Genomic DNA, 288,358 nt, shown 5'->3' on the forward strand with positions numbered 1-288,358 from the left:
CACTGCGATGGAATATGAACGTGGGGTGCATGTCTAGAGTTTGCTTATTGCTCTCCTTTCTCCTCCGGCTCTGAAATCTCGCTGAAATTCCTTGTTGACTGCTGCAAGGTAATGAGTATGGGAGGAAATAATTGGAAGTGTCATGTTGTAGATGACCTGTTTCCACATGGGGAAAAAGATTTAGGTGGGTCCATTTGCAGAACGGGTGCCAAAGAACGCAAGCAGGGCAAAAGCAAGTTCATTTCTAAATGGGAGGGAGAGTCATAAATAATTTTGGCTGGCACTGGCTCAGTTTTAGTGAGCTCTCAAGTACCAGTAGGGTTGTGCCTCACCCTTTGTCATAGCATATCAGGGTTGGAAGGGACCTCAGGAGGTCATCTAGTCCCCTGCTCAAAGCAAGACCAATTGCCAACTAAATCATCCCAACCAGGGCTTTGTCAAGCCTGACCTTAAAAACCTCCAAGGAAGGAGATTCCACCACCTCCCTAGGGAACCCATTCCAGTGCTTTACCCCCTCCTACCGAAATTTTTTTTCCTAATATCCAGCCTAAACCTCCCCCACTGCAACTTGAGACCATTACTCCTTGTCCTGTCTATTGAGGGCAGAACTGTCACTTAGTGTATGTTGACCCTGCAGTCAGAGCTGTGATGTGATTTCTGCTCGGGCAGGCAAACCAACTAACTTTAATCTGGCTAGCTAAAAGCAGGACCACAGAGCTACACAAGCCATCTGGAAACCTGGGTCTGTATTCATGCTGCTAGCTTGCACCACCGTCTGTGCCAGGCCACCATGCCTTCACTGCTGTGGGTGGCCATGTGAGCTAAATTAACGCTAGTACGAGTATGCCATAGACACTCAGTGTCTGTATGGTGCTTAGTACATGGGGCCTCAATCTTGGCTGGCATTTATAGACAACCTTTAATTCAAGTCAAACAACAACAACTAAAAACATTGTAGGGAATTCCACTCCAAGCTCAGAGGTGATGCTCTTTGACGAGAAATGCCTGCCTGAATTTGCAGCTTTCTTCATAGCTTTTAAGGCCAGTAGGATCCATCCGATCATCTTGTATGACTTCCTGCATAACCCAGGCTGTAGAATTTCATCCAGATACTCATGTATTGAACCCGATAACCAAAACACGCCTTCCGACAGCCAGCCAGATTTCAAGGGCTGGAGAATGCACCACTTCCCATGGTAGTTGGAAGAGAATGCCCATTGTCTCACACAGATTGGGCTCGATTTGAACCTGCGTCGGGGCCACTGCTGTACTGAGACCCAGCGTAGTGCATTGGAGTGGCCTCACTCCAGTGCAGAGGGGCTTAACTCCCCCTGGTGGGTGCAGCTAAGCCCACCCAACCCCCTGGCTGGAATGCAAGGGTGGACAGGAAGGAAAAGAGTAGGGCCCTACAGCTCCATTGTGGCCAGACCAGGGAAGGAGGCAGACGTCCCTCCCAGAGAGCTGAGCCCTGAGCAGGTCCAGGACTGGCCTCGGAGAAGACCAGCAACCCACTGCCCCAGGAGATGGACGACGGTGGGAGGGATCAGAGGAAGGGCCACTCTGTTGGTGTATATAATCCATATATCCCTGTAAGAGGTTATAGGCCATTTGAGGCCTAGTGTGGATAAAGTGTGCTTGACGTGAGTTGTGTTTTAACAAAGAAAGCGAAAAATTTTAAGCAATAAAGAGTATTTTATACCAACACTGTCTGGTATTTGCCTGCTCCCCTATCCCATACGGAGACTCCTGTTGCACGTCTAATACTTGGTGGAGCATTGCGGGGGGGGGGGGAAGGGGGGAGTGGAGAGATATTAAGGAGTACCAGATTCCAAGACGGGATCTTGCAGTGTTGGGGGAGTCCTTATTTAAATTAAATAAGGGTGACTCCTTATTTGTGGAATTTGTGAGGAAAAAAACCACAAGTGTGTGTGGGGAGATACCAAGTGGAGAACTAGTGTTACAGTGAGTAAGTGAGTGAGAGTGTGCACACGGTGTTATTGTAACAATGTTTAAAACACTGCGTAAGGAGAAAAGTAAAGGGGTAAGGGAGGCATCCCAATGGACTAAAGTTAAAGCCCCTTCTCTGTTAGAGAAGGAGATTATTGCATTTGGGACGTGCCCATGGGTGGAGGGTGCAGTGGAGCCCAGTGTAACAACTGATACCTTAGAAAACATGTTTGAGAAATATGTACAGCTGTAGAAACCTAATGCCAGGAAAAAACAAATGGCCGCACTATAGCTGTTGTGGCAGGCACTAAAAAGGGTAATTTTATAAAAGGGGGAAATATGCTGGCTTACAGATGTTACAAGAGAACTCTAAAATTTGCCAGGAAAATCTGGAGCAGGAAGTGAGGCAGGCACAGATAACAAACCCAGCTAGAACAAATGGGGAACTGGAAAAGAAAATGATAGATTGGGAAAAGATTAGGGCAGATAAGGATAAATTAGAAAATCAAGTGGTAGCAATGAAGGAGTTAATTTGAGAACTGACTGTGTGCCAAGGAGACAACGGAGACTGGGATTTCAGTGAAAAGTGGAATGGAGACATTTGGTATGGAGAGGATCCAGACAATCTTGACCCATGGGTGGGCGAGGGGGGGGGGGTGTCAAAAGGAAAAGCCTCTAGAGGGGTTTTTTACTAGGTTGAGGGAAGAAATAAGAAACTGGCCAGGAGAGAATAAGCCAGAAAAGTCTGTAGCAGTGATAGAAAGGAGGAGATCAACTGTTAGGGATGCAGCGGGGGAGATACAGTCAGAATAGACACAAATAATTCCTGCGAGTTCAGACTTACAGATGATGGCAAAGTCATTAGGCCCAGTGAATATGAAAAATCGAGTTACATGGCTAGTACAGTGGGCAGAGTTAGGAGGAACAGAGAATTTAAATATGAGTGAATCAGAGCACTGGAGAGTTTAGACAGGCAGTAGATGGAGTGAAAAATGCTTTGGGCAGGCAGCCAGAAGTACACTGGCTGATACTGCGGTTTATTATATTGTTAGGGAAAGAGAGGCCAAAGACCCATAAAGGTGCTATCCAGTGCAGATTACATAAAGCCTGGGATTACCTGTTACGAAGAATAATGTTGGGGTTATTGGCTGGAGAAATACAACCGGTGACTAACCTCAGGGTGGAGGTCACCAGACATATTACAGCTGATCCTTTAATGGCAGGTGATTTGAATCAGAGGGGATTTTGGAATGATGTTTTTAAAGGATGGTCTCCCAGTGTTACAGCTCTTCTAAAGCTAATGCTACATCCTATCGTTATATTATTCATATTAATGATTTTGCCTGGAACGGTTTGTAAACATCCTGGGCTATGGCAATTTGCCCAGAACTGTCTCTTTGAAATTGTGGGTGAAGGGCCCAAACAGCGGATGACGTGACAGAGTGGATTATAAAAAGATGTTCGATACACTTGCAGTTTGGAGTCATTCTTGATTCCAGAGCCGTTTGAATCAAGATGTGGTAATGCTGGCTCCCTGAACCTTGACTGGCCATCGGGACTTCATTCCGACCTTCAGACTCTGGTGTCATATGCTTGGAGTATGAATGTGGAGTGAGTGAGGTTTATAAATACTCTCTATTGTAAGCAATAAAGAGTATTTAGAGTATTATATACCAACACTGTGCCCGGTATCTGCCTGCTCCCCTATCCCATAGGGAGACTCCTGCTGCAGGTCTAACAGCCTGACCATGAGCCTGCGAGCCAGGGCCTGGTGATGATGGAGCAGCAACAAGCACATGTAGGAAGTAGTCCAGGGAAACCCAACATTGGTCCAGTTGTGCTGTTGGGACAGGAGGCAGTGACCTTACATTTCCCTGCTGACTGTGGCGGGATCACTCACCACTGCTAGGGCCTTGGGCTAGGACCCATTGGAGCAGGGTGGGCCCGGGTGCTCTGCCACCGGCCCCCTACACATGGGGCTGGCTGCATGTTCACCTTAGGCTAGAAGGCCTGAACCATAGACTATTGTTGTGTGCCCCAGTCAGAAGGCTGAGGGTGAAAGACTGTCTAATTGGTCCACCCACCCAGAGGACTGGAATCTGAAACTGTTGTTGCTTGTCCCAGCCAAGAGGCTGAAGGCTATTGATTGCCTAGCTGCTCCGACCTACCGAGAGGGCCGGAAGCAAAAGGCTTTTGCTGTTCCCCCAGCCAGAAGGCCGGGTTACCATCTCGCTGAGCACTCCCCCTGGAAACTTGAACTGTTATTTGGGCAAATGTGCGGCCGCAAGTCATACTGGCAATGAGCTTCCGGTGAGCATATCAACTTCCTGACACTGCCAGAAGGGGGCGACCTGGCCCCAAGCATGAGGAGCACTACACCAGGCTGTATAGCAAAGAGTCACAATTCAGGACAAATGACCGTGCTGAAATCTTGTGCAAAATGAATCTCCTTTAACCACAACTCCCACAGTATCATGTTTGCCTTTCCAAATGCATTTCTCAAGGCCCTGCAGTAGCTACCCATTCATTAATGTATCATATAACTTTTGTACACTTGCTAGTTCAACCAAGGAGACTGTAGGTTAGAACACTACCTAATGAAATATTAGCTTTTTATTGAGTACCTTTGAGGCTCAGAGAGCTCTTCACACGATCAAACAGAATTATTTCCAAATGCTGTTACTTTTTCCTCGAGCCCCTGTTTGTCTCCTTCACCAGAAAACAAAGGACTGAAAGTATTCAAGCTGTTTTTGAATTGGGGGAGGGAGAATAACTCAGACCTTCCTGACACCAGCACTTCAGAGCCTATAATGGAATGCCCTGCTGAGATTGGCAGCTACATAAACACGCTAATGAGTGAGAGCATTTGAGTGACTGAGTTTTACTGGCATGAATGTTCATGGGAAGCACATTTCAAAGTCACAAGTACAAATACGAATTTTACAATCAGGGTTGAGAAATGCTTGAGAACGTGATTTTTCTAATTATCATTTCTCAGCACGAGTTCTACTTGTGGTCAATCCAGAGAAAGAGAAAAATAATGGAATAATGTGGAACAATGAACACAATCAGGGAAATTGTGACATCCTTGTACATGATACATGAAATGTAGAGAAATGTTGTCTAGATGCAATTACTTATAAGGCGGGTGAGTGACTGGAAGACCATATTCAGAGAACAGTTATCAGTGGTTCACTATCATACTCGAAGGGCTATTCAACGTTTTCATTAATGATTTGGATAACAATGGCGAGTATGCTTATAAAAATCTGCAGAGGATACCAAGCTGGGAGGGGTTGCAAGCACTTTGCAGGGTAGGATTAGAATTAAAAATGACCTTGACAAATTGGAGAATTGGCCTGAAATCAACAAGATGAAATTCAATGAAGACAAGTGCAAAGTACTACATTTAGGAAGAAAAAAAAAATCAAATGCACAGTTACAAAATGGGGAATAACTGGCGAGACGGTAATGCTGCTGAAAATAGTCTGAGGGTTATAGCAGATCACAAACTGAATGAGATAATATGATGCAGTTGAAATCAGGCTACAATCATTCTGGGATTGATTAACAAGACTAGGGTATGTAAGACCCAGGAGCTAATTGTCTCACTCTACTTGGCAGTGGTGAGGCCTCAGCTTAAGAGCTGTGTCCAGTTCTAAGAAAGATGTGGACAAACTGGAGAGTCGAGAGGAGAACAACAACAATGATCAAAAGTTTAGAAAGCCTGACCTGTGAGGAAAGGTGAAAAAAACTGGGCATGTTCAATCTTGAGAAAAGACGACTGAGGGGGAACCGGATAGTCTTCAAATACACCTCTACCTCGATATAATGCTGTCCTTGGGAGCCAAAAAATTGTACCACGTTATAGGTGAAACCGTGTCATATTGAACTCGCTTTGATCCACCGGAGTGCGCAGCCCTGCCCCCCCCCACCCCCGGAGCACTGCTTTATCGCGTTATATCCAAATTTGTGTTCTATCGGGTGGCGTTATATCGAGGTAGCGGTGTATGTTATAATGAGCATGGTGAACAATTGTTCTCTATGTCCATTGAAGGTAGGGCAAGAAGTAATCATCTTAGTCTGCAGCAAGAGAGGTGTAGGTTAGATATTAGGAAAAACTCTCGTTATAAGAGTAGTTAAGCACCGGCACAGGTTTCCAAGGGAGGCTGTGGAATCCCTGTCACTGGATGTTTTTTAAAAACAGGTTGGACCAAAAAACCTTTCAAGGATGACAGATTTCCTTGGGACTCCCTTAACAAGGGGGGCTGGCCTAGAGGAGCTCTTGAGCTCCTTCCAGCCCTACTTTTCTGTGATTCTAGCAGCAGAAATGGGGGCAAAATTCATTGACTAAATTATGTGTCTTTAACAATTTACTCAGCTCGGCTATATCTGGCCCAAATCAGCAGGCTGTCTCTATGTATCAGAGTATTTAAACCGCTCTCAATTTGCTAAATTGGGGCCTATGGAAAGCAAATTCCCATACATTGCTTAAGGGAGGGGGAAATGTGTATTTTTGCATTCTCTGTGAGGTAACAGCCCTTTGGCCATCAAAACAGCGTTTCAGATTAGCTCAGTCAGGGTCATCATAGTCCAGATTCCAACGTAATGTGTGGGACTGTCATGATGTAGGAAGAAGATAAAAACGAAAGAGGGTGGGTCCAGAATGATATACCCAGAATAGAGTAAAATATTCAGTATGGACAGATTTTTTTGGCTAACCAACGAACTAATCTTTACCTTTCCACCAAACCTTTCCAGCCAAAGCTGAACCTTCCTGCAGGACTCAAACAAGTTTAGACACCTTTGTTTAAAGCCTATTTTCCTTCTCCTTTGCTCCTCCTGATTTGTTGGGAATTGGAACTGAAATGCCAAACTACAGCGATTGATCTTGGACCATTATTATGATGGAATATTTATATTCTGGTACTGACACAAGGCCCCAGTCAGGAATGAGGCCCTATTGTGCCGGGTACTGTACAAACACAGAAGTGATCCCTGCTTTGAAGAGCTTACAATCTACAGCTCCTCAGTCGGTGCGCCATTGATTTACCCCAACTGGGATCTAGCCCAGAATTGTTCTTGTGTTAATTCAGACAAAACACGGCCTGTTTTCATGTGATTCCTAGAGCAATATTACTTCCTCAAAGGGTTCAGACCAACACCCATGTCTCATTTCTTCTCCAACCTAAACCTGGCGAAGTTCAGCCATTGCTAATACTGGTGACAAATGGACGCCTGGAACTTTAAAAACAATAGCACTTGTTGGGGCTGATAGGCCTATGGGCCACTCAGTTTCCACAGATTCATTTTGCTTTTTAGGGAAAGATGAAATAGGAGATGAAAAGTTTCCTTTCCAGAGATTCATAGAGTTGGAGGCCAGAAGGGAACAATACATCTAGTCTGACCTCCAGTATGTCATAGACCATTACATTTCACCCAGCTGCTCCAGACTGAGGGGAATGTTTCCTGCAATACCCAGACACAGGAGAACTTGTGAAGGATGGGGTCAAGAGCTGGGCTGAGGGAATCTGTGACCCTAGCCACAGCATGACATGACCCCCCCTGCAGCTCTACTTCTGGGTCACCTGGAGCGATGGTGGCAAGGGGCCCCTTCCCTCAAAAGAGCAGCATGAGAGCCTCTTTTTCCCACCCAGAAGAGGCAGGAGGGACACTGACAGGGTGTCTACTCCACACATGGCCTGAAGCGGTGAGTTAGGCCAATTAACCTATAGGCTGTACCTGGAGGAAAGTCAAGGGGTGCTAAGGCCTAATTTGCCTATGAAGTCCAGCTTGGGAGGAGCTGGGCTGGGCTTATAAAGCCAGGAAGCTGGCTACAAGGTTCAGTAGTCTGCAGTTACTCCCTGCGAGGAGGGAGTTGGAGCTGGTACACCTGGGGGCGGGGGGGGAGGAACCAGAAGCCATAGGAAGGAGTCCAGAGCAACCTTGGACTGAACCGGACCTCAGACTAGTGGGCAGGCCTGGGTTCCCCTACTGGCCACTGGGGAAGTGACACCATCAGGACCGGGCCAGAGAAGACTGCCCGAGACCAGTCATGAGGAAGGACTTTGGCCCTCCAGAAGGGGGGTATGTGCTGAGTGACCTGGGCGGAGGGCTGGGTCACCAAGAGGAGGCAGCAGCTCCTGGAGCAAGACGGGCCACAGACAGTGAAAGAGACAGAGCGTGGCAGAGCGCAACCACGGAAAGGGGCTTCGGTCGCACAGCGCTAATCCCCATAATGGCCAGGAGGGGGCGCCACCTGCCATGAGTCGAGTGCCCCATCACAGACCCTCTCTCACTGGAGACAGCCCAGGTACCCTCTTGCCCCAGAAAGGCAGGGAATGGCAGCGGGGTACGTAGCCAGTTTGTAGCCCAGGAGTGTGTGTATCTGCTTGTGTGGGCCGAGCCCACTGATTTTTCCTCTCCCGCCACGCACAGAGCAGTGAGTTTCACTTGCAGCCATTTCCCTCCTCCCCCAGACCTGTGTCCAGGCTCTGTGCAGACTGAGTCTTCACTGGGTCTTCACTGCAGAGTAAGTTTGAGTTATCGACACGCACATTAATGCCTCTCAAATCAGCCTCGCTCAGGTGAGAGCAGCCACCCTGCAGAACACCCCAGCAGCACAGAGACTGGATTAGCAACAGAGAGTAGCTGTGTCCCCACTATATCACTAGCTCCAGCACCAGGACCTGTGGGGCTTCCACATCTCTCCGACCCACTGGGCCAGCTGACTTGAGTTCAAAGCACCACCTGACTCAAGCTAGAGATTTTTGGGTGTGGACAGGAGTTGGGTTAGGGTCACCGTTCAGGTTCTACCACGAGCTAACACTGCAGTGAAGATGGGTTCTCAGGGACAGAGACTGTCTTTTTGCCTTGACTTTGTACAGCGCCTAACACAATGGGGTCTCGGTCTGTGACTAAGTCTCCCAGGTGCTCGGTGTAGGAATATGGGAGAACTAGTATTTTAAACTGAATTTGAAGGTGAGTGAGAGGCCCGAAGCATGTGACCAAAAAGAATGAGATCATGAGAAAAGAATTGTCTGTGTTAAACTTAGAGTGAGCCTGGAAATACCAGTGTTATCTTATTTAAGGTTCAGGCTAAGCAACACCAATAAAGAAAACATGGTTAATTGGGCACCAGGTGCAGTAAATAAATGCTTAGTCCGATAGTTGGGAGATGAAGAAAACCTTGGAGAGCAGAGTGCAGCCCTACACTGCTTCAGCTGGCTTTAGCCAAGCTCCAATAACCAAGAACATCACTTGGTTATTAGTGTCTAAAAAGTGAAGCTGTCTAGGGATCATGGTGAAATTATTTCCAACATGAGGGTAACACAATAATTAATATCACTGCATTAATGTGACCTACTTGGGTCACATTTCCAAGCTCTACTTCACAACTTCCAGGGCTAGAGTCTTCCTTAATTTTAACTTTAAATAAAACCTGGAGTTCCAAATGTGATCACATGACTCAGAGAGCTGAGGCCCTAGGCATGGGCCCATAGTGCCTGCCTTCATCTGGCCCTACATGGGGTTTCACTTTAAACAGCTCTTAGGTATAAATTAGGCCATTTGTATTATCTTAACTGTGTTCCCTGTGCATGAATGCAGAATGAGTATACGTTGCAGGGAATGCAGTTCTTTGAATTTGAGGATCCCTAAACTCATTTGTTTTCAAAATCCCCTGTAGGACAAATCTGATTTCTCTTCTATCTTATTCTGCAAGGCAGCACGTGAAATAACGTACATCTAAAAGGTACATTTCCTTCATTGAGCGTCACAGTAACTTTCTCTCACAAAAGGAAAGTAGGACACTCGGCCCCATCAAGTGGTAGTTGAGTAAATTGCAAGGGAAGAGACAATCGGATTAGCAGTGATCTTACATTGAAAGAGACAAGAGGGATATTTAAATCATGTATTTAATTTCCTTATATTACACACAGCACTTTATCACTGGAGGATTGCCTTTGGCTTTCAAAAAAATGCCTTTGAATGTTACACTGGGCATTTGACCAATTTAAGTTTTACACATAATATCTCTAAAACAAAAAGGTCTGACTTGGGAAGTGGTCACTTTTCACATAGTGAAACGGAGTCAGCGGGAATCAAAGAGGAGTAAGTATAAGTTTGCTGCTCTGTGTACCATTGTTTATAGGTGGTGGGCTCTTTAACATTAGAAGATTAAATATTTTTCTTGCCCAGGGCTTCGTTTCACACATATAAATAATGTATGATGATGATGCCTAGAACCAACCAAGGTCAGGACACCGCCGTGCTGGCACTGCACAAACACACAGCCTGAGATTGCCCCTGCCCTGAACAGTGAACGAGCGGAAAGAGACAAGACAAAGGGGATGTGACTAGCCCATAGTTAGACAGCTGGACAGTTGCACAGCTGCACTGGTGCCCAGGTCTGTTACCTCCCAGTCCAGGGCTCTGGCCTCTCAACCACACCAGCCCCTTACACACGGTTTGGAACGGTACCTAGCAGGGAGGATTCCATTCACAATCAAAGCAAGCAGAAGGCATGTTAAGACAGGAGCACGCCAGGTGAAACACACCCCCATGCAGAGGTGAACATGCCAGCACAAGGCCTATGAACCTCCTCACTCTTCCTTAGCCCCATTGTGAGAGCTTACGTGGTGCCTGGGTGACCCTGTATAAAACTCCTGGGGAAGAGACTGACCCTGGTTTATAAGTTCAGTCCACTCTACTAAACGGCCCAAGATCTGCTGGTTCTCTCCTAGGGGCTCAGCCTCTCCCCCCAATGCAAGGTTTCAACCCCTCTCTGTGGAAGGAAGGATGCAGGGGAAATGATGAGAGAGGATTTGAAGTGGAGTTTCCCTTTTCTGTGGATTTTTCTGAGGGAAGGAAATATGGCTCTGACACAACTTAACTTAACACATCATGGCTCAAGCAATCCTGGGGGCTGTATTTAGACTGAACCAATGTGAATCTATTTATGATTAACAATATGATCAGAACCTTACTCTCAGTTAGGGATTTTCCCTGGCAAGGAGCTTTCAAAAGGTTGCTTCAGAGGCAACTCTGTCTAGCTGATTGAATCAGGTAATTATTTTCTCTCCTCTGCACCTTCTGTTACATTCAATTTCAGTCTAAAAATTACCTCTCCCATGCAAATGAATGCAGCAGCCCAAAGAAAAGAATATCAGCTGACACACAGCTGATTTGCTTCTGCCTTGGCATGAGACAGCCCAGAGGGAAAATCAGTTCTGCCGCAGAAAGTCAAGTCTTCCGTTTCTCAAATCCAGACTATGGGGGCCTCTTTATTCTCTCCAGCTCTACATGGAGACTTGTCCCGAGCCCCACTCTGGGGAACACACTGAACAAGGCAATCACAGAAATTGCCCACCTGTAAATGTGGCCCCATTTCACACAATGTCTGCAATGCTCACCACCTGGAATGCCAACCAGAGGTCACAAATCAAAAGGCAGCTCTACAATTGATGGAGGACCACTAGCCCTTATGGGAAAGTCAGTTCACCTCCCATGATGTGCTAGAGGCTCACTAAATGAGGAGTGTAACGGCATCTCAACTCACCACCGCTGGCACCTCCTGCTGGTTGCTCCAGGAATTAGCTCGTCAGCTGAGGATCGCCCTCTGCGCATGGTGTCTCACCTGTTGTCTGCTCTGCTGATTTAGGAGCCACGTTGCTCCCTGCTTAGTGGTGTCCACTTCAGGACATGGCCCTCCAGCAGCACCTACTACTCCATTCTCACCCCCTTCCAAGGGTGGGGGGGTCATGACAGTCCTTCGGCTTGCACCTGCCTCAGTGGCCAACCACAACCCCAAAGTCTAGCCCCTCACCTCAGGGGCAAGTTGCAGTCAGTCTCAGGCACACTCCTATGTGGGCCAGGTGCAGGGGGGGGGGGGGAGACCCAGGCCCACCCACTACTCTGGGTCCCAACCCAGGGACCCTCCAGAGGCAGCCTCTCTTTGCCCTCCTTCTCTCCCCTCTTGTCCACCTATCGTCCCTGGGCCACCTCCTCAACCCTTTTTAGCAGGGGCCGCAGCCTGCAGGTAACTGGGCTGGAGTGCTCCTCTGCTCCCCAGAGCCTGCCCAGCACTGCTCTGTCCAAGGTGCTACCTCCTTCCCTCAGGAGCCAGTCCTCCTCCTTACTAGTCAGGGAGAGACTGCCCTCTCCTTTGCTAGGCAGCCTTTATATAGGGCCCAGCCCAGCCCTGATTGGCTGCCTCTTTCTTTGCTCTCCACTGGCCTTTGATGATTGGCTGCTGGGCTGCGCCGCCTCTCTGGCCTGTTCCAGCCCTTTTTTCTCATGGAGTGGGGCAGCTGCCCCACTGCAAGGAGTGAAGTCAGTGTACAGAGGAGAGCAAGCCGAGGATACCTTTACTGGCGACGCGTTTGCATGCTCCAACAATTAACTTACCAAGTGAGGCCCTTTTCCCTGAAAGACAAACCTCAGGCTAGGAGCTCAGGCACTATCACTATGGTTAGTTCATTTTTGATATATAGAAGTTTTTGTTCCCCTGGGGCCGCCCAGCTGGGTGTTGGAAAGTGGAAATGAATGGCCACATCAGTCTAACATCAGAAGGATCATTCCAAGACATTGCCGATCTGTGTGTTCATGTTCACTGGCTTTGGGGCCAATCACTCCTTTTTTAAAAATGTAAAGAATTACAGATGTTTTTCTTTTTTTGCCCCATCATCCCGTGCAGGGCTCCAGCCCAAAGCCGATAGCACCACTTACATCCTATTTTGAGGCCCATAGTGGGACTTAAGTCAGAGTTAAACAGTGCATAGGCCTTGGGTGGACCCCCCTCTACAAGGATGAATTTCAGCCTGTGGGATCTGTCCAGCAGAAAATTGCATCTTCAGGTATATAGCCCAGGAAGGCTCTGCATCCATAGACCTCTCCCTCCTGCAAACAGTTCTCTCACTTAGGAAGCAGCTGCCCAACGCTGCTATGTGATGACCTTCTACTGCTCCTTCTCCAGAGATGGAAGCACATGCTCTGCCCCACCCAATTGCAAACATTGAAAGGTGCCGGGGAAGCAGTGTTTTTTAGGGGTCTGTCTACACTCCCGTTGGCAGGGGGTGACGGCAGCCGATGTAGACATACCTGAGCTAGCTTGGATCTAAATCAGCGCTCGCTGGGGTATGTCAACACCTGCTTCAGTCACACCTCCAGAGTGGAGTGTGGACACCCCCAAAGTTGTACTACTTTAAGTATGTAGCAGCAGTTTTCCATCGCTGGCGATGACGATATTGTCGCAATTCTCATCTCTGGCTGCGCATAGGACTCCGAAGTCCCATCCCTGATGCACAGAGTTGGCCGCACTGAGGCCATGGGAAGTCCGTATCCATGATGTTTGACGATGCCGCTCTGTGGCACCTTTCACGGGCAGCCTGGAGACGATTTTGTCAGTCCTGCTCAAACCTGTCCCATGCTGATCTTGTCAGAGAGCAACACTAAGTCCTGTTCTGAGCCATTTGCCTGAGATTGATGCCAGCCCACTGGAGACTGATCTTCAGATTATTTTTGAGGTGCTTATGTGGACGACCCTTCTTCCTTTTGCCCTGCCTCAGCTTCCCATACAGGATCTGTTTTGGGAGGCGGTGGTCTTCCATTCTGATGACATGTCCGGTCACCTAAGTTACGCTCTCAGTAGCATTTCCTCGATGCTGGTTGTGTTTGCTCTCTCAAGGACCTGTATATCGGTCACTCTGTCCTGCCAGCGAAAGCTGATTGGTGAGCAGAGGGAGCGCATGTGAAATTACTCAAGCTGTTGAATGTGCCAGCTATAAAGAGTCCATGTCTCAGAACCACTCCTTAGGGAGTAGTTCACCCACTTTGGTCCCCTACACCCAGCTTTTTAAGTATATGCTCAATGAGGAAAGCAATGCAACACCCCCTAGTGTGGATGCTGTGATGCTGGCATAAATCTGCTTACATTAGTATAACTCATTTCTATATGGAAAGGGGAATAAGTTCGACCAGTATATGGCACCTTTAAACTGGTGTCACTCAACCACACTAGGGTTTGTACTGGTGTGGTATATTGGTGAAAATCATCCCCCTAACTATAGTAGTTACAGCAGTACAAAAAGCATGCGTGTAGGTCTGCATGCTTCCCCTGATATTCTCCCATGTGGGGGAAATCAGCCAAATATCCAGCGGGCAGTAATTAAGCAGGGAAGAGTCACAAAGAGCCCCCACACAAGGAAGACACGGGGTCTCCTTCTCCATTGCCTTGGGGGGTTGTGGAATCTCCATCATTGGAGATTTTTAAGAGCAGGTTGGACAAACACCTGTCAGGGATGGTCTAGATAATACTTAGTCCTGCCATGAGTGCAGGGAACTGTACTAGATGACCTCTCGAGGTCCCTTCCAGTCCTATGATTCTATGATTGTCCTTCACCATGTGCAGCCTCTGACACCAGTGCCACGTGATGCAAAACCAAACCAGAGGCAGTTGACTGGTGCCGTTTTGGTAGTTGGGGAGTGGAGGGAGCTGTATATTTCTATGCAGGCCGATGGAGCTATGTTGCTTGACACCAGCTGAGGATCTAGCCCATAATGTTTTAGGCATGCTCTGGTAATGGGCGACACCAGCTGACACTGCTGGAGAACCAGCCCTCCATTTCATTTGCTGTGTAGCAGGTGACCTCTGCTCCTAAAACGCTAGTCACCACACAGGCAAAACATACACGTTTTTCATGATCAGATGCTGAACCAATAAACCAATTTCAGTCTAAAAGGAGCACACTATGTGTGCTTAACATTTAGACAAGGGAAAACATGCAACTGCTTCTCTGCTTTAATATGTTCCCTGCTATTCTTCATATTCCTAAGGATCTCAGGCAAGACTTCTGATCCACCACAATAAGCAGAGCATGAAAATTAGGTTTGGGCTTGAATTTTATCCATGACATTAACTCTGCCTCCTTCCTTCTCTTCTCCTGCAGGGTAAAATCCTAGTGCTAAAGGAAAAGTCACTGCTAATACTTTGGATGTGGGTTTTTTCTCCTTCCACTCAACTCTGTGCAAGGTGCATTTCAGAAATAGAAGAGATTTATAGTCCAGAGCTCCAATGCAATACTGCTTAACCCCATCAGTTCCCTTGCAACATTTAGGGCTAGATGGTCACTTTGCATTCTATCCTGAGTCACAATTCTCTTCTCTGGTTCCTGCCTCACTCGAGGGGAAAGTTATCTGCTACCAGCACTGTTCGTGGTTGTAGATAAAGCTAAAATATAGGATATGGCGCTTTCCCTAGTCAGTCTCTGTTTGACTGATTGTCCTACATTTGCCAGAATACCACATGGTATAAACAGATGCCTAGCAGCCAGCAAAACAAGGGCTGGGTAAGGAAAAAAAAGAGTTGAACCTTTTTGTATACAGAGACTGGATTCTGAGAACCATGACTTGAGTTTTTTTACTAGAATATTTTACTGCTGACCCCATTTGATAATAAGATGAAGAGTGGGATTTAATATCATTGCCCTAAATTCAGTCTGTTTTTCTTTTTAACTAGATGAGGTCTAGTGGGGTTCAGTTTCTTATGATTTAATAATTAAAAATTATTTATTTTTAAAAAGTCGAAGTCTGGAGACAGGGGCCCCAGAATTCCCTCCAAAGTCTTCTGTTGGAGGTGGCCTCTCCTCTCTCTCTCTCTCTCTCTCTCTCTCTCTCACACACACACACACACACACACACACACACACACACACACACACACAGTGTTCAGCCCACAAATCTCATAGGGTCACATGGAAATCATGTGCTTCCACACCAAGTCCAAGACTTCCTGAGGCTATCCCCCACTCCCTGGCAGCCAGTCTCCACTGGACTTAACTCAGAGGGCTGGGTCTTCTCTGCCAGCTGTCCACAAAACAATTTTAAAGGGTCAACATGTGTGAAATTGAAGTCTCTCAGCAAACAGCTCGGTTACTGAGAGTTTGCCCTCCCAATTCCCCCAAACCAAGAGCTGCAAGGGAGAATGGAACCTCTTCCCCAGTGAGAGGAACTGCACTTTCTACAGCAATGAAGGCATCTCTGGATCATCACTGTCAGGAACCACTCCCTAGCACCCCTCTCCAGAGACAGCCTCCTTTGCTTCCGCACCACCACACGTGGTTTAAAAAAAACAGAGAAAATGGAGTGTCTGGGACCTGCCTACCTCCCCTATGCACAAGGATAACCTCAGCCCTCAGGCAGGATCAGCTCCCACCCCAGGACAGGGAGATGACTGAGGTCAGAGGGTTGCAAAGCACAGGAGTCCGGGAGCCTGATCACCTTTAAGAAATTCTGCAAAACCTTTCACTGTGATGAATCTCTTCCACCATAACCAGAATGACATTCACACCATCAGCCGTTTCTCCCCCACCCCTCACACCACAAAGGAGACCCTAGTCCAAGCAGTGCTAACCAATGAGGGAGAAGAAACAAAGACTCCCTGAAGCTCAGAAGGGAATTTGCTGTTGCCAATCTATTTTCTGTGGAAAATGCCCAGGCACTAGGTACAAAGCCCTTTGCTAGACTGGTTATTTACACAGCCTCTCAAGCAGCTCCACCATTCCCTACCATGCAGGCTGATTGCTTTTGTTGTTCTTTTCATTTGGGGAGGAGGGTGTTACAGAGTGGGTTGACTTGCTTTCTACACAGGCTGGATGGCTGTGTGGCTAACACCCATTGCCCGTATGTCCCAGAATGACACAGGACAGAACGTAGGCGTTGGTGTCCACCTGGAGATCTTTTACTTTCTGAGCTTTCTGAAAGTGTCATCACAACACCCACAACCATCATGCATTCTTGTTTTGCATTTTATCCCCAAGTCAGGGGAGGTGATTTTCCATATAATTGTTCAAAGCCCTAAGGACAGTTTCCTCCACTTTCCACCCCTCAGTCCTGGACGGTTATTCACACACTTACCACTGAGTTGGCTGAGGCCAGTACGCCTTGCAGAGACTCCTGATGCTTCTCCTTCATTCCTGCTGAGACACACAAAATCTTGCAATCTGAGCACGCCCATCGCCAATGACCTTCGCCCACTCCATGTGCAAGAGTCCAGCAATCTGACCTGATCTTTAGTAAGATTCAGGATGCGGCCTCTGAGACAGCAGGCTTGCCCTGTATTGCCTCTAGAGTCATTAAAAATGCCTTTAATAACATTTTTCATTACATAAAGAGATAATCCCTAAACAATTCCGCTTGAGCAGACACCTCCTTTGAAAGATAAGCTCTCGTAACCGCAAGAGCCCCACGACTGACTATATCAAATGGATGCCAAATGCTGCCAAGCCTTCCACACCCCAGGCAGCTAATTAATTTCCCACATCAGCCCAGCAGGAGGCCATGCATGGCGCACCGGGCATGGCACATTTTGGATTTGGACACATGTGCGTGCAGCTCACACTGCCAATGATGGGAACTGAACCATGGCTACAAAGGAGAAACTTGGCACTCTACCATGAGCCATCTGACCTATTCAACAGCTCAGATAATAGCTTCTTGTTCTTCCGTCATTTAACACCTCCTCCGAACAATATTTCGGAGTCTGCTTATATTGCTTTGTGGTTTTTACAATGTATCAAATGTAAGAAGTGCATGAGCTACAATAGTTACAATATGCAGACGAGTCTACATTTAATCTTTGCAGCAGCTAATTGCAAAATGTAGGGTCAGAAGAGCTCAGCTCCCATTGGCTTCCCCACTGATTTCAATTGCACTTGTGGCTGCTAAAGCTACCCACCTTGGATAGCTTTTCTGCAGAAATAGAACCCAGGACCTCCAGAGCTCACAGCATGAGCTAAAGGAATAGCTCGGGGGAGGAACAGAGTCATAAATCTCTTTCGTGATTTGATCACTAGAGGGGGACAAAACCCCAGCATGGTAGCATGAGATACATCAGTTGTTAGTGGAAGCTACTGAGTGTTGAGGACATTAGACAATCAGGCCATTAACACGGTGGGCTCAAGGTTTCAGAACGGCTGGGCACCCACAACTAAGTGAAATCAGCAGGGCCTTCAGGTGTTCAGCACCTCTGAAAACTCAGGCCTTTGGTGCCTTCTGAAATTAACAGTGACTCGGGATTGTGGGGATGGATGTGGCTTTTGGGGGAAGCAGATTATTCAGAGACCATATCAAACCAAAGCATATCAGGCATTCATGGGTGAAGCTTAAATCATACAGTGGTCACTTCTGAAACATCAACCGTGGCAAGCAGCTCCCACGTAATGGCTGTGTCTCAGATTTCCCATGGGTGGAAAACAGCGAATGATTAGGGACCCAATTGCCCCTTCCTGTGGGAAAATCCATAGGAGGGGGCCAAGAGGGAGGAAATCTCTGAAACATCCCCCCACACATTGTATTAGTGTGTGCGTGGTTTGCCCCTCCCTGCCCCAGAGGACTGTGGGACATGCCCACACCCCACCCCAGGTCTGACAACCATAGAGATCAGCAGGGGGACATGGCTGGATTATCCACACAGAAGCTCTGTGCCTCCACAGCAGTTGTGACCGTACTCCTTGGCAGCATGGACTCTCCTGATTTGTACCTGCCCCTGGAGTCCCACTATTGTAAGGGGAGGGTACAGAAAAGTGATTCAGCCTATTGCCTGGCCACTCCTCCCTGGACCCACCCGTCCCCTCATCCTGATTACTTGATTGGCAGAACAGCTTCCACAGGAGAACTGATCCCCTTCCACAAGGGAACAGGAGACCAATGCAGTGTGCTCAGTATATGGATCTGAGGGGCGTGATTGGGCCTTGTAGTTTCCACCACTGACTGGGGGCTGGTAAATGTGGCTTGTTAATGACATTCACCACGCAAACCAAATGGGAAACAGCTCGCGTGGTTATGAGAGGAGTTGCTGAGACAAAGAGAAACAATTTCTTTAAGCACTTCTACCATGAGCCAATGTTCAAAACCAGAGATGGTCGCAGCCCGATGGCATTTCAAAATCTATTGCTGTGTATACCAGGCTAGCCATCTATTGTCTCCTAATCCAGGAGGTGCGAATTAAAAATGCTAGTTAACATCAACTTTAAACAGCAGCAAAATATTGTCATCCATTAAATAGTGGTCAATTAACTGTGCATGAATAATAAAATACGTCCTGGCTTACGAGAAACATAAATGACTCCGATTTTTGGAAAACTTCTTTTCAGAACTGCACATGTAGCTGCTCCTTTTGCAATCAAAATAATTAAATTTCTTAGGCTTATAATGACATTTTCCTAACAATTAGTTTATAGCCGACTTGGTTCTCCTGATGAGTACATTACAACAGCGCCATAGACATCTATAAAAAGTCCCTAAATATGAATGTCTGCACTAGCCAGACCAGACCATATTGTCCCAGGAAAACATTTTGATTTTCTGTTTCCGTTTGCACATAGATTTACACACTCATCTGAGCCATTAATATTATTTACTTCAATAATAGAGGGCCTGATTCTGGTCGCACCTTCGTTGATGTAAATCAGGAGTACCTACACTGATGTCAATGGAGTTAATCTGGTATGAAACGGAGGCAGGCGAATTGGGTGTTTTTAAGACTCTCTTGTTGTGTTGGATAGCCCAGATGCTTGACTGGAGCTCAGCAAGGGATTCCCAAAGATGGCTTTCAAGCACTTTTGAGTTCCTTTGGATCTTGGGCAGGGTGTGTGCCAGTCAAGTCCCATGACATAACTTAGAGAAACTTTAAGGCTGCTCTAACTTGCAACAGCAAACCACAACCTCAAGGAGCCAATATAGCAGCCAACAACCCAAGATATAGGGCAGCTCTGACCACACCCTCTTTTCCCCCAGCTGAGCTTTACAAACACCTGCTTCTGAGGGGCTCCATTCTTTTTCTGTAACATTTGTGCTTCCTTGTCCCTGCCGTTTCCTAGTGTATGTGATATCCTCATGTGCCTGCCAAGTGCAGCGTGATGGTGGGCAGAGAAGTCAAATTCCCCTAAATCCCTGGGAAATTCTTCCAGAAGACACCAGATGCTAGAGCCAGTTCCAAATTGCTTTGCCATGTGGAGGGGCCAGGCAGAATGCTGAGGTCTAGGTCATGGTCCTTACCCAGAAAGAAAGGCTTACATCAGAGCTTGATGCAGAGCGAAGAAGTCACTGCAAGATGTCTGAGTGAGTGGTGGAGATGTAGACAGTGACCACCCCGTGAGCCAGAGAAATCTTGGCACAACAATTAAAGTATTCTGAGCTTGCCTTTTATTTAGAGCACGAGGGTCTGGCAAGATCATCAGTGCAGTACGGCCTACCCCATGTTTTCAAAAATTGTGAGTCACACCTCCAAAAATCATGACATTTAAAAAAAACCTCACGATTTTTAAGCCAAAGAATAAATGTTGGGGTCCTTTTGATTTGCATTCTGATGTTTGAGCCCTTAGTGGGCCAGGCTATCAAGGTGGCACCACACCATCTTTTCTCAAATGACAAGTGCTTTTCCAGTCTATCTTCTTTTAGCTCTGAATGTCTTTAATGATGTGAATCATTTTGCCTTTCTTTTATTTTTCATCCTTTCACATTAATCAAACTGCGTATGTGGCAAAACACTGCATCATGCACATGACCACTCACCACAACAGCATACAACGAGACAGTGATCATTAAGCACCTATTCCTAGCGAAGAGCGGTTACCCAGCCGAGAAAGAGTAACGTCACTGCAGCAGGGCTTTGGAGCTGACTGGGAAAGGTGGTGGACATTGAAGCAGAGGTTGGTGTGAAAGCATCCTCACTGAACACAAAGGCGTTAGCAAGGTGTAACATGCAAGCAGCGGTGATAAAGACACAACGATCTTCCTTGGGAATGAACGAGCGGCTCATGGAAATTGATGATCCAAGCCACAGTCAGCTGTTGATGAGGTCCAAGGGAATGTCATTTATCAAATTGGTGATGCGGTGGGTGTGGGGGGGGAATCTTTAAAGAAACCCACCCCTCCTGAGAGTTTCTAATTGTTTGCTTTTGTGCATGTGATTTCTAGAGAATCATGCCCAGTGCATTGGCAAGGGATGTCACACCTTCTTCTAGCAGGCTTCCAGTCAGGTCGCACTCAAATGCTGACCTGGCCAGGGGCTGGCACAGCTCTGCACTGTATCATTGGGGAGCTCAGAAGGGGCTGTGCCATCGGTGGCAGGATCCGCTCTGAGCTCCCTGGCACGCAGGGCTGGGAGCTGCTTTCTACTGCCTGTACGTCTGGCCCCACCTCCTTTTGGTGACTCACAACATTCGGCCATCACAGTGCAGCTGCTGCACGGAGAGCTGAGGGGTAGGAGCTTCTTGTGACCTTCCCCTCAACTTTTATTTCCACTCCTGGAATAGCCAGGCACAATCGGGTCCCCTTTCTTGAATGACGTAATCCTGCAAAATCCACGCTGCATTAGCCACCTGGAGAGCCACTCAGCTACCTTATGGGAATGATGGCTAAGGAGCCAGTTCAATCCCATGCCTCCACCACTAGAATAATGGCAAACCTAGGCTCCAATCCAGCCACCACTCCAGTAGCTCGTCTCCCATGACTCAGTCAGACTTCTCAGGGGAGTCTGTGTTTGCAGGCTCAAGGCCTTAATCTGATTCAGTGGCACACCTGGTGCTGTGTGCAAGCCTGGTGCAGTGACTATATTGGTGTGAATTGATGTTGGCAACCGTGACTGGGGCTCCGAGACGTTACATAATACAAAGAATTAATAATAAGTTTGCCTTTTGCTAGCTGCAAACTGGGTTGTGCACATTGCTGGTGGTGAATAAGTCATACACAATAATACTTGGCTGTTAAATGACTGTGTTGCTTAAGTGATTGTCTAGAATGTTTTCCGCTTGTGTACTATGTTTATTTCCAGAGAAATTCAGGAAGTAAAGGCATCTTTTTATTAAACGAATTAGTGAGGATATAGTTAACGGGCGAGCTAGTGACGTTACAAGATCTAATGTAAAGGAAAGGAAGATACCCATAAAGTTACTGTTCTAGCTCATCTGCCAACGTCAGAGGGCTGTATTCTGATTCTCCGGAGGCCCCTTCCTTCCCAAGAGAGTCTATGAGTGGATTGTGAGTGTTGTAGAGTACACTGATTTGCTGCAGCAAGAGAGGACTTCCCACAGGTTCTCCCAACGAGGCAGAGAGAGATCTTTTAATGCCAAAGGCAGAAACACTCCCCTCTGTTGTTAAATGTTGGGAGGTTTTTTTCTGTTTAGCTTCTCAGTCAAGATTGACCTGAACAGTAAACGTACAGCTTGAGTGTGAACCGCATCAGCATCCATCTTTCATGCAACACATCCTTTCATTGTGATTAAAGAGCTGTTCTGTAAAACATGCACTTAACTTCTGGCTACCCCGTGTATTTGGGTTCGAGAATACAGATGCAGTCCTGTTCCAACTGCTATGCCTGGGAGCCAGCAACAGAATATAAAAATAGCTTTTGCTGTCAGCGTGGCTTTTTCTTATTTGTATTCCAAGTATCATCACTTTGGCAGGCACAGGAAGCTCTTCTTGTTTGCATTTTATTTTGCCTGCAGAAAATTTATAGTTCAAATGACTTCCCTGTATGCTTCATCAGGCTAATTGGATGACAAATTGCTTGAACTACATAGCAGAGACCTCAGACAAACAGAAAATTATAACAGAAGAAAAAAAATTGACATGTATGATTTTGGTCGGAGTGAAAGATTTTTGTTCGGTAGCTTCCTTTAATTAATTATTTTGCCGGGCTTTGATGCAAAGAGTTGTGAAATGGAAATCAAGTTATTTATTCTGGTTACTGGGATCTATAGACTCAGAGGATGTGTCCTTCAGTGAGACAAAGCCATCCTTAACCACGGGAAAACAACTCCATGTTCTATTTTGATCTGCAACGTCCTACTTCCACTGTAGCCTCAGAAAGCACCAAAGAAGAGCTTTATATCATGTTATCTTGTTGATAGTGTTCGATGATTTGATGCTGCTCAGCACTGGGAGTTTAATAAACACTGCAAGAGTTGTCTGTATTTTTGGATGGAAGATAGCAGCAGTATTTTTCGTCTTTCTTGTCATGCTGGCTGACCTTGCCTGGAGTGATATAGAGCAAAAATGATACATTGCCCCAGTTTGGAATGAGCCTTCACACTGACTAAATGTTAGCATTTGGGCTTTCAGCTGCCCTTGGAAACACGTTTACTCTTAATTTCTATTTAATATTAATTTTCTGATATTTTCTACAACAAAGATTCCTTTTTTGGTGTGCTATTTATGTTACAGACAGAATTGTGGCACCATCTTCTGGATGAGTCTTTAGACAATTAAAAAGAAAATCCTAACAAAAGATCTTTCTGTCTCATTCCTAACAATGAGAAGGGCTTGAATAGTCATTAAATGCATTCTCCTGATTACAGTAGACTTCAGATAATTTAATTATGTAGTCCATTCTGGAAACAGTGCTAAGAGCTATAGTCAAAACACTTGATTACTGAATGTTATCCCAAGGGAACAAAAGTGTTTTGCTTGTGAAAAGCTACTTCCAAACCTTTCACAACGCGGCTCATAGGAAGAACTTCTTAAATATTAAACAGTGAGCCATTTTCTTCCTGGGATAATGTGATAGTGACTCAGTAAAACATGTACTATCTTATCATTATACCAAAATGAATATTTGTATTGCTTTTTGGCTGACTATAGTTAACTCAAATGTTTTTTTTTATTGTGGTGGACAAAACTTTAGCCACTAATAAAGACAGTACACCGAAGGCATCTGCCTACATTGAAGTCAACAGAGTTACATCCAGTTACAACAGGGATAATAAAGTATAACATAGATTCTTCTGTATGTATTGAAGTCAGTGGAGCTACGTTATCTTACACTAGTTGAAGCAACTTCCCTGTATTTGTCTGATTAATAAGACAAGACTGTATATGGACTGTCAACTTTTGACTGAGGAGCGTGGTAGTAAGCAGGGTAAATAGCTAAGTGATTGAATTAATAAACCGTGTGGATTGTTTGATATTTTGTACATCAGCAGGACTGGTAAAAAAAAGTTTTAAAAATTTCAATATTTTTTCCCTACAATATTTTGCTTGTTTTTTTAGTTTGGAAAAATTTCCTTTTTTTTTTTTTTTTTTTTTTTTGGTAAATCCAAAAAATTGCCACCAGAGCTATAGCTGCTTGAAAAAAAATTAAACATTTCACCCCCAAATGTGACATTTTTAATTTCTTTGGAATTTTAAAATTTCAAAACATTTTGATGATTTTTTTTTTTTTGAAAAATCAAAAAAATCACAAGCAATTTGGTTCCCAGAGGCCAAGGTGGTGGTGTTTATATATCCCATCAGAGATGCAAAAAATACAGAAATATAAATCAACTCATTCATATGTTTTAAAATGGCAATGGTTTCTGCCCTCTAAGATGCACACAGGCATCCTTCCTAAAGTAGGGGTTTGAATAGGCAGAATGTTGTGGTTTTATTAATCTTTATGGTTTATATTAAAGCTCACAACATTACATAATGTAGCTACAAATAAACCTTCTTCAGAAATACAGAATCACATCTGTCCAAGGTACTTATCTGGCCCCTCATTAGCATAGTACCTGAGCACCTCAGAATCTTTAATGTATTTAAATTCACGACACCCCTGTGAGGTGGGGCAGTGCTATTACCCCATCATACACATGGGGAATTGAGGGACTAAGTGACTTGTCCAAGGTTGTACAGGAAGACTGTGGCAGAGCAAGAGGATTAAACCCAGGTCTCCTAAGGCCCCAGGCTAGTGCCCTAACCACTAGACCAGCGGTTCTCAGTCAGGGGTCCATGGCCGTGAGCCGGTTTCAGAGGGCTGTGGGGCCTCGGAGCTAAAGCCCAGCACCACCACAGGGCTGAAACCAGGAGGCAGAGCTGCGGAGAGCCCCGAGTCTCAGTGCTCCCCACAGGGCTAATGTCTGGCACTCCAAGCCCTGGTTCCCACTGCGGGACTGAAGCCCTGAGCCCTGGTGCCCCCGCGGGTCTAAAGCCTGGAGCCCCAGTGCCCCCACGGGGCAGAAGTCCTGAGGCCCTGCCCTTCACCCAGTGGCTGAAGTCTGGAGCTCCGAGCCTCTCCCACCTCCACAGCTGAAGCCCAGAGTCCCACAGAGCTAAAGCCCTGAGTGAGCCCCCCCACCCGGTGACTGAAGCCAGGAGCCCTGAGGCCCCTCCGCTGGCTCTGGAGTTTTTATAGTATGTTGGGGGGGGCGGCTCAGAAAGAAAAAGACCCCCTGCACTAGACCATCATCCCTTGCTCCCTCGTAAGGGCATTCCAAGCAGGTACTTTTCCTGTGTAAAATCAGCGTCCCATCCTTCTTGGCACTTAGCTTTGCTAACAAAGTCACTAACAAAAACATGGACGGCTTTCTCCCCAGGCTTGGTTCCTCCTACAGCTCCTCACTCGTGACTGCTCAGCCCACCCCTTGGAGAGCTACTTACACCTCCTTTCAGGGCCGGCTCTAGGTTTTTTGCTGACCCAAGCAAAAAAAATTTTGCCTGCCCCCCCGTCCCAGCCCTGGGCTCCTCGCTGCACCCCCCTGCCGCCCCACCCTGGGCTCTCCCCCCTGACCCGCACCCCCCACCGTGGGCTCTCCCCCCCACGACCTGCACCCCCATGCCGCCCCAGCCCTGGGCTCCCCCTACCCCCCCACCATTGCCCCACACACACAAACACCTCCTGCCGCCCCAGCCCTGGGCTCTCCCCCCCCCCCTTCCGCCCTGCACCCTCCTGCCGCCCCAGCCCTGGGTCACTGGTAACTCGCTCCCAGGGCGGGTCATTCAGCAGGAATTTTGGGTGTGCACAGAACACAGACAGGATTGATTCCCATATGGTTACAGAACTGCAGTAAAGTGGAACAATTTTCAGCTTGTGTGATCGGAGGATATCTGGATGCATATTATAAGACTGTCCTACATAACTGAGGAAAAGTTGAGGTGCCTTTATTATCCTTTTGTTCCACTCTTTCTTTCTATGGGGAATTTGCCAATGCAATATCACTGTCTTCCTTTTAAACAAAACAAACAAAAGGCAATGGCTGTTGAAAATAGCAATTCCAGTCCTAATAACCACTGGGAAGCATTTCTTGCTCAATTTTATCCTACTTTTTCTACAGCAAGTTACAGTGGATCAGTAGATTTGATTTGGGGGAAATGAAGTAACAGCTGCCCAAACTGAGCTTGAGCACTCCTGAATTTTGAGGTGTTCAAATCTGGAAGGCAGGTGCTGGGGGGTGGGGGGGGACCTGTGGCTCCGCAGGGGAGCACGGCAGCATGTATGCAGCAGTGTGTCTGGCGCTGCACGAAGCCAGACACACTGGTCTGAGTGGCACGGTAAGGGGGCTGGGGGCTGGGGGGTTGGAGAAGGGGTAGGGGGCTCCGGGGGGCAGTCAGGGGCAGGGAGCAGGGGAGTTGGATGGGGTGGAGGTTCAGGGGGGCAGTCAGGGGCAGGGAGAAGGGGGGGTTAGATGGGTCAGGGGGTTGGGGGGGCAGTCAGGGGACAGGCAGCAGTTGGATAGGCATGGGAGTCCCAGGGATTTGTCAGGGGACAGGTAGGGGGTGGGGTCCTAGGGGGGAAGTTGGGAGAGGTCTCAGGAGGGGGCAGTTGGGGACAAGGACCAGTGGGGCTTAGATAGGGGGTGGGATCCTGGGGGGCAATTGGGGCAGGGGTCCCGGGACGGGGTGCTCAGGGGACAGGGAGCAGGGGGGTTGGATGGGTTGGGGTTTCTGTGGGGGGCAGTTGGAGGGAGTGGATGGGGGCAGGGTGGCGCTACCCTCCCTCCCCGTGGAGTGTCCTATTTTTTGATTGTTAAAATATGGTCTCCCTGCCCTTCCCAGGGCAGCTCTCCATTCACAGCAGGCTGCAGCATGAGGTCTCAGCTTCCTCACTCCCTTCCCCTCTTTCCTGTTGGTAGCGGCCAAGGGAATGCTGGGAAATGTAGTTCTTTCCCTGCTCCAGGGCTGGCTCTATAGGCAGGGAGCTAACCAAGGAACTACAGCTCCCAGGGCCCCCTGTTGGTTCTCAGCTCCCAGGCTGGATCCCTGCCGCCCCTGCAAATGGGCTGCCCCAAGCACGTGCTTGCTTTGCTGGTGCCTAGAGCCGCCCCTGCCTCCTTTATATTCAGGTTGGATAAAGATGGCGCCATCTGCCTGAGCCAGCAGAGGCCACTTAACATTCCCCAGTAATACCAGCTCCTGCTGCCAGTGCAGAGTGGTGCACGCAGGCAGTGCCAGCTCGTTACAAACTGAAACCCAGTTCAAGGTGCAGAAGTGCAGGTGTCATCTGCGAATGCAATTACTCCGTCTGCACAAGCAAAACTCAGGTATCTGAGCTCCCAAATGGCCAGTGACACACATGATGATAACGTTCCACCAGCACCATACTGTGCAAATCTCAGCAGAGACGAGAATATCCCAAAATAGGGCTCACGTAATTCTGAAAAGACAATTCAGTGAAAGCAGACCTGCTCCAAAGCCCATTGCTGTTAATGGGGGTCTTCTCTAAGTGACAATCATAGTAACAGTTTGTCTAGGAAATCCACAGGCAAATGACAATTTCTGCAGACGGGGAAAACTCCCAGAGAAGATACTGACCGGTAGGCCTGGGAATTCATGTGCATGGATGCAATCTAAAACAGATCCTACCCTACTCCAAAGGAAAAATTGTCAGCCTGGGGACAAGTATCATATCGCCTCTATATAAATCCGTGGTACGCCCACATCTCGAACACCGCATGCAGATGTGGTCGCCCCATCTCAAACAAAAGCTATATTAGAATTGGAAAAGCTTCAGAAAAAGGCAACAAAAATGATTAGGGGTAGAGAACGGCTTCCATATGAGGCGAGATCAATAAGACTGGGACTTTTCAGCTTGGAAACGAGACGACTAAGGGGGGATATGATAGAGGTCTACAAAATCATGACTGGTGTGGAGAAAATAAATAAGGAAGGGTGATTTACTCCTTCTCATAACACAAGAACTAGGGGTCACCAAATGAAATTAATAGGCAGCAGATTTAAAACAAACAAAAGGAAGTATTTCTTCATACAGTGCACAGTCAACCTGTGGAACTCCTTGCCAGAGGGTGTTGTGAAAGCCAATACTATAACAGAGTTCAAAAAAGAGCTAGATAAATTCATGGAGGATAAGTCCCTTAATGGCTATTAGCCAGGATTGGCAGGGTCCATGTATTGTTAAGTAGCTCTTTGTTAAATAGCTGTTTCTATGATCATTCATGGCCTGGACATACAGGTGAGACCAGACTGACCAGTCAGCCAGGTGAAAAATCAGGACTCAAAGCCCTGTGCTGGGAGGTGGATCCACCTCCAGCTGCTGCCTGTGGGCTAGGACAGTAGCTGCCGCCCCTCATGCCAGCTGTACAGGGCAATGTTGGCCACTGGAGGCACGTAAACTGAAATCCATCGTCTCTCCCCTGGCCTGTCTCCCGGTCAACCCTCCCACACCAACATGACCGCTCTGTGTGACCATTCAGTCATTTGACCCTCACAACCTCGTGCAGACCCTAAACTTTGTGCTGACCCACAAATGGGCAGATTTCTCTCTCCAAACGCCTGGATCTCCTTTGGCGAGGCTCAGAGATGGGATGGGCTATAGAACAGAGTAGGACTCTCCAGTGCCTTTTAGGTTACGGAGAGCAGGATATAGCAAAGGGAATTTAACCCTAGACCTGGCAAACATAAGGCTCCCTCTCAGCTCTACCTCTCAGCCAGCGCTGCAGGCCTGTAATCTGGGCCCACCTTTCAATCTCCATCCCAAATCGGTAGCAGCCCTGGTGCCTTTGAGACTAAGAGCTGGAGATGAATGGAAGCAGGATTGGACCCCAAGACTCCTCAGCCTAGTAGGTATCAAGTCTCTAAAAATACACCGTGGGATAAAGGATTGAACTTTTCTTATAGCCAGCAAGAGAACAAATGCAAACGTGCTCTGGCAAGGTTCAACTGCACTGAGCTTCCTTGATGTTGATGAAAAAAAGTTTTTTTCTCTTACTTAATTGGCCTCTCAGAGTTGGTAAGACAACTCCCACCTGTTCATGCTCTCTGTATGTGTGTATATATATCTCCTCAATATATGTTTCACTCTATATGCATCCGAAGAAGTGGGCTGTAGTCCACGAAAGCTTATGCTCTAATAAATTTGTTAGTCTCTAAGGTGCCACAAGTACTCCTTATCTTCTGATGGGTGCTGTTACAGACATAAGTTCTATGGTGAATTAAATCTAGGTTAGGAAACTGAAGCAGTTCCTCACCCGTCTTTCGGGCTGGATTGTTGGAGTTTGAAATAGGAAAATCCTCCTTTGAAGAGCTTGGCTTATCCTCAGACATAATTGAGCTCCTGAGCTCCAAGCGTTGTCAAAATGCCCAGTAATGAGAGCAAGTGCCATGAGACCATGTTGATAAGCAAAAAAGTTGGGAGGGGGAAAAAATCACTTCCAGATTAAATAAAACCAATGACAAGTACAGGAATCTTTCATGATCTCTCTCACACTCCTGCCATAACAAATACTTCTACAGCCGTGCCTAGAAGACATCCCATTATGCTAGGCACTATACAGACACATCGGATGAGATAGAGCATCGTCCCCTTCACCCCATGTCCCGAAGAGGTTGTTTCAATAGACACAACAGACCAAGGGTGGGAGAAAGGGAGTATTTTCCCTGTTGGGGAGCTGAGGAACAGAAAGATTAAGTGACTTGCTCAAGATCACACAGGAAGTCTATGGCAGAGCTAGGAACTAAAATGATATCTCCTGAATCCCAGTCCAGTGCCTTCACCACAAGATCTTCCTTTCTCATGTTGTGGACTGAAGCACCTGGTACTGTCCTATTTCTTTCACTTTAAAATGCTATTGTACTATTCACAACAGCCTGCCTTGGTATAACAGAAGTAAAATCTTTGGCATAGAGCACTGATTCTCTGGCGTTGTCTCCTGCTTTAAAAATAAACCTCTCCAGTTTTGCCTTGACATTTTACCAAGCAAAAGGCATTATACTGCAACAAAGTCAATCCTACTAAATGTCGTGTTTTAATTCACGCATATTTCCAGTAATTGAAAACATCAGGAATTAACAGTTGTGCAACAGATTGTGGAGAAATATTATGGTTAGACAATGTAAAGTCATGATTTTGGATTATGGTTTACGGCTGAGGTATGTATCAGATATTTGCAGTCATCTTCTTTGTATTAATGGACACAGGCGAAGTGAGTGGTCTTTACTAACACAATTCCAAAAAGATGTTTTCAGATCTTAACTATACAATGTGTAATTAGATATTAGAAAAGCATGACTCTATGTATGGCATGATTGTGAGCATTGTCTGAAGAAAATCATTTGTGCTTCGTATAAAGAAAAATCATGAGTTCTTCATCCAGCCAGCATTTGTTATACTTTTTCCTCTCTCATCAGATATAAATTTAGTTGATATATGACTTATTTTGCTCTTCAGAGTCTTCAGAGGATAAAAATCCAAAGGCTAGGTTGCTGACTTGTAGCTAGAACTGGGTGAATTGGGAGGAAATTAAGTGCACATACAAATTTGTGAAACCCGAAAATCGTGATCCGATCGAGCCACGTTCAAACCTGCTTTTCCACAAAAATGTGTGCGACCGTTTTTTGTTGGTGCAAATCTTTAGAGAGGAGTTTTCACTTGTGCAGATGCAGGAATTCACTCACACGTGAGCATATTCCTGCAGAAACAAGTGTACTTGTGCCAGAGGTTCACATACTGCTGTTTTATCGGTCTGTCTTAGCACCATTACATAAAGGGAATGTGACAAGGAAAAAATTAAAGGTAAAATCAGCGAGACATCCAATAAATACTTAGATTGCAACTCTATGAGGTAGTGTGATGGATGCACGGCCCTTGGAGACCCCCTGCTAGAGGCATTGTGGTCCTACCACACCCCGCTCCAGAAAAGGAGCAGCGAAGGTGGATCCTCCAGGCCTGCCTAGAAAGGCTGCAGGGAAGCAGCCAATCAGAACGCAACAGGTTCAGTTAAAAGGAGCTGCAGGGTCTGAGCAGTTCAGTTGCTGGCTGGGACTGGAAGGGTGAAGAAGGAACAAGGGGCTGTGAAACTCTACAGGTAAAGAGATTGGGAGAAACCCTGCTCAAGCAGGAACAGGACTGTTACAAGCTCTGCAGGCAAAAAGGCCTGAGAGAAGACCCTGAGAAATCAGGACAGAGACTAAGAAACTTTCCAGGCAAGGAGACCTGGAAGAGACCCTGATCAAACAGGGAACAGACAGAGAACCCAAGAAGAGGAAGGGGCTATGTGGGAAGTGGCCCAGGAAGTAGCCGCAGCACCTATTCCAGGAAGCAGCACGTGATGGTTTTTTATAGGATCCCTGGTTCAGAACCCAGAGTAGTGGGCAGGCCCAGGTCCCCCCACTGGCAGGGTGGCCAAAGCCCCAAGAAGGGGATAAGGCTTGTTTAGAGGCCCAAGTGAAGGCCAAGTCTTAAAGGGACACCAGAGAATGGCTAAAGGACTTAGAGTCTCCAGGGAAAAAGCCCTGGGGGCACTGCTCTATACCAGTGCAGCTAGCCCAGAAGGGGCTGAGAACTGAGCCCAGAGACAGGGCTGCAGATGTTACCAAGGGCACAGGGACAGGCCCTGTTGGAACTTTTACCCAGGAAAGGGTTTGTTCGTTCATGCGTTTGACTGTGTGACTTAGGCAGGTCTTCAGCGGCTCAGCCCTCTGGCTAACGAGGCTGACAGCTGACACCACAAGAAGAGAGAAGGAGAGTGCAGGTTCACACCCAACCAACAGGAGGTGCTCTTGAGGGCTGTCCGTGACCACAGGCAGGAACATTCTATGAACTCTGTTTTCACCCTTTTATCATGAGTCTCATGATATTTGATGTTTTTCTGAAAGCCCCAGATGCTGGAGTCAAGTGATTTCAATGAGAATTTCCACTTTCAGTTTCTAGCCCACAGGGATCCAAAGAAAACCCTGAAAACCTGACCTCCAGTGCATCCTAAATGCTCCCAAACCAGAAAGCAAATTAAAAGAACCCCCGGTTTATTTTTATTTCTGCAACTCATTGTTCTTGAATACTTGGGGTTGGCAATACTGAAACTGGAAAACAAAATTACAAGGCTACTAGTCACAGCAGATGGCCCTGCAATGATCAGAATGGGAACTCATTCCAAAGCCCAGGCTTTTGCAGCAGGCCGGTAAGGAAAGAGAAGTCTGCTTTGCCCACAGGCAGCCGCATCCTCTAATAACGGAGCCACTGCCTGTTAGAGAAAAAGACAGCAGGCCTGGAACAATCTGCTTTCACTTGCACTGCTGTTATGCTAGTGAAATTCCATTAATCTCAGTGGAAATGCTCCTGATTTATACCCTTGTGGGATCAGAATCAGGCCTTGCTGCATTTGCCTCTTCTGCTTGGGGTTATGGTTCTGCACCCGTCAGCACAGCGGCAATGAGAGAATAAGGAGAGCAAGAGAACGGGCTAGAGAGAATGCTGACACGAGCAGACTCTCCCCAAGAGAAAGCAGGATTCAGTGTGCTATTGACTGGAGTCTCCCTAAGACTATGAGTCCTCAAGGGAGAGCCAAAGTCTCTGACATCCTGCTCACGCATCACAGCCCCATAGCAGAAGGGCATAAACTCTTGGTTTTGATGAGGATAACAAGGGGGCGTGGAGCTTGGGATGGAGGCGATTTTCTTACACGTCACAAATTACTAACAGCCCCAATCAGGGGCCATGAGGGAAACAGCTGTTTATTTTCAAAATGTGTGTATGTGTGTGTGTGTGTGGGGAGGGGGGGGGTTGGTCTATTATTTGTAATCCAGATGTGCTTAGAAGCCCCAAACCAAGGTCAGGACCCCATTGTGTTCAATGTTGTCTAAATGTGCTGGAAGAGGCAGTCCCTGACCCTAATTGCTTGAAGTCTAAATACCTTACCCTGATGAATTTTGCGATTTGAACAATCTGAATTAAAGGTCTGGGGCGGGGGTCAAATACTGCCTGATCCAAAGCCCGCTGAAGTCAATGGGAGTCACTTCATTGGTTTCAATGCCTCTGGAGCAGGCCCCTGGTGCATTTGAATAGGTGAAGGCAATAGAGGGGGGTTTTACTGTGAAAGTGACATGATAGTGACAGAAGTGTATCTGGAAAGGCCTGAGATGTGTTTGCATCCAGATCTCCATGTGCCTTCATCTACCCCTGGCAGTGATTAGAGCCAAAAGTGCCCTCCGGGAAATGTGATAGCAAATTGCGATCCTAATAATCAGCCTAAAAACAGTGTTTGCAAAGCAATATCGTATCTGCTCAGAGGACACTGCTGCAAAGCGGTCCCTGCGTGACAGCCTCTCGGCCCCAGATTTCATTATCTCCAGCGTTAGGAAATACCAGCTCTTAATTTCCTCTTTGATACAGGTGTCCCCCACCCCCCCAACACACAGACCATTAGAAACCAAAGGTGAAAGGTGCATCTCTCCAACCCTGCAGTATTTTACTGAGCAACAGAGAAACAAGACCGATAATGATTATTTGTTGCCAGGCTTGTCAAGTCAATGTGATGTCAATTTAGAGGCAGTTCAACTAAAAATAGCCGCCATGACAAATTATACCAGTTCCAAACAGCAAATGAATATTTATAAATGCTTAGGCGTCCCTGATTTTCACTGTGCACACTGGATAGTTTTGCCAGCCCAGATTAACATGTAAATATGCATATAATCAGGCAATTATATGCAAAAAATGACTCTCATCACCGGGGAACGAGTAGTGTGTTTTCTTACTGCTACGCTTTGCTATAAGGGCTGATATACTAAGTTCCCTTTACACTGTTCTAGTAAAGGCCCCCTGCCAGAGTGGTGTAAAGGCACCTTAGCATAAACAAGACTCAGCCACAATAGCTGATTGCTAAAATGGAATTAGCATTTCATCTTCATATTGGATTGTTGTTAAAAGCCACAGCCAGTAACAAGCAACTCCGAATGCCCTGGGTATTGATTTGTTGTAAGTGCAAGATATTAAAACCTTATGTTTTGATTATGGAAATGGACCAAATTTGTGTTGCAAAAAAACCCTCTGAAGACACATGGATTAATATCTGAAATATGAATATCTTAAATACAGCTCTTACAGTCTCCAGTCACACTATTTTTTTTCTAAAAAGAGCACATCTCTTGGATAAAGTGGTTTGTTTGTTTGTTTTGCATTCCACAATGTTTTTCTTTCTTAATCAGTTAATAAAATCATGGTCCTCTTCGACATTGGTTTAGCTGATCTGGGAGAATGAGATCCACAAGGTATTCAAACAAGAAAAAAATCCATAATATGTTCCTATTGATACCACGAACAGGATTTTCATCTTAGTCTGAGTAGAATTTTCTGAAAATGCTCCTTTAATGTCTTGATTTCTCTCTCACTGCATGCATGTAATTCCCATTATTGTTAACGAGTGTAACCAAAGAAACAATATACCCTTTAGAAACATTGAAGAAAAATAAAATCTCCTCCTCACTTAATAGCTTAGATTTATTAAAGTACATGATAATTCTTAAAGACCGAGAGTTTATTAAAACAAAGCAAGCTGTCCTCTGTTATTTCAGATAAAGGAAAATTAACATGTTTTGAAATAATTTTTAAAAGTGCTTTTAATTGCCTTAGTAATATCTTTCTAAATGAATCCAATTATTTAAATCAATAGAACATTTAATACAGCTACTATACATGACTCTCCTCTGTTCTCGGATAAGCAGCGCATAGTGCTGTGCGTTTAAACCAATAAATCATACCAAAAATGCACTTCCTGTCAACTTTTTCATGTCAGTTACCATGATCTCTAAGCTCTGGAGCTGAAATAAGTCCTGTGATCCAAGAGTCTGTATGTGGGGGAGTGTAAAAGCCCTGGGAATGAAGAGTAACATGGACTGGGAGCTGAAAGCTCATTTGTACAAGTCCTTTCTTTGCTCTGTGGCTATGGCAAAGATCAGTATTTATTTATCTTTCCTTATGGACTTAAAGTAACATTTTACTTGTCAGTGTTCCATCTTTTATGGACACATATGCATCCATTTCCTTAATTTTGTTGCTGTTAATACCTTAGCCTGTTAAAACAAAGAATTTTAAAAATCTAATTTACGCTCGTTTAACTTTTTCCATTTTGTTCAGTTACACAATGCAAATAGATTAGTCTGTTTGCAGTGGTCCTTTCTGGCTCTAAAATCTCTGACCATATGAATCTTTTGCACAGCAGGAGTGCTACAAAGGGGATGGAATGAGAATCCTAGACCTGGCCCTATATATTTTCCTATACATAATTTTGGATTCAGAAGTACAAAGTGCTTTGTGCTAAACTCAGGGCCATATTAAGGGAATATAGAGCCATCAGGTCAGGAAATGTAGGACCCTCTAACATGATAATATAGTGTCCAATGTTTGTGACACTGTTATATTAATAATACTCAGAATTGCCAGCGGTAGCCAGAATTTGACACACACACTCTTGTAGATTGTACATACAGAGTTTCTGTCCATGAAAAGGTCAAATGCTTTGGGTGTAAACACTAACAACTCAGTAAAACACAGTCAAAACCTCCTTGTGGTGAAATCATGAAACATTCCACGTTTCATCTATAATTTCAACTTGACGAAACTATAAATTATCCTGAGGTCACTCATCTCACTTCAATTTCCTTTAACCTGGACTGAGCTTCAAGTTTGTAAGAAAACCCCAAACCAGGCAAGTTTTCCTTCAAGGGTGACTATTTTGCATGACTAGCCCACAATACCTATAGCAGGCTGCTGGACAGAGAGGAGGAGATTCATGTAAAAATCCATGTTGGAAAAAAGAAAAAAAACTCTACATATTGAAAGAGTCCCAAATCTAGATTCTTCCTAGAAGACTTTGCCATGATACTAACACACTGTTCTAAAGAGAGAATATACTGGGGAAGTGGAGAAGCTCCATTTATCTACAAGTAGAAAGAATGCAGAACAAGGTAAAACTATTTCCCCATGCTTAATTTCCCCCCCTACAGTTCCTCACATCTCCTTGTCAATTGCTGGAAATGGGCCATTTTCATTACCACTACAAACAGTTCTTTTTCTCTCCTGCTGATAATAGCTCACCTTAACTGATCACTCTCCTTATAGTGTGTATGGTAATATGTTTCATGTTCTCTGTGTGTGTATATATATAACTTCCTACTGTATTTTCCACTGCATGCATTGGATGAAGCTTATGCTCAAATAAATTTGTTAGTCTCTAAGGTGACATAAGTATTCCTATTAATTTTTAGCTGAATTAATCTCATATGGACAAATTGTTTCTTTCAATGGCTTGTCACTACCAGCAGGTACTTGGTAGCACTGCATCTTTTTGCTCTAGTCTCTCCTCTCAGGAGATATTGGTTCAGGACTTAGGCTATTCATACAGGTGAACGTGGTGGTCTTATTTTAATCCTCCATGAGCAGTTGCACACTGTGCAGCTGGAGGCCTCAACTAAAGAGAAGAGCAGGAGTGTGGAAATCCCGGGAGCAGAATGTAGCCAGAAGTTCTGTGTCAAAATGTGGCATTCCGTTTGTAACTCTTGACATCAGCATCAACTACAAGGCTGTCCTACAGTTCTCTATACCTGCTGTGAGGCTCCTGCATATAGACTAGCAGAAATGATCTCTTATCCATAAAGAGCAGGCTGCCCTAGAAGGTTCTACCTCCTGCAAGGATTTGGAGTGTTGTGTTGCATCTTGCTGACAAGGGTCAGAGGAAGGGAATCCTTCTCTCCCTCACCTTCCTTTCTCTTGCCCCTCAGGCCCACCAAATGCTGGTGTCTAAGCTAGATCCTCCCCACCTCCCGACTGAGATACTGTGATAACAGCATTAGCTACCAGCCTGAAAATCCTGAGGTGTTTTTGCAAGATGTCATGGGCTTTTAGAATCAGACTTCCCTTCCGCCAGACTCCAGCCAGAAGGTGAGGTGTTTTTCATTCCTCCCAAAAAGCCGAGGCCCAGACAAGGGAGGCAATGGGTGACAAAGACCCAGAATGAGACCAAAAAAATTCATGCAAAAATGCTGTGGGGTTCCCTCTAATAGTGTAAGTTAACTCTTTCTAGAGCCTCAGTTTTGTGATTCTTTATTTCTGAGGTAAATGATTTCTAGTGATACCAAATTTGTGGGAAATGGGTGTCACTGGGACTAAAATGAGAGACACTTGAGAGGTTCAGATGTATTTTGATTTGGTCCATTGTGTCTTCGCCTCTTTGACCTGCAGCCTATAGGTATAAGTATTTGCTAGGTGAGGGCTGGGGGTAAGTTAAGGCAGGAATATAATGAGCCTACAAGGCCTGTAAGACAATAGTTTAGCTAAACCAGGCATAAGGCCCAAAACTATTAGCATAAGCAGCTAACCAGAGGTAACCCTAAATCATAAGATATCACAAGATATAATGCTGTAATAACTAAACAGCTGACAGGTAACTACAGGATGCTAGTTTATATCAGCTTGAGATATTTTAAGTTAGGAACATCAGCAGATACCTGGCCACAAGAGTACCATGGTAATTAATTGATGTAGAGGCTAATAAGGTAAGGTAAAAGGCCTAATAACCTTATATCCAAACCAGTGTGCCTTGGGAAGATACCTGGATGGTGACCACTAGTGATAATGGTGAGGATGACTAACCCTTCCTGTTCTTTTGGAAGGGATGATGTGAGTATATGGATCCTCAGACACACATTCCATATTGTCCCTTAACGTTGCTGGGTTGGAATGTTTGTAACTTTATTAATTGTGTCAATAAAACTATTGCAAAGGCAGAAGGCTTTTCCTGAGTGTTTCAATCATGCATATTGGGGGTTCCCAACTGAACAGAAATTCTAATAAAATTGGGCATGATCTTGGAAAAAGAACCTATTAAACCTGAGAGTGTTGAATGGGAAGTCCTAAGTAATCAATATACAATCAACAGACCATGAAACAACTCCCTTCAAAATGACAGCTATGTGGATTCAGGGTACCTGTTCTGAAAACTAGCTTCTCCAAGCCCACCCAGTAATTCCCCATTCTCCACCATGCCATATCAAACCAAAGGCAACCCTCCCCAGAAATCTATATATAGAGTCCCTAACTCTGCCCCTAATTGACCCTGCCTGTGGGTGGAGCTTCCTTTATAAAACTCCATCCTCCATTTTGAAGTTCTTCTGTATCTTTTAATGGTGGCTCCACCTACAATCCCTAGGCTGGGCCCTTCTCCTGATTCCAGTCTCCCTTCCCTCTACTAGTACCTTCCTCGTCTCTGATCCTATTGCCTCCTTGTTTTCACTTCACTAGTCTCTTCTCTCACCTTTAGGCCTTGTACTATTATCTCTTGCTTCATTTAACCATCCTTCTCATTGTGGCTTTCACTTCAGCTTCTCCTCTACTCAGGGGCGTGCACAAGGGGGCCACATGGCCCCCCCCACTAATCATCGGGGCACAGAACTTCTCCAGCCCCAGCCCTGCAGGGGCGGGGGGGAAACAATCTCCTGCTGCAGCCGGGGATCGGGAGGGAAGAGTGAACTCTTGCTGGGACTGGGAGGCACAGAACACTCCCACCCACACACACACAAAAGGCATCAAAGTTAAATTTCTGCACACGCCCCTGCCTCTACTCTAAACAACCACCCTGGCTCCTCCCAGCAGCTAGATGGGATCCCAGGTAAGATCCTTTTTTCTTCAAAGTCAGGGAATGAGGCCATTCAAAATAAATCATAGAAGCCATTTTCAGTCTGGTTAAACAAATGCTTGTCCACTGATGAGCTCCACCAATAGGAAATGGCTTTTGGAAACTGTTTTGAATCATGTAGCTGAATTTTCCATCTAGCTGAATTCTAGCTAGGGTGTTTTGTATGACAATCTTGTGGTGTATGCTTGATTCATTAATGAATCACTCTCTCAATGAACCTGCTACAAATATCTGGCTATAATTTGACAAGTAAAAGTGATAAATTGGTTTGTTCTCCTTATGTTTTTTTTAAAACGTCTATGAGCATCCATTAGATCCCAGCTTCAGAGCCTTACTGACTTAGCTTAATGGAATCAAGAAACTAATTCTGAGTAAGGCCTTCCTCATACCAGGCTCCTGTTTCAGAGAGGAAGCACAGCTTTGTGGGGGCCAGGCGTTCACTTGGGATGTGAGAGAGCTGGGTTAATCTCCTGCCTGTGACCTTGGGTTCCCCTGTGTGAAATAGGAGTGATAATGATTCCATTTCCCCACTTTTTGTATTGTCTAGTTCACTTATGAACTCTGAAGGGGAGGGATTGTCTTGCTGTGCATGTACAACACCTAGCACCTCTAGTTGCCACCATAACAGAAATAATAATGCTGACGGGCAGGTTTGGTGGAAGATGATGGGCTCTCAGCTGCCTCCCCTCCCCCCACGCTGGAGCCCCACTGCTGGCACAAAGAGCAAGTTGAAAGAAGTGATGGTGGCTCAAATTTCCTCCCTTTGATAAAGCTTGGGTGAAAGATAGAGGTTTTCCTCTTCTTTTGGCCCCTTTGTAAGTAGATAAATTGGAGGGGACTATTTCGTCCTTTATCTTTCAAGGCTTACTGAGCCGGTGTGCCACGAATCCCCGTCGTAGAGTAATTCAGGCCTTGCCTCTCACTCTTTCACACCTAAACGTTTTCCCAACTTCTCTTCCATTCTCGTTTCCTTGGTTACGACCGTGGCACCATGTGGAACAAGGACTGGGCATGCTGCGTTTGGGAAGGCTTTGTGAACCCATGCACCAGCTGCAAGGCTTTAATGTTGCTGTGGCAAAGCACAAATACTGGTTCAGGGCCGTGTCGGATCACACTATCGCAAACACATCCTACTGCAGACAGTCCTCAAGCATCTAGCTTAGGCTGAATTTAGATCATTAAGTAGGCGTGAGGCAAAGTTTGACCCCTCCCCTCCCTCCATCCATAAGCTCCCTGAAGTTTGTGCTAAGAGCACTAACTAGATCTATATTAGATCAATCTTTCTTTGTTTACATCTTTTTTTATCTTCGTAAGAGCCTCACCTTCATTTAAAACCACTAACATGGCAAATCATGCTAGTTTTCTACCCCTTTTTCTACAGTTTGCAAAAATGTTTTGTCGGGCAATTGAGGATTCCTTGTTCACCCTTATGCACTTAAAATGACGTGCAAAGATAATGCAAGCTGTCTCTCTTCCCTGCTACCATGGCCTAGTTTTCATGTGTGCTCCTCTTGCCATATCTTGCTCCTGCTGTTCTACGGGAATTCTCAGAGCTGATGGTTCTTTTCTTCAGAAACATATTGCTCCCCATGATACAAATGACAAACCCATGTGCATGCCTTTCAAAGGTATTATTTATCAGAATTCCAGTAGCACCTACAGTAGCTGAGGTGAGGCCCCAGTGTGCTAAGCTCTGTGCCAATATTATAAGGGACAGTCTCTGCCCCAGAGAGTCTACAAGATAAAGCAAGACAGATTACGTGATGAAACAAAGTAGTGTTATCCCTATTTTTACCAATGGGGAAAGGCAGGGACAGGCAAAGTGATTTATCAAAGGTCACACAGTCAGTAGCAAATCCAGGACCCCGAACCCAGAGTGCCATTCCAGTGCCTTATCCACAAGACTCTCCTTCCTCTGTTGTTGGTTGTTTTTTTTTTTTTTTTTTTTTGCCAAACTCCAGTTTAAAAAAAGCACAATGTAAATATGTGACATGTGTTCCTGTCTCCTGTAGCTGAGTGGATTATAGCGTTAGCCACAGTGAAGGGGTGAGCAGTTCAGAGAGAATGAAATGTCACGTTAATTCATATGAAAAGGAATGTCTCTTGTTATTTTTTTAGCAGCCATCCATTGGTTAAGTAATTTCCCCCATGATAGATAATAAGTCTTCAATTCTGAGGCACTGCTGATCATCTGACCTCTAGATGAATTGGCAAATAATTCAGCTTGTGAGCAGAATCTGAAGTTAAATCAAGCAGAGCTACTTACCAAGACCTGAAGACATACAGCAGCTAGTTGCGCCATGAAACCAAAGGCTTAGTTGTGAATGCAGCGGGGAAACTGTAGCTGATGCATGAGAAATAGAAGCATTGTCTCATAACAAATTAATTGCGTACAGTTAAGGCAGCAGTGGTGGAGTGCCTACCAGGCCTGTCTAGTTTTTTGAAACCTTAGCTCTCAAAATCCATGATTTTTCCCTTTTGCAGTCCATTTTCTGTGCTGCCCTATGCCACTTGAAAAGAAGCTAGTTGCTGTATTTGAGAATTACTCGGTACTGGGGACAACATAACTCAGCAACAACAGCCAAATTCTTTCTACCTGCCTATCTTAAATACTGCTCTGGCCTTCATTACTGTAGTATCCAAGCACCACACAAGCTATCTTCACAACAGGTAGGGAAATATTGTTACCCACATTTTGCAGATGTGGAACTGAGGCATGAAGGCCCAAATCCTGAAAGCACTTAGGCTCCTAACTTCCAGTGAAATAATCGGTCAGGAGCCTAAACACCTTTGATGATCTGAGCCTAAGTAACTTGCTCAAGGTAATGCAGGAAATCTGTTGAGGAGCAGGGAATTAAATCGGGTCTCCCAAGTGCCAGGCTAAGCACTGGGCCATCAATTTTGCTGTTACACTAGTGGAATCACACTGGACTCAGGGTCGCATGAGTGTAACAGAGAGCTGAATGTTGACCACAGGTGTCTGCCTGTGTGAAGAGTGAAGATCAGTTTCCTATACAATAACTCCTTGCTAGGTGCCTTGTGCTCTCCATGCTGCACTCCAGAGAATAAGCAATGGTTTGGAAAATAGTTTAACAAAAAGGCCTCCCAGCGATTTGTGACTCTTCTCACTCCGTTGCTACAACTGGAAGGTTTAAAAGTACCCTAGCCCGGATCTTGGGGCTAGATCTTGGCTTTAAACCACAGATGGGAGGAGTGGCAGAGGCAGATTACCCTGGTCACAGCTTGGGACATCAGACATATTAGGGTTACCATATTTTAAGCCTCCAAAAGGAGGACACTCCACGGGGCCCCGGCCCCGCCCCCAGCCCCGCCCCTTCCCCAAAAGTCCCCGCCCCAACTCCGCCCCCTCCCCTGATTCCCGCGAATATTTGATTCGCGGGAAGCCTGAAGCAGGTAAGGGGGTGTGGAGGGAGGAGACGCGGCCCAGTCTGGCCCCCCCTGCGTCTCCAGCCTGGGTCAGCCCGCCCATCACTGCCAGTCCCCAGCCGAGCACCCCCGGCCCGCCCAGCACCGCCGGCCCCCGGGCCCCCGGCCGAGCACCCCCGGCCAAGCCCCGCTGACCGCTGGCCCGGCTCCCGAACCCCCGGCCCGGCTCCGCCGGCCCTGAGCCCCCGGCCCGCCCCACCGGCTCCCGAGCCCCCGGCCAGGCCCCGCCGACCGACGGCTCCCGAGCCCCCGGCCCGGCCCGGCCAGCCCCGAGCCCCCGGCCCGGCCGACCGCCGGCCCCTGAGCCCCCAGCCCGGCCCCGCCGGCCCCTGAGCCCCCGGCCCTGCCGGCCCCGCCAGACCCCCGAGTCCCCCGGCCCCGCCGACCGCCGACCCCCGAGCCCCCGGCGCGGCACCGCCGGCCCCCATGTCCCGATTTTCCAGGACATGTCCGGCTTTTTGGGATTTCCCCCCGGACGGGGATTTGGAGCCCAAAAAGCCGGACATGTCCGGGAAAATCCGGACGTATGGTAACCCTAAGACATATCCTCTTGAGGTGCTGCGGGGAGAGTGTGCAGCTTTATCTGCGTCTGATTCTTTTAACTAGTCCACAGCAGTGGCTGTTGTTGTGCCCTTTGATAGAGCTGGGAGCAAAGGGTGAGGCTATGGCCCTGCTCCAGTGTTAGTCAGGCCTACTCCCAACGTTAAATTCAGCCCTGTGCAAAGGACCACCACCACCTAAACCCAAATCCCGTGTTGATGACATAGGAGTGCAGCTCGCACCATGCAGAACTCTGCAGGATCACAGCCTCAAGGCTAAAGAAATGCAAAGGCCTTACGCTGGCTTCCTGCACAAGGTTGTGTTTCGTTTTCAGTGAGCAAGGACTGAGGGGAAATGCTTGGCCTCTGCATGACTGCAAGGGAAGCCAAGTTCTTTGCACTCTCCATCCTCTTGTTCATTTGCACAGTTTTGGACAAAGATTGAGGCCAGTTTTATTTTTTTAATTCAAAGGGCTAGGCACACTTCTTTGCTCCCTTGCATGCACCAGCAGATCTGCTGCTAGTCTGCTGAAACTCATTTTCTTTCTTTAAAGAAAACATAGCATTTAAACTTTTGCTTTCGCTAAGAGATTAAACAAAAAAAGTAGGTCACATTTGAGGCTACCAACCTTGACAGAGTCCCTTTGAGAAGTCAGAGAAACATTTTGGAATGAAAGAGAATATGACTGTCTGTGTTACTGGAGTTGACGTTCATGGGTTGCTTGCCCAAACACGCTGCTCTTGTTTTTTGTATTCTGATATGAAAGACCTAACACAACTTAAATATGGCTGGTGGTCAATTATATTCCAGTGCCTTTAATGAAGGCATTTGATTAACAGTAATACATTGTGTTTGCGGCATCTGGCTTTACTAAGTGATAATTATACAGTGGTATTGTGATTGCGTATTTTGAAATTTAGCCTGATTTTACTAAAAAGAAATAGTAGCATTAATTTTTGCTTTGAAGTAGCTAAATTAGCTGAAATTTACTAATTACAGAATGCTCTTGTTTAAAGTACTGGAATAATATAATCTGGAAGCTAATGTCTAAAAAGATGTGATTGATCTAGACAAGGGATTGGATTTTTAATAGGTAAGAGGAAATAGATTGAATTAAAAAAATAAAACTGGCCTCAATCTTTGTCCAAAACTGAACTTCAAGCAAGCCTTCTTTGGATTTTGAAAAATGATTTATTGGGTCACTTTCCACTTAATTTCACCTGAACGGTATATTGAGTTACCAAAGAAAAACCGATATGGCGAGTCTAGGTTTTCCTACGCAGCTGGAAGAAGAAAAAATCTTGAGACTATTTGTCACACTGGCAGGCCAAAGACCAGCTCTTGCCCAGGCTGCAGGCATTAGCTAAGAACAGACACACTTCTAGTTGGAGACCAGACCAGTTCACCTATATGTTAGTTTTGCTCAAAATAGGTATGAGTCTTATAAGAATATATTTAGTGTTTACACTCTATGAAATGCTGGTAAATTGCTGCATGCATTAATCTCACTTGCAATGTCTGTTTTCCATGCTATAAGGAAATAGGTAAGTTTTGATGTATAACTTTTTTGAAAACGTTTGCTCTGAACTTGTGCACTCGGGTATGGTTCAAATGCTGATTTTCTATTTATAATATTGTAGTGCCTAGAGTCCCAGTTATGGACCGCTGCTAGGTGCTGTACAAACACAGAACAAAAAGACAGTCTCTGCCCCAAAGAGCTTACAATCAACTCCTTGGTATCCTTAAGGCTAATAGCAAGCAACAGCATCTGCCCCCAATTTTACAAATGCTTTGGGTATCCTCTGAGACTCTTGTAACAATGATGTTTGCCTGTAAATACATCATGAAACGAAGAGACATCACGTGAAATCTGACTGCCTTTCTAATGTTACTTAAAAGAAGCTATACTGATTATAGTGATGAAAATTAAATGCTTTAGTTTCTGCCAGAGGTGCCAGAATGGCAAATGCCACACACTAAAGATGACGTTTCCTCCTCTGCTCCAAAACAATTGTCATTTAATCCATTTGAATTCTAACCACTGATTCATTAAATAACTGTTTGTCCTTTTTTCCAAGCTGTTTTACTCCAAAGCCAACATTTGTCCCTGTGTTCTGTTTCTAGTTCTAAGTTGTAGCTGTTATGTTGCAATACTTTGGGGTTTCTTACTTCACTGGACACCTTTCCACTTGAAGGCAGTAAATGTCTCCACTTGACCCCATTTTATATGCATAAAGCATTTTATTGGAAAACAACACTTTACTTAGAATTATTTAAATTCAGAGATACGTGACTATGTCTGAGGAACAAACAATGGTTTGCTACCAGATCTGTATTGCTGGTGGTCTTTTGGTTGTTTTTGTTTTTTGTAGAGGTATGTTGGCAAATCTGCATCTTCCTATTTCAGTATTTGCAAGATGTCTGTTGGTATTAGTAAATTTTGTATTGCAGATTGTCTCCATGATAGTTAGACACCTTCTATTTTACATGGGTATTTGCTGCGTTACACATATTGAATAAAAATTTGTAACTATTGACAGCTCCTCACATAATTTTCCAAAAAGTTACTTAGAATGACCAAGCGTTGTTGCCAAAAGCACATCCAATTTTATAAGGAGGGGCTTGTATTTGGCCTTAGCAATCATGGCCTCAAGAGAAAACTCTCTGAAGCTGTTCTGGAGTCATTGTATTTCTACTGAAAGACACTTGAAACAAATACTGGAGCAGCTATTCCTACTTCGTATGGTCATAGGTGTTAAGCCCAGGAGAGACATTATGGTCATTAAATCTGACCTGCTTAACACAGGTTAAAAACTCAGCCAGCAAGCCCCATAACTTCTGGTTGAGCGAGAGCGTATATTCATACTATGGGCAACTGCACCATTACCTTTCCTCGCACAGCATTAAGAGAGTCATTCACGAAGAAAGGCTGCAGAATAGAACCTCCACCAGCTATGAGTGCCACTTCCATGATATAACCAGCTCCCACCAGGTCAAAGTCTCTTCACATGAGTTTTTCTTGGATTGCAGTGAGAGGACTAGAATCACCCAGGGTGGTGTGGGGGTGGCAGGAGACCACCAGAGCAGAGGCTACTGAAGTCTCTACCCAACCTCTTGTGCAACACGCCAAATGCCCTGTTTGGTTACTGGAGATGGAATTCCTTTTGCCCCAAAAGTGAATGTTTGTGTGGGACTGCAGGTAGCTTTGGAACTGGACTTGTCATTCAGACAAAACACAGCCATAGAAACAATCCACAAAGACAGTCAGAGGGGTGAGTGAGCTAACAGGCCATTTTCCTGGGAATTAGTTGGGGAAAGTTTTATGCCCTGTATCATACAGGGGGTCAAACTAGAGCAGGGGTTCTCCAACTGGGGGTCAGGACCCCTCAGGGGGTTGCAAGGTTGTTATATGGAGGGTTGCGAGCTGCCAGCCTCCACCCCAAACCCCGCTTTGCCTCCAGTATTTATAATGGTGTTAAATATATAAAAAAAGTGTTTTTAATTTATAAGGGGGGGGTCACACTCAGACGCTTGCTATGTAAAAGGGGTCACCAGTACGAAAGTTTGAGACCCACTGGACTAGACAATTACAATGTTCCCTGCTGGTTTTGCAATCTATGAATCAATCTCTAACTTCCATGGCTCAAACGGGGTCCAAATGTATCTGTTCGTTGCTGGGACATGAGGTGAAAGATCGGACACACTCGTTGCTAAAGTAGAACATGCCACAGAGAAATATTTTCATCTAATCCTTTTTGATAACTACTAGATGTCTAGCTTTAAAAAAACAAAAACCCTCCTTTCCCTCTTGGGCATCTGCCAAGAGGTAATATATGGTGAACAAATTTGATGACTGAGGTCCACAAAGGGCAAAATGATCCTCATCAGTATGGATCCTGAAAAGAGTGACAAGGGAGAGTGTGAGACTTAATCCTAGTCTACACTAGAACCATCTGGTGTGCTAAGCTCCATACAGTTCTCCTAATGTGTGTGTAAGACCTCAGACCCACACACAACTGCCCCCAACACAACACCGATGTTACATCCACCAGTCAGCTTAAACTTGCTACAAACCATCTGGTCTTCCGGTGGCGATCGTTGAAGTATTTGCCCTGTCACATTGCAGTCAAGTCATAGATTCAATATTGGAAATACAAAAATACAAGAATACTGGAAAGGAAAAAAAAAAGAAGGGGGGCAGAAAAGACCTGAGGATTATGTAAAGCGTAGAGGAAAAATATACATAGTAAATAGTGTTTTAATGTTACCAAAATTCCCTTTGGAACTTCAAAACAATATAGATTCCCAGGTAAAGTAAGTTAGAATAAGTCTTTGTCCAGATTAAAGGAAATCTTTCCCGGCTGATGCAGCTCTCTGCCCTGTGTCCAGGCTGAATATAGCCTTTTAAGCTTGGAAGAGCCCTCTGCCTAGGCCAGGGTCTGAAGCGAACTTCAGTTCCAGGCTAAGTCTTTTAAAGCTGGAGCAGGCCTCTGCCAAAGTTTGGGTCCCAACCCAGACCCAGCTCTGAAAGATGTTAGCAGGCTTCTAATCAAGCTCCCACTAAATGCCGGCCAATTGGATAATCCTCTCAGTGAAGGACCATTCTGTCTCAAGCCCCAAATAATCCTCCCAATATCATCACACGCTGATAACTGCTTAGGTGGCCTGTCTGATCTGCTTTCTGCACTTCACTGCACTGGGGTCAAGAATAGGGTGACCAGATCACAAGAGTAAAATATTGGGACACATGGGGGGAGAGGGGGCAGCCACAGGCTCACAGCCCCCTCTGGAGCCATGGGTTGGGGGCGCAAGGCCCTGGCTCCGGCTCCTGCTGCAAGGGGGGTGTCTCAGGGCTGCAGCAGGGGTTGGGGTGCAGGAGGGGGGTTGGGGTGCTGACTCTGGGAGGGAGTTTGGGTGTGGGAGGGGGCTCAGGGCTGGGGCGTTGGGAATGTGGGAGGGGGTGTGGGTTCTGGCAGCTCCCCAGAAGTGGCAACACCTCCCTCTGGGTCCTAGGCAGAGGCGTGGCCAGGCAGCTCTGTGTGCTGCCTTGCTCACAGGCACTGCCCCGCAGCTCCCATTGGCCATGGTTCCCGGCCAATGGGAGCTGCAGAGCTGGCACTCATGGCAGGGGCAGCATGCAGAGCTCTCCTGGCCCTCCCTGCACCTAGGACCCAGAGGGAGATGTTGCCACTTCCGGGGAGTTGTGTGGAGCCGCATAGGGAGCCTGCCAGCTCCACGCCAACCGGATGCCTGGCAACCCTACAATATCGAGACAAATGGCGTCCTGTGGTTCTTAAGTTGGTATGTTTAACTCTTAAACCTCTAATATTAGCAATTCTGCTATTTTAATTGAGCCTTGATTTCTTACACAAGACAGAAGAAAACAATAATGACCTGATTGTGATTTTTCACACCCAGGATAACTGTGAGCTGGCATTGACAGTTTTCTTACTACCCTTTCCTGTGAAGGAGTGAACAAGCGTATTGGCTGGATGAGAAAGGTGGAGCAGGAGAATTTTTGTCCCTGTATTGTGAATGTAATCTTTGAGAAGTGCGCTCTGTGGTTTTGATGACCCGGTGAAAGAGGTTTCATCCCTCTTAAACATTATTTTTACCTCTTTAGTCTCTCTATCATTCATCACAAAGATTTATAATTGCCTCTTCTGCATTTCTTTTGGGCAATGCTTACCAAGCACAGTCATACAGGTGTGAAGACACAGTGGAATATAATTTAGCACAAACCTAATTTTAGTCTCTAGATTCTTACTCTCCCCTTCAGAGTTTCCAATTGCAGACCTAGCACATTTGCTTGTTTGAACACAGGTTTGAGAATTTTTTTTATGTAGTATCAAAAGACCTGGGTCTTTGTTTCTTGAATTTGAGATGTCATTAGTAGAGTAAGATTTAGATTGGGAGCTTCAAAGCTAGTGAGACATTTCTACTGCTAAGATGTCTAAGGTTTTGTGTGCAAAGAGAGCAGCTGTGAAAGCCAAAAAAAAAGCATTTGTGTTTCAATGTGACAGAATGTGCCAACAGCCATCTGGAAGACTCAATAAAGGGTAGAGCAGATATTGATCCAAAACCAGACTGGTCCATTGGTGCCATGTTCATCTGAGGATTTCCATTCAAAGAGAGATCTGACCATGAACAGGCTCCGTGCTGAAATAGCATCAAATGATCATGAACCACAAATGCCATTAGGTCATAAGGGAAGAAAATTAAAAAAAAGAAAAAGACAAAGGCACTTGCATATGTAAATCAAAATGCAAGCATAAAAAATTAAAAAGCATGAAGCAAAATAATCCTTTGTTTCTTCAAGATGGCCCAGCTTTTTTCCAATGTGCCTTGTACAATCTGAAAACTGTAGCCAAGTGTATTGCTAATAATTTACAGGAGTGTCTGTTAAGGATGGGATTTGCAAGAGCCTAGGGAAGGTAGGTGTCTGAATCGCACTGATAGTTGATGGGAGTTGGCCACTTAACTCCCTCCTTTGAAAATCCCAGCCTAAATTACCCAGGTCAAATTGTGATTGTGAGAAATGATCTTTCCGTATCCATCACAGGGTTATCCTGATTTCCAACTGTCTCTCTGTTAAACATTCAGTATTATTTTTATCCTCCATTTTGGGAATTACATGAACCTAAATCGATTCAACAAATCTCCAATTTAAAAACTACTCTCTATGAAAACTACTCTATTAAAGGAAAGGTACCATGAAAGCTACTCTAAAGAGTAAGTAATTAGAATGGAAATCTAAGAACTAGCAGTCTGGCAGTCATTTATATTAGTGCAAACTAAGTACAAATCTTCAGATGACATCTGAGGTATTATCTAGATGATCCCAGGATGGAATTGGAAACCTCTGCAGGAAGAAGGACAACATGCTAACTCGTTACATACAAGTGGCCCTATTGCTTTGTCAGGTCTGTGGCAAGGCGCCTCACGTTAATCTGCCAAAGCACCTCCACAATGGCCTGGAGAGACAATGGCTAGGAGTCAGAGGATAACTTGCATCTCTTTCCGCATTCATTCCTTCGCAGCTATACTGAGACTACCAACAAAGAATGTCGAGTGGTGATGGTGCGTTTTGGCTTAAAACCACTAATTCATTTCACTTATGCCACCAAATAGCCATCATATGATGTCTGATCACTAGAGCCAGTCAAAAATGCTATATATTTTTCATTAAAATTTTTGAGTGAAAAAAAATTATGTGGATTTTTCAGTTTTGTTATTAAAAGAAAACTAAAATCTTTTTCAGTTTTTAACCTCTCACACTCATGCACTCTCTCCCCCTTTTTTTCCCTAGGAAAGAAGAGATGTGTGTGTATATATATATATTTCTTTAAAAATTTTATTTGGGTAAAAGTTATTTTGCATTTGAAAAAAAACTGTTTTGATGAATTATTTTTTTCACCTCTGTTGCATGCTACAGGTCTGGATCAGATATAAATTGATGACCTTTGGATGAAAGCCTCTGTGTAAAATTATCATTAAGCTCTGAGCAATTCAGTTCCCCCTAAACTGTTCTTGATTCCTAGACTTTCCAAAACCATATTTTTAATGCAGTTTCTGTATTTTTTTTTTTACAGCTCTAGACTGAAAAACGCTAACCAAATTACTGATTTAAACTTTTGTATATGATTCGTTCCTTATGTGGAGTAACAGCGTCAGGGATTTAAAAAAATGAATGTGCTTAACTCTACTATCATTTGTACTGGGACAGTTTGTGGTAGCAAAATAAAGCATGTGCATAAATGTTTGCTGGATTGGGGCCTAAACCTGGAAATTCTAGCTGCGGAGAAGTGCAGTTGTTATGTAACAGGAAGCTTCGCCCCCCCACCCCATCTTCTCTTTATCCTTCACTTCAGCAGGACATAATTCTATCACAAAGTTCCCATTGTGATGTTCTCATGTCGAAAGAAAATGAAACTCTGTCAGTGTGAGAGGATGATGTAAACGAGGAAAGACAAACGGGAAATGCTCTCAATGCGAGGCTATGGCAATGATATATTATTAAGAATATGTCAGGAAATGATGCCAAACCCATTGTTCTGCTGCCAAGGATATGTTACAAAAATGCCAATGTGGGTCTCTGAAACTGGTAGGATGGCATAACAATTCTGTTGCCACATAAAATTATGTTTCACAGGGTCTAATGTAGAATGTGTTATGGGGTGGGGAATTATCTTACTTTTTAAATGTCAGATTGTGTGTTATGGGAGCAGGTTGGTTGCCGATTTTTAACACCGATGGATAGAAATACGGGAACGATGCTAAGATCTGGAAACATTTTTTCTTGAAATTTTTCCACGCAAAGAAATAATTTTCAGACTTTCTGACAAAACTCACAGAGTGTGGTTGTTTTCACTTTGCTTTTTCTCTCCTTTTCCCCATCCTCCCGCTCCTCCTTTTACCTTCCTCTTCCTTCCCCTTTTCTCCTTTTGCAAGTAAAAATGCATGTCCAGTGATGGGGAGGACTGAAGGAGGAGAAAAACAATTGAAGAAACAAATTTTAAAAATGGGAGGGTTGTTCTGACTAACCAAAAAACCAAAACATCGGACAGTTAAATTAATCCCTGGAGTATAGCGGGTTGAAAAAGAGCCTCACAAAGGTCTCAAAGCTCCAGACCCCTGACAGCATCAAGGCAGCTTCCCCCTGGGTCCCCTTGAATGTGGCTGCACCTCACCATCTGGTTGGAACTCCCCGGTTCAGAGCCACCAGCACTTTCGCCTGCTTCCCAACTCCAGTGTCAGCAGGGCAGCGAGTTGTATGGGCTCATGGTGCCCGTGCTCCAGGAATATTCAGGGCCCGAGGGCCCGGCTCCACCAATGCTCGGGGCCGGGTCTCTCCCCTGGCCCTGCCTGCCGTCCCTGCGCACCTCCCCAGAGCATCTCAGAGCATCTCCCTGCCCTCGCTCTGTGTGGCGCGCCACTCACGGAAGCGGCCGGCACGTCCCTGATCCCAGAGCCTGCACCCCAAACCCCCTCCCACACCCAAACTCCCTCCCAGAGCCCACACCCCAACAACCGGCCCCAGCCCAAAGCCCGCGCCCCGCACCCAAACTCTCTCCCAGAGCCTGCAGCCCAAACCCACTCCCGCACCCAAACTCCTTCCCAGAGCCCACACCCCAATAACCGGCCCCAGCCCAAAGCCCGCACCCACTCCTGCACACCTGCCCCAGCCCAGAGCCTGCACCCAGCACCCAAACTCCCTCCCAGAGCCTGCACTCCTCCTGCACCCAAACTTCCTCCCAGAGCCTTAGGCAGGTGTGTGTGTGTATGGGGGGGCATAGACTACCAAAAATTATACAAACCTGTCACCCCTGAATGGCAGCTGGTCCCCTGCACCCCATCCCCTCATGCCCGCATCGCTCATGCTCCCCTTAGCCACACACAGCCCTGTGGGGGCCTTTCCCTCCACCCTGCAGCAGGCTATATAACCCAACACCTTCCCACCCCAAACTCACATCCCCACCCCGGCTTCCTTGCTCCTCAGCTCATCTCCTTCACCCTCTGAGCCCCATGTCCACTGACACCCCCCATCTCAGGTCCTGGCTGCCCCTGCTTCTCCCAAGCTCAGTTCCTCACCCCTTCACCTCCTCATCTCAGCTCCCGGGTCCCCCTGCTTCCCCAATCTCTGCTCCTCACACTCTGAACCCCCCCATTTCACCTCCTGGGTCGCCCAGCTTCTTACTTCCATCTCAGCTCCTGGGTCCCCCTGCTTCCCCAATCTCTGCTCCTCACTTCCTGACCCCCCATTTCACCTCCTGGGTCCCCCTGCTTCTCTCTGCTCCTCACCCCCCATCTCAGCTCCTAGGTCCCCTCCTCAGACTCTCCCTTTCAGCGCCCCCCCTTAGCTGCTCACATCCCCAGCAGCTCCCCGCGCTGGCCCGGGGCGCGCCCTGGCCCCTCCAGCGCTGTGCGCCCAGGGGCGCGGGCAGCGCGCACATGCCCGGGAAGGCGGGGCAGAGGCGCCCGGCCAGCCCCTCCCTTGCCTCCGCCCAGCGCTCTCGGCTCGCGTGTGCCACAGCCCGGCGTGTCTGTGTGGAGGGAGCGCAGCGCCCAGCTCCAGCCCCGGCTCCTGGGTGGCTTCTCCGGGCGCGCAGCGGCGCAGGCACCGCGTCTCCAAGCGGCCTCTGCGCGCAGCGGCGCCTGGGCGCTTTGACGCGCTAGCCGGGGAGGGCAGTAAACTTTGGGGGTCGGGGGCAGAGGCGTCGGAGCAGCGATGGAGGCGGTGAACCAGGTACGGGGAGAGGGGGCTTGGGGCAGGGGCCCGGGCCGGGGTTGGCTCTCGGTCTGCTCCATGATCCCGTCTTGTGTTTGCTTTCTCCCTAGCTCACCTCCACGGGCACTTTCCAGGCGGTGAAGGAGCCGCTGGCTTTCCTGCGGGTGCTGGAATGGGTAAGTTGGAGGAGCGGGCTGGGGCTCGCTGCTCAGGGCAGAGGATGCGCCCTGGCTGGGCGAGGGGCTGGCAATGGGGCTGGGGGCTGCAGCTGGCTCCCAAGTGCATCGAGAGGTCTGGAGGGGGCGAGGCGTTTGCTGGCACTGGTGCCTGTGGGTGTGCTGGGGTCCTCCGGGGGACGGTCCCCTGCGGGAGAAGCCGCCGCCGCGGGCGCAGCCCCCCCGTTTCCCCAGGGCGTGGGGAGGGAGAGACGTGTCCTGGTAGTGGGCTTGGTGATCGTGGCGCGCCGAGTGCTGTTGTGTTCTTCCAATTCCTGGTGGACTCCTGGCCATGTTGAAGGCGCAGTGGTCTGGGTGTATGCGTCGAAGCCCTTCTGTCTCTGGGGGGCACAGCCTGGATCGCCTCCCCCAGCCATGCTGGAGTGGGAGGGTGGAGGCAGAGACTTCCCAAAAGTGTAAACACAGAACAGGCGGCTGCGGGCACGTTCCTGCTCGCAGGGAGCTAAAGAAACGGGTAACAATGCAGAAGGGAGGATGGAAAGGAGACCTGGAAATGGGGGAGAGACAGCAAGGGGGAAAGGAAATAGGGCCTGGGCTGGGGTAGCTAACACCATCCTAGCTAGCTCCCCCCTGCCACGCTAGCTGCAAAGTTCTTTGGATTTCTAGCACTTTCCCGTTTGGTTGGCGCCCCTCTTTGGCTGCTTCCCCCCCCCCCCCTCAGATCCTTGTTCACAAATAGGAGGGGAGGGAGAATTGTGTTGTTTTTTCCCATTCTCCATTTAAAAAAAATCCTTATGCATTTAGCAAATTTGTCTCTGGGCTGAGCTGCAAAGGAGGCAAATAACGGGTTAGCGGCCACTGTTTCTCTGATCGTTATTCAGAGTGAAATCTGCAGGTCAAATGACACCCATTGCCAGTAGGTCTGAAGGAGGAGGCGAGACTGTCTGAAGGGAAAGTTCAGAGCATGTCATATAGGATTAATCACAGTCTCCTAACGCTGAGTGGCTGGTAAATGATGTCAGATACATATATGTTTGTGTGTTTATACATGTGTGTGGAGATTAACAGGTAGTGGGACATATTGAGCTCGTTTGAAGAGGTATATTTTGCTGTTTCATGCATTTTTATATTCAAATTGAAAATTCGATGGAGTGTTTCTGAGCCCAGCATTTTAATGTGTTGTGAGAATATGTATTCCGATTGCTCTGTGCTGCTTGGAGGCATTCTCTGCGATGATTCTCCAGAGGCGCTCTACTCTGGTATGTTTGTGTCTGTAACCGCCATGCTGGGCATTAGTGTCCCTGGAATTCTGGGGCACTTTGAACATCAGATTTTGTATGGCAGGGTCAGAGAGTCCCGCCTTCATCCATTTGTTAGCAGGGACTGGGTACTGGTGAAATTTTTAAGGCAAAGGTGTTTTCTCGTGCCGAATGGCTATTAAATGTAATGGGCGGTTGTGTGTCCCTGTTATAATGTCACTCCTGCCCCCGTTTTTTATATGGATAATTTAGGCCAGCCAGGGGATAAACAATGGGAAGCTTTTGGTGCTTTCAGCTATTACGACCTATTTTAAAGGCTTATTGTAGTTGTGAACTGGCAACTTTGGTAGCTACGCTATTTGTAAAACTTATAACTTCCCTGGTGGTATTGACCAAAGTGACCCTCCTCTAATGGCTCTAGGGTGACCAGATAACAATTGTGAAAAAATGGGACGGGGCTGGGGGTAATAGGTGCCTATATAAGACAAGGTCCCCCCAAAATGGGTCTGTCCCTTTAAAAATGGGACATCTGGTCACCCTAGATGGCTGTCTCGGGCCTGTGGGCAATGACTTGGAGCTCTTAGTCCAGTTCCTTTTGGAGAAGTTCCACATCATAAAACCTGCCCCCCTTTCTTGGCTGTCTCGGTAAAGATCTCAAGCAAGGACCAACTCGGTCTAGAAACTGGGCCTCCGAGCTTCACGAGGTGGTTCCTCTCAGTCCATTAGGTTCTTCAGGCAGTGAGTGGAAGCGTGCACTGCTGCTTTCAGTGCTGTATTTTGTGCTATGACTAAAGAGTGGACTTCATTCTGTAGGGCAAACCAGCCAGCACTAACATATGACAGCTCTTGTGGTCACGGGTGACATGCAAAACAAGGGTGTGGAACTCTTTGCCTAGTAGTACCCTGTATACTTGCCAGCATATGAGTGATCTAGAGAGACATCTCTTAACTCCATTGAAGTACATTGGATTAAGGGAGCTTTATGCATTGAGAGAGTGGGCAAACTGTAACTATTTTGCTACCATGTTAGAGGGATTGGGAAATAACCGTTCATTCTAAATAGATGTTTGTGAAACTAACAGTGCTGTTCAGTATCTGATGTCTAAAAGAGTGTGGAAGATTTTAAAAACCTTTCAGATGACCCATTTTTCTGCTTTTCCCAGTTTGCCTTTTTTCTCCCCTCATCTTTTTCCTCCTCTCTTCATCTCTCCTTGCAGTCCTTCCTCCCTGCACTCCTAGTGCATCTGCGTTCTCTTTTTTTCTCCCCCTCTTCTGAATGTTCATTTGTTCAGCACTTCAATTTTTTTAAAAACCAAGCACTCCTGCAGATTCTGTGGCAGCTCTCAAATTCCACGGCGGCTACGCAGCCTTTGGTGCACTTGATCAGAACAGTCAAATTACAGTGCTAATTGCTGGATTTACAGCTGTTTCATTTTGGGTGTTAAATGGCGTGTGAGTGATTTTTGTTTTATGCAAAAAGTGCTGACCACAGAGGAATTCATCAAAGCGGCTCACGTTGGTAGTGTTGAGTTTTTCCGGTCTTTATAGTCGGAACCTATAAGGAGGCCTATCCAGTGTTGCGTGTTGGAGATTTGATAGCGGAATTGTAAGGCAATAAATTGAACTTTAAATTTTTTTTTAAGATTTCAAATGAAAATTTAAAGAATTTTCTGGTGCCTTCTTTTTGCTCCTTTATGACGTATAAAGTAGGCCTAAACTTTTTCTCAGCAACCACAAAACTCAGCTTTTTCCTGATAGTGGTTTTTTTTTTTTTTTTTTTTTTAACCTTAGCAATGTTAGGAAATGTTAAGTCTGTTCTTTCCTGGTTTTACCAAATCAGATGTCTCAAAAGCGTGAGCTGCGCTTCCTCACCATTGAACTGAACAGGCCCTTGGAATCTTAGCCACTAACCTCCTTTTCTCCCAAAATGTTGCTCAGACTAGCCAAGTAGGTATGTTTTTATTTAAAGAAATATTCTGAAAATAGAATTTTAAGCAGCCTGACTAGCAAATCACTCCCCTTGTCATTTGTTCCTCTTCTGTGATGTCATCATCCCACTAGTTTTCTAGTCACAAGGAGTGTTCCAGCAGAGACAACGTGAAAAAGTAATAGGAAAAATATCGAGGTGGGGAAAAGTTCTTTATACATCATAAAGAAGCAAAAAAAGGTACCAAACTCCCTTCCCCCCCCCAAATATGTCCCACTCGAGTCAGAAATTGCATTGGTGCATATGATTTTTCTTAGCAGAAATGGTGTTCTTCACTTCCTGCTCTGAGTGGTTGTGTGGTGTTACTGTGGGATATTAAGCAGCTGTCATGTTTCATCTCAGAAGCGTCTTCATTCTGGGGAAGGGATTGGATTATTACAGCGAAGATGATAAAGAAATGAATAACGTACTGAAATAGGAAGTCAATCCAGTCTATCTGTTCATAAAAAGCTTTGACAATCCTTCAGCATCGACAGTGCTGTAGAAACACCAGGTGTTATGTTTATTTACTGGGATGACTTTGTCATGAGCTTACAGCAGACAGAGGGAATTAAACACACTTGATGTTTAGAAACAGGCCTCTCTGTTTTACCGTGTTAGGTATGGCAGTCAAAAGTTCAGATGAGCAAATTTTGAACATAGTCCAGTCTCACAGTCACACATTTTCATACCTGTCAGTTAAGCCCCTAAAGCCGGGATCTCAAACTCAAATCACCAGGAGGGCCACATGAGGACCAGTACATTGGCCCAAGGGTTGCATTCTCTGAGGCCCCGCCCCTGTCCCGCCTCTTCCCACTCCTTCCCTGCCCCCATTCCAACCCCTTCCCCAAAGTCCCCACCCCAACTCCACCCCCTCCCTGCCCCTATTCCAACCCCTTCCCCAAATCCTTGCCCCGCCTCTTCCCCTGAGTGCACGGCTCCCCACTCCTCCCCCCACTCCCTCCTGGAAAGCGCTAAGTGCTGCCAAACAGCTGTTTGGCAGCGGGAAGCGCCTGGAGGTAAGCAGAGGAGTGGGGATGTGGCGTGCTGGGGGGGAGGGGAGCTTGGCGGCTGCAGGAAATAACTCCAGCCGTTTGTTTGAGACACCTGCCCTAGCGAGAATGGCTCATAGACTAACTCATGATAATCAGTAACTATATTTATTATAAATACTGATTGCAACAGAGCTTTTGGAAAGGCTAGCAAACCTACAGACCCATCACCACTGGAGAAGTAAGCACAAATATTTGTAAATCTAGGTCATCGGTGGAATGGGTTTAGAGTCACAACCGTGAAACCATGTTCACATCATAAAACACCACACAGCTGGGCAAAATTCAGCTTACATGCCAGTCTTTTCTAAGGAGAGGACACAGATCTTGAAAAGCAGGGCATTAGCAGACTGCTGCAGGAGAAACTTACCCAAAGTGTACTGATGCATGGTTTCTCTCTGTTTTCCAGTATCATCTTTTGATCACCACCAAACAGCTAAAGAGATAGTGCTGTAAAAAGAAGCATTTTAAAAAGGGCTGATTTCTCTGGATAACCATGCAAGTCTGTGTGTAATATATTTTTATTTATGTTTCTCATGTGCATCATCAGTGCTGCTTTGTAATCTCATTTCAAGCAAAATTATGGATTCAAGGGATTTAGAGACTAAATCAATTTAGGTCCAATAAAACAAAGATGAGAAAAGAGGTTTGCAAGGGTCTTTAACTATTAAGCAATGGAGGTGGATATTACTGCAAATACAGAACACTAACATTATAACAGGTAACATTTACAGATCTATAATTCTTTGTGTAGTAAGACAATTAGAGTTGCACTGTCTGGATTTTCTATATTTCATTTTTTTGAGTCAGTGTCAAAATGTTGGAAAGACTTATCTAAAAGCAGTTCTGTCTGCTATTCTTTTTTCCCTTTGTTGTTATTAGAAACATTTGCATGAAAAGAGGATATTTGTTTCGTAAGGATTCATCCGTTTCTGCTGCTTATTTCTCTCATTGCAAGCCTCGGCAGCCAGTTGTGATGTCTCAAACAGAGCCCTGCAACTTCAGCTGAGAAATGGCTATCATACCTGTGTTTCTGCCAATAAACAAACAAGTTAGGAGGCAAGGGAAAGCAGAATTCTCTCTAGATATAGATATAGACACACATATGCTCACACCCCTATATATGGGGCATGTGTATATACACAAAAATATATGGCATTATTGTAGACAGAATTATTTGTAAATACAAAGTTTTTTTTAAAGTGCTTCTTAATGTTGGCCAAGTCTTGATGGATTTCTGCTTTTTCTCTGCCATTTGCTACAGCACATGCAAAAGCTCACCCTCAAATGTGAAGTAACTTCTTGACATTTTCATACTTCGATTCATACTTTTTTTATAGATAGAACTATCATTTTTAATATCTACACCCAAACCATGAAATTGCTGCAGGTTTAGGAGCCCAGGGTGCTATGGTTGCCTTGGTCATCACATTTATATTGTTTTTGTTGTTTTTAAAGCCTATGTAGTAAACTCAAGTCTGGAGAATCAAGTGTCATGTTGGCCTTGTCTACACTAGGCTTATTTCTGAATTTTCCCCCCAGTTCAGCTTCCCCAGTAAGGCCTGGTCTATACTGTGGGGGAGGATCAATCTAAGATACGCAACTTCAGCTACGAGAATAGCGTAGCTGAAGTCGACATATCTTAGATCGAATTAAAATTACTTACTTCGCGTTCTCGTGGCGCTGGATCGACGGCCGCGGCTCCCCCATCGACTTTGCTTCCGCCTCTCGCCGAGCTGGAGTTCAGCAGTTGATGGGAGAGCAATCGGGGATCGATTTATCGTGTCTACAGCACACGCAATAAATCGATCCCCGATCGATCGCTACCTGCCGATCCGGCGGGTAGTGTATATGTACCCTAAGAGCCCTAGTGTAGAGAAGGTGCTAAGTACCTGCCTGATCTGAATAGGATATAGACAGCACCAGGCTACCTGGAGCCCTTTCTACACTCATGTGGTGGCAACAGTGGCGCCATTTTGGGCAAAAAAAAAGCAGCCTAGTGTAGATACTCCCCAATGTAAGCAGGTGCTGTTTTTACCAGGGAGTGATTACGTCATTTACATAAATCATAAGGCCAGATTTTCAAAAGTGCTCAGCATGTAAGCCCACCTCCCAACATTGTCACTGATGGGGTTCCATCGGTGGTGAATGAATCGGTATTTTTACAGCCTGTTAATTAGTGACAGAAAACCCTGCAGTGTAAATCAGAATGGGTATGTATCTGTGACTTTAATCTGCCCGCACTGTAATGTTCTGAAAAATGATCACTAGGTGTTTTGGACGAGGCAATAGGCATTTGGACATTAAAATGCTTAGTGAACCTGAGATCTTTAAAATAAAGTACAGGATTTATGAGTTCAGATAATCATTATATATGAGCATCTTTATTATATGTGGCTGAGATTTCCAAAGCTGCAAAGGGCAATTGGGCATCCAATCTGCCCAATTTCTCGTGGGAATTGTGCATTCCAATTCCCAAGTCATCATCAGCACTCCATAGGTCAGCTGACTGGTCAGCATGCAGAGCCGGGGCAAAGCTGCTTCTAGCAGTCTGTCACGAGTCACATTTGCCTTGACTTTGTAGTCTTTTGACTATGCCTTGCAAACATAGATCTATGATACAAAGTCAAAGCTCTTGACGGACTGGTAGCAACAGCCTTGTTTTTGCCTCAGTGACAGGGCGTAAATTCAGCTGGAGCTGTCCAGAGCGGAGTGCCGGTAAATATTTTCAACCCCTGTGGAGTTTTTATAGCATGCTGGGGGCAGGGGGGTTGCGGGGGTCCCCGGGAAATACTCTGAGAATTTAAGCCCTGCTCAATGCTGTTAGTCAGCTGATCCATAGAGTGCCTTAGTCAAATTGTTTTGCTTGATCTATGAAAGGACGTTGGAGCTGAATGCTACCAAGTGTGTCCTGAAAAACCATCAGGAGAGATGGGCCTAGAAAAACATGTCACCCTGGATACTTTGGGTCTTGACGGTGAAGGTTAGCATCTGCTTTAATTAAGACATTTCTGGATAGCAAGTTATTCTACAGACTGTATTACAGACCCATCATTTTTAAAGCAGCCTCAAGCCATCCTTTACATTTCCCTGTGCGAGTTTGATTTCTGCCCTCCAATAAGGCAGATATCCAACCACCTGATCTGGGCAAAAGGGGAACTTACAAATGGAGGGCCTGTAATGGGAACTGTGTCAGATGGACCGCAGCACAGCATTGTTGAGGTCAGCAGGGCTACACATGGATGCAGGGATTTGCCAGGGTTGATCCAAGTGCATGGTTGGGGCCAGGGCCGGCCCTAGATCTAATGGCGTCCCAAGCAAGGAGCATCATCAGCACCCCCTGCTCCATATGTTAAACTTCTCAATACCTTATTTTTTTATTGCATTTGTAGCCCATTTCACGACTTTGCATGATTTAAATGCGTGATTTATCCCTGTCATATAAGACCATACATTTGCATGCTAGGGTCTGTTAATCTGTATTTATTCATGCCAAGAAGTAATGGTATTTCTTTTATAGTGTTGCATAGATAGGGGTTTGGTAGAGATCTCTGGTGTCTCATTAAATATGTCCTTTATTAGCAGCTACTCACACTCTTCAAGTCTTAAAACACAAGTACACTTTCACAATTATACAATAAAACAAGGTTCATAATATCTCAGCTGGGCTTTCACATCACTTCGTTCTTATATCTCACTGACTGACTGGTGATGCCCTTTGCCTTATATACCCGGGAGGGCTTGGCTGACAACATTCTAGGAGGCTCAAGGAAAATGTAGTTCTCAAAGTCTGGAAGGTTTCACAAGATTTCTACAAAGGTCCAGAACATTCTAGGAGGTTGGTGACAAACGAATCTGCATATGGAATACCGGAAACCTGTTACTTCCAACATTCTATTTTTCCTTTTGTCACTAACAACAAAAATTGCAGTCGGAGCCCAGCACCCCCCAAGTCTAGCACCCAGGCAGTCGTCTGCCCCTAAATCTGTCCCTAGTGAGGGCCAGAAGAGGGATATTTGACCCTCATGCATTTAGAGCAGAGGTTTTAACGTAGCCTTGTTGTCTGCCTGGTGATACTTACGCTACGGATACTCCATTATGAATTAGGCTCTGACTAAAGGGTTGTGAAGCTGTGGCCCCTGCCCCACGGATCTGACACAGGCAGGGTCAGGAAGAGGGATGGAATAAAACATGTGTCAAGCTGTCCATTAGTGGCTCAAAAGCGTGAGTACCAACCTCAGGGTAGACCGTTAAGAACCACTAAGTGGTGAGTTCTACACTTAGATTTCACCAACCAATTATCAAGTGTAAATCCCTCATACACTATAACAGCCTTAATGTGGAGTCACAGACAGTCCCCTGGGGTACTCTGGTCTATTTGCTACCCAGGTAAGCTTGTCTCTCTGAGAGCTGGTCCCTTTCACCAAAAGTCACAATACTATTCAGGGTGCTCCGAGTCCCAAAGGACCAGTCACTTACCCCGGTCAATTGCATCTTAGACCTCACACCGAAGATGATGCTTGTAGCCAATCCTATCATCATTTATCTAAAGATCTATTAACTAGGAAAAGGAAGTAAGAGTTTTTTAAAGGTTAAAGCAGGTAAACATGCACACAGAAATGAGTTACAGTCTTAAGTTTCAAAAGGTAATAGAAGCTTGTATAATAAGCAAACTCTATGTCCTAGGGCTACCCCAGGATTAACACTGAGGATCTCTTGCTTATGCCTAGAAAATCTTGCCCTTGAGAGTCCATGCAGTATAGAGATACAGTTCCTCCTTGTTAGGGCTTTTTATTCCTTTCCCCCTTCAGTCTCACGTTGCAAACTTAGCTGATGGGAAGAATTCACTTGCACCTCTTCTCTTCATGGGGCTGGGGGCATCCAGGGTGGAAGAGCAATCAACAATGGCTTTTGCCCTCTGATGTTCAGCAATAGTTCATCTGGTGTCAATGGGTCTTCTGTGTTGGGCAGGACCTAATGCCTGCTGTTGGAAGCCAGCATTTCAAACTAATTCACGCCCCTTTCTGGTCTGGTGATTTACACAGTTACGGAGGCTTACAATGCAAATGCTCAGCTATTACCTTGGAACATGGGATACAGATGTCATAAGTGAGATTAATGCGGGGGGCAATTTACAAAGCATTCAATCAAGTCTAAACAATGAGCACATTTTTATAATTCTAATACCTGTTTTAACAATACTTATACCCGGGTGAGCCAGACTCATTGCAGCTATGTGTTTGTCAGTATCCAGGTGAGGCACGGGGACCTTGGCATAAGCTGGCACCTGGTTTGCCAGTGTTACAATGTGCAGTTTTAAAAGTGAATATGAAACCATGTACAGTATTTTAATAGAATTATGTAAGTGTCACATGAGTCGCTCTGACCTCTAAGCATCATTAACTGGTTGATTTCTTATAGGCAGCATGGCATAATGTCATGTTGACTGTAAAGCATTAAAAAATGTATTTAGGGTTCTCTCATAGCGTGCTTAAATGACTTGACAAAGGTCACACGGTGAGTCACTGGCAGAGCTGTGAACTGAGCCCGATTGTTCTAATAGCCACCTGCTGTTGCTATTTAGATAGCACTGTAACTATGGAAGCACCCTAAAATCATTAGTTATTTTACAGAAGCTTTATATATTAATTGATGGAGATATCCTATCTCCTAGAACTGGAAGGGACCCTGAAAGGTCATTGAGTCCAGCCTCCTCTAGCAGGACCAAGTACTGATTTTTGCCCCAGATCCCCAAGTGGCCCCCTCAAGAATTGAACTCACAACCCTGGGTTTAGTGGGCCAATGCTCAAACCACTGAGCTATCCCTCCCCCTCAATTTAAAGGTGAGAGAAACCTCAAATCCCATTAACTTCAATAGGTTTTAAGCACACTGAGTGTCTTGAACCACGCACTCAGCCTCTTGCGGCACGAGGCTCTAAGGACAGACTTAGTCCTGATAATTGGCACTGTGACTCTTGTGAACAGCTCCACCCGAAGCTCAAACCAGGATCCCAGGGGCCTGCGGGTAGAAACTCTACCACATGTATTATTTTTATTATTTGAGAGGGGCTAGTAACTGGATTCTCCATTTAGAATCAGGTCCCTGTTATGCTAGGTGGTGTCAAAGTACATAAAAAGACAATCTGTACCACGAAGAGCTCATAATCTCATTTAAGACATGGTGGAACAAGTTGCTGTTACAGTCCATAGATAGGATTGGGGTAAAGGAGGTAAAAGCAATAAGAACACATGCAGGGTTGCCAACTCTCTGGATATTTAGTGCTTTTCTTAAAACCTCAGCTCCAGGAGTCATGTGATTACATGAGACTCTCAGCTTTCACTTTAAAAAATACACCTCTACCTCGATATAACGCTGTCCTTGGGAGCCAAAAAATCTTACCGCATTATAGGTGAAACCGTGTTATATCGAACTTGCTTTGATCCACCGGAGTGCGCAGCCCCGCCCCCCCCCCCCCCCGGAGGACTGCGTTTACCGTGTTTTATCCAAATTTGTGTTCTATCGGGTGGCGTTATATCGAGGTGGCGGTGTAGTAAATTTCTTGCCTTCATGGTGGCAGAGAAAAACTTGAAGACGTGAACTCTCAAGGCTCAAACACCAGAAGACAAATAAATGAACTTCAAATCCATTAGTGATGTAATCTCTTTTCTATGATAATCTTATGATGTTTGAATGCATGGGGCTGGCTGTACTGCACATGTTGACATAGTCTAACTCTGTGTATCAACTTGAAGGGAAGAAGCTGGACTTTACTCAGACCTTGCCAGTAAGAGCTGTGCTATTTTTTTCTCATCTGAAAGTTAGTGTTACAAAGTGAGCCTGGACAGACTAGGTTTTATGGATTTCAAAGGGTTTTTTTGTTTTTGTTTTTTGATGATGACTTGAACATAAATTGGAGGCATGTGATTTCTGGTCTGAATGGTTGTCTTGTGTTTAGTGTTTAATTAATTAAAAAAGTATGGTTGACAAGAGACAGTGGGATCAGTATTGATTTAATTCCTTCAGTAACTTTAAAATTAAAGATGTCTGGGTACAAATGCCTTTTCCCTTCAGTATTTGCTATATTATTTCATATGTCTTGAGATGGGAACTTAAAGTGCTTTCACCAATGGAGAACATAATTGTTTACTGTACTTCTCTCTGTCTTGAGATACAAAGTATTTGGAACTATTTTTGATAGTGTTCATCAGAGAGTCAACAGAAAAACGTATAATGGGAGGACCGAGACAAACAGTCTGCTAGAGTTAGCTACATTCCTCTTTGCTTTTGTGGCTATAACCTGTAGGCAGCAACCATACCTAAGGAAATATTCAATCGAATAAAGACTAGGGAAGATCATCCTTTACTGGTGATATGCTCTGCATCTAAAAAGATATGCATCGCAGCTGATAATAAGCATTTCTTTGAATAGCTAACTCCCTGCCTTGAATGACAGAACTAGCCAGACCATCTATAATAATGCCCCTTGTGACTCCTAATAACTTTATATATAGAGCTGGTTGTGAATTTTTTGAGGGGGCATATCAAAGTCCATTCTATATGCATCCGAAGAAGTGGGCTGTAGTCCACGAAAGCTTATGCTCTAATAAATTTGTTAGTCTCTAAGGTGCCACAAGTACTCCTGTTCTTCTTTTTCCATTAGGAAGGTTTCTCAGGTCCAGGATGAAGTCTATTTGGGGGAGAGGGGAAGAGGGTTAGAACACTCATGTGAGTCTCCCACATCTTAGTAAGTGCCATAACCACAGAGCCAAGAAACACGGCTGCACAAAATAGGAAACTCTTTGGAGTTATGTGATCCCTGTTTGCTTCAGTAGGAGTTTGTCATTGAAACTGGTGAGATCTATTTTTGGTGAGGCTCCTTTTTGATGGAAGAAAAGCTGGTATTATCACCGTGTGTGTGAACGTTCTAAGCATTCAAAATAGGGGCTGGGGAGAGAGGCTGATTAATGCTAAATGTTTATTATATATGCAAGTCAAGAGTCTGTGAAGGGAAGAGCAAAAATGATTTGACTTTCAATGAAGAGGCATGGGGACAGAGAACTGTGTCATTAGACACATTACAGTAATATGTATCAGAAGTATTCTTGCCAATTTGTATCAGGGAGATGCTTCAGCCATTTCTTTCCTATAAATTGACATCTGCATAATTTCAGCCACTAGGTAAAAAGCCTTGCAAATTGACATCTGTGGGTGCAGATCCTGCACAAAGGGCTGGGGACGGCTGGGAAGAAAGAGCAAGCTGCTACTGTTACGATTTGAAACCCGAGTTCTGGATCCCTGACTTGAAGGCCCTAGTAACTCTGGTTACGTTAACATGTTTTGCGCAGCGAGTCGCCTCGCAATCCAAAGAGAGGGCATCAATCCCCCCTGCCTCTGTATGTACATCTGTCAGAGAGAAAGGAACCCTCTAGTCACTTTTTGCTGAAGCAATCACGTGGTAGTACAGAAAGCATGTGATACTGTCCCAGGTACAGTACTGTGGGAATCCTAATATTCAGTTCCACACACATGCAAATTCAGTCTTTCCCCTTTTGCATCAGAGGCAGTTAAATGTCGTAACAGGACTGTAAAACAATACAGAAGATAGTGCGCAGTCACCTTTCTATTTGGTCAGTCACATAACTTCTAAATAAGGGTGCCTATAACTCGTTTATTTTAATCTTCCGATAGCGTCTACAATTACTGTAAAAAGTACAAAAGGTCCCACAACATGCTGTGTGGATGTGCTGCTTGTAAGGTGTCTTGTTAAGAATGGCATATGTACCGCCAATGTGACATAGTTGCTAAGGTGACGGCATGTTTTTATTTGGCAGAAACAAGAGTACTGAACATAGGCAAACTGTAAGTTGTTGCTTCATTTAATCTGCATTATTTACTCTTATGGCCATTGTAGGCACCATTTCATCAGCAGAAGCTTTTTCACATTCAAAAGATTTTATTTTCTTAATCAGAATGACCGGCACCTTCCCCCCTCACCCTCTTTAAGCAGGTGCTTATAATGCACATAATTATGGATTTTTCAGTGGCTCTAATTGTGATGCAAAATATTGTATTGTAGTAAGTTTGGCAATAGGATACTTTCAACTAAGGACGTTTTTCCAGAGAAGTACCACACAGTATAAATAAAGAACTATAAGCTGTTCTTCATTAGCAGACCATGGGTATCTGTGCATATACAACTGAGTGTCTGATTTGTGTGCATGTATAACTTTCCTAATCCTAGCTGGGTGTGTAATCTTTGGGTGAGCTAGAGTTCGCTTCATTGCCCCCAAACCCCAACTCCCATAGAAAAGTAGCTGGAGACTCAGAGTTCAGTCTCTAAGGATTTTCAGCAAGGATTGCACAGGGTCAACCTCCCCACATTCAAGTCCCAAAAGGAACTAAAGAAATGAATTCAATTAAATAACTTTATAAAATCTTATGATAAAGAAACAGATAATCTCATTTTCATAGCATGACATGGCTATTTTATAATCCACGCACATTATCTTCACAAGCAGCAAAGGGTGGTGGCACCTTATAGACTAACAGACGTATAGGAGCATGAGCTTTCGTGGGTGCATCCGAAGAAGTGGGTATTCACCCACGAAAGCTCATAAGGTCTATAAGGTGCTTTTTACAGATCCAGACTAACACAGCTACCCCTTTGATATTATCGTCACAGTTATACATAAACATGAAGAAAACAAATTAAAATCTGAACAGTTCAGTCCCCACAGAAACACAGTGAGAACAAACTGAGAGTTCCCCAAAGCTTTGGTTTAGTTCATCTGAGTCTCAGTTAGCGTCTTTGATCACCAAATCTGTACAGTCTGAGTCTAAACAACATCTTCCCTCCACTTGCTTGTAGGAATCTTCAGCTGGAATCCAGGCAGACTTTTCCTCTGCTGAACTCACTGCTAGCCAGTCAGCGAACTGATTAACCCACCACTCCGTGAAGTGTATAGATTTAAAGAAAACCCTGCTGCAAAATGCTTCAGAGTTAGGGACATCCGCCAGTTTCCTGCTCCTGGACTCAGCTTCTCCCAATTCACACAGGGCACATGACCCCCTGCAAAGCAGCTGTCCTGACCGCTTGCCCTCATGGAGTCTGACCCCAGCAACAGGGAACCTATTGGAGCAGACCCAAAACTACCACACCCAAATCCAGACGCTTCTGGATGTGGAGTGCTGAATCTGCCTCGCAACAGTAAAAAAACAAACAAAAAAACCCAATGACCTAGACACAACTCACTCCTCACAATGGGTCTCTTAAGAGATATCTCCCTATTAGGCACCTGGGTTACAGGTGCCTGTGCAAAGCCCAGTTTGAGCATGCGCTTGGAGGTTCATGCACACTAATGCACATAGATTTCCAACACAGAGTTAAATAGTTGCATGCTGACATTGCTCAGAGTCCGTGCTGTGCATATTAAACAAATGGAAGTATAGCAAGGTGCTCATGGTATACAGGTGTAAGTCAGTGGTGTAATGTCCGGTGTATGTGAAAGGGGAATCAGGCCCCATATCTCTAGAAAGACATGGTGTTTAACCTGGAGCATTAGACCAAGATGTGGGAGCAGAAATCTGTGGAACACAAAGCTCTCACTAGGTTCACGCACAGTTTCAGAAGACAGGACGTGTACACATCCAGAACCAATGTTCGAAATAAATCGGATATGATTGCCTGGCGAAACTGCTGGCCTGTCAACTTGATCTTTATTCCATGAGAAATACCAGAAAGTGCTGCAGACATTCAAGTAGAATATTCATTTAGAAATACATGAAAGCAAAGTATTGAGGGAGAAAATTTCCCCAAAATTCCACAAAGAGAGGAATCCTGTCTAAAATCCTTGAGATCTTTTATACCCGGGAGGAAGATCTACAGTGGCACTTCAGTGGAGTTTTTTTTTTTTTTTTTTAAATATTGGTTATATTGTACTGGTGTTTTAGCAGGGCCGGCTCCAGGGTTTTGGCCCCAAGCAGCCAAACAAACAAACAAAAAAAGCCGCGATCGCGATCTGCGGCGGCAATTTGGCAGGAGGTCCTTCGCTCCGAGCGGGAGTGAGGGACCGTCCGCCGAATTGCCGCCGAACAGCTGGATGTGCCGCCCCAAGCACCTGCTTGCCAGGCTGGTGCCTGGAGCCGGCCCTGCGTTTTAGCCTCCTTTTCTGCTAATGTTAATGCTTTGCCTTAATGTGAAATTCCTTGGCTGATGCAAATCCACCATTTCTGTGGTTTGAAATGATAAAATGCAGCTCAGATCTTATATGGCTGTGCAGCAATTGGATATCTGAATGGGACCCAGTATTTGGCTGTATGTATTGGTTACATATTGATTGTTTCCATCATCTCTTTTTATTGCCATAAGGAGTTAATCAAACATGTAGTTCCTGAGTCACAGCCCGGACATAGGAGAGTTCATGGGAGCAGCATCTCTGAGCTGGGATGCAGCAGGAATTTCCTTGTACTTTGGAAAGCTAGTTGGGAAACGTGCTGTATCAGAAGATTTGCCAGACGCCTTCACCTTGTCTTTTCCTTTCCGGGCTCAAAGCTGACTGTGCCAGGTATTAACAACTATATGTAAAAAGCTGCTCACTAGGTGTTCTTGAGTGCCTTCTGCTGGCACCTTATCTATTGCCTAACTATTGACATCTATACAGGTATCTCTTTTTGTTGTGCACTCTCGTAATGCCTGGGAGGATAGTAGGGGTGAGTAACCTGTGCCACTGCATTCCTTGCTTGAGGTGGGCTTTGTGGAGTCTGCATCTTGACAGAATCAAGGCCCATAGAAAGTAGCTCGCTGCAACTCAGAATAAATAGCATAGACGTGTATTAAGCTTCCTTGCCAATCCACTAGTTAATTAGCTTGTGTTATGCCTCCTGAAAAACCAATAAGGCAATCTTCATCGGAGGTATTTTCTTGTGATTGTAGGTGGCTCATGGCTGACAGATGGCACCTATTATTGCCCCGCTAATGATGCTACTGTGCTCAGAGTCCAAGTTGTAATACTCCAGGAAACGTCTTGTGCTTGATGTTCCTATACGGCCAACAAACTTAGTGTTTTCAGGAACGCTGGACTCCAAGCACAGCCCCTCCTGGTCTGACATTTGTCAGTGGTAGCGGAACTCCATGTGGAACATGGAATAGAAGTCGGATGGGAAGAAGTAGCAGTTGTTCTGGTGGCAGACACTAAATATTGTGCTTTTTTTACCCCCCTGCATGAGACAGGTTTACAACTCCTTGGCAGAAAGGTGAACAGCAAATGAACATTTTTAGTATGCCCTTTTCTGCTCCTTTACAGTGCATAAAGTTGGACTTTTTCCCAAAGTTTATTCCCCCTTTTTTTTAACCTTAGAACTATCTGCAATATTAAGTCCCGACTTCCTTGTTTTCACTAGAGAAGAAAAGAAATGGAGTGGGATGGTTTGATATATCTGGATTGAAACTGGAGGAACCACTGCTCTCTCTGCCCCAAAATGAGCCTGAGGGATTCTGAATCTTTCAGAGAGTTTTCCTCCCAACTGTTTGGGAATTGGAGGTGATGAGGTTTCTAATTAAAATACACATTCAAAACAATGGGCTCCAAACAGTCTGACTAAACAACTTCTCCGTTCTCAGAGGTGGACTGGGAAAGTTGGGGCTCAGGCTTCAGTCTGTGGTGTCATATTGTGGTGTTGCACTAAAAGAATGTGGGTTTCTTTCTGTCCCCTCTATTGGCTAGTTCACATCAGAGGTCTATGAATCTGCTAGTGCTTCTACTGCAGGGAGTTTGTTCTTTAGCTCAAGTGGTAGGGGCTCATACTTCTGGGTCTGAAGGTGCTGGGTTCAACCTCCCCTGTCAGTTTGGATTCAGAGTAGTAGCCGTGTCAGTCTGTATCCGCAAAAAGAACAGGAGTACTTGTGGCACTTTAGAGACTAACACATTTGTTTGAGCATGAGCTTTCGTGGGCTACACAAAAGCTTATGCTCAAATAAATTTGTTAGTCTCTAAGGTGCCACAAGTACTCCTGTTCTTTTTGTCAGTTTGGAGAAGTTACTTTATGTTGTCCTAGTCCCTGCTACCCGCCAAAGCATCCTCTTGCAAAAATAAAACACGGCAATCAAGGTTTGATGTTTTGAATATTAAAAAAAGGGAGAAAGTAAAATTACAAAATAAAAAAGTTGAGGTTTGTGTGTGACAGACGCCTTGTTATCCGTGCCCAGGGATTGACCCAGGGCCCTCTGCAGCAACACGCATCAGCCTCTACAGCTAGTGTTTAAGAAGCAGGCTCTGTACGTGGGGGTTATAACACGCACATCTGTGCGTTGGGCACTGAAGGGGTATGTGACTCACTTTGACTTGTTGGTTACAAGTGCTTTTATACAGTGCTTTATTCATCCGTAGGTTTTTAAAATGCTTCACAAAGGGCAGAAGGTATCATTATCCCCATTATTGTCTGCAGTGCTGCGGTAGCCGTATTGGTCCCAGGATAATTGAGAGACAAAGGTGGGTGAGGTTATATCTTTTACTAGATCAACTTCTGTTGGTGAGAGACACAAGCTTTCGAGCTTGTCTGAAGAAGAGCTGTTTGTAAGCTCGAAAACTTGTCTCATCAACAGAAGTTGGTCCAGTAAAAGATATTACCTCCCCCACCTTATCTCTCTATTGTCCCCATTATTATACAGCTGGGGAAACTGAGTGATAGAGACACAATTGACTAGCCCAAGATCAGACAGTAGGTCAGTGGCAGAGTAGGGAAGTGTCTAGTGGACGCTACATCATAAATAAACACAAAAAGAGCACAAGCACACTTTTTTTTTTTTTTGCTTTGTAGTTCATCTTCAGCTAGTTGTAGCCATTAGATGTAGTTTGCGTCTGCCATAAATCCATGACTCTCCACCAGTGTTTATTCTCCTCTTCACCAGCAGCACAGTGGCTATACTTGATTTGTGCTGTTTGTTCTTTTGCCTTTGTCTTAGTGTTCACTTTAATGAAACTCTGCACTGGACTTAGGGTGGTCTCTCGAACACTGACAAAATTCTGGATAAGGCTCTGATGTGACAGTAATGGCTGTGCTGGGCCAGGGCTGTAATGTGTGAAAGTGATTTTATCACGGTTATTCAAACTTCTAAGTGAAGAAATGCTTCCGCAGGGCATTGCTTCCTTCACCAACAGCTGGCATAACAGGCCCAGGGTGCAAGCAAGAGCAACTTGTGTAGGGAACCTTGACACTCCGGTTCCCCCCCCCCCGCCACACACACACACACACACACTGTAAGCAAGAGCAACTTGTGAAGGGAATCTTGATCGCACACACGCCTTCAGTCTGTACTGGGGGCTTGTTTGTGGATGGCTCTGAGCACTTCTTTGAGTGCTGAGTGGGTGCCCACAATGGGGCTCACCCCAAAACCAGTGAGTCCTTTGATTCTTGTAGGATGGGGCCCTAGGTGATGAGAAATTATTCAGCTGAGGACACATCTTCTGAGTTGGGCAAAAGGGGAGAAATAATCCAGGCTCAGTCCTGCCTTGAGGGATAACATTTCCTGCCTTTAGCTGGGTGTTTAGATAGAGATTAAAAGAAAAAAAAATCACTTGTTTACTCTGGCAGTGAACTAGTGTTGAATCTGAACAGATATTCAACCACCACTCTCCACCCCAGAGCAAGAGTGGTATGTGGTTGGAAGTTTGGACTGTACCGAACCACCAGGGGAGGATGTTCATATCAAGGACAGATGGGGGCGGGGGCAATCCTGAAGGAACTACATCTGAGATTGTGGGGGGAGTTAGATTCAGTGGGGTCACAGCCCCATGTTTGAGACTGCAAACGCTCTGCAGCAGGGACTGCCTCTGTGTTTGTACAGCACCTTGCACAATGGGGCCTTGATCTTCCTTGGAGGCTTTGGCTGCTGCTACCATATAAATGTTTATTAATGAATGAAAAGTGTTTGAAAATTGAGCAGTTTCTACACTCATTATATGGGGCCTGTAATTTGAATATATCCCTCCAAAATCAAAGGCAAATGTGTGTTTTTTAAATCCAGTTTCTGATAAATCCAGCAAAACCCGCATGATTATCATCTACAAGGAGGGCAAGAGCATATGAGTCGAATTTCGATCCCCGTTTCAAATAAGATGCCTGCCAACAGATTAAACAATAGGCGCCTTCCTGCTTAATTTAAACATTTTTAATTAAATTCTTTGCTGCTGTGTCTCTTTGATCTCAGCGAGCTGATAAATGCAGTGTCACTTAGTGTGTTAGAACAGTATTTTATGCTAATCTTGCATAAAGAAGCAGGGATGCATTTGAGTGTGAATGGTTCTTACGGTGCAGAAGATACACTTTGCCAAGCATTGAATGTAGCACAAAATGACCTTTCAAACTGATGACTAGAGATGGGTGCATACGGAGAAACTATTCATGAACGTTTTGGAGACTTCTAAAGCTACGTCTACACTATGGTCTTAACTCGACCTATGTTAGGTCGACTTACAGCCGCCACATTAATTATTGCAGTGGCTGATGTCCACACTACTCTCCTGTCGGTGGTGTGCGTCCTCATCAGGAGCGCTTCCATCGAGTGAAGGGCAGTGTGGGGGACTGAGAGTCCCCTCAATTCAATGCAGTTCCCCACCAGGAGCCCAGCTGCCCCCCACCTCGGCTTCTCGCCTTCCAGCTCCCAGCTGGAGGTTGGAGGGGGAGGGAGGGAAGCCGCCCAGGGCTTCTTGTTTCCCGCAGAGAGATCCGCGCCCAGAGTCTGGTCAGCTGCTGTGCTTCCAGCCAGGAGTGGATAGCCAGGACCCCAGGGGGCAGTATGGCTCCCAGTGGGGAGCAGGGAGTGTGGGCACCAGCCCAAGCCGGGAACCTGGGTGGCAGCCCAGATTGGAGCGGAGACCCGGCAACAGCCCGGCTGGGGAGCCGGGAGACGGCTTTCTTGTCAAGTTCATGGCTCCACGTTTCAATGTGTACACCTCCACTGTTTTGTCGATGAAAGCTGACTTGTCGACAAACCTGTAGACAAGGCCCTAGTAGAAATTTGCTTTGACCACTTTTGCTCCTCTTTTTGTGAGCGTTGCTGAAAGAAAACGTTCTGTTTATACTATTATTTGTGAAAAGATTTCAGGCCCAGAGCCGAGATTGGTTTGTTTGTGAAACAAAATTCATTTCCTATAAATTTAGGTCATCCAACTGGGGAACAGAAACAACATCATGTCTTTGATGACCAGCTTGTCTATTGAATACTCGCAGTGGACAGTTGGAGGGTATTCCACAGGCTGGAATTTGTTTGCACAGAAAAATTAATCTGGCTACTTCAAATTGTGAGCCAATTAGTAAAAACCTCAGTCTCTTTGGAGATGATGTGTACATGGGCAAAAAAGGGCTAAATTCACCAAGTGACAAGTTGGTACCCTGCATCCTCAGCTCCATTGATGAGCAGGCTTTGCAAATAAAGGAAGAGAAATAAGCCATCCAGTAATGTGTTAAACTTTAATAGCAAAGAACTGTATTATAATGGGCTTCCCAGTTTCCATGCAGGTGGCTGGGGTTTGAGAGAGGCAGGGGAGTGGAGAATGTGGAAACTGAAAGAAAGTTCTTGGGAGTGGGGTAGGGTAAGGTGGGATGATTTAGCCTGTAACTAGCTCTTAGGAGAACAGACACCTTTGCATGAAGGCTCCAGCTGGATTAAAAAGGGATGTTGGTAAATGTTTTCTCTCTCCCATCCCCCACCGGGAAAATGTTAAACAAACTGAAAAATAATTAATTTTTTGTCTAGATTGTCCATGGAAAACTTCAGTTTTTTTGGCGTACCAAAATATTTCCACTGGAACAGAATATTTCAGCCAAAACTGAAATATTTTACTTTGGGAATGCGGCTGCGGTGGGACTCATAGTTTGAGTGTGTCATGCTCCCATTCTCTGTGGGCTGCCTGGTTGGACTACATCTCCCATGATGCAGCGTGGTTTCCTTTCTTGGAGAGGGGAGGTGGTATATCATGGGAATCCCTGGCCATGGTGCATAATGGGAGATGTAGTCTGGGTAGGGACACCTGCCTATAGGGGAGAATGAGACTCCTGAATTGCATTCAGATGTTTTAGATCTTTGACTGTAATATGTGCCCAACCTTTACATGGTCAGAGCAGGTGTTTTTCAGAGCATTATGGATCCAGCATAATTCAAAGTCAATAGAAGGGAATCGCTTGTGTTATGCACTACTTGGCCTGCTACCTCAGTTCCCTGGGTTTTCTACGTTCCCACTGCTCCAGTGTTAGGCTCTCATTCACGGCAGTTCGCTCTACAATACGAGCACCTGATGCAGCACAGAATCTGTGTGTCCATATTGGTCTCGCCCTGAAAGACAATAGATGCTGGCTTCAGGGCGGGCCAACATATGCAGGGAAAGGCTCAGCTTGCCACATAACAAGAATCCTGCTGCTTCAGAGAGAGTCACAGAGCTTCCTATGGAGAGGAGATATTATGTAAATGAGCCCCCTGTCTGCAGTCTGCTAGTGCCTGTTCTAGGACAAGCATACTCCGCACTGGGGGAACTGCATGGGCTATTTGTTGATTTTTTTTTTTTTTAAACCATGCTACACTCAGTGGAGCTACTAAAAACAAGACAGTGGAATCGGGAGAATCCTCATATCCTGCAGCTGCCCACGCAATATTCATAGATTACAGGCCAGAAGACACCATTGTGATCAGGTAGAACATAGATCATAGAACTTCCCCAACATAATTCCTAGGGCAGATATTTTAGAAAAACATCCAATCTTGATTTAAAAATGGTCAGTGATGGAGAATCCACCAGGGCCCTTGGTAAATTGTTCCGCTGGTTAATTTCTCATGTGGTCTTTCTTGTGTGTGCTGTCTCCTGTCTCCCACAGCCCAATTGTCACCAGCTTTACACAAGGGCACAAAGATGGAGGGGAAATCCAGTGTGACCAACCCCAATTGTTAAAAACCATGAGATTGGCTTTAAAATCTTGAGATTAAAAACAAAAAATCCATTTTACATTCTCTTTATTTGCCTTCGGGTTTGACTCTTCAGAATGTGTTTGGGTTCTGTTTCCAAGCATTCCTTCTCAGCCAGGAGGGCTGGAAGAGCATGCATGTAAAAGAGAGCTGGAATTCTCACCTAATAATATGCCTCCCGGAGCTGGGGCGTTAAGAAACACGCCAGCCATTGTGTGACTCATGATAGAATTGTGAGAGATGGCAGCCTTGGAAGTCTGAAGCTTTTGTTACAAAGCTGCACACCATAGTCAGAGCTGCTGTATGTTAGAATTAAGATAAAAGTCAAATGCGTTTAGGGTGAAATTCACTCCTCGTACAGATACCCAGCTATTCCAGCTCTTTGCGGATGGAGAAGGGAGGGGCAGGGACACTGAGGTTTTCTGCCCCTACAACCCACAGCTGTTGAACAGGATTTACACATTCCTCAGTTGCTACCATTTCTGACAAACCACCGCCCAGCTGAATTGGTGGGATCTGGTGTTGGAGCTATTGGATCTGTGTAAATGTGAATGTTGTGGCCTGTCCCTTGACTTCCTTCCATCTCAGCCTTCTGCCAGGATCTGTGAGGGGCTGATAACTTTCTACAGTAAATTTTCCTTTTATTTATTTATTTTGGTCTCTGCTGCTTCTTGATTGGGTCTTCTGGTTCCAAATGACATGTGTGGTGGACAAGTCAGTTTGTAACTCTGGTGTTCATAACTCTGAGGCTCTGCTGTATGAGGGATGAAACTAAAGAGACAGCAACATGTCCTAGTCCAGCAGGTGTATAACTTCAATTGTCGTATTCTCCAGTGCTATAGCCCTTGCTAGTCTGGGGTAGGGCAGGAGGACTATATATCTTCACTGCCAATAGGTAGAGCAAAATACACGATATAACTCTGAATTGCATTTAATATACTTTATGGCCACAGGTCAGTGACTTTATGTATGCTCCCTAGTGTGTTACATGGTTTTAAATGATATTTTCTGTTAGCAGCAATAAAATATTGTATAGTAACCAATAACACCTTCATCTCATTTGGAAGCAGAACTACAAGCTGCAGGAGTCCATTGGTATGTTGCTTGACATAAAAGAATATTCTAATAGTCTCAAGGTAGCAACAAATCACAATAAGGTGTATTAGTACCTGGGAAGGAGTTAGATAAAGGTAGGTAAGTTATAGCTAGTTACACAACAGACGATGGCCTGTGACGGAACCTTCTTATCACTCCTACATCTGGCCATCAGAACCAGGGCCGGCACCAGCGCAGCAAGCAGGTGCTTGGGGCGGACAATGGTAAGGGGCTGCATATCTGGCTCTTCGGCTGCAATTCAGCGGCGGGTCCCTCAGTCCTTCTTGGAGGGAAGGACCTACCGCCGAATTGCTGCCGAAGAATGAAGCGGCAGCCAGGGCCGGTGCTTCCACTAGGCGACCCTAGGCGGTCGCCTAGGGTGGCAGGATTTGGGGGGGTGGCATTTTGCTGCCCTCGGCGGAAATTCGGCGGCGGGGGGTCCTTCCGCTCCGGGTCTTCGGCGGAAATTCGGCAGCGGGTCCTTCACTCGCTCCGGGACCCGTCGCCGAAGTGCCCCGAAGACGCGAAGTGGAAGGAGCCCCGCTGCCGAAGACCCCAGGCCCCCTGAATGCTCAGAGAAGGAGCACTGCTGCCTAGGACAGCAAAAACCCTGGTGCTGCTCCTGGTGGCGGCGGTAGAGTTGCCGCCGATTGTGGCTTTTTGGTTTTTTTTTCCTCCCCACCGCTTGGGGTGGCAAAAACGCTGGAGCCAGCTGTGATCAGAACTGACATGAAAATGGTCCTTGATGTGCCAGACCAGCTCTGGTTAGCAACATAGGGGTCGCCTGAGGGCTGCTCTAAGTTGCGCAGGCTGCAGTAGCCTGCAAAGGGCCGTTCCAGTAGCTAGGGATTGCTGGAGTGCAGAGCTCCTTCGGCCACGCCTTCTAGAGCTAAGCAGGGATTGAGAAGGAGGAGGCACAGAGCTGCTACACCAGTGATTCTCAAACTTTTGTACTGGTGACCCCTTTCACATAGCTAACCTCTGAGTGTGACCCCCCCTTATAAATTAAAAACACTTTTTAATATATTTAACACCATTATAAATGCTAGAGGCAAAGCGGGGTTTGGGGTGGAGGCTGACAGCTCGCGACCCCCCTTGTAATAACCTCATGACCCCCTGAGGGGTCCTGACCCCCAGTTTGAGAACCCACGTGCTACACTGACTATACGGCACCTAACAGAGGGGCTCTGGTCTGTTTCCTAAGATCGTTCATACGCACAACAGCTGATTCCATGGCAAGGCTGGAGTTGGATTCTCTTTAGGCACATAAACGTAGCTATGATCATATTGTATATTTAGGCTGTGTTAATCAACACTTGGAGTTAAGCATCTAAGTTCAGGTGGTCAGGGAGTTTATGATCTTAAACAAGTTAAGGCTTAAAACATGCAAAAAAACCTCTTGGTGGTTCCCACAGTTGCTCTATCAATTGGCACTGATGCCAACATTAGATCAGTCACAGAGAGAATTCTTCCATTCACACTTGCTTTACTTTTCTGGAAATTGCTGCCTTATAAGCTTACGAGGGCTCTGTTCCAGAGAGCATTAAAGTCACCGAAAGCCTCCACAGGCTTTACCAGCAAAAAGTCTGATGAAATTAAAGCCAAGCAAAAGAAATGTGGTTGTACCTACACATCCCTTTGCTCTATTGCCCAGCACTCTCTAAGTAAACCACTGGAGAAAACCCCAAACCACGTACTCTAAAGCATTGGTTCTGCTTTGGGCATAAGAGCATTCGGCTTAGTTTGAAAGAGATTCTAGCGATTTTCACATCCCACCAAGCACTTTGGGATGTTTTCAACCTTCTCTGCTGAATAGTGCTCCAGATGAAGGAAATAAATTATCATAAATTAGAATACATTACACTCTTCAGCATCATTACATCTGTCATTGTTTCTCTAACAGTGCCATTTATTTAACATTTATACACACTTTGACAGCAGTTACTCGTGTGTATGTTATAAATATTGGCTAAGTAGCAGATAGCAATCCAGTTCTAGGTAAATGTTAGATTCCATTTACTGTTACAAATTTGTATGATGATGTGCGGAGGAGAAGTATTAAAGGCATCACTTACAATATTGCTCTAGTACTATATTTGCTAGACACTGGCATGCCGAGAAGTTACTTGGGAATGGTGTTTGTGAAAAGTACATATGGCCTCAAAGATAAAATGCCTGTTATCTCTTCAGTTCTTTAGTTTCCTTCCATTTTGAGACTGTTCCTGACTCTTTGTTACATTTAGATCAACAGCTAGCAAATAACTTTTTCTAGAATTTTAGCACATCATATTCAATTGGCGGCATTTCTCCCCCTCATCCCCCCAGAAAACAAGGTAGTGAAAGTTTGACCACAGAAGCAATGCTTGTGCAGGGTACATAACACCAGGAGAGAGTCAAGCAAGGAAGGTATCTCCTGCAGCTTCTCCCTTAGAGACTAGAGCAGGGGGAGGCAACCTATGGCACACGTGCCAAAGACCGCATGTGAGCTGATTTTCAGTGACACTCACCCTGCCCAGGTCCTGGCCACCGGTCCGGGGGGCTCTGCATTTTAATTTCATTTTAAATGAAGCTTCTTAAACATTTTAAAAACATTATTTACTTTACATACAACAATAGTTTAGTTACATATTATAGACTTATAGAAAGAGACCTTCTAAAAACATTAAAATGTATGACTGGCATGTGAAACCTTAAATTGGAGTGAATAAATGAAGACTCGGCACCCCACTGCTGAAGGGTTGCCGACCCCTGCCCTAGAGTGTTGTCAGAAAGAGACAAGGGAGACTAGCTGTCTAAATTCACCCTACACTGACAACTATTGCTAACTCTGAAACCAATGGCTATTGAGACACACTGACAGCCTTTGATGGCTCTGTTTTTAGAGTGTGAGGGTGGATTCAAACCAGTTGCCAGATGTATCTGTGGTTAACATTACTTGGGAGCTTTGCACAGCAAACTGGCTTAAGCCACAGTGAAATCTCTGTGAAGTGACCACTTATAGGAATAACATTAATGGATAACAGAGAGTGGAAATATGCTGTGTACACGTTGAGATATGTTGGGGTGGTGTGAGGGGGCACACTCTCACAACAGTAGAGAGCAGGCCAATGAGTTTTCATGGGTGCAGCCAGCACTAACAAGACCCACCTGCAAGGATCACTCTGTCTGGAGAGAGGAAGCTTAAAAAGGGAACGCCTGCTGCAGGAAGATGTGGTGAGTGGGGGGAAGATTACTGGCTCCAGGGACAGCTCAGCGAAGAGAGAGACATTTGCAGACCCTGCTGCCCATGAGATTGTATGGACCGGGTATAAAGGAGGGGCTGGAGGCAGACCCTAACTCTGATCAGGGACACTAGAGCCTGCAGATAAGCCAAACCCTGAAAGGGTGACAGAAAGACTGCCTAGAAGGCTGACCATCTTTTTCTTTTTCTCTGATTCCCCCCTCTCCCAGGTAAGGTGGGGACGGTGGGACGTGTTTGGTTTTGTTTGGAGAATCCCTTGTTGGAAGGACTGGGGAAGGATTCTGTAAGCTGCCCAAATTGGGGTGGGGTGGGGTGAGGCTCCCTCCCTCCTACCCACCCACTACAGGTGGTCTCAAGACAGAAGCTTGCCTAATAAGGGTAGCGCTTTGTACGGATTTCACTGCACTTGTGTTTGTCAACTGCAGCCTCTTGGCTACTTGAGTCTGTCCAAGGCAGGACTCTCTCAGGTGCTGGTATTTCTCGGGCTTCCCAGCTATGGGCTGGTGGTGCAGCACCACCTGCATTTGTCCCAGAGACTGGCCATTTGGGGGCAGCTGTCGAAGCAAAGTGCTTAGCCCATCTGAAGCACCTAATTCTGAACGTTGGTGCCTTCCCTGAAGCAGCTCTTCCTACGGCGACAGTAGAATGCTTTCGATTCTATGGAGGCTTAATTTGCCACTGTAGAATGCATCTTAAAGTAACCTTAATGTCTGAGCTGACTCAAAGCCTGGCAGGTGAAGGGGACGTGCTCTTCAAACTGTAAATTGCTAATGGTCTCTATGATGCCTGTATATTGAAAGCTGGGAAGAAATATCCTACAGTCGTGTAATTTCAAGACAACTCCAAAGCTGCTGAGGGAAAACAGATCGGAATATCCAAGTGGAAACTGATTTACATTTTATATCTTGCATCGCTCTTGGTTATTGCCAGGAAAACCGCGTGCAGCGTGTGTCTCCTTTTTCTTCAGAGCTGGAGAGGTTTTGTTTAGGGCAAATTTGTTCTCATGCTATTTGCTGATGGGCCTCGTTGTGTTGAAGTGCTGTGCTGAAGGAAATAAATACTGGACTGTGGAAAGAGGCTTTCAAAGGACCTTTTGATTATGTAACTTGGCTGAATGGGAAAAGGAACTAAAATAATCCAGTTCAGTGCCGGCTAAGGGTGCTGCTGCAGTTCTCTCTGCCAGTTTAGGTCAGCTCAGTCTGGAGGCTTCTGGGGCTACGGGTCTGTCCTCTGTGCCTTCAAACCCAAGTCACTTTCATGGGGAACTCTAGGCACTCCATGGATCCATCCAGGCCCCACTGACTTAAAAGGAGCTGGATCAGGGCCTTATAATCTAGGGAGCTGTCAGAATTTACCCTCTCATAACTGATCGATCACCCTTAATCTGCCTTTTGAAATTAAAGGCAGAAAATAATCAAAACTCTCCCTTTGGTGTTTACAAGGCTAAAATGGGCAGATCCAGAAGGACAATAAGCCCATCCGTGCTCCTTCCCAGCACCCATGCCAGCAATGGCAAGACTGCTTCTCTTGCCAGGATGGCACCAGCCCAGTCCCCATCCTTGCCCAGCACTTATGCCCTGTCCAGTGGTGTGGAAGCTGCAGAGGGAGAGTACACTACTGCCTAGTTTTTGCAGTATGTTAAGAAAAGGGAAGGGAGCATACTGCTTAGTGACTGCTATTTCCTCCTCCCCTCCCGCCCCAGTGCTCAAGGCATCCCGGCCACCCTTGGTGTTACAGAGTGGCCGTGTTGAGTTAGAGGTATGGAGGGACCGGAAGCAGGTAAGCTCTGAGGAGGTGTTTACGTGCAGTTGTACAGAGGGGGGGAAGCTACTGTCCCAATGCAATTTTGTTCCTTATCTACAACCATGGGAGAGTGCTAAGGCCCATCAACAATAAATTGCCAGTATGTGTTTGGTAGTTGATGAGAGAAGAGTGAATGTGGGTGGGTGCCTGACTAACCCACTGGTCAGCAATCCACAGAGAATTACTCTGCCCAATCCACAGAGGATGTTGGAGACCAGCTACAGTGCCTGGCACTCTAGCTCAAGCTGTAGCGACCTGTGTTTTTGGCACTGGGGGTCCTTCATTCAGTCCCTACTTTGTTGGCCATAACACATGTGCAGGCTTTTGTTTGTTAAGCTGACACACAGGCTTGCTAATGAACTTTGGAATGGATTGGTTGCAAGAAGAAACACAAGGTTACAGTCCAGACAGCGGCTGCTGTCAAGAGGGATTAAGTCTATGGCCCAACAAACTTTTCAAATTGCTTGTTCTTGTTAAAATGCATAATCCTGTTAGGAGGTTTAAGTTGGTCCTGAGTAGAGCTGTGCCAATAACTGACTTTGTGGCAGCTAGGTCAACTGAAAAATTAAAGGAATTTGGGGTTGACCGAGAAGCTTTGTTCAATCCAATATGTTTAGTTTTTGGTTTAACCTTTTTAAAAATTAAAATGGATCTAGAATTTGACACAAACTTATGAAACGAAATCTCAGTGTTTTTTCTGACCCCCCCCCCACTCCCCGTAACAATTTGGCATATTTGCCACAATTTAGTAAATATTTACATCAACCTGAATTGGTATTTTTCAATGAAAAAAATCTGTCTGACAAATTTTGCCCAGTTCTAGTCCTAAATTTCTGAGAAGATAGGGTTTTAATTTTGATTACCGTTTGTTTTTATAGGACAGATTCTCTAGTGTGGTGTTGCTTGAAACATATAATTTATTTTCCTGGAGAAGGTGCCTATATATTCTATTTGTGTAAACCTGCTAAATTTTCACTTTCCCACACTCCTGCAGGTATGTAATAAGGGGATATGGTAGGTGTTTATAAATCTTAGTTCCTTTTATAAGTACCTAGAATTCCCCCTCCACCTCTCTGAGTAAACTTTGAGGAATGGCATTACCCACCTATTACTCCTTTAAATTACAGGGTGTGATTTCTCTTTTCATATCAAAAGACCTTAGTATACTGTAGTCTCTTGGTAGGATGGGAGGCCCACATGCTTTCTGGACTTAGATCAATGCTAAATCTCAGGATTTTAAAATATTGCAAGTGAAAAGTGTGCGTGTGACTCATACAAACCAGCTCCATATCCCTCTCATTCTAAGGAGAATATGAAGATCACAGACATTCATTCCTCAGATGTCTGTTCCTCCCAAGAGGTAGACACATCTAAGGTTTCAGTTCAAAGTATTTAATCATAAATGTCAGTCCCTATTGTCAGATACACCATGAGATCTAACATAAGGACTACTAAATGTCACTAGTTAATAGACTATGTAGAAATAAATGAATGGTAATGGGCCAATTTTTCTCTGTAAAAGGAAAAAGAAATTCACTGAAGGCTAAAATTTAGTTGTGTGTGTCCCGGTGTTCCACTGATTGTAATCTGTAGCAAATGGTCCTCTTTTTAGAAAGAATATGCCTCGTTTTAGACCTAAACACCCATATATTTCATGAATCTGGTGCTGTAAATTGTTTCTCACAAATGCAGAATCATGGAACAATCTGCTAAAGAAATGGATTATATGTAGTGTTCATAATTTTTGCAATGTTTTCTTGCTCTTTGCTTTGGGTTCTTATCTCCTTTGCCCCTCAGCAGGTAGAAAATTATGCTTTTGGGTCAGCGAGGCTGAATGATGGAAACTTACCTTCATCTTCTAATTCTTAAAGCAAGTGCACATTAAAATGTATAAGCATCACAGTTTCCCTGTGTTTATACAAGATTAATATTTTAAAAGGGACTTTTACTACATAAGTGCTAAAAATTATTTAAATCTGGCCCATGCGGCAGAGATCAGAGCATTGTGATAAACTGGAGAATTAATAAAATCCCATTAGGGGATGCTCTTCAATTTTAAATGACTAAAAGGTTTTTCTGAGAGATAATTTTGCCCACATTTTTCATGTCTTCATTCACCCCTTTAAAACAATTAAATATTATGCTTTGGCTGCTGAGAGATCTCCATATTGCTCATAATGCAGGGTAACCTATCAAGTCTATGCATATATAACCCACTGGTGCGTATGTGTGTTACAAGCCCCTCTCTGTGCCTGATCTCCAGAGGATATGGCGCTTTTGCTCAAGCTGTAGGAGCTCACGCTTTTAACACTGGAGATTTCAGCCAAGATGGCTACATTCAGGCCCTGATTCTGGAATCTGATCCATTTGGGCACCTGTGAGGAGTCTCAGTGGAACTCAGTGGAACATCAGTGGAACTCTGCTTGGGAGTACAGTCCTGCCTGAGCAGAGCCTGGGCCCTTCGTGTACAATTTTACACTTCTGTCGAAACCTTTGGTCGTCTTCCTATATAAAAGGACACAAATCACGGTTGCCCTTTCACAATGCTCTAGAATAGAGTTTAGTACTGTGTTGCTGCAATATCATCCATGAATTCTAAATGGGAGGCTCTTAATCAGAAATAACACCTCATCTAACAAATATTTTTCATGCATGGCCTTTAGGATGCCTAAAAGCCTGTGCAACGTGACGTGAATTACAATTGTGCCTTAGTTTTTCTTAACTTTTAGAAGCATTCATCTCTCCACAATCGCCCTTTGAAGCACACCTGACATGAAAGCCTAATAAAGGAATTAATATACCAGGCCCAGCAAATATTTCTCATGTACCAGGCCCAGCAAATATTTCTCATGTATGTTGCTTTTAAAAATTGTGATTGGCAGAGGATGAAGTGGAAACAGTGCCAGCTTCTTACAGCCAGAAGTTCCAGTTTGATGAATTGCTTAGATAAATATGAAAAACGGTGCGTTTGTGTGTATATGTTTGCTTAAAACTGTATCTGGGTTTCAGCTGGAACCTATTTGATGAAACAACGCAAAATTAGCTTTTTAAAAATATTTTGTTGACGTTTTCTTAATTATTTCATTAGAATGGTAAGGAACAAAGTGGAAGAATCGGTCTGCTCAATTATTACATCTAAATGCAGAGAAATTAGTCAGTCTCTCACTTCTCCGAGGCGGATTAATCTTCCTGTGCTCTGTTTCCAATGTCTCCTAGAAAAAATGAAAGGCTTATCATCTAGCAAACATATGGTCTTAATCGCACAGGTCTGGCACGTTTGTGGATTTATAGGCAGTGAGTGGACTCTTAGCTGGTCTTTTGTCGCACAAAAATAGACTGTTTCATTTATTTTTAACCACTTCATCTTGGTTTTGCAGTTGGAAACCTTGAGCCACAAATGTTGACGGCTACAGATGGCTCCAAGAACTGGTAATGAGATAGTTTTGATGAATTCTGAAGGCAGTTCCCTGCATGTAGGCTTGAAGGGCATGTGGTCTAGTGGACGTAGCACTGGACAGATATGCAGAAGATGGGTTCTGTTTCTGGTTCTGCCACCAGTCTGTTGGGTGACCATGGGCAAGTCACTTTGCCTCTTCGTGCCTCAGTTTCCCCTCCCATTGTTTGTGTTGTCTGTTTAGATTGTAAGCTCTCTGGGGCAGGTCTTTAGCTCAGTGTGACTCTGAGGGCACTACTGCAATACAAATAATTCAGAGAGCAATAAATGGGCCAATCTGGGGAGACCTGCACTGCCATTGACCACCTTCTGTGGATAACCAGAGGACATGGGTCCTCCAGGGCTCTCATCTGTATAAGTGAGGTCTGAATCAGTTCTTTGGGGATCCATTTGTATGGCACATAGAAAAACGCTAAATTACTTTCATATCATGATAGTGTGATGTTCAGCCCTTCTCACTTGATCACCCCTGAGTCCTGAAGGAACCTGAGGCATCAGTTCAGTGAGAAGCTTAAATTGGTGTGCAACTTTAAGCATGTGCATATGGTGGTGTGAGTGGAATCGATTTCTTACTGGTACGTCCCTCCCCGGGGTCACATGACCTCCTCATGTGACCCTCCACAGGACTCCTCCTGACCCCCCAGCCCAGGGCACCCACACTCTCTCTCCCACTCTCCCCATCCCCTCCTATTGATCCATCCCTCTTGCCTGGGGGGGGCTCTGTCCAGGGGTGAAAGTAACTTACAGGACATACCGGTACTGCCGGAGTCCTGAGGGGGCATGGCCTCATTCGGAAAAGCCCTGGCCTCAACCGGAAGAGGCGGGGCCTCTCAAGATTTAAAGGGCTCTGGGCTCTCCGCAGCGTTGGGGAGCTCCGAGCCCTTTAAATCCCGACCCCAGCCCTGCCGCCAGAGCTGCGGGTGGGATTTAAAGGGCTCAGAGCTCCCCGCCGCTGTGGGGAGCCCAGAGCCCTTTTAATCCCAGCCGCGGAAGCCGGTGCGGTCCGGCACGGCATACTGGCTCTTGCCGGTACACTGGACCGGACCAGACCGGCTTACTTTCACCTCTGGCTCTGTCTGTCCTCCTCCCGGCGTGGCTGCCCTTCCACCACCACAGCCCTTCCACGCAGGGTCTCCTCCATCTGTACCGCAGCCAGCCATGCCGGAGGAGAGGGCTGGGAGTGGACAGCTGTCGGCATGGGGCTGCCTGGTGGCCCCACGTTCTGCTCCTTTCCCCGCTGCGGTTCCCAGGAGAGCCCTGAACCTATGTGCTTAAAGGTACAGCTGTTCCTAAGTACCTTTCTGAAGCAAGGCCTTCTAGCAGCATTTACTTCAGAACAGTGGCTAATCGTTTTGGTGCAGCACCTGGAGGTGTAGGTCCGAGTCCCTTTGTGCACATGGAATACAAGGAGGCACAGTACATGGGTGCCAGGGGCCCAGTGCCACCTGTACAATATTCTTTTTCATCTCCGTTCTTATACTGCACTCATCAGTGCAGTCTCTGAGCACCTTTCTTTAGCACATTAAGCATAGTGACTAGACGTCTGTCACGTGTTTGTTCACACTCATCCTCTCCTCACAGGAAGAAGAACCAAGAAAACAGGGTGGGGTTTTCACGTCCCAGATGGCGCAGGTTGAGAACCACCATCTTTCTATGATTCGGCACAAATCATTGCCCTTCTATTCAAAATTCTCTTCCCACAAATATTCTGGCATTTCCGTAAACATTCCAGCTAGCCGCACTTTTCTGTTAGAATATTGACAGAAGGGGATTTGTGGAAACACTGAGGGAAAAACTTGTGGCCTTTTCATTTTCAGGGTTCTCCCAGCCCAGTTATATTAATTTCTTGTATCACCAATTACCCTCTGTAATTCACTTGAGTTAGAGCTCAGCATTTTAAATATTATGCTCATTACTCGCTGATCATTAGTAAATATATTGCTCAGGGCCGGCTCTAACGTTTTTGCCGCCCCAAGCAAAAACCAAGAGCGTCGCCCCGCCGAAACACCCCCCCCCCCCCCCAGCGCGCTGCCGAAACACCCCCCCCCAGTGCTGCGCCACGCCACCGAAACAAAAACAACCCCCCCCAAGCGCCACCCAGCTGAAACAAAAACAACAACAACCAAAACCTCTAAGTGCCGCCCCGCCAAACCAAACCAAAAAAAAAAAAAAACCTAAGTGCCCCCCGCCACCCCAAGATTGGCCGCCCCTTACAAGGTGCTGCCCCAAGCACATGCTTGGTTGGCTGGTGCCTGGAGCCGGCCCTGGTATTCCTCTATATAAATTACATTCAAATATTCAAATTTGAACATCTGCTTCAAGGAGCTGATCCAAATCCCACTGAATTCTTTTTATTGATTTCAACTGAGTTTTGGATCAGACCTTAAAGCTAAGTTTTGGTCTTTCAACTGCCAAAATGTACAATTTAAGGCCAATCGCTTAGTGACAGAATTCAAGGGAGCAATTCAAAATGCCAGAGTTCCTTTTCCAGAGACAAACCGGACTTGCATTTTTTTGTGCTCACAGTTCACTGCATGAATACATGTCTACTTGAGCACTGGAGCAAAAATCAGATGCTCTCACCCCTTAACATTTGTATGTGTCATTCCCTAAAAATATCAGCACACTTTTGCAGATGCAGATTGCATCTATGAGCTGCAGGGTTGGGCCACACCTTCACTGAAAGCCCACTCCTCAGTGTATAATAAACACACCAGATAAAACATGAAGCCCAGATAAGGAAGGGCTCTTCTCAAGGGGAAATCCGCCTTGAGTTTTGCAAAACAGATGACAGCTAGCTAAGGGGGAGTGCTTGATTCCATCAATTATTTTGCATTATTTGGATTGCATTACTCACGGTAGTTTATTAATTAGTTGTTGTTTTATACTTTATCTCAAAAATAAAGCAACCCCATAAAACTCATTATGTATCATTCAGTTCCAAAAAAGCGTTCCTCAAATTATGGTCCGTTCATGTCCCCTTTGGCTATCCATCTTTTTATCCATGGCAACCATAACTGGAGGGCATGGCATGGGCTACTGATGAATCACCTGATTATGTGGCCAAAGAAAACCCTGAGGTAAAACCTCTGTTATCAGAATAAATTGGGATTTTCTGCCAACTAATGGTTGGTGAAGCCTGCAGTAATGTTAGTTTCTGCTAGATGATGCATTATGGAAGCCAATTAGCCTTTGCTGTGATAAAGTAAGCTTTGATTAAGCAGATTCAGGTGCTCTCATTGCAAGTAACATGTATTACTCATTGGACATGCAAGCATGTCTGTTGTGTGTAATTATAAAATATTTTATAGGCGTGACCTATTTAAAACAGGATTTTTGTTCACTACTATTCCTCAGTTGCTCCAGAAAATGCAGTTGCAACGTCTAATTCAGCAAACGTAATTGACTGGCTTTAGGAGTTAGAGTATCTCCTGAAATATTTTATGCTTCAGATGCTGAATATAATGAAGCCCACTGTGGTGGGCATGGACGCTATTTGAAAATGCGAGGTACTCTGTAGCAAGTCTTTGGGAGCAGTGGTCTGGCAATACCATGATCCAAACCTTGAATCAACTGGAGAGTGATCCTTATCTGATAACAAACCGTGCCAATGAGTTCTTTCTCTGGTGCCCGGGGCAGAGAACTCTTATCCTGCTAAATGTGCAACTCATACCACTTGAAAGGAATTCGTTTATTGATCCAATCAGTGCCCATACTGTTTTCAATGTGATCGTGGATGGAACAATGTAATTAAAATTATGACTATGTCAAGGCTTTAATCCCTTGACACTCATGATTTGGATCTCATGGCATGCCTTGCGCAATAATGGGTCATGATGATACCAAGAAGTTTTACCCTCTTTTAAGAAGACGTTTTGTTTATTGCCAAATTGTCTTGCTTTCTCAAATATCTAGCTTATTGGAAGTTAGTTCAGATACAGTGTTTCCGAATAGCTAATCTATACGATACTAGTTCTGATTACTTTACATCAACCTACAATGGGCTTGATGAAAAGACTTTGAAAAATGGTTAAGCAAAGAAAATTTGCTTACAAGTAGCATTCCTAGATGTAACCAAAATGTGGATCTGGCTGTAGGAGAACTTGTGTGATGCTTTTTGCACAGGCCAACAGCTGAAAATATGGGGCAGACTTCCGGCTTACAATCCCATGAGCACTCTCTCTGGGGCCCAAGTTCAACAAAGCCCTTAAGCATGTGTGTAACTTTAAGCATGTGATTACTCAGGAGAGTGGGTCTCGCTGACTTAGTGGTATTCAAGTTACACGTTTGCTTAAGGGCTGTACCCAGTTCAGGGCTTCAACCCCTGATCAGTATGCTCTTGGTTAACTAACATGGCAAAATCCACAGATCAGACTGGGAGGAGGCAGGCAGGTGGGTGGGGATATACCATGTTGTCCTGTTCGTATACTCCATTCCCCACTGCTTAGCCTGCAGGGCTGTGAGGTGAATAGGAGCCTTAACCCTACTTGGAAGCAGAAGTAAGTCTGTTACGGAAACAGATGCTGCAGCCAGGGCTGGGTCCGTTTCCTCCTAGACACACACTCTCCTCCCCAAACAGGGTCCCTTGTCGTGGTAGCATCTTGGGGATGCATGGCGGAAAGGTAGCACACTAGGTGGCACCCCGCTCTAATGACTGGTCCACTGGCAGGTGAAGGAGTGTGCTACAGCTGTGATCCAACACCCATGGAAGTCAGTGGCAAAACTCCCTTTCCCTTAGATGGGCTTTGCATCAGGCCTGTAGCTCATGACCTTAGCAAGAGAGGTCCTGGGTTAAATTTCTGCTGATGACTGCCATGGGGTCACGTGCAGGAAGTGCGGGTTTGGGAGTTTTGCAACATCAGGCCCTGAGGTTAGAGTATGTGTGTGGTTTTTACTACTTCAGTGCTAGGAGCAACTAACCTTTGAATGAGCAATTGGGTAACTCATTAATGAGACTTTAGGAGCCTAAACCTTTTCCTAGTCTAGGTGACAGCAGAGCATGTCTACAGTGGAATAGTAGCCCCCTGTGTAGCTTAATGGTCAGGAAGAGGTAGATAGAAGCAGGACAGAAACATCTCCATTGGGTGATAGAGAATTGTTGGTGTTGTATGGGATTGTGCAAGCAGGAGGTTCCTGCAGGTGACATTTTCTTTAGCATCTGATGGACTGAGTGATTGTAGGGGTTTTCCAGGGCTTTCTTCCCAACCTCAGTCCCAGGCAACCTTTCAAGTTAACCAGGAACTGATCCATCCTTCAGTGTCCTATGCAGGACCCGTTCTAGGGCCAGGTAAGCAGGGTGGTTGCCCTGGTGCCAATTTCTAGGGTCGCTGTACCGCTTAGCCAATTATTTTTTTTTCAACTGCTCTTGGAGGTGCCCAAAAACATCTTTCTGCTCTGGCTGGCAAAATGCCTAGGGCTGCTCCCGATTCTGTGTTCTTGAATCTGCAGAGCAAGGGAGAGTTCGTATCATGAGTGTGTACAGAGACTACAAGTCAGGATACAAAAATTTGATCAAGATATTTAACTTTGTATTGGGCACAGAAAAAAGATAGATTAGGTTATAACAAGGCTGATTACCATCTTTCTTCTACATTCTATTATAGATCCATATGCAATCCTAAAAAAAATTGTATAGGGCCAAAATTAAGGTACATAAAGAGCACAAATGCTCGCTTAATCATGGCAAATTAGTAGAAAAGGTGTAACTTAAGCAAATTGTGACTTGTGACTCATAAACTGATAAAGTATGTATATGAAAGCCAATCACAAATTGCATTTTGAGTCTTGTAACACATTCACTTTCCTTGGTCAAATAAGGATGATGCAGTTATTTATTCTGCATGTTTCATAATGAGCAACTGGGTACAAAAAAAATCACTATGCATCACATCTGGCATTTTGGCTGACTGTAGTGGGAAGGGTATAGAAGTTAAGCTGTTACTTATTTATTACATTTTGAGATAAGTGAATTCCTTATTTTGGGCCAAATTCTGCAAAGCTCCCCTTGACTCATTACGATAAATATCTACCATCCTAGCATTTGGTAGGTAAGGTTTTTAGCCAAACAGCTAGGTGTTTGGTGACAAAACAAGAGCTGAAATCTTAATTACAGAGGTTTTGTCATACACACTTTGGGACTCCTAAGTTTGCATGTTGGAAATTTTGCTTTTTATTTGAGACCAGGCTCACATTTTGACAAGTGCACTTGCCAATGTGTGCTCACTTCTGTGCATGTACTGCCTGGTACATACATCCATCTTGGTCTACACTGAATTCAATGCTTTGCAAAACAATGGATTTCATCTGATATAAAGGTTTTAAAGTGAAATAAAGTTTTGCTAAATATAACAGTGTCTTGTAGGTCACTGTCCATGATTTAAATGTAACACGACTTGAATTTTGTGTTGTAGCACAATTAAAAATTCTGGGAAACACAGAAGAGAGACTGTCCTTTTGGCTCTGGGCACAAGGCTGTGTGGTGTGCTGTAGTGAAACGGCAGCAGAGAAGTTTGTTCTTTGTCGTCTCTCTTTCACTTCTGCTGTCAATAGCGACCAATGATTAGAGTAGTGCAATAACTATTTCTCTGGATAATGTTTGACTGTGTTGGCGCTAAAGCTTAGCTTTTGCACCCACAAGTTTATAGGGGCTGGATGATTGGAAAAAATCTCTTCGCTTCAGTAGAATAAAAATGTTTTCTGCCATTCTTTTGGCTCATAGTAGCTTGGATCAAAATCATTCATGTGCAGCTCTGGCATATAATGGTGGTGTAATATATATATGATGTTACGTACTGACCCATGGAACATCCTAGTTCTTAGGCGGTTTGAAGATTTGGAAAAAGGCAGATGTTTTGAGAGCCAAGGGCCATTCATATAATATAAGGATCAACTGGGTTACTTTTACTTGTAACACAGCATAAAACCCAATTAGCTCCTCAAGCCTTGAAAGTTTTTGTTGTTGTTCAGTGTTGTATATTTTTAATGGGTAGTTTTTTATCCTGAGCAGGTGGACCGCAGGAAAAAATGATGCACTCAAAGAATGCTTCAGCTAGATTTTGCAGAATCTAGTACTGAACTGCAGACAGAATAAGCTCCCCATATAGGGCCTGTTTGTGAGTCCCTTATTGATGCTAAATCATATCCTAAGCCCTGGTCTACACTACGACTTTAGGTCGAATTTAGCAGCGTTGCCTCGATTTAATCCTGGACCCGTCCCCACGACGAATCCCTTTTTTTCAACTTAAAGGCTCTTTAAATTGATTTCTTTACTCTACCTCCGACGAGGGGATTAGCGCTGAAATCGGCCTTGCCGGGTCGAATTTGGGGTAGTGTGGATGCAATTAGACGGTATTGGCCTCCGGGAGCTATCCCAGAGTGCTCCATTGTGACCGCTCTGGTCAGCGCTCTCAACTCAGATGCACTGGCCAGGTAGACAGGAAAAGGCCCGTGAACTTTTGAATTTCATTTCCTGTTTGGCCAGCGTGGCGAGCTGATTAGCACAGGTGACCATGCAGAGCTCATCAGCATGATGTGCACATTGTCGGGGCACATTGCTCGGCCTGTCCTTTGTGAGAAGTCTATGACCATGTCTATGTCCTCATCACTCTCGTCACCGCGCTGCTGTCGCCGCCTCGTCTGGTTTTGCGCGAAACAATTGTCTGCCGTTGCTCTGACGGAGGGAGGGGCGACTGACGGCATGGCTTGCAGGGAATTAAAATCAACAAAAGGGGTTGGCTTTGCATCAAGGAGAAACACAAACAACTGTCACACGGAATGGCCCCCTCAAGGATTGAACTCAAAACCCTGGGTTTAGCAGGCTGTTGATTTCACAAAACAAATCGGGTCAATTTCTTGTTTTGATCCACTCCATCTATCTTTTACATCTTAGGCTGGCAGCAGACGGTGCAGTACGACTGCTAGCCATCGTCATCTCCTAGGTGCTCGGCAGAAGATGCTTCATTATGAGTGTTAGCTATCGTCATCTCCCAGGTGCTTGGCAGAAGATGGGAATGACCTGGCTGAGTCACTCCCATGTCTGCCCATGTGCCCCTGACCGACCTCACCGAGGTCGGCTAAAAGAGCACCCAGGAATACGACGACGATGGCTACCAATAATGCACCATCTGCTGCCAAAAGGCAAGGAGCTGTTGCTGTGTAGCAATGCAGTCCCACGTCTGCCAGCACCCAAGAGACGTACGGTGATGGTGAGCCGAGCGGGCTCCATGCTTGGCATGGTATGGCATCTGCTCAGGTAACCCAGGAAAAAAGGCATGAAATGATTGTCTGCCGTTGCTTTCACGGATGGTGGGAGGGAGAGGGGGGCCTGACAACATGTACCCAGAACCACCTGTGACACTGTTTTTGCCCCATCAGGCATTAGGATCTCAACCCAGAATTCCAATGGGCAGCTGAGACTGCAGGAGCTGTGGAATAGCTACCCACAGTGCAACGCTCCAGTAGTCAACGCTAGCCTCGGTACTGTGGACGCAGTCCGCCGACTTAATGTACTTAGAGCATTTTGTGTGGGGGACACACACAATCGACTGTATAAAAAGCTATGCATCTGAAGAAGTGAGGTTTTTACCCACGAAAGCTTATGCCCAAATAAATCTGTTAGTTTTTAAGGTGCCACCAGACTCCTTGTTGTTTTTGTATAAAAACGATTTCTAAAAAACTGACTTCTATAAATTCGACCTAATTTCGTAGTGTAGACATACCCTTAGTCTGCAATTAGTCCCATATCATTCAATGGGAATGAAGTATTAGTCAGTGTGACGGTGGCAGAATCTGTCCTCTCATTACTTTGGGGGCAGAATTCTGTTTTTAAAGCATTTTCAATGTTTATGAAATTGATCATCTCTGTTTACCACCTTTCACCCTCATTTGCCCTCATAGAATCCCAGAACTGGAAGGGACCTCAAGAGGTCATCTAGTCCAGTCCCCTGCACTTGTGGCAGGACTAGTTATCTCTAGACCATCCCTGACAGGTGTTTGTCCAACCTACTCTTAAAAATCTCCAATGATGGAGATTCCACAACCTCCCTAGGTAATTTATTCCAGTGCTTAACCACCCTGAAAGTTAGGAAGTTTTTCCCAATGTCCAACCTAAACCTACCTTGCTGCAATTTTAGCCCATTGTTTCTTGTCCTATCCTCAGAGGTTAAGAAAAAAAAATTCTTCTTCCTCCTTGTAATAACCTTTTACATACTTGAAAACTGTTATGTCCCCTCTCTGTCTTCTCTTTTCCAGATTAAACAAACCCAATTTTTTAATCTTTCCTCATAGGTCATGTTTTCTAGACCTTTAATTATTTTTGTTGCTCTTCTCGGGACTCTCTCCAATTTGTCAACATCTTTTCTGAAATGTGGTGGCCAGAACTGGACACAGTACTCCAGATGAGGCCTAATCAGAGCAGAGTAGAGCGAAATAATTACTTCTCATGTCTTGCTTACAACACTCCTGCTAATACATCCCAGAATGATGTTTGCACTTTTTTTTTTGGCAATAGTGTTACACTGTTGACTCATATTTAGCTTGTGGTCCACTATGACCTGCAGATCCCTTTCCGCGGTACTCCTTCCTAGGCATGTCAATTACACTTTCCCTCCTGTTCTCATTTTCAAGATGAGAACGGTCTTGGTAAAATTCCTGCCTGATTGTTTACTTGGGGATGTGTATGTCTGCTCATCTCTCTACATGGGGATTTCAGATGTTGTATTCAAAAGATGGATTCAAGTTGACACATTTTATTCTCTAATTTGCTGATGGAAAAAATAATGTTCTCCAGTCATCATTGGAAGTTACAGGGATCAGGGGACACTGGTATTCATTTAGAGATTGCAATTAAAATTGCATTGCTCCCTCGTCTAAAAGGTCTTAAAAGCAGCATGTTTGTTATACTTTTGTGCATGTATATACATAATACAAAGTAGAAAAGAACTATATCATTTTGACGGCACTGATTGTCCTAGAGCTGTTTTGTTAGTGGGTCTTTTAACCACATTTCTATACCATTTTGAATCTTTTAAAAAATCCACTCTGACATATCTTGTGTTTTCTTCTACGCTAGATTAAATGCTAACCTGTCATCTAATTTTTTTTTGGCTCATGGCAAACGCTTGGAAGTTAAATGATAAATTCATGGTAGCTTAGAAATGCAGGATTATTTAAGCCTTTCTTGACATTGTTCTGTACTGAAAATATTCTCGTCTTTCCATTAGGGAAAAATTACTGATCTGCACAGACAATACTTTACCTCCCTGCAACTATATAATTAATAATTATAACATTTTATAATTTTATCATGCTGGATTTGGGTTTTCTTTGCTTTCGGGAGTCAAATATGAGTCTTCTATGTGGTCAATGTTAGCGGGCTGATGCCCATTTCAGCAGCACCCACTATACATAACACTTTAGGTTTAAAATGCCAGATTCTTTCACTCTGTACGTGGATAGATGCATTTTGGAATTTTGTTGCATATAGCATTCTAAACAGTCTTACAAAAGTAGTGTATCACTTCAGCTGAAGAAGGTTCACAGTTAAATATTGGAAAAGGCGACATACAAAATGTGGATTAATTTAATACCCACTACTAGACATCAGGATCCTAGAGTAGGGCATGGAGTGGTTGTCGTTTTTAAAAAGTTAGCTTTTTATAATATCTACTCTATAATGGTATCTTAGATTGCCACCATTTTTTCCTCTTTTCTTAAAGACAGTTCTGTAGTAACGGTGTAGTAATGTTTGGTAAATGTTGACTTTTTAATGGCTGCCAGTGTGCCATAAAGTGAAGTTACATACTTTACGCACTGCATGCATGTGAATGTATATGTCTATATTACAAACAGTGTCTGCTTGGCAGGTAGCTGTCATGTGAGTGAACTTGGCGCCGGAGGATCACCCTGTTTATGAACTAGCAGCTGCTGGGATTTTTGCAATGCTGATGCTGGTACTTTTGCCTCTAGGGAAGGATGATCAGTTGGTATGGAATTGGGGGCTCCTTTTAGCAGTTGTTGGTCTATTTTGTGTGCAAGCAGAAGTATGTTGACGGAGGAGAACATAAGAACAGACACACTGGTTCAGACCAATGGTCCAGCTAGCCCAGTGACAGTGGCCAATGCCAGGTGCTTCAGAGAGAATGAACAGAAAAGGGCGATTATCGAGTGATACACCCCTGTCATCCAGTTTCAGCTTCTGGCAGTCAGAGGCTTAGGGGTTTCCGAGCATGGAGTTGCACCCCTGCCCATCTTGGCTAACAGCTGTTGATGGACCTATCCTGCATGAACTCCTCTAATTCTTTGTTGAACCCAGTTATACTTTCCGCCTTCGCTACCTTCCATGGCAACAAGTTCCACAGGTTGATTTGTGTGTTGTGTGAAGAAGTATTACTTTTTGTGTGTGTGTTGTTGTTGTTGTTTTTTAAACATGCTGTCCATTAATTTCATCATGTCACCTCTAGTTCTTGTTGTATGTGAAGTAGAGGTAAATAACACTTACTTCCCTATTCACTTTCTCCACACCATTCATGATTGTATAGACCTCTATAGTATCCCCCCTTAGCTGTTCCTCTTTTCTAAGCTGAACAGTCCAAGAAGAATTCAAATGGAGGAAAAAGTAAGTTTTTCAAAAACTGCCTCAATCTGAAAAACATAAGCATGTGTGAATCAACCCAATCTCCTGTCTGAGGGAGCTAACAGGCCCTTTGCCGTAGTCTGCTGGCAGAGGGAAAACTCATGCTCTGATACTTTGCATCTAACACAACAAAAATCTGTAGGAAAACCTGGTTGTACGGTTTACTGGGAAATTATTGTGCCCATTTTTCAACAATTCATACTTTAACATTATAGTCCCTGAAACTCGGATACCCCGAGACTGAGTGGGCATTCTACAATCCTGTACAGGTAGGAAGACAATGCGGTCATATAGGTATGCTTGCTGATATTTGTGTTGCTCCTGGAGGTCCCAGTCAGGGATCGAGGCCCCATTATTCTAGGCACACAATACAAATAGAGATGGACACAGTCCCTGCCCTCAAAGAGGTTGCTCAAAGCAGATACACCATATAAACATCTGGCAATTGGAAGCAGCATTTCTGGCTTCACTAATTATTCATTGTTGTTTTTTGGGGGAGGGGGGTATTAAAATTGACAACGTGAAATCTCATTAACTTGTACAAAAATCTAGAGCTGAAGGGAAAGAGAAGCCAGGAATACTAAAAAGAGAGAGACCTCACTGAAAAATGCTGGCCAAGCAGCTGTTCCTGCCTCTTGTTTAGTGTGAATGGAAAACGTAGCTCTGACTGCAGCTGCTCCCTAGGATTTTGTAGCCGCCCGCTCTGAGGATTACCAGATGGTTAGCTGTGATTAACTTGTCTCCATGGAGCATGAGGGGAGAGAGATGAAATATATTAAATGTGATGAACATGCTAGGTACACAGTTGTGGGTTTTTTTATAATGAACGTGCCAGATTTGTTTACATGCTTTTCAAATAAAATATGGCTGCTAGTTTGACTTAAGACAGACATCTTTACTAAATACTCTGTTGCAAAACCTTGCTCTTTTGATTGTAGGTGTGACTAATTGTTTCAAATGCTGTGATACATTATAAAATTGGTTGACAGAATGTTGATTCTGCAGTGCCGAAATGAGTTGCACAGATGGGAGTCAAAGTGTCGCCTTTTCTTCAGCTAACAGCATTGCCAAGGTTATGTAGAAGTTAAAATTGGAATCCCTGTATTTCTTTAGCTGCTATGAAGTAATAAAAATGGACACCTGGGAAAAAGAAATATAGATTGAAACATGATGGCCATATGCTCCCTGTAGAATTGACAGCAAAAGGTACAGCCGCTTATTACAAATTCAAATGTCTGTGTTTTTTGCAAAAACTCTCCTCCTTATTCCGCTAGCAAGTGGAGTCGATGTACACTGAGGAAATGTAGGAAAACTTGGGGCCGAGCCAAAATACTATTGCACTGACGGTTTGGCACTGAGCTGGACTTTTGCCAGGAGGACCCAAGATTGGGGTGAGCAAAGGGAGGTTCAAATAGGGCCACCAGATGTCCTGATGTCAGAGGGACAGTCCTGGTATATTCAGGGCTTTGTCTTCTATAGGCGCCTATTACCCCCCGATTTTTCACACTTGTTATCTGGTCACCCTGGGTACAAAGGTGTTTTAACCACACAGCTCAGGATCTGGGCCTATGTTTGTAACTCTGGGGAAGAGAACCAACAATTTCCATCTTACAGGGAAGAGCTGGAGTTGTTGAAAGACCCCTCTGAGAAATACCAGGGCACAATCCAGAGCAGTGAGTAGGTGTCACCTGTGCCCTGTAACTGGGGTGCTTTTTACAATGCCTTGCTGCTGTAGCCTCCAGCGGAGACTGCTCACAAACAGCTAGGTCTGTGTGCTGCAGTCAGCCAGCCAGCCACACCTTGGCTCTTACCAGCCTGGGTTATGCTGCAGGGTGTCCCCAACACACTCCCAGTCCCAGTTCTTCCCCCAGAACAGTGTGTCCCGTATGGTTGAGCCTCTACTGGACAGTACAAATAGTCCCTTATTCCTTTAAAGGAATAATATTCACACAACTTATTACCGCAAACGGAGGTACCCAGACACTTCAACTTGAACACACTGGATTAGCTCAAACAATAAAAGAAGTATATTGACTAGAAAGAGATTTTTAAGTGAGTACAAGCAGTGAGGTGTAAAAGTCAGAAATAGTTGCAAGGAAAAGAAAGATGAAAATGCTGACTGGTGCCTAACTTAACAAACTAGATTGGATTCAAAGCAAAGTTTTCTCACCATATGCTGTCAGCAGTCTGACTGACCACTCCTTAGGTTAGGACCCCTTCCCCAGAGTCCAAAGGCTGCTTCAGGTGCAGTGAATGCAGTGGGTGGTGGGGGTGAGGAGTGTGAGTGCCTTAGGGTGTTTTCCCCTCCTTTTTATAACTTCAGTTCCCCTCTTGAAAAACACTTCCAGCTGAGACCCAGGAGAGAGCGTCTATGTGGAAAGATATTCTCTGTTTGTGTTTTTTTTCACCTGTTTTGAACTTTGTTTTCCTTACCTGCATGATGACTCTGTTTACCATTTAAATGCAAATTAAGCAGAGCACATCTTCCTTTGTTTAGGACAGAACTATTTGTCAATTTCTGTTTGGACTGGCTGTAGGATTTGGAACATGTGGTGTTAACATGGCACACAAAGTTGCCACACATTTTACCAGGACAATACTGACCAGCAAATTGAGTTCTAAAATGGTATTTTACAAGGCATATTCCATACAAAAATTATTACAATAGGGTGTGTCCAGGTACACTCTGTCACCCTCTCCATGCAGAAAAGGTATCCCTGTGACTTTGGACCTTGGGCTACACAGCCGGGGAGACAGCTGCCAGTTAAGGCATACTTACCTCTCAAAATTGGGAGCAATGTGATACTACTCTAGGTATCTCTCGGCTGCCTATGGTCACTGCCTTCCCTGGGGCAATCTCTACAACTCTGATCAGCCCAACTACCTTGTTTGACAGGAGTAAAGCAAAAATATAAACTCTCCCAATCTGGGGGAAAGTTCTCATCTGGATTTAAAACTGCCTTCAGACTCTGGGTATTTTTATAAGGCTAGGTAGCTCCTTGTCCAACTTTTTCTGTTAGATGTTTCCATCAGTTATTGGGTTACATTTTAATAAACTCTCCACGCCAGTGGAAGTGCTGGGTTAGTGTTGTGCTGTTCAAAGATTCTGCTAGATCATTCCACAGCATTCAATGAAAATACTTTTATGTTGGAAGAGGAATAAAATTTGAATAGCATCTGAGTCAGTGGGGTTGATGGGTTTTAAGACATAATGAGGTTGCTACTGTAGCAATTTAACTACCAACCAGTTATTTAACAGCTAAGGAGTTAAGAGGGAGGAACCTGAATGCTGGTAAATAGTTCAGAACTGGATTTAAGGTCCAAGAGGTTCAACCGGTGGCTAAGGTGCAGGCAAATAGTGTGGACCACAAGAAGAATCTGTGGTAATCAGCTAGAGAGATTAAACACAGAGCGCTTCCTAATTAGGACCATGTTTTTCTCAATGAAATATAGCAGACCTACATTAATGTGTAGGGATAGCTTAGTGGGCTAATCACAGCATATGGGGAAATTTGACTTCCTAGAAACTGGTTCAGATCTCAGTAGCATCAGTTCATCCATTTCTCTTCCAAGACAGATAAATTGAAGACCATTCAGCTTCCTATGTAGGGTACTTTCAGCTGGAAAAGCAACCAACATTCCTGCCTGCTTTCTGGATATTCCCTACTCTGGCCCTTTTCTTAAAGGTAAACGTGTGCCCTTGTATGCTGGCCAGATTTTTCAGTCCTGTCTACGTTGGGCCTTTTACCTATTTATAGACAAGCATGTCGGCTCTACTTAACTATGGTTCCAGACAGAGTTTTCAAACCTGGCTTTGTCAGCCAGTGTGGATGCAGCGGGGTGAGGAGGAGCCATGGATATAATGCGTCATACAAAGGTCCCATCCCCACTGAGGGTAAGTAGATTACCTGTTTGATTGTTTGTGATGCTTGAGAGAGAGCTCTGTACAAAGCCCTTAGTTTCACTTCTGCCAGCAGGCGTTGGTCAAGAGAATATTCACACACCGCGTCAAGCTCTCTTCTGTGCACATGGAAGTGGGTTGGTGGCATTGGCTAGTAGATAGGACATGAGACTACTCATCTGTGCTGTTGACCAGCTGGGCGACCGAGGAAAGGTCACTTCAACTCTACCTCTGTTTCTCTTCCCACCCTCTGTCTTGCCAATGTAGACGTTCAGGACAGGGGCTGTCTCTTACCATATGTTTGTATTGTAGGCCTGAGACCTGATCAACTCCTCCCCGTCCCCTCCCCCTGCATTAATCAGCCTTGGGTGAAATTCAGGGAGTTCACCCCTAAAATTGGAAAAAGGAATGTTCTACTGCTGATCACGCGCCCCCACCTCAGGAATGTCCCTAACGAGAGTTGTAACCACCCAGGTGGTAAAGATGCGGGGAAATTAGGGGGGATACAGAAAGACTCAACAAATGGTAAAATAAGCTCTGACCAGTGTTTTTTATGTTGACCATCTGCACAAATAGAGAAGGTCCTAATTAAGTTACAGTTTGGGCATGAAAGATAAAATGTAAAGAACTTGGGCAGGAAAGAAGACACAGAGATGCCAGTGCGTAATTGGTTCCAATGTTTGTTATTTAGGAGTGTGGGATCATGTGATCGGTTTAGTACAGTTGAAGGAGGGAGCTACTTTTACCCATCTAATGTAAATGAAAAACAATGCTCGCCGGGAACCATTTCCGGACTGCAGTTCAACATCCAGCTGCTGGAACTCTGACCCCTTTGAATGACCGTGACGTGCAGAGGCATCGCCGGGAACCCCCCGATGACGGGATCCTGACCGGCCAGTGGGTGAAATTTGTCTGTATCTTGGGAGTGGTGAGCATAAGAGATTTGCTTGGTATCCGTATTCCATGTGTGTTGTTAATAAATAGTTGTTCAGAGCACAGCTGTGTAAGGCTCTTTCACTGAGAAAAGCTTCCGCAGACCCGTAGAGCCCGAGCCCCGAAGAAAAGGGCGGGGTACGTAAATTGACCGGGTTTCTTCTTGAGCCCCGTGGGTAAAGATGGGTGCCTTACACTCTGAGCCCTTGAAAGGGAAAGGGTGGGGGCCTAAATTGATGGGTCTCGCCTTGATCCCTTTGTAAGGTATAGGTGGGGCGCCCTAAATTGAGCGGGTAACAGTATAGTGCCCAGCATAACGAGACCCCAGTCTCAATATGGGCTTCTAGCTGCTCCTCTAATACAAATAATAAATAGTGCCTGTGGCCTACCTTGACTTCCATTACTCTCAGTAACGTACAAGAGGGTCGGTGCTAGAAGACAACTGCAGGTAACTAAGAAAAGAAGCTGCTAATTCTGAAAATAATAGCGAGCTGGGGCTTCAGAAAAACAGAAGTAACTTTGAATAATTTAGAAACCTGAAGATAAATATTGTATTTGAGGCAATGTAATGCCTCCAGCTGGGGGTAGTGAGAGCAGTTAACTGTGGTCTAGTTCAGAATTGAACATTTATTTTATAATGTCTTTGTAGTTATTTGTGAAGTGAATTACAAATATGTCAGAATGATTGAATTGTCAATAACGCTCACCCAGCTCCATATATTTGACTATGAATCAAATTATATGGTACAGATTTATGGCCATACTTGCAGTTTCCTAGAAAACATTACTGTTGCATTTGAGAAGCTAACCTATGACATTCAGCTTTGGTTAGTCTTATACAGTCACTATAAGAGTGCTGACTCAGGCTTGCAGTATTTGCAAGGAAATTATTTATTTTGCCTTTTTTTTTTTTTTTTTTTTATTTTTAGTATTCATGTACTGGGTACCACAGAACAGCCAGTGCAGTTGTTGTACAGTAGAGCCAGCTGAATGTTCTCAACATTCGAAAAGTACAGGTACCAAAACAGGCTGCAAATTCTCCATGTGTAAGTAAGGTGCAGATGAGAACTCTGCAGTAAGGGTTAATATGAATATTTTGCAGTTCTTTTAGCACCTTCCATCCAACAGGTTTGAAGCACTTTGCAAATGAAATAAGCTTCACAGCACACCTATGTGATAGGTCCCTATTATTCCTATTTCACAGATGGGAAAATTGAGGCACAGAGATTTTGACTTACACAGTTAATGTAGGAGAGAGCTGAGAATAAGGCCTGTGTCTCCTGACTCCAGCTAAGGTTCCCAATGTGAACGATAGTACTGACAAATGTTTGGTTATAGATTTTTCTTGTGCTACTGTGATGGCAGTCCGCTAGAATTAACCAAAGGCTAGCAACACTTGTGTAAGTATTTCAGGGTAATTATGAAACCTTAAAGTTCAAATATAAATGCAAGAGTCTGAGTTTGTGCTGCACTGGTGAGAATGCAGGCGGCCATTTGAACTCTTACTCCGCCTCTGAACTCTGGGGGCTGCAGGGCATTTCAAGTTTGAGCCGGGCCAGTCGGAATAGAGAATGTAAAGCAAGTTGGATGGTATTTCCCTTATCCCTGATTGTCTGAACTTTCTTTCCCCCTATGATCAGGAGGAGCAACTAAGCTTTACCTAGTAGAGTCGAATGAGCGGCATCATTGTAATTGTGCTCTCTGATGGAAAAATCAATGGTGGAAATCTGTTTTCTATTCACTCATGAGCCTGTCTCATGGTCGAATAGCAAGGGTTTTTAGAAGAAGAATCCTTTGTTCCCTCTTTAAAGGGGAGGGAACCCAGACCACTTTTTCCATCTTCTTTAAACTTTACAGTATTTACATGAACTTAACATTCATTTGAAAGTTGTTGACATTAGAGGTCTAGTTTCTCATTTCATGTGTCTTGCGCTATCCACGTTACTTTCAGTACAGCACAGCACGATCACTGTAAAGAAATAAAGAAAACACCTTTTGCCCTCAACATACTTCTCCAGACAGATTTACACTTGCAGGTCCACTACTAGATGGAGTATGAAGACCAGGTAAAGCAATAGCTGAAAAATTGAAGGAACAACTAAAAGGATAAGAAATGACCTGAATGTGGCCAGAGGCATCCATATTAAAAAAATAGGAATTGTAACTGAATGCTATTGATGAGGTGTCTGAAAAGAGTCTCAGAATATTGCTTACAACGTGTGAGGATACTGTCCAAGATTAGACACTGCAAAGAAGAAAAATGTCTGCCATTTCCTCAGACCAAAAAGAAAAACCGTGGAAGATGAGAACTTCTCAGGTGCAGTAATTCTAAATGTCCTAGGTATGGCTGTTCAGCACTATTTAAACAATATTGAGAAAGAAATTGCCTAATACAGCCCTACAGCCTATTGTGGAAGTTTAAAAAAAATTCTTCCACAGCCAACCATCAATCAGCCTCTTATTTGGTTGATTTGAAGGAGGATTGAGGGCCCAGCATTGCGGTAACACTTGGTAGAATTCTCAGGAAATTGTCTCTCCACATCTGCATCCAATTAGCATAAGAATGTTTAAATTTGCACTAAGCAGGAGGAGGACTGATCAAAACATAGCATGTGTCTTACACAAAAAGAGACTGCAGTGAGGCACTAAATTTACAAAAGCAACTTGAAGGAAGTTGGAGAGAATTGACAGATTATGGGCTGATGACACTATTGTCACAGTCTTAGTGGAAAAAATGGCTTGATCTGCTTAACAGCAAAGAACTATGGAACCACGTAAGGACAAAATCAAAAAATGGTTCAGAGAAACTATGTGTGACGGGTTCCCCCCAGGATGCCACTTGGAACTGGGGTACCACTGAGCTCGCCTGACCCACCAGCCTGGGTTCCCTTTATACTGTGCTAGGCTCTCAAGCCCCCTTCTGGCACACACACAGGTAGGGACATACCCAGTTGCAATTTCAAACAGATGCTGAGATCAGCTCTGCATAGGAAAGCTCAGCTAAGGAACTGCCCAGCACTCAAATGCACACCCCCTCTGAAGTGTAAACCCAAAATTGTATCATCTTGCACTGCACAGAGAACTGTAGAGAGTAAGCTCCTAACATTTGCTCCCTCCCTCACTGTGGAGGAATAGGCAACAAATTTAAAACAAACGGAGTGGGGTTTTTTTTTTTTTCCACACAATGCACAGTCAACCTGTGGAACTCCTTGCCAGGGGATGTTGTGAAGGCCAAGACTATAACAGGGTTCAAAAAAAAGAACTAGATAAGTTCATGGAGGGATAGGTCCATCAATGGCAATTGGCCAGGATGGACAGGGATGGTGTCCCTAGCCTCTGTTTGCCAGAAGCTGGGAATGGGCAACAGGGGATGGATCACTTGATGATTACCTGTTCTGTTCATTCCCTCTGGGGCACCTGGCATTGGCCACTGTTAGAAGACAGGATATTGGGTTAGATGGACCTTTGGTTTGACACAGTATGGCTGTTCTTATGAAGGATATGCACAGGAATTCCACAAACTGGTTTTAGAGAAAACAAAAGCAAGTTTATTAATTACCAAAGATAGATTTTAAGTGATTATAAGTGTTAACCAAGAGATTAAAGCAGATTACCCAGCAAATAAAACAAAAACACAATATAATCTTAAAATACTACAGAAACTGGTTACAAGTAATAATTTCTCACCTGAAATGATGTTTTAGGTAGATTGCAGAGGTTCTTGGAGGCAAGCATCTCTTGCTTGCAGCTTAAAACTCCAGGTATTCTTTCACAGACACCTTCCCAGCCTGGGCTCAGTCCTTCTCCCTCCATTGTTCTTGGTTTCTTAGATGTTCACAGCAGTCATCCTGGGCAGGGATTCAGTGAAGAATGACCTCTGATTATGTCCCACCCCTGCTTTAAAGTGGTTTTACAGAGGGCGGGAACCCTTTGTTGTCCAAAGAGAAACTGCTGAGCTCCAGTTCATTTGCAAATTTGACACCATCAGATCAGGATTAAACAAAGACTGTGAAAGGCTATCCAACTACAGAAGCAGTTTCTCCTCCCTTGGTGTTCACACCTCAACTGCTAGCAGAGCACCTCACCCTCCCTGATTGAACTAACCTCGTTATCTCCATACTGATTTATACCTGCCTCTGGAGATTTCCATTACTTGCATCTGAAGAAGTGAGGTTCTGACCCACGAAAGCTTATGCTCCCAATACTTCTGTTAGTCTCAAAGGTGCCACAGGACCCTCTTTTCAGAGTAGCAGCCGTGTTAGTCTGTATCCGCATATGCATCCGAAGAAGTGGGCTGTAGTCCACGAAAGCTTATGCTCTAATAAATTTGTTAGTCTCTAAGGTGCCACAAGTACTCCTGTTCTTTTTACAGGACCCTCTGTTGCTTTTTACAGATTCAGACTAACACGGCTACCCCTCTGATACTTTACACCTCTTCTGTGACCCTGTGCTCCAGATTGCAACACCTTCAGCAGGGAGCTGGGCATGACCCTGTGGGACAGGAGCCACCAGTGCAGGGGAGGGGGGAATGTGTGGCAGGCTCGCTTTTCAACCTCCTCCCTCCCCTAGGTGACTTTTCCATGCCTTTTATTTCCTCACACCCATGTCAGGAAATTTAGTAAAAGTTTCTGTGCCAAAATCTTACCTTTAGCCCTTAGAGGACACTGTCTTAAGCTGTCAGAATCCATGTAAACGTGGATAGGTTGCTGTACTGTATCAGCACGGCTGTTACTTATGTGTCTCATGTTTGGTTTTAAATCGTACAGCAAATCCATGTTCATAAAATACCACTGAATGTGCTCTTGAAGGTAAGTTTCTGTGAGCCTGGTTTTCATGTCATTTGCTATTGAACGTTGTAAATACCAGCAGAAATGAAGAGATTTATGGCTTGTTTCTTCTGTGCTTTACTCCATCAGATCTAATGTTAAGATGGGCTTGTACAGTGCTTGAGATTTAATTTCTCTTTAACATAACATGTTGTATAAATTTCAAATACTGATCTCTCTATTACTGAAAGCTTAACAAAACAAATTAGCTTGGTCTACGTAGAAAGCAGATAAATGTGACTTTTTATTTACTGAGCTGCATCCTTTGAAAAGACAGCAGCGTCCAACATTTTTAAAATATTTTTTTATTTATCTTTGTTACTAGCAGCATTAAAAATCCATCAGCTCCATGTCATTTCATCACGGGCAGTTCATTGCATGACATTTTGCTTGCAATGCTTCGGAGCAGAGGTTTTGTTCCCCCGGCACCATCAGCAGCGTGGAAATGGATTTTATGCTTTCTTAGCTCAAGGCCCAGTGCAGTATTGAGGATAACCGTTCACCATAAATAGCAGCTGTATGGCAAAATGTCCTGTGACTAGGGTGTTCAGAATTCTGAACCCCTCCGTTGGTCTCCAAAAGCATGCGATGAATTAAAATATTCCAGCAAACACTGATAAATGGGTATTTCTTAGTAGCAGGGTGTCTTATCAGTAGCAAAACATGTAACTAGTCAGAAAATGGAAATCCAAACTACCACCGGTTTATTCATCCTGGCTGAATGAAGGTTTGGCTTAAGAAAATAACATCAGGCTTTGTTCATATTCAGAGCTACACCAGTTGAATTCAAAATTTGCTTAAAAGGTTAACATCTGGTGCAAAGAGTGTGGACGCTCTTAGTTTGATTTACCTCATCTCTTTCACCTTGAAAGCGCTCAAGTGACTTGGAATCAAAAAATGCTTTTGACAATTCCTCCCTGTGTTTCAAAGTAGTGCACACTGATCTCATGGTCCTGCCCTGGCATTTTTCTATGTCAAAATTTAAGCAGAACAAATCAGAAGCTTTGCAGAAAGCAATCAACTTGTGTGGTGGCAGGCCTTTGTCCTAACGTTAGTAATAATGGTGACTGGATCAATTTAAATTCAAGATTTTCTTGATCTATACTGTAAAGGTGGGCCAGAATGGGGGTTTCGGTAGGAACACCCCTTCTTGTTGGTTTTTAAACTGGGCAGACGTAGCACAATTCCTGAAGGTCTAGCATTTCGACAGAAAATCCTATTGGAGTTGCGGTTGGTAAATAACTTCTAGGGCTGCCTTTTGCAGCAAATTATTCAGCATTTTGATCTGTAATGCTCAAAAACATTAATATGTTTTGACATCTCTGCCCTTTACAGTGAAGCTTTGTGAATAGCCAATGCTCTACTAAGATGCATCATTTCAGGTCATAGTATAATGCTTTTCCCAACCAATACAGTTTAGGCGCTGACTTAGGATGCCTGGACCATTGGAAAACTTAGAGCAGCTTTTTGGCACTGATACGAATTGCCTTCGGGGAAGGGATCCAGATCACATTGCTTAACCAGTGTGCTCAAGCAACGGCATTGACGCCAAAGGGACCGATGAATTCAAACTGTTGCCAAGCTATCTAAATTAGCAGCCTAAGCAAGAAGGGAAAGGTGTGTTGGATGGAATATGGCAAACCCTAAGGGTGGGATTTTCAAAAACATCTCTGTGGGTTTGATGCCCAGCTCTCCCTGAAAGCCTGGGGGTGTTAGGCCCTTAACTCCTTTAGCTGACTTTGAAACTTCCATTGCAGATTCTCTGCTGTGGACCATCTAGTATTGGAGACCTCACCCCTAATCATAGGCCTGTGTTTTTCCCCCAGTTACAGTGGTGTGGTATGGAACCTGATCCAGCCTGTTCTGAGCTTGGACCACACTTTCTTCTTCCACGCTCTGTAGTCCTTTCTGTATGCAATATTCCCACTGATGTACAGCTTGGTTTTTTACCTCCCCCAGCCCTTTATGACAAATATCTTCTGCAGTTTTACAATAATGCTCCTGTTTAACATTGCAAAACACGGTATTGTTCAGTATAGTTATATGCAGTGTATATGTGGCCTAATTTGCACACCGTATTGAAGCACATCCGTAAAAGTGGGCTGACTGACTCTGAGAGATGCCGAGTGCCCATTGACTTTTTACATGGCTTCAGATGCCCAGGCGTAGGCACCCAAACTTAAAGATTTCAGCTTTGGGTTTCAAAGCCTGTATGGAATTGCCCCCTGGAGCGCCATTGCTCCACTGTGGCTTCGTTGTAGAGCTGCCAGGCTGACTTCGATAGAGTGCGAACAACTTGGACTTTGCTAACTACTGGCTACATTAAATCCCAGCTTAGTTCGGTAACAAGATAAAAGATTCTTTGTTTTCCCATGTGTGTTCTACCCTTTAGGGTAAGCTTCCAGCTGGAAGAAACATTGTGGAGACTGGAGATAAAGAGAAACTATAATCACCCAGTTCAAAGACCTCAGTGTTGTGACAACCCTGTGTTTTGAGCTGATTTTTAAGCTTTGTTAGGAGATGTGCATGTTTAAGTCTTGCCATACAGCACTCTATTGATGTGGGGTACACAAGGCCAGATGTTCAAAATCACAGGGCAACGCAGGCACCGGATAATGAGCAAGAGGTGTTATTCATCCAGTTGGAAGCATGCACTTTTGCAAACATCCCCAACAGCAGCCTCCTGTGCAGTCTGACATGTATTTTGCAGATGTCATTTGGGTGCATGGTTTAAACATGTCCCTCGGTGTGTTAAACCATTTAAGACTTGCTGGTGTTTTCACATGTGGAAAAGTGCTTCGGGACCCTGCTGCAGAGATGTAGCTTCTCTTCCTGTGGCGTCCCCGATATTAATACAGCGTGAAAAATCTCATTGTACAGGATTAGAGGGTTTAGTTTTGCATTGTATCGTCAGGCTGGCTAAGCTGTGCTCAATTTATCCACAAGCCTGAGTATTTGAAAGGGTTCGTGAGTACCTAGCCTAGGAGTGTGGGATGTTCCACTCACTAGCTATGGATCAAATTAAAAAAAAATCTGAAGTAATGGAGCTGAGCAATTGATCTGGATTAATCAAAATCAACACTATTAGTCTAAGACAACATTAATCTGATTCCAAATTGTTAACATATTAAAGCTGCTTTATTGTCGTCGTATGTTAGATTGACACAATAACGTTGTAATGCTGTTTGATTTAGGGGCATATTATTACAGTGCTTGGCTTGATATGACACAGCACCAATAAAACAACTAAACACAGTAGCCTATCCTATCTCCTAGAACTGGAAGGGACCCTGAAAGGTCATCAAGTCCAGCCCCCTGCCTTCACTGGCAGGACCAAGTACTGATTTTGCCCCAGATCCCTCAGTGGCCCCCTCAAGGATTGAACTCACAACCCTGGGTTTAGCAGGCCAATGCTCAAACCACTGAGCTATCCCTCCCCCCGTCTCTTTAGGCATTTAGTGCTATGGCAGCATACCCAGAATTAGTGCCTTTTTTCAGGTTACCCCTGAGGCTAATAATCCCTTCTCGTCAGTTGATGTTGTGGCTTGGTTTTTAGAAAGGTCACATGTGGACTAATATAGAAGAATATCCAAAAGATACTTTTTCTTTTCCGGTCATTGCTTTCCCTGGTATTCAGCGATCCCATCTGTTGCTGTCTTGACTCTTTGTGTTTGAAGCTTGGTTTGGACTGGAAGTAGCAATGACCATGCACACAGTGTAGATTTGAGGTCACTTAACACCAAATTTTTCTGAAGTGCCCCTTAACTTTGTGGGTGAGGGTGTTCTGCCTGGCTTTAGACACTTAGGACCCAACTTTCACAACTGGGGCTGTAGGTGTTCCGCACCTCTGAAAAATCTTCTAAAAGTGGGCACCCAAAATGAGGCCCTTTGGAAATCTGAACCGTATCCTCCCTGCCTCAGTTTCCCCCGTAACGCAGGGCTAATAATTCTTGCCTATCTCACAGGAGGGTTTTGAGGCAAGCCAGATAAAAAGTATGGTTGAAGAAAGAGGTTAGAGTGTTCACATCTCGGGGGGGAGGGCATGCCTTCACAACAAGAACAAAAATACTTGGAAATAGGCAATGAGTGCATGGGGAAACTTTGGGGACACTAACTCCAGTCAGAACCGTGAAACTTTGGGCTCTGATTTCCATTACGCTTACGTAGAACCTGTGACATAGTGAGTGCCAACAATTAGCTGCGCTTCCTCAGGCCCCTGGGAGGTAACGAAAACAAATGCATTGGTTCTTTTATTCTTTTTATAAATGGTGAAAAATCAGTAATGGGGCATGAACCAAATAAACAGCCAATAAAGTAACTTTCTGGACACTCACATAACGAAAACTATTTAAAAGAAACCCCAACAACTTCTTAAATTAGATACGTTTCTTTTATTGCTTGCTATTGTCTGTGTGGCAAATCAGAACTTGACATATTGGCTCCTGTAAAGACACACTGGAAAACTTGATCTATATTATTCAAGAATTTGGTGACACCTGGTGGAAGACTATATAATGCCCTGTAATAGTTATCTTTCAGAAAAACATGTATACTTTTTGGTTGGCCCAGTTTCGCTAATGGATCCCTTTGCATTCACTTCCACAAAATGTATTATTGTTTACTGGTGAGGATCAAATGAAGTAAATGATAATTCTGTCTAGGGTTTTGCAGAAGCAAAACCTGGTGTGTTTTGAGAGCTAGGTAATGGTAGGTAGCAGTAACAGGATATTGACTTCTGCATGATTATTTATAATGTGTGCATAGGAAAGATTATGTATCTAAGATTGCCCATGCATGTTCCTAATTGTTTGAATTCAGATGAGCACTCCAGTTGCTCATTGAGTGTCTTTCCTGTAAAAGAAGACATGTGAGGAAGAATTACACCGAGTTGAATCTAACCTCAGATATGTTAACACCAGAGGTATACCGGCATAGCTAAATCACACTTATATTTACCTTGGTGGTGAGTTATGAATTCTGCTGGGGGAGACATTGGGGTATTAGGTCTCTTAAAAATAATAACATGCTCATCCACTAAGATCGGCTACACTTGTCAGTGTCTAACCCCTCAGGGAGCGTCCTTGTGCTGCAATACAAAGGCTCTGTAGCTATGTCTCTGCAAACTGATACCAAAAGCAGTGACAGGGCCCTGAAGTCTAATATCTCAATATGAAGACACTAATGTCAGATTTTGCGTGTATCAAATATATGGGAGACTTCCCTCCCCCTCCTCCCTCCAGCTATGCTTATGTACATAGGGTGACCAGATGTCCTGACCTTAGGGGCTTTGTCTTAGAGACACAACTCTCTCTCTCCCCCAAAAAAGTGTCCTGATTTTTCACACTTGGTATCTGGTCACCCTAAATAGACACGAGGGAGGGGTTTAATAATGAAGCTATAAAAACACAACCTATGCAGAGATTAGAGCTGAGTACATAATTTGAAACAAATTACTTCCTGGGAGAATGTTTCTAATGTCTCCCATTTCCCCCCAGACCTTCACACACCCTGTTCATGTGGGGCTGTCACAAACTCACACACACACAACAGACCCACCCACCCACCAATGAATGGAGAATACTGGGTTGAAGTACTTAGTGGCAGAACATTAACATTCTATATTTATCTGTGTGTGTGTGTGTGTTTGTGGATGTACAGACGCTCATATTGGTAAAATTCAGTTGCTCGTATTTTTGTGGAGAGTACACACAAAGAACTGGAAAAAAAAATCTCATTTTGTGCTATTCACACCCTTGTATAGGCCCTGATGAGGTGTCCAGACACCTCAAAACTATTGGCAGATGATTGGATTCCCCCTACAATCAAGTCTGTTTACAAGGTGCATACAACCATTAGCGTTCAGCATGCACGCATGTGATGAAATTTAGCCCTATGTAGATGGGGCCCCATCCTGTCCCACTTAGGTTCTACTGGAAGTCCCAAGTGGGATTTAAATGGTCCATAGGACTTGTGGTAGTCCACTGCCCAGAGGTGAAATTCACCCATCAGAATCTGATATGTAAAGTGGATTGATGTGTATTGCATGTGCACAGCAGAGCTGGATTATGCTAATGAGACTAGCACTCAGTCGTTAAGAATATTCAATGTGAAAATCCTGTCTACAAACATTTTGTATTTATGTAAAAAACATGCAAAAGCAAATGTTTGTATAATGAATATTTATTGCCTTATGTAACCTTTTGAAGACGCTTACATTTTTCTAGCCACAAAGGAAAGAAAGTTGGGAAGGGAGTGGGGAGTCTATAGATGTTTGTAGCTGCCTGGAGGTGAAAAGAGACAGTCAAGAAGAGTAGGCCTTGAATTTGACTTGTCTTAGTATTCGTACTCTGATAGACTGTCTTGGGGATTTTTATGCTGTCAGTAATCAAACCCACCCGGCTTGTACAGAATCTTTTTTTAAAGGAGAGTACAATAGGCAAGAATTGTGGCAATCTGTAAAATATTTTTGCTCTCCTAATGCACAGCCAGATGAGGACAATTTTTTTTAGCACTTTTGAACAGGCCTGTGGAAAAACAAGTTGCCCGATCAACCATTCACCAGAATATAAACAATTCCTGTCCATCCACTATCCCAGAGCTGCCCTAAGAGCTTGGGGGAAGGTTAGTGAGATGATTCTTTGGGACAACCCCAAAGTTTAACGGACTCAGTTGATGTTAAAAGTGTTGGCTTGAGGGGGGGACTCAGAAGGGGAACGCTCATTTTGTTCATGGTTTCTTACGTATGAAGGTTATATTGCCACACTGCACACTTCAAAGGCATTACAGTGCGGAACCCAGGTAGTGCATTTTTTCTTTAAATACACGAGGGTCGTTGTTAAAAATTCTGACCATGTGCCTTGTTTCAATCTGACCTGGTTTGTAATGGAATGCAGATGGAAATGGCAACAGGACATTTCAGTTACATTGGAGATGGGCTGACATTCCCATTCCCCTTGCTTAAAGTGCCTGTAACGTATGAGTAAAAGTGGCTCTTTGTTGTCAAAAGCAACAGAGAGTCCTGTGGCACCTTTAAGACTAACAGATGTATCGGAGCATAAGCTTTCGTGGTTGAATGCCCACTTCGTCGGATGCATGGGCATTCATCCATGAAAGCTTATGCTCCAATACATCTGTTAGTCTTAAAGGTGCCACAGGACTCTCTGTTGCTTTTTACAGATCCAGACTAACACGGCTACCCCTCTGATCTTTGTTGTCAGTGTCCTGCTAATCTCCTAAAATGGTAATGTCCATGACACACATGGTCAATGTAAGTGACAATAGAATGTAGATGTAATTGGATTAGATTGTAAACTCGTCAGCACAAGTCGTTTCCTGCGCTTGTACAGCACCTAGCGTAAGGAGGGCCTGATCCTGATAGGTGCTAGCAAGCCTTGTCACAATACAAATAATAATGACCAATAATGCCCATTTATAGGGCCTCCTGCTCCCCTCCTGTACATGGTGGGGAGAGATCCAATGTGTGGCAGATACCGCCATGAACAAGCGGAAGGGAGGAAGCAATGTCTTCTCATGACTCCAAATCCTTTGATTTTGGGGCTCTGTGGGTCTGGGGAAGCATAGGGCCAGAACTGGGGAGCAGCAGCTCTTGGTGGCAGGCTTTTCTTGGTAATGGGTTATTTCTTCTCGGAAATCTGGTGCTTGCGGAGCAAGCTGGGGGCAGGCATATACTAGCAGCTGATGGCACCACAACTCCTAAGGGAATCAGGCATCTGCTGCACATACTAGTGATTGAGTTTGAAACTTGCTATCTACACTATTCAGTTAATATTCGCTGTTTCCACCATTGCGCCTGCTGATAAACTGATTAATTGAGATATACACCCAAAGTGAAAATGAAAAGGGTGTTGGGTATTTTTCTGCCAAGTTCTGGTGGAGGGGAGGACCGCTTGCAGCATGCTTTTAACATGCAGTTTGGCTATGGCGTGGCTACTCTCTGACATGGAGAGTGTGTTTAGCGTTTTTTATTCAATTGCCCCCCTCCGTTCCCCTATAGCCATAGGTTCCAATCCCAGCCCTGCAGAGGGCGGATAAATTTACAGTGAATGATGAATTCTGTTTATCCACTCATAAACTGAGTTATTGGCCACATTAAAAAGTATATGCATTCCCTAGGCTGGGCTACACATGCTAACAGATTGTCGTATATTACCTGAAAATACCTGAGCTATCATTATTATCTGTGCAACATCTCTTTAAAGCAATTGCAAACTGCTAAGAGCATCTTCTAACCTGCGATATAGACATCCATCATGCAAAGCCTACTGTTGTCCAAAACTGTAAATTTGAAAGATATATAGAAAATATTACAAATCTGAGGCCTGAATCAGTCTCCAAGGACCAGAATTTCAAATATTTGGCACCCAGAAAACAGGGCCAGATTTTTAAAGAGTTCAGTTTCCATTGTGACAATGTGCTGGAGTTTTTTGAAAATCTATCCATTTTTGGGGGGAGGAAGGGCTAAATGGGAGCTGAGATATTTTAAAAATCTGGTCCCATATATCTCTGCAAACTCACCCATCCAGTTCCCTTAGGAGTTCTATCGCTGCTCAGATGCGGAGTTTGGATATGTAATATTTATTCTGTAGTGTTTTTTGAAGTAATAGTGAGATCTGTTTAGTCAGACAGAGGACATTATTCTCAGTGCTTGGGGATAACAAATGCGCAGTTTAATACGTTACAGATGTCTGTAATGGTGAATCAGGACCCTGGAAAGCTTCCAAAGAAAGAAACCTTTGCTTCTGAAAACCATGTGCTATAGGCTGGTGCTGAAATCAGCTAAGTCATAATTGCATACTTTGCCATGATGTAAATGGATCCAAACTCAGTCTTAATTTGAGGGGTGTTTCACAGATGTCGGCCATTAGGAGGTTTATCTGTTTCTCTGACATTCTGTTTGCTCTTGCTTCATTTGCAATCACTTTAAACAGTGAAGGAACATATGAATAATGTAAGTCTCTCAGTTTGGAATATGTTTTTTTTTTCCTAAATAATTTTGATGTCATCAATGGGATGAATTGACTGCATTGTGAATGTGAGCCTCTCATCATAAAAGAGCTGACCAAGTATGTAACCAAAGTAGCATTTGTTTGCATCAATCATTGCATAAAAACCCACGTACAATGAACTTGAATATGGAGAAACGCAATGTGGTGTGAAGTGTAATGCCCCGCCCCCATTACAAAATCAGATTGCCGTCCTCTGCACTTACCACACAGCAGCATCTGAGAACCTCAGGTTTTCCCTGTATGCAGGTTAGGAGATACGCCCGCAGACTGTGAAGTAATCTTGATGTTTTAATGGCTTTTAATACAGTACAAAAAGACCCCACTTTCTCTCAATGCATTGCAAGATGCATGTTGCAAATGATGCTTATAGTGAAGATGTCTTTGCTATTGGACAAATCTCATTCTGTTGACCAATGCCATAGCCCAGGGGGTACATTGAAGGTGTGAAGAAGGGAGGAAACATTTGCTGCATTTTCCTATTGCAGCACCCATCAGAGAGCCATCAATTCTTTTCCCCCCTCCTCTCGCTCATCTATTCCCCAAGCTCCCCACCAAGCTGCATTGAAGGAACAGACCAGGAAGAAAAAAACTGAAACAAAGTGCTTGTAAAGGAACAGACATTTCTTTTGAAGAGCAGTGGAGCTAACTCTTCCCAAAAGTTTCTCTGCACTGGTAAATTAGCATGGCCAAAATGGATAAGCCATTCTGAGCAGTTTCATGTTGCATCACTAAGTGTTGATAACAAGTACATTTCCTACTTGAGATGTACTGGGATTTTCTCTGTCCAGCGCCCAGCACAACGGGACTCCAATCTTGTTGGGAGCCAATGGGTGCAAAAGTAATACTAATACACCATGAGAGATGAGGTCTAACTGCACACCAGGAGTGTATGTGAGACATTTGAGGAACCTCGGGAACTCAGACAGAATATTAGTGTAATGAGGCTGAACATGAAAATCTCAAGGAATACAAGGAAGAGAGCCTGACCTACTCTGTCAGAAGACAATTGGTACAGGTAACTTTAAACAAACAAACAAAAAACTGTGCTGAGGTGATAACGTACCCCAATATTCCACAAGGAGGACTGTGTGTCATATGTTTGGAGTATTCCCACAGAAGGTTAAGTCTTAATTTTGTGCTTTTAGAAAACAAATTAGGGAAGAGAAATGTACTGGAGACCTCGTGTCCAACCAAAGTAGCCCAGATTTGGAATATTATATGTTCTCAGCATGCTCATGAACAGGTTACAGGCCAAGTATAATTTGCTGGACTCATCATTCTGCCAGTAATTTAGAACAGTGAGTATATTGGAGAAGGTCACAATCCTGTTTATGAACAGAAAGACTTGAAATTTGTTGGTCAAATTGATTGTTTATCCAAATCAGTCATTGGACATATAGAATAATTCATGATAGACAATAAAGGGTTGATCTATTATGACCATGTGATGAGTATATCAGCCCTTCCACGTGGTGGCATGTGGGAGGTCACATACTGTGGGTGGAGGATTGGTGAATAACCTTGTTATATCGGAGAAGAACTATATGAAGGTAAGAAACTTCTCAATAGCTTTGCTCTCTATCTTTTTGCTCTGCTGAAGGTGTCTGTCCATACCAGAACCCTCCTGGTCCTAAGACATGAGTGGATGGAGGTGCTTTAAGCAGGGCTCTTTAAATTCCCTCTCTGATGTTTATAACCATCGCTGCATCATGCCACACACGCTGCCAGACTTCTCGGCGGTCATCAGATGTCTCTGTTTTCTGTACTCCAGCAGTGAGGTGCTTACAAGCCGATCCCAGACGCTGAGGCTGGAATTTTCAGAAGGACTCTGTGGCCCTACTTGCTCTGTCCAAAGAATTCAGCACTCAGCTGCTTCCAAAATTTAGGTGCCTAAATGGCAGGGGAGTTCTTCTGAAAATCAGGCCCTAGTTGTAGGTGCCGAGTACTTGTGAAAATCTAATCCTGAGTATGTGACGTCTGCAATCCCCTCTCCCTCATGTCAACCATATGTATGAGAGCTTGAAGTTCCCTTTCAGGGTGGCTATCCCAAACAGCAGGGAACACATGACATCAGCTAGGTCACTAAGCCAAGCTAGATGTTATTTTTTCATTATGAAGTGCAAGAATGAAGTGAAGAATAATATACAACATAAAAAGAATGAGAGCATGGACTGATCTACAGTTCTCATTGACATTCTAAGTACGCGCCAGATTCACGTAGGAGACTCACTTCTGCTATAGCAGAATATCCTTTCTGTTGGAGGGCAAGTCTCTTTGCTCTCTGACTCCTTAAACCACCCCGTATTCCTAAGGTTGTATTATAACTACATCTCTTAGCTGTAATGTAGGGCCTACTTCCCAGAGTGCTGCTGATGAAATCAGGCTGGCACAGCTGGCTGGCAAGCCACCTTTGAATTGTTTTCACTGTTTTGGAATATACCAAGTTATTTTATTTAGGAGTCTCTACACACATGCATTAAAGGCATCTCACCATAGGTGGTCCTTGACGGGGTATGTGTGTGTATAAGCATAAACTAGACCACTCCTTTAAAAACCCTTTGCTCGTTAGCCACAACAGCCAACAATGATCCACCACTTTTAAGATCTCCCACCAGAGCCTTCCCATTCCATCACAGCCAAAGAAAGCAAATGGGCCTTGTAGGGTACCGTGAAGGGAAATAAATTAAGGCCATTTTGGACCAAGGAGGGAGTGAGCTGAAGGCTGCTGGGATCTTGCAGAGCCAGCTGCCCTCGATCTTCTAAACGTGGGGCTCTAGTATACGCAGCTGTGGCAGTGTGCCACAGGGTGTGAGCTGGGCTTTCGGCTAATCACGTACCAAGCCATTAGGTCGATTGTGTTAAATAAACGCAGGCCTCCTCTTAGATCTGCTCCGTCTAGGCAGTCAGAAAGGAGGCTGTTGTCAGGACCCCAGTATTGAGCTCAGGCCTGCTAAGTCGGCAGGTGCTGCACCAGGGTGGTGCATTGAATTGCCGCCCTTAACCAACCGCCTTTATGCTAAAGGCCTCTGGGCCCAGAGCAGCCACATCCCAGCCCCTGATTGGATGGACAGGCAGTGCTCTCACTGCATGCCTCGCCGATATAAAGACTGAAGCAGGAAGAGGAAGCTGTCTGAGCAACATACCAGTGCTTGCTGCCTAGATCGCCTGCTGCATCACCTGACCCTGTCTTGTCACCTCGCCTCCCCAACCCACTGAACCTGGCCCCTTGGAATAGATCTTCCAGCTACTGACCCCTGTGCAAAATCCAACCGTTGCCCTGGGCTGCCTCTGGTAAGGGTTAACCGGCTGGCTACCCGACCACCTGCGCACACTTGACCGCCGCTCGGGACTGCCCCCTAGCCTGCCTCGGCCCCTGGGCTCTACAGAAGTACATGGTGTGGAACTGATCGGTGCTGTGGGACCAGGTGTACAGGTACTCCTTGAGTCCCAGTGGGTAAGGGGTTAAGAGGAAAGTCCAAGTTCCCTCCTATCCCTGGTTCAGCGCCTGCTTCTCCACCCTAGCGCCTCCCACCCACTGGAGGCCCTGCCGATCAGCTCCTCCCCCTCCCTCCCAGCGTCCCCCACCTGCCATTATCAGCTGTTCCACAGTGCAGGAGGTGCTGGGGGGAGGGGGTGGGAAGATGCAGGGTGGGAGCTTGGGGGAAGGGGTGGAGTGGGGGTGGGGCCTGGGGAGGAGCGGGGGTGGGAAGATGCAGGGTGGGGTGGGAGGTTGGGGGAAGGGGTGGAGTGGGGGTGGGGCCTGGGGAGGAACGGGGGTGGGAAGAGGCAGGGTGGGAGGTTGGGGGAAGGAGTGGGGTGGGGCCCGGGGCAGAGTTGGGGTCGAGCATTCCCTGGGAACAGATGAAGTCGGTGCCTGTGGTCTCTAGTGTTGTCTTTTACCAAGTGTTCTGAGTTGCTTTGCTCTTATGCTGGATTCCCAGTGGGTTAAAGCCAGCGCTGAAGAAAGTGTCTCAAACTGAACTGTAGCTTGGGGTACAGCTGTCTTTAAAATGTGGATTTCTTATTCAAATACCCAATTTTTTTGGCCAAAATCCTAAATATTTTGATTCTGAAGTGCCGCTGCAGTGCATCCTGGGAGTAGTACCTGGGATGTCTCCAGCTGTCCTTCTCTACAGACCAGTATCTCTGGTTAGACTGTATCTCTCATAGAGAGAGGGAGTAGCCAATTGCAGGAGATATGGTTTGGCCAAGGCGCTCTCCCCTTGAGGAAAACGGAAGCATGAGGCACTGCAATGGAACTAATTTGGGTTTTGCCCAAACTGTTTTGTTTTGAGCATTTTCAATTTTTCGTGTTTAAAAAAAATTCTGCAGAGTTCATTCCAGCAAAATCCCAAATCGATGCTTCTAAAAAAGGACATTTGATGGAACTCTCATCCAGTCCTACTCTGAAAATTTATTTTAACTTCTCTGGCTGGAGTATCATTCTAGTCCCTTACACCTAAGCACATCACATGTTGAATGTAATGTTGTGAATTTTGTACGTTGACGTTTAGTTTGGTTCCTTTGCTGTGAAGCCTACAAAAGAACTCCACGAGTGTTACGTTGCTGGTGTGCAGCGTCCACTGCCAACCATTCTCATTTCTTGTTTCCTTGTACTCCCCCATCTGTCTGTATCCATCTTTTGTCTCATACTTAAATTGTAAGCTCTTTGGGACCTTTCTGTTATTTGTTTGTGCAGTGCCTAGCACAATAGTATCCTGGTCCATGACTGGGCTCCTTCACAATATAATAACACAAATGATAATCTACCGTCACTTCATTGCACTCTGGCACTGTAACTATTTGAAAAAATCTAGATGGAATGACTTTCAAAAGTAACTGCCGTGTGTTTTAATCGGTTGTGGCGAAATATTTTTTTCATTTTAAAGTTGCAGTTTTCCCACATTCCAGCAGAGGTCACAGATGCCTTTCAGATGCAGTACATGCAGGTGTCTTAAAATGTTCTTAATCAAAAATGTTGTGTGCCATATGGGCAGCTATTAACTCCTGGCTTATCAGAAAAACATTCAAAACACAATTTTCGTAGCCTCTAAAACCATTTTATGTTAAGAGCCACATAAAATGTGTTTTGTACTAACAACATGTGACTGGTGGGTTATTAAAGTGGTATCTTGGGGAGATCTACCCTGAAATCCAGCTAACGTGAACAGGACACTTGCAATTTACACACATACAGAATGGGACTGTCTAGGAAGGAGTACGGCAGAAAGGGATCTAGGGGTTATAGTGGACCACAAGCTAAATATGAGTCAACAGTGTGATGCTGTTGCAAAAAAAGCAAACATGATTCTAGGGTATATTAATAGGTGTGTTGTGAGTAAGACACGAGAAGTCATTCTTCCGCTCTACTCCGCTCTGGTCAGCTGGACTATTGTGTCCAGTTCTGGGCACCGTATTTCAAGAAAGATGTGAAGAAATTGGAGAGGGTCCAGAGAAGAGCAACAAGAATGATTAAAGGTCTTGAGAACATGACCTATGAAGGAAGGCTGAAAGAATTGGGTTTGTTTAGTTTGGAAAAGAGAAGACTGAGAGGGGACATGATAGCAGTTTTCAGGTATCTAAAAGGATGTCATAAGGAGGAGGGAGTAAACTTGTTCACCTTAGCCTCTAAGGATAGAACAAGAAGCAATGGGCTTAAACTGCAGCAAGGCAGGTCTAGGTTGGACATTTAGAAAAAAGTTCCTAACTGACAGGTTGGTTAAACACTGGAATAAATTGCCTAGGGAGGTTGTGGAATCTCCATCTCTGGAGATATTTAAGAGTAGGTTAGATAAATGTCTATCAGGGATGGTCTAGACAGTATTTGGTCCTGCCATGCGGGCAGGGGACTGGACTCGATGACCTCTTGAGTTCAATCTATGAATTTCCCACTTGATGATTTGAAAATTCACTTATGAATATTCAGGTGACAAGTGAGCTTCAGAGAATGCTAAACTACAATAATGTTGCCACTTAGGCCTGGGCTACACTAGTGGGGGGGTTCGAACTAAGATACGCAACTTCAGCTACGCTATTTGCATAGCTGACGTCGAAGTATCTGAGTTCGACTTACCTGGCCGTCCTCACGGCGACAAGTCGATTGCCATGGCTCCCCCGTCGACTCCGCTTACTTTTCCTGCCAAGGTGGAGTACGAGCGTCAGTCAACGGATCGATTTATCGTGTCTAGACGAGACGCGATAAATCGATCCCCGATAAATCGAACACTACCCGCCGATCCGGCAGGTAGTAGACGTACCCTTAGTTTCTGGCATTTTACTATGTATGTATACATGTGGTCTTGTTAGCTATTGTAGGTACTCTTGTCAAAACGGGGGTAGTTTAATTTTGATTTTTTTTAAAGCCAGTGAACATGATGTATTTCCTTACAGCCTAACTTATAATTAATGAAAGATTTCTGGTTTCTGTGTTACTTTCTTGACCTTCATTTGGAGAAGTATAAGGCCAACCAAGGAGTTGCTTGATTCCGTCCATCAAGTCCTCAGTAGCTTTCTCTGCTTTCTTGTGGGTCATGAGGTTTGCTTGTAGGCCAAGACTAACCACATTTGTTTCCATTTAGTTTATTTTAATATCACATTATGAAGCATGTAGGATTTTCACTTAAAAATAGAGGTCTGCTTGGCCTAATTATTAGACCTGACCTACCCAGACCCAAACTTGAGAGGATCCAGTTGTTTTCCAGCCCAACCCCGACCTGAGTTAGCACTGCCACCTCCTGCCCATGGGGTTGGCATTGCAGTGGCCTCATACCCTGTTCTTGCTATCTACCGCCCCCTGCTGTGCTGTGTGTGCTACAGAGTAGAGGTGTTGCAGCTCACCTCAGTGTGTGTACACACAGCACAGAGGTGGCAGGAGCAGGGTATACAGTCTTAGTGCCAGCCCCAAGGACAGGAGACGGCCATACCGGACTGAACGCCCCCGATCCCGTCCGATCTCGGAAGGTAAACCATCCTGGGCCTGGCTAGTACTTGGATGGGTGACCGCCTGGGAATCCCAGGTGCCGTAGGCAGCTTTAAGCACACAAAAGACCAAGGACAGGAGGAGAAATTATCCAAACCCGAGTGGATCTGGTTGTTTTCCTATCCTACCATACCCAGACCTGACACATTTAATCTGGTTCCATCAGGGTTGGGTTGAAGTTCTCAACATATAGAAGGTTTTAAACATTTCTGCATAGTGTGCACAGATGTCATTAGGCTTAGAAAGGTTAGATTATCAGTAAATGTTTGATTTCACTATACACACACAAACATTTCCACTGATAATCAAAATGTACTAGTAGGCAAAGTAAGAAAAATGCTGTTTGAACGTATTGGAGTTTGATTTAAGGACATTTACTTTGTATATTTTTGACATGTGATGCTGACAATCTGTGTTAACAGTTATAAAGTTTTAACTTCTTGAATCTCAGCATCTACTGTCATTAAAAGATTGTCTGCCCCCTATTGTCTAAGTGCCCCACCATAACTTTGGTCAACAGAGAAAATTTAAATTAATAAAAATAGGAAAAAATGCTTAAAAATAAACTGATATCCATTGAAATTATATTTTTTAAAAATCAATTTCTGCCAAGCCTGGACACAATTAACAATACATCATGTGCATGTATAGTACAGTTTAACTTTCAGTTAAAACCACAACTACTTAACAACACAACTGCAACGGTTACTGTAGTTCTTTGGTATAGGAGTTTGCAGATGATACAGAAAAGAAACGCTCAACTTTCATAGCACAAATGTGAGATATTGCTGTAACTTGATCTGTAATAGCGGTGCTGCCAATTCCTCTATAATCCTTGAATGCAAAAAAATTGTTTCTTGTTCAAAGGAGTTTGCTGAAAAGTTCCCTAACCATCATTCTGGTTTTCCATTCAGGGAGATTGTATGAAATTGCCATTTGGTACTGCAGTTTGCACAAAGCTACTGAGAAGTTGAAGTCCATACCACTCTCCACACCTTTGCAGACCTTGAAAGGAGGTGATGTTTGTTTATCTGTATTAAAATGAAATCTGGCAAGATTCACATCAACATGCATTAGTGAATACCACAAATATTTGAAAGCAGTTTTAAAACTTGCTGGGTTTAATTTTCTCCCCAGAATCCCTTTGCTGGAGCTGTTATCCTTCTGTGGCTCCCTTTCTTGAGAGGAAGGGTGGTTTTGCAGTTAAGGTACTGAGCTTGCACTCAGGACATCTGGGTACAATTATTGGGCAAGTAACTACTTCTCTCCTTGCCTCAGTTCCCCATCTGTAAAACAGAGGATGATAAATCCTCCTTTTCTTCTACCCTTTGTCCTGTCTATTTAGATTGTAAGCTCGTTAGGGCAGGAACTTTCTCCACAGTTGTGAGGAAATACACTCCAGTGTTCACATCCTGCAGGCTATTGTAATGATCTTTGAACAATGTACGCCTTGAGACTAAAGGTAGGTGATAACATCTTTTATTGGTCAGAAGTTGGTCCAATATTTCCTCACTCATCTGATCTCTCTAATATCCTGGAACTGATATGGCAACAACTACACTGCAGAAGATGCCTTGTATCGTTTGAAAACTCATCATTTGCTTTTTTCAGTATTGTCCTGGTAATCTGTGGCAACATTGTATGTGAAGTGATAAGATTTCCCTGAATGACGTGTTTAACACATGTTCCAAACCCCACTGCCCTGCTCAGGCAGAAGTCAGGTGTGTCCTAAATGAAGGAAGGAATGTGTGCTTGCCTTAATTTTCATTTAAGCAATAAACAAAGTCATCAAGCAGGGAGGGAAACAAACAAAGTTCAAACAGGTGAGAAGAAAAAAAACCCAGCAGGGAATATCCTTCTACAGAGACTGTCTCCTGAGTCTCAGACGGAAATGTTTTTCAAGAGAGGGACAAACCAAGGGGCCCCCCTCCTCCTCTCCCTGCCCACCTCATTCTCCACACCTGAGAAGACTAAAGAAGCCAGCCCTTGGAGTCTTGTGGAGGGGTCCTGACCTGAAAGTTTGGTCAGTAATCTGCTGGAGCATGTGGTAAGTTTGCTTTGCAACTAAGAGAGTTTCTTAAGTAAATACTAATAAACATTTATCTTTATTTTCTTATAACCATTTGTGACTCTTAAGCCTTATTATATGTACTCACTTAAAATCTATCTTTGTAGTTAATAAACTTGTTTTACTGTTTTATCTAATCCAATGTGTTTAAGTTGAAGTGTCTGGGTAACTCTGTTTAAGGTAATAAACTGACATATTATTCCCTTAAAGGGGAGAGACACGCACCGGTGTTTGCTATAAGGCTGTTTGTGAGCAGCCCAGGTGGGAGCTACTCCAGCAAGGCATTATGAGGCACCCAAGGCTGTACGGGGGGATGGGGGGGAGTGACACAGGCCCCCTCTAGTACAGGGCCGGCTCCAGGTTTTGTGCCGCCCCAAGCAGCGCAAAAAAAAAAAAAAAAAAAAAGCTGCGGCAGCGCGATCGCGTCACTCCACTCTTCGGCGGCAGGTCCTTCACTCCGAGAGGGACTGAGGGACCCGCCGCCGAAGACCCGGACATGCCGCCCCAATAGTGGCCGGAGTGCCGCCCCTAGGTATTGGCTGCCCAGAGCACCTGCTTCTTTAGCTGGTGCCTGGAGCTGGCCCTGCTCTAGTATGGATTGTGCACCAGTATATTCACAACAGTACCTAGCACAATGGAGCCCTGATGTTGGTTTAGGACCCCCAGCGTTGCCAGGATATAAATAATTAGTAGTAATCAATATATTTCTGTGTATTGAATAAGTCTGATATAGCTCTGAAAAGTTTATCTATGTCTTTTTATTGTCCCCCCCGTATCTCAAAATCCTTTGTCCAACTGGGCAAGAAGTAACAAACAAACCCTGCAACATTTCAGTGAGTCTACTTCTGTGAGCCTTTCAAATCCAAGTAAGGTGAAGGGAGGATCTACTGCAAGTGCCACATATTGTATTCATGATGCCTTTGTTTGTTTGAGAAGCAACCTTGGTCATTTAAAATAATATTGAAGGCTGTGCTCAGTTCATAAATATTTTCATTAAATAATTACATCAACAAAAAAGCTGGAAGGCCGAGTCATGCCGAATCCGTTTGGTTTTCTGTGGAAGCAGAAACATTTTAATTGGCCTTACCTCTAGTGCTCCTTAACCAGTATACAGTCAATGCTTGCATGTTGAGTTCAAGGAGAAACCAAATCCTGAAAAATAGTGAGAAAAAGAGCTTGCAAAAATGCCTACTTCTTGTGACAGATTTCTCAAGACAGACTATTTCGGCTTTTTACTGAAAGAGAGCCTTCCGCTTCTTTGATGCATTAATTCAGCTCAGCCAGCGTCTTTACAAGAATGGGTCTTAACATGCAAACTGACATAGGGTGCTGAGTTGAGGCTCCATTTGTTTGAAGGATTAGTTAATTGCAAAAAAGTGTGTGTGTGTGTGTGTGTATATATATATATATATATATAAGCTTATTTTATTACCTTCTGCATGCTCTGCTGACGGAGTGCACACTCACTCTCCCATTGAGTCAATGGCAAAGCTCCCATTGACTTCATTAGTACAGGATTGAACCCAATGTGTAGTAACTTGAAGCTCCAACTCGGACAGCGAAGCTGTATGTCCACATACCCAGCATCCTATAGACAGGCTGAGTGTGTGCTCCTCCCCGTGCTGATGTGCCAAAGAGGAGGGGCAGTAGCAGGAAACTTCATCCCCATATTCATGCCGTATGGGAGGATCTTGCCGTATGTCAAGAAACTGCCTAGAGATTGGTTAATGTCCTCTGGCACAGCATATCCCCAAGACGGGACAGCCTATGGATTGGATGACAAGTCTGTCCCCTCACCCAGCATGTATACTGTGCTCTATAGCTAGCGCTGGGTGGTGATGGGTTTAGCTGCTGTGCAGAGGAGCAGCAAAGTGGTCTCTACAGCTTGGTCCTCGTACGGAAATCGGTCCAGACCAGCAGGTGTCCAGGAAGAAATGAGTCCGAGAATTGCGAAAGGCTAACTGACTAAAGAATTACTAAGGGTGTTCTGTTGTGGATGGAATCTGAATTCTTCATTTAACAGGCTTTTAGGTGAACTGGTATTTTGTGCTCCAGTTTCCCCCATGCTGTGCAGTGTTAATGTGTGAACTTGCTGTGCAATATTAAATAGCCTGAAGCTCTTATACATGTGTTGAAAATGTTACTCACTGAATATGCTCTGTTTCCATTTTATGTTTAAATAGAAAAACATCTGCATCTAATTTTATAGTATCGTGTGTATTGCTAATTGGCCAGTTCTTATCATATGTCTCGTAATTGCTGGTATATTCTTTCCTCCTCGCCCAAGACTTGCTGTATGTCGTAATGAAGACATAATACGACCCGTGGTTTTTATGTTAACTACTTTTGTTCATAAAGGGTGAAATTCCCCCTTTATGTGCAGAAGGCAGCAAAGGCCTTTGCACCCCTTGTTGTTTAGCAAGATTCATTTAAGTCAGTAGGGCCTTGTTTTAGTTCTCTGCATCTGAATGAATTTGACCTACCATTTGGAATGCAACACTATTAATGCTAGAGATGGCTGAAAACAAACTCTAGACTCAAACTCCCCTGAACCGGGAAGGGGATGACCTTTGGAATCTGGAACTGTATTAGAATTTCACTACCACCTGCTAGTTCTATAATGGAGTGGGAGGGTGGTGGTGGGAGGGAATCTACTACAGGAGACAAAATATGAATCCAGTTTTTTTTTTTCACTTGGGCCCATCTCTTGTGAGCACATCTAGTACTGCTGCTTGATAACTGACAGGGAGAGACTCACCACTACAGCGCCTCCTGCTGGCTGTCCTGGGGATTAGTGCTGCTAGCCAGTGTGCCCTCTTCTGGTGGTGTCTCACTGCTGTCACTTCTGCATCCCAGGACCGTGGCATCTTCTTCAGGACACAGCCCTCCGTCTTTGTCATGCTCTGTTCTCCCTGCATTTTGGGGGACCAGCAGTCCGCTGTCCAGTCACTTCCCTCAGTGGCAACTGCAGCCCATTGTCTGGCCACTTCCTCAGTGGCAAGGGGGGGGACCTGGGCCTGCCCACTACTCCAAGTCCCAGCCCAGGGACCCTGAAGATGGCTGCCATTTGCTGCGTCCCCTCTGACTCCTCAGTTCATTTCCCTGGGCCACTTCCCCATGGCCCCCAGCACCTTCTTCCTCCTTACCTCAGGGCTTCAGCCTGCCAGTTTTAGCAGCTAGCCAGGAGCTCTCGCTAGCTTCCCCGGTCCCTGCTGGCAGCACTGCTCTGTCCAGGGTGCTGGCACTCCTTCCTCCTGCTAGGAGCCTAACCTTCCCTCCTCGAGCTCCAGGCAGTAGAGTAGCTACTCAAGCTGCTTTGCCCTGCAACTCTTCTTATATGGGCCTGCTGGGCCCTGACTGGCTGCTCCTCTCAGCCCTTCTCTGATTGGCTGCCTCGTGTGCACACTCCCTAGGGACTTCTCTTAACCCCTTAGAGCCCAGTGTGGGGCAGACGCTCCATCACAATAACCTTCTACTATTATAATATATTATCACACTTTGTTGTATTATAAATTTCTTGTGTGATTGAGTTATGTTCTGAGCCAGTGATTTGTACTTAAAAGCAATAATAAGAGCGTTTAAAGAAAAGACCAAATGAATGTGAACTACATGACTCAATGAAATGTTAAGCATTGCCATGATTTTTCTATTGTCCTTTTTGCTAAAAGCTTTTTTTTTTTTGTACAGAAAGGTATACACAATCGTTCAGAGTAGTTGATACTGAAAGTGTCATCTATTCTAAGTGCAATGGTTGACTCCAAACATACCTCAAAATCCCTTGAATTGTCTGCTACACAACACTAAGATGATGCAACTAAGTTTTATGCTGGAAAGTCATTTCTGGTTCTTACCTGAAAGTCCTTCTTACAACTGTAATGATCAGTGGTAAGTGAAACTGACAGCCTAGAAACTTGAAGTTCTTTCCTACAGTAAAATATCTTCAGGCAATGGTAGAACTTTGGAGATCTATGCAAAACTTATCATCTCCAATTGAAATCACTTTCTTTGATCTAATGTCTCATTTTAGCTTTCTCTGAAATCAAATGAAAATAGGGAAAAAGTTGTAAATAAGAACATGACAAGGCAGTTGCAGGATATTGTGTAACAGTAGAAGCCTAAGAAGTTGGAAATTTTAAAGGTCTTTACTAGACTATGTTTAAAGTCATTCTCTGGCAAAAACCAACCAACAAGCCATTCTAGCTGTTATAAAAGATGTTTGAGATGTGACTTTACCTTTATTTATTAGTTGGAAAACTAAATGTTTGGGATTACTAAATATCTTCTCATTCTCTATGGAAATGGGACATTTCATTTGCAGAGCATAAAGCAAGATATATGGGAAGATCAGGAAGTGCAGGAATGAGAACATGACTCTGAAATGGCACCTTCTTGTAGCCTAGATCTGCACCTTATGAATATTTAGGTTTTTGTTGTTGTTGTTGTTCTTTACTACTCCACATCCTTGTTAGCATTACTCTATAGTCTTAACTTCACCCACCAGCACCCTTGTTGTGCCTGGAGACTTCATAAGCATTCAGGCGGTTGGTGATTTTAAAGTTGCATTACATGCCACCTTGCAACATGCTTCAGCACCTAGGCTGACAGGGTAGTTTTAAGAATGAAGTGTCCATCTCAATTTTAAAATGCAAATGTTCAGCTGAGGCTTCTAAACTCCGTGCTCAAAAGTTCCCCATACAAATCTTGCATTTGTGATTCCTAATGCGAATTTGCATGTGCAAAGTAAGTATTTAGGCACATGGCTACGTGATGTGTTCATCCAAGTACGCAAGAGCAGAGTTTGCATGTTCCTTTGGGTTGTTCCTATGAATTGTTGTGTGTTCAAATATGTAGGGCAGTTTGGGGCCAGCTGAAAACTTGGTATTTAATGCTGCTGTTTTCATTGGTTTGTTACATTCTTTGTTGTTTAGGCCTTATCTTTGTTAAATTGTTATACACCGAATACTAGCATTATGATTTCTCCTTTGGTTAGAATTAACCTTTGGCAGGTGATCACATATTTGGATTATTTTTTACATTTATTACTTACCCACACACCCCTCCATCATCTGAGACTCATTGCTTTTTTAGCATTGATTTTTTTTTTTGAGAGTGACAGAGATTTACCAGCTCCAGTGATGAAATTAATTCTCTTCTAAATGATCAGATGACTTTGCTGGCTTCACGTAACTTTTTATGCATTTTCTCCATCAGCCTGTTACCGTGGCCCAACCCCAAGTGACATGTAACCTTGACAGCTGTTACAGTAGTCAGAGTAATCTACCAGCTGGTCAAATAAATGAATCTAATCTCAGTGCAGTAGCTGATTCTCTCAAAAGAAAATTAGTTTGGAACTAGATGCAACATCAGACTTAATGTTCTGATAACCAGCATGGAAGGGCGGGCCCTTGTGCCACACTTTATAAAAACTTCACTCACTTATTTACAATTTTAGTTGCAAACCTAAAACTTGCACGAGATTTGTTTGCACAAATGTTGACTAAGCTTTGCAAGCCCCTTGGTGAACCGAAGCCAGGTGCAAAGCAAACCTGTTCTCCTTTATGAGTGCAAGAGAACCTAGTCACGTGCTTGATGGCTTTAGCTCAGTTTTGCTGTGAGTTTTGGGGTTCTAAGAACCGGACGCTCAAAGTGTCAACACGCCTAGGCCACAGCGGAAGCTTCATGGAGCTGTATTGCTATTGCATTCAATCAGGAATAGGCAAGGGGAAGACGCAGACCATGGGACTAAATTCAGCCCCGGCTTAAACAGGTGCGACTTCTCTTCCACAGGACACAAACGTAGCAGTGAAGGGGAGCTACATCCACTTGTATCAGCGGTTCTATACTTTCTTAGTAAGGTGACCCGCTAGTGGCGCTTGTGAACCTGGCACGTGGGTCGCACTGCCACTCAGAGATGTGTTTCTTTGCCTAGAGCCCTGTGACCCACCTAGAACCTTCCCATGACCCACTGGGGGGTCGGCTCCCCCCATTTTGGAAATGTTGACTTCGCATCACAACTGAGTTTGTTCCCTAGTTCCCTATTCCATTGACACATGTGAGCAAACAGTTTTCAATCGAGGGATTTTCACGGTAGGCCAGAGAGTGCATGAAACCCGCCATGGTAGCTGTATCGCTAGGGGAAGCCTTTCCAAGCTATGAGCCAGGAATCTGAAATGAAACGATGACCAGGACAATTGGATCGGAGTTTGCAGAACATTTCATTTGATGCTCCTGTGAGGGCAGGTGTCTCCATCTTTCAGGGCCTGATCCAATCCCAGTTGAAGTCAATGGGAGTACATCTGTTGATTTCATTGGGCGTTGGCTTAGACCTCCTATGCTTTGCCTTGTTGCTTCCTTGAACGACTCCTACTACGAGCCGTGCTGTGCCATCTCCTGTAGAGCTCCCTGTGCCAGGAATATCCCCCAGGGACCTTTGTGCCATATGAGTGGTGGTCTCCCTGTGCCCTCTCCTCTAGACCCACTTCCTTGGCCTAGGGCTGACCTAAACTACATCTTCCCAGGAAATAACTAAAAGATGGACACAGGGTCTCACAATTGTGGGACTCTCGACTTTTCTGCTCTCCTGGTGATTAGTTGACTGTCATCCCTGGCTTATTATCTCGTCTTTGTAGTCTGGTAGCGTTTGCCCATTGCGTTGCTCTCCAACCACACAGGATGACTCCATCCCAAGCCCTGAAGAGCTTGCAGGGCTAGGTCTGAATTAGACTAGAAGCTCCTCAACATTTCTCTGAAGTGCCACGCCGTGGGCTCTATATTCTGTATTCCTGTTCTGCAATCTAGTCGCACGTCTTACAGCGTCCAGCGGCATGATGCCCTGATCCTGATGCAGTGGCACCTGATGCTCTGAAATGTGCCACCATTGTGCTAGATTCTCTAAATCGCATAGGACGACGTCGCACATGTAGGCAAGCAATTTGGCCCAGGTTTTTAAAGGTATTTAGCTACTGCTGCACTCAATGCCAGCAGCAAAGAGTCCCACGGCACCTTATAGACTAACAGATGTATTGGAGCATGAGCTTTCGAAAGCTTATGCTCCAATACATCTGTTAGTCTACAAGGTGCCACAGGACTCTTTGTTGCTGTTTATAGATCCAGACTAACACAGCTACCCCTCTGATACTTGACTCGATGCCAGCGTCTGTCTCATTTTCAAAATTTAGGCACTTCGATGGTCAATGGGATTTAGGCTCCTACACGTCTAAATCTTCTTTTAAAATGAGATTTGGGCTCTTCAATCAGGTAGGTGTTGCAACTTTGAGCCCAGCAGTGCCGAAATACCTTTTAAAAATCTAGGACTTATTGTCTCACAAGCCATCCCATTGCGGCTCACCCATGTAAGAATTGCACATTAGCGCATAGCATGGGACCGGCTTTGCCCCAGAGAGAGTACAGGCAAAAAACACAAGCAACAGAGAAAGGATGTGGGGAAAAGGAACTAGTCAGATATATACAATTATTTGCCATTTTTTAAAGTGGGTATAATTAGATTAAGGAAGAGTGCTGTCTCCAAACCTCACTCAACCTAGCGTTCATTAATTGGCTAGTTTCTTGTTGAGGTGGCTTGAGGGATTTTAATCATAATTAGCCTATTCTGCAAAACATTCCTTTTGGGGCAGAGGAAAAGCAAAGAAATGTGGGATGAACAAATTGTGCGAGGGGCAAAAATAGAGAGAGCTGCAGCACGATAGAAAGCACCATTTGTTCGTTTCCTCCACTGTACTCAAGCATTCAAGCTGATGAGTTTTTATCCAGCGTGGAAAATCCACTGCTCAAACATTCTAGCACAAACCACTAACATGCTGTGCTCTGAGTTAGGCTTTGGAGTCATCTTCTTTTCTCTCTTGCGGAAGGGATCGTCTCAAAGAACCATCAGACCAAGCTATGTGGGGCCAAGTGTTTATTGCACAGTGCAGTATGCTGTTTCTGAAAAAGTTGGATAGATTCTGCTACAGTTACTTTTCTACATCAGTCATCTTTCCTCTACTTCTCATCGTTAGCCAGACTTCCACAATAAGCTAATAATAAGATAAAGCACACTGTTTGCACTGGGAAGACAATAAGGGAGTTTTGAATGATAGGAGTGGGATTTGAAGCTGTGGAGGGGGCCAGATTAGCACAGCTTCGTTAGCTGCAGATCTGACCCCTAACTGCTGAATGATGCGGAACAAGAAGCACATCATGAAGTTGCAATAAAAATGTTACACACCCGCTAGCAGCGGGAGCCCAGGCTTTTGTACATGATGACAGATGAGGAGCTAAACAGCAGAAGCAGAAACCTGCAAGGTTTGTAAACTGCAGTCAGTCCAAGTCATCAAGGGTTCCATTATCCCATCAGATCTGCCCACATGACTTCCATTGTAGCTAATGGGAGTTCCATGGACTCCCCGGGAGGGAAGCCCCCCGTGGTGCTGAGTGTCTGTTTAGAAGTGATTTAGAAGAAATCGACATGGCACATTTGTCCATTTGGAAATGAACTTTTGCAGCTGGTGAGATATTTAGCTACAAGCTAGCCGTCTCAAGCCTCCACATTCAGCACACCCTCCTGCTTCGCCTCTGTCCTAATCATTCAAGGGCTTTGCATCTGCCCCATGTGCAAAGATTGGGCGGAGTTGTCAGCTCGACTTATTGCTTGTATGAGTGATGCTTGTGCAGAGTGAAGCTGCCAGACTATTAAAAATAACCAGGTTTAGTATCCCAGATGCTGTGTAATTGTGTCAGTTCCTTCCCCCTTTGTTCTTGTACACTCACGATATTGATCATCAGTCGTGTAAAGTATTAACATACTGACAATGTGTGTGGCATCTCTGCATGTAGGATCTACTCATGCTGGGCTAGATCCTTGGATGCAGGGCTCCATTGACATCGACAAGGCTATGCCAATGTCTACCAGCTAAGGATCTGGCCTACTCCACTTGCCTATTTTTAACTACCATCAAGCACAAGAAACCAGGTCTTCCTTCCCACTTCCAGGTCCAACCCCCAGTACAGACTCCCATAATGCCATTGATTGCCATTGATTTCTGCAGGTGATCCACTGGTCCTGCGCCTTGGTGTACCCGCCGCCGAATTGCCACCGAAGCCATGGGGCTGGCGGACCTCCTACAGGCACGCCGCCAAAGGCTGCCTGACTGCCGCCCTCACAGCGACCAGCACGCCGCCCCAGGCACGAGCTTGCTGCGCTGGTGCAGCAGAGCACACAAGGGCATTCCAAGGGCAGACGGCAAGGAGATGCGGTGACTGGCCTTCTGCCTTTTCCATTCAACAAAGCGCATCAGCTCATGGCAATCAATGGCATTATGGGAGTCTGTACTGGGGGTTGGACCTGGGAGTGGGACCAGGTAGTGGGAAGGAAGACCTGGTTTCTTGTGCTTGATGGCAGTTAAAAATAGGCAAGTGGAGTAGGCCAGATCCGTAGCTGGTAGACTTTGGCATAGCCTCGTCGATGTCAATGGAGCCCTGCATCCAAGGATCTAGCCCAGCATGAGTAGATCCTACATGCAGAGCTGCCACATTCTAGCCAGAGGCTGGAAAGGGAATTGGGTTTTGTTTCTCCCACTTTTGTTTCTCCTGTGTGTCTCCCCAGTTTGTCATCTCTTCCTACCTCCCTTTCCACCAGCTGGATGATCCACATAAGCACAGTAATGCCTGTTCTCTGACCCCAGTTAAACATTGTGAGTCTTATCAGAGTAGTTGGGACCCTTTAAATACTACCAAATCATGCTACAGGCCTCTAACCTCCAACTGGGTTTATTAATGCAATCAAAACAGGCAGGACCCAACAGTTCCCTGATGGGTGGATCCTTTGAGCTATTTTCCACTAGTACCAGAGATATACCTTGTAAGCTGAAAACAAATGAATGTTTGCTGGTCCATTTTACATATGGGTACCACCTAGGCACAGGCTATGTCCTTGTTCCTGTCTCCGCCTTCGCAGTTCAGTATGCACCAATGTCCCAAAGACCGAAATCCTCATCCCCTAAACAAAGCCTGTGTTCAAAAGGCCGTGCCCATAAGAGTTACACGTGGTTGGAAGAAAAAGACCTCGGACCCAGGCAACTCACTAGCCCGCTGCTGCTACAGTCCAGGGGAGGGGTTGTGGACATGCTACTGACCATACAAATGCTATGGGTATCGTTATTATTAAGTGAAGGAGAACTTCCATCTTGCTCTAAAAATGAGACAGCCATTAGTGGAGTCCCTCTACCTCTAGGAGCCCATTGATTTAGGGGCGTTCTCAGTATAATGAAAACGAAGGCAGGGGCCAGACCTGGCTCAGTCTGTATCTTTTCTTAGGGTACGTTTACACTGCAGTTAAAAACCTGCAGCTGGCCTGTGACAGCTGACTTGGGCTCGGGCTACAGGGCTGTGTAATTGCAGCGTAGATGTTCAGGCTCAGCCTGGAGCCCAGGCTCTAGGACCCTGCGAGATAGGAGGTCCCAGAGCTCAGGCGAGCATCTACACTGCAATTAAACAGCCCCTTAGCCTGAGTCCTGCGAGCCGGACACAGCTGGCCCAGGCCAGCCGTGGGTGTCTAATTGCAGTGTAGCTGTGCCCTTAGAGAAACGTGCGCGGGAGTTATTCCAGCATTGGGGCCATAGGAATTGTGCAGTGCTAAATGAGTGTGTTTAGCATGTGAAGCGGTTATACATATTGACCTTCTGTTCTCCCTCCATGTGCAGCATTGCAACTCCCAGTACAGTGCTCTTCTGCCCCCCCACCATCATTCCCCCCGTTGTCTGCCAGCTAGACTGACCTTTCTCCTGGATGTATTCACCCCTGTACTCAGCACTCTCTGCAACCCAGAAGGCCGTATTTTGCAGTCTGCTGAATCAAGCCCTGAATATTGAAGAAGGCAGTGGGCAATTCAGTGTAAGCACAGCTGTTTACTTTTTCAGAGGCCTGGTCAAGGGAACTAATATAACAAGCAGCTGTATAATTAGTGGAAATTGCTATCAGTGCTCACAGTTGTTGTATAATCCATTTCAGTCGGAAATCTTATAGCACATACAGGGGAGGGGAGGGGGTTGACTCATTCCGGATCATTGTCTTTAACAATAACAGGCCTAAAAGTGGCAATTCTTCAACAAAACAGACTCCAGCGTGAAGCTGCAGAACTGGATACCATCAGATTAGGCCTGAATAAAGATGGGAGTGTTTTTTCCCCAATACTAATTTCTCCCTACTGTTACTCACACCTTCTTGTCAACTCTCTCTAATGGGCCACTCTCTTACCACTTCAAAAGTTATTTTTCCTCCCTTGGTATCCTGCTGTTAATTGATTTATCTCGTTAGACTGACCTCACACTTGGTAAAGCAACCCCCATCCTTTCATGTATTTATACCTGCTCCTGTATTTTTCACTCCATGCATCTGATGAAGTGGGTTCTAGCCCACGAAAGCTTATGCCCAAATAAATTTGTTAGTCTCTAAGGTGCCACAAGGACTTCTTGTTGTTTTTGCTGATACAGACCAACACGGCTACCCCTCTGAAACCTATCATTGTCTTTGTCGCTTGCCAGGTTAAAACTTATGCTAAGTTGGACACAGGTGGGCTGCTAAGAGTGGCGAGAAATAATAGAGACTATTCGTTTTAGCCTGAAATAAATGGGTTGTCCAGCTGTAGTTGCTGTAGAGAGGAAGTTGAATGTTAATTAGATGCCAGCAGTAATTATAGTGATTATGTATTTTTTGAGTCGCTGTTGGGAATAGCTCGATTTACATCCAAAGAGTAATGTGAACGACATGCTAATCGCTTTAAGGGGGAAAGGAAGGTACTCTGTTTTAATAAAGAAATTGTAGTGAAACAAAGCTACAGTGGGCTAAAAAGAGCTGCAAAAGTGACTCAATGTAATTACTGAATAGCTGCAAGAATAGTTGCATATTGGAGAAAGTAGGGGACAATGCTTTGGTGTTGGTGAAATATTTTCTGCTTTACTCCATTCCTTCGTTATCATCCGATGTCTCATGGAAAGAGACATGTCCATTTCTGCACAGTTTTTCGATAATATGGCCTGGGTTCAGCTTTGATAAGCATTGGAGGATCCATGACCATTGTGTCTTCATGACTTCCAGATCTCACACACACGGTTAACAAGTGAAAAGCACCCTTCCAATATCCAGCCCTGCGAACGTTCAGCCTGGGATCTGAAAGAGCCCAGCTTCAGTCTTTTTGGCTCATGCACAACATCATTAAAGAGTCTGCACCTGGGACTTGATTAACTGTTCTGTGCATAGCACACAAAGCAGAAAAGGATCCAGGCTGGTCTCTGTTCTATAGTCCTGCTGGGAGTAAAACTTTAATTTTAGGGCCTAATTCTGAAATCTTGTACATGACTGACTTTACTCAGGTGACCAGTTGCACTGACTTCAACAGTACTACTTGCCCAAGTAAAGTCATTCACGTACCTAAGGGTATGTCTTCACTACCTGCCGGATCGGCAGGCAGCGATCGATCCAGTGGGGATCGATTTATCGCATCTAGTCTAGATGTGATAAATCGACCCCCGAACACTCTCCCATCAACTCTTGTACTCTACCGCCACAAGAGTTGCAGGCAGAGTCGATGGGGGAGCAGCAGCAGTTGACTCACCGCAGTGAAGACACCACACTAAGTCGATCTAAGTACGTCGACTTCAGCTATGTTATTCACGTAACTGAAGTTGCGTAACTTAGATCGATTTCTCCCCCCCCCACCCAGTGTAGACCAAAGCTGAGTGTTTGTAAGATTGTGAATTTTCTCAGGGTCCCTATCTTCATGAAATAATAGGAAACTCTTGAATATTCTACCTCCCAACATGTGCACAGGTCTGACACCAATGAAATGATTTCCACAGAAAATCTATGACGGTTGAACTTGGACAAACCCACGGCTTTGTAGGAAAAAGACTCTCCAGGAAATGTTCTCCCTTAAGAACTTGTACCACCGCTAACTCACAAACATAAAAAATACATCATTCCCCTTCATTCACAGGGGACATACAGGTCTCCTGCATCTGATCCTACTGTTAATACTACTTGAGAGGCTTATGCTGTTGGTGACCAGGTATATCCTTTCTTTTCTTTTGACCAGGTCACATCGTTCTGTCTTCAGGAGATTGCTGGGTTTCTCATATGTCAGCACTGTACAAGATTCCTCCCTATGAGATTAACACACACCCTTGCATTTCATGATAATAAACTATATAGGGCAGTGATGTCATGCATAGAATTGGAATAGATATCTAACTCATTTTTGTGTTCAGGTCCTGCATCCACCTCAGGTCTTTCATGGTTTTTCAATGCCACACTCCCATCTGTCTGCTTCCTAGAGAGATCGAGCTTTAGATGAATGTCCTAGCCATTACCTCACTCCTACTTTCCTTCCTCCTTCAGGCAAGAACCCAGTTTCTCTAGGGGGCTCAATGGTAAAGGTTTCCTGCCTAGCTGCAAACACGTTTCCTAATTCCTTCCGTCCAGGAAAGATGACCGGCTCCTAGATGAGTGGTTCTCAAACTAGGGCCACTGCTTGTTCAGGGAAAGCCCCTGGCAGGCTGGGCTAGTTTGTTTACCAGCTGCGTCCGCAGGTTCGGCCGATCGCGGCTTCCACTGGCCACAGTTTGCTGCTCCAGGCCACTGGGGGCTGCGGGAAGTGGTGGCCAGCACATCCCTCGGCCCGCGCCGCTTCCCACAGCCCCTATTGGCCCGGAGCAGCGAACTGCAGCCAGTGAGAGCCACGATCAGCCGAACCTGTGGACTCGGCAGGTAAACAGACTGGCCCGGCCTGCCAGGGGCTTTCCCTGAACAAGCAGCGGCCTGGCTTTGAGAACCACTGTCTTCGATGGCTTCTTTTATTGCTTCTGAAAGGTTGAATGAAAAGCATGTGGCAAGATAAATGGTTTGCGTTCATGTTCATAATCCCTGCTCGAACCAGATTTAATCTTAACATGAACTGTTTTTCGTTTAACATGTCAACTGAAACAATATCTTACACTGTTGCATGCAGTGGTGTTGTAGCCATGTCAGTCCCAGGACATTAGAGAGACGAGGTGGGGGAGGTTATATCTTTTATTGGACTAACTTCTGGTGGGGAGACAAGCTTTTTTGTCTCTCTCACTGACAGAAGCTGGTCCAATAAAAGATATTGCCTCCCCCACCTTGTCTCTCTAATTGAAACAATAGGCCTTTACATTTTCACCATTTCGTTTGCAAGACTTAATTCTTGGGATAGGTAAAGTCAGACCAACCCAAACGTTCATACAAGCTCAGGCCCTTACAAAGAAGTTTGAAGGGTTAGGATCAGAGGCGCCGACTTTCTAATTTCCCGAGGGGTGCTCAAACACCCGCCTCTGCCCCAGGCCCTGCCCCATTCCACCCCTTCCCCCAAGACGCCCCCCCCCAGCCTCTTCCCGCCCCACTCCTCCCTCCCCCCCAGTGCCTCCTGCATGCCGCTGAACAGCTGATCACTAGCAGGCGGGAGGCGCTGGGGAGGAGGGGGAGGAGCTGATTGGAGGGGCTGCGATTGGGTGTTGAGCACACACTATTTTTTTCTGTGGGTGCTTCAGCCCCCGAGCACCCATGGAGTTGATGCCTGTGGTTAGAGTGACTCTGATTTATTCTGGTGGTTACAGATATTGTGTTTTCCCTTTTCAGGCTCCTCTTTAAGGATCTGCTGCTGAACGCCAGGGAGTTCCTGAAACACATGATGCCACAACAGGAAGAGCACCAAGGGATAGCCGGGGACTTTTATTTCTTACCTAGATAGCAGACAAGCACCCTAGGGACTCCACAGAAGAACATGAAGATGAGTTTCCCATCTGCATGGACACAGTGCAAACCCCAAGGCCTGTGGGAGGTGGGAGGAATCAGGAACTCTCAAGAAGTGCTCACCACCTCCAGCCCCAAGGCGTATGCAGTTCATACCTTAAGGCCAGCGTTTTCCAACACGGGTTGTGTGTCCAGCTTGAGGGTTAGCCTGGGCAAAAATGGAGCATGCAGCATCCGTGACCCCTTTAGAAAAGACTGGTCCAAATCATCAAGCATTACGTGGGTTTTGTTGGCTAGTTTTTACAGCCCTGCCATTCCCATTCATCCTCTTGTTGCCATCCAGGTGCCCTGGCTGCTCCAGGTTTCCCTTTCCTCCCCAACAATCCTCTCCTCCTCCTTTTCTCCCCACCCGACACTCTGACCTGGGAGAGAATCGAAGGATCCCAACAAATGTCCAAAGAACGTCCCTATGGCTCACAGCCAGTGATCGCTGCTTGTCTCCGTGGCAACCCTCCTTCTTCCTTCCCCCTTGCAGGATAGTGGTGGTGTCAGTGTGGGGAGGCCAGGTGGCCTGGCCGGGCCTGCTCCTGGCGGCTCAATGGCCAAGTTGTTTGGAAAGGTAAGTGTGAGGCTTTGAACTCCTGGTGAGCAAGATCCCTGGGCCACATCCGTTCGTGTTCATTTTGTTAGTTACGTGATGAAGCGCTGAAGTTTAAATACCCCCAAACTTACCTTTACAGAAAACCCATACAGGCAGAGAAGCATGCGGTGCTCTTCCTGCAGACTTGCTGGGTGTTTCGGCTCCATCCTGACGCTCAGCAGCCGGTCCTTCCTGAGGAACCTGTAAGTAACGATCTCTGAGGTGCAAGTGTCTGGAAATAGGGAGCGGGGAGGGGGCCAGGATCCTGATCCTAACGCAGCCTGCAAGGGTTCAATCCCTTTTAAACCATTTTGGGTTTTCTTGGGGCGGAGGCTGAGAACGCCTGTCCTGGTAGGGATCTTGGTCAGTTGTGGAAGGACATATTTAGGCCTTAACCTGTGGGTTCGTTAACCCGCACTGCTAGGGTCTGTGATAAAATCCTGGCTGCTGAAACCTTTGGGCCAGGCCCACGAGTGACATTCGGTTAGACCAGAGATCGCAGCTTCCTAGCCTGCTGTCCTGAGCAGGGGGGAGGCAGGAGGTATCACACCCTTCCCCAGAGACAGATGGTGTGCGGGCTCACTGTCTCTAGGCGAGATATAGCCCTAGCTAAGACAAGACTGCAGGCCCCGTCGGCTCAATCAGAGGACTCCTCTTGTTTGGTTCAGCTGGTGGAGCATCTGTCCAGGGGCTGCCCTGTCACAAGTTAGAGCAACTGCATTGGTATTCCTCCTCTGTGGTCCCTCGAGGGCACCCATGCCAGGCTTCTCAGCTGTCCCCTCTGTTGGGCTGAGATCTGTCTCTCTCTCCCTCCTCACCAGGGTCTTTCCAGGCTCACAATTCCCTGTCCACACTGTGTTATTCCCAGCAGGCCGAACTGCCTGTACTTTGCTTTCTCGCTGAAGGCTGTGAACAGCTGTGAGTGCCAGCAGCCACAAGCTACCATGCAGCCCTTCTGAAGCAAGTGCGTTTATTCTTAAGGTAAAAGCGTTACTGAGTAAACACATAAAATAACACACAAGAAACTACACGTGTGCTAATAACCTTACCAGAGATCACCCCCAGCTTCAGCGGGGCTTTGCTAGGAGGCAGTCCTTCAAATCCCACAGAATGTTTTTGCTGTGGTGACCAGTTCACAACAGCCTTGGCTCAGAACTAGCAGCCCATGAATATTCAGTCTTTCCTTTATACAACTTGGGCCTTTGATCGTCACCTCTGGGAACAGGTAATCAATGGCCAGTGACCCTCTCCTCAGAGTGTAGCTTCCAAAGCTGGGTTTTTGCATAATCAGAGGTAGGTAATTTGCATTCACCTCCCCCTAAAGATTCCCCAAGCAAACTGTGACACTGTTTGTCCCAAATTCCATTCTTGTCTGGCCCATTGTTCAGTACAGTCCTTTGATGTCGTTAACGCGTCCCAGGGTTCACATCCCATCCTCCCCCGGAGAAGTGACATGCAATCCAGGCCCCCCGTAATACAGAACCTTTGCATTTAATACAATGGACTCCAAAGAGACTGAAATTTAATTCACTAAGAGTTTCAAGGATCTAGCAGGAAATTGCCATACCTGTCCCAGGCCTCATTTCAGCTACGTGCATATGCACAGGGCGCTTGGCCGCTGGAGAGAAGGCTTTGCTGACTGTACGTGTCCATGGTACCGAGACTAATTTCACCTGTGCAGTCCCAGTTGTAGCCATTGTGAATTGTCTGGGTGTACCTGAGGGCAGCCCTTTGCCTGTCCCACTGACATCAGGCAGACATGGAGAGTGGAATTCTTTTAGCAAAGGATAAAATAAAAAGTTGTGGGGACTGGGAAGGGGAAGAAATAACTCAGTGAAAGAAAAAGAGCTGGAACCAGCGTGTGTGTAATATGAGTGAAGCTAAGAGTGAATAAGATGCCAAGCCTGCAACGGCTTGTGAGTGTGCAAACAAGTGCGTGTTTAACTTTATACACCGAGAGTCATCTTGTTGGCTCCACTGAGGCTACTCACAGTGCACACAGTTAAGTGTGTGGAGAACCCTTTGCATGATGGGAACCTAACCCAGCGTCCTTTAGAATTGCTCAGTCTCACTCATGAATCAGTTGCTCTTTTAATGCTGCCAAGGCATGTACCCCGTTCAAGAGCTGGTCACTCAGCACAAGGGGCTTTAGCTTAAACTTTTTAACAAGCTGGGTGAAGTTCTTCTAAATGTTGCCCCTGCAAAATGATGCAAGATGCCTCGTTTCTTTGCGGGGATGGGCTCTGTCACTCCTGCCCCACTCAGAGTAAGCCAAATCAAAGTGACTTAACCTCTATCCCAGTTCCACGCGTCATTCAAAGCTCTTTATTTGACAGCATAACACTGCCATCTTCCAGATGAAGGATCTCTGCAGGACAGTTGCTCCAGCGCACCGGCCACTAGGGGGCTCCAGGCCGGGTGACTACTGTTCATTCAACCATCCATCACCCACGCAAAGAACAAGGGCTCCTTTTAACGGGGATGGGCCGGGATGGGGAAGTTCCTGCCCATGCTCTCAGTTCCTCTTTTCTTGCCCTGCCAGTGGAAAAGTGCAGATCTCATTTCTTTGAACCTCCGCTGTGGGTTGGAGGATATGCCTGTCCTCTCCCCACGTTGGAGGTCAGGGATGCGTGGGGCTCATTATTCGTACCAGGCAATTCTGAGAGGCGCTGGCTTGACACAGTGAACTGCTCTCTTCCAGCTCGTCCTGATCTCACGCAAGGGTTGATAAACTGGCCCCCTCACCTGGGACCCGGACTGGATAAATGCCTGTTGGCCCGGGCCAGGTCTGCCCTTTGCCTATTGTGGCCCCACAGATAAATCAGACAATGATCATGTCCTAGTTCTCCCTCTGTTGCTATGAGCCTTCCAGATTCATGAGGCTATGTGTGCACTGGCTATGCCAGTGTCTCTCTCGAGCTCAGGCCTTTGACCTTCCGCCCTGCTCGGTGACTCGACGTGCTTTCGCGGCAGGTGACGCTGATCTGCCGGAGATTCTGCCTTCTCTTCCTCCTTCATGATTTGTTAGTAATTTCCTTCTGTGCCACCAGAGAGCAACACCAGTACAGGGTTGTTGTCTGAATCGAAGCAGTGTGCAGGCAATTGGAATGCTGACAAAGTCAGATTACCTGATGGCATAGCTGGGAGGCAGAGCAGATAAAAGCAGCATCGGATGGAAGATGGGGATTTGGTTATAGGACCAAGACTCTGACTCTCTGTGTTCTCCTATCACCCCAGCGAATGGAGAGGACTCTTATTTTCCAGTATCAGAGAGGTAGCCGTGTTAGTCTGGATCTCTAAAAAGCAACAGAGAGTCCTGTGGCACCTTTAAGACGCATGCGTCTGACGAAGTGGGCATTCACCCACGAAAGCTTATGCTCCAATACATCTGTTAGTCTTAAAGGTGCCACAGGACTCTCTGTTGCTCTTATTTTCCAATAAGTAATGACACCAAAAACTGCCTTCTGCACACAGGGGGCACTCAGGTGGAATGCTGTTGTATCTCTCTGGAGAGCCACAAACCCAGCCCAATCTGTGTCACCTGTTTTGCAGTAAGAGATTTGGGCATGTCAGGGTGAAGGATATATAATATTGTCCACAGGGAGGTAAGACTTCCTGGCTTTCAGCAGCAAAACCTCCTACTGCTGGAAGAGAGCTGTCGGCCTTTGATTTAGCAGCGGGAGAAAGGCTGGCTTAAAAGGTAAGACGCAGGCATGACACTAAACAAGGGCCACAACTTTCAAACTGGGACATGTAAAGAGCTAATACACCATGAAGGCACCTAATAAGTGGTCTGTTTTCCAGGGATGCCGAGCGCACACGGTTCCCGTTGATTTCAGGACAGTTATTTGGATTCAGATGCCTAAGCATAGTTTTGTATGTGAGATACTATTCTAATCGGGGGGGAATAACACCCTCCTTTTTTTTTTTCCATAAGCCCTGATTCAGCAAAGCCCATGCTTAAAATGAAGTCCAGTTGGAGTCAGTAGGACTTCAGCACAGTCGTAAGCGCATTGCTGAGCTGGGGTGCTAGTGGGTGTATAAAAGGCGAGACGGAGCCCCAATAGCATGGGGGGAGAGGGGAGAAGAGACACAGCTTCTAGCTAGTTATTTTTTTCTGGCATCATCTGGTGGAATCTGATTGACAGGCTCTGTTATGAAGCCAATACTGTGAGATTTTAGCTGTGAGTAAAATAATGCTGCTCATGTGGGAAGCAGAGTACAAGAGGCAATTATAAAGTAGTTTTAATAACAGCTTTCTGCTGGCTACATCGCTGAAAACTTAAAGTACAGTTGACAGTAATTAGATTTTTTACTTTTAAATACCTTCAGGAAAATACAAGAGAAAGGGATCTGATTAATTCTTATTCCACATGGTTTTCATCCGCCCTCTGCATGTTTGGCCTCCAGGTTGTTTCTTAAAATGCCAAATGTTTAAGACTTAAAGGGACTTAATTATGGGAACGGGGTAGGCAAACTTTTGGAGCAAAACAATAATAATGAGGTGTCAGTGGCACTGTTTTGAACTTCAGAAATACAGTGGATGTTCAGATTGACATGGATAGGTTTTCAAATCTACTTACACTGATTACCTGCTAGATTTTGATGGGAATGTGCCACAAAAATAATCCCAAATCCATTAAAATAAGTGGAGAGATTAGCCATGCTCCTAAATGTTATTTTCTGGGACTCCTTAAAAATCCTCCTAAATACACTTTTTTTGTTTTGGCCAGGAGTTAGCACACAAGCTCCCCCTACAGTCCTGTCATAGAATCATAGAATATCAGGGTTGGAAGGGACCTCAGGAGGTCATCTAGTCCAACCCCCTGCTCAAAGCAGGACCAATCCCCAACTAAATCATCCCAGCCAGGGCTTTGTCAAGGGCCTTGAAAACCTCTAAGGAAGGAGATTCCACCACCTCCCTAGGTAACCCATTCCAGTGCTTCACCACCCTCCTAGTGAAAAAGTGTTTCCTAATATCCAACCTAAACCTCTCCCACTGCAACTTGAGACCATTACTCCTTTTTATGTCATCTGCTACCACTGAGAACAGTCTAGATCCATCCTCTTTGGAACCCCCTTTCAGGTAGTTGAAAGCAGCTGTCAAATCCCCCCTCATTCTTCTCTTCTGCAGACTAAACAATCCCAGTTCCCTCAGCCTCTCCTCATAAGTCATGTGCTCCAGCCCCCTAATCATTTTTATTACCCTCTGCTGGACTCTTTCCAATTTTTCCACATCCTTCTTGTAGTGTGGGGCCCAAAACTGGACACAGTACTCCAGATGAGGCCTTACCAATGTCGAATAGAGGGGAATGATTATGTCCCTCGATCTGCTGGCAATGCCCCTCCTTATACAGACCAAAATGCCACTAGCCTTCTTGGCAACAAGGGCACACTGTTGACTCATATCCAGCTTCTCATCCACTATAACCCCTAGGTCCTTTTCTGCAGAACTGCTGCCTCGCCACTCAGTCCCTAGTCTGTAGCAGTGCATGGGATTCTTCTGTCCTAAGTGCAGAACTCTGCACTTGTCCTTGTTGAACCTCATCAGATTTCTTTTGGCCCAGTCCTCTAATTTGTCTAGGTCCCTCTGTGTCCTGTTCCTACCCTCCAGCGTATCTATCAATCCTTCCAGTTTAGTGTCATCTGCAAACTTGCTGAGAGTGCAGTCCATGCCATCCTCCAGATCATTAATGAAGATATTGAACAAAACCGGCCCCAGGACCGACCCTTGGGGCACTATGCTTGAGACCAGCTGCCAATTAGACATGGAGCCATTGACGATCTAGCCAGCTTTCTATCCACCTTATAATTCATTCATCCAGGCCATACTTCTTTAACTTGTCGGCAAGAATACGACTTTGCTAAAGTCAAGGAATAACACATCCACTGGCTTTCCCCATATCTGCAGAGCCAGTTATCTCATTATAGAAGGCAATTAGGTTAGTCAGGCATGACTGTCCTCTGTTCAAGAATTTGTAGGCTGCAAGTTAGCTCCCTTCCTTGCCAATAACCCATGTCAATTAAATTCAGTGCACTAATAGAGCTGGATGATTTTTTCCTGTTTAGAGGGGCAGCGGATTTAGTGCTGTTGGAAGGTACCCGATTGATGGCTTAGGAGACTGCAGTCTGCACAGAACAGCATGAGCAGATGCAGGCGGCACAGGTGTCATTGAACTTGCCCATAAATGAGCCTCTCTCTGATCCTGGTGGCGCTCCCTGTAAGCGGAGGTCCAGTCTCCATCTACTTTAACCATGGATGAAGATGTTCTCCGCGCACCATCCAAGCAGGTGTGGGAGAAGTTGGGGAACGCACCTCCCCTCAGCAAGGGAGCGGAATGGGAGCTCTTTCTCTGCTTGTAGGAGACAAGAAAAGTGCCACGCTCCACACCATTGCCTCGTACCTTAAGCCCAGTCAAGCCTCAATGCCAGGTTGCTCCTTGACCTCTTCCCCGAGACTGTCCACAAAGATACCAGCGGTGCGGATGAAACGTCAGCCCCAGAGAAGCTGGACTCCTACCAGTCCAGCATGATCATCCCCAGGAATATCTGCAATAGTGCTAGGGCTGCTGCCGTACCTTTATAACCCTATCCAAACAACTGCTGCTTTCTTGCAGAGATTGAATTTTGTGGTGATTGCATTGAAGAATATGCCGTCTATGTAGGCGTCTCCTCTTCCTGTGATTTTTCTGTCCCAAGTGACGCCTGTACTTTGGCTGGTCTCTCTTAATATTTTGTGACTCGACATTAAATCCTCTCTTGTACCAGTAGCAGTATTAAACCTAGGAATTATTTTAACAGTTGCATAGTTTGGAACTTAGAGCAGAACTTGATGAGCCAGCAAATGTGTGCCATTTCAGCGGCTTATCACTTGAAAGCACTAAGCAGCATAAAGGGAAGGGACCAGAAGAAGGCTTGCTATCAAGATTTAAAGCTCATGATAAGATGGCTGGCTTGAGGCTGAAAGTATTTCTCCCCTCTTTGCTGAATAACACAAAAGAACCAGGTGTGATGAATGATTTTTTGGTACTCAACATTGCAATAGGATGCTTACAGGATCAACTGCCAGGTCTCATTTTGAGTGGTTCCTGATGGCATCTTTGACACATGCAGCCAATATTCTGATCAAGATGCACTCATCCAGTTTCAATGGTATCCATGAGTGTGACAATGTAGCACAAGTGATTTATATATATATATATAATATATAAAATATATTCTTTTCCATTTCATAAGCTTCAGGTTTCAACTTTAAATCAGTGTCTTAATCCTAAATCTGCAAGTCACTCTGGAGTCGCTCTGAATCAGAGGTATGAGGAAGGGTACATGGAGGTATACATTTACACCTACTTTGTTATATTGGTTGGCAAGAATATACCATTTTTTGGCCACAGTAAATGGTTTGGATGGTGCAAATGAGAGATTTGATTTTAACCCCCTTTGCTTCCATTAAATCCAGTTCAACTCAAGTAGGTCCTTTTTGATGCACATTGATTTTAATTCCCTTTCCTGCTCCTAGCTCTGGATCAAGGGGCAAATCTCAAAATAAATGTTCCCACCCTGGGTCCTCTTTGTAACCCCAATGAGCTGCATTCACTTCCCCTCCGAGCAATTTCTCATTCTACCACCAAGTCCTTTTGGCAGGATTTTTGGTGGCAGACTCTAAGGGGACGTCTAGGCTGTTTTTGTTTTTGTTTTTTTAAAATCCAACTAAACCAAACCTGTGGCAAGGAGTCTCGGCGCTTGAGTCTACAGACTTGAGCTTGCGGGGCTCGCGCTACCCTGCTAAAAATAGCCTTGCTGATGTTTCAGCTCGAGCTCTGAACCCCACCCACCCCCCACTGGGCTTCGGAGCCTGAGCTGGAACATCTGCCTGGCTATCTTTAGCACCATCGCTCAAGCCCAGAGCTGTAGAGCCAGGCTCCGCGGCTCACTGCTGGGGGTTAGTTTGGATTTGGTTTTGTTTGCAGTATAGACGTACCCTAAAGGGTTCTGTAAAATTGTATGTGATCCACTAGATCAGGGGTCAACAACCTGCGACACTGATTTTTAGTGGCACTCTGCTGCCAGCCGGGGTCCCGGCCACCAGCCCCGCTCAGCCTGCTCCCTGCCTGGATGAATGGAACCCCAGGCCGGCAATGCTGCTGGTCTGGGGTTCCATCCGCCGGCCCCTGCCAGCCGGGGTCCCGGCTGCTGACCCCGCTCAGCCCGCTGCCAGTCTGGGGTTCCGCCTGCGGGCCCCTGTAAATGTAAAATGTATTACTGGCATCCGAAACCTTAAATGAATGAAGACTTGGCACACCACTTCTCAAAGGTTGCTGACCCCTGCACTAGATTGTCACCAAAAACTTCTCCAAGCACCTTCTATAATGAAAGTATGGCCACTTCTCAGATTTCCCCTGCACTGCTGTTTTGAATCTAGGGCTTGACTCTTCTCTTTCACTTGTGTAAATCAGGAGTAACTCCACTCAAGTCAACTGAATCGGTGCCCCTAATGCTCATGCAACATGCTCCTTTACAAATGCTTTTCAAGTGAATGCGGGAGGGTGTCTGTGTTTACATCTGGCATGCCAAGAATCTCCACCGCAGACTCCAGCTTACATAATATGTCAAAATTGGTTTTCTCATTAGCATTGCAAACTTCTGAAACAAGCTAGAGATTGATCCACTCTCTGTGATATTTGCATATAGAAACGATTGGGGGAATGTTCCTTAAGAAAGATCCCATTTCCAACAGAAAGGCAAATGATTTCCAGTTGTATCTCAGACATAATTAATTTTAACGTTTTTGAAAAATTTAAATAAAAATCAAAATGGAAATATGGAAATGCATCCTGCCATGATGAGAATCTGCTTTAATATTCTGTAGGCTCACAAGTTATTTGCACCAGCAATTCTCCGTGAACAAATACTTTCGTCCCATTATTTTAGTGGCTGAGGCTGAGACATCATTCTCTTAGCAGACTGCAACCTCCTTTAACCCTATGAGGAAAATGGCTCAGTGTTTGTATATATTTCAGGCATGGTATCTCAGACTTTCACACAGTGGATCCAGAAAGTCAAGGAGATTGTGTGATATTTTGAAGTAATAGCCGAGCATCTACAGTGTGCTAGGTGCTGCACAGGCCAGGAATGAGGCAAGGGGTGTTATCCCGGTTGCATTGAACTTGGTGACAAAGCTCCCAGTGACTTTAAGAGGAGCATTTTTAGGTTTATGGTAACTGACCCAAGGAACCTACAATCAAAGGCTCCCCATCCTGAAGTGGGAGTTTCAGTGGGTCTCTGCTTGGATGCTAGGGTCCATGCTAGCAGATTCCCTGGAAGGATTGTGGTCTAAATAAGGAGCTTACAGTCCAAATAAACTTTCTCCCCCAAGAATTTCCTTGTGCTAATACTGATCTGTATTTTGTGAAACAACCTAGAGCAGGGGAACCTCTCAGCCCAGGGAAAACTGACGCCGAGTTGGGATCATGTTAGGGTTTTTGAGCTTTTTCAGGCTTGAAGTTTCAAATGTAATGGAGTTTCACGGGTCCCCCCACCCCAGTTTAACTTAAAATTGGGCAAGAGGAAGCCATTGAAAAATGCCTCCTTAACAGTATATGTGTGTGTGTTTTCTGAGGCATCTGTCCTGAACATAACGTTACCTGGAGACCGGGCCGGACCTAGGGGGTGCGGGGCCTGGGCCAAATCAGCCTCTGTAGGGCCCCCCCTTAACATTTTTTATACAGGCAAAATCTGGTTACAGTTAACTTCAAGGGCAGCTCCTGGCCGCAGGTTAAATATTGATAGTGCCCAGCTGTTTCATGATAATGTTGTTGTATTGTATTGTAGTTCTTTTTTATAATTATAATGAAGTTCATATAATTTAAAAAAAAACAACTCACCAATCACAATTAGTGTCGCGTCACTTAGATTCTGAAATCCACCTTCCTGGGCTTCCTTGCAGCAAACTCACTTCCCAGATGCAAATGGTCTCACTACCCTCAGTGGAATTTTTTTTAAATATAATTACATATTTGCAACACTGAGAGCCCATGTCTCAGGAACTGGGTGGCTCTTGGAGGGCCTATATGTGCCCAGCATGGGGGAGGGGCTCTAAGATCTTTTTTCTCTGGGGGCTGGGGGGGGAGAAGGTGGAAAAGCAGATGATGAAGGACCCCAGTCCCGGTGGGTGGTGGAGAGAGCAGAGTTGTGGGACCCCAGGTCCTGGTACTGTGGGAAGGGGGACCCCAAGGCTGGAGGGCTGAAAGGCAAGGAGGATCCTGAGACAGGGGGGTGATAAGGGCTGGCTCTGGCCTGGAGGTGGCATTGGAGGACCCACCCAATGCTGGGAGAAGGAGCAGGTGTGGGGCACTGAGGGGACACCGGTGATGGGAGAGGGACAATGGAGACTACTGGCTGGCATTCACCTGTGCTAGGAGCAAGGGGGCCCTCTGTGCTGGTGGACAGTCCCGCCGGAAAAGGGAAGGGTCCATCAAAGGCGGGAGGGCAGGGTCAGGGTCAGCCTGTCCTGGTACTAGTGATTGGCGGGGGAGGGCTAGGACCCTGCAGCGACAGGCAACACCGGGAGCGGGCTAGGGCCGGGTCGCTCGCTGCTGCTGCCACAGAGACTGAGCCCGAGCCCGGCGGGCTGCGGGCAAGAAAAGAAATAAATGCCCGGGTCGGTGAGTGCGGGGCACAGGCACCAGGCCCCCGGCTAGCCCCCTGGATCACCCTGGCCTCCGCCCAGCATTCCCCCAAAGCACAGGACCCGGGGCGGTTACCCCGGTCCCTCCTAGCTCTGTCTGGAGAAGTCCTGTAAAGAGGAGCATTCTCCCACTATTTCCAGCTGAGTTGGTCTTCGATGGGCTATTGAGAAGGAATACCATGCCAGCCACTAACTGGCAGGGGCTGGAAGGCCTTTCCCTAGAAACAGCTCATTCCATAACCGTCCATTATGAGGTTTCTTACGCCTTTCCACAAAGCAACAGGAGTCGAGCTGTAATATGTACCAAAGCATTTTAAAATGCAACCAGTTTTCACACTAGCGAGAAAACGGAGTTGTTCATGATCATAGTGGAAAAGAACATGTACACAAGCAAGAGATCTCAGCTGGGAGCTCAATTAACCCAAGAGACTGGGTATCCGCCAAACGCCTTGAACAACTGTGTATGAGGCGGAGTGGTGGACAGATCCTTATAAATAGCAATGGAAGGACATGGATTATTCCCCAGTTACAGTGGGGATTTTGAATGGTAAGTTTCGTGTGTTCCTGGGTCAACTTTTCACATCCTATTGAATATCCCTGTGTTGCACTTTTGTTACTGTGCTGTTCATATTGCAGGGAAGCCGCTTCATTTTCAGTCCATCTCGAATGCCATGTACAATGCCATTCATGTATTGTCCAGTGTGCATTCGTTCGTTGATACAGTGCATTGGCACTGCACCGCCATGCGGTTACGTTACTACAAAATGGGTCATATAGAATTTCTCCTCCCCGCTCTCTTTTCCCCCTTGCCATCTCTGAAACAGAGAGACGCGATAAAGCCCCAGACTCCTATGGGTGGAGGGGAAAGGAAAGAACACCCACTACTCTCATGTCCTAAAATGATCGCTTGTCTAGTTAAGTAAGAACGCACTTTCTGTGTTTGCATTGTGCAGGTCCTTGTCAGAAACAGTATTCACTCAGTATGTAATGCGTTGCTCCAGATTAGAAAGCTGTTCAGTGAGCTGAGTGAAGATGCAGTGGAATTTGAGTGCTCCCAAGTGCTGTAGATCCCAGGAGTTGAGATGGCTGTTTAATCTGGATGCCTGGGACACCAACTGCCACCCTACATTGCATTGGTCACATACTTCACTTAACTTTTAAATACACCAAGCACTGGAGCTGCATTGTAAAGTCTCTCGCAAGAGAACTCTCTGCACACTCTATTTCCCATAAATAATAATGTAATTGGCCAACCTGAAAGCCAATTATGCTATAGCCCCTGGAAGCGCTTCATGGGCCATGCTCTCCGAAAAGGCAACATCACAGAGCACAGCAACACTCACCACACACTTCCATGTAAATGTAGGCAAAATACCTACCTTACAACAAACTTTTGGGTATCCATTGTGTCTGGAGTTGACTTAAGATCAGGCCTGTGAGAGAGTGCCTGGCTGGAGCAGCTTAAATCTAATCATCCAAGTAGGGCAACCTCCTTCATTTTTGTCCTCTAGAATGTCCCGATAACGAGAAGGCCCGCTTCTCTTCTCATTCCTACCAGTGTAGATCCGAACCCACCCTGGGAAGTTAGTGGGGTTATACTGATGGAAAATCAATGGCCAAAGTATGGTAGCTCGAATTCTGCTCTCAGTGCCGTCAGGAGTCGAGTTGCACTGGTGGAACACAACAGAATCTGGCCCAGTACCTCCCCTGTGCTGGAACTTTCTCCGGTCCAGCTTTTGAAAGCAAATGGGTTTCAATCTAGTTTTGCAGACTTGTCGTCACACCGTTGACATTTCTGTGTGGAATATAACAATGCACCTGTTGTCCTCAAATAAAAGTGTCTGTTTTCTTGTATTCATTTGCCTTGTTTTTCTGTAAAGTCACAGGAGCGTGTGTCAGCATATGTTTATTGTAGCGTATAGTGAAGACTTCAGATACGAAGTGACAGGCCCATGTGCGAGATGGGGGAGACGCATGCAGAAAGGGCCGTTCACTATTGGAGTCGGTGCAAAATGCCACTGTTGTGATCTGCGAGCGCTTTACCCCCGCTATGCCCTGGTATAAACGATAACACCAGGTGAACGGTTGAAGAATCACCCCCCACAAATGAACCAAGACTTTTGCCCCAACAGACAAGATACACGGGCGCTTTACGCTTAGCCTGTCAAAGGTTACCCAGCAAGGGACAAAATAAAATGCTCAGTGTAGGAAAGTTAAGCTGACATGGGCTGGTTTTCTTTTTGCCCCTTGTTTAACTGCGGAGAGGGAACAAATGTGAGGAATTGATGTTTAGGTCAAAGAATGGGAAGCTGTGGAGGGACAGAGCCCTGTGCTGCAAGGCATGGGGAACTATGGGTACGTCTACATAGCAATAAAAAACTCAGGTTCACGGCTCAGGCTGCCGGGCTCAAAATAGCAGGGTAGATGTTCGGGCGTGGCTGGCGCCTGGGCTCTCAGACCCACCCTCTTTGCAGGGTGTTGGAGCCTGGGCTTCTGCCCAAGCCCAAATGTCTCGACTGCTATTTTTAGCTCCACAGCCCGAGCTCGAGTCAGCTGACCCGGGCCAGCCGCAGTTCTGTCATAGGTATTTTATTGTACATTGTGTTCCTCTTTCCGAGAGAATTCCACGGAAGTGCTATAAAAATCCCATGTATCCAACCTGTGAGCTGGTCTCTGTGTGTTTGTCAGATGTAATTATTATACAATCTTGCTATCTTTCCCCCTTTATCTGGTTGGGGCAGGTACAGGATTGATATTTCAGGTTTTGGATAATGAATTGACTAGAACTTTTTCCTACTTTTCTTATACCAAAGAAAAGCCGCCAAGAAAAAATAAGTTCTATCAATCCTGTAACGTACTGGACAACCTCAATGCCCATTAAAGCCCGGGGGGATTGGAGGCCCTCAGCACTTTCACAATTGGGCTTCTCTATGAATTTAATGTACACGAGAATCCGTGCAGATCGACAGAATACAGATCTGTCTCCATACAGTAAATACCCAAAGATGAACAGGAGTACTTGTGGCACCTTAGAGACTAACAAATTTATTATTTATCTAATAAATTTGTTAGTCTCTAAGGTGCCACAAGTACTCCTGTTCTTCTTTTTGCGGATACAGACTAACACGGCTGTTACTCTGATACCCAAAGATGAGCATTGCCCCATTAACAGCAGCTTGACTCCTACCAATACTCTTTTTAAAATGTCATTGATCTGAATCAATCTTTAGGCGCAACCCAAACCCAGTACAGAAGAGAGAAGGCTTCTTTCCTATAGCATGCTCATAAAAAAAAAAAAAAGCAATCCTGCATTTACTATGTTGAGTAATGAGCTACATTTTATAGCACACCATAGTGGTAACTACACCACAACAAAGCCTTCTTCTTCTCACCAAGGGGAAAGTATTCGATTTCTTTACTTAGCCTGTGTGTAGTCATTGTCTAATAATATGACCATTTTGCCATCCCTCTGCAAATAAGGTTGAGGCTGCTGCCTGATTGGTATATCATCTCACTTTCTCTCAGCATTGATTTTCTTGCTCTCCTTATTTGCTTCATAAAAAGAGAGACAAGGAGCTGGTGCTCTCTCTGCTGAGAAGCTTTTTGGGAGCCTTTATTTTTAGTATGAGACAACCTTTGCTTTATTTCAGGAGAGGGAAGTTGGATTATAAATCCTTTTGTAAATGTGTATGGTGATATTTGCTCCGGTAAGTTATATAAATGTGTGTGTGTAACTGTACTGTTTTGGGGGGTGGTTAGATGATTTTGAAATCTCCAGTCATATCAGGTGTGGTTTCTTTTCATTCACATTCTGACCTCCACTGATTTGTGTTTCTCTTGAAATTCATGTACATGAAGATATTTCCATTTATATTTTACTTCTCATAGTGGGGAAAACTATGTTGGAAAACTTATTCTGCACTTCATTATAATGTGGAGGGAGGGAGCTCGTAATAGGGAAGAGATTGTGATTGATCATTTTACTTTTGGCATTTCAAATCAAAGAGTCTAAAAAATAGTGCAGCTGTGCTTGAGGGTTTGGGTTTTTTAAACCCATTAGAAACTGTTTAATACTAATTGAACTGAAGCATGTGAATACCAGACTGTACTTTTATGAAGATGTAAGAAAAATATTGTTGATTAGCAAGGAGGTGTTGCTGGTTTTACAAAGGTATTAATGAAAACTGAGGTAATCTTTAAAGGAAATAGCCAGACAGCTGCCTTCTTGCAGAGTGTAAGGTCATTACACAAGTTGGTATACTGTTGCTTTCCCTGCTCCAGCTTGCTTGTGTAGAGCATTCCGTAGCTTTCTGTCTTATTCATATACCTCTTTGGTCACCTGTAAATAAGAAGATATTGTCTATTTATCTGTCTGTAAAGTGCCATGCACTTGGATGGTGCAGTATAAACAGTGATAACACCCATGTACCTAAGCAAGGCAAAAAATGTTCACCATTATTGGATTGATGAGGTTGCATGGTAAACTTCTGAATTTGTAGCATTAAATTAATTCATGCATTGGTCCCATGACTCTTTCATATTAGAATTAGTTAAATATGAGTCATTCTTCATTTGATGCTTAGTGTCTCAAAAGTCCTGAAAAAGTCCTGATAATTGTTATACAGCTACAGGCTGATTGCTGTCATAAGAACATGTATGAAGAAATACATGCTTGTAATATCAAAATATTAGTTCTAGTATAAGCTCATTACTATCACAATATCGGTCATGGGGGGATTCTGGGAATGGAAATGAAAGCACAGTTCGATGGGATGTCAGAAAAACATAGGTGAGGTTATGTATTTCTAGTGAAAGTTTGATACTGTGTCTATTAGTCTCAGGTGAGCTCTGTCAGAAAGGAAATTCAATTTGGCAATAAAGGCTTTGCAATCTCAAAATCTGTTTTTGAAGCTATTTAAATGTTTTTCAGGATGAATTAGTTACTCATTCCTTCTTCCCCTGTATACGCAGAAATCAATATTCATTTCTTAAGGTTGCCACTGTGCAACTTGTACTCAGAGCTGTAGCGTTTGCTTATTGATTGGTGTAACATTCATTTGGAATAAAACAGCTGTAAGGACCCATTACTTTACAGTTAACAAGAGAAATGATGTAATGCATAGGACGTTGAAAAACACAAGCAAAAGCTGGGCAAATCCAATCAGATTTGATTCCTTTTGAAAATGGTCCAATAGATCCCATTCTTAGTAACTTTTGAATATTTAGCCTGTTAGCATTTTATAAATACTGTGTACGTTACTACCTGCTGCCCATTTTCCCATAACTGTACTCTTTCTGTACAAGGAAGAACAGTAAGGTTGTGGAAGATGGTGTATATCAAAATAAATATCCAGTCACTTTTTTCAGAATGATTGTTTCTTCTGCTAGGGAAGGGTCAGTAGCACAAATTATGTACAAGCTGCAGAAAGCCAGGTGAACCAAAAAGGCAATATTCAAAGAGGACATTTGTTGGCAATCGGGGGGAAAAGGCTTGGTGATGTGAAACATCAGACATGGTCGGCACTTTGAATACCCTGAGAAGCAAGGATATCTAGAGTTTAGGATCAAGTGTCTAATATCTAATCACAGCCAGGGTTCTCAGCTTATCCTTTACTTTGAATATAAGGCTCATGAAACACACCCGATGGAGAGCCCTGGACTCTGAGGATCTCTGTACACAGAACAGCAGTAGTGGGGGTAGCATTAGAGTAAGCTCCGCGAATTCAGTGCAGCCCTGTCCTCCAATCTGTGAAGCCGTGCTAAGCTAGTGTTTCTATAAGATATGTGGCATATCCTGAATAATGAAGGAGTCCTATAGAGATATTATTGGCCTGCTTTCGGGCGGCTTGCACGGCTCGCTCAGGGCTTGGTCAGTCACCACATTCTTTACCATCCCAAATTCATCCTTTAAAACCTCTACAGCACTTCACACCATCATGTACTCGCTCACACATGCTTCTGGTGATGTGTAGAATTAGAGAGAGAGAGAGATGGCGATATAGACATCTATGTATAATGATGGGTGTGCATACATAACTATATGTGTGTGTATCCATTCTTCCAGCACAGTGGCTGATGTTAATGAGATTGTATAGTTTTGCTAACAGCTCAGCCGCTTTGCTCTTCCCTTCTTTCAGCACTCTTGGATACATAATATCCAGTTCTAGTGACCTGTTGCTCAGCCTTTAATTTATCTGTGTGGCCCAGCACATTTCATTCTTGCCACTGTAATCTCTGACAGTGCTTCATCTTTATCTACTGGCAAACAGTTGGGGGGCTGGGTCTGCTTCCCGCTAATCTATCCCCGCTGTGAATGCTTCTCATTTTTCAAGCTTCTGAGTGGTTTTTAGCAGCTGCCAGGAAAAATATTACTTTCTTTCCCCCAAAATTCCCCTGGGCTGAAGGGCAGATCAGGATTCAGTCCTAGATCAGGGCCAGCTTAACCGCTCAATACTTCAGTCCATCCAGGATAGAAATGTGAATTTTATGCCATTGGGATTGTAGGAGTCACACTTTCTCTCGCTGATAGGTGAAGAGGTATCATTGCATGGGGGAGAAGGGGAACTATTTGGGCAATACACCTCTACCCCGATATAACACGACTTTGGATATAACACGGTAAAGCAGCACTGGGGGCGGGGGCAGGGCTGCGCACTCCGGCAGATCAAAGCAAGTTCGATATAACACGGTTTCACCTATAACGCAGTAAGATTTTTTGGCTCCCGAGGACAGCGTTATATCGGGGTAGAGGTGTATGTGGAGGTTTCTAAAGTTTAGTTAGGTTTTTCTGTTCCTCTGATCCCTGTCCAGCTGGCTGCGTGGTAACTAAAGGAGCCTGGAGAGATACAAACAACACCAATAGCAAAACATTCAACTCTAAAATTCCTCAGATAATTGTTGCCTACAGTATGAGGCATACACAGCAGACAGGGCCTTATCCTGGAAACATTTAGGTAGGTGAGTGATGTGACTCTTGTGCGTTAGTCCCATTGAAATTGGTAGTACTACTGTATTGAGTAAGTTATTTACGTGCTTAAGTGTTTGGAGGATTGGGCCCTTAGGCCCCGATCCTGCATGGATTCCACGTGAACAGACCCTGCACCCACATGGAGTTCTCATTACAGGATCAAGGCCTTGGTTTGGGACCTCAGGTTGGGAACTGTCTCTCACTATGTGTTTGTTCGGCATCCAGCACAACAGAGCCCCCGATCTCTGGCTGGGCCTTCTAATAGCTTCCACAACACACATAAGAAATGCAATTAAGGTTTCATGGGCCCCTATATGGGAGCAGGAGCATAATTCACTCCTGGCTCCATTACTCCTGAGTAATGCAGCTGTCACGGATGCAGGCAGATAAAACGTTTATCTGGCAACACCTCATCATGTGCATTCTCACCCCGGCCATACACAACACACACGCTATAGACAGCCTGGGGAAGACGGTGGCAAATATCTCCGGCCCCATATGTTGGTGTGAGGGGGAGTAGCATTGGCCCTGCAGGATCTCCCCTGTGTTGTGTGTATGGTAGTAGAACTGTTCAGTACTTGCTTATTTTTATACATTGTTTTCATGTTTTGTTTCGATTTTCTTTCTAACACCCACTTGAGCTCCATTTGCTAAGGTGGACAGTGCGCGTCCCATGAGGTGTAATTCAGTCCTTAAGTCCCTCCTGAACTCCTCTTGACGTCAATAAGTGGGAGTGCAGGATCGGGCCCACAGAGACTGACGGGTGCTACAAAAGTCCTCTCCCTTCCACGTTCCCCTCTCATCATGTTCAACTTCTCAGTTTTGCAAAAAAGCCAGGGGGCAAACTGCACTGTGCAAAAACAAGATGGGGGGGGGGGGTTGCGGATTGCGCACATGCCCTCCTCCACAGTTTGCTTTCTCTGTGGTGCGTTTTGCCAAGCTCTGTCCTTTCTCCCCAGCCTTTTGACAGTGTCGAAGGCCTGAGACATCGTTTAAGGGTTTCTGTTGGAAGCTCGGTCTATTTATCAGGTGAGTTAATTTTAAAACGAACACAACTGTCAATAACCTTCCCTAGCTCTTTGGCATAAACAAAGATGATGCGCTGCAAGAGACTCACAAGCCTTTAACATCTGGGCACCAACAACTCATTAACTGACTGATTTTGTCTGAGGGAGTTGGAAGATTAGGGTAAAATGTACTTTAATTAAAAAGGAGATCACACTTGCGTAGAGTCGGTGTGTAGGAAAGATCCTTGTTGGCATCAGCGGGAGTGTTGCCTGAGTGTTGAATGGTATTGTCAGTATATACATTTTGTGCCCAGATCCTGGGGTTCTGGCTGTTATGCACCCAGTCCAGCTAGGTGGCTTTAATCCTCTCTCTGTGCTTCCTGACCATGGGACCATCAGGCTAGCTACTCCGCATTAGATAGCTAACTCAGCCCTCTGTTGTGGCATTAACAAACCAGAAACTGATGGAGGAAAAACCACGTATTTGCACATTTCACTTAAAATGGGTCAATTTCATAGTAATATCTTTTAGTATGTACAGTGCCTAGAACAATGGGTCCCTGATCAGGGCCTCTAGATGGTACCATAAGGCAGATAATGAGTGCTAATAAGTGTCTCACTGGCTATCATCATCTCTTCCTGAGAACCTCTGTAATTAGCTCTTATCTGTTTCTGAATTTACAGCATGCTCAATTGCAGACAAGCCTATATTGATGCATTATTGGTTTTAAACAAATTCTTGCTCTTTCCTGTATCTGGCAAGAGCTGAAGCCTATCGGGAAGCAGCAAAGAAAATGCACGACCGTTAGCAGTAAGAATAAATAAAAGGAAGTCTGATTATTTGAGATTACAAATATTTCAAAACAGAAAGTAAAGATTATAATAGAATTAAGGAGAATTCAAGTAAGGGTGGGAGGTTTGCCATATTTCCCATGTTCACAAGCTACTGTAGCTGCAGAATTTTTCTTCCTCCCCCGACTTTAAATATTAAACCTGAATAAAAATCTGTGAAAAGAGAAAGAGACCGAGAAGATGGTGTTAGGAGAAAAGTCATGAGGATGAAGCTGTAGAGGATATAGAGGTGACGTAAGCAGGCAGTATATAACGCCACAAAAGCAGGGGAGAAAAGGAACTTTTCCAATTTTTAAGAACCCCATTATTCTTAGTATCATTCTGCTTAAAAATTAGTCCAGTTTTGAGCTTTACAAGGCAATATTAAGAGTGAAAAGAATGAAAATCTCTTTGGGGAGTAGATGAAGGAGGGGCTGAGATATACAGGAGGGAAAAAGTTTCTTTGCTTGAAACATATTCTCTGTTGATTCCCAAAGCTTACGAAGAGCTATTTTTATTTTGGAAGCCATTATTTTTTGAATGCTTTGAATAAGCCAAGCTATTTCATTTTTTTTATTTATACCAGAAAATGTTGTTTTGAATTTGTGCGCCAAGATTCAGCATGAAGTAAATTCTTACAGCCGTGTTATAAATAGAGCTGACTGAATCCTTCCAAGTTCAGTTCTAAACAGGGTCTGGAATTGGCTCTGACAATGGGTTTTGGGCAGATTCAAAGGCCCTTACATCGGAGCTTCCCATTTGAAGGACAGTCGTATGCGCAACGTCCCTCAGGTGGCTCGTGACCAGCGGGGCCGACTCCAGGCACCAGCTTGTCAAGCAGGTGCTTGGGGCGGCCGCTCCGGAGAGGGGCGGCACGTCCAGCTATTCGGCGGCAATTCGGCGGACGGTCCCTCACTCCGCCTCAGAGCGAAGGACCTCCCGCCAAATTGTTGCCGCAGATCGCGATCGCGGCTTCTTTTTTTTTTTGGCTGCTTGGGGCGGCCAAAACCCTGGAACTGGCCCTGATGACCAGGATTCATCACCGAATTTGGTCCTCAGGTTGGATCATTAGCTTCCCTGGGCCGGGCCCGGTACCAACAAAGAGTGCACTGTGAACGCTGATCCATGCCCCCGAAGGGGCTGTGATGAAAGTATACAGAATGATGAATGGTTTAAAGGAAGTAGCTCAAGACTCTCTCTCTCTTCACCCAAGAACAAGGGGGCAAAATCAAAACAAAACAGACAAATGTAACTTTGAAATAAGGCACAAATTTTTTAACAGTGAGGGTTACTAACTATCATAACAAACTACCAAGGGAATTGGTGGATTCTTCAAGTCAAGACCAGATGCCTTCCTGGAAGATGTACTTTAGCCAAAACTCAAGTTATTGGGCTCGATATTTGAGTAAATGAGTGAAATTCAATGGCTTGTGATATACAGGAGATCAGACAGATGATCTGGTGGTCCCTTCTGACCTTAAACTCTGTGAAAACTGCTAAAAGGGAAGGGTTTTTTTCACATATGCACAATTAACCTATGGAAGTCATTGCCAGAAATCAGTGCATTTGGGACTTTAAAAATTAAAGAATGAGATAAGACTAAAATAGGTTCCCCTAATTGAAGGTATTAATAATGATGCACTGAGTTGCTGTCTCAAGCCACAAGCGTCTCCTCCCTGTTGCTCTATTTTATCGGTATACAAAGCCAGGAGCCAGGGAAGCTTTGCCTGTAAAACCTAGGGAAAACTCCCCAAAATCTGGCACTCCTTTGCTAGCGTTGCTTGGTGCCAGCATGATGGGAGGGCTGGAGTCACATTCCATGCAAGCGCTTAACAGGTTCTACTGATGATTCTCAGTGTCAGGAGAGGGGAGGAATCATGCAACAGGCATGCACTAGCCCAGGGGTCGGCAACCTTTCAGAAGTGGTGTGGTGAGTCTTCATTTATTCACTCTGATTTAAGGGTTCGTGTGCCAGTCATACATTTTAACATTTTTAGAAGGTCTCTTTCTAGAAGTCTATAATATGTAACTAAACTATTGTTGTATGTAAAGTAAATAAGGTTTTTAAAATGTTTAAGAAGCTTCATTTAAAATTAAATTAAAATGCAGAGCCCCCCCGGACTGGTGGCCAGGACCCAGGCAGCGTGAGTGCCACTGAAAGTCAGCTTGCATGGCACCTTTGGCACGTGTGTCATAGACACTTCTGTGTCATGACCGATGTGCAGCAGATGGAATACAGGCAGAGCCGGCTTTAGGATGATTCCCCGGAATTGGGCCCCGTGGGTAAGAGGGCCCTGCGCTTTAGGCTCACCTGGCGGCAGTCCGCTCCGGTGGCATTTCAGTGGCGGGGGGTCCTTCAGTGCTGCGGAAGACGCGGAGCGGACCCCCCGCCACCGAAGTGCCGCCGAAGACCCAGACCATGGAATCAGGCCCCGCAGGTCCTAAAGCCAGCCATGAATACAGGGGTGTTCCAAGCATACTCATCCTGTGCCCTCTACCCAGCACTGAAGACTGCTGTCTTGGGGCTAGTCACTATCTCTGTGTTAGAGCAGCAGGACTCTCACCAGCATGATGCTGCCTGCTCTTGGCTTTGGTCCTGTGTGCTGCAGAGAGCAGGGGCATTTGATCCCCACTTGGGGCAAACTCTTGAGGCAGGTTTTAAAAGACTTGGTCCCAGATTGTCACTTTGCATGGCTCAGGCCATTGCTGGCCAGCAGGGAGTTCCTGTGGTGTAGGAGGTTGTTCTATGCTAAGCACAGTGTGGATACAAAGGAGAAACCAAGCCTTTATAGCGGGTTAATGTTGTTGTGAGTGGCTTCAGGCTCCTGTGATTGCAACTGCTTTGGAGGACAGGGTCATAATTCAAAATGATCTGGACAAATTGGAGAAATGGGCTGAGGTAAACAGGATGAAGTTTAACAAAGACAAATGCAAAGTGCTCCACTTAGGAAGAAAAAATCAGTTTCACACATACAGAATGGGAAGAGACTGTCTAGGAAGGAGTACGGCAGAAAGGGATCTGGGGTTATAGTGGACCACAAGCTACATATGAGTCAACAGTGTGATGCTGTTGCAAAAAAAGCAAACGTGATTCTGGGATGTATTAACAGGTGTGTTGTGAGCAAGACACGAGAAGTCATTCTTCCGCTCTACTCTGCGCTGATTAGGCCTCAGTTGGAGTATTGTGTCCAGTTCTGGGCACCGCATTTCAAGAAAGATGTGGAGAAATTGGAGAGGGTCCAGAGAAGAGCAACAAGAATGATTAAAGGTCTTGAGAACATGACCTATGAAGGAAGGCTGAAAGAATTGGGTTTGTTTAGTTTGAAAAAGAGAAGACTGAGAGGGGACATGATAGCAGTTTTCAGGTGTCTAAAAGGGTGTCATAAGGAGGAGGGAGAAAACTTGTTCACCTTAGTCTCTAAGGATAGAACAAGAAGCAATGGGCTTAAACTGCAGCAAGGGAGGTTTAGGTTGGACTTTAGGAAAAAGTTCCTAACTGTCAGGGTGGTTAAACACTGGAATAAATTGCCTAGGGAGGTTGTGGAATCTCCATCTCTGGAGATATTTAAGAGTAGGTTAGATAAATGTTTATCAGGGATGGTCTAGACAGTATTTGGTCCTGCCTTGAGGGCAGGGGACTGGTCTTGATGACCTCTCGATGTCCCTTCCAGTCCTTGAATCTATGAATTAACAGGTTTCAGTTCTGTCCTTCCCCGCACCCAACACAGGGCTGTTGTGAATATTGACCCTGCAGCTCACCTGCCCTGGAGGGGCAGGACAAGGGCCATGTTCTAGACTCAGAACGGAGAGGTGCTCCTTATGTCATGGGAACGCTGGTGCAGCATGGACACCGCCAGAGAGCTCTGTGTGGTATACGTGCGTTCACTAACCAATGGAGTTAATAATACCAGGCCACGGGTAGACGCATATGCCCAGCTCTCTGCTGCTGATTTTCTATGCATGGCCTGTGCCCTGCAAAATTGTTTCCGTTTTGAGTGAGCTGGTTGTGGAGATTTTGCCAAAGGCAAAAAACAAAACAGCACTTCACTCTTTGCCCTTTTCCCCTCTCTCTCCGTCCTTCACCAGCACACACAGCCATTCTTGTCAGTGTGATCATTTACCCATTCTGTTTTAACCTGTTCACGTCCTTATTTTCAATTGGATCAGAAAGATCAGCTAAACCCAGCCTTTCTGTGATCGAGATTGTCACATGGCTTGCACTGAGCCCCCAGAGCACCAGGGGCCAGGCTCAGCTCTCCAGAGTTAAGGGAAATGGCCATATCTAAGGCAACTTTCTGGACTCTGCCACATCACTGCCCACAAGCAGCCAACCTCAGAACATTTGCAGACAGAACAAAGACGTATGCAGCTTTGCTGAGACGCTCCCAGGCTGGGCACACTGCTGAGTTGAGGTCTCGCTTGGAATCAAGCTGATCTTGAGTGAATGCAAGGTTCATGTTGGATGTTTTGCACCCCTCTAGATTTAACCTCTCTGGCTTAATAATGGGCATGGTGGCAATAATCTTACAGTGAGCGCCATTCAAACCAACCACACAGGGAGATCCATTCATGAGGGTGGTCTGCGCGGTAGGCATGGTTTTGAGTTGTATTTCGGATTGGAGAGGAACACTTTGCCCTGAGAGGTGTTCTTCTGTAGAGAGCTAAAGGAACGTCAGGGAGTGATGAGACCCTTCTCACAAAGATCTAGGGTCCCAGAAAAGGAGTCAGTGAGTTAGACCCATTGTGTTCACTGTGTGGGGGAGCACTTGGGCCTGCCGTTTGAAATCCTTAACCCTTGTTTGAAAATAGAAGTCCTCAAAATAATGGCGGCATCTGCTTATTTGGCTTTGTACTTGGGGTTTGCTTCAGGGTGTTTATGCATTTACAATCCTATCCTTTTTCTGCACATATACCATCTGTTGACATCAATGGGATATCCATTGATGGCAGCACATTGTCCTTGAGGAGCAATGAACTTGGCTATCAGTTCGAGCAAGAAGAGTATTCTGTTACTCCCTCACTGCCCTTGGACACTTGAAATAACTTCATTGACTGTTCCCAGTCTGGTTTCAGACAGTCAGGGCAGTCTCCTGCATCTCATGTTATTCAGCTATAGGGTGGAATTCAGCTGATCGTAATCGTCTGCTAGAGAACAGCTCTAATTATAGTGGTGGGGGAGTGCTACTATAGTTAAGGTTGCATCACGACATCTCTTTAAGGTCAACCTTTATAAGTCCTCTAATAAAATCAACATTCTTAGTTGGAGTTCCTTGAAATTTGGTGTGCCTCGGGAGGGCTCAGGGTAGGGTTAGTGACCCAAACTTGGAGTCATTTGACTGAAGGGTTCTGGAGATATAACCATTTTAAAAAAAGTTTCTAGTTGTCTTCCCTTCCCCCACTGAGCGAGAGATCAAACTACTGATGAGCTGTGGGACAAACTGGTCGGAGTCGGAGTTTTACCCAAGGTAGTGCATGGCACTCACTAAATCTTTGGGGGACCCAAACTGAAAACTACATTTAATAAAATGTACCTTTTTACACGGTGTATTCGGCAATACAGAAAAATGGTGAGAGGGTTTCCATTCCTGCCATTTTATATGCTTTAAACTAAGCTTGACTCTTAAGTGCTCTAAAATCTGAACGGTTAATCAGATTGCTTTGAAATTTGGAGTATGTCATGGAGGTGTGGGGTAGTGTTTGTGACCCAAAGGTGGGTCATTTCACCCAGGGTTTTCTGAGTTAGAGCCTCCTGCCCCACCAAGTTTACTTTTGCTGCCTGAGACTGTCTACCCTAAAAGGCTGCAACCTGTGCCATTGTAGCACGTCAATGTAGACGCTCACTGCAAGTAATGAGAGGGGTTCTCCCGTCGCTGTAGTTAATCCACCTCCCCAAGAGGGGGTAGCTAGGTTGACAGGAGAATTATTTTGGTAAGCTCATGCTGTCCCACTGGGAGGAGTTAGATCTGTATTGCCGTGTCTCTCGGGGGTGTGGATCGTAAGACTCATGAAAACATTGCCAGAGTTGGTGACCGGGCTGTCACTGGAGGATGAGTGTCACTTGTCAGATTCAGACTGGAAACACAGTGTAAATTTCTAACCATGGCAGTCATTAACTGTAGGAACAATTGACCAAAGATTGGGGTGGATTTTCCATCACTGACCATCACTGGTTTTAAATTGAGGCTGGATGCTTTTCTACCAGTTCTAGGAATTTGGGGACGTTTTCTGACCTGTGTGATACAGGGAGTCACACTAGATGATCACAACAGTCCCTTCTCACCTTGACATCTATGAATCTTGGCAGATATGTCAGGGCTGTTTGGAAGCCTAATTGTTCTAATGATTGTAGAGCATTTTGAGATCTTTAGATGAAAGGGGCTGTACCTACAGTACTATTTGATTAACACAAAGCTATTTACACTGAGGTCATCGTCTGCATTTTTACCTAGTTCTAGATTCCTTGACCCCATATATGTAATTTACAGACATTGTCGTAAGCTTCCTTGATACATGGAAAAAATGTTAAACAATACATTTCTTGATAAATGGGGAAAAAATGGAAAAAAGCAAACAACACCAAGCCACTAAGCTGTCTGACTCAGTAATGCTAACAGCTAAAAGGAAGATATTAGTGGCTTCTAATATGCACTGCCATGGTGGTCTGACAGGACAATAATGAGGTTAATTTCCTCTCACTCATCCAGAAACATCTTTGCTGAAGTATAATTTAAGGTTGCCAATAAGCAATAATTAGATCATAAATAATACGCTGTGATTGAAGGACAGTGGCCTTTCCTGTCATCATAATTTTTTTAGCCCATTGGAACTCTGGGAGTGTTTTTCTTTCTTTCACCCATGGGATGTCTTATAGTCATCAGAGATTAGTAGAGTTGCATTTTCTAGTTAATGTAACACTGCCCATCATTTCTGCCCTGTACATTTGCTGGTATAAAATTTTAACAAAACTGCAAGGTAATGCTGGGCAAGATGAAAAGAAGCTAATGGAGAGAACAAAGAAAAACAGATAATGAAGTGATTCCAGCACCCATTAGGTTCCATTCCCTGGGGACATTAGCTGGCTGGAAATGCCTACCAGACTTTCCAAAAGCACAGTTGTACAACACTAAAGAAACCCACACCGTGGCTGTATTCCCAAAGCTTGGTAGAGCGGCTGTGCCCTCAACCCCCCATTTCTGTCACCCAGATCAGATGCCCAAATTGGGAACTACCTGCATAACTCCCCGTCTTCAAGTGCAGATGCCAGTTTGTGCACAAAAATGTAGGGTTTGGTGGATGGAACTGGCATGCACTCATTCCTGCAGGTGCAACTGCTGCAACCTTGTTTTGGAAACATGGCTCTAGATATGGGAAAACGCTGATAGGGCAAGTAGTGAGTCTAACTTCACTCTGCACTAGTTAGCACTCTCCTTCCTGGATATTAACAAGTGCTTTAGTTAGGCTGTTTTTGTCCGTTCCCAGTAATGGAGCTTCCAGAATTGTTCTTGGTAGATGTAGTCACATTCTTAAGATAATAACAAGAAAATATTTTATTCCATTCTACATTGCCAGGTAAGGTTTGTGAGCAATTTGATACCATTACTCCTCATCCTTTCTTGTAGGATCCTGAATAGTGCTTGGTGCCTCTCCAGCGTTTACAACTTTCAGATATTTACAAACTGCTGTCACATCCAGCTGCCATGCAAGGGATTTGGATTTATGCAAGAAAGGGACATGGATATATTTGGTTTTCATTCAGCCCTTAGCATTGTGCTAGCCATCCACAATCATCATCCTTTACCCTTCTATCGGACTTTTCATTCCAAAGCACCCATGGAGTTTCACAAGCTGTGGATTCAATTCTACCATAATGTGAGATCCCTACGAACACCCCAGAAGGAGAAAACCCTATGCATTAGAAGTAACTTGGATCGCATGCAGCACGGGTCTGTATCTCGTTTTACGTTGCGATCTATAGATAAAAAGCAATCCTTTAAAAAAAAAAAAGAGAGAGAGAGAGAGATCTCCATTTGCAGTTCTGGCTCCAGGAGGTTTGTGACTGGCTGTGAGTGGCCTAGGAAACTTTGCATGTGGTGCATGGGAGGCTAATATCTGGCTAATGTATATGCAGAAGGATGGTGCTACCCATTCAGAGGCCTTTTACCTTTGGCTGCCTACTTGGACAGTTTACAGTCATGAATGTGCATGTAAAATACAACAACAGAAGGTCAGAAGTAACTGCAAATGAGCAAATCTTGCTACTTGGGGGTTGTACTAAAACACCACCCCCAAAATGGCCACGTTGCAGCAGGTTTGGTGGGGTAGAAGGTGCAATATTTCAGACTTGGCCCTAACACAGAGTCCAGCAATGTACATTTATTTTTTTTTTCTTTTGGGTGACTGGTCTAGTACTAGTGCTTGGAAAAGTTTTCAGCTTACAGAATAATTTTACTGCTCCACCAGAGCATTCCTACTCTTGGTGTGCATCAAGACCTCAGGTATTCTGCAGCTAACTGTGCAAATCGCCAACGTTTAACCCTTGCTTTCATCTTTTTTAAAAGAACAGTACACAAGGATGTGCTTGTAATGATTACATGGGAAGAGCTGTAACTTCCACCGTGCTTCATGTCTTGGGGGGGAAAAGAACTTCATTCTTTGAACACTTCAATTCCAACACATTGTGGAATACCCCAGCATAGTTACTAAGTGGAATCACTGTATATGTGGTAGTTATCTCATGTACTCATAAATGTATCTACAATGTGTGTCAATAGATTTGGGTTTTTTGGAAGACTGTGTCTTGGTGTCTGGGTAGAAAGCCACTAATGCAGGAAAGGGAAGGAAATGGAGCACCGAAAATCTTGTAGCTTGTACAAGTCTTTGGGTAACCTGAGCATTTTATGTATGTTATGGAGAGGACTGAAACAGCTTATCGCTTTATACATATTGTGTAATTTAACTCGGTTTGTTTTATGACAGCCTTTAATTTCACTAAGACCAAGAAGCTGTTCTTGGGATATGTTCTAAGTGTGCCTTTATTGTCTGCATATTAACTCTTCTGTGTATACTGTCACATTAGCATTAGCATTCAATTTTGTGGCTGGCCCATCAAATACAGAATGATGAAATATATCTCATTCGCTTACATTACATTTTGAACTTAATAGGAAAAGCAGTACAGAAAGTTCTGTCTGGCCATCTGAAGGAACAATATTCTTTACCTCAAAGGCTGCATATCTAATCTTCTCGTGTACAGCTGGGTTTTCTTTCTATTAAAATATAATGAGACAGGACTAGTAGATCATTCTGTGGGGGAGCTAAATGGGTTTTTTAGAATAATCAATGAAAGATGATCAGGAAAGATGATTTTCTTCAAAGGAAAAGAGAAAATTCTCTCCTTGGGATTAAAGTATAGTAAAGCTAAATTATTGTAACATCTTTCCTCACTTAGACCATCCCCAACTTCAGTCCCATAATCCTTCCATTAAGAACTGAATTAAATATTTTTTTTTCATTTTAAAACGTACAGCACTAAGGGCTGCAGTAAGGGGCAGCCCGTCGTTAGCTCAGAGACAGTATTGTAGTTCCATGCACTGGGGGTGCATTAAGATTACAAAATGGTCCCTCGCCTCAATGGGGATGTAATCTGCACCAGTCCTAATACATCTGTGCTGACTTAGTAGTGCTGGACTGTGTGTTGAAGGAGGGAGGGGTTAAGACTTTACTATATGGGAGGGAGAGAAATAGCCCCTGCAGAAATTGTGCTGTCCCCTACACTGCCGCCTGCAATACAGGTAGCCTGCATGGATGAATAAGTGGGCACTTTTCTCTCCTCTCTGGGCATGAAACATGACTCACTGTTTTGACATAAGGGGCCTTTGACAATGACCATCAGCAGGGTTTGCAGCTGGCAAGTTCTCCCAGCCTTGTGGGGTATCTAGAAGGAAGGGCATCTGCCCTGTTGCACAGCTCCACTGCCCCCTAGAGGTCATGGCTTCTATTAGCTAGGTCCCCCAGCTAGGGAGAGGACCAAGGACATGGGCTACATGTTCACTTGAAGCTAGGGTGTGAGTCCCAGCCCATGTAGACATACTTGTGCTAGCTCGCTAAAAATAGGATAGCCACAGTAGTACAGACAGCAACGAGCCATGGCCCGAGCTAGCCACTCCGAGTATGTATCCATGGGGTCCAGGCAGGCTTCTACTTGCAATGGCTGGTCTTGGCAAGCTACCGCAGCTGCACTCCTATATTTAGTGCACTCGTTCAATGAGAACTAGTGCGAGTATGGCCATGCGAGCAGGGAATCCCACCCCGAGCTCCAAGGGTAGAGGTAACCTAGTTAGTACAGCCCCAAGCTGTATTGAGTTCAGTAGGTTGGCAGGGTTTGCTGCCCTGCTCGGATCCTTGTTGCCCACAGAGCTGCTCCCTCACAAGTGGGGAACCTTGGTTGGACCCCAGGCAGAGGGGGAAGAACGTGCAATGGAGTCAGCTCTTGGAGCACAAAAGGAGTTGAGTTGGGGAGATGTTTCACTAGAGTAGTGCCCACACCAAGCTAAGAGGTATGGGAGACAATCCAGCCCAGTATGGACCTTTTTGTAAGTTCTTGAGCATCTCCTTTGAGATTCGGAGCGCACTCACTTCCCAGTGACCTGGGACTGGGATCTAATGGGAGCTGAGGACACTCAGGATCTGGCTCCATATCATTATCTTGGAATTATGTACTCAAGGCCACTTTAACACGCCCTGGCAGTATAGAGGGGCCTCAACATGTGTGAATTGTAACTTGTTAGTGTGAGAATCAGAATCTGTTTAAATGTACCCTGATGAAACATGACCTTGCTTATCCCACCCTGGGTTAGTATGTGAGAACGACTTACTGAGAGTCCTGGGTCTACAGGAGACTGTGTTACTCTATAGAAAGCACTTCTGTTCTAAAGCCATTGTCCAAGATTCTCAAAAATGACTGATTTCTCGTGCCTCCATTTCTGGATGCTTGGTTTTTTCAGAGGTTGGGTGTCTCACTTTTGGAAAGTCTTAGCCTTTTATTTTAAACCTAACCTAACACATGTTCTAGAGTGGTTTACTATAGTGGTTTTAATGCAGTTCACGCAATAGAATGATCGTAGAAATATAAGACTTGCCAGATGGGATCTGCTAACTGGACAGTCTAATCCAGGATCCTCTCTCTAACAATGGGCAGCACCAGCATTTTCAGAGGAGGGTTCTTGAAACTCTGAAATGGGTCATTATGAAATAAAACAATTGTTTTAGATTTGTGAAGCCCCTGATATTGCAAATTCCCATTAGCATTGGTCTGAGTAACTCTCAACTATTACCAAAACAATTGTCCGTAATGTTGCTGTTTGTTTAAAGATGGCATGCTAAATCCAGGCATTTAGTCGACGGTTGCTGTAACTCTTTATTTCCCACTAGGATAAAAATTATCTCAGCAATCTATGTGGACAACAGGGGGAGGAAGAAAATTCTTACCAATCATCCCCTTCCCAGCACTGAACAAATGTGATCATGTTAGCTAGCTCTAATTTATCAACCAGTCAAGTTTATATAATTAGGAATCCCAAAGTCAATAATCTGATCATCTGCCCTGCTTGTGGGATAAGTGATTCCAGGAAGCACACATCTCAGATTGGCATGGGAAAAGTGCCAGCGTTTAAAAAAAGGAACAGGCAGAGATTTAGATCAGAAGGCGCTCCTTAATCTTTCAACAGTGACGTTTTGGGAGGTCAGTTCTGCTTTAAATGTTTCACCATATATTTGTTCAGTGCTTTTGAATCTTCACATTACTAACTTCAGTTGAATTGTCTTTATATTTACTTTAAACAAATCATAACTTAATCAAGATACACTGTGTGTTATACTGTGTCCTCGGAAAGCTGGGCGGTAGAGCTAAGTGTTTCCAATGCACAAAAGGCAACTTTTTGACCCATATACTCTTCTGACTTATTCTCATGTAGCCCTATTGGAAGGTGTTAGGCAGTACAAAATTTGCCAAACATTTTGCAATCTCTTTATTATAGAGAATTGGGAAAAGGAAATATTTATTTGATCATCATGCCAGAAAGTGTGTTTGTTGTAATACACTTTAAATAGATAAAAATCACTAATTGAAAAGTGCAAATATTTAATATGTTGCTATTAAAAATGGCCTGTGGCCCCTCTTGCTTTCCAGTTTTAAGAAAAGGGGAATCGTGTTGGAAGGTGTTTCATTCAATTTTAGCTCCTTTAGCATAAAGTAAAAGTTTTAAAGGCGAGTCTTGTTATGGTGAAAGTGGTGCCAAAGCTGTACCAGTGTGATCAGAGTTTGTGTGTGGGGGGAACAGCACTTGATGGTTCTCATGACTGTTACTGTAATCTCTGTTTTTCATTTAATTTCAACCTCTGAAGAAGTACCTCTTGGCATAGCTTGATGTGGACCTCATCCAGTTCAGATTAGAGTTCTCAGACAGTGGTCTATAAACCCCTGATCTTAGCAGAGCTCCTCAGAGTAGGAATCCACAGCTTGAAACATTTTGAGAGGCAAGCTATGATCGACTGAAGCGTTGGGAAAGACGGGTGGCCTAGGAACATGCTGTCTAATGAAGAAGAAGGCACTGAATGAAGATGCCAGGGAGCCATTCCTCTCGTCTAGATGAAGCTAAACAACCTTAAGGTCGAATATGAGAGTTTTAGCTTTCCTGGGATAGCAGGAAGGCAAGATTAGCAGATAAAGCTGGAATCTTACCTTTCCACTTGGGAGGAATTTGGGTGTATACAGAGGCCCATTTAATGTGGGCAGGGCTCCATCACTAGACATTGTACCTCACAGAACTGATAAGACCAGTCAAAGTTAGAGCTATCACACGGACTTTTGCATAAAATAAACCTATGTGTGCAAAAAGCCAGTGGTTTATATAAATGTTTCATCAATTTTTAAATGGCAGTTAGCAACCTCATAGGATGTTTTAGCTGCCACGTGCTCTACATAAGCCTTTTAACTTGAGACGCATCAGACATTTTTACATCTAATGGTTCAATGAAAAAAAAGCCCATATAATTCAGCAGACCTTGAAGAAAATTATTTTGAAGCAGGGTAATATATTCCCTCCCCCTCTTTTTTTTAAAACATGGGATGGCAGGATGAGTGAAGGTTGTGTGTGAGGGGGGTCACGTGATAGGGAAATGCTAACTTTCTTACATACTGCTAGGACGTCAGACCTAAATTTTCAATATCTGCCCTCTCTTGCTGTGAATCAAATATTTGAAATTCTGAACTTTCAGAAAGTTTAACTGATTTGCAACTACAAATGTTTGTGTCCCCGAATCAGACTGATCACCATCTGATATCTGTCATTGCACTGGCAAATAATATTTCTGAGTATTATGTAAATCTGAGTGCCGTGGATTGCAGGAGCAAAATTAGAGGCTGGATTGTCCTCCTGTTGAAGATATGGTCTGATCTCAGAATAGAAGAAAACTCTAAGTGCTTCCAATTGATCCAAGTAAATGAGCTGTTGAACCCTGGCATCTCCTATGCTTGGCCTAATGCAACTGTTAGAAGTCAATGGTCTGTTGTGTGGTTTTCCACCCACAGCAATTAGTAACAAATGGATCTTTAAAAGATGGAGTAAAATGAGTTCTGGAAGTGTATTGTGCATTACAGACTATTCACGAGGCACCGGATGTTTATCCGTTTTACATAGTGTCATAACACTTTCCAGGGATAACATAAGATAGTCACTACCTGGAGATTTTTACAATGGAGTTTACACAGGTGAAGGCCTCAGATTGTGGAGAGAGTGAGGGGGTGACAAAGGAAAGGGGAGGCTCATAAAAGAGCATGTACTAACCACCACCTCGCTGAGTGTCAGAGATGTGCTGCTTTTTGAAAGGGGCAAGCAGTATGGTCTTGTGGTTAAGACACTGAACTGGGATTTGGCGGCTCCAGGTTCAGTTGTTGCTCTGCCACAGACTTCCTGCGTGACCTTGGGCAAATCACTCAATCTTTCTGTTCCTCGGTTCTCCATCTGTGAAATGGGGATAATATGTGCAGTGCCTTGCACAGTAAGGCCCTGATCTCATTTAGGGTTCATGAATGCGACTGTAATACAAATAATTTCTCCTTGGAATAAGTGGGCTAGTGGTGCGTGGCATGGCATATTATACTTACAGACACTGAGGAGTGTGGGAAATACCACCCATCGAGGCCATGCTCTCTGTGGCATGCAATAACTGACTTTCCTAAGGGCTTTAGTCTAATTCTGGTTGCTGAGCTTGGTGCGTGGGTGCTGGGTGGTGTTTGGTGGCCTGTGAGATAGTGGAGGTGATCTGGTGGCCCCTTCTGGCCTTAAACTCTAGGACACAGTCAATGTACATGGTCTCCCATTCGGTCAACGGTGCTCTGGCACCCTCCCCAGCAGTGGCAGCATGGCTGAACGAGGCCAGGCTCCCTCTCAGTCTGATGCCCAGGCCCCCTCAAGGGCAGCTCCTGCTCACTTGTGCTGTCCCGAGAAGGGAACATTTTTGACACAGGGCAGCTGTTCCCCTGACTCCTCCTCCCTCCTGCTGCTCATGGCTTCTTCAGCCACAAGGAGCTAAAGCGGTCACGTAAGAGAATGTGACTCTCCCTAATATGCCCAAGCGGGAAACTTAAGGCAATGACCTCCCCACCGGTGTGGCCATGGGCCAGGCCCTGTGTAGTGCAGCATTCTGGCTGCTCCTTCACACACAGCAACTGGGGAGGAGGCGGAGAGTTGCCAGAAATGGGTGGAGCCTCATCTCTGCCTCATCTCTCCCTGTCATCAACCATTGGACGGAGTGGGCACAAACTGAGCAGTAAGCCACCCCCTTTGTACTCAGTGATTAGACGGTGTGTGACCCTCAGAGTTACTGTTCCTCCTGGAGCAGTGCTGCTCCCCCGTCGCTTCTTGCTCAGGGCTGGGCCTACGGACCCAGTCTAGTCCCTAGTGGCTCATGGCAGCTGTGTAGTCGGAAGAAGATTTATTTAATTTTAAGAGGAAATATGGTGTGCATTCATGGCACAGATGGGGACATCGGTACGTGTGGCTTTATGGGTAGGAAGTAAACAGGAGCATAATGAAACATGACTTTTGACAATAAACTTTTCAATTTCAGAGGGGCCAAGTTCAATAAAATTATTTTCCAGATGGAGTTTTTATTGAATCTGGCCCATCAAGTTCCCATTGCGGGGTTTCCAGCTGCAGTTTACACAAATCTACCTATAGTAAAATACAGTATCCCTGCAAAATTACAGCACAGGCAAAACCAATTGACAGTCTAAAGCAGTGAAAGCAAAAAGGGAGCCTGGACAAAGAAGTATTGCTTGAACAAAAAGAAAACAATGCTTACAAGTTTGCCATGAAACCCAGGGGGAAATATCCATTGTCGACAGCCTCTGTTCTTCCCGTCTGCCATGTGACATGTAGAGCTTCCCCAAAAAGTGCTGTTTGTGTATTTCCTGCTGCTGCCACCAGACCAGCTGTGCTTTTGTTAGCTTCTATCAATTCAAAGTGTTAGCGATCGATGACCCTCCCACAGCAAGAGACAAAGCAATAGGCAGTGTCAGGACAAGCCCCAGGTTTTGTGGAGCCTTCTGTAAAGTCAGACATGCAGAGCCCTTTCCAGCCGTCTTTTCACCTGTAGCCGGGAGCCCACATCCATATCCTCCCCCAGGCTTCTGAGAAAGCCCAGAAGACGGCTGGATGTGACAAACAGACATGGGAACTGGCCTGCAGTGTTAGGCTGTGGCATTGGACCACGGCTGGAAAAGGAATTTAAAGAGGCTGCACAAATTCAGAGGTAGCCTAGACTGACTCGCCCACTGAAGAGAAGATGTCAAAACAGGAGAGGAGAGAGCGTAGAGGAAAAGGAAAGTTACTGCTCCCTCCTGAGTAGTAACAACTGTGGTTGTGGCAAATTCTTTATGAAGAGATGGATAGTTTTGTAGCTCCCAAGGCCAGAAGCAGGGCCGGCTCCAGGCACCAGCTTGCTCAGCTTGGGGCGGCAGATTGTTCGAGGCGGCATTCGGACGTGTTTTTTTTTTTTGTTCCGCTCCGGCCGCCCTGTAGGGGGCGGCGGCGCAGAGAACCAGAGCGCCCTGCAGGGCAGTCCTCTTCCTTCCCTCCCCGCCGACTGGAGCGGAGCCCTAGTGGCAGGAGGCGGCGCAGCGGAAGGGGCCGCGTGGCAGCGCCCCCGCTGTAGCCCTGGCCGCCCCCTTTTCTCTCTCTCCCGCCTGCTCCCTCTCCTTCCTCCCCCCGCCCCCAGCCAGTCCCCCTGAACCTGCGCTCCGGCCGCGCCGCAGGTTTTTTTTTTTGCTTGGGGCGGCCAAAAAGCCAGAGCCGGGCCTGGCCAGAAGGAACCATTGTGATCATCTAGTCAGACCTCCTGTAGAACACAGGCCATAGAACTTCCCCAAAATGATTCCTAGAGCCGATCCTTTAGAAAAACATCCAATTGTGATTTAAAAATGGTCAGTGACCTTGGTAAAGTGTTCCAATGGTTAATTATGCTCCCTGTTAAAAATGTACACCTTATTTCCAGTCTGAATATGTCTCGCTTGAACTTCCAGCCATTGGATTGTGTTAGATCTTTTGTCTGTTGGACTGAAGAGCCCATTATGAAGTATTTCCTCCCCTGTAGATACTTATAGGCTGTCATCAAGTCGCCCCTGGATTAAAAGGGGCTCCTTGAGTTTAAATGGCATAGGTGTGTACTATCTTATAAAGCTTTAGCAAAACAGAAGTACCTTCAATGTGTACATTTCTTTGAACCCCGGGCCCCAAATACAGAGCAGCCCAGCTGCCAGGGAACTGGAGGAGATGCTACTGTGTATTTATAGCAGGGCTATCTCTTCCTGCACGCCTTTCGCTCCCTCTTTCTTTATTATGGTCTATTCATCTTTGGGGCCCCCTGCATATCTGCAAAATAGTTGCATTTGCAACTCCATTAATTAGGCCTGAAAGCTGCTCTGCTCTGGTATTTCCCATTCTCCTTAAATAGATTGTTTTCTGCCTTTCGCTCCCTCTTTCTTTATTATGGTCTATTCATCTTTGGGGCCCCCTGCATATCTGCAAAATAGTTGCATTTGCAACTCCATTAATTAGGCCTGAAAGCTGCTCTGCTCTGGTATTTCCCATTCTCCTTAAATAGATTGTTTTCTGACTTTGCCTTTACAAATTAAAACAGAATGATTAATACCAATTTTCATTGCGATTCTGTACAGAATTCAATTCGTTCCAAGTGCAGAATAACTCCTGTTTACAAAGGAAATGGTTGAGCTTCATTTACTATCAAGGCCTATTATTCGAGTTACGGTAGCAACATTTATAGTTTCGAGATAAATATTTAACAAGCTAAAACACAGCGAATCTCAGCTTTTACCTGCTTAGGTTTTTAGCCACCTGACATTTAAAAAGTGATTGAATAAATGTTGTATTACGCCTTTCTATTACTGTGGTTCATTATTCAGAACATAGTGGCAGCTGGAGGCCACTATCAGGGCTCCATTAGACGAGGTGCTTTAACGAAAAAGACTGTTCCTGCCCCAAAACATTTATAATGTTGCATCAAGAGATAGGAGGGGGGTAAGAGAACTGCAGGGGGGATGGCGGGTAATGGCGGCATATGCTAATGTTGTACAGTAAACAGTAGTTGTTCATCACTAGCCTATCTGGGGTTCTGTAGGCATTGTAGCAGAGGGAACTCTGCCCAAAAGGAAGTGAATTGATAATATTGTTTTAAAATTATCTTCTTATCTACGGCATTTATATGGTCCCATAAGCTTAGTGTCTGAACGTCCCATAATCTTTCTAATCTGTGTTTATTCGACATTGGTGAGGCCTCATCTGGAGTACTGTGTCCGGTTTTGGGCCCCACACTACAAGAAGGATGTGGAAAAATTGGAAAGAGTCCAGCGGAGGGCAACAAAAATGATTAGGGGTCTGGAGCACATGACTTATGAGGAGAGGCTGAGGGAACTGGGATTGTTTAGTCTCCAGAAGAGAAGAATGAGGGGGGATTTGATAGCAGCCTTCAACTACCTGAAGGGGGGTTCCAAAGAGGATGGAGCTCGGCTGTTCTCAGTGGTGGCAGATGACAGAACAAGGAGCAATGGTCTCAAGTTGCAGTGGGGGAGGTCCAGGTTGGATATCAGGAAAAACTATTTCACTAGGAGGGTGGTGAAACACTGGAATGCGTTACCTAGGGAAGTGGTGGAGTCTCCTTCCTTGGAGGTTTTTAAGGCCCAGCTTGACAAAGCCCTGGCTGGGATGATTTAGCTGGGAATTGGTCCTGCTTTGAGCAGGGGGTTGGACTAGATGACCTCTTGAGGTCCCTTCCAACTCTGATATTCTATGATTCTATGATAATGTATTTATCTTCACAGCAACCCTGTAAGGCTGGGAAATGTCATTATCCCCCTTTTACAGATGGGGAGCCAAGACAGAGGAGCCAAGGGCCAGATTTTTAAATGTAGATGTTTAGTGGGATTTTCAAAAGTGCCTAGGCATCTAACTCCCACTGATTTCAAGCTTTCTGAATAGGGCCTGTCTGTCCTTTGTGTCTTGTACCGGCAGGGCCAAGGGCACTGCTGGCATGTAACAAGTACTGAATAATGCTGTGGGGAAAGGGAAGAACCTAGTGTCTGCTAGCCGTGGGATACCTGTGAATGAGTGTTACGGGTGCCCCTCTGTGCACAGTCCACCGAAGATAGGAGCCTGCTACAAGCCCAGCTAGGGAGCCCTGGCTCTTCAGTGCAAACTAATGCAGCTCGTGGTTTTCATTCTGGAGGCCCCTTGTTCAGTCCCTGTTGTGGTGGCCAAGATGGTGGCCCTCACACTGGCATGAAGAGAATGTCTCATCCCCCTTCATTGTTGGGACTCCGTTCTAACAGTGGTCATTGCAAATTTACTGGAAGGCCACCTGCTATAGCTGGGGATTTTATGTTTTGATTTGGCTTTAAACTCTTTCTCTGGATTTTAATGATCATTGCCCCTTCTAAATTTTCCTTTCAGCTCCCACGCATCGCTGACTGAAATCCCACTAGGATTTAAGTAGAAGTGTGTTGTATAGATGCTGTCATGTGGGGAGTCAGGCCTTACTTATTATTTCTATTGGGATAGCGCCTAAAGACTACAATCAGGGCTCCGTTGTACTGTGCAAATGAACAATACAAAGTCTCCGCCCTAGAGAGCTCTCACTTTAAGAGTGGTAAGCCTTCACACTAGGTTTGTTGGGAGGCTAGACCCATTATGCTGGGCCCAGGGCAAATTCATAACATGGGCCCCCATCCCACACAGATAGAACATAAGAACAGCCCTGCTGGATCAGACCAATGGTCCATCCAGCCCAGTATCCTGTCTTCCAACAGCGGCCAATGCCAGGTGCGCCAGAGGGAATGAACAGAACAGGTGATCATCAAGTGATCCATCCCCTGTCGCCCATTCCCAGCTTCTGGCAATCAGAGGCTAGGGACACCCAGAGCATGGGGTTGTGTCCCTGACCATGTTGGCTAATAGCCATTGATGGACCTGTCCTCCATGAAAACCTACTCCGATTATATAAATAACATTGAATCAAACTCAAATGGCTACAATTTGGCCAGAATTTTTTTTCTTATGGGATGGGCTTGTGGCTTTCTGGCTAACTGCCCCCTTTGGACCAGGCCCTGATAGTGTACCCATTCCTCCCCCGATTCTACTTGGAGCCTGCGGCTAGACAGTCTTGTCCCTCTCCGTCCTTTAGGCCTGGTTCTACATGAGTTGGGCTGACTCCATGGATGGGGGGCCCCACATGGCACACACATCACTTCAGGGGAACGTGACGGGTCAGGTTCCTGTCAATCATTTGGAGAGACTGAAGTGGCTACGTTGTTCCTAACAGGGATCTCCAAATTGGAACTGGAGTCTACCCCTGTCTCCATGGTGACGACGGCGGGAAACAAGCGGAAGTTCACAGGCCCTCTGCAGTCCCCTCCCCCATCCATGCCTAGGTGCCATAGCTCATTTTGTTTTTATTAGATTGGGGCCCCAGTGCCCACCCTCCTCTTTCCTCCCGTAGGAGTGACACATCTGCCCTGGCTTCAATGGAGAAAGGAGAGGGGGGAGCAAGATTCATAGAGGGCTGCTGGGGGAATGGGTCACGATCACCATCTGCCATCGCACCCCTAAGTCTCCTACAGTGCAGTGTTAGTCAGTCCATCCATCCGTCCAGTGTAGATCTGACATATCTGACTGCAAGGAGTTACCTGCTCTTACTGCCACGTCACAAAGACCTAGGATTGGACCCTACATATCTTCCCGCCATTAAGCACAAAGTATTACTTATGTGGGAAAAGGCCAGCATATCCAACTGTCTAGCAGCCAGTCTCTCCCATTGTCACTGACCTCGTACTTCTGCGCTGTTCCTCTCCACTTGCTGTTCCTCTCGTGTTGAGTGCTTCCTTCCCGTACAATCTCAAGTGCCCGTACAAACGCTGTGGCCTGGCTTTGTTCTGGGTCACCCCCAGCAAATCATCTTGCGCCAGCAAAAAGCGTTTTCCATTCCAAATGCTCAGGAACAGGCCAGGTAACCTGGCAACAGCTGGCAAAAATATACATGTATATTAAGGAAACCTGAAGACAGAGGAGGATAATGCATCTCCCAGTATGGCTGTGATTGTGCCATGAAGTGGAGTGGTTGGTGGGGTGAAGGTGTACAGCTGTTATTGACAGCACTTGTTAGGGTCTTGTGCCATGGATGGGGTTACAGTATGCTCTAGTTTTCTGTTTCCTGTCTCTCCGTCTTTAATACAGCAGTTCTTTCATTCTGCCTCAAATTTACTGTTCCTGTTGCTGCTCACATCTGTCCCTTCAGTGCTTCAGGACAGGCTCTGCTTTACATGACGTGTGTGTGCTATGCTTGTATTCCTCCTTCGTCACTGACCCATCGTTTATTTCATTGTTAATATGAACATGACCTAATCTAGACAGCCAAATTCCACTCTCATTGACACTAGTGTAGATCTGGAGTAATTCCATTAAAATGACTGGAATGACTCCAGATTTATACTGGTGCGAGTCAGAACAAAATTTGGCCCAGTGTATGATTTTTTTTAAAAAAAAATTTATAGAAGTTACAAAAATAGAATCAAGTGCCTGACCCATGTCCATGTCAAGTTTTGGTTTTGCAAAGCGTCTTAAATGGACAACTGCAAAACCAATGCCAGCTTTGTCCTCCTGTTTTTAAAACAGAGATAGAACAAAAAAGAAAAACAATAGCGCTACCACCTCCGCCATACAATATGCACGCGTCTTTGGGAATTAAGACGAAGTTGAACCTGGATTTGAACCACCTTAATTTTTGCCCAGGCCTAGTTGGACGGTTGAATTTATTCTGTAACTTGCTTTGCTTTCCTTTGACTTTAGTATTGATTTATTGCATCTGCTCATCTGTCTAAGATTACAATAATGATTCCAAAAACTAATGAATAGTGTTAGTCTTTTATTCAAAGTCATATGTGGCCTCATTAAAATCTAATGAAGGATAATGTGATAACATATTTTGCATGTTGTGTCAATATATCTACATGAACCATGTGTCTGCCTTTGTGTCACTCCTTCGAAATCCCTATACTGGCTCCTTATAACATTTTGCAGTGATTTTACTTGCATTTAAAGATTTCAAATGGTCCATTGTACTTGGTCAATCTTCACTCTTTCTCCATATGTTCCTAGTCTAAACTAAGGTCTAAATTGCCTGGTTGTAATTTTTGGCACTGAGAGCAAGAGCAGCTTATAATTATGCCTCTTAATTATGGAATTCACTTCCTATTACTATTCGGAATAACCAGTCTGTTTGTATTAAAACCCAGCTCGAAGTAGTAATTGTTCTTGACCACTCTGCATTATTGATAATGTGAGGGAGTTACTTGGGCAGCGACCTCTGACTCAGTCAAGAAAACTGCTGTATAGATACATTTGTTCTTGTCACTGATGTAAAATTAAAATGTCATTTGTTTTTGACAGCTTTTTGCAATCTTTGCATTTGCAACATGCGGTGGTTATTCTGGAGGCCTGCGGCTCAGCGTGGACTGTGCAAACAAGTCAGAGAGCGACCTCAGCATTGACATAGCCTTTGCCTATCCTTTCAGGTAATCCATTTTGGTTCTTGACCGTTCATATTCAGAGATGCAGCTTACCTGGGGCCTGATCTGAATCCCACCCTCAACAGTGGGAAGACTCTTATTGAGACTTTCAAGTTGCAGTGGGGGAGGTCGAGGTTGGATGTTAGTGAAACACTATTTCACTAGGAGGGTGGTGAAGCACTGGAATGGGTTACCTAGGGAGGTGGTGGAATCACCATCCTTAGAGGTTTTTAAGGCCCGGCTTGACAAAGCTCTGATTGGGATGATTTCGTTGGGGATTGGTCCTGCTTTGAGCAGGGGATTGGACTAGGTGACCTCCTGAGGTCTCTTCCAACCCTGATATTCTATGATTCTATGATTACAATGGGCTTTGGATCGGGCACCTCTTTCAGAAAGTTTTGGACAATAAGGGTAGCATTTTCAGAAGCACTTAAGTGACTGAACTTAAGAGCCTTAAGACTCACTGAAAAATCAATGGGGCTTATGCTCCAAAGGGCCACATTTTCAAAGGTATTTAGGTGCCTAAATGCAATTTTCAAAAGCACTTAAACAGGTTATTCTAATGGAAGTTAGGTGCTTGGGTACTTCTGACAACCCCATTAGGCATCTCATGCATCTTTAGGCATCTAAAATCTGGCCCTAAATCCCTTTTGAAAATGTGATTTAGGCTCCCTAATCACTTTTATATTTAGGGCAAGATTTTAAAAAATATCTGAGGAAGAAGGTGGGTGAGAGAATCTTTTTATTGGACCAGAAGAGACAGAGGCAAGTTTTTGAGCTACACTGAGCCGAAGAAGACCTTTATGTAGCTTGAAAGCTTGAAAGCTTTTGCCACCAACAGAAATTGGTCCAATAAAATATCTCACCCACATTCTTTCTCTTATATCCTGAGACCAACACAGCTACAATAACACTGCAAACTCTAAGCCGAAGAAAGACATAGTGGGGCAAAAAAAAGTTTAAAATTGAAAAAATGCACTTGCTGCTAAGGATTCTAATTCTATACAACTTTGAGTGAAAATGACACCCCCAACATCACTTTTAAAATATGAATGAGGTCCACTCTAGGAACCTGTACTGCATTTCTGTACAACTATACTCTTCAAGAAATCTTGAGATGACAAAAGAAAAATGAAGAATGTGTAGCCCAGTCTCAAATTAAGTACACCATGACCCTATCTGAAATTGGTTTATTGCTTCTAGAAATCATATTCTGTTTTGCTTATGATTTCATTATGCATAGACCAGAAAGAATGTGTTTGCCTTTAGAGCACTAACTGAAATATAACATCTTCCAAACTATGCACATTGCTGGTGATTTCTTGAATTGCTGTTAATTTATGGTATATTTATATTACTCTAAAGAATCATATTTCCTTTATACAAATGGGTATTTTTATTTTACTATTCTGCACAGCTTTTAACATCTCTTTAGTATGCATGAGATGGACTTTGCAAATTGAGTTATGTGAATTTATAATGTGATTCGCTTTCAAATAGGTCATTTCACCAGCATTTATTATAGAAGTATCTGTAGTAAAGAGCTTTTAATTTAAATTATTATAAAACATTATTTTATTTTAAAAGTTGTTAACACTAAATGGTCATTAAGTATCGATTGGCACTATACAAGGAATGCAGAGTATTGCTTTGGGAAGAAAACAACCAGGTATATGGTATTATTGTTCATTAGGAAATGGCAACTAATTTGCAAATAACTACTGAGTAATTTCTAACAAATATGAAGGACAACTTGTCTATAGGATGCCGCTGAAGCAAGGAAATCTAACAGAATTACTTAAATTATAGGACTTACAGGTGTATAGTTCCACATCAGAAGGGAGATATTATTTATCAAAAGAGAATCTTAGGACAGATACTGAAGATGCTCAAAGTGTTTTTGCAAATAAGACACTTGTGTGCAAAGATCAAGTATCTGCATGCATAAATTAGGTACTCAGAAATGTACGCACACAGTTTCATCTACTAACTTTGAAAATCTGTCCCTGTGCTTCCACTGGAAGTCAGTTATCTTTCACTTAACTAGTTTTCCTGTTATGCCTGTTATTCACAAGTGTTTCCTTTCTCCATTCTCTTTAATGCTCATGTCAAGTGATGAGATAAGGTGCCTTTGTACAGGCTGGCTAATGCAACTCTTGAAGCAATGGCAAGCAATCTGCTGTCTGAGCTTTCACTTATTTTCAAGGCTCTTTCTTCCATTCTCTGGCAAACCTGATTCTGCAGTTTGATCTACACAGGCAGAACTCTGACCACTAACTTCTGTGGGACTCAGTAGGGGTCCACCCATTCAGATCTTATTTCGGGATCCCTAACCTGCACCCCAAAGAACGTGGGCTTTGTGCAAGCAGAGTGAATTTCCCACTGTTCGTAAGTCTATATTCACACAGCAGTTTTTATCAAGCTGCTTTCTGATTTCTGATCATTGGCTGAAAACTGAAGGAGGTGTGGGTGAAAATCAGAAATCAGAGAAGCCGCACGGATTCTGGCTATGCTTGTAGTTGTCATGGCTGTCAACTGTAGCACTGGAGCATTTGAATAGGGGAGAGCTGTCTTTTTAAAAATCTGCCTTGCAACTTAACTCGAAGCGATAGAAACATGCAGAGGGTTTAGCAGATGCTTTCCTTCCTATTGCTATGGGCACTGCAGGATTTCTCACTCTTTTTCTCGGAAGTTACAGCAACCAGGCTTAGACTGTTGAGTTTTTAATGGGTAAATGTGAACAGCTTTAAACAAACTTTAAAAATTGAGACTCCTTGCCCAAGAAAGGCAAGCAGGATTTGGCTTTGCAAGCGTCTGCTGGCCAGCTTCTCATTGGAAAAGAGGAGATTTCAACGTAAGCAGCATAACAAGTTTTGTAAATGTATTAAAGTGATTTGGAAATTTTATCCTCTTATCAACTTCAAAATGCCCAATTGATTGAGGGACCTGTCTGATTTTCAGAAGTGATTTAGGCACTAAGGGTGCTGCACTCAGCGTGATAAACCTAGCTGACTTAGGAGCCTAAATCTCATTTTGTCAGGGATTTAGGCCCCTAGGAGCCAAAATCCCACTGTCAGTTTATGGGATTTAGAATACGTGCCTAAATCACTTTTGAAAATGGGACTCTCCTAAATCAGCTGGTGTTGCAATGTTTAGTGCAGCAAGGGCTAAATACCCTTAAAAATCTGTGCCTTTGCAGCCTAAATATGCAGACAGACGCCTAGTGGGATGTTCAAAACCCCCTATGAGGTGTCTCGCTACATCCTTAGAGGCCAAAATACCTTTTTAAAGTCTGGCCCTTAGGCCCTTTGGATGAGATTTTGGCTCTTAAGCCACTTAGATGCTTTTGAAACTTTTTCCCAACATGCTCACACTAGAGCAGGCTCAGAAGATTTTCAGAGAAGCAAAAGAGAGTTGGGTACCCAAATGCACTGGAAGTTATGGATCTAACTCTCCTTTCTGCCTCTGAACCACTCCTCTCCAGTGAGTAGGAAGTTTAGGAGTAAGTATGGAACCCAGGCTTGTCGTCTGGGGATTAGCTCCATTCAGGTCTGACGCTCCCCTTCTGATGGTTGGTCACGCCACGTTCCTCCTGGCTCTCCAGGACTCGCAGTGCTTCCTCTTCATGACTCAACCCTCCAACCAGGTCACTGTAGTCCTCCCCTTCCATGGTTTCAAAGTCCTACTGGCTCAGCTGTCCAGATCCCAATCCAGACAGTCTTCCGCTTCTGTGCCACTTTCCCAGCAGCTGGTAGGGGAATCCGGGCCAACCCGCTACTCCGGGTGCCAGCCCAGGGACCCGATGTCCAGCAACTACAGTCTGCTTGTTCCCAGACCCTGTCACTATTTCCCTAGACTCTTTCCGACTCCCTTCTCTATCTTCTGCCCCCAGTTCACAGGCCAAACTCCCGCCTCCCATAGAGTAACTGAAGACTACTTCCCCTCTTTGACTCCTTGCCAGACTCTGTAGCTGTTAAGAGCTATGCAATGAATTGGGGATCCTATTAACACACAGTTGATTTCTGTTCGCCATGTTATGTATTACAATAAACTAATTTGTTGGAGTCTAATTTTCAAACCAGGAAATGAAATATAGAAACTACATTAACAGTGCATCTACTTCTCACCTGAATTACCCCCAGAGGTTCACATCTGTGCATTTCAAGAGATTTAAAAACTCATTTCTGAAAAAGAATTTGCATACAATGCCATGCTACACAAGGTACAATAGTACTGTATAGGTATAACTAACACTAGGTACACTTTTCAGTGCAGAGTCTTATCATTTTGACATCCCTACCAGGACCTCTTCCCTGGTATTTACAAATCACCTGCTCAGAATTATTTCTACTAGTCTAAGCAGCTGATTATCATTCCAGTTTTGATTTATCTAATTATCCTGGTGCCTGGAAACACTAGTTCTCTGCAGCTAAGAACCTGCCAAGGTTGCCATTTTGTAATGCATTTTGCTATTCATCAGGGTCACTTTGAAATCTGGTGTTTGAATAAAAAGCCCTGACAGGCAGATATTTACTACTGATGTTCTTGGTTTTAGAGTGCATTTGATCTATGTACAGATGAAGCCCCTTCAAAGTTGCTACACCCATTGTCACCCACATAAGATATTTCTGAATTACTGCCTTTGTGCTGAACACTGTTACTTCATAACTGTCCACATAAAATGTATTTAACGTGTTTTTCGAGTAAGTGGCAAAGTCGCATTGAAATGATCAGGCTTTCTCAGCTGTTGATTTCAATAAAACTTTTCTCATAGCAAAAATGCTATGCAATAATGTGTATTGCACTAAAATGGCATTATCTCAGCCAATCAGAGTACAGGGATGCTAGGGGTTAATAACCCATAACTGTATGATTATCTCTCACTTATGCAAATCCCAGCACTGTGGCTGATGGGGAACTGATCTGAATAATAACTGGTTATATCTCAATAAACATATAATATGCAAATCTCAGTGCTCTGGCTTGCTAAAGGTCATTAGCCAATCAGCATGCAGAAATGTGCATAATAATTGCATAGCTGTTTCATGCAAAATGATTGGCTATTGAACCAAAACTCCACATTCCTGTGTGCACAACAAATATGGCTGCCTCTCCTTCCTCCTGCCCTGTTATGACACCCACCTCTGCTCCTCTCAGGAGCCCACCCTCACCCCATCTGCTGCTCTTCTGAGGGAGCTGCTGCTCCGTGGGCTAAGTCCTTTTTAATTTAAATCCTGTTTATTTGAAAAGCTCTCTCCAGCCCCCAGTATTAGCTGCTCTGACAGAGGAAGAATCTTTTACCCTTCTCTAGTCAGTGTTTTTAAAATAAAACTTTGAAATAGGAAAAAAAACCACTCTTTATCAGGAGGCACAAAGGAAAAGCAGGAGAGGAGTATAATGTGTTATGTAATGAAACCTATTGCAAATCATCCTTGTGGGAGTAGGCGATGCTCCTCCCTAAGGAGGAGGGAGGATACCTTAAAGGTACTGCCTGTTAGCCCTTGAGTCAGATCCTGGACTTATAACCCTCTTTGTTTTCCTCTATCGGATTGCAGTAGCCCATCCCTTGTAATCCAGCGACACCCTCGAGTTAAGTAGTGTATAGAAATTTATTTTAGCACCTGCTGGTTGCACTATGGATTCGATCCTGCAAGGTATTGAAAATATTGGTCCAGCAGAGCACATGCTTAAATTTCAACATGAGTCGTCGTCTTAGCATATGCGCAACATACCTTGTGTAGCACGTGATCAGGATTCATCACCGGATTTAGTCCGCTGATCGGATCGTTCGCGTCCCTGGGCTGAGCCGGGTCCTGACGGGGAGTGCGACGTGAACACTGATCCATGTAGCCCCACTGAAGTCAAGGTTAAAGCTCAGCACATGCATAAGAGCTTGCAGGGTCGGGCCAGACTTACTAGAGAGACGGAGATTGATTGTCACCCGGCTGTTGTGGAAGGCCGAGGAAGCTGATGAAAGGGGAATATGATGTTTTTCCATTACCGTTTCTGTGCATCACAGCAGTGAACAAAACAAGCATTAATGTTTGTCCTCACCACTTCAGCATCTTTTCAGTGAACTATTCAGTGCCTCTCCAAATAATCCTGTGTCCGTTTATGAAGTCAAAGAACAGACAGCTCTGTCTGACTGGACTTTTTCATTCATTCTCTCGGAGTATCTCATTTGAATAAAGAATTCCCTGCTGAGCACCCTTTAAAGTTGGCTTGTTTGCTTGCTTAAAGTTAAAGCTTGTCGGCACATAAAGGCTGGACTAGTATTTCTATTGAACCCAGGCCTGATTGCCAGATCAGAAGCCACAGATTATCATTAGGGAAACCATGGCTAAACCAATGCATTTTTAAACAAACTTCTTTTCAAAAATCCTGTTTCTGTCCCTGAATGAACCTTTTTTTTTTTTTTTAGGTTTCTCTTCTTCCAAATCAAATCCCTTTTATAAAAGTTTTTTTCTTACCTTTTCAGAATTTATTTTCAGTATTCACCAGAAAGCATTGTTTTGTCCCAACTCTGACATTTTTATTGATGCTTTTGAATTTGACAGATTATTAGGGGATCATTTGTTCTGCTAATCTGTGGGCATCTAGAAGACCGGCATAAAGGCCTTGTTGATTTTGACCTACTAAATTATCTTTGCAGAGAATTATTTCTGAGTGTATGATCATGGCCACCGAGAGAATAGTTGCAGAAATGTCACTTCAGAAGCATGTTTGCAGTGGTGTTGTACCTGTGTTGGTCCCAGGATATGAGAAGAACAAGGAGGATGAGGTAATATCTTTTATTGGACCAACTTCTGCTGGTCTCTTCGAAGAGCTCTGTGAAGCTCAAAAGCGTGTCTCTCTCACCAACAGAAGTTGGTCCAATAAAAGATATTACCTCACCCACCTTGTCTGTCTCAATTTAGAACCATGACAAATGAATGAAACAAGTGCAAAACCTTTATACAGATACTGCAGGGCTGTCAGGTGATGTGAGGTCACACCTGATAACTCCCAGCTCTGTGAGAAAAGTCTAGGAAGAACATGTAGAACCGTATTTATTATTTGTATTATTGGAGCCCCTAGGAGTCATAATCATGGACCACAGTGCTAGGCACAGTACAATCAAAACAAAGAGACTGTCTGTGCCCCCAAAGAGCTTACAACCCATGTGGTAGCTTGCACATTCTGTTAATTAGGATGTTATGTCTTTAGGGGAGTGAAGTTATCCAGTGAACAGAAGTAGCCCGGGCGGGAGAATATGAAGGAATAAATTGTTCTCATTATTTCAGCTTCTTGCCTAGGACCTGCTCATTACACTCAGCATCTTCCAATCATAGTTCGCTTTTCAGGGCACGTGGAGTGGGATGGGACAGCAGCACTCTTGAGTGGTATAGCAAATAGCGTGGGCACATGGTACACTAACCATATCACAGATGTTCCCTCATTTTTCAGACTATCCCTGATTTCGACTGGGGATGGTTCTGGGCCAGATTTCAGTGCAACCAATGTCTGATTTAGCTTCAGTCTACTTTTTTTTCTTCTTCACATTCCAGCCCCAATTATATAACCGGGATGAGAGTCAGACATTACAATGCCAGTCTAGGAAGCCAGTTGGAGATCTTGCATTTCTGTCAGTTTGCCAGTCAACCAGGTGTAATGCGAATGGGATGTTAGTGTAGAATACAGGTCCCATTGGTGTCACACTCTCTGGACTGTTGACAAACTTAAAGGCTGCAGTAACTTGACCTCCTTTGGACACGATCAACGTTGCTTTTTGTATCACGGTGGTACCCCCTTCTGTAAGTAATGATATAAGCAGGTATCCTAGTGAGAGCAGTGTCAATTAGTAATGGTGAAAGACAGAATGTGTAAGTTACATGTCTAACTAGTGTAATTTACAGGATGAAGGACCATAAGAGAGAGTTGTAGCAGTAGAAAAATTAACAGTGTCCATTCAAGTAGGCCACCCACTGCTTTGACTCACACTCTTCCTGCTACCTTTGGGTTTCATTCTCATTTGCCTGGCACCTTGTGCAGTCATTATACCAAATCAGAATGGTGACCTTTGTCATCCATTTTGCACAGGTTTAAGTAATTGTTCAAGGCAGGGGAGAATTGGGCCTTTTGTGCTAAGGCACTGTGTTTGAGAGGTGGCGGGGTAGGGGGATGAGAGGGGTTTGCACTGGAAGAGCAGTACCAGTGTATGGTGGGGCTTCCATCGGTGTGGCTTACCCAGGGCCGGCTCCAGGCACCAGCTTGGCAAGCAGGTGCTTGGGGCGGCCACTTCAGAGAGGGGAGGCAGGTCCAGCTATTCGGCGGCAATTCGGCGGACAGTCCCGCACTCCCGCTCGGAGCGAAGGACCTTCCGCCGAATTGCCGCTGCGGATCGCCGCAATCACGGCTTTTTTTTTTTTTTTTTTTTTTTGGCTGCTTGGGGCGGCCCAAACCCTGGAGCCGGCTCTGGGCTTACCCCAGTAGTTGACCGGCGCAGTGGGTCTACGGTAGGTGTCGTGTTACACCAGTGCACATTGTCCTAGTCTAGACAAGCCTCAACACAAATTCAGACTAGAAATAAATTGCATTTTTTTTAACAGGGAGGGTAATTAATCATTAGAGCAACTTACCAATGGACGTGGTGGATTCTCTGTCACTTGACGTCTTTAAATGAAGGTGGGATCTCTTTCTAAAAGATATGCCATAGCACAAACACAAGTTATTGGGCTGGATGTAGGAACTTCACAGGGTGAAGCTCTCTGGCCTGGGCTATGCTGGAAGTCAGTCTAGATGATCATAATGGTTCTTTCTAGCCTCTATCAATCGGTAAAAGTCTCCTTTAAACCTGCTTACCAAGGTGTGACCTCCTTACCTATCACCTCTGAACTATGCCCATGGACAGGGTTAATAGCCAATCCTTTAAGGCTTTGTGTTCAATAATAGATCAGTAAAGCTGGAGCTCTTGAGCTCTATTGCGTAATTATGTACAGTTTGTATAGGCACTTAGGAATAGGTCACTGCTTTTATTATCTTTATCCACCGTGCCGCTTCATATCCTGCTCTCAGCAATGCCTGTTATGCCTAATTTTGGCCCTCTGTGGATAGATTTGCCTAACCGGGCCTTTTTTTTAATAGCTGTAGTACAAACTGGAAGTGAAGTGAACGAAGACCATAATGTGGCCTCCAACTGCGCCAAGTTCAGGCGGAGAACCCTTCTGGGTGCCTGCTGCTCTAATTGGGACATTTTACCCATTCCCTTTTCGTTTTAATGTGGCCTAAGAATACAAAGCTAACTTGAGTCTTCAGCATCTTGGGTTCCCACAAGATGACATCAGTATTAGTTTATGCTTCTTTTCATTTAACTCGGATTCACATACTTGGTTATGTATGGTATTATTGGAAAGAGGGAAAGGTTTTATTTTTTTGAATAGGGCATTTAAAAGCGCTGACATGTTTTTCCATGTGTGGTTACAGCCAAACAATAACAATAACGTGGGGGTCAGATTCACAACTCATGTAAATCAACATAGCTCTCTTGAAGTCAATTTCAACATTCATCGACTTCAATGACGCTACCCTGATTTCCACCAGCTATACAATGTATAAATTCTGTTGGATGTGCAATTGCTGTATCATTGAATGCCTTGGAGTGCGTGGAAACCACCATTTGCTGTCAAGACTGTAGAGTGTATCTCCCAGACCAAGGAAAATGGAGTGTCATTAAACCTGGATGGCTCAGGTGGAAGCAGCTCAGGAGAATGATGGCTGATGCCTAGAGAAACCAGTCTGACCAAGTTAGCTGGAAGGGGAAGGGGTTTAGAGCAGAGAGGCTCCGAGGGACTCACAGACACAGGAAGCTTGGCCAGGAAGGAGGAAGAGAGGGGCATACTGTCATAGGAGAAGCGTCCTTTTGAACTGCAGGACCAGGTGCAGAGGGAGGAGACTGGCTGCCCAGGAGAGAGGGAGTCTCCATGATTGGAGGAGAAGCCATGCGCAGGAGAGGGGATCCTTGAGGACTCTGACTTCAGCCCAAAGAACCCTCCAGAGCATGAGGAAACTGAGGCAGGCAAATACATATGGCTGGCTAATTGTTCAGTCTAGATCTGCATATTTCTCGTGCTACGTAAAGTAGAGTAATTGGTTTTGGGGAACCTTTACAAAGCCCATGTGTCTCTTTGCTTTCACTCTCAAGTTTCCCTGAAGAGGTCAGCTATAAACTCAAAAAGAAGAACAGGAGTACTTGTGGCACCTTAGAGACTAACAAATTTATTAGAGCATAAGCTTTCGTGGACTACAGCCCACTTCTTCGGATGCATATAGCATCCGATGAAGTGGGCTGTAGTCCACGAAAGCTTATGCTCTAATAAATTTGTTAGTCTCTAAGGTGCCACAAGTACTCCTGTTCTTCTTTTTGCGGATACAGACTAACACGGCTGTTACTCTGAAACCAGCTATAAACTCAGTGCAACAACAAGGTTGGAGCTCTGGGAAAGGGAATGTTTAAACTACTGGAGGCTGAGGTGTAACATCAGGGTAGTTTCAAGCTAAGCATATGCTTAAGAGCTAAGCACGTGGGTTGAGTGCTTTGCTGAATTGGAGCCTTAGTAAAGGGCTGTCTATGCTTTACAGATCTCTAAGGGTCGTCAGTAACTGTCTTGCTACTAAATTTGAAGAGCAGCCTGCCCTATCCCAATGAAGGGTATCACTTGATTTACATATGTAACACTGACAGCCCCAGTCGTTGGTGGGCGGGATCAAACCTGGGACCTCAGGCGCTTAATACATGATCCTCTACTTGTTAACTAAGGCTGTAGAGCAAACTCATTAATCTCTCTCTCTCTAAGTGGTCTCGGTGCCACTTCCCCTAGCCGAGGAAGCGCGTCCCAAGCTTCAGAGACGTCCCAGTTGAAATCCTGGACAAGTCCCCACTTGTAACCCAGACGGGCCACCAGCCACATGGCTTTTAGCTCATGCAGTGAAGGTTCATGTACTAAGCTCCAGAGATCCCAGGTTCGATCCCTCCTGGCAACAACCGGAGTCTGTTGGTGTTACACATATATGCTCAGGAGAGTCCATTGACACATAACTGGCTCTGAAGTGAATGGGCAGGAAAGTGGGAGCAACATTCTCCAGGTAGCGTTGTGTTGCAAAGGAAGGAACATTTGGATTCTTAAATCAGCACTAATTGTAGGCTCCTCTATTGTGGCACTCGCAGCAATTGCATTTTTGATGAATTGGGACACTGTTGTTCCACGCTGCCTTCTTTCTCTTAATAGACGTGGTATTTTATGCTTCTTTACACTGTTTTGGAGCCAGAGGAATCTTCACTAATGCTTTAGACATAGTTGATTCTTAAAGTGTAAGTAATCCTTGGATTTATTAATGTATTCAGCTCTTTCCCCATTTCTATTTTAATATATATTCATGCAGGGTCTCTGTGGCATTCTGCATGCCGTGGTGTTTTATCTAAGCCTGTCATGAGGACTTTTTTCTGAAAGCAAGACTTTTTTTCAAAGTTACTTCTCTTGCAGATTTTTTTCCACTTTGTAATGCTACTCTCTTCTAGAATATTTTTGAACATTTCAAGCCCTGACTTCAATGCCAGAACACAGGCAGCCAATGCAAAAAACATTCCTACCTACTTTACTTTGGTTGCTATTTGACTGAATTCCCATTGAGGTTATGTAGTGTCAATGTAGTGAGTAATTGAACAAATTCTCCCCCTTTTCCATCTTCCTTCAAAATACGTGTTCACAGTGCTGCTCTAGAATGCCAATTCCAAATCTAGATGAATCTACGGACCCCTTTGTAAAGCTTTCACAAGATTTTTTTGGTCTGTTCTGCCGTTACCCATGGCTCAGGCTTGAACTGATTTGCCTATGGTTTAGTGAAATATATCACTATTTCAGAGCAGCAGCCGTGTTAGTCTGTATCCGCAAAAAGAAGAACAGGAGTACTTGTGGCACCTTAGAGACTAACAAATTTATTAGAGCATAAGCTTTCGTGGACTACAGCCCACTTCTTCGGATGCATATTGCTATCCACAGTTAACGGATTACTGGGAGTGTATGTATGATCTTTGCTAATATGGCCACATTCTTTTATGGAATCTAGCACTGCTCCTGGATTCCTAGGTAATCGTTGTGGCATTTCGGGCCAGACCCTTAAAGGTATTTAAGTGCCTAAATACCTTTGAGGCTCTAAGCCTTAATGCCTTCTTCCAGCAGTCCCAGTCTGCCCACTGCTTAATCGTTGATTTTATACAGAAATAAGCAGTTTATCCCACAGCGGCATATACAGCGCAGAACATGTGAATAACAGATTGTCTCATTAAAAACAGAACTTCAACAAAAATTGCCTTGATCAAATGTTTGCACAATTGCCATGTGCAAGTGCTGGGACACTAACGAGTCAGGAAACTGAAAACATGGGAGAAAGGAAAATATTTTCCCGTATTCTGACTGGAAATCACCCAACAGAGAATACACTTTTAGTAAAGCTTTTCCAGATAAATTGCCAGTGGGATATTACATTTTTTTATATAATGTCTGTTGTGGAATTACACCCACCGGTGCGTTCTGACAGCATTCTAGGGAAGTGGACCCCTTTTAAATCCCTGAAGCCAGCTGTAATAAGAATGAGATTTTTAGGATCCTGGCCCTACAAACATTTCAGCAGGTGTGTGATGCATATGTGCAGGCATGTAGTGAAGCTGATGGTATGGGAGTATGGGAGGGAGTGCGGGCTCTGGTGTGGGGCTGAAGATGAGGGATTTGGGATGCGGGAGGGGGATCAGGGCTGGGGCAAGGGGTTGGGGCACTGGAGGTTGGGGGGAGGGCTCTGGCTGCGGGTGCAGGCTCTGGGGTGGGGCTGGGGATGAGTGGGTTTGGGGTGCAGGAGGGTGCTCCAGGCTGGGAGTGAGGGGTTCGGAGGGCAGGAGAGGGATGGGGGTTGGGGCACAGGGGGGTGAGGGCTCTGGCTGCGGATGCAGGCTCTGGGGTGGGGCTGGGGATGAGAGGTTTGGGGTGCAGGAGGGTGCTCCAGGCTGGAATCTAGGGATTCAGAGGGAGGGAGGGGGATCAGGGCTGGGCTAGGGGCTTGGGGCACGGGGAGAGGCAAAGGCTCTGGCTGGCTGCTGCTTACCTCAAGAAGCTCCCGGAAGCAGCAGCATATTTCCCCTCCGGCTCCTATGCGGAGGCACTGCCAGGCAGCTCCCCACACTGCCCCGTCTGCAGGCGCCACCCCTGTAGCTCCCATTGGCCGTGCTTCCTAGCCAATGGGAGCTGCAGAGCCAGTGCTTGAGGTGGGAGCCACAGCAGGCACCCTGCCTTAGCTCCACTGCACCGTGGATTCGACTTTTGACCCTTTCGGCCTTTTTGAAAACCAGACACCTGGCCACCTGAGTTAGAGTCCCTTACACTCAGTTAGACTCCCTTAGACTCATGTACAAGAGAGCCTCTGTTGGTTTGTACCTGCGGTGGTGATGGAAGAAGGGATAAGTCAAAGAAAGGAGTTGAGTGCTGGGCATCTCTGAAAATCAGGCCTAATGTCTCAAGATGAGTCCCCTACAACACAGGTCCCCAGAATTGCTTGGACACTTGTGAAAGTGTAAACTGTACTGAATAAATAAATAAATGCTCCATGCCTACAGATGAAGAAATATATCTGCAAATAGTGCTGTGAAGGGCGGTCTTATCCATATCAAATTGGAGTAAGGTAGGCAAAGATGGGGGAGAGGAACATTCAAGCAAATGTTAGTAATTGTTTTATCTGGAAAAAAATAGCAGAAGATACACAGGAGAACAGGTTTCAGAGTAGCAGCCGTGTTAGTCTGTATCTGCAAAAAGAACAGGAGTACTTGTGGCACCTTAGAGACTAACAAATTTATTTGATCATAAGCTTTCGTGGGCTACAGCCCACTTCATCGGATGCATAGAATGGAACATATATTGAGAAGATATATATACACACATACAGAGAGCATGAACAGGTGGGAGTTGTCTTACCAACTCTGAGAGGCCAATTAAGTAAGAGAAAAAAACTTTTCAAGTGATAATCAAGATAGCCCAGTACAGACAGTTTGATAAGAAGTGTGAGAATACTTACAAGGGGAGATATTACAAACATGGAATCTGGCTCAGCCATTCCCAGTTTCTATTCAAGCCTAAGTTGATTGTATCTAATTTGCATATCAATTCAAGCTCAGCAGTTTCTCGTTGGAGTCTGTTTTTGAAGCTTTTCTGTTGCAGAATTGCCACCCGCAGGTCTGTCATTGAGTGACCAGACAGGTTGAAGTGTTCTCCCACTGGTTTTTGAGTATTATGATTCCTGATGTCAGATTTGTGTCCATTAATTCTTTTGCGTAGAGACTGTCCGGTTTGGCCAATGTACATGGCAGAGGGGCATTGCTGGCACATTGCTGGAGAACAGGGTTAGAGGTGGCAGTGTAAAATTGTTTCATAGCTTAATTAGCACATTTGGAGAGACGTTTTCTTCCTTTCCAAGAACCTCCCAAAGGGAATATTTCTGAAAAGGGGATGAAATGAGTGTTGGAGGAGGAAATGCAAAATGGTGTATCCTTTGAAATCACCTGTAGGTCACTTTTTATCTTTCATCTGTCTACTTAACCATACCACACCTTCACAGAATCCCCTGCTCCATCTTATAATTGTAGATGTTTGACCCTGAAAGGGCAAAGAGAACTTTAACTCTGAAAGACTTTGAAAAGATCACATGCAGGATTAAGATAGCATCTTTCTTTGAAAATAGATCCTACCTGACAGCTTCTTGATCCTGAGAAGTAAGTGGTGTGAGTGGAAGTCACTGGATAAAGGTTAGAATTGGTGGGAAGTGAACATAGAATGGTAGGAACAATGGAATAGTCCATACTTCGTAGTAACGCTCCAGTTGCAAGTGTCCACATTATTTAAGAGTACCTTCTGTAAGCTCTTATTACTGATTCAGTTCTGCAATTAAAGATTTCCCCCATTGGAAGGAATCCCTCTTCAAAGTCTAAACTTTAGAGCAGGAGTGAGGTGTATTCTAGGGATTCCAGTCATAGCCAACAAAAGCTCTCAGCTTCGTTGCTGTTCAAATGTTACTCTTCCACACAAGAGGAAACCTGAGCCTAATATGGCTAATTGCAGGAACCAACAGGGTTAATAAAAATTCCAGATAATAATCACAATAAATACAGCGGAGACAAATAAGTCACAGTGCTGATGGACCTGACTTCTTATCAGTGGCTACTAGCCGGCTCCATCTACCCTCCTGATTCCTATAACAGAACCTGCTTCTGGGGTTGCTGTTATCGGATGACCTTTCAGATGTTAAGGATTTAATCATTAAATAAGCAGCGATGCCAAGCACCGGAAGAACACACTTTTCTGCTTGGTTAAGAACTACTCTCCTTTGCTTTCCTTTTGGAGAACCATGCTGTGGGAAATGTTGGTGTTTCAGAAGATGTTGGCTATGGAAAAGAATACATTGTTGGGGATTTCAGAAGAGTGGAGACCATTCCTTCCCAGACAGATCTGCCCTTCTAGCTAAGGACCCTGGAATACATTTAAAGTATTTTTCCTTCATCAAAGTAGTAGATATAAGACTCTGCTTCTGGGAACATGATTTAGTCCATTCGAGGAATGGATAACAGATGTAAAGTCAGCATATGCCCACATCTGTAAATGTTCTTCAAATGGAGTTGATGAAAGATTTAATATTCAGCACCTTTGTAAGATGCACTGCTCCTCTATATGCACAATTTCCCAGAGAAAGAATGGCTGAAGTCCATTGTCTGCAGAACCAATCAGCATGCTCAGGAGGAACTGCTGGGAACTTAATTATTTCCTAATGTATCTAAAAGAAGTTTCCTTACTTTGTTCCTTTGTTCACTAGAAAAACATAGACCATTAAAAATGTGTTGTTGTTTTTTTTTTGGTCTCTTATCTCACCAGGGCCTGGGAGCTGTATGGATTCTATTCATTTCAGGAGATGACTTTTGTATTTCAGAACAGTACCTCCCCTTTTTAGAGATTACCAGCCGAAAGGAAACATTTCACCACATGTTCCTACAATAATTGCTACTGCAATAACTAGTGTCCAGGACACACTCTCTTTTTCTGGTGGTTGTTCTGGTGGCATTGCTGTTAATACTTTCTTTTGTTTAAAATGACAAAGAAAATTGACCATGGATGTAGCAGATAGAAACAAAAAATGGGGGGAAATAAAGCACAAAGGCAAGGAAGAAAATGTAATATTGTTTTTCCATGGGGATTTTTGGACCAGAGCAAGAACAATATGTGGGTGTGTGATGGGGTAGTCTGCCCCTTCAGAGCAGTACAGCCTACTGGTCAGTCTTACCCATGGCATGGCTCTTCAAGAGTTTGGGTGGTCTGATACACACAGCCTGAGGAAATATGGGGAGAGGGGAAAGGAGTCCGCAAAGACCTGGCATTCAGAAGGAATCGCCAGGGCCTGGGCCCGGGAGCCTTGCAGCGGGTGTGGTGCCGGGCTCTCTTCTCACTCAGCTAATGAGGAATGAATTAGGAAGAGGATTCGATATAAATGCTGCCTCCTCCTTTATGGCAGGGCCGATGCCTGCAGACACTGATGGGAGTAAGAAGGCTCCTGCAGCACCTGTGTTAGCAGGGAGACGACACCAGCAGCCGACGGCGCCAACCTTTCCGAGCCTGAACACTAAGTGGGGCTAGCAGAGGTTGATAAATTGCCGCCCAGCTCCGGGAGGAGAGCTTGTGCTTCTGCGTGAGGAGAGATTTAAAGGCAGAGAAAAGGGACTGGGAATAGAGCTTAGAGAGCTGGCATGGGAGGATCCCTGAAAGCCAGAAGTGTCTTTTGTTATTTGGGACTCTTCGTTATGGCCCTTTTTTCGTAGGAGGTTTTGTAATAAACAAGGAGGATATTATTGAATCAAGCATCCAGAGTACCTCAGCTGGAATTATTGGCTTCCTGAGAAGGGACACTGAGGCAGGAAGTATGTGCAGCACCACACTGACTCAGCAGGAGGCGCTACAGAGCAGGCACTCCCTTCGACAGGGTGTCACATTGAGTGTGTGGATGTCATGTGTCATGTGTTCGCCAGTTTGTAAGCTGTTATTTTAAGAAAAGAGGACAACTTACCAAAGTAGATAGTGGCATCAAGATGTTTGTATTGAAGTGTCTGCTTTTCTGCTCATGTCCAGTAATGAAATGGAGAAATACCCCCATTCAGAATTTCCCATGCAGAAAAAGGTTCACATTGTTTCTTTTTAACAGGAACAGATCATTGCCCTGACTCGGGAAAGCACTTAAGATTCTTCTGTATTCAGCAAAAGCCCCTAAACACATGCTTAACTTTAAGCACATGCTGCACTGCCTTCGACATCAAAGTTAAGCCCATGGTTAGATGCTTAGCTGAACAGGGATGTTTCCTGAATCAGGTCCCATGTGTGTATCAGTGATAAGAGGAGATCAGTAACAGTGAATGTCATTCATGAGCAGGGGACAACTCCCCTTAACACAGCCTCCAATTAGATAAGGAATGGGGTCCCTTTGACGCTGCCACTTTCCCCACTGAAGGTGTCTTGAAACCTCACCATGCAAAGGCAACTTGAAAGGGGGTATTCAAATGGAAAGAGCTCACAAGCTTCCCACAAACCGTGCACAGCAGTGCTAACCCTTATTCTGTTCTCCTACCTCCAAGCTCTTGTTTCCTAGGGACATACAGTGAGTGTCTGAAAAGACAGCAGTGCTCTAGTATTGCAGCACAAGGCAGAAGCCAAAAAACCCAAGGGGCCCTTTTATGATATTGTCAAGCTCAACAATATAGCTGTCTTGTCATCACATTTCTCATGACAACTTAGTTTGCAAAGCTGTAGGGAAAAAAAGGAGATAAAACGTAAGGTCTGAGTGTCTGATCTCACACAGGGTGTACCTGTATTGCTGTCAGTGGGCTTGTTAGAAATTTACACTCATATAAAAGAAATCAGAATGAGAAACCTTGGCTTGTAATAGCTACCATTGCTAGCTAGTGGTCAAGAAAGACCAGTTGCTTGATGTTCTTGAGGGTGTTATAACAATAAACCATAAGGTTCATCTCGCTCTGCTGTGCATTTTACAGGATATAAAGTCAGGTTCTCGTTCATCATTATTAATGTTTATTTATTAAGCAGCAACAATGTGTTTGGTGCTGTGAGAGACACAAAATACAGACAGTCCCTATCTTGAAGAGCATTCACTTTAATTTGGGGGGGGGAAAGGAAGTTTCTGGCATCTTTAGTGAATCACTTTTTTCCCAGTTAAGAGCTTTTATTTCTGACGTGGCCAATACTTTGGACTTGAGCTACCCAGCAATCAGTGAGAATCAGTCTTGCTAACACAGACCTGCGATGTGCTGACAAACTCACTAAGCAGTGCAGCGTACCCGATTTTATTCAGTGCTGAGTTTAATGAAAGAGCAAGACACTGCGAAGAATAGTTACCGGGGCCGTGAATACTTTCAAATTGCAGTCTCCTCCTGTCCCTCCTGGTGCTGGAGAGCTCTGTCTGAAAGGGAGCCCACGTGCACATGCAGGAGATGAACCTCAAATTATCATGAAGTTTAAAATGAACTAAAAGCTGTGGCGCTGAACAGTGACAGAGTGATTAAACTGTGAAAGAGCCAGGTCGGTGTGGTGTCAGGATCGGCAGTCTGAAATTTGTCATTGCTTCATCATAGGCAGGCTTTGAACTTGGGTTTTTTCTGGTTCTCTTACTCCACACGGCACACTTAAGGGCGTGATCCTCTGGGCAAGACAGCTGGAGATTTTCCTGCATTGGGACTGCAGGGGAGGACACTTAGCATCCACTGGAAAGAAAGATGGGTCCAAGCCTCAAAGTTTCAGGAGTGGTTGGAGCTGGGCTTTCAGGTCAGTGCATTTAGAAATGAAGCCTGGATGCTAAGTCCAGGTACGAATCGGAACTTCACCAACTTTAGGGGTGTTTGGACCTGGGGTTTCAGTTCCGACCCATTCTCTGCCTAAAAACAATTGCTCACGTGAATTTGCAACATTGGGTGGAAGGAATTTATTGGGACGTTGCTGGGACTTTGCAAGACAGAACTGGGGATGTGTCTTTTATCGGCATCTCTACTTTTATTGAGTTTGATGCATGTGGAGCGTTGGTGTTTCATTGGACTTTGCTAGCACTGCCGGAGCAGAAAGAAGAAATGAATTACAGAAATTAAGGACTCAGAGGATAGAAAGAGAAGAGGAGAAATGTTGCTGTGCCATTCTTTTTCCCTACAGCCTCCCTCAGCCATCTCCTTTTCCCATCCAGTGTTATTCTATAGGTGTATGAGCAACAATTCACATGCAGTGAAATTTTCCCTGTCGGACATATATTTACCAGCAGTCAACAAACACAAATATGTCATAGAAAAATAGAGGGCTCTTCACAGGTGTTTATACTAAGGTCTGCAAGTAAAATTCATGCCAGGTTGAACTTGACTTTGTGGCCTTGGCACATTGACTTACTAGGACAGGTAGCACTGAACGTTGCCGGTGCTGCTAGTGCGCTGCTCCTTGTACTTAGGAGATGGGACAAGAGAGTTACAAGAGAGAGTAAAGGTGCAAGAGATGGTTGTAAAAAGCAGAAAGGGGCAATTGAGTGGAGGAAGAACTGAGGGAGAAGACCAATGAAAAGAGGGAGAGGTGGGCTGGGTAGAGAGACTGGAGATCAGAAGCAACGGGGGATGAATAGAAAACAGAAGAGTAGGCAGAGATGCAGCAAAAGCGAAAGGAAGAGATGGAGAAAATGTCTTTGTGAGTCACTGAGAAGCAATGTTATCCCCAGAAAAGCTGAATCAGGCATCCAGCAATGGTAAGACAGTAGAGAAGAGTTTGGAGCTCCCAGCCTAACACAAGAAAATGTCATTAAAGGGTGGGTAGAGGGTGATCCTAGTTGATAACCCCGACTCTTCATTTTTCATCTGGGACCTGTCCCAATTTAACAAACATAGAATTATAGACTCAGAGAACTGGAAGGGACCTCAAGAGGTCATCTAGTCCCATGTCCTGCACTTGTGGGAGGACTAAGTATTATCTAGACCATCCCTGACAGGTGTTTGTCCCACCTGCTTTTAAAAATCTCCAATGATGGAGATTCCACAACCTCCCTAGGCAATTTATTCCAGTGCTTAATCACCCTGACAGTTGGGAAGTTTTTCCTAATGTCCAACCTAAATCTCTCTTGCTGCAATTTAAACCCATTGCTTCTTGTCCTATCCTCAGAGTTTAAGAAAAACATTTTTCATCCTCCTCCTTGTAACAATCTTTTACATACCTGAAAACTGTTATCATGTCCCCTCTCAGTCTTCTCTTTTCCAGATTAAACAAACCCAATTTTTTCAATCTCCCCTCATAGGTCATGTTTTCTAGACCTTTAATCATTTTGTTGCTTTTCTCTGGACTCTCTCGAATTTGTCCACATTCTTCCTGAAATGTGGTGCCCAGAACTGGACACAATACTCTAGTTGAGGCCTAATCAGACCGGAATAGAGCGGAAGAATTACTTCTCGTGCCTTGCTTACAACACTCCTGCTAATACATTCCAGAATGATGTTCGCTTTTTTTGCCACAGCATTACACTGTTGACTCATATTTAGCTTGTGGTCCACTATAACTCCCAGGTCCTTTTCTGCAGTACTCTTTCCTAAGCAGTCATTTCCCATTTTGTATGTGTGCAGCTGATTGTTCTGTCCTAAGTGGAGTACTTTGCATTTGTCCTCATTGAATTTCATCCTATTTACTTCAGACCATTTCTCCAGTTTGTCCAGATCATTTTGAATTTTAATCCTACCCTCCAAAGCACTTGCAACCCCTCCCAGCTTGGTGTCGTCCACAAATGTTATAGGTGTACTCTGTATGCCATTATCTAAATCATTTATGAAGATATTGAACAGAACTGGACTCAGAACTGATCCCTGTGAGATCCCACTCGTTATACCCTTCCAGCATGACTGTGAACCACTGATAACTACTCTCTGGGAACAGTTTTCCAGCCAGTTTTGCACCCACCTTATAGTAGCTCCATCCAGGTTGCATTTCCCTAGTTTTGTTTATGAGAAGGCCATGCGAGACAGTATCAAAAGCTTTACTAAAGTCAAGATATACCATGTCTACCGCTTCCCCCTATCCACAAGGCTTGTTACCCTGTCAAAGAAAGCTATCAGGTTGGTTTGACACAATTTATTTTTGACAACTCCATGCTCACTGTTACTTACGGGGGGAGGGATAGCTCAGTGGTTTGAGCATTGGCCTGCTAAACCCAGGGTTGTGAGTTCAGTCCTTGAGAGGGCCACTTAGGGATCTGGGGCAAAATCAGTACTTGGTCCTGCTAGTGAAGGCAGGGGGCTGGACTCAATGATCTTTCAAGGTTCCTTCCAGTTCTAGGAGATAGGATATCTCCATTTATTTATCACCTTATTATCTTCTAGATGTTTGCAAATTGATTGCTTAATTATTTGTTCCATTATCTTTCCGGGTACAGAAGTTGAACTGACTGGTCTTAAATTCCCTGGGTTGTCCTTATTTCTCTTTTTATAGTTTGGCACTGTGTTTGCCCTTTTCCAGTCATCTGGAATCTCTCCCATCTTCCATGACATTTCAAAGATAATCGCTAATGGCTCAGATATCTCCTCAGTCAGCTCCTTGAGTATTCTAGGATGCATTTCATCAGGCCCTGGTGACTTGAAGACATCTAACTTGTCCAAGTAATTTTTAACTTGTTCTTTCACTATTTTAGCCTCTTCTGATCCTACCTCATTTTCACTGGCATTCACTAGGTTAGACGTCCAATCACCACCAACCTTCTTAGTGAAAACCAAAACAAAGAAGTCCTTAAGAACCTCTGCCATTTCTACATTTTCTGTTATTAGTTTTCCCCCCTTATTGAGTAACAGGCCTACCCTGTCCTTGGTCTTCCTCTTGCTTCTAATGTATTTGTAGAATGTTTCCTTGTTACCCTTTATGTCTTTCGCTAGTTTGATCTCGTTTTGTGCCTTGGCCTTTCTCATTTTGTCCCTACATGCTTGTGTTAATTGCTTATATTCATACTTTGTAATTTTGATCTAGTTTCCATTTTTTGTAGGACTCTTTTTTGATTTTGAACATCCAGAACAAATCCTGCAATGGTAATAATCCTGCCTAACCGCCTGTATGTGAGGGTCATCTATCTTCCTCCTGCTAGGGCTGAGTTATGGTCTATTTTTGAGCCCTTCTGCACAGCTGATCTATAGATTGTTTGGGCTGAGGTGAGGTGGCCACAAGTGGCACCAACTAGTGCGGGCTCCCTTAGGGGCTGGAAAAATCTAAACATAGAAGCTCATGAGTAAAAATAATGTAATGAAAGAAGGCTGGTGTGATCACAGTGTATCCAGTATCCCTGTAAGACACTTGGCCAGGAAGGTACTGCCAGAGAGATCCAGGGGTTAGAAATTTAAAACAAAAACTTCAGGCCTACCATGGGTCAGAGCAAAGGACACAGTAAAGGTGAATGGAGGGTAGAAAAGAGAAACGATATCAATTAGTTTTCAAAGATCCCATCGAGCTTGCAAAAATCATTTTGAGAGACTCAGGGCCAGATCGTCAGACTTCAATGACATGAAGTCGATTTGCACCAGCTGAGGATCAGGCACCCAGCTTGAGAGGCATTGGAGGAAACTTCGCAGGACTGACTCTTAAATGTGGTGAGAATCACGTCCTTTAGTTACTTTACCTTTGGTCAGCTGCTTGCTACTCAGGTTAATTGCCTCAAAATGTTATTTCAGGACTGCAAGAGGAAAAGAAAGGGCGAGAAACAGATTTTAAAATGATAAACTGTGGGCAAACTCCTAATATTACCTCTTTAGTCTTTCTTTTTCTACCTCATTGCTTTTATGGTTTAACTAAGCACAGTTCCATGATGCTTAAAAAGCTAATGCTGGGACTGAAGTGAAATTTACAAGTCAGGGTCTTGTGTCTTTGCAAGTCTGTTTAACAGGTGTTAACATAAAAACTGCTCAGATGGCTCCGATCCTCAGAGCAAAGCCCATCTCTTAATAATTTCATTCTTCACCATTAGAGGACAAAGCCTTCGCTCTGCCCAGCTGGTAAATATATGCATCAAACTCCCACAGTGGTTGCCATTAAAACATCACCACAGTTGCCTCAGAGTCATATTTGAGCTATAACAATATTTCCTGCAGTATTTCAGACCCATAAATTCCTAGAGAAGCATTCAGTAAACTGAGCTTAGATAAATAACTGGCAACTTTGCTGTCAGGTTCAGAGGGGCAGAGGACCAAATGGGCATTGGAGACCGAACCATTCCTAGTGGTGGTTCTCCCCGGATAGATCAGAATTAAGATACATTGGCAAAATGCCATCAAGGAAGCTTGGAGAGCAGCTAACTATGATGTCCCTGTTCTATGTAGTGATCAGTTATGTAATTAACCTGCTTGTGGAATCAGAGGATGGTCATGCTTAATAACTGATCCAGAGCCCACTGAGATCAATGCAAAGATTCCCGTTGATTCGAATGGGCTTTGAATCAAGTCCAGTAAATAAGCAAAGGTGTGCAAGGGAAGTGTTTCTTGCTAGTTGCTGGCTGGAGATTATTTTTCTGTCCATGGCCAGGCCACCTTAAACACTCTAACTCTGATTATGTTTAAAAAAAAACCTTTTGTCTCCAGGACTTGCCAAATCCCAGAGACGGGCACTAGGAGATATTTTCTTTTTCCATGGGAAGACAATAAGCCTTGATGAAAAATGTTTGCATAATAGAGACAGGAAGCTTTAAAACCAAGTCAGATACTGTCTGAATATATGTTCAGTATCTCTCTCATATGTTCAGTTTTAATCAGACTTCGTTGGCTGATGGGGGACAAGAGCGTCTGTTACTGTACATCTCCAGAATGCTGCAATCTAAGGCGACAAATGAATTATTTTAGCCATACCAAGGTTATAGCAGCAGGAGCTCAGTGAAGAATATGTCTGCAGCAAGTAAATATCTTTATGCATCAGCCAATGCGAGAGTTCCTTCTGTGCATTTAGTTAGGTTCTGTTTGGCTTAGAAGAAGAAAAAGCCATGCAATCCACCGACGTCCATTAATCTACCTTGTGAGATTTCTACTGTGGATATCTTGTTTTCCTCTAAGGGCCTAATTCTCTTTAGTTAGAAATATATTCATGACTGCTGTTACCTTTGGCACTCAGTTCCACACATTAATTACCCTCTGTGCTAAGGAATGTCTCCCCTAAGGCTCAGCCCTTTCTTAGCTTCAGATCAGAACCGCTTTTAGAAATTGCTGCTACCTCTCCAATAGCTGTGTCACCTCCACCTTTCCTAGACCCTCAGCATTGTATCTGCACCTCTGTCATGCCCTCCTTAATCTGCTCCTCAATTGTGTCATTAGATCAGCTTTCCTAACCGCCCAATAGCTATCACCCAGAATCCCCTTTGTTCCTGGTATTTATAAATGTAACAGACTAGGGCTCACAGACATGGTTGAGCCCACTCTTCGTGCAGCACCACTTCTGCCTGGTGCTCTGTTCCTGCATTCTACTGCTGCTTGATTTCCGAGTTACTATCAGACACTGAGTTAACGGGATTAGGTTTCTTTCTAGACCAGGGGTCGGCAACCTTTGGCACGCAGCTCGCCAGGGTAAGCCCCCTGGCGGGCCGGGCCGGTTTGTTTACCTGCAGCATCTGCAGGTTCGGCCGATCGCAGCTCCCACTGGCCGCGGTTCACTGCTCCAGGCAAATGGGGGCTGCGAGAAGTGGCGCAGGCCAAGGGATGTGCCAGCCACCGCTTCCCACCACCCCCATTGGCCTGGAGCAGCGAACCGCAGCCAGTGAGAGCTGCGATCGTCCGAACCTGCGGATGCTGCAGGTAAACAAACCGGTCCGGCCCGCCAGGGTGCTTACCCCAGCGAGCCCCATGCCAAAGGTTGCCGACCCCTGGTCTAGACCAGTTGTTGTTGTAGTGTGGGACCATTTAAGTCAAGGCCTCTACCATTTCTCTTTACATTGGGCTCCATTCCATTCCGTGGGCTACTCATACCATAGTGCCTCGCTAGTCTGGTTCTGCCTTGCAATCGGCTAGCCGTATGTGTAGAGTTCTTTGGGGAACAGTATTCTGGAGTATGTCATATCACAAGGTCACCTTCTCATGCTGCAAGAAAAGGGGCTCTTTGGCTTTCCTGAGGCAGGCTGGGAAAGCTAGAAGTCTGTCTGATGCTACCTGTCTCACTGTGCATTCAGTACCGCCCCTGTCGGCCAGTCGGAGCTGCCCCTGCACAGAGGCATCCATGCCTGGATTTTCTGCTTAATGGAATCTCTTCAGATACTTGGTACCTGAGTTCTTGCCAGGGGCGGTGATGGGAATAGTGCTTCAGCTACATAAGTTTCTGGAGTTGAGTGCCAGTAGACACTTTTCAGCGCTCCGGATCGGCTATGAGACACATGATTTTGGAGCAGAATGGCAAGGGGAGATTGATTGGCTGCCCAAACCATGGGGCGATCTTTTAACTGGCATTTGTTGGGAAGTATTAATATTAAAAATAACCCCCCACACACAGTCCTAATCTTAACCTCTGTTCATGCCAGTGGTGGATAACAGAACCCAATGCATCAAGCCAGGGGGAGTGTTGGCTCACAAAGTGCTTCTTCCTGGCTTGCAAACATCTTTCCATGGCATGATCCGGGGAAGTTGGTGTTGGCTGAACAGAGGGGACAGCCTCTGCATGGGAAATGCTGGTGCAATTTAGAGCTGAGTCAGCAGTGACTGGTTTGTGCACTCTCTCACACACACACAGATTTTCTGCTGCAACCACATTTCGAAAGCCTTTTATGTTAAAGTGCCACATACCATACAGTCATGAGTTAAAGATCCACTGGAAGCCAGGCACTATGCAATTTACAGAACTGAACTCAAGACCTGAGCTTGCTTTAATGATTTATTAAACCAGCAAATTGCACGGTCTTTGTCTTTCATTCTGGATTAGATTGCAAGCAATTTTGTGCTGAATTAATTGTTCTCAAGAAATCAAGATCACCCGGTTTTGTAATGTTTCCTCCCCTTAATTATTGCAAAAGTGAAAAATTTGAGTTTTTTTGCTTAGATGAACAAGAGTAAATTTTACTTTTCCCTACAGGACTTCACCGTTATCTCAGATGTTTGTGCAAAAATGTTGAAATGGTCTTACTTAAAGCTAATATTTGTTTATGATGCAGTTGATTTAAAGGCTTTAATTTAGGTTATTACGTTCCCAATCCTGCAAACACTTGCACATATGAGTAACCTTAAGCATGTGACTAGCTCCATTGAACTCAGTCAACAGGACTGCTCACACACACAAGTGTTTATAGGATTGAGACCTACATATGTCAGCATTTAAAGCATTGAGAACACAGCTCGGATGTAACCATATCACTAGTAGGTAACAAATCCCTAGGCCTTTTCAACTCACCTCTCCTGTCTTGGATTTTTTAGGTTGCATCAGGTGAATTTTGATGCTCCCACCTGCGAAGGCAAACGACGAGAAACGCTCTCACTAATAGGGGACTTCTCTTCTTCTGCGGAATTCTTCGTCACTATCGCGGTCTTTGCCTTCCTCTATTCCTTGGCAGCCACCGTTGTTTACATTTTCTTCCAGAACAAATATCGTGAAAACAACAGGGGGCCTTTAATTGTAAGTGGGAATTTTCAGTGTCCTCAAATCTGTGTCTTTTTCCTATTGGATTTTTGGTGCTTGTGTTTGTTGTCTTGTTGGAGAATTGATGAGTGTCCCACTTCCTTGCGCAGCTCTTGACTCTGATACTTCCATGATTTAATGTTGATTTAATCATTTAGGACCATGAGAAGAGGGATGATGGAAACCACATGGCCCATATAAATATAATTTGGTCTCAGTCCTGTGAGTACGTGTGGTACATTCTGCCCATTGACTTCAATGAGACTTTTCAATTGTGTTGGCTACTGGTGGAATGTGGGGAAGTGGTGAATGGATGGTCTGGGAAGGAGAGATTGCTGAGGCCGGGAAGTAGGCAGGTGGAAAAGCAGGGGGAGAAGAGAAATCTCTAGGAGCAATACAGATCTTAGAGTGACCCTAACAGGCCACTAAAATGATGCGTTGGCGCCCAAGCTTAACCCTGAAGACAGCTTGTTTGTTGATTGAGCAGCTACATCCACATCTAAATGTTAGACCATTATCTGCTGTAGATTTGTGGAGAATGCCACAGGGGCCTAAGCTACTGTGAAGTCAGCTAGAAAGATTTTGCTCCCTGAGATGGGGTTTTGTCACATTATTTGTGGAATGTTTCTGTGGCTGGTTGTGCAGCATCCCACTGTCCTCCATGCTGAGTTCCCTGTGGGTGCCCAGTTCCACAGTGGGTATTCATTTATCCCACTATTTAAGCTAACAGCATTGTGCAGCTCCCGCTTCAGTGCACGGTAGCTGTGGTTGTTTCTCTACAAAGATTGATTCTTGCGAGGTCAGAATAAAAATCAATGGCTATTAAATAGCCACTTTATTAGAAATCAGTCTTTTAGGGTCCTTTTCTTCCTGGGTTCCATTTGCACTTGAATGCATCATGAATCGTGAGATGCCCTGTGGTCTGTTTATTCAGATAATCTCTGAGTGTTTGAGTCTCACGCTACACTCGTATTTAATTGGTTCTCTGAATGTGCAAGTTTTTACAGGAACCCACTTGTGTCTTGTCTCCTTATTCACATATTGAATTCTTCCCTCCAAAGATTGTAGAGGAGAAAAAGGATACACTAGGGTGAGTTGTGAAACATGAGGCTGTGGAGAACAATTCAATTAGAGAGGGGCTTAAGGGAAAAAATTCAGCTCTGGATTTCAAATACCCCAAAGTTCATTGAGACGGGCGGGGGAGAGGTGTGATCCAGTCTATTTGGTTTAGAACTGTCTCTACAATGACTCATAGTTTTACATGTATAATAAAAACACAAGGTAAATAAAAGCAAAATACTATAAATTGCCAACATAGAAGGGATGTATCTATTAAAGGAAATGTCTAGAGTAAAAGTAATGAAAGAAGAAAAACAGGAAGGTTGCATAAATATCTTTTTAGTGCTGGCTGAAAAGTTTTTCTTTAAAAAATGTCTATTTTGAGCTATTCAACTTTTTTGCAACATTCAGAATTTCCAACGTTTTGACAAATTGATTTAAAATAAAAAAATCAGTTTCAATTCCCATCTAATGAAATAAAAATGAAAATGTTTTGGGTTTGGGGTTTTTGTCTCCCTTTTCTCCCTTTTCACACTGGAGGGAAAAACATTTACTGGAAAAGATGAGGGAGAAGGAGGGGAAATCCCTAAAAAAAAAAAAGTGAAATACAAAAACGTTTTGCTTTGATTCCATTTGATTTGATTTGATTTGAATGAAGTAAATTTTTATTTCAAGTTGCTTCATCAGAAAATCTGAATATTCCACAGGAAAAAAGCTGAACAAAATGGAAAATTTTGGTTTCAATTGTTTTGTGGAAAATAATTCAATTTTTTTGACCAACTGCAATCACTACAGAAAACAACTTACAACAAGGAGAGTGGAAAAATCATACTAAAATCTCAGAATACCATGTAGTTTGTTATTGCATGATATTTTACTGTTAAGAATATTACCGCCATATTGCTTCCAAAATTCATTCAAAATCCATGATGCAGTCTGTCACAGGTAACAGTGTAGTATTAATTCACTGTGTTCTATTTAACCAATTGTAATGGAGTCCAGGGGTTACATTTAATAGGCTTCTGTGGTTAATGTTGTTGTTCTCAGTTTTTCTGTCTGTAAAACAGGGATAATTTACATTACTTATAAGGGTGTTCTAAATATTAAGAAGTCTGTTTGCACAGTGTTTTAAAGCTGTAACCAGCTGTTGGTGCTGAATATTGTTATGAAGTGTCATTGTAGCATCACATCTTGCTCGGAATCTTAGTAATGGATACACATGAAAATTTCAGAGACGTTCTAGTAAGTTGCTGAGATTTTTTTCTGTTGGAAATATCATTAAATGCAACTTTTAACTGGCCTGTCCATTTACACAGCATGGTTGGGAGCATAGTAACCATTACATCTTATGCTGACAATTATTGACCCTCTTGGTTATCTCATTGAGTACTTGTACTCCCGTGTCTGTCTATATCCATCTGTCCAGCTCCTTGGGGCACAGACTGTCTTTACGTTCTGTGTTTGTGCCGTGCCTAGCACAGTGGGCTCTGGTCCAAGACTAGGGCTCCTAGACACCACCATAATATAAATAAATAATAAAATTAATAATTTGTACATGCAGTGAGATTCATTGGGAGCGTTTGGGTGCTGGCAATAGAGCGTTCTTGAAGCGGTTTCCTTAAAGGAAACAAGCTTAATCTTCTCTTCAGGTTGGAGAGACCAATCTCTCTTACAGAGATAACATGGGTGGCACAAATTGACACCGAGTAGCCCTGCCCATTTCAGCCAGAAACACGTCTCCTAGTCAATTGCGGAGAATCTGCCACCTCTCCAAGTGAGAGGAAGGAAATGGGAGTAAGGCCTCAGTCACTAAGCCCAGTGGAAAAGAGAAGTGATTATGAGACACAGTCATTTAAAACGTCTCTACCTGAAAGAGTTAGTGTAGCGGTGAGGCACAAAGAAGCAAAAAACGTCATCAATCAAGTGGCCCGTCAGTCTCCGTACTTTTCACCTTCAGGCCTAGTTGCTCCCCCTAACCATCTATTGGTGCCAAAAGAAGGCAGACGTAGCAAGACAACAAGTGGAGGGAAGACCTAAAAAACCTTGCTCTGTGCAATGGCAAAATATCATCAAAACAGAGAGACCAAGAGGCAGAACCTACAAAGGAAGAAAAAGCAGGTACAGCCAGACCTCATTCAAGGGCCTATATCATCTGAGTTTACTTCCCAATATGAAAATGAAAAGTGCAAACCAGCATCATGTATGGCACAAGTCCATGTAGCCCATGTAACGGTGAAATACTGGCAGTGAAAAGCCTGTAACACACCTTTCAGCTCCAGGTTGATGTTGCAGTTGAATGTAGTATCCAGGAAGATATATCCAATGTATGGCTATCTTTGATCCCTGAGACGCTGAACTTCCCAAAGAAAGTTATTCCACAACTCTAGAATGTTCTCTGCAGTGCTGAAGCAATCTAAGACGCCTCCTGTTCACATCACCAGAGATACATAGACCAATTGTCAGTTATTTCCTCTAATCACTGGGGACGGGCACTCCTAGTGCCATTTCTATAATGCATTTTTTCCTGCTCCTCAGTGAATCATCAGGTAGAAGAAGATCACGATTTCAGTCTTCACTTTGTTTTTGTCCCTGATCCCAGGCTGACCTTGAACAAAAAACCCACCCCTTTTAAACTTCACTCTCACTCTTCAATTAACATTTGTTCATTCTGTGATTACTCCCACCTTTAAATTTCACGTTTCAGGGAGCTGCTTTTTGCTTTTTTCAGGATTTTTAAAATAAATTCTAAAGGAAAAATGGGGGAAAAGCTGTGTCACTTGAAATTTAAAAAAAGGACAAAAACCCTGAAATAGACAATAGGAGCACTGCCAATGAATCAAATCACATTGAGCCTAATTTAATGTGAAGTATAGTATCAATAAAACCAATTCAACATTTTAATTCCTTGCAGGAACAAGAAAATCATATAACGTATATTTCGGTAATTAAAGGTTTTAAATTGTAAAAGCAATATTTATTATCGTGACAACCCAGAAATCATTAGATAGTACAACTTATTTGTACAAATATACACATTTGTGTGTTAGTTTTCCATAAACATCACTTTAATTGAAGCTTATATTTTCTTGAGAAGGAGAGAACAGTAAGAAATCAAACATTATTGTGATTAAATATTTCCAATAACGAAAGATTTTAGTTCCCTCTGCTGCCAGTCTGATGATGATGCTAAAGAAGTGCAGGTAGTGATGCCTATCAGTAAAGTTTCCATTATAAGACCCTGTTTTTAGTTACTTATTACTCTACCAAATTTTAACCATTCAGGTTGAAATTTTCCATCTGCCTAAGGTTGAACTTTTTTGACAAGTGTCAACGCTAATGAATCATAGAATCATAGAATATCAGGGTTGGAAGGGACCTCAGGAGGTCATCTAGTCCTCAAAGCAGGACCAATCCCCAACTAAATCATCCCAGGCAGAGCTTTGTCAAGCCTGACTTTAAAAACCTCTAAGGAAGGAGATTCCACCACCTTCCTAGGTAACCCATTCCAGTGCTTCACCACCATCCTAAATTAAAAAAATAAAAAATAAATAAAGTTAATGGAGATATCCTATCTCCTGGAACTGGAAGGGACCTTGAAAGGTCATCAAGTCCAGCCCCCTAACTTCACTAGCAGTACCAAGTACTGATTTTTGCCCCAGATCCCTAAGTGGCCCCCTCAAGGATTGAACTCACAACCCTGGGTATAGCAGGCTAATGCTCAAACCACTGAGCTATCCCTCCCCCAGTGCAGCCCAGTGAAAAAGTTTTTCCTAATATCCAACCTAAACCTCCCCCACTGAAACTTGAGACCATTACTCCTTGTTCTGTCATCTGTCATCCATTACCCAAGGCAGGTAGCTAATCTGAGACTGATGGCCCTGTTTCTGAGCACATCACAGCGGAGTGACTCCATTATCTCCCGGGGAGTCGCTCCTGATTTACGCTGGTCTGAGATCAGAATCAGACTGGATAACCTTAATGCATTCCAGCCTCATCTAGTTCAGTAATGTACTGAAAAGCTATATAGTCTCAGTCATTGGCAAGCAGATAGTAACCAATCCAATTAAGCCAGACAAAGCTTTTGGGAATGTGGGGTAGGCAATGGGATATTTCCATCATGTCCTGAATGGGACACTGTTTGGGAGAACATTCATAATCTGCGTCAGTCAGTACATATCGCTCCATTGTCTTGTTTTTCTTCACAAGCTTCTCCATGTGTACACCACTTAGAATATGTAATGTGACAGCTACAATACATTGTGCCTTCATCTGCTTTTACTGTTTTCTGGGGGAGAGTTATAGGTCATCCTGAAAAATCACATACATTTAATTACATTGCAAACCTTTCAGTAGAGGTTGAAATTGTGCTTCCTTATTGAATCTAAGAACAATGAGAGAGAATGTGGAACGTCCATTCTAATTGTTTATAATTTAGAGCTGAGTGAAATCTTTTGTAAAGAGGAGCATCTCAAAGGGAAATGCTGGTAGGCATTATTATTTTTCATTAATTTGAATTACAGTGGTGCCCGGAGGGCCTCAACCATGATACCAAGATCAGGGCCCCTTTGTGCTAGCTGCTACACTTTTATTTCATAAGAAATTGCCCGTGCTTTGAAGAATTTAGTCTAAATACACAAGACATAGGCTGGGAGAAGGATAATACTATTATCCCCATTGTACCGAAGGAGAACTTTTACATGAACATGCTAATATAGAGATGACTTTGTCTTCAGATAAGGAGCACTTTGTATGGCTGAAGGAAAGTGCATATTCTGGAAATGATTGGCTGTTCTTTTGAAGGAGGCAGAACAAAAGTTCAATGTCTTTGTTCAGTCAGTCACCTGGGAGATGTTACAAAGAAATGGGGAATTAATGGTTGGTGGCTCATTAACGTTAATTTGGTTTGTAATTAAAAATTCACAATGATATATCCATGAAAACTGTAACATTTTTTAATCTAAAATGTTCTGATGGGCCCCTTCAAATATTGTGGGGATTGGATTGGAAAAACAGCCACATATCTGGACCTGAATCTTCTCCAAATGTAGAGTTGTCCATACCCAGTCACACTGCTGGGTTACAAAAATTAGGAACTTGCCTCCAGCAGTAGCAAATACCGTATAGAAAGACCAGAGGAATCCCTATAATGCTCGTTGCCATTTTTTAATGCTGAAGGGGAAGAGCTGCTGTGCTCTGCTAAAGGATGTTGTGAAGGCCAAGACTATAACGTGGTTCAAAAAAGAACTAGATAAGTTCATGGAGGATAGGTCCATCAATGGCTATTAGCCAGGATGGGCAGCGATGGTGTCCCTAGCCTCTTTGCCAGAAGCTGGGAATGGACGAGAGGGGATGGATCACTTGATGATTCCCTGTTCTGTTCATTCCCTCTGGGGCACCTGGCATGGGCCACTGTCGGAAGACAGGATACTGGGCTAGATGGACCTTTGGTCTGACCCAGTATGGCCGTTCTTATGTTCTTATACATATGCTCTAAAGTCTGCCATGTGATTGTGCCTATCTAAACATACATAGGTACAAATGTTGCTATGGTTCAAAGTATCCCTTGATGCCATCTGACTTAGTGACCTTCCGCAACACTGAAGTGTGGAAGGTGGCAACACTCATGGCAAAGTAGCGTTTGTGAATTTGACTGCCGCAGGTTTGAGAGATGCTCTTGTTCTTGTATTTTGAGGGCAGTGGGGTGAATGCCATAGTCACTCGGCAGCTCATTTTAAAGCTTTATCCTCTAGTATATGCTGGCAACAAACTTCCACACCATTAACCAATAAACAGAGGCTGAGTTTTCATTGAGGCATCCTAGGAATCAGGCCATCTCCAAAATGATCATTGCACTGTGGGACAGGACCAGGAGGGCTGTTTGCACCATGTGTGCTCACACGATAGTGAAATCCACCCACACGGAAAAGATTAAGGCTACAAAGGCCTGGTCTACACTGGGGGTGGGGATTGATCTAAGATACGCAACTTCAGCTATGAGAATAGCGTAGCTGAAGTCGACGTACCTTAGATCGACTTAGATTGACTTACTTTGCATCCTCGCGGTGCGGGATCAACAGCCGCCACTCCCCGGTCGACTCCGCTTCTGCCTCTCGCCCTGGTGGAGTTCCGGAGTCGACGGGGAGCGCGTTCGGGGATCGATCATTAGACATACCCAAAGATTGAGCATCAATTGCTGCTCGTCCCTGGTGAAGCCTGGACTATTTGGCATGATTGTAAACAGATTGGAGCCCTTGGGAGAGATCTACAACTGGTATAAATTGGTGTCACTTCAATAGAGCCATGCTGATTGGCACCCGCTCAAGATGTGCTCCTGTGTGTGTGCGCGTACAAGTTGCACGCCAGTAGATTAACAGGGAGCAAGTGGAATTTAGCATCTTAAACTTAAACAGATGCTCCCTGGTGCACTGTAAATATTTACATATATTTTGTCAAACCAAGTGGAGTGGGCATTAATGAAGGGAAATGCTAGAAAACAAGAGAGAGTTGCTGTCTCTTTGCAGTTAAGAGTGATGGTTTTTTCTTTGTGAGATGGAGAAAGGAGAGTTAAATGCATGTAATGAGCAGGTACTGAATTGCACATAAAACATAAAGACAAACTCGCTAGGGCTGGTACAATGGGTGGAGGATGTTCCCCAGTTTTTTGTCGGTTCAATTTGTATGGTTTTTGCATCTCTCTCTAGCTGAAATGGTTCTAGTAAGTTCCAGTTTCAAGCTGAAATTTTGCATTTTCCAAATTTCACGAGGAAGCGCTATGGTAGCTCTCTGGCTATTTTGGGCCGGGGGGTGGGGGGGGGGGGAAGACCAATGGGAGAGCTTTTCTTGTTGTTGACTGTCTCAGAGCTCACCAAATGCAGACGCTTCCTCTGAGAAAATCATTCACAGTAACGTCTCCTAACCCTCTTAGCCACCTGAGCTCGATTCAGACAGCAAGGGACCCAGAACCAAAACTGTGAGACTAACATGAGCCATCACAACAACAAGTGCAGTTTGAAATTTGAAAAACAGTAACGTGGCACGAGTCTGACACCAACGAAATGTTTCTCAGTCCTAATAGAAAAGAAAAATCATGTAAAATTTCATTGGAAAAAAAATAAAATGTCATAAAAGTGCTCCAATGAAGAATGTTTTTGCCAAACTCAAAAACAGACAACAAACTATTTTGCTATGAATATTAAATGGAATTCTTAACATTACCCTCTTGGATCTGCACAGTATATTTCAAATCTAGATTTCTGCTTTCCCTGAATGTGCAAAGGAAAAGAGCAGAGTGTGTGAGCTGAGATTTGAGAGAGAAACTTTGCAGTGAGGAGTGAGCGGTAACCATGCAACAATACAGGTTACAGTGATCCGTAGACATCGTTGAGGGATAGCTACTAAAAATGCTGATTTTGTTCGAAAGAAAAAAATTGCTCAGGGGATATTAAATATTCAAAATGTAAGATTTGTTTTAGAATGCAGAAACTCAGGCTTTCACTACCAAGGAGAAATCCTCACGCTAAGCATTAAACCCCAGAATAATTTAGTTTGAAATTCTCTTTTATTTTCAGCACGTAGTTATCTTGTAGCTCTGCTCCTCCCAGAGCTGTGCAGACATTCAGCCAGAAGCCCAAACCCACTTGAAATCAGAGCGGGTTCAGGTTCTAGCCAAAGCCACAAAGGTCAGCCCAGACTGACAAACCTTTGTTAGACATAAGCTTGTTCTACTCACACAGTTGTTCCCTTCTACCCTGCTAGTCATGCCTTCAAAGTCTTGGGACCTTGCATCCTGGTCTCCAGGGACGCTGGGACTTGCCTCTCTTCTGTGGCCTGCTAAAGGTGCCAATTAAAACACATATTGTATTACCCTCTTGGCCTGCAATTTAGACAATTGTTTGGCTTCTGGCATGTTCCACTTTCTCTGGTATTTAGAATGGGACAAGGCTTTTGACTCAGCACCCTGGTTCCCAGAGGCCCACCTTCTGACATTTCCCTTCTGGCTGGACACACATGTTGTGCCTGCCCTCCTGTACGTTTTCTCCCCGTGCTCTGTGCCCCAGTTTGGAGCGGCATTTTTCTGTATCCCTCTCCCTAGATCGGGGTCTCATTCGACAATTGGACTGCCTTACTATTTGTACCACCTGCTCTAGAGTGATGTTTGACCAAACCACTCTTAGCCTGCACCAGCTTGAAACCTGGTGGTGTTCAGACATTCCCATCCCAACTGTAAACAGGGCCAAAGCATCTGTGCAGCTGCAGAACAATCACACAGGAGTCAACAAACTACAGCCCAGGGATCCAGCACATTTCAGCTGACTGTGTTGTCCGCTCTTGTTCCAAATGACGGCAGAGAAAGGAAAGGGATTAGCCAACACACCTGATGGAGAGTGAACATTACATTAGCTCTGAAAAGTCTCCGGCTGGAGGCACCTGCACGAAGTGCTTTGCCAGTTGTTAAGCTTTCCTTTCTTAGCAAGCTTAATCTTCATTATCAAGTTACTTTCACTCAATTTGCTTCTACCCACCTCAGATTTCTACCCAACGTTATTAAAAAAAAGCCTTGACTTCCTCAGCTTGATTTAATTTCCAAGGTATTAAAATTCTGGCAGAATTAAGAAAAACAAATTATGCTTAATAAAAAAGGCTTGGATTGGAACGCATGTGACATTTTATGTGCGGCGTTGGTGTGCAATTAGATTACATGCCAGGCCCCGTAAGAGTGGACCTCAGTAAATAAAATGCGAATGGTGCTAAATGTCAATTTAGCAATTATCTCACCAGTTTCAGCCCCAGTTATGATTTTTCAGGAAGATATTTGCCTTTAAACCATACCTGTAGGAGTTAGGGTTTGGGGGGTTTTTACTGCTAAGGCTTCAAAGAATAACATCCTTTGATTGGAGGTGCCCTTGAGACGAAATGAATTGCACTCAGGCCTTGCGTTTTTACCCACCTTGAAGCCCTTGGGTGTTGATATATTTGTCATCAATTCCGTAACACAAACTTCAAGAGAATTCCTCTAGGTAGCAAGAAGCGAGGTCAGTGCAAATCAAAGCATCGTAGCATGGCCATTTAGCTGCTGCAGCCCTGTGTGTCAGGGAGGTTTGCCATTAAGAAGAGTAGCTTGCTTTTGGCTTTCTCCTGAGGTGCAGTAAATTTAATCCTGTTTGTGAGGGTGAAGAAATCGCTTCCTCATTATTTCTTGTAAGGGTGGCTTATGGATTTGAGTGGCTTCCAACATCAAAAGGATGGGGGAGGGGGGGAACTGAGGACATAACCCTCCTCTAAATTTAAAACATCACTTATGCTTTGCATGTCAGCCCACCATACTGCACTTTGTACTGCATTCTTTCACTTCCAGTCATACCTCCCTTATATGTTAAGCGGGGTGGGGGGTGGGAGGGGGGAAGGAGGGCAAGAGAGGGAAAGCAGCCTGCATGGGAGATGGTGGGATACCAAGACACAATCATGTAATGAGTGGCGCGTTAGACTTGCAACACGTCAACCATCTGCTGCAGACTGACAGATGGGATGAAAAGTGACAGTAGAATGGCTCCTTAGTTTTAGCAGGACATAAAAAGCTTGAAAAATAACACCTTTTTCCCTCCCGAGACCCACACAGTAGCAATAGAGTTTGGTCACTTGTTCCTGTAAAAAGTGAGAGGTGTGTGTATGTGTGTAGGCATGTCTGTAACAGAAAACGGGCAACGCCGTTCAGAATAAATGCACTTTCGGTTGTTCGTTAGGCTCCTAAGGCCCTGAAGTTCGTTCTCTCGTGGCTTCACATTGGTAGGAAGTAGGTAATGGTGCGTGGTAGCTTGCAGAATCAAGCCCTTGAAATGTTTTTGGTTGGTTGGTTTGCTGCTGCCAGTAGTGAAGGACTAGTCAGTTTCAGATGGCACTCAGCTGAAATATTGATGCGCAGTGACAGCATTTTGCAAAGGAGTTCCTGGGCACACAGCATATGGTAACTGAGCTAAAATTAAGCAGGTGTGGAACTGCTTGCATGGCCAGACTGTCAAGAGTTCAGCTCCTACCTAGACATCTAAACAAGGGCCAGATTTACAAATTCACTCACCACCCAGCAGCCTGCTTTGTGACACTGAGGGACAGATTTTGCAAGACAGTTCAGCGTCCAGCAGGCTGGATGGACTCTTTTGAAAATCTTGCCACTTACTTAGAAACTTAAATCGAATCTGGGCTCATTTGAAAGTCTCTACCTAACGGGGGGCACTGAGCACTTTTGAAAATTCTGGCTGTGTCTTAAAACCATCAGATTATTGCCAGGCAATACAAAGCTCTCTTTCTGTCCTATAATCTGAAGTTTGATTTTTTGATACATTTCCTCCGATGCGTCACTGCCCAGTAGACCCATCTATCTAATGCTTTTGTCTCCTCTGGTTTTACAGGACTTCATCGTGACAGTAGTCTTCTCCTTCTTGTGGCTGGTGGGTTCGTCTGCTTGGGCAAAGGGACTGTCTGATGTAAAGATTGCTACTGATCCAGACGAAGTGCTATTACTGATGTCGGCTTGCAAACAGCAGTCTAACAAATGCATGCCAGTGCGCAGCCCCGTTATGTCAAGCTTAAACACTTCAGTTGTAAGTAGATCTGTTTATATTTTTTACTGTTAGGCAATGAAAGTGCGTGCAGCTATTTTCAGCTCTCCCGACATACAGACTAGGCCACATCCTCAGCTGCTGTAAATCAAAGTAGATCCACTGACTTCTTTGGAAGTTCCTAAAACGTTGCCAATGATTTGACTGAAAATGCTGCCTCCCTGAGATAGTTACCGTGGAGAAAAATTATGGAAACGGGTAGTTTCGTTCAACAGTCAGTTCACTTTCAAAGTGAACATTGGGGACACACCTATAAAACAAGTGTGATTTTATGACTGTATCTCCCATAGGTATGATTCTCTAATGGGCGGAATATTTACGCCTTACCAATATTTATGCCTTTGGTCCCTGCACCAAAGATCTTACAGACCAAGGTTCCAATGCTTAGCTGAACTTTGAGCCGCCAACAAGCCATTTCCCTTCCTTTGACATTCCAGCTTTTGCTTATCTATCTGTAGAAGAGTGGACTCACCCCTGCGGCGCCTCCTGCTGGTGACTTCCAGGAAATAGCTCATTCCAGCTCCGGAGCGCCCTCTGCAGGCCGGTGGGCCACCTGTCCTCTGGCCCCTGTGTCCTGCCCTGGACCCCAGTGCCCTTTTACCTGGGGTGCTGCCCCCTGGCAGTAACCCCTCAGTCTTAGGGTCTCCCCTCCCCAGGGAACCCCCACCCACTATCCCCACCTCGCCTCAGTATACGGCTACTGCTAGTCATTGTCTAGCCCCACGCCCTGGGGCAGACTGTAGTATCAGCCTACTCATCACTGGCAAGGTTGGGTTTGGACCTGCTGCCTTGGCCTACCCCTGGGCTGCCCTCTGCAACCCCCAGTACCTTTTAGCCCAATGCTAGGCTGCAGCCTGGGGCTTTCCAGGCTGGAGCTCCCCAGCCTTTCCCCAGCCCTGCTCCACTCAGATACCCTGTCTCTAGCTCCCTGCAGCCAGGCCCTTCTCTCTCTGAACGCAGAGAGAGACTTCTTCTGGGCCTCTGGCTCACAGCCTTTTATAGGGACCAGCTGGGCCTGATTGGGGCATAGCCCAGCTGTGGCTACTTCCCCAATCAGTCTGGCTTTTCCCTGCCACAGCCCTCAACCTGGCTGTTTTAAGCCCTTCAGGGCAGGAGCGGGGTAACCACCCCTCTACACTATCCCTCTGGATGCTCATCCTTATCCATGCAGGATCTAAGCCAGACGGTCCATAAGAGCACCCTCCCATACACCCCACCTATAATTCAGTATTCTGCTTGTATATTGCCTTCTCCTCCAAATGCATTTTCTTCAGCGGCAATGAGCTCTGCAGGTGGAACACCACAGCCCAACAAAGGAGGTCGCAGCAGCAGCATCAGAATGAGACACACAAAAACCAGTATTGTGCACACTCGCACTGCCTTTCCTGGGTGCAGCAACGGCTGTTTGCTTTCAGCTGGAATCTACCATCACGTGTTGCAAAATAAACACTCTGTGTTTGTCTTAAGTAGAGCTGGGAGGAAAACAGTCTTCCTGACCCGGCAAAAAATGTTCAAGATTTCGACATTTTTTTCTCACTCCACATCGAGCTGAAAAGTTGAAATCTCAAAAAGGTTTATGAACAGATAATCCAAACATATTCAGGTTGGGTCAACTGAAATTTTGTTTCAATTTTGACTTTAGTTTTTACTCTGAATTTCTAAGCCAAGTCATTTGAAAGCGAGAAGCAGAACTGTTCATTTAGAAAATGGCGGGCTGGGGGGACATTTTGACAAATTAAAAAAGAATTGGAAGTTGTCAAACTGGCCCGTTCCCATGAAAAGTTTAAGTTTCAGCAAATTGTGAGTGCCTCTAACACTAATTAATGTTACAAAGACAACACAAACCTTCCACCGCCAACACAACAAAATAGTCAAGGCTTTCTCTGCCAACTCCCATCCCCTATAAACAACCATCCCCTTCAAACCCCAACTGGTTTAGCTACTTGGGCAAAAAGATGGGCTTTGCAGCCGCTGTCCCTGACTATTTTGGGCTAGGCACAAACCCTTGTTTCACAGCTGAGCATGTAGCTTTCTGAGCCTTTTGGGAAGGGTTGTCTTTAAATAGCCTTGGCTCATTTCATTAAAAGAAATGTATTGGATAAAGCTGAACATACATATATATTAGACCACAAAAATCAGGCCTTTGTACTGATGAATTGCTTTGGTTCTTGTTTAGGTCTTTGGATTCTTGAACTTTATTCTCTGGGCAGGAAATATTTGGTTTGTTTTTAAGGAGACTGGGTGGCATTCCTCAGGCCAGAGGCACCCTCCAGACCCCATGGAGAAACAAGCAAGCAGCTATAACCAAGGTGGTTATAATCAAGACAACTATGGCCCAACTGGAGGATATAACCAACCTGCAGGCTTTGACCAACAAGCTAACTATGGCCAGGTGGGTGAATATGGCCAGCAACAGAGTTATAGTCAGAGTGGGCCCACCTCATTTGCCAATCAAATTTAGCATTCACAGAGTTTGCATTCTTACACCCCTTATATGTAGACAGTGTAACAACACTAGGTTTTAGTGGCACCAGATTTGTAAAGAAAGTTTAAATAAATTAATACTCCATGAGAGTATGTAATGTAAATCAAAGATCTAATGGTACCTATTGAAGCAGATGGTGGTGGCTAGTCTGTTATTTTTGTCACTAGATAACTGATGATGATGTATTCATCACAGGTGGTGAACTGGAGTAAGTATCGTTGTATGTATTGTATAGATAACTTTATGGTAGTTTGTATGTGTACTAAAATGGTAGAAGCATTTTGTAGCCTCAAGTCTGTAGTATGTAATATGCATAACATAATGAAGTAGAATGGAATTTTTCTTCTGCATTTTGGTGAAAAACAGAAGTGTTTTATTCTGATTTCTAAAGATTACTCAGTATATCATGATGCATGTAACATTGTTCCCAAATTTTCAAGACTGCCTGTTTGTGATGCTTTAGAGCATTTGTTTTTAGTATATTTTTTCCAGAGGATTTTTTAATTATTATTTTTATTAACCAATTCCCGTGTGACTTAGTGCATGGATAAGCAGTTTCACACCAACAGAATGTTTTGGACCCAGTATATGGAATTTTTCAATTTCTGCCACTATTTTTTTTGTTAAATGTACGTTTAAGAAAATGTATGTATATTTTATATATTTTGCAGAGTTGGGTCTATGGCTTACCCAAGTTCTGAATGCTTTGTAACTAAAATGTTTTCCTTGAAAGAGCATTCAGTAGCATAAACGGTACCTGAGCAATGTTTATTCCCGTTAACTAAGCTAAGTATTCATTCTATAAATCGCTATTTCTATGGATGTTTTGTGAAACTTTTAACGTGAGCTGTGAAAACTAAGGACCAAGTAACTGTGTTATATGTTTACAAAGGTATTTATTTAATTAGGATAACAGAGGTGCAGATATCAGTAACCAAAACCATATGAAAAATATGCCACGTGTCACATGTGTAATTTAACAAAACATGGCAAGGACATAGACCGTTGTTAGTCAACATTATAAAGCGTAATTATTCCTTTTTTCCGGATGGAAATATTTCCATCTATGCTATTTGAAAATCATTAAATGACAGTTCTGTTCCATCATTATGGTGAATGCTGGTTTTGAATAACGGTTTTGGTGCTATCAGTAAATGTTAGGAAGCTGGCAAAATCTAAAAAAACTCATTTTAAAATATAGAAAGGCCAAATTCCTAGCGGGTGTAAATTGGCATCGCTTCACTGAGGATTTGGACTTTGCTTCTTAGAGTACATGGGATTCTGTGTAGCCAAAAGGGTCACCTTAAATTCTCTTTTCTTACTCAGTTTGAAGCCTGAAACACAGCATCATAATCGAAACTGATCGTCTGCATTTCTAAATAAAAGTGTATCTGTCTATAATATTGTATGAGCTGTAATGTTAAAAGCATCTTAGCATAAAACAGCATAGTCTTATCTGATTGTTGTAACCAATTGATGGCTACTCAGTGGATGGATCTATATTGTGATATCTGTTTGACCCTAATAAAGTTATTGCATACAAAGTACATTTGAAGAGTATGGTGATATTATAAGTGTAAAATAAGCCTGCGCTAAACCAAAAAGTTGATAATATTTTAACAACTATGTTTTGACCTTATAATTCTCATTTTGAGTATTTTCCAAGATCTTTTCAAGGATTGTACAGACGCACATTTGGAGACATGATTCATTTCTGGTAAGTCAGTGTCACAACATAAAAATACCCAATTTTAACGTATACAGTCCAATTTCTGTGTGTTTGTCTCTCTCTCGCCAAGTATTAATACAGCAATACTGTGTTGTTTAATTGTCCAGAACAAAACAAAGAACTGCAGCAGGAGGGGAATCCTTATCTTCCAGCTTTGCCCCTTTAGTTTGATGCCTCCTGGTTTCTTGAACTGGGGGAGAGACTTTCTCTAGGCACTTGTGACTTTCTGTCCTGACCTGCCTTAAATTTAAAGCATTCTTCTTTTACGTGGCCATTTTTTTTCTCCAGAGTACCAGGTCCCAACCCAGCACCCAGGAGCCTTGCTGCCTGTGAGTCACAATGGGACTCCACCAGGATGCCAGCTCCAAGCATCCCAAAATCATGGGTCAGCATCCCAAAATCATGGGTCAGCATCCCAAAATCATGAGCTTGGCTTAAAAGAGAGAGAGAGAGAGAGAGAGAAAGCGGTTATTTCTATTTGCCTTCTCTTTTCTGAGCCTTTCGGGGGCACTCAGATCATGTTTTCAAGCTTTTCTCCAAAACCATGAGGGTTAGAAACTTACTTTTGTAAATACAAGCTGAGTTTCTCCCATAAGCACAGCACTCCAGAAGCTGGGGCTTTCATGACTCATGATAAAATTGCAAGTTGACACCACTGTCAGGGTCTGCATTCGCAAATCCCAGTGTAGGATTTGAGCTAAATAAATAACATAATCAACTCATGTTTTGGACTAACTGTACTTAGATTTTCAGAAATCCTTTGACAAGGTCCCACACCAAAGGCTCTTAAGCAAAGTAAGCTGTTGTGGGATAAGAGGGAAGGTCCTCTCCTGGATCAGTAACTGGTTAAAAGATAGGAAACAAAGGGTAGGTATAAATGGTCAGTTTTCAGAATGAAGAGAGGTAAGTAGTGGTGTCCCCTAGGGGTATGTACTGGACCCAGTCCTATTCAACATATTCATAAATTATCTGGAAAAGGGGGTAAACAGTGAGGTGGCAAAATTTACAGATGATACAAAATTGCTCAAGATAGTTAAGACCCAGGCAAACTGCGAAGAGCTACAAAAGTATCTCTCAGAACTGGATGACTGGGCAACAAAATGGCAGATGAAATTCAATGTTGATAAAGGCAAAGTAATGCACATTGGAAAACATAATCCCAACTATACATGTAAAATGATGGGGTCTAAATTAGCTGTGACCACTCAAGAAAGATCTTGGAGACATTATGGAGAGTTCTCTGAAAACATCCACTCAATGTGCAACCGCAGTCAAAAAAGTGAACAGAACTTTGGGAATCATTAAGAAAGGGATAGATAATAAGACAGAAAATACCATATTGCCACTCTATAAATCCATGGTATGCCCACATATTGAATACTGTGTGCAGATGTTGTTGCCCCATCTCAAAAAAGATATACTGGAATTAGAAAAGTTTCAGAAAAGGGCAACAAAAATGATATGGGGTATGGAACGGCTTCCATATAAGGAGAGATTAATTAAAACTGGGACTTTTCAGCTTGGAAAAGAGACGACTAAGGGGGGGATATGCGCCTAGTCTGAGAGGTGGCCTTGAGAAAGGCACTTCCCCTCTCGGTGCCTCAGTTTCCCCATCTGTAAAATAGGGATAATACTGACCTCTGTAACATGCTTTGAGATCTGTAGATGAAAGTGCTATGTAAGAGGTAGGCATAATTATTACATTATTAAGTTTCAAGTTTAAGCAAACATTTTCATCTGAAAAACAGAACTGAGGGAATGACTTAGTAATAGAACCAAGCAGCATACCCATGCTCAAAAAAGAACGTATACAGTAATATATTCAAGGAAGGAGTAGGATATACAGGCTCGTTAGTAGTGTTTAGCAGTAATGAGCTGATTGGTATCTGATGCAGCCTCTGCCTGGGGACTATAGTTTCACCGACAAGTATGTGGGTTGGAAGGTCCAATAAGTTTTTTTCCCTCTCTAACTTCACTGATGAAGATAACATAGCAACTGCAAAAATGAAAACAAAAATCCATGCATGCGTTTGTATATGTAACAGCTGGAGAATATGCAGGAATGTTCCCTTTATGTTAAAGTCACGGTACAGGGCTGATTACATCACAGGGGAGCATCAGGAGAAAAAATACTGAGTTTGGTGTTTCCTGACGTAAGGCAAATAAATGGCTTTGTAAACTCCAGCTTCCTCTCCAAAGTCCTCTGAGCCTGTGCTGGCAGACGGCTTTCTTTCCCACTGCATTATTAGTGGGTGGATCTGCTAGTTAGTTAATGCCAATGCCAACAGCAATGCCCCTCTGCCATGTACGTTGGCCAAACCGGACAGTCTCTACGCAAAAGAATTAATGGACACAAATCTGACATCAGGAATCATAATACTCAAAAACCAGTGGGAGAACACTTTAACCTGCCTGGCCATTCAATGACAGACCTGCGGGTGGCTATTTTACAACAGAAAATCTTCGAAAACAGACTCCAACGAGAGATGGCTGAGCTGGAATTGATATGCAAACTAGATACAGTCAACTTAGGCTTGAATAAGGACTGGAAATGGCTGAGCCATTACAAACATTGAATCTATCTCCCCTTGTAAGTATTCTCTCACTTCTTATCAAACTGTCTGTACTGGGCTAGCTTGATTATCACTTCAAAAGTTTTTTTTCTCTTACTTAATTGGCCTCTCAGAGTTGGTAAGACAACTCCCACCTGTTCATGCTCTCTGTATGTGTGTATATATATCTCCTCATTATATGTTCCATTCTATATGCATCCGAAGAAGTGGGCTGTAGTCCACGAAAGCTTATGCTCTAATAAATTTGTTAGTCTCTAAGGTGCCACAAGTACTCCTGTTCTTTTTGCGGATACAGACTAACATGGCTGCTACTCTGAAACCTTAAATAACTAGGTCAGCCTTGAAGCATATATGTCCCTTGATGTTCAGGGCAGTCCTTCCTGCTCATTTATAATCCTTCCTGTGTGTTTCTCTTTGTAGCCCATTTCTCCGCTATCCTAGTGGTGAGACATGTTTGCATTACTAGGTATACAATCTGTGGAGGCTTTTATCCCCTTCCCCCCAGGTGGCAGGCAGTGATTGTGTCCTGAAGCCTCATGCACTCCTCAAAGCCCAAAGCCACGTGTGTGTCTCAATACTTGCTCCTTAGCCCCTTGCGGCCATCCCCAGCTCCCTGCCTTCCAGAGCTGCTCCCTTCCCCCCACCACACATCCGCTTAAACGGCAGGTTATCCCAGCAAAATGAGAGCTGCAGAGAGTAACCCCAGGGTGCGTTAGCCCTCCATCTGGGTAGCGATGGGCATCTCCCCTGCTTCACCCTGGGCTGGCCCTATTTCCAGCCCTCATAGACAGCGGGAGCTGTGGGGCCTGGAGCATGGGGAGCAGAGACCCAGAGATTGCGGGTTCCTGGGGCTCTGTCTATGGCAGGATTTCAGCACAGACTTCGAGTGCAGGCCTGGTTTACCCTAGAGCAGCAGGACATGCAGCGCAGGAGTTGTAAAGAGCTAACATATAGACTGTGATCAAGTCACCCCTCGTAAATATCTACATGGGGAACAAATATTTACTAATGAGCTCTTCAATCTAGCAGAGAGAGGTCTGACGCAGTCCAGCGGCTGGAAGGTAAAGCTAGACAATTCAGACTGGAAATAAGGCAGGTAGAGTAATTAACAACTGGAACAGCTTCTCAAGGGTCGTGGTGGATTCTCCAACACTGACCATTCTTAAATCAAGATGGGATGTTTTTTCTAAACGATCTGCTCTAGGAATGACTTTGGGGCCAGGGCCGGCTCTACTGTTTTTGCTGCCCCAAGCAGCGCGCCGAATTTCCGCCGCAGACGGCGGGGGCAGTTCGTGTGCCGTTAGGGCGGCACGCGCGTTTCCACGGCAGCAGCAATTCAGCTGCAACTTCTGTCTTCAGCTGGAAGACAGAAGCCCCCAAATTGTCGCCGCGGGCAGCTGAACATAGAAGCTGCCACCGAATTGCCGCCGCCGTGGCAACGCACGTGCCGCCCTAATGGCACACGGACTGCCCCCGCCGTCCGCGACGGCAATTCGGCGCCCTGTTTGGGGCGGCGAAAACACCCGGACTGCCGCCCCTTGCAGATTGCCGCCCCAAGCACCTGCTTGGAATGCTGGTGCCTGGAGCCGGCCCTGCTTGGGGCAGTTCCCTGGTCTGCGTTATACAGGAGGTCAGTCTAGATGATCACAATGGTCCCTTCTGGCCTTGGGATCTATGTATAAGGCCTGATTTTTGCTCTTCATTGTGATGGGTATAAATCCGCAGTAACTCCATTGAATCCGGGTGGCTAAAATCCCTGTCTGGACAAGGCCTGTCTTTCCCATGCAAATTCTCCAATATTCATATTGTCCACCAGCTGTAAAGCTAAGCAAAGAGAGAACAAGGCTCCAGTGGCCTTTTGCTGCCCTTTAGGGACACATTCTGTGGGTGGGTACATTGTACCACTGCTTCAGGGGCAGCAGGTTGTGCAAAGCTGCAAAATTCCCTTCCCTAGCACTGTTAGCCTGGAGGGAGGAGGGAGCAGAGCCTTGGCTCCACCCCCCTCCCATAGTATAGTGAGAACCGGCAGAGACATGGAATTTACTTCCCGGAGGAGTAAAAAAACCAGGAGGACGACTGTGCCTGTTGCATTCACAGGGCAGCTCATAAGCCTGGTTGCATATTTTCTTTCTTCCCCTAAGTCGCTGCGGATCAGTGTTTATATCTTGTCTCCCGCTTGGCACGGAGTTGGGCTGTGATAAATCCTAAAGGTTTGGTAATACGCAAGGAGATGCTGAGGTTCTGTGGCATGCATTCCTCTTGTGAGTGTTTGACCCAAGTAGCCTAATTATTTCCAATTTGCATATCCTATGAATTAAAAAGAGTTGTTTAAAGCTGAGATCTATTTATGCCTGGCAAAGTCTCTGATGTATGGATGAAAGCAGCCGTTGCATGCAACATTCATCGCATCTCTCTTCATTCTGCCACATGTGGTACATCCAGAGCAGCACAGTTAATGTTAGAGATTTAGACAACACTCCAAATAATAATAGTCATCTTAGTCTGTTTCATGCCTATCTCAAATATTTCCCTTTCATTGTACACCTATTTAGTGACTCTACAGCCCACTGTGTCAGAAGCCTTTAAGTCCTTCAGTCTACTTCTTTTAAACCAGATTGATTCAAAACTCTCTCTCTGGAACTGATGTGCCCCTTAACTTGTACGTTCCCCTAACATATATTTGATTCCTTCCTCTGAGGAAACACTGTAGCTTTTTCCTTCTGGAATCCATCCAACATCAGGAATAAACTACATTTCAATATTAATATCGACAGCAGCTTGACACATCATTCCTTATATGAACTAGGCATCTAATGTAACATTTTCAGTGCATCAACATTCACTTTTAATGATATGGGGAATACTTGTCATTGCCGTTAGCTGCCATTTTCTTTATTTACATTTTCACCCTTGTATGTCTTTTTCTTGAACAGGAATTCACTCTTCTGATGGCTACTGGCACATGCCTAAGAACCACTTCGGTGCTGTATTTCCAGTAAAGAGGGTTTTTTCCCCCCAGATTTCCTTTAATAAAATGCTTTGGGGGTGGAATTTTAACAGGTGAATTATGTAGCTGAATAATCGTACCCAAGAGTGGTGTGTGCATTTACACCTTATACCTGATATTTTCAAATGAGTCTAAGGGAGTTTGGTGCCTGAATTCATTAGGATTCTACACTGGCTCCATAGGTCAGAGCCCTCCACAACCACGGGTTATGGAGCAGAATTTGGTCCAAAGTGATATGCCATATTCGGAAAGATGTCTGGACTTGAAATGAGAAATGACTTTTCCCCGCAGACAGAGACTGATTCTAATAGCTTTTCAAAATGACATTTCACTTGCTTTGTCTTCTGCAGTGAGATTCATTAATATTTGAATCATTAATGACCACAGAGCTAAATTCCACTCTCAGAACTGCACATACATATTTCTGAAGAGCGAATTCAGGGAGGATGGTGTGGGGCAAAGGTGCTCAACTGATACACTGTGTGATTCTCCCCTAGTCCCAAACAGGCCTGATTCCTAATGCACAGCCCCGCCGATTGTCTCAGGTGGCGCAATCATTGTATTGCCCTTTGGCGAAGTGGTCCCCATCACAAAGGCCATCAGAATACTTTCAGAAAAGGTAAATACTAGAGCACTGTTATGCTTGGGAAGTGAGAATAAGCTTGAAAGTTCTGTTTCTGGAACGTGGAACGAATGTGGAAGACCTGGAGTTAACCAGATTATAGAAGAGAACCAAAGAGCATCAGAAGAGTATTTCCGCCCACAGCAGACGTTGTCACTTCTAAGAGAGACGCATGCTCACCATGACTCCATCCTACCAGAATTTGACTGCCAAGTTTGAGTTGCTTGACTTCAGGAGGGGTGTGTTTCAATCAGAAGGGAAGATGGTTTATGCGGAAGAGTGATCATTGCAATGGAGATATATAAGGTGTCTGTTCATGATGGATGGAAGAAAATGGCAAACCTTTTAACAATGCACTTGCTGTTCCCAAAATCAACTCAGAAACCACTTCCTTAGGCCACTACACACAACTACATTAATCCAGTCGTGAGACTTCGATCATTATTATCCAGGCTGTGGTAGCTAAGATGAGCGAGTGCCCTGCAAAGAAAGGAGTCAGGCCTGTTTCTGAGCTCTGGTCTACACTGGGGGGGCGGAATCGACCTAAGATACGCAACTTAGGCTACGAGACTAGTGTAGCTGAAGTCGACGTAAGTCGTATTTAGACTAGTCACAATAAATCGACCCCTGATAGATCGGTCGTTACCCGCCGATCCGGCGGGTAGTGTAGTCCTGCCCTGGGAGTCTTGCCAGTAGGAGCAGGATGAAGCCTTCAACAATGAGCTAGAAAAGAGCAATTGCATCCAAAAGGCAAATGTTCCTGAGCTGTCATTCTGGTTTGTTTGGGCTGAGGAACTCGGAACACAGGGGCGGAGAGGCCAAAAAAGGTATTGTGAGAAATAAACCACTTACTGGAAAATTATTGTCCTGTGATTATTTTTGTACCCTGCGTATACCAGGGTAACTTTGCCCTCCTTCTGTCAGGACGCTCATTTATTTGTTTTAAAAAATGAAGTGACTTTCCTTTGCATAGCAGTCCAACCTGAAATCCTCTCCAAACATTCCATGTAAACAGCTTCCTAGATGGGAAAATAATACAATGCCAACAGCATTTCTATAATATGCTCCGTCATACGAGCACTTTAACACTGTAAGGGCAACGCCTCAGTCAAGTCCTTCCAAGCCGACCCTATCAGTAAATGTTGGTAAACATCATTTTCACCCTACCCACACCCAAACCAATGAAAAAATATTTCCATTGATCATCAAAATTTATGGATAGGCCAAGTATGAAAAAGACAGCTTGAGAACTTCCCAGAGTCTGATTTAAGGATATTTACTATGTATGTTTTGACATGTGAGGTTGATGCTTTGGGTTTTAACCATTATAAAGATTTAACTTTTTGAATCTCAGTGTCTATTGTCATTAAATAATTGTCTGACCCAATAAAAATGTAAATAAACCTCGATAGCATCCATCAATATTGTAAAAATAAAATGCAGTCCCCAGCCTACCAATAGATGTGATAGTCCCCTTGAATTCAGTAGGACCACTCGCGTGCAAAGTTATGTGTGTCTGTGTTTGCAGGGTCTGGTTATTAAAAGGGTGTCCGTCCTCCTGCTGAATAGCTTTCATTGATGTCCGCGGGAATTTCACTGATGTCAGTAAAAATATCCCACATGCGTAGATTCCCTTTGAAATTAACTAGAACGTGCTGATCGAACGCATGTTAAAAATCCAGAGCAAATTCAGCTTCCAGCCAAGAACAGATCTCCAGAGCCAGGCCTCAGACTATATCGGACCAAAGCTTAGACTCCAGTTGTTCCAGGGGAAACCAGAACGTCAGTGGATACAGACTTTAGTGAATTGCTGCCACTGGGAGTGTAACAAGCTGTGACTATGTACATATAGTGCAATGGTCATCAGCTAAATTACATGTATGAAGACTGGGAACAGGCCTCTGGGTTGTTTGGTCTCATAGGGCTCAACCACATGGGCTAAAGGCAAATCACCATTAGTGCTCGCAGGATTGGGTCCTGTGTCCTCTTTTTAGGCCAGTAAGCAGAACATGAGAAAATGCACAAATACTGTAGCAGGTCTGATTCCATTCACCAAAGGGGAGAGGTAGATGTACACACTGGTGAAGGGATTAAAGACATATACTGGACCATTGGGATAAGTGGAGCAGTTTTTATATAATGGGTGCACTTAAAGATCTACTGCTAATGGTTTCCAGTTTTAAGGCTATGTAATGTATTTCAAAGTGTAGAGTAGTAGAAACATTAAGTGTACCTGCTCTGGTCAATATCACTTTCAGCTTCGCATGCTGTGGCTGCAAACCATGCAGGAGAATTTTGTTTTATCAAAACAGTTTCTACCAGAATTTTTTTTTAAATTCCATTTAAAAAAATCTGTTGATCAAATGTTTGGTAAATGTATAAAAAGAATATAGGGTTGCCAACATTCTAATCACACAAAACTGAACACCCTTGCCTCACCCCCTGCCCCACCCCTTCCCTGAGGCCCTGCCCCTGCTCCGCCCCTGCTGCGAGGCCCCGCCCCCACTCACTCCATCCCACCTCCCTCTGTCGCTTGCTCTCCCCCCACCCTCACTCACTCACTCATTTTCACCGGGCTGGGACAGGGAGTTGGGATGCAGGAGGGAGTGAGGGCTCCGGCTGGGGGTGCAGACTCTGGGGTGGGGCCAGAAATGAGGGGTTCAGGGTATGGGAGGGGGGCTCCGGGCTGGAGCAGGGGGTTGGCATGTGGGGGGGAGTTCCCACCCAATGAGAGCTGTGGAACTGGCGCTCAGAGTGGGGGCAGCACGCTCCTCCCCCCCCCCCGGCAATGCCTCTGCCTAGGGGACACAGGGACATGTCACCATTTCCAGGGACCTGCACAGAGCCAGGTAGGGAGCCTGCCAGCCCCACGCCAACCAGACTTTTAATGGCCTGGTCAGCAGTGATGACCGGAGCCTCCAGGGTCCCTTTTCAAACTGGTGTTTCGGTCGAAAACTGGACACCCGGCTGCCCGGCCACCCTATCTAGAAAACTACACAAACTTCACAAAGACTTGGACTTATATAAGAGACATCAACTTTGTCACCTGTAAATAAGTATTTACAAGCGTCAACCCAAGAGATGACCTAAGCAAAATAATGTTCTATCCTTGTATTTACTTTAGTAGTGAAAGGAAGGAAGATTATTTTAAATAGCCACAACAATTCTTATTAAAATCAAACTATTCTTTACAATGATACATTTTTTAATAATTCATACTAATAGAATTCATTTGTTCATATGAAGATAAGATCCCAATGAGAATGAAATTCCCCTTACCAAAAAACCTAATATATTTATTACCTTCTTGGGTGCAATTTAGCAGCATTTGTGCTCCCATAACACTACACAACAATGGTTTAATTGAAGAGATGTCAGGGCTAGAAAGTCTGAAGGCATTAGGGAAAGAGTAACTCTGCCAAATCCATTATTCTTGTTTGGGCTTTACATTTTAGTGGTAGCTGTAATGATATCTACTAAGCTGTTAGTCTTTACTCCTAACATACCCCCTCCCAAACCTGGGCATGCCCACGCATGTTTATGGGTACTGTTGAGTTCATCGCCATAGAACCCTGTAATCTCATGACACGATACATATTGTATTAGAAATGTAAACCAACGTGAAGCTTCGGAATGCTTTAGTGTATAAAAAAGGAAACACCTTTGGGAGACTGCCAAGAAGAAACTTCCTAGCCTGGTCTTTTGCAGCTGCAATTAATTTAAATGATTGCATGAATAATTTATGCAGTCACGTGTTTGTGCGTGCTTTATTGTGGGCCTGTGAAATCTGCTAAAACTTGTCCAGTCGATAATAATGAATGATTTGCACATCCTAGCTAGAAATCAAGATAGATATGTAACACAGAATAATGTGTACATGGACACAAATATATTCTTACTTGTCCTATGGGTGTATGTATATATATCTGGGTTTAAAGCCTAAACAAAATTCTACACCAACAGAAAGTTGCTTAATAGTGTGAAATCTGATCATTTAAAAAAGATTTGTGTTTTCTCTTCAATATTTAAGTTTTCATATATATGTCCTTAACACAGAATCACAGACATGATAGATGGAAAAAAACCTGTTAGCTCATGCCCAGGTCACAGAGTCGCCCTCTTTCGGTTGTTTATCTGTGTGTTTCAGCTATGTGTTTACAAAATGTCACCTACTTCCGGCTGAATTTTAAACAGAGGCGGAAAGTGCCATGAGCCCTACCAACATTTGCAGCTACTCTCTGCAAGCGACGAGTAATTACATCTCATGCTGCAGAATAGGAATTGTTTGCTCGCGGCATGCAGGAATGGACTTTTCACCCAAATACAACATGGCACGGTTGCTGCATGATAGAGATTTTTCATCTGACCAGCATTGGCTACTTCTAGAGACCGCATGGTAGAAGAGATGGATCAAATAGGTGGGAAAGGTGAGCTCAGAGGTTGGTGGCACACCATCCATTGTCAGATTGATACAGGGCCAATTTGGTCACGTGCAAGCCAGCGCGGTGTTGACTGGCCTATGTCAGGTGGCGGAGAAACCCTCCATTAACTGCAAGGCCAGCCCTCCCAGGCCAAATGAGGCAGCAGCTGTGGGTGGGTGCACGCCCCTCCCCCCTACACTTTACCTGAATTTGAGAGGGGCTGTGATTATGGGGGTTCAGTGGGTGAATCAGTCTAGGGTTTGGGGTACAGTGGAAGTAGAAAGCAGCATTTTGACACTGCACACTTGGGCCCTGCTTGCTCTGAGACAGAGGAAGGTGAGTTAGGAGGAGAAGTAGAGGGACAATCACAGGAATTACTACATGCTTTTCTTTTTTCTTCTTTGTTTTGTTTTGGTTTGGTTTGCATGTGGCATGGTTTGCACTGGGTACATTGGGAGCATATGTCAATGCATGATCAGCCTATGGGAACAGTCCATTAGCATGTGCAAATATAGTAGAGGTCATGAAAAAACCTGTCATGAAGCCATGCAGGTCAGGGAATGGAGTAGCAAGAAGTGGTGCATATCGGAGTTGTGTTCTGGGGGTCTGCTGTTGCACATCTGGGGTGAAATTCACCTCCAGGCAGGGGCTAGCCCTTTATATCCCACTTCAACTGGGATTGCCAGTTTTGGGTTGGACGTATTCCTAGAGGTTTTTTCACATGACATAATCTTCAATTAAAGATTCATCTTTAATTTCTGGAGACTCCAGGACAATCCTGGAGGGTTGGCAACCCCAACTTCAACCCTGTTTTGAGGTGTTGCATAGGAGGTCTTGTGCACGGGGGAGAATTTCACCCTTTGTGCTACTCTGTCAGTTACACCCTAAGACTCTTGTTCAAAAGGTGCACATGCTTAGTGATACCTTCTACCCGGATAACGTATCCTATGTCTGTTTCAACTCATTTCTCACCCAACAAGGAAGTCTGTCACTGCTGGAATTCAGAACATGCTGAGGATTGGGGAGCCAAGGTAATACACACGAGGGTCCTTGAGGTATGTGAAGTCAAATCTACACATTACAAAAAGCTAGCATGCAGAGGGCTGCCTTTGCTCTCCAGACCTCTCAATGCTTGTTGCAGCAGAAATCCGCACCTCAAGTTTCCTGTTTCCATCCACATTTTTGACCAGGACTCTAAGACCAAGTGTTCTTAACTTCTTGCACATTAACCAAGCTGTAAAACATTTGATGCTTTGTTTTATGGTCCTAGAGAGGAAAAAGCAAATTATTGCTTCGCCATGAGAAAGGTTTTTTGGTTTTTGTTGTTTTTTGTAATTGATGGCAGATTACTAAACCCTAACTCTTGTTTAATTTTAGTGTGTTAATTGATGGGATAATGAGCATTGATTATATGTGTTTTGGCTGCGTCACTGCAATTACGGCTCTGTTTTATTCATGAGCCAATCCCGAAGAATGCACTGGAGAACTAAGACAGCTTAAACCTTTCAAAAGAGACTCGGAGTTGTCTGAGTAATGACACTCTTAGATGGAAAATTAGGGGTTCTCTTTTCCCAGGCTTTTTAAGATAATTAAAATCCAAGAACAGTAAGGTGGTGAACATCCTTAGTCATTAGCCTTCAGTAATTTAGCTTCTACTCAATGAGGAAAACATTTTAATTCTCTAGGCCATCTGTTGCAGTCTCCTTTGAATGTCCTGTTCCATAAAGTCTCATTCTGGGTAGTTTTGTCATTGGTATTGTACCCTTTAGCAGGAAAAGTGAGTTGGAAATTGTTGAAGCCATCCTATTCACTGTCCAGCCTTAGTGGGAAAGGGACCAATAGGACTTTCAGGTATAACTCTATAGGGTCATAGGTAAAGCAGACAGAGCAATGCTAAAAGCAATTTTTAGAGAACTTTGACAAGAAATATGTAATGTGTGCCAGTGTATTTTCAAATATCAACAGTCCTGCTGAGACACAACCGAGTTCCAAGGCGTTCTCTGAGTGGGGATTGAGCTGTCCTGTGGCTCTGGGATTTTTTGGAAGCGGAGACCGTCCGCCACAGTCAAAATGAAATACAGGATTACTCTTGGATGCTATTTTGCTGGAAGCCTAAGAAAAGACAGAACACCTCCTCCTACCACAGGGTGGAAAAAATGATTAGAAAGGCCGCATACTCTAAGGGATGACCACTGGCCTAGGAGGTGGTCTAATCCCGTGTATGACAATGATTCACTGTGTGCCCTTGGACAAGTTACTTAACCTCCCCAGCCTTGTCCACACTAGGAAAATTATCCAGTGTCCACAAGAAGTGCAGCCGACCAGTGCCGTGGCCTGGTTTCCTTGTTTGGGAAATGGAGGTAATGAAAGAGGTTCTCTGACCTATTCTGTCTCCTGTACACAAAGGGACAGAGTCCAGCCCTAGTTCCCCCGCTGGGGGTGCCCTCAGTGTGGGGGGAGACCCTAGTGGGCACAGATGGAGAATTAATAGCATCTACTCCAGGGGTCTGCAATCTTTCAGAAGTGGTGTGCCGAGTCGTCATTTATTCACTCTAATGTAAGGTTTCGCGCGCCAGTAATAGATTTTAACATTTTTAGAAGCTCTCTTTCTATAAGTCTATAATATATAACTAAACTATTGTTGTATGTAAAGTAAATAAGGTTTTTAAAATGTTTAAGAAGCTTCATTTAAAATTAAATTAAAATGCAGAACCCCCCGGACCGGTGGCCAGGACCCGGGAAGTGTGAGTGCCACTGAAAATCAGCTCGCGTGCCGCCTTCGGCAAGTGTGCCATAGGTTGCCTACCCCGATCTATTCCACTTGTCTCACAGTCCCTACCACAGGGGGTGTGTCAGGAAATGGGAAGGAAGCGTGGCCGTGTTCAGGGGCGCACGCTCCTTTAGATACTGTTGTCAGCTGGCACAAGTTGGAGCAGCCCCCAGGATGTTCTCACCTGCGCTGGGCCAGAGAACCCAGACGTCAGAACTGGTTCCATGTTGGTCCTCCTCCTGTGTGCTGTGCTCAGAGTCTGCTGCAGGCAGCAGAGCATCACGCCCATGATTCCTGCTTACTTGCCTCACAGGTGTTGTTAGCACTGACCAGTCAACGTTTGCCCAGCCCTTCGAGAACACAAACCACTGCATTCACATGAATACTGTGACTTTAAAAGGCTAAACCAGTCTGGCGCCAATTTATTCTGGAGAACAAGAGGACTTCAGGAACAAGTTTCAGTGGCACATGTGTGAGAAGGGAACACTTTGTGGTAAATCGATGCCATCAAACCTGCACTCAGGATTCATAGATTCTAGGACTGGAAGGGACCTCGAGAGGTCATCGAGTCCAGTCCCCTGCCCGCATGGCAGGACCAAATACTGTCTAGACCATCCCTGATATCAAGGATGTCAAGAGGAGCGTTGAGTAGATGGCAGGTGTGCTGACAACTGCCAAGTTGATTCCTTTTCATGCTAGCACAGTAACCACTGACGTGGTGTCTGTCATGCAGGATAGCTCCAGAGAGCTTGTTGGTCAGTTAGTTTCAGGTCACCTGGAAACTTTTTCCCGAAGGAGGAGGAGAGCTAAGAGCCTGATCATCCCTGGAGAGTGTGTGTGCGCTGAATCGCATGACTAGTCCTTGGCATGACAAGTGTCTACACACAAATTTGCTACAAGTGTTCTAAAGGCACCTGTAATAAGCAACAAAGAGTCCCGGGGCACCTTATAGACTAACAGAAGTATTGGAGCATAAGCTTTCGTGGATGAATACTCACTTCGTCAGACGCATTCACCCACGAAAGCTCATGCTCCAATACATTTGTTAGTCTATAAGGTGCCACAGGACTCTTTGTTGCTTTTTACAGACCCAGACTAACAAAGCTACCCCTCTGATACTTGTTACAAGGTGTTAACTAATACCCGGTAAATCTCTAGCGTAGACAAAGCAGTATAGGTTAACTCATGCTAAGCTGGTCTATTTGAAGCCTGGCATTTAACACTTAAGGCTTGTCTACACAGTGCTGCAGACTAATCTACGGAGGTTGTGAATTGCAGAGCGCTCTAACTCCCCCAGACGGAGCCTGCTGGCACAAACTAAAAGGCAGCTAGTTCATACTGATGTAGTCAGTACTAAAAGAGTGAATCAAAGGCCTGAAAGTCCATGGGAAGATTCCCATGGTTCAGGCCCCAGTTGAATCCAGTTCAGTTCCTCTTAGTCTTACATAAAATAAACAGCAACTTCTACCTTCCGATACCTCTCCATCATCTCAACCAAGCTGCTCCAGACTGATTTATTTAGCTATCTCCATGTTCACCAAGTGGCATTTACATTATTGATAGGGCATGCTGAAGCCAGGCTGGGCTCTCTTTCCCTTTCACAGCAGGGCGTTTGAATTCATCTGTTTGCAATCACTTGAGTTGCTTAGAGATCATAAACAACAAGGCTATTGTGAAGGATGTGTGGCTGCACTGCAAGTACTCAGAACTCAAAACTATATTCCGTAAATCAACCTGGTGCTGCTTCGACCCAAAAAACAACTTCCGCTACCGCAAACATGCCCAAACGGTAAGTGAAAATTTTGTTCTTTACTCTTTAATAATCTGACATTTGTCTTAAAATTCATTATGCAGACAGATTTGTCTATATCCATCACAAGAGATGGATTCCACAGCATGTTGGCTCGTCTATAATTAGTTTCCAGCACTTTAGCAAAAGTAATCACGCTTTAAATTTTAATAGAATGTAGGAAGAGCCCTTCTCACCAAAATGACTTCTGGTAAAAATAAAAACCACATATGCTGCACTCCAGAAGTGGGAATGGTACAGAGTGGAAAATGCCTAGACCTGCTGTATTTCTCCAGGGTGCACTCAAAACCAAGTCTGAACATTTACAATTCCTGTAGTACTTTCATGCTTTGAAAATGTCATTAAACAAATGATATTAAATGAGCATCCATTGGTTCTCAAGCAGGGGTACGTGTTCCCTTGGGGGTACACAGACGTTTTCCAGGGGATACATCAACTCATCTATATATTTGCCTACTTTTACAACAGGCTACCTAAAAAGCACTAGCCAAGTCAGTACAAACTAAAATTCCATATAGATAATGACTTCTTTATACCCTTCTAAATACTATACACTGAAATATAAGTACAATATTTATATTCCAATTGATGTATTTTATAATTATATGGTAAATAGGAGAATAAGCCATTTTTCAGTAACCGTGTGCTGTGACACTTGTATTTTTATGTCTGATTTTGTAAGCGAGTTATTTTTAAGTCAGGTGAAAGGGGTACAGTAGTCTGGAAAGGTTGCAAGCCACTGTGTTACAGTTTGTTCCACTTATTTCATATTTCATACAAACTATGGGCCGGAAGCTGAGACTGAGAATCCGAATATGTCCATTGTTGGATTATTTTGTGATAGTAACTTGTAAAGAATATTGATCTTTCCACTGTGGAGAAAACTCATTCCTCTTCGAGGAGCCCTATGGAATATTTCTGTGGAATGGAATAAAATGACTAGAAATGAGTCAATTAGTTTATGAAGGAACTAGACACACAAGGCTCACCAGTATAACTGCATTTCTTCCCTCCTCTTACTAGCACACCTATATCCAAGCAGCTGGCTTCTGTGAAAGGTAAGGAGACCTACTCCACATGGTTTCGTAATCCTTTTGGGTTCTGATTTTCAAGACAAAAACGTCAACAGCAGGAAATAATGGAAATTTAGTGGAGACCCCAAAATCCCACTGCTCAGGCCACAGCCAATGGCACATAGAATGGGAAGGGCTGTGCGTGAGTCCTCTGCCCTTCACAGCCTGGGCTTCTGCAGACTGCGGCTTTCCCCAGGGACGCCCCTTTTAGAGGGATTAACGTTTAAATCTTCTGCAGCTTTTGAGCTAACAAACCCAGTGACCTAGACCTTGGTTATACCTGGCTCCCTTTTTGTTAGTGCTTTTGTTTTAGATTTATTCATAGCACACAATCTTAGGGGTAGGGTGCATTGGGTTTTTGGCAGGGCGGAGCATATAGTGCATGTTGGTACCTCGCTTGGGCCGGATCCTCAGAGGTGTATTAACGGTAATGGAGCTACACTGATTTACACCGGAGTCAGGCCTGCTGGTCAGAACCAGGAACCAGGGCCAAGGGTCAGAACCATAGTCAGAGTCCAAACACCAGAGCCCAGGGTTGAGACAGAGCTGGAGCCAGGAATCAGGGTCAGAACCAGATTACCTGGAGTCGAGGAAGGCAGGAGCAATGCTGGGACAGGAGTGGAACAAGGCTGGGTGCAGGGCAGGAGCAGAACTTGGACTAAGGCAAACACAGGAAGGCAAAGACTCTACAGAGGTGTGCACTGAGCAGCCACTGGGCTTAAGAGCAAGCCACCTGACTGCCTTAGCCAATCAGGTCCATCAACTGTGGCTTAGCGGCACTTGTGATTGGGCAGGCACCGCTGCGGGCTCTCATTCCTGACACTGGGGCTGTTTCTAGTACAATGTTTTCAATAATATTGCAAACCTTTGTATGCAACGGTTTCTTCCCGTAGCTCTAGGGAAAGGCTCAGACCTGGAGAAAGCATTTGCTACTGTGGCCTTGGTTTACAACAACTCTGCTGACCCTGAGGGCAAACTCAGCAAAGCTGAAACCAAAACCCTGCTGCAAACCCAGTTTGTGAATTTCATACAGGTAAGAGCATGTAGAGCGGGTGTCCAGAGCCACGCCTTGTGCTAGTTCACCTCTAGGACGGGTCAACACCTTTTGTCATTGCAGCCCGAGACGTTTTCATTGTGCACTGTTCATGCAATCGCAGCAGTCTTTCTTGCATACTTGGAGGTATGAAACACGCGTTGCACAGGCTGAACTATCCAACTCCCAAACTCCTTTCAGTGCAAACCCTTTGCCCCGTGTCTGCCTTTCACCTAATGACCAGCCAAATTATTCTTCAGCCTGGGAAGGCATTTTGGAGGCTGCAGATACAACATACATATTGTCGCCTTGCAAATCCCCAGTGAGATTTTAATGACTATGTAAATAAATTCTTGATGGATTCCTTGTTTGTATTCCTAGCCACCTCCGTATGCAAGACAGGGCAAGAAATTGAGAAACCACTGTTAATGTACCTGCCTGCATTTCCACAATTACAAGGGTTCATACAAAGACTGGATACTGTGTATTTGTGGTGAAGAAATGCACACACATTTAATGCTGAATCTGCCATTACATCATAAACACCTGACATGAGAATCAGATTTAGACCCCCCCAAGGCAGCTGAAGCCAGATAAATTGCAGAGGCATAAATGATATCTCTAGCAGACAGAGAGCTGAAAGCACCATGTTATCAGCACCTCTTTTTGAGAGTGTTAGTGACAGCTCTACAGGGGATCTTGTCATCCCAACCTTCCTAGCTCTGTCTGGAATATAAACACAGTATGAGAGAAGGAAAGGAATTCATTGGAGGTTGAAATAAGAGAAGAATATATTCTTTCATATGGGTGCTAAATAGATAGGGCCAGATTCCATGATGAACAGCTTCCATTGAGTGCAGAAGAGAGGGGAGGCTGTTGGAGAGCCAGATACAGCTTCTTGATTCTCCATTTGGTGCCAGTATTGAGCACAGTTTAGAACAGCCTATGGGCTGCTCTAACATGCACTACTTAGGAATTATCCATGCTTAGGAAATAAAGATTGGATTTTCCCCAGCCCTCCTGGCCAGCAACGTTAAGGACATAAAAAGGAATATTTTAAATATATTAGGAACAAAAGAATCCTAACAATGGTACTGGCACATCACTAGATAGAAATAGTAGAGCTGTCAATAATAATGCAGAAGAGGCAGAAGTGTTCAATAAATATTTCTATCCTGTATTTAGGAATAGGCAGGCTGATGTATTCATATCCAATTATGATGATGAAATATTTTCAATTCTAACAATAACTCAGGACTATGTTAAACAGCAGCTACTAAAGTCAGAAATGTTTAAATGAGCAGATCCAGTTAATTTGCATCCCAGAGTTTTAAAAGAGCTGGCCACAGAGCTCTTTGGACAGTTAATGTGAATTTTTCAATGGACAACGGGAGCGTTCTAGAGGACCAGAAGAAAGCGAATGTGCCAATAGTTAAAAAGGGTTAACAGGCGTGTCAGTCTGACATCAGTCCTGGCCAAAATGATGAAAAGGCTGATACAGGACTTGATTAATAAAGAATTAAAGGAGAATAATATAATGAATGGCAATCAACACAGGTTTATGAAAAATAGATCATATCAAACTAACTTGATATATTTTTTGGATGAGATTACAAGTTTGGTTGATAAGAGTAATAGCTTTAATGTAATATACAGTGAAAGCTTTGATATCTGGCATGTTGGGAGAATGGGGGTTACCGGTAAGTAAAAAATTCCAGTTAACTAAGAGGGAGGGAGTTTGGGTGCAGGAGGAGGCTCAGGGCTGGGGGTTGGTGTGTGGGAGGGAGTGTGGGGCATGAGCTCTGGGAGGGAGTTTGGATGTGGGAGGGGGCTCTGGGCAGGGGGTTGGGGCACGGAAGGGGGTGTGGGGCTAGGGGCAGAGGGTTGGGGTGCAGGAGGGGCTTCAGGGTGCCAGATCCAGGTGGCGCTCACCTTGGGTGGCTCCCCACAAACGGCTACATGTCTCTGCTCATCTTAGCTGGAGACGCTGCAGCCAGCTGTGTGCGCTGTCTCCTCCCAGAGGCACCGCCCCTGCAGCTCCCATTGGCCCGTAGTTCCCGGCCAATGGGAGCTGCGGAGCTGGCACTGGGGGGCGGGGGCAGCACGCAGAGCCACCTAGCCATGCCTCCACCCAGGAGCAGCAAGGACATGTCGCCGCTTGCGGGGAGCCACCTGAGGTGAGTGCCCCCTGGATCCAGCACCCTGAAATCCCTCCTGCACCCCAAGCCTCTGCCCCGAGCCCCCTCCCGCACCCAAACGCCCTCCCAGAGCCTGCACACTGCACCTCACCCCAAACCCCTCATGGCCGTTCCTCTGCCTAGGAGCAGCAGGGACATATTGCCACTTCCGGGGAGCCACGCGGAGCCAGGCAGGGAGCCTGCCGGCCCTGCACCAACCAGACTATAAACCAAAATTTCAACGAAGATCAAAAATGCCGGTATCTAGAGCTTTCCAGTTGGTAAAGTGCCGGATAACACTGCTTTTACTGTACTTAGTTTTCTGTAAGGCATTTGAGTTGGTACCACACATTTTGATTAATAAATTAGAATCATACAAAATCAACACGGAACACATTAATTGTGTTGAAAACTGGCTAACTGATATGTCTCAATATTTAATTGTAATGGGGGAATAACTGGGGGGGGTCTATTTCAAGTAGGGTCCCATGGAGATTGGGAAAGACTGATTGAGCTCCATCTATTTAGCTTATCAAAGAAAAAGATTACGGTGTGACTTGATCGCCGTTTATAAGTACCTTTACGGAGAACAGAAATTTGACAATACAAGTCTGTCCAGCTGGCAGACAAAGGTATAAGAAGATCCAGTGGTTGGTTGTTGAAGCTAGACAAATTTAGACTAGAAATAAGGTGCAAATTATTAACAACGAGGGCAAATAACCCCTGGACAACTTCCCAAGTTTTGTAGTGAATTCTGCATCAGTGGAAATTTTAAAATCAGGATTGGATGTCTTTCTAAAAGACCTGCTGTAGTGCATACAAGAATTAATTAAGGAAAGTTCTGTGTCCTGTGTTACCCTGGAGGTCAGACTAGATGTTCACAATGGTCCCTTCTGGCCTTATTATGTATTAATTTCCTGTGAGACAATCAGAAATTTCAGTGACAGGCATAGTTATAAGAACCCAGATGGATGGATGAACCCCAGATAGCCTGCTTCTCCATGACATGCTCCGTCTCATCTCAGTTATTATGTGCGCATGAATGATAACCAAGTTTAAATCAGTTGCTTTATGATCTGAAAATGACCATGCAACAACTGCCCAAGAAGTGGATGGGGGAAGCCTTCTTTAAAAGGTTGTCTATTGAAACTGACACGAACCACGCAACTCTGTGCTTAATTAGGGCCAGATCCTCAACATAAGGATGTTTCTATGCTGAGTCATACCAGCAGGGAAATGTATCAACATTTACCTCACAAGTATTTTGCTATTTTTGAGAAGATGCTGGAAAAAAGGAATTTCATGTTAAAACTTTTTTATTAAAATTCTCCACAGGGCCAAGAAAGCAAACCAAAATACCAGGAAATCATTTCTGCCCTTGACGAGGATAAAGATGACAAAATTGATTTTGAAGATTTCATGATCTTGCTCCTCAGCGTCGCTCTGATGTCAGACCTCCTGCAGGAGATCAGAAATGTCAGCACCACGAAATGAGCCGTTCTCCCTGCAGAGACTGAAAGGAAGAGCTGTGTACATAAAGGAAGGAGCAGCCAGGAATGGGAAAACAGGAATAAATGGCAAATATTTGGATGCACTAATACCTAAAATGATTTTTTTCAGATTTGGGAAAACAATCCATTTTCAATTTTTTTGTTTAAAAAATGGACAGTTTCCTTGAGAATTTCCCCCAACATCTTTTAATTACTTTAAAAAAATTCACAGAAAACATAATTTTCCAACTATCTCTACAACTTACACATGGTAGAACCTTCCACTCCTAACAGCCTAGAAGGAATTTCCATTTGATTATTTATGTAGTAATAATAATAATGACTAAATCTTAGCACTTATACATAGCACCTTCCATCAAAGGGCTTGAAATTAATGGACCTGCACTATCCACTCAAGAAAGAGATCTTGGTGTCATTGTGGATAGTTCCCTGAAAACATCCAATCGCTGTGCGGCGGTAGTCAAAAAAGCAAACAATGTTAGGAACCATTAGGAAAGGGGTAGATAAAACAGAAAATCTCATAAAGTCACTGTGTAAGTCCATGGTACCACTGGACCTTGAATACTGTGTACAGTTCTGGTTGTCCCATCTCAAATATATATATATTAGAACAGGAAAAGGTACAGAGGGCAACAGAAATTATTTAGGGGTATGGAACAGCTTCCACGTGAGGAAAGATTAAAAAGACAGGGACTATTCGGCTTAGAAAAGAAACTAATGGGGGGGATATGATAAAGATCTATAACATCACGAATGGTGTGAAGAAAGAGAATTAGGAAGTGTTATTTACCTCTTCACATAACACAACCACCAGGGGTCACCCAATGCCATTAACAGATAGTAGATTTAAAACAAACATCAGGAAGTACTTTTCTCACAACACACAGTCAACCCAGAGTTCAAGCGGAGTGCCCCAAGGGTCGGTCCTGGGGCCGGTTTTGTTTAATATCTTTATTAATGATCTGGAGGATGGTGTGCACTGCACTCTCAGCAAGTTTGCAGATGACGCTAAACTGGGAGGAGTGGTAGATACACTAGAGGGTAGGGATCGGACACAGAGGGACCTAGACAAATTAGAGGATTGGGCCAAAAAAAACCTGATGAGGTTCAACAAGGACAAGTGCAGAGTCCTGCACTTAGGACGGAAGAATCCCATGCACTGCTACAGACTAGGGACCGAATGGCTAGGTAGCAGTTCTGCAGAAAAGGACCTAGGGGTCACAGTAGATGAGAAGCTGGATCTGAGTCAACAGTGTGCTCTTGTTGCCAAGAAGGCTAACGGCATTTTGGGCTGTATAAGTAGGGGCATTGCCAGCAGATCGAGGAACGTGATCATTCCCCTTTATTCGACATTGGTGAGGCCTCATCTGGAATACTGTGTCCAGTTTTGGGCCCCACACTACAAGAAGAATGTGGAAAAATTGGAAAGAGTCCAGCGGAGGGCAACAAAAATGATTAGGGGTCTGGAGCACATGACTTATGAGGAGAGGCTGAGGGAACTGGGATTGTTTAGTCTCCAGAAGAGAAGAATGAGGGGGGATTTGATAGCAGCCTTCAACTACCTGAAGGGGGGTTCCAAAGAGGATGGAGCTCGGCTGTTCTCAGTGGTGGCAGATGACCAAACAAGAAGCAATGGTCTCAAATTGCAGTGGGGGAGGTCCAGGCTGGATATTAGGAAACACTATTTCACTAGGAGGGTGGTGAAGCACTGGAATGCGTTACCTAGGGAGGTGGTGGAGTCTCCTTCCTTGGAGGTTTTTAAGGCCCGGCTTGACAAAGCCCTGGCTGGGATGATTTAGTTGGGAATTGGTCCTGCTTTGAGCAGGGGGTTGGACTAGATGACCTCTTGAGGTCCCTTCCAACCCTGATATTCTATGATTCTATGATTCAGTGGAATTTGTTGCCAGGGGATGTTGTGAAGGCCAACAACCAGGTTCAGCAAAGAACTAGATAAGTTCATGGAGGACAGGTCCGTCAATGGCTATTAGCCAAGATAGTCAGGGATGCAACCCCATGCTCTGGGTATCCCTCAACCATCCAGGACGACTGGGGATGGATCATTTGATAACTGAACTGCTCTGTTCATTCCCTCTGAAGCATCCAGCATTGGCCTGCTGGCAGACAGGACGCAGGGCTAGATGTAGCATTGGTGTGAGCCAGTATGGCCGTTCTTATGTTCTTATCTTCAGTGGGGAAAAAATAGCCCACGGAGAGGTCAGGTGACCTATTCCATTGTGCACCGTGAAACTGGGATAATGTCCTAAATGGACCCCAGATAGCCTGACTTTTCACGGTGGGATCCATCTCATCTCAGTTATTATGTGCTCACGAATGATAACTGAGTTTAAATCAGTTGCTTTATGATCTGAAAATGACCATGCTAACAACTGCCCAAGAAGTAGGTGGGGGAGGGCTTCTTTAAAGGGTTGTCTATTGAAACTGACACGAACCACGCAACTCTGTGCTTAATTAGGGCCAGATCCTCAACATAAGGATGTTTCTATGCTGAGTCATACCAGCTCAGGCTCTAGTTCACACTCAATATATAGCCAATTAAAACACCCACACACCATAGAAAATCCACAGCTTTTTAAACAGCCTGGTAGGGTACAGAAAACACATCCAAATTCCAGTTCCATGGTCAATTTTTACATGGGGAAAGTTTCTAAAGGAGGTATTGGAAACAAAAGAGATTTCTCAACAAGATCTTGACATACCCTTAAAAGAGCACTCCGGTGACAGAGCCAACAAAGACATTACAACCTCCTAATCCTCTCTCTCTCCAGGTGTGCAAGAGACAAGAGATAACAATTTAGCCTTGCCCTAGTCTTACTTTCTTTAAGCAGAAAGAGAGCAAAAACTTGCACATTCATTGGTGACCTTCGGTTCTAACAGAGAGGAGAAAATATGTTGTTAGGAACTAGGTTTAGGTCACTGAGAGAACAGGATTTTTAACAGCTGATATTCCTGCAGATGAAAGATGCCTGGCAGCAGGGGCGGGGAGGGGTAATGATCAGTCATTTCAGGAGGGTGGGACTGCGTCCTGATATGACATGAGTATGGGTTCTTGCAACGTGGGACAGAGCTGAAAGAGACAATGAGAGTGCTGAATTTTGAAACGAAGCTTAGCAGGTAAGACTAGAACTGTGAATAAACCCAGTTCAGTGGTTTATCCACTGGCCTGTCAGGATGGAGGGAAAGCTTGTGGAGCTGATAACTTATAAAAGCCTTTCTATTGAAGAGAATGGGACTTGTCATGTGATTGGCTGGCTCCATGCCTGTGCGTCCTGCACTGAAGTCCTGCCTGATGCCCTTTCCCACAATACAACCAGGGGCCACCCAGTGAAATTAATAGGCAGAGGGTTTAATATAAACTAGAGGAAGTACTTCTTCACACAACATTCAATTAACCTGTGGAACTCATTGCCAGGGGATGTTGTGCAGGCCAAAAGTATAACTGGGTTCAAAAAAGAATTAGGTAAGTTCATGGCAGATAGGTCCATCACTGGCTATTAGCTAAGGTTGTCAGAGATGCAATCCTTTGCTCAGGGTGACCTTGAACTTCTGACTGCAAAAAGTAGAAGGGAAAGATAGGGGTGGATCTCTCCAACTGCCCTGTTTGGTACATGTCCCCTGAAGTTCTGGTACCAGCTGCTGTTGGAAACAGGATACTGGGTTAGATGGACCATTGGTCTGATCCACTATGTCCATTTGTATGTGATGCCCACTGCCCATAAGAGCTAGCACTCTCAGTACAATTAGGGCTGTGGGCAGATATGCAGCTTTGCTACAGAGGATGTGCTTGTGTGAAATTGGACTTTCTGTGGTTGCCCAGAGCGCTCCAGTCCGACAGCTTAGATGCCTGACCTGACACACACAGTGCATGAAGCTGAATCCTCGGGAGACTGCTTAAAAGCTTGTCTTGCTTAAAAGGCTCCTGTCATGTTTCATTTAAGATCTGGTCTTGATCCTATTGAAGACAAGAGGAGTCTTGCCATTGAGTTCACATGGCAGAGGATTAGAGCCCATACATTTATTCTAAACTAAGTAAACCCAAGTAAGTGCTAGGGAATCTAGAGAAGGTCTAAGTGGATGTAATTGACAGCTGCTTCTGCTTTGTCAATATCACATCAATATAGAATCCCTCCAGACCTACCAGGGTAAAAAGGGGCTCATGCCGCATTCAGAGCAGATGTTTAAAACCTGACTTGTTTTTTTTTTGCTACTGCATTTTGCTGATGTAAATAACGGCAACCACAATTTAGGACATCGGAAGGTTAAAGGGGTCAATCCAGTTCCCAAGGAAGCCAACGGGAGTCTTTGCACTGACCTCAGTAGGAGTTGGATCTGATTCTAAGTACTGCCCTGAGAAGTCTAAATAATCCCTGCAATTATTTGCACTTTCAAAGGAAAGGTTAGGACTAGGCTAAAAATATGGATCCCTCACCCCAAATCTTCATCTTCCACTTACTAATATTTGATCAGTGGAACAACATCCATTCTCGCCCTCCTCACTACCTAGCTGGTTTCTGAGCTGTTGTAAATTGCTCAGTCTGTAACAGCCGCAGATGCTAATCCCTGTGATAGTACAGACTTCAGGTGTTCAGCTGGCTGCCAGGAAAACAGAATTTCCATTTTCTCCACCGAACTCAGCCAGACAAATGCAGGCACTAGCGTGCAGCGAGCTGTGCATTATTCAGCAGGCACTCCTTGTCTGACATCTTTCTCCTACAAACGTTGTTTCTTAATAGTTTTCTGTTCACATTCCATATGCCAAAGGACTCAGGGTCTCGGTCAGTAAGTGTAGCTAAAAAAAATGCCCAGGTGTTTCAGTGGCCATAAGGGAAAACTCAACTTATTTTTAGCATATCTCAGGGTGGCTACCTGAGAAGCTTTTACCTGAGTTTAATTCTTCAGCTGGAACACAGTCAACTGCATTCCTTAGGCAGTACTTTTCATAGGGTTAATCTTTGAGAGAAGAGAAGTCTCTACACCAGTCTGAGAGTGTCTAAGGATGTGGATGAAGGTGTAACTGTAATGTAGACCCAGTTTAAGTCCCCTTACACTGCTAAAGCCCTAGTGCAAATAAGAATTAGGCCAGAGTCCTTCACAAACTGAAAGAAGGAAGGTGATATCTGCAATTTACCCTGGGAGGAAGCAGAGGCCGCATGGATGACTCTTGCCACTGCCTTGAGTTCTTCCTACCTGGCTGGTTCTATCGCAGCGACACTGGCTTGGGAGCTGCCTGCCAGCATCTAGTCTGAGGTGGAAATGTGACTTGTCTGGTTACCGAGAGCCTTACTAGACAGATTTCAAATGGGGGTGTCCAGTCATTCTGCATGGGTAATATGAGGCATCAAGGCCACACTGTAGTTGCAAGAGATGTAGGGCATCAGCACACCCCATCTCAGCTAAAGCATTAGGGTTGCCAACTTTCTAATCACACAAAACCTAGCACCCCTGCCCAGGCCTGGGGAAGGGGATTGGGGTGAGGGGTGGGGTGCAGGATTCTCTATGCTGGGCATTGCACCTTTAAATCTGCTTGCTAGGGAGGTTAGGCAATCTTCTTGACTGAGACAGACCTTCTGCTTGCTCCCTCATTTTAAATTGTTATTTTCTTTAACCTAAAATAAGCCATCTGGGCTGCAAGTGCATGCTTTGCTCTTTGCAAAAGGGAAACAACACACACACCCCACAATAACAGCTTGCACTTGTGTCTTCTTGCGCGGTGCGTTTCCTGCTGCATGAATCCAACAGGGATGACTACAGCTGGCCATCTTCTGCCTCGTCCTGCAATGAGCAGGATGACAATGCAGCTGCAGCTCACACTTTCAAGCAATGTGGGCAGCATTTAAACCCTGGCTTCATTTTAAGGACCCTGTTCAAGAGCATTTGAATGGATCAGGTGGCAGCACGGGTGGTGCATTGGCTTATGAGCTTACTATTTTGTGCTGAAATTACAGTATTTCCAAAGTCTTATACTTTAGAGCCAAACTTTTTGGCCTGAGAGCCACATCTGGATATGGAAATTGTATGGCGGGCCATGAATGCTCATGAAATTGGGGTTGGGGTGCGGGCGGGGGTGAGGGCTCCGTCTGGGGGTGAGGGCTCTGGGGTAGAGCCAGAAATGAGGAGTTCAGGGTGCGGGAGGGAGCTCCGCGCTGGGGCAGGGGGTTGGGGCACAGGAGGAGGTCAGGGGGGCAGGCTCTGGGCGGCACTTATCTTGAGCATCTCCCGGAAGCAGCGGCATGTCCCTTCTCCAGCTCCTACGTGGAGGTGCAGACAGGTGGCTCTGCACACTGCCCCGTCAACAGGCACCGCCCCTGCAGCTCCCATTGGCCACGGTTCCAGGCCAATGGGAGCTGCGGGGGCAGCGCTTGGGGCAGGGGCAGTGTGCGGAGCCCCCGGCTGCCCCTACGCTTAGGAGCCGGAGGGGGGACATGCCGCTCCTTCCAGGAGCTGCGCAGAGCCAGCCCCAGACCCCGCTCCCCAGCTTGAGGGAGCCAGATAAAAACATCTGATGGGCTGGACGTGGCCCATGGGCCATAGTTTGTCCACCCCTGCTTTAGAGGCTGTTGTGAGCCCCAAAGATGCACTCGGCAATGACGGCTTGAAAAAACTCTAGCTGCTTCAGGACCAGCCAGGAGAGCTGACTATATAAGAGAAGGGGTTGTTAGTGCTTTCTGAACTGCTGGCTTGCTGGTAATGCCTGTGTTGACTTCGATTACATCCATCAGCTCTCCCAGTTTGCAGTGCAGCCATAAAGTTTAGACTTTAATCTATAAGGTGCCACAGGACTCTTTGTCACTTTTTAGTGAAAACAATGGGAGTTTTGAAGTCAACGGAACCAGGATTTCACTGCTTAGGAGTAGTGTGTGTATGTTTAAGAGTTATTGTATTGATAGTTCTGGACAGAATAAAAGGGTGAACCAATAAAATGAGTGGTCTGCCTAACAGTACCAAAGGTGGGCCTTGCTGACCTCAAACCAAAGGAGATAACATGGTTATCATGCTCAGAGTGTCATCCCTATTTTCCATGCCCAGGACAAGACCCAGACTGTGCCCAACTTTACCTGTTGAGCCAGAAACTACCCAATTCTTGGGCTAACTTGAAGAGTCATTGATTGCAGGAACATTGAAGTCTCCAAGGACTTTCAGCCTGGACACAAGGGAGACACTGCTCCCCAGGGACTACAAGATGAAGAGGAACTCCATCGGCAGCACCAACGTGTTTGAGGCACATGAGTTTAGTCTGTACATCAGTATTGCTGTGTCTTCCATAGGCAGCGTACAAAAGGATGCACTCAGAATAATTAGACTCTTGAAAAATTGGAGCCAAAAGAAATAGGAGTCAGTGCTTTTAAAAAAACATGCTCACGTCCTTTTGGTCCACTTTGAGCATTTCTGAAGTGATTTGATGTGTCTGAAGCAGTGCAGCATTTTGGATTCAAGTCTAGTTTTCTTTCACTTAGAATTAGCAAACTGAAGTCACAGCAAAACTTTAAAATGATCTCTGCTGTATCGTGTGGGCTAATGTTACTGCTTTACAGCAATATGTGTGATGGCTTTCCCTTCGTACATTCCAGTGGAAAATGAAAGGCAGGCGTTCGGCTCCCAAGCGTACCAATCAGTGAAATCTGGATATGTAGAAGAGTTGATGGTTGTCTTGCAACTGGGGTTTGAGAAGGACGTGGGAAGTTTGTCGAACATGTTTTCATCACAACAAAAGGAACCAAGTGCATCGTTTAATGATCATACAAAGTAGGTGAAGGCAGGGCCAGCTCTGGCTTTTTTACCGCCTCAGGTAAAAAAGCCTCCCGCCGCCCCCCGCCCCCTGGCGGAGAGCGCGGCAGGGGAGGGCGCGGAGCCCGGCCGCAGCCCCGCTCTCCCTGGCCGGCCGGAGCGCCGGGGGGAGGGCGGCGAGCCTGGCCACAGCCCCGCTCTCCCTGACTGGCCGGAGCGCCGGGGGGAGGGCGGCGAGCCTGGCCACAGCCCCACTCTTCCCGAGTGCTGCCCCCCTCCAGGTGTCGCCCCAAGCACATGCTTGGTAGGCTGGTGCCTGGAGCCGGTCCTGGGTGAAAGCGCAGCAATGCAGAACTATTGCGACATGATGGCCCACAGGACTTGACTCACTGCTGCTCCATTCCGCATTTACAGTGGCACGAAACTAATGTAATGCAATGGAGAATCTGACCCACGGTGCTTAAAAAAAAAAAAAAAAAATGAAGGGCCAGTTCTTCAGCTGGTGCAAATCAGCACAGCTTCACTGACATCAATTTACACCAGCTGAGGAGCTGTGCCCATCTGAACTGTTTTGCAGAAGGAAAACACACATCCAAGCCAATGTCTTGTGTCCTCCTCACTTGCCCTCCACTACGCAATGAGAGTTTAAAATTAAAAGGTAGGACTCTGTGCTGAAAGGATGCTGGAGAGAGTAAAAATGCCCTTGCTCTGCTGAATGAACGGGGGAATATGTTTCTGCTGGATTGATATTGTGTGTGTGTGTGTGTGTGTGTGTGGATTGATAGTGTGTGTGTGTGTGTGTGTGTGTGTGTGTGTGTGTGTGTGTGTGTGTGTGTGGATTGATAGTGTGTGTGTGTGTGTGCGCGCGCTCCCTACATTGAAACATGAGATTCCTGCCAAGTTTCGAATGAGTACTTTCACGTGAATTAAAAGATTTAATCTGTTGGTTTAAATAATAAAACCGGGTCCGTATCAGTGAGCTGAACATTTAAATAAGCTGATCTGGTTGTATTTTTCAAATGTCTGCGGAATCCATCACCATAAGCCATAACATCTGGGTTCTTTATGCGAACTGAAAAGGAACACACGCACATGCTCCCCATATGGGTAGATGGATGAACTGTTGGAGCTAAGGGAGTGTTATTGTTTGTCTCCATGACTCATTGCTTGGCCGTGATGAAATTCGTCTAACAAAGTTTGACTGCACACAGTGCCCTGAAGGCCAACAGACAGCTACCTTTGGGTTCTGTGCACAGCAGCTGGTGAGTAGACTAGGTATCATGAGTCCTTTTGAACAGTGGAAGTAGCCCATTTACTCACAGGAATGGCTTAGCAGTCTCTGTCTAAGGTCACGCAAGTCCTCCTACAGTCCATAGGTTCTGTGTTGTTGCTTAATGTCATCTTCTCAGTGGTGGCAGATGATGGAATAAGGAGTAATGGTCTCAAGTTGCAGTGGGGAAGGTCTAGGTTGGATATTAGGAAACACTTTTTCACTAGGAGGGTGGTGAAGCATTGGAATGGGTTACCTAGGGAGGTGGTGGAATCTCCTTCCTTAGAGGTTTTTAAGGTCAGGCTTGACAAAACCCTGGCTGGTATGATTTAGTTGGGAATTGGTCCTGCTTTGAGCAGGGGGTTGGACTAGATGACCTCCTGAGGTCCCTTCCAACCCTGAGATTCTATGATCTTATCCAAACTTCTTTGTTCTCCAGCTCTAGCCTGAAAATCTTTGAAGAATTGCTTCTCTCATGAGACTTCTAGCACTAAATGTTGGTCCAGCTGGAAATGCCATAAGATCAGCTTTGCTCAGATCTTAATATTTCTGTATACCCTCAGCTGGTACCAGAAAGTTGAAAAACAAACTTCACTAAAAAATCGGAGTTTCCAACCCACGCAGGTGCCTTTTGAATGATTTCTCCATCCTATCCGGCATTCACAATATCTCCTACTTTAATATAGTGAGTTTATTATAAGAGAAAGATGTTTCTTTTCTCTATAAAAACAGCAGTGTTCCTTTTTGGAAATTAGTTTTGCTGTTTTGCCATTTTGTCTGTAATAAGCAGCTGAATTTTAACTGCATCAAGAGCAGGATTATTACTGCAGAAAAATGATCCGGTTTTTCCCAAGAGACAACCTGTAACAGGTGTACACTGTGAGAGCCAAATATTTGCTAGCAACCCCATATGACATATGCTAAAGTGAGCTGAAAGCTGCATCTCCAAAATAAGATCTCTGTTAGTCATTAGCTAATGATTCTTCAGAGAGGGGTCTGGGATTTGTATAATTACCTGGAAAGATAAAAAGAGAACCCAAAATGAGTGCTTTAGATTCTTATGCTAGTAAGAGTATGGTAGACTGCCTGGTCTGGGGAGGTGTCATTGCTCCGGTCAAAGGAAGGGTTCAGATGGTAGCTTGACATCCCCATGCGAGACTGTTTTCACATCAGAGCCTTCTCATTGGGTCACAGCCTCAACAGTCGTGTCCACCATCACAAGGTGATGGACTTGAGTGGAATGGTCAAGTGAACAGGGGGCTGAAAATTCATGCCAACAAATGGGGTTTCATTGATCAGGAAACTTTTAATGGGAAAAATGTCACTTCTCGATTTTTTTCAATGGGATTTTTTTAATTTAAATTCAAACTTCAGTTTTTTATTTGGTTTTTATTTGGTTTTCAATCTTTGGGATTCTCCCCCACCCTTCTCTCCTTTTCCATCCCTCTGAATGAACTGTGGGCAGGTTCCAGAGTTGCAGAACCACAACATTTTGTTTTCCTTTTGCTGCTCTGTAACTTCATCAGAGTTGGAGAAGTTCGAGAGGCTGGGAAAAGTGAAGAACCTGCCTTACCTTGGACTTAATTCATTTTATTGAACTTGGAGCCAAAAGTAGAGGGGGGGAGGGGGGAATCCAGTAACTAAAACTCAAGCCCCAAAATAAGTTATTTTTCAAAAATCAAAATGAAAATTTTAAATGAAAAACATTGCAATAAAGTTCTTCCTTCTATTTGTTTCCCAGTGGGAAATAATGGGTTTTGTAATAGCTCTAGACAAGTGAGTAGGGGAGGCTAAAGAGAGGTCCCAGGGCACTGAGCCAGGAAGGGAGAGTTAGTGAGTCACCAGTGATGTGCACTCTGGGAGGGATCAGCTTTGACATCCCGGGTTGCCATGCAATGGGAAAGCACGTAGCTGCCCTTGGTTTACAGGACTGTTAGAGCTTGTTTTTAAAGGGGAACGTCGGGGGAAGTGGTTCAGGGAAGAATGTCAGCCTTAACTGCAACGCCTCATGCTCTTCTTGTGCTTCGTAGCTGTGAAACATTGCTGGGTAGCCTCCTTTAAGATACAGTGAATAGCGCATTAAGACTGGCCCTCTTCTTCTGAGTCCATTCTCTCACCATCTCACAGCTCTTGTGGTGAGAGCCGTCCCAACTGCAGATCCTGCTCCAATTTGTAGGGGGAACACTACCACTACAAAAGTGATTTTTTCCCCTCACTTGGTATCCTACTGTTAATAGAATTGTCTCATTAGACTGACCTCCCACTTGGTAAGGCAACTCCCATCTTTTCATGTGCTGTGTATTTATACCTGCTACTATATTTTCCACTCCATGCATCTGGTGAAGTGGACTGTAGCCCACGGAAGCTTATGCCCAAATAAATGTGTTAGTCTCTAAGGTGCCACAAAGACTCCTCATTGTTTTTCCTGATACAGACTAACACAGCTACCCCTCTGAAAACTGTATTAGCAGTTCTAGACTAGCTTAAAGCTGTACAACAATTTCTCGGCACCTGCTCTTTAGAGTCGCCTTTCTCTATAGCTCCTCTAAGTATCATCAACCCTCTATCCTTCACAAAGCCCATCTTCAAGTGCAGCTTACCACTGAACTTCCCTCTCCCTCAATGGGCCAGGTCCTCAGCTGGTGTAACGCAGTACAGGTCCTTATTGTGATGCAGCCATGCTGATTTACTGGCCCAGTGTACTCGGAGTATAATGTCTTTGTGCCACTGTCCGCGCTGTCTTGTGTGACAATTTTGTAAACCTATTCAAAAGAAAGTCACGCTGTATAGCTAATGGTGTCTTGCAACTAGATGTGTTTGAGCCTTGCTGGGGACCACTTTCGTTTATGGACTGATGGAATAAATGGCAATTCGGTAGCAAATGGCAATTTGGTAGCTAAGGCACGCGCAGGAACACTTTAGTTTGCTGATCACTGACAATGTAGAGTTACAGGCATCTTCCCATCACTGAATCTCTGCAGGCTAGCACTGACTCGTCAAGATGCTCATGAAACTGAAAATGATCAGCAGTTATTAGCCATGGACTGAATTGCAGCTCTGTTGAGGAGGATGCCCCTCACCCATCTGTGCCAGGGCCATGTACAATCACTGTCTCACTGACTGTTCACTCCCAGTACCCTATGGGTCCATGCCATGCTGAAGGGAGGAGGTTAGAAGAAGGGTGGGGCCCCCAAACCCCTCCACACCACATAGCCAAGCTGGCTGGCTGTAGGAGGAGACAGGACGACACCATCCTACGTGCTAGTGCAGTGTGCAAGCAGCCTGGGGCAAGAGGTGGATCTGTGCCACTCCAGTGCAGGTTTGCACTTTCCTGGTGCATGATGAATATCTGGCATCTAAAAATGAGAATGTCTTTTTTTCTCTGTGCTGGACACAATGCAACCATTACACTATCATAGTGTCCTGGGACTTCTGGGTTGTCACTATGTTGCACATCACTTCAGAAGAGACAACGCAGATCACACTGCTCTGGAAGTACAGGTCTGTTGCTTGAATGAAAGGAGATTGACTTGGTATTAACTTAAGGGCTGTGACACCCAGTAGAGCAGTTCTGAGTCCATCCAGTAGAAGGCAGCAGTAGACATGCACTAATCAGTACTTTACACTTGCAAAACCAATGTTAAAAATAAAGCCAGCTTCTCCCTGTGTGGCTGAATGCTCCGTTTCCGGAATGCTTCGGGACAGTCGTGTGCTCTGTGGTTTGGTTGAATGGCAGTCACATTTCCATGTTAACAGGGGCCTCCACTGTCTTTTGCCTATCAGTTGTGTTCCCAGAATTTGTCTGGAGTGAGGACACCAAGGAGTGCAGTGGAGAGGTGCCTGGCAGAACATCCCAGCGAAACATCAAAAGAAAAGACTTCAGTCACCTGCGGTCAAAAGAGGTATAACATGAGCAACTGCTGAATGTAGGCCAGGGAATACCAAATACCCCTGTGTGACTGCTGTACCCTAACCAGACCTAATGAGCTGTTTATGCAACAGTCAATAGGTATGGGGCTTATTGGGTAGCAAGCATATCTTCTCTCTCTCAAAGTTCTCTAATGCTAATTATCTGCCAGTAGTACAATTCATGCAACCCCATGCTCTGGGTGTCCCTTGCCTCTGACTGCCGGAAGCTGGGAGTGGATGACAGGGGGTGGATCACTCAGTGATTGCCAGGGGAATTGTTCATTCCCCTGAAGCCCCTGGCATTGGCCACTGTCAGAAGACTGGATGTTGTTCTCTACCCTTCTCTTGAATGAAATGTGACCCATTGTGGACAGTTAACCATGCTCATTGCTATGTTGGTTTTTTAATTTAATAATGGAGATATACCTATTTCCTAGAACTGGAAGGGACCTTGAAAGGTCATCAAGTCCAGCCCCCTACCTTCACTAGCAGGACCAAGTACTGATTTTGCCCCAGATCCCTAAGTGGCCCCCTCAAGGATTGAACTCACAACCCTGGGTTTAGCAGGCCAATGCTCAAACCACTGAGCTATCCCACATCCCCCCCGTTTGGCCAAACTGAGTGCTCGCAGGCGACCCGAATAGACGGTATGCTGCCTAAAGTCGTTTGGTGTAACTTTCTGATTGTATTTTCAGTCATGCAAATGCTGCGCTGACAGAGGAGACGCTATTATAACTCGTGTGACATGGATGGTGGCCTTGAAGGCTGTAGATTCAGGATGGGTGTGAGGGGCTGCAGTCAGCAACCTGAAGCTATGGGGAAATAAAACTAAAGCCCCACCTCAGCCTACAGGAAAAATGAGAAACCTAAGATGGGGACTTTTGGGGTGGGCTTATCAGAACTCACTGAACTGTTTCTTTTTCTCCATGAAGAGTGAACTGTTGGGGGTTCTGTGGACAGTGCAGGGTGGGATGGAATGAATTCAAAAATTGTGAGAAACTGCCTTTGCTGTCTAATCAAGCAAGTATCTGGGGTCATAATTGTGGTTAATTAGGTTAATGTGAGCTGCTGTAATAGGGCTTTAATAACCTAACAGCTTCCAGGACCCGTGCCAGCTGATGATGGGCCCCTCAGGGAAATGATACCTTTGAGAAGCTAGGGATTCTGAGACAAATCCTGAATGGCTAGTTTTGAACTTCAACTCTTAAATGTAACATAGGACGTGAAGCACAGACCAGTGTATTTGTTTTTAACTCCTGGCTTTATCTTTATCAGATTCAGCATGTCCCTCTCCCTAGAAAGGACACCATTTAAAGGGGCCTGTGTGCTATTGTCATTGTGCAATGGATTGTACAGCTGCATCGCTCCAGTAGTACCATCCACCCCGTTCTGCCCGTCTGTCTCTGGCCTCCATTACATGGCTCTTATGTCCATACATCATCTCACCCTCTAGTACCGCGTTTTGTCTGTCACCGTTTGTCTTCTGTGTGTTGTCAGTGGGATCCACAATGCAGAGCAAATGACTGACGTTTGAAAAATGCTCAGTGTGATAAAAGCCCAGTTGTTCGAATAAAGGCTGGTGCCCTGCCTTTTAAATCATACTTTGCTAACATAGCATGAAGGTTAACGTTAAGGAGGACATGTGCTCTGACTTTGAACAGCCTGGCATTGGTCAATTTGTGTCAGAACGTTAAGGATGCTTAGCCAGTTCTTTGTATTTAAAATAAAGAGAGAACTTTCACAGGAAATGAAATGCTAATTATTCTGAAACTGTCTCTCCATTCACGGCTCATAGCAAAGCACTTGGAAGCTATTATAGCCCTTCATGTATATTGATGGCTGAGAGAGCTGGGAAAACTCTGCAATACTTATTTGGGCATAAGCTTTTGTGGGCTAAAACCCACTTCATCAGATGCATGGAGTGAAAAATACAGTAAAGAGTCCTGTGGCACCTGATAGACTAACAAATATATTGAAGCATAAGTTTTTGTGGGTGAATACCCGCTTTGTCAGACGCATGTTCCCTCTGTTGATACTCACCCCTTCTTGACAACTCTTGACAACTACCTCCACCCTGTTTGAATTGGCCTTGTTAGCACTGGCCCCCCACTTGGTAAAGCAACGCCCATCTTGTCATGTGCTGTAATATATACATATAGCTATAGATATACATCTGTGGGAGAGGAAGATGGCTCTGCAGAGGAACTGTTTTCCCCCCACCACCACTTTGCGTAGGTGGGTAAAAAGGGCTGAGCTTCAGCTCCACCCTTCCCAACATGCTGGGCGGCCCAGCTGTGCCAGCACGTCAGTCATGTGCTGTGCCCGGCCGAAAACCCCTCCTCGGAGCAGCAGGAAGATTGGAACAGCAAGTCTGTCTCCTTCCCGGGCTGCTCCAGAGGCAGCATGAATAGTTCACTCGGGATCCAGCCTGACACTATTTGACTGCTGTTACATCAGAGAAGATTTCTTCGTGGATTGTGCGACCTGCAACATATCCTAAAATCGAGTCCTATGTTGTTATAAAAGTATTTTTGCTTGGATCAAGCCTGTAGTCCTTGGGCTAGAATCTGCTCTTGTGTGACTTGCTTGCCCTGAGAGCCCCGTATTCCCTTAAAGAAATCTCGGGTTGGCAAATTTAAAGTACCAAATCCAGGGCTGAGTAAAATGCTGAGTTCCTCTTATTTGGAATCTGAGTTAATTTGCAGACCATCTACCGTCTCATTTCTTGCACTCAGCGTAAATGGAGTGTTGTCTTTGGACTGGTGGTCAGTGCTGAATGAATGTGAAATGTGTCTGTTTTTATTTACTGCGTATCTAGAAATGAAGTCTCTTTTGGTTACTACCCAGGGCAGCTTCCTGAGGGACCTCTGGGGATGTGCACCAGTGGTGATGATGATGATCTATTAAGAACACAATGAAAATGTCAATTTGTCAATTTAAACTATTTATCAGAATGTTCTTAAATAGCGCAAACTGAGATTCAGTCATCCGAAGACAATTGCATTTCTAGAAAAATTTGCTTCGACGGTGCAGTATTGCTGCGTTCCTATTATTTGAAAATAATATATTGTCAGCAAATGACTGGCTGTCCGCATAATGAATTTAGCATTTAAAGATAAATCTACTTGCATAGTGGGTAAAGGTGGATAACGTTTTTGTGGTGAATAAAAAGATGTTACACCTTGAGAATCTGAACAGCCAGTTACTACTTGGAGGTGATGCTCAGTGACTAGACTCTTCATTGTCCAGTCAAAATCTCCCTGCTAAGTCTGAGTAGTGCAACATAGCCAACTATAGTAAATAATCGTACCTAGAGAAATCATCCATAGAAATCTTTTCCATAGACATGACAGACTTCGCCCCACAACACCCAGACTTGATTTCAGATCTTTATTTTTGATCTGATCACGTTGGAAGGGTAGCCAGTTCATGAAGTGTGACTAATCCAGACTTTGAAGTAAATCTTTGCCATGATTTTACTTCAATGTGCCGGCAGCCATGTCACCTTGGGCTGTATGCCCCTCAGAACCCCCATCAGCTAACTTGATCGGTTCTTGCAATCGACACTCCAAGGAGAGACTGCAATACATGGCTTTGGTGCTTCAGCAGGTGCCACTTTGCCCTCTGAGTTATTACTGAACCAGTGCCCCAGTATGGTGTTAAATGTAATGTGTACGGGAGTGATCGATACATGAGAGAGGTGTGTGTATGTCTAGACAACCCCCTAGCATGACTTTAATTTTTTATGTAAATAGTTAATAGAGGGCACTCAAGAACATGTTGCAGTCCCACCCCTTGCTGCTGTTTCCCTGGGCTTTTCCTACCTAATCCTCTCAGGCTTCCTTTCCCCACAACTCCTCTGGGGTTGACCCTTCTTCCAGGGCTAATTTTCTCTTGGGTTGATACCTCCCCTTCTCTCTGCTCCCACGGGCTGACTGTAGACGCTCTCCCTGGAGCTCCTTTCTGCTGCAAACTTCCTCGTTTTATAATCCAGCCTACTCCTCCTCAGCTGGACTTCTTGTTCATTTAGGCTTGGCTCTCCCTCCAGGTGCAGTCCAGTACCCTAACTGGCCCCTCAGGCCCATATTGACCCCTTCAGGCCCTGTGTGTGGGTGTGATGAGGTTAATGGGGGCCAGATTCAAGGCTGAGAAGAAAGCCCCAGTTAGAGGAACAGGCTCACCTGTACAGAAACAGGTGGGGCCTGTATCAAGACAGATAACTGGCAACAGATGGGCTGCTGGGAAAGGCTGCAGGAAGGCAGGCAGCAATCAGTTCTTGGAAAGAGGGAGGACGGTTTGAGCTGGTACACCCCGTGACAGGAGAGGAACCAGAAGAAGCAGTCCAGGGAAGGAGCAGTGAGGGCTGGGAGAAGAAACCCCAGAACTGCTGGGTTGCGGGTCCCTGGACTGGACCTAGGGTAGAGGTTGGGCCCAGTCCCCCTACCAGCCACTGAGGGCATGGCGTAGAACTGAGGCAGTGAATGGGAGGACTGCCTAGGACTGGTGATGGACTGTACCCCAGGAGGGGGAACACTGAGTGACCTAGCTGGAGGGCTAAGTCACGAAGGAGACGCTGAGGGTCCTGGAGCAAGAGAAGCTGCAGACCAGAGTCGGAGTGACGGCGTGCAAACTGCAGACGGGGGTGTCGGCCTTGAGAGCTAATCCCCAGAGTGATCAGGAGGTGGCGCCAGCCTAGCCGTGAGTGGAGCACCCCGTACATACCCCATCACAAACTCTCACTGTTTCACCTGGGGCGTCAAACATCCAGAGTAGCAAATAAGTTTGGTGCATGAAATGCACCCCCTGTGCCAATTAATTTCAAGGTCTGTGCACCCCGAAAGACCCACATACACCCCTCATATTTCTAGGCCTTGTGCTGATCCACTACACAGGGTTGGATTTCACTCTCTGTGATCCCTAGTATCTTCAACAAAGACTTTCTTTTACCTACACTGTAAGCTCCTCTAGGCAAGAAGTGTGTGTGTGTTGTGTGTGTGGTGTGTGTGTGTGTGTGTGCGTATGGTTTGCTGAGCACAATGAAGCCGAGGCCACTCTGCAATACCAGAATACAAATCATTACGTTTAACATATGCAGTCTTTTTAAATCTGTGACTCCATCTCTCTTCCCGTAGTCATCATTGAATGGCCCTTTGCTATGGAACTTGTTCTGCTCCCTGTCTGATAACTCAGGACTAAAGGGCTTGTCTACACAGACCAACGATGCACACTACAGGGGTGTGATTTGTAAGTGCTCTACCACGTTGGGCACTAATTGGTCTGTGTAGACTTTGTTGGTGTTTGCTAAAACTTTCCTAGCGCTCTTTAATGTAGCACTGTTTGAAACAGAGCTCTGTTAAAGTGCCCCAGCTTGGCCCACAGGGATCAATTAGTGTGCTTAAAAATCACACCTTTGTGATTGCAGGTCCGTGTAGACAAGCCCTAAGAATATTTAGCCCATCAAACAATTTGCCCCTTGGTAATGTCACTTTTCTTTCAAATCCTTCAGAAGCCCAGGGTTGCTATTGTACTACAATGAAGTGTCAGCAGCTCTTACGTCAAAATTTGTTCTTGGCAGAGGCAGTGTATTAGTTCTAATCACATCGGTCCATAACAACAGTCCCTGTCATGGGCTGGACAGCTGTTGTGTTGTACAGGTTGTCATCAACAATGTTAACCACAAGGTGATAGCACTGCTAGAATTCAGCTTTTGCTCCACAGTGAAGTGTTTTCCCCAATTAGTTGAGGTGTGTTGGAACCCAGAGCTGGGACTAATGCAAAATGATTGTTCCTGTTGCCTAAAAGGGAAAAAATTAATCTCTTCAGAACTTTAATTTTCTTCAGCATATTGTGACGTATTTTTTGTCTTCTGCAGCCTGAAGTCCATAATACGCTATGTCCTGCAAGCCTAAAACATTCTGTTCAGTCTCTAAATCTGAAAACTCATTTGGTGAATATCCAGTATTGAAACATGCTTTTAAAGATTGTTAAGTAAAGCGAGAGTCTGATTCCCAATTGCCCTGCACCTTGCGCCGGCACTTAAGCCACTGTGCAGTGGATGGCCGGTGCTACCGTTCTACCGCCGTAGCATTTTACATCCCCTTTGCATGGGTGTCAATGACAATAAAAGGTGTGAGTGAAGCCAACGTCCATCACACAGGATGGAGTTGATAAAATAATTGGTAGGTTTAACGTGCGTTTCCTTTGCCTGTTTTCTGTCTCTCCTTGAAGCTTGTGGATGAAGCAGAAGCATTTCTGTGTTGCATCCCGAACTCAGGATTTTGTCCAGAAAAGTGCATGGAAAGACTCCTTGACGTCACTTGAAAGGGGAGCCAGCAGAGAGTGTGCCTCCAGCTATGTGAGGGAAGGTGTCTGGGAAGGGTTTTCCGACCTGTTACTGAGATCGGACCCTCCAGGAATGTGTTTGGGTTGTGGGATGTGTGTTTAGTACTTTAGACTTGTGATACTTGCCAACACATGTTGCCGTTAGACTGTAGCATGCCTTTTCTTTTGCATGGAACATTGGTTTGGGAAAGATATCATGAGTGCCACAAGGTGCTCTCCATAATATCTCCAAATGCTGCCTGCTAAAGGCATTCTATTCGGAACTGATTAATGTTCACTATGTGTATAAACGATGCACAAGCCCTCAGATGCTTGGCAAAGGGCACATGATCAATAAATACAGATAATATAGAGCAAATGAATTAGCACTATTAATATGGACTAATCTTCAGTGCTTTAATTTTCTGAAAGGCAACATAAGATTACCATTTGAAACAGAAAAGGTATAAATGCTTCCTTGAGGAGCAATCAGTAGTGAGTCACAGTTGCAGCAAATACAAAAGCCTTTACCAGATACTATCCCAAACCGTATCGCAGAGTCATGGCAACTAAGCCAAAAAGTTGTCCCAAAAGTAACATTTTGTCAACTACAGTTGCCTTATCCCTAGGTGACTTGCATGCTGGTTGTTCATCATTCTCTTCTGCAGTGTTCATTGTAACCTGTTCAAGGATTGAAGAAAAATGAACAAGCCCATAGATCATATAGTTATAGTTTATGATTTGCCTTCGTGCACCATCCATATTCTGTAGACAACATGAATCTTCATAGTAGATTCACTGACTGCAATAAGCTGTAATTCACAGGCCTTGCACGGCTAAAAGCTTAACTCCCTGGTGTGACTATCTACTACTTAGTTGGATAGCTGCGAATGATGCTTTTGATGCTACAAGCTGACACTTCTCTCTTCTCTTGACACTGCAGATGCCAGTTTCAATGCTGCACTGCCCACAGCCAGGCCATTCGGCGCTTGCACTTCTCTTGTATAATATGAAATCGAGTGCATTCAACATTTTTGCTTTAAAAAGTTGTTTGAATTTCTGAACTATGGGGTGGGTTTTTCTTAGCTGCAGTGGCTTGAGGCCAGGCGACATATGAGCTTTGTAAATCAAGTTATTGTAGGCATTACAGTTTTGCTGTAACCCAGCTGTATTGTGTGTCTCCCCTGCCCAGCGTGGAAAGGAAGGAATGAGCCACCATGTGCTACCATTCGTCCTCCCTACGTGTCCCTGTGTCTTAAGTGCTTATCTATCCCTCATTACCTGAGCACTTCACAATCCTCTCCCCTGTGAACTAGGGCAGTGTTGTTGTGCCCATTTTATAGATGGGGAACTGAGACAGAGAGAGACTAAGTGACATACCCAAGGTCACACAGATTGTGAAGGAGCAGGGACCAGACCATCCTTCCTCTCATGGAGGCCTTCCCAGTTAGGCTCCACATGAGGCAGGAGCATATGCGAGCCTCGGTTAGTGGGGAACCCATCCCCTCAACACTAGTTCGTTCTGGGCCGTAGAGGTGATGCTGTGGAGTTGGGTATGAACTGATTTGGAGACACTGAAATCACCAGATCCTGTTTAATAGGGTTTAGCCAACAAAATTGTCTCAGGCCCTGACAGCCATGTTGTCATGGGTGTTAATTCAGCATAAAGGTTGAAACATCTGCTGTCAAAAGTTAGAGTTTCTCCCGCCAGCTTAGTACAGACAACTGTGCTCAGGCACCCAACACTCTTTATGGCCAACCAACAATCGTACCTTAAAGTTTGCATTTAGGGGGAAAACCGGCTATGAATATAGATATAAAAACTTCTGGGCATGTGTCTCTAGCCTGTTATATTGACACAAACTTTTATGGCTTTGGGGAGCTTATAAACTCCACAGATTATGATTATATTTATTTATTTATATATAAATATATAAATTTCCCCCAACTGCGATCCCTCAGCAATACTTGCAAATTCCTACATCTGGGCTTATTCAGGCAGGTTTCCCCCTGGATGATTGTTAATTCCCCCATTTTGTTTCCAATGATAAAATCTCTCCAATCTGGTTCTTCTTTCCCTGGAGGAGTTTACCAGCTCCCTGCCCTATTAGCTGAAGTGGACGATGTTGTGATGTAGAGATTTCAGCTAGGAAGCCTGTACAAATACCAACATTTGTCCTTAGTTACCCAAAGGCCAAAAAATCTGTTGTGCATAATGTCATCCTGGTACCAAAGAGAGCAGGTAACTTTTTTTTTTTTTTTTTTTTTTTTAGAAATGGGAGCGACTATGTGCTTGATCGCTAGGGGTAAATCAGATGAGGGGGACTCCACTGAACCACATCAGAATCTGAAACAAGGCTGACGGCAAATGAATTTCTGATTGTTTTTGCTGCGAACTTTTTAGCTGTGCTTAATGACAGGAGGTCAGTGGAGTCTATACTGTATCTTTCTCTGGCTCAGGGCCCTTTCCCCAATGTGCAAGCTGCAACACTGCGTGCTGACAGGAGGAACAGGATTGATTCGAAATGTGTGATGGCCATCATTAGTGGCTTGTCGCAGTTTTCCTAATTAGAATATCACCAAACGGGGAGAATAGTGTGCTAATGCACAGTGCAAAGTCGAAAGTATCAATGATTCTAAAATGTCAGTGACTGAATGCCAGACTGAAGTATAAAGGTTATCTGCCTCCGAGATGAGTAATGGCGCTTCACCTGTGACATTCACAGGGGTACCCTGTTGTGCTTGTCTCCTGTAAGAACACCCTGGAGAGATGATTTAACTTTCCTCAACTTTTTATTAACTCAGCCAAATTACAGGAGCCTTTATTCAGCACTCAGGCAGCTGTCCAAAAGCACAATTCCCGAGCTCAGTCTCTGTCTCCGCGAGGAGCCTTGCAGTGCTGATAGCTTTCGGAGAGGAGGCTTATTTTCACACAGGAAGTAAGTAGTTGCTCTTGTAAAATACATTTGCCAGCTGTTTCCAGATGGGGAAGATCTAAGCTATGTCTACATTACAGCTTACGTCGCCTAGGGGTGTGAATAAACCATACGCGCTATGTCGGTGGGAGAGCTTCTCCCTCTGACAGAGCTACCGGCACTCGTGGAAGTGGTTTTGTTATGCCAATGGGAGAGCTCTCTCCCGTCAGCATAGAGCGTCTTCCCCAGACGCGCTACAGTGGCGCAGCGCTTCTAATGTAGGCAAGCCCTAAGGTAGCACAGCTGTTTCCTATTCCAAGGTCTGCAAATCTTGGCAGCATCGCTGCGTCAGTTCGAAGTGTGGAAAACCCACACTCCCTAGCCGACAGAGCGATGTTGGCAAAACCCACACTCCCTAGCCGACAGAGCTATGTTGGCAAAACCCTCAGTGCTTCTGACAGCTTAGTTGTTGTCGTTCGGGGAGGTCGTGTTCTGACACAGTCAGAAAATCTCCCATCGGCATATACTGCCTCTACACTAGGGGGCTCTGCCGATATGGCTGCATCAGCAAAGCCTGTGTCATGCAGACTAGCCGTGTGGAGTGTGTGGAGCAACTGAGGCAACTCAGATATCAAAAACTACTTACAGTTTGCAGTTTCCAGTCATTAACTTTACCATGGTATTGCCGGTATTCCCTGTACTCGGGATAGGCAGTAGTGTCCTGATCTTGCTCCCGTTGAAATCTGTGGTAAAGCTTCCATTGACTTTACTGGTGCAGAGTTGGGGCCCTATTGGGTAACGTTCATTACTTGAAGATGGCACATACAAAGACTGTAGTAGTGACCACTGCTATCGGCAGAACTCCATCCAAAGCCCAGACGACCCCGAAAAGCCTCTCTTCACCCCCTCCAAAAGAGAGATGGAAACCAGTTAAGGGGAGAAGATGGCTTGGGTACCTGCATCTGGAATATCTGCTGGTCCCCGCACATTCTATCGCTGGTTTGGTGTAGCATCACTGCATGCTGGGATAGATAAGTACTCACCGTCACACTTGTAACTTCTAATCAGTAAACCTGTTCCTTTTATTACGTTAATCCTGTGTCGGCAAGTATTAGTTAAAATGTTCCCCGTAACCTGGGACGCAACAACCCCCACTCATTCTGAAATACCAAGTGAGCTGTACATCAGCTCACAGTGCAGGGCCAGCTCTAGGTTTTTTGCCGCCCCAAGCAAAAAAAAAATGTTTTTGCTGCCCCCCGTCCCAGCCCTGGGCTCCTCACCGCACCCCCTTGCCGCCCCAACCCTGGGCTCTCCCCCACCACCCGCACCCACTGCCCTGGGCTCTCCCCCCCCCCCGACCTGCACCCCCCTGCCACCCCAGCCCTGGGCTCCCCCTATCCCCCTACCATTGCCCCACACACACACCTCCTGCCACCCCAGCCCTGGGCTCTCCCCCCCCCCGGCCCTGCACCCTCCTTCTGCCGCAGCCCTGGGTCACTGGTAACTCGCTCCCAGGGCGGGTCATTCAGCAGGAATTTTGGGTGTGCACAGAACACAGACAGGATTGGTTCCCATATGGTTACAGAACTGCAGTAAAGTGGAACAATTTTCAGCTTGTGTGATCGGAGGATATCTGGATGCATATTATAAGACTGTCCTACATAACTGAGGAAAAGTTGAGGTGCCTTTATTATTCTTTTGTTCCACTCTTTCTTTCTATGGGGAATTTGCCAATGCAATATCACAATCTTCCTTTTAAACAAAACAAACAAAAGGCAATGGCTGTTGAAAATAGCAATTCCAGTCCTAATAACCACTGGGAAGCATTTCTTGCTCAATGTTATCCTACTTTTTCTACAGCAAGTTACAGTGGATCAGTATATTTGATTTGGGAGAAATGAAGTAACAGCTGCCCAAACTGAGCTTGAGCACTCCTGAATTTTGAGGTGTTCAAATCTGGAAGGCAGGTGCTGGGGGGGGCGGCTGTGGCTCCGCAGGGGAGCACGGCAGCATGTATGCAGCAGTGAGTCTGGCGCTGCGCGAAGCCAGACACGCTGGTCTGAGTGGCACGGTAAGGGGGCTGGGGGGTTGGAGAAGGAGTAGGGGGCTCCAGGGGCAGTCAGGGGCAGGGAGCAGGGGGGGTTACATGGGGCAGAGGTTCAGGGGGGCTGTCAAGGGACAGGGAGCAGGGGGGGTTACATGGGGCAGAGGTTCAGGGGGGCTGTCAAGGGACAGGGAGCAGGGGGGGTTGGATGGGGCGGAGGTTCAGGGGGGCAGTCAAGGGACAGGGAGCAGGGGGGGTTGGATGGGTTGGAGGTTTGGGGGGGCAGTCAGGGGCAGGGAGAAGGGGGGGTTAGATGGGTCAGGGTTCGGGGGGGCAGTCAGGGGACAGGCAGCAGTTGGATAGACATGGGAGTCCCAGGGGTTTGTCAGGGGACAGGTAGGAGGTGGGGTCCTAGGGGGGAAGTTGGGGGGGTCTCAGGAGGGGGCAGTTGGGGACAAGGAGAAGGGAGGCTTAGATGAGGGTTGGGTCCTGGGGGGCAGTTGGGGCAGGGGTCCCAGGAGGGGGTGCTCAGGGGACATGGAGCAGGGGGGTTGGATGGGTTGGGGTTTCTGTGGGGGGCAGTCGAAGGGAGTGGATGGGGGCAGGGTGGGGCCCTTCCCAGTGCAGCTCTCCATTCACAGCAGGCTGCAGCATGAGGTCTCAGCTTCCTCACTCCCTCCCCCTCTTTCCTGTTGGTAGTGGCCAAGGGAATGCTGGGAAATGTAGTTCTTTCCCTGCTCCAGGGCTGGCTCTATAGGCAGGGAGCTAACCAAGGAACTACAGCTCCCAGGGCCCCCTGTTGGTTCTCAGCTCCCAGGCTGGATCCCTGCCGCCCCTGCAAATGGGCTGCCCCAAGCACGTGCTTGCTTTGCTGGTGCCTAGAGCCACCCCTGGGCTCACAGTGTGTCTGGCATGACAGAGAGCCGCAAGGAGCTCCGCGAAGCATCAGCCATGGCTCCAAGTCCCTGAGTTCACTGTTGCCTATTGATCCACAAAACTGGAAAAGAAGAGTGGGGAGCAGGGGGAATGGGCTGCCCATCTTTGTACAGTAGTAAGTTACATTTGCTCCTGCAGTTCTATAGTCCTTATCCCACAGTGGATGAGAAAGAGGTTGAGGCTTATTCAGCTAGCATCCAGTTTATTCTTTCTTGGAGCCAGAGTACAGGTTAATTGCAAGGACGCCCATCCTGAAGAAGTCTTATTTTATTTGCAGAGTCCCCCCCCACCCCGGGCTTGACATTAGTAACTTGCCTCCTTTCATAGAGGGCATAATTGGGAAGGTGAATGGAAGGTTAAGTTGTAAACAGCGGCTCGACAAGCAGTACGCTGGAGTCGGGATGTCTGGGCTAGCTAAGATAAGTAGCAACACCTTGCTTGATGCTAGGGCCTATGAATAAGATCACCTGGAATGTGAAGATCAGGTTCTAGGTGAATAGCACATGGAGAGAGCATGCTGTACGAGGATTGGTTCCTGCAAAGTAGCCAAGCCAAGCCCAAAATGTATGGTGTAAATGTCTATAAAGGAAGAGGTTGTCTGTAATTTTGGGTGTGTGGTACGGCCTATACCCATCCCCTACGCTCGAGTCTGATCAACTCAGCGTAGCTTTGCTGTACTCCAAATAAAGGAATCTGATTGATGAAATCCAAAGTCAAACGAAGCGTTTTGGATCCCAGAGAATTGGATGAAGTGTTCTCCCAAAACTGGATAAGCTGAATGGAAAAGGTCTCCGAGGGAATCCCAACAGCACCATCGCTCTATAACTCTGGTTCACTGAGCATTATGATACATACCTTGCAGTATATACAACTAAATGTATATTTTAGGTCACAAATCACTTTCTGAGTTGTTAATGTATCAAAATATATTTAAATGTTTGTGATAAACCAGGTTGATAGGGAGTTGAAGACATTTGGAATAATGTAGGATTTCTTTTTATTATGGGGGAATTTTGTAGGGGGTGGGTTTTTTCCTAGTGGTTAACACAGGACTAGGCATTGGTACTTGATGTACCAAAGTGGTGGTTTCACATCTCAAGAGTTCATGCAAACAATTCCTTTGTTTTCTAACCACAGGGGTTCACAACCTCCTGGCCACTGGTTTCAGGAGAAGCTGAACCCAAAATCTCTAAGCAAACTACCGCTGAGTTTTATATCAAAACTGTGACCATAGTATAATTTCATTGCAAAACCATCATCTGGCCTTTCACAATGACAGTCCCAGAACTCACTAGGACAGCTTCCTATGGGCAATCCTGGGGAGCACATCACCTGAAGGAGGGGAGACTCTAATCCCTACTATTCCCACAGAAGAATGGTGCAGGGGTGAGGACAACAGTGTGTAATCTGGGAGACCCAGGTGCAATTCCTTGCCCTATCACAGACTTCCTGCGTGACCTTGGGATACACAAAGATATTTAAGCTACATAAGAACAGCCATAGTGGATCAGACCAAAGGTCCATTTAGCCCAGTATCCTGACTTCTAACAATGGCCAATGTCAGGTGCCCCAGAGGGAGTTAACAGAACAAGTGATCCATTCCCTGCTTCTGGCAAACAGAGACTAGGGACCCCATCCTAGCTAATAGCCATTGATGGATCTATCCTCCATGAATTTATCTAGTTCTCTTTTGAACCCTGTTATAGTCTTGGACTTCACAACATCCTCTGTCAACAGTTCTACAGGTTGACTGTGCGTTGCATGGAAAAAATACTTCCTTTTGTTTGTTTTAAACCTGCTGCCTATTAATTTCATTTGGTGACCCCTAGTTCTTGTATTATGAGAAGGAGTAAATAACACTTCCTTACTTACTTTCTCCACAGCAGTCATGATTTTATAGATCTCTATCATATCCCCCCCTTAGTCGTCTCTTTTCCAAGCTGAAAGCTCTGAAGTTCCATTTATTGGCAGGAAAGTTCGGACCTTTCTGGGGCTGGACCTTGGTTTCTCTGGGCCTCTATGTCATTAAAATGAGGATAACAGGGTAGTGCTATCTCACAGCGGCGTTCTGAAGACTATTAGGTACTCACAGACTATGATAATGGTGGCTATAGAAGTAGATGGCGAGGTGGCAGGCTGTGCCATTCCAAAGGACGAGCCATTTCTGCATTGTACCTCTGTGCACAAGAACACGAGGCACAGAGTTTCCTTGAATTTGCTTTGAGGTGATTCATCTCTCCCAATGCACGGTTTACCACGATGGGTTTCTACCGAGTTCCTCCCCTCACTCTGGTCCTTCAAGTGCAATGCAGAGTGAAAAGGAGATAAAAATCTGTAAGCCTGTTCTGTGGTCACTAGAATAGAGGCAGCTCTGAATGAGTTGTCTCCTTGTCATCGGAGAAGAGTCAAACTAGCTCCTAAAATCATTGAGCCGGTCTGTCTGTACTTGTCTAGTTCCCCGGCATCTATTCTGGATCAAATCCTTGCCTGTCCACACTGAAGCAGTAATCTGTCCTGAAAAGAATGCGAGTTCTGTCGATAAATTACAGCTCTCATTTGGCTGCTGTGTCATGTCACTGAAAGTAACTTGTCTGCTGTTGATTTTCTTTGTCCCTGTAGGGCTGCATGAGGCAGTGCCATTAATACTGGAAAGCGAAGCATTTTTAGATTGAATATCGGCTCTCAAACTAGACAGCAAGTACTTCTATGCGCATTACAGGATGACTTATTTTTGCACTCACACGGCGTGAATTTATGCAGCAGTTTTCATCAGATCGCAAAGCCGGATCAATTCTTCATGAAAATAACAATGTTCAGACTTCACTTTTATGGACGCGTGACAAAAAGAGCGGCAGCAGTTTGAACATGACATGTTAACATAATCCCAGCGACGTTTGAAACGAAAATTGTGGCAGCCCCAATGGGGCAGTGTCTGTATTTGAGGAAAGAGGTTGTTGATTTTTGAACAAGGGAAAGGATTTGGGTAATTTGGAGCTGAAACATTTTGGTTGGGCTGCCCGGTGCTTCAGGAAGACTTCTTGTGCTCAAGGATCACAAAACGCTGTAGATGGAACGGGCCTTGTTCTGACCTCACGCATGGTTTCACATTAGTGCAATCCCACCAATAGCAGTACAAGCTCACAAGTGTGTCCAAACTGTTCTTTTATAGCATAAGCACAGACTATTTCCAACGTAACTTGAAAATAGTACCAGCCGCACGGGGAGTTTTTGCCAATCCCCAAAGAAACAACATCCATAACTCACCCCTAGCAGTGTAGGCACATGGCATCGTATGCCCCCTCCCCATCCTTGTGATATGGTGATCCTTCATTGTATGTGTAAACACCTCGTCCCTCCTGCCCCCAGACCTCCCTTGCTCCCATCCTGACTCAACTGGCTATTACTTTTACCAGTAAGCAAAATAAAACCAATTAAATCATCCCTCTGCTACCAGCCACTCCAAGGCAAGCCATAGTCCTCTTCCAGTGAAACCAAGGAGGCTGTTGTTTAATTCAGTGGCTGGCTATTGACCTCTTGCTAGTTGGCTACTCAGTGATTTGCTTCATCTAACCAGATGCCACTTCTTTCCCTTTCCCCAGCCACCTGTCCATGTCTGCCATCTTAGCCCACCTTGCTCTTAGCATTTGCTCCTTCTCGTTTCACTTCCACACTAATCCCTGGTTCTTTACCATTATGTTTTTTTATTGAGTTGCCCACCCCTTCTCTCTCTTTCCCCCACACCTCTGCCACTTAGCTCTCTGCTCTTCATCTCTCCTTGGTTTCTAACCCTTTCACTTTCCTGGCTCATTTTCAGCCACCCAATCTCTTCTCTGCCATTGTCAGTTTTAATGCAGATAATTCTTTTTCTTTACTTCTTTATTTGTCTCATGGTTCTTTTTATGGTGCAATGAATCTCTTTGTGGTTCTGTCTGACTTCAAATTCTTCAATTTCATTGCATCTTCTAGCCATTTAGGTGACAAAACCAAACAGCATCCTGGAAAGATGGATAGACTGTGTGAAGGAACTTTTAGATTATCCTGAAAAATGGGAAGAGAAGGAAAATCACCACATATTACACTTTGGGAACTAGAAAGAGTGCTAAAAAGTACAAAGTGAGGTAAAGCAGCTGGGCAGGATAATAAATAAACAATAATAATTAATGGAGATATCCCATCTCCTAGAACTGGAAGGGACCTTGAAAGATCATTGAGTCCAGCCCCCTGCCTTCATTAGCAGGACCAAGTACTGATTTTGCCCCAGATCCCTAAGTGGCCCCCTAAAGGATTGAACTCACAACCCTGGGTTTAGCAGGCCAATGCTCAAACCACTGAGCTATCCCTCCCCACCAAAAAAGGGATGGTATTGTGATGGAAATGCAACAATCCTTGAATGAAGCTCCAACTTAAATGCACTTTTATGCTCAAGATTTGGCTCTGACCGTGCATTTGGAGCGGCTAGAAGCACTCCATGTCTGCTTGTAAGAAGGTCCAGCTTTCTGACCCATATAGCAATGCAAGTAGAACGCAGGTTTGATAAATCCCGAACTGTCTCAGCACAAAATGTTTTTAAGTCCATAAGTGAGACACGGACTTTATGCAGGAGGCAACGAGAACTATTCGTTGGAGACCTTCCAGTTTGCTGCAACTGTTTGAACTCTGCTTGCAGCCTAGATAGAGAAACTCGTCAACGGTCTCGCTCTCCACCGGTATTTGACCTCACCTGCACCAGGGGTTCCGGTGGCTGTGATCGGGTGCGCTCCCCACACTGGCCTTGAAAGAGCTAAGTAGGCTGCAAACTGGGGAGCTTTAGCTGGAGACAGCTGATTAGAGAGAAGCTCACCTGTGAGGGACAGACAGGGCTTCTACAAAAGCCAGGAAATTGGAAGCAGGAAAAGGGGGTGGCAGGGAGAAGTCTGCAGTCACTCCCTGGGAGAAGGGAGGAGTGTTTGGGGGGGCTACAGAGATGAGTTGCCTAAAGTAACTCCCTGGAGGAGGGAATTAAGAGACTGGAAACCCAGAGGACTGCCTGAGATGGCTGAAGAGCAGGAACCTTCTGGAAGGGGAAGCCACAGCAGTGGCTACCCCGAGGGCTGAGTCACAAAGAGGAGTCTGATTCCTGGAATCAGAGAGGAGCTGCAGAGGAGAAACAGCCATGGGGACGGGCGTTGACCTGCCGAGCTATTTGCCAGAATGGTCAGGAGGACGTGCCAAACCTTCGGTGAATGGACCCCACCACAGTGGCCCAGCTCTGAGGTTCTGGACCATGGTCTTCTGCCCGGAGATGTTCAACTCCATAGTCCAGAAAGGCAGGGATGAAATTCTCTTGCTACCCCAGGAGCAAGTCGGCGTTGTCTTGATTGGTGAACACGTCTTGACAAATCTTGATTCCAATGTGTGGAGCAGCAAGTCCTAATACTCCGTCGATAACCCAAAAGAACAGTGCTGTGGCAAGACTGCGTCTTTGCCACGTACCCGAGGTTGTGCAGACACATGGAGAAAGCCATGCACCGACACACACTCTCGCTTTGACACGGGTTGGAAAATCCTGCCTCAGACGTAGCAGAACAGCTGGAACACCAACTGCTTCCATTAATTCTTATGGAAGTGCTGGCTTCCCAGGCTTGCTAACGGAAATCCACATGACAGAGATTGCAGGGGACAAGGGCGCCCTTGGACATTTTTCACATGACATGCACAACTGAACCACTTTCCCTTAGCACGGCACCACCCGGGTTTGCCCTGGCTGCGACAGAGGGGCCACCTGACCGAATTTCACTGACTGGCCTTGTGACCCGGCACACAGGGTTACAGTGCCACTCCGTTTGGGAGCTCTCTCAGATGGGGAGCCTGCCCCTTTGCCCTCCCTTCCCCATCCCTCTGGACAGCCCTGTTTCTGCCGATGGCATGCACCACATGTAACACGTATGGCTGCAGGGACCACTAGTGTAGTATGAGCAGCAGCAGATTAAAAACTCCACATCTCACCAATGTGCCTAGATCTGACCTGGAGAGACAACCACTTGGGATGAACCCATTGAACGCTTATCCAGTCCGATACCTCACACTGCCAAAGGATGTGAACCCCAAACCGATTGCCGATATTTCGGGAACTCGCTCATGCCTACTCTGTTCTAATTTGGATTCACATTCCCTCTTTGTACCACTTGGATTCACAGGAGCATCACTTCGTATTGTGGACTTTTCATCGGCCTGTTACTAAGACCCACAACTCTGCACTGTCAGTGCTGTAATTATCATGCACTGACACCGTCTTGCAGTTCCCATCCAGGAATAATACTAAACTGTACAGAAACATTCTCTCATTGCAAAATCTGAGCAACGAGCTTTGTTGCCAATAACGGGAAGAAGAAGGCAACACTACTGTACTGCCTACGCTTCCTCCGTTCTGCTATGGACGTCTAAAAAGCAACGAGGGTTAAAAATGCAACAAACGTTGCACAGAGACTATGTAATTTTCACATTTAACACTCCGTTAAATCAAATGGAAAGCAGATATTTTTCTGTAGGTGTGAAATTAACCTTTCAATAAAATGAAAAGCTATCTTGAGTATCTTCAAGATGAAGTTTAAAATAGAGCAATTATGAAACTTGCTGAAAGACTGCCAAGTTTTCTAGCTGAAATCTATTGTAAACGAATTATGTTTCCCTTGTGATTTACAGCACAATGTGAAGGAACTTTAGTTTGTGTTTTAAATCTGCTCTTCTGAAAAATTATTTGCAATGTAAAGAATTCTTTTTCACTCAGAAGCTTTTGCCAACTTTGGATCCACAACGCTGTCAAACTCCATCAGAGAAAATTACTTTCAATATTTGAGATCATTATAAATTGTTAAAAATTATATAGTTATCTAGACACCATAAAAGGCAATTGTGTATTCTTACTTTAAAAAACTAAAATCTTTTTGGAAATTTCTGTTTCTTAGAGTATTTTGAGAGCTTGAAATACAGTTTTGTTCCAGTTTAGAATAAAACTCAAAAATTTCAAAACTCGCAATGATAGAAAATTTCAAACAATTTCATTTCAGCTCAACTCAGTGTTTTTTTCATGTTGACAATAACAATGACGAAAATCAAAACACTCATTTCAATTTAGCTTTTTTTATTTTATTATAATACAAACTTAAAAAAAACACCTAAACAAAACCCATTTTGAAAGAAAAAATCAGATGCTGAGGCTCTGAAAACATTGCAATGGGGCATTTCAACTCCGCCCCCCCTCTTTTTTTGTTTCTAAAACAAAATTTCAGTGAAATTAACATGATTTTGTGAAGCACTTCAGTTTTGATGGAACTGCATTTTACAGCAGAAAACTGTTCTATCAATGTTTTTCCAACTGACTCCAATTAGCCAAAGCTTGTTTCGCTGATGAATAAAAATTTTGTGAACTCATTCAGTTAAAACAAACCAGAAAAAAAGGTATCTTGAGCTGCTGTGAGTCCAGAGTCAGGTGTTAGGGATGGCAGAACTCCCCCCGCCGGGCCATGCAACTCCTGTAGTCTTTCTCTCGCTCCTTCTACTCCTTTCATTAAAATGCAATCCCCGTACCAAATTTCATCCCCATGATGTCTGAGAGGTACCATCCCATTCACCCAGACCTGTCTGAGTCTTAGTTCTGTCTCCTTTGGGGGGTGGCTACCAGCTGTATCCTTATGTGACTGGGGGAGACCCATCCTGGGCTAGAAAGGGTTGAAGTCTAGACTTGGGCTGAGGTCGCCACACCCATTGCATCTGTGTTGGGTTTGGTCCTAAAAAGAGGGAAGTCCAGCAGTTGAGCCTGGGATGGGGAAGGGTGCAGACAGGGGCTAGCAGCTTGCTGGGAAGTAGGGAACTGGCTGGGGACTGAAGCCAAAAAGAGCTGGTTGGTGCAAGGGAGGCTTGAGCCAGGAAGATTGTGACTGAACCTGAACGGTCTGTCTGCGGGGCGCAGAGCCAGGGCATAGCGGCTGGCAGTCGCATACAGGGACTGGAGGTATAGCCTGGCTGGGCGGAAGATTCCTTTGCTGCACACCTTTTGCGTCATCGTGTCTGAAGGACTCCTTTAGCCGGGCAGGGGCTGGATGTATTGAGGTCACCTGGCCAGAGGGCTATGGCCGGATAGGCCATAGGAGGAGGGGCTGAGGGGTAGGGACCGAGCCAGAGCATTCACAGGTGCTGCAAGGGGGCGCACTTGAGGGTTGTGCCCCATCACAATTTACTTCATGTCTCTTGCATTGCTCGTAAAACTACTCACCCAACTGGAATGTTCAGCCCCTGGGACCCGTTCAAAGAGTTTCCCAGCGCCGACCGGCCCGCTGTTGGGTGCATAGTGAAGCACATCCGGGGAGATGTGCTGGTTGTGACATTTCAGCTCAGCAACAACTGAACTATTTGCAGTAACCTGAGTGCCCGTCTATCTAATTAAAGAGACGCCATTAAAATGTCAAAGAAATGGGTATTCTGGCAATAGCTGTAATTATCCTCCGTTAATGCCCATCAGCTCTGTATATGCTAATATGTTGCCATCCGTTTGGACCAATATGGGGCCGTATCCTCAACCGACTGATGTGTTTCTGCCGATGTCAGTGGAGCTCTGGTGACTTACGGCCGCTCAGAATCTGGCTTGTTGAATTGAATACCGAGGAGGTATTTCTTGGCAAAGCTCAAATGAGAGAGTTTCATGGTTCTACAAAAACACAGTAAAGCAAGTGATGAGTCAGGTTATGAAAAAGACTCATTTTGATCTCACTGACACCAGTTTTAGGTGAGTGTAAGCGCTACATTCATTGGCGTTACGGGGTTTGGGTTCAACTCTGAGCCCACTGAAGCTAGCGTTAAAATGCCCATTGACTTAAATGGTATAGCACAGACGTGGGCAAACTACAGCAGTTAGGGGCAGGGGGTCCTGGGAGAGGGTGGTCAGGGGACGAGGAGCAGAGGGCAGTTGGATAGGGGGTGGGAGTCCCAGGGGGGCTGTCAGGGGGTGGATAGGGGGCGTGGCAGGCAGGGGACAGGGAGCAGAGGGGTTGGATAGGGGGCGGTCAGGGGACAAGGAGCAGGGGGGTTGGATGGGTTGGGAGTTCTGAGTGGGGCAGTCAGGGGACAGGAAGTGGGAGGGGGGGCGGATAGGGGGCAGGAGGCCAGGCTGTTTGGAGAGGCACAGCCTTCCCTACCTGGCCCTCCATACAGTTTCAGAACCCTGATGTGGCCCTCGGGCCAAAAAGTTTGCCCACCCCTGGCCTAGCATCTAGCCCTGCTGTCCCAGTTCAGCGCAGTCCCTACCTGCCCCCTCCCCCCTGGTGCAGTGTTAGGGCCTTACACCAGCGTGCCTAAGGGGAGAACCAGGTTCATTGCCTGTAGTATTTGGTGTGGAGCAAATGTCCAACACGGATTATGAGGATGTAAAATAACCCAGTCTTTCCAAGAGCAACAAAAGGGTCCAGTTTTGGCCAAATCTTATCAAACGCTATTCAGTGGGAAAGAGTAACATTCCTAATTGAATATCAAAAATAAAATGACAAACAACGTTTACCCGATGAGCTCACCAATGTTCCTACCCACTTGACCAGCAACACAGGAAGTACAGTACATGTGAACCCTCCAGGTTTCATAGTCAGCACAGTCAGTTAGTGTGACACACCTCTTAGGAGAGCTGCTGTTCTATTTTGAGTGTAGTATTATTCACATATGCGAATTTATTGTTGCCCAAAACAACACCGCGGCTGCAGTGCCGGAGTGAGTACCAACTCCATTAGAATCGCTCTTAGACGGATATTGTGCTCCTTCTTCGTCCTAGGTTGGAAGGACTTGCAGATACGGCACTTGTCACTTATGTGCCCCTCGCCTAAGCACCTTAGGCAGCTGGTATGTGGATCATAGGCCATTTGCAGTGATCGCAAAGCCTAAAGCCTGGGGACCGAGCCATGCCCTGACCCCGGGCTGGGTCCCGTTCGGGACTAGCGAAGAGTTTGAGAACTACTACTAAGGGTAACTTAAGAAAACTACTAACTACATATAACTATTTGACAGGATTTCAAAGTTGGCAAGAACAGAGGGAATCAATGCTTAGCCGAAGCACCGTCACTGGAGGCGAGAAGGAACTGAGGGTTATACCGCATCATGCGGGCACCACTCCCGGGGGTGCCAGAGCTGGTCCCTTACAGATACTGCTGAGGGAAAAACTTCCAGCACTAGTGCATGTGGCGAGCACACACACAACTAATATGGAATGGACATGAGCAACATATCTCGAAGAACACCAGTTACGGAGAAGGTAACTGTCTTATCATTGGAATGGATAGTTTCGTTAGGTATGTGTAAACTGAGTATAGAAATATTTCAGGCACTGGGAAGAATTTTGTCTGAGTCTTTTAATCTCTACTAGGTTTGAGTTCCAAATTCTACCAAAATAGAGGCAGGATTGCTGTCATCCACTATGGCCGTTTTGTGCTGCCAAGCCACTGCAGCTGGGTGGGAAATGGATTTCCCATCACACAAATATTTTTGAGTTTGAAAACTTTGACTGTCCCAATTTGAGATGAAGAGCTGAAATTTTTGCAAAATCTTTCATGGAAACTTTTTCTCAGTTCAGGTCAATCAAAAAAACTTAATTCTGATCATTTTGAAACATTTTGTTTTGATTTTGACCTTTTTTCTCCTTTGTTCAGTAACTAACTTACATTTCAAAATGAAAAAGTCACTCTAAGCCATTTGAAAATGTCAAAATGAATCATTCCAAACAATTTTGATACTTTTTTCAAGTTAGAAGACTGATCCTATTTTGCAAAAACAGTTTTGATGCTGACAAAACAGCATTTTTCAATTAAAAAAAAATATTTTTGTGGGGGTCAAATTCCTGACCAGCTCTACCCCAGATATAGCCAAGGGATTCGTCTTCATGATGCACACTGTCCTATGAGAGAGATGTCTACTGCAAGCCACAAATTGACTGCAAGTCAATTTCAGCCTAGGAGACAAAGCATTGTAAGACCCAGTGGGTGGAAGCTGCAGTTTAAAAAACAAAATCAGAAATAATAAACATTTGTCTTAGTGAGGATAATTACCCTTTAGAACAGTTTATCAGTCCCTCACTTGGAGTCTTCCAATCAAGACTGGATGTCTCTAAATATGTCGTATGCTGTGTTGGTCCCAGGATAGTAGAGAGAGGTCCCTCTAAAATATATGCTCTAATTCAACAAGTGTAGGAATTCCTGGGTGAAATTCTATGGCCTTGGTTATGCAGCCATATTTGTCCCTTCTATCCTTTAAATCTATCAATCCATGGACATTTGTGATCTCAAAATATAGGAAATAACCAATAACAATGGGAGGAATCTTTAACTTTTTCAATCAGTGTTGGCACCCTTAATGTATAACTCAATACTGAATGACGATACCTCTTCTGGTGACTGCAAATTTATAACATTGAACCTCTTTAATATCTTGCGGTATCCACCTAGAGTGAAGCAGAATGAAAGTCCTGAATCACTTCATGCATTGCAATGTGCAAATTACCCGTCTGGTTATAGAGATTCTCCACTTAACGTGAAGTCTTTCTGTGACGGGAAGGGGAATTGTTTCCCAAAAAGAAGATTACACTGCAGCACAGCTTAAATAAATTCCAGATCATAGCTGGGAAGACAGAACAATGTCTCATAGTCTTGTTAGATGAGGACTACACTTTAAAACTTGCTGCAAAAAAGCCTTGAGCTTTAATCTGGCGGTTCATCACTCAGTTGGTGACATAGAGGTGGGGCAAAGATGATCCTATTTCTAAACTATGAAAGGTCTGGCCCTATCCGTGTGTAACATAAAAATGGGGGAAGGGTGTTTATAGTTCTCGTATTACATGTATGTCGGGCCAGGCAAGGGGCCATCTCTGTGTAGGAGTGATCCCCTTAGCCCTGAATGAACTGGCTGGGCAGTCGACTGACCCATGGAGTGGGGCAGAAAAGCTCTGGGCCTGAGCCACAGATGGGCTCTATGAAGCAGCTTTGTGGGAGACATCCTGCCAAATGATTTCTCTGCCACTGTCTGCCCTACACTGGGCCCACTTGCGTGAGAATGTACGAAGGTTTGTGTGTTCTTCCAAGTCTCGGTGGTACCAGTACCATAACATGTCTCCAAAAAGGCGTGATGATAAACACAGACAGACCCAAATCCTGAGGCTTTCATTCAGTGGACATTTTCCTGAATGAGAAGGAAACTTGAAAAAAAATGCTTTGGCCAGCAGTATTGTACCTAGCGTAGTTCCACTTACCTTTTTCTCTCTTTCTTCAATCCAGATCAAAAGGTGCTGTTCTAGAATTTACCTCAGTATCCTCAACAGTCAACTCTTGGCCCATTGGTAACATCTCTGGACAATGAGGGGAGAAACAGGCATGACAAATACTCCTGTGTGCATACACAGGCTTCCCTTAATGTCCAAAAATCTTTTTTTTCAAAGTTAATACTGCGTGCCAGCCAATTAAATAGCATGATATATTATTTAATAAAATTTACCCTTTAAAAGCATGTATCTTGTTATCAGGGTCACTGAACCTGTTTCTAAGCTGCAAGCAAATTCTTCACTAAAAACAGTCCAAGTTCTAATAATATGAAAAACTAAATTTGGGGGCAAATGCTGTAGCAATTTGGTGTTGTGAAATGGTTGGTGTAAAATTCCTTGGCTGTGTACGGTAATAAGAGAGGAGTGGTTAACTCTGACTCATACAGGAGAAGATTGTTCAATCCTTCCTTACTTGTGCTTTGTTGCACAAACAATCCTACTACGTTCAGTGCAACTACTCATGGAGCAAGACGCTACTCATTGTGCATAAGGGGAATCAGATTCTGGTCCAGGTGATCTAAGTGAAATAGAAAGTTTTGTTTTCCTTGGGTATTAATAATTAGTTCTTATCAGTAGATCTCAAAATACTTTACATAGGAGGTCAGTATTATTATACCCATTCCTTGTAGCTGGGGCAATAGAGGCGCGGGGCCATGAAGTGAAATTGCCCAAGGTGCTTGGCTAAGCCAGGAATACAACCCAGGTCTTCTGAATCCCAGTCCAGTGCTCCAGACAATGAGAAATTATATTAGTGGTTATTGCGTCCAGTTTGTTAAACTGGGTAGCAGCTGATTGTCTTAATACCAGGATGCACTGTATAAATACCCACATGGGTCGGGGGGAATAAATTGTAATCATCTCTGCATGGGGAATCCCTTGTTTTAAGCAGGGGGTCCCGTTTAAGTCAACAGAGCTCCGTATTGGAGCAATAGTTTACCTGTGCAGCTCTGTTAGCAGATACACTTGGGTACCTATCCTGCAATCAATCTATACACCTTTAAAACTCCAGACACTGTTTCTATAAAATGAGATGGGAACTTGAGTTTATAGCCACAGCTTTTTCCTTATTTTTTATCTTCTTATACAAATAATTTTGCTGGTAGTTATGTTCTGACATCTGCCGTGTGGCTGGCATGGTTGCTAGGCAATGTAAAGGCTGGCAGGCAGCTGAATTGCTTAAGAAGCTACCGGAATGAATGATCACAAGATTAACGAGTGATCTTAAGTGGCTTGCAATCACTACTGACTGGCCTAGCCATCCTGCGATTGTCAAGTGTGAATGTCAACAATGCCTGGAAGTGGGGTTACCAGCGATCAAGGCCTTACACGTCTCATCCTAGAGGCTGCTCCCAGGCAATACTCTCCCTGAACGCCACAGTAGGATTGCCCACGTGAGGACTGAAAAATGCCACCTAGGGTAACAGTCAGTGATTTCCCCCCTCGCCCCCCTCCCCCCAGTATTGTTCAGGAATCCGTACACTCAAAGCTGAAGATGTTTTCCCACAGCCCGGATGCAGGGTAATAAGACTGTAAATCCATTTGTAGTTTAGGCCTTCAGTCCACATGACCTTTTCGGCCTCTATGCTCTTGTTCAGCAGGAAGGATAGTCTGTATAGATGTTAAACTCCTTGGGGCGGTAAACATGTCTTCCTGTGTGTCTTATGCAGCAGGCTGCTGACAATAACGGTAGATCCTTCCATGTCTGTTCCTTGACCTCATTGCAGAAATAATATAACTTATTTTGGGGGAAGTATTGAGAATATGCGCAATGGTAGATACAAAGATCAGCGCATTATCACCTAAGAGCTGAGAGTGCGATTTTTTTCAAAGGCATCTAGTGTATTTGGAAGCCCATTCCCCAGTAACTTCTAATGGGAATTTAGCATCCCTTTCCCTGTCCTTACTTAGTTTCCATGAAACAAAAGTTTTGAGATAAGGCTTTGGCCTCTCAGATTCTCCCCATGCGTGGAGGGAGAGGAGTCCCTGACCAATGCACAAACCCAGAGTGGGGTGGGTGAAGCCAGCTAGTCCTGGAAACTCCTATTTAAATCTGAGTAGCACTAAACACCTAATACAGTAAAGTCCAATGGGATCGCTCCTTGCTTTAAAGGTGTCTTGCTGGATTGAAACTAGAGCTTGTTAGGAATATTTCTGTCTGTTTTTGTTGGAAAACACCAAACTCTTCACAGAAACCTATCAATTTCCATAAACCTTTCTCAGGTCCAGGATGGAATTACTGGATGCGCTCTGCCAAGCTGAGAGCCGGGACTTGAACCTGGGGCTCCCAGGTGAGTGCTCTAAGCACAGCGCTATCGGCTCTTTTGGGATAGACAGTCTGTCTCATGTTTTTCATGAAACATTTCCGTGTCTCATTTGCATACTGTTCTAAAACCAATTGTGACACCTCTACATTTTCCGTGAAACGGAATCCTCACTTTTAAGCCAGCCCTAATCACAGTCTGATGCTTTGGGGGTTCACCCAGACCAGGAAGTGGTTCTGTCGCCACCTGTCCTATCTCTGTGCTGTGCAGCTTACTCACAGCACAACGGTCTCACCCTGGCTTCCTCCAGTCTGGCTACTGACCCCAACAACCCTTCCAGTCCTGAGTCTCCCCAAAATCATCTCCCCAGCAGTGTCACAGAATCATAGAATATCAGGGTTGGAAGGGACCTCAGGAGGTCATCTAGTCCACCCCCCTGCTCAAAGCAGGACCAATCCCCAATTAAATCATCCCAGCCAGGGCTTTGTCAAGCCTGACCTTAAAAACCTCTACGGAAGGAGATTCCACCACCTCCCTAGGTAACCCATTCCAATGCTTTACCACGCTCCTAGTGAAAAAGTTTTTCCTAATATCCAACCTAAACCTCCCCCATTGAAACTTGAGACCATTACTCCTTGTTCTGTCATCTGCTACCACTGAGAACAGCCGAGCTCCATCCTCTTTGGAACCCCCCTTCAGGTAGTTGAAGGCTGCTATCAAATCCCCCCTCACTCTTCTATTCTGCAGACTACACAAGCCCAGTTCCCTCAGCCTCTCCTCGTAAGTCATGTCGCCAGCCCCCTAATCATTTTCATTGCCCTCCTCTGAACTCTCTCCAATTTGTCCACATCCTTTCTGTAGTGGGGTGCCCAAAACTGGATGCAATTCTCCAGATGTGGCCTCACCAGTGCCGAGTAGAGGGGAATAATCACTTCCCGCAATCTGCTGGCAATGCTCCTACTAATTCAGCCCAATATGCCGTTAGCCTTCTTAGCAACAAGGGCACACTGCTGACTCATATCCAGCTTCTCCTCCACTGTAATCCCCAGGTCCTTTTCTGCAGTCCCTCTGGCTGGACACTCACTGAGGTATTCCAAGAGCCAGTACACACAACAGTTTGTTAGCTCAGCTGGGGTTATACGCTCCACCTTAATACACTGCAGTGAGGTGGTTTGTAGTAAAACCAAGAATATGTTTATTAACAAAGAATGTAGCTTTACCTGCGTTCAAGCAAGAGTAAAAGATGAGAAAGGGTTACCAACAAAAATAACATGCTTTCGAGTGTCTTAAATGTAATTCTAGCAAGATACGGCATTGCCTAACAGTTTCTTACTAACAGCAAGTTGTCAACTTTCTCCCGCCGGGTTTTAGGAGGACCCATCTTTCATGGGTACAAAGTGCTGGCTTCTTTATTCTCTCAGCTGATGGATTCCCCCAAAGTCTTTCAGCAGTTCCTCTATCCCCAAAGCTATCTCTGTCTTCAAAGTCAGGAAGCCCACCTGGGCTGTGTCCACCAGGGAGGTGAAACCATGTTAATTTTGCAGTCTCCTGTGGTTTACAATGCAAATGATCTTCCTGCAGCCTTCAATGCAAATGAATAGCCCATTGCCCCAGTCTCTGGTCACACCTGGCTTGATTTGCAGCTGAACCAAAGAGGTGTTGGCCTCTCCTTTCCTACAGGGCCTCAACCAATTTTTGTTTCTTTTTAACCTAGACGTAAGCTAAGGAGGCTTGATTTGTCCTCTTACAGGGACAGAACTACCTATGCAGTGTTGACCCCACTGGTTCTCAACCTATTTGCCATTGTGGGCTGTATATATGGCCCACAATGTGTTATGTGGGCTGCATCCAATACTACCTGTATGGCTTTGAGGATGTCACATGGCCTGCAGCTCTGTGCTGATTGGGCCACAAGCAGCCTGTGGGCCACAGGTTGAGAACACTGGTCCACCCCAAGCAGACTTGCTGGAAATGAAGCTAGAATAAAACCTTGCTTTGAGAGTAAGTAATGTCCTCTGTCATTGACTATACGGACAGGTCAGTTCTTTCTTCTTAGCTGTTGCTCCTTGCATACTTAGTAGCATTGCACAGAGTATACCTAGAGGATGTAAATACTTATGCAAACAAATATTCCAAAGTGATTTAATCTCTGCAGAGATGCATTTTAAAAAATCAATATTCTTTCTTTGCTTATTCTTGTCATTCAACAGTTTGATTCTGCAAATATTCAAATTTAAAAGTTATCTGATACTAGTCATTTGTGACAAGCTTTATGGATTTTGTGTTAGAAAGTGAATAATTGAATTAGCAAAAGTTTTTACTGTTTTAGTTTTTAAACAACAATAAAACTTTGAATATATTCCATCTGTTCAGATCTCAATGTAGTAACTAACCTCATGAAATCTCCACTGGTACTTGTGACATTTATGGGACTTGAGTGGTCTAAATATTACCTGAATTAAGTTTGCTCAGTGCTTTGAGGATGTAAAATGCTAGAGAAGCACTAAGTATTTATTATTACGACTTGAGGCTCTATAGCAGGGGTGGGCAAACTTTTTGGTCTGAGGGCCACACTGGGGTTGTGAAACGGTATGGAGGGCCGGGTAGGGAAGGCTGTGCCTCCCCAAGCAGCCTGACCCCGCCCCCTGACTGCCCCCCTCAGAACCTCCCACCCATCCAATCCCCCCTGCTCCTTGTCCCCTAACCGTCCCCACCCGGGACCCCACCCCCATCCAACCCCCCTGCTCCTTGTCCCCTGACTGTCCCCACCCGGGACCCCACCCCCTATCTAACCCCCCCCTGCTCCTTGTCCCCTGACCATCCCCTCCCAGGACCCCACCCCCTATCCAACCCCCCCTGCTCCTTATCCCCTGACCTTCCCCCCTGAACCTCTGCCCCATCCAACCGCTTCCTGTCCCCTGACTCCCCCGGGACCTCCTGCCCCTTACCCAACCCCTCCCCGCCCTCTTACCATGCCGCTCAGAGCAGCAGGACAGGTTTATTGGTAAGCTTGGGAGGTGGGTGGGCGCAAGCCGCACAGCGGCATGGCTGCTGGGAAGGGGGGAAAGCAGGGGAGGAGCTGGGGGTTGCCTCCCGAGCCGGGAGCTCAGGGGCCAGGCAGGACGGTCCCGCGAGCCGTAGTTTGCCCACCTCTGCTCTCTAGAGAACTTCAACTACAGCCTTTTATCTACAGAGGGTCCTGTGGCACCTTTAAGACTAACAGAAGTACTGGGAGCATAAGCTTTCCTGGGTAAGAACCTCACTTCTTCTTTTAGCTAGTGCTGATGAATGCATGCTATGAACTTGAGCGCCATCTTGTGGATGAGATAACACTGACTTGTAATTGGCCTACGGGCCCAATCCTGCAACCCTCGACTGTGCAGAATTTCTTTTGGGCTACTCACCTGAGTAAAAGATTGCAGAATGTGGCCCTGTGTTCAGAATGAAACCTAGCCAACGGTAATCGAGCAGGAAGGCCATAGTATTAACATGGATTTTCTGCTTTAGATAGATCATCCCTTTTATTTGTTTACTTTCTCCTGTGTTACTTCCATAAATGAAGACTGTAGGGTCAGATTTTGTGCTGTCAGAGCAAAATTCATCCCATAAAGTCAGGGCAGACTTTCAGTCTTAGCTGAATTTTTTGCTGTTTTGGGGTTTACACCAGCGGTCCCTAACTTTTTACGTTGTGCCACCCCTTACCTCTGTCGAGGCCCCCCACAGGAGCCGCGGTCAGGACACAGGGCCAGGAACAGCGCCACAGCTGGGAGTAGGGCCGGAGAAGAGCTGGGAGCAGAGTGGGGCTCCCTTTCTGCCCGCAATGG

General features: G+C 44.9%; 2 protein-coding genes and 1 pseudogene across 4 annotated transcripts; all 3 read left to right on the forward strand.

Annotated features, from left to right (window-relative positions):
- Positions 1-52,642: 52,642 nt before the first annotated feature.
- On the forward strand, positions 52,643-223,631 carry SYNPR (synaptoporin). 3 transcript variants are annotated; one of them, XM_054036360.1, is made up of 7 exons: positions 52,950-53,015; positions 138,851-139,583; positions 139,705-139,807; positions 181,113-181,237; positions 207,726-207,924; positions 219,390-219,581; positions 221,776-223,631. In XM_054036360.1, the coding sequence occupies exons 2-7, from the start codon at positions 139,183-139,185 to the stop codon at positions 222,058-222,060; spliced, it is 1,305 nt and encodes a 434-aa protein (XP_053892335.1). In that variant the 5' UTR covers positions 52,950-53,015; positions 138,851-139,182; the 3' UTR covers positions 222,061-223,631. The 3 variants fall into 3 exon arrangements, with proteins under 3 accessions (XP_053892336.1, XP_053892335.1, XP_053892337.1); XM_054036361.1 differs by lacking the exons at positions 138,851-139,583; positions 139,705-139,807 and adding an exon at positions 52,643-52,857; XM_054036362.1 differs by lacking the exons at positions 52,950-53,015; positions 138,851-139,583; positions 139,705-139,807 and adding an exon at positions 153,789-153,998.
- LOC128841355 (5S ribosomal RNA) lies at positions 122,067-122,185 on the forward strand (annotated as a pseudogene).
- A 15,242-nt stretch (positions 223,632-238,873) lies between the features above and the next one.
- SNTN (sentan, cilia apical structure protein) lies at positions 238,874-244,889 on the forward strand. Its single transcript, XM_054035785.1, has 4 exons — positions 238,874-238,995; positions 240,040-240,074; positions 240,983-241,122; positions 244,635-244,889. The coding sequence occupies exons 1-4, from the start codon at positions 238,886-238,888 to the stop codon at positions 244,791-244,793; spliced, it is 444 nt and encodes a 147-aa protein (XP_053891760.1). The 5' UTR covers positions 238,874-238,885; the 3' UTR covers positions 244,794-244,889.
- Positions 244,890-288,358: the final 43,469 nt, after the last annotated feature.

Source organism: Malaclemys terrapin, chromosome 7 (genome assembly GCF_027887155.1).
Source record: "Malaclemys terrapin pileata isolate rMalTer1 chromosome 7, rMalTer1.hap1, whole genome shotgun sequence".
Taxonomy (NCBI): Eukaryota; Metazoa; Chordata; order Testudines; family Emydidae; genus Malaclemys; species Malaclemys terrapin.

Excerpts from the sequence above, each read along its gene's own strand:
- SYNPR (XM_054036360.1), top strand. The coding sequence starts at position 139,183 with ATGGAGCATGCAGCATCCGTGACCCCTTTAGAAAAGACTGGTCCAAAT. Across the intron at positions 139,808-181,112 it reads CGGTCCTTCCTGAGGAACCT|CTTTTTGCAATCTTTGCATT; the intron begins GTAAGTAACGAT and ends TGTTTTTGACAG. Across the intron at positions 207,925-219,389 it reads ACAACAGGGGGCCTTTAATT|GACTTCATCGTGACAGTAGT; the intron begins GTAAGTGGGAAT and ends CTGGTTTTACAG.
- SNTN (XM_054035785.1), top strand. The coding sequence starts at position 238,886 with ATGTGTGGCTGCACTGCAAGTACTCAGAACTCAAAACTATATTCCGTA. Across the intron at positions 240,075-240,982 it reads GCAGCTGGCTTCTGTGAAAG|CTCTAGGGAAAGGCTCAGAC; the intron begins GTAAGGAGACCT and ends TTCTTCCCGTAG. Across the intron at positions 241,123-244,634 it reads AGTTTGTGAATTTCATACAG|GGCCAAGAAAGCAAACCAAA; the intron begins GTAAGAGCATGT and ends AATTCTCCACAG.